This window comes from Strigops habroptila, chromosome 22, assembly GCF_004027225.2.
Source record: "Strigops habroptila isolate Jane chromosome 22, bStrHab1.2.pri, whole genome shotgun sequence".
In the NCBI taxonomy this organism is placed as follows: domain Eukaryota; kingdom Metazoa; phylum Chordata; class Aves; order Psittaciformes; family Psittacidae; genus Strigops; species Strigops habroptila.
In genome coordinates this window covers 1,860,094-2,127,423 of record NC_044298.2, presented here as the reverse complement: position 1 = coordinate 2,127,423, position 267,330 = coordinate 1,860,094, and the positions used below count along the sequence as shown (strand labels likewise).

The following is a 267,330-nucleotide window of genomic DNA, read 5'->3' as shown; positions in this document are numbered from 1 at the left end:
TTCAGACCCGCCTCTCCGCTGCCGCCTCCCGCGGGGGGACGCTGGGAACTGTAGTCCGGAGCGGGGCCTCATGGGAGTTGTAGTGCTGCCGCCATGGCAACGGCGCTGCGGGGCAGCCCGGCACGGACACAGGAGGGGACAGTGGCATCGGGCACATTGACACCAGCAAGAAAGAGACAGAACCAAAGGGGAGAAGGGGGACCCCTTTGGAGATCAGTAACGGGAGGTGTCCCTCAGGGGTCGGTGTTGGGACCGATCTTGTTCAGCATCTTTGTCGGCGACATGGACAGTGGGATCGATGCGCCCTCAGCACGTTTGTGATGACACCAAGCTGTGTGGTTCGGTTGATACGCTGGAGGGAAGGGATGCCATCCAGAGGGACCTTGACACGCTTGTGAGGTGGGCCAATGCCAACCTTATGAAGTTTAACCAAGGCAAGTGTAAGGTCCTACACCTGGGTCGGGGCAGTCCCAGGCACTGCTACAGGTTGGGCGGAGAAGAGATTCAGAGCAGCCTGAGGAGAAGGACTTGGGGGTGTTGGGTGATGAGAAACTGAACATGAGCCGGCTTCAATGTGTGCCTGAGCCCAGAAACCAACCGTATCCTGGGCTGCATCAAAAGCAGCGTAACCAGCAGGTCGAAGGAGGTGATCCTGCCCCTCTGCTCTGCTCTTGTGAGACCTCGCTTGGAGTACTGCATACAGTTCTGGTGTCCTCAACATAAAAAGGACACGGAGCTGTTGGAGCAGGTCCAGAGGAGGCCACGAGGATGATCAGGGCTGGAGCACCTCCCGTATGAAGACAGGCTGAGAACACTGGGGCTGTTCAGCCTGGAGAAGAGAAGCTGCATGGAGACCTCAGAGCAGCTTCCAGCATCTGAAGGGGGCCCACAAGAATGCTGGGGAGAAACTCTTCATTAGGGACTGTAGTGGTAGGACAAGGGGTGATGGGTTCAAACTTAAACAGGAGAAGTTCAGGTTAGATATGAGGAAGATGTTCTTTACTGTGAGGGTGGTGAAGCACTGGAATGGGTTGCCCAGGGAGGTTGTGAATGCTCCATCCCTGGCAGTGTTCAAGGGCAGGTTGGACAGAGCCTTGGGTGACGTGGTTTAGTGTGAGGTGCCCCTGCCCATGGCAGCGGGGGGGGGTGGTGGTGGACCTAGATGATCTTAAGGTCCTTTCCAACCCAAACTATTCTATGATTCTATGACTCCCATGCCCACGGGCACCCACATTCCTGCATTACCCCTTCTGCCCCTTCCCCGGGCACACACAGGACCTGTAACCCCATGGAGCCGGTTGGTGCGTTGCAGCTCACACATGGCACAGGCGGTGCTGTCACCACCGCGTTGGAAGACACCAATAATTTATTGAAATAAATACAGGTAAAAACCCAAGAGCCTCGGGGTTCAAACACTACGCGCACGCCGGGTACAATTCCTCTACGCTCGTGGCAGAAGCATGGCGATACACTGAGGTTTTGGCACGCGAGCCTTTGCCAAGTCCGGAGCAGGCAGACGTGTGCTGGGGTCGGAGGCAGAGGCTCCCCACTTGGCACATGTTGGGCGTTGCTGTAGGAAGGAGTCCGGTTTCAGGAGGATTTTGTTCTTCTTTGTAAGAGTGAATTTCATTTTGTTTTAAACCAAACCAGGTTACACCCCAAGTCCACGCTGGCAAAGCTGGGGGGGGGGGCTCTGCTCTGACACGGCCCTTCAGAAGCAAAGGCCGCTCTCACAGAGCAACCCCGGCACCCCCAGGGCTGACCAGGGAAAGCAGCCTGGGTCTCCGGCCGAGAGCCGCCTTCTCCACGCCAGGTCCCAGGCTGGTCCCAGCTCCAAACCGGCACCCGGGTGCCCTCGGGGACAGCAGTGTGGACGCTCCGCAAACCTCCTTCCTCTGCCAGGGCCGCCCCGGCTGCGCCTGTCCTCGGCTGCCACAGTTCTCCGGGGCACAGCCCTCACCAAGAGCTCCGGGGCCACTCCGGGAGCACAGAGGACGGCGTCAAGCAGGGAAATCCAGTCAACGATACAAGGGGAGAGTCGTCAGCTCGCACCGGCTCTCGACACTCATGTTTCCACTACTCGAATGAGAGGCAGCGGCTTGGGGCCCGTCAGCCTTTTGCTGCAAGAGAGAAAGGGCTTGTTCAGCCAGAGGAACTGGACAGGGTTACGGGGGGAAACCGCGCTTCCAACAGCGTATCCCTGAGTCCAGCATCACCTCCAGACTGCCCCAGATGAGACATGGGCCTGCAGATGAAGCTGCCGAGCGGCCAGGCTGGATGGGACGTGCTCCCCACGTACCTGCTCACGTACTCGGACTTGGAGCGCGCCCGGGAGCTGTGCCCGCCCCGGCTGACCTGCTTCTCGATCAGGTGCTCGATGCGGTCGTGCATCTCCAGGTTCTACAAGAGATGGAACCACTGTTAGTGACAGGGACCCAGGGCCGGGCGCGCTGCAGGCACTCACACTGGGCAGGGAATGCTCCAGGACAGGCTCTTGTAATGGGGCAGCTTTTTCTTGAGGGCAATGAAATGCAGCCCTGCATAAGGGCAGCTCTCCAGAGAGCGCAGGATGGTCTCCAAGAGCTGCCCAGCACCCGACAGAAACCCAGCAGCTCACAAGCTCTCGCGCTGGATCTGGGCTCACCCCCCCTCTCCCCATGCAGGAATCAGCCAAGTCACTGAGGAGGGAAGAACATGCCACAAGCGCCGATGCAGGAGCCGCTTTTCTCCAGAAAAGGAGAGAGGTTTGACGCTGGTTACGATCCCAGAGGCTGCAATGCAACCCTAATGCCCGACATGCGCGCGCTCAGCTGCAGCTTTGGAAACAGGAAGGTTTTGCTGCCAGAGACACGTGCTTGATGAGATTAGTCTGGATGCGGCCAGAGCTCAGACCTGCTCCAGCAGCCCTGGCTGCACCGGGAACCATCACAGCAGCCTGGGAAGCAGCACAGCCCCCGGGGCTGCAGAGGGCACATCGGAGTGACGGGCTCCGCTTGCCAGAGCAAAGCTGGTCAGTGAGAGGGTCTGAGCTCGGAGCAGACCCCGGGCACCCCCCCACAGCCCTGCTAAGACGCACCTCAGCCTCCAAGTAAGCAACTCGCTCCTTGAGCTCCTGGATCACGGCATCCTTGGCCTGAATCACCGTTTTGGAGTTCTGGAGCTGTAACAGACAAGTTCACAGCGGCTCAAAATCCCTCTCACGTGTGGCTGGGCCAGAGAACTGTCTGCGAGGGAGGGCAGCTTGGAGGGCACCCTCCTGCCTCTTAACACCCACAACATTTGCTCCAAGGTCTGCATAAAAAACAACCCGAAAAAGCCTCAAATTAAGCCTGAGGATTAAGCCCCAACTGGGGGAGCCTCTGCTCACACAGTGGTTTAACTCTTGCAGCAGGGTGCATGGTGATCCTGTTCCACTCCTCCTACCCCGGCCTCAGCCCAGGGCCAGTCCCTTTGGTTTGCACAAGGGCTCAGCCCCACGAAGCAGCACCCTTCGCTTTCAAGCTGCTTAAGAGATTATTATTCTTTCTCTGTTTCCAGCCCCCCCCGGCTCTCCCCGTCCTCCCTCAGCCCGGCTCCTCAGACCTGCTCGATCATCTGCCGCACTTTGCGCTGCTGGCTCTTCAGCATGTCATCCAGGTGGTGGATCTTCTCCCGCAGCATGGCCACCTCCTTCTCCAGCTGCGCTGACCTGCATGGAGGGGAGGACAAGGGTCCAGGAGCCATCGGGTGCTTCCCAGAATGAGAGCAGCACCCACCCAGTTATGCCCAGAGCAGCTCTTCATCACCCAGCTCTCCTCTATGGGCTGGAAGTGTTTTGACTAGACGAGGTAAGGAGAGGCAGAGACAAAACCTATTCAAGCAGGAGCCACAGAGACTAGCAACCACAGACTGCAGGGACACAGGAACATCAGGAAGAGTCAGGCCACAAACAAGGCCTTCCAGAAACAAGCCACTGCCAATTAGCCCCTGGAGCACCGGGATACCGGCTGAGCGGAACGCATCCGACAGCACAGCGACAATCGGCTGCTCCGGAGGCTCCTCCAGCCTCGCCCCGAGCTCCCAACCCGCAGCGGGGCTGCAGGGAGCCCCTGGGCCGCGGCCGGAGCTGCGGCACTCTCGGAGCAAAGCAGCCCTGCAGGAGGTATTGGGGATTAGTCAGCGCTGGGAGCAGGGCGCTGTTTTGCAAGGCAGAGAGCGAGCACGCCCTGCGCAGGAATGTGCAGTCATGCCCCAGCGAGCTGACACCCCGACCCGGCGGCGTGGGCCGGCGCTGCACTTGGCAGCCGAGCCCCAGGCCAGGCCTCACCGGTCTTGTTGGGCGAGCTTGTCCCCCTCCACGCTCCGCAGCCGCGCCAGCTCTGCTTCGCCTTCTTTCATCTTCAGCAGCAAAGTCCTGTGCTCCTGCGGCAGAGCGAGAGGCTGCGTTACACACAGGGCACACGGCAGCACCCATCCCTCGGCCGCCCGCTCGCTCCACGCTCCACTGACGTGAGACAGACGGACAAGTGCAGCCACAGAGCGACCGGCAGCGGTTGTCCCACTCCTTCCCCCCCAAGGGCACAGGCAAGGCCCCAGCCCAGCTCCCTCCCTGCTGTCAGGCCAGGGAACACAGCCCCACATGGCTCCGTGCTCAAACTGCGCTGTTAGATTTATGACTTTAATAGGATTATGAGCAGACCACAGCTCAAATAAAACAATAACAATATAATCAAGGCTGGAGGTTGTGCTAATGCCCCCATGAGAAGAACCGGCGGCTGTCTAGACTGCGCTCGTCTCCAGGATACCTGGAAGAGCTTGCACAGACCAACCAGATCTTCTAGACCCAAGAAATGCAAGTCTAAATCAGCAAGAGCCCGTTCCCAGCCATTCCCAGCCGCTGGCTTTGCCCAACGCTGCCAGGTTAAACCTGGGAAGTCAAAGCTTCTGTATGGTGGGTACCCTGCAGGAAGGGGTCTGGCTAAGCACTGCCAAACTCATCACCACCACCAGCCCTTCCCATTCCTCCCCCCAGCAGAGCAGGACCATGCGCTAATCCCGTCAGCCCCACCACAGCTCCGGGGCCGGTACCTTCTCCATCCCTGCCAGGAGTCTCTGCAGCTCATCCACCTGCACCTCCTTCTCCACCACGCTCCTCTCCGCTCTCCGCAGGGCAGAGCTCGTCTGCTCCGCTTCCTCCTGGTACTGCGAGACCGTCCTCTGCAAGCAACACGGAGACACCTTTAGCCTGGGCACCGGAGCCCTCTCCTGAGCCACGGAGCCCTGGCAGGCAGGTTTTGCTGAGGGCAGTCGGCTGTCCTCAGCAAAGAGCCCGACATGGTTCATTGAGGAGAGCTTCAGAAAGCTCTCCAGCTTCAAAGCACTTCAAAGGAGCGAGCGTTGCAATAAAGGCTCCTCAGACACAGGAGACATTCACCCTCAGCCACGTGCACTCTGGGGCCGGTTGCAGGCTCAAAGAACCAACCTTGGCAGCCCCATGAGGGGGGATGAGGGTGTCCCCATGGGTCCCACCACAGGCGGAGAGCAAGCTCAGGCCACAAGCACACTGAGAGCATCTGGGCAGTGGTGGCAGCATCAACAACCGCCAAACCCCCATCCCGGGATCTCCATCCTGGCTCAGAGCCTGCAGCCTGACCAAAGCACCCAAAAATGCCACCGAATTACACAACTTCCTCCACACAGGGACAGATGTCCTCAGGGCATGGGCAGCCATCCCCGCAGCAAAGGAAGCGGTCCCCGCTCAAACCCACTTCCCAGCGGATGCTGTCCCCCATCCCGCTGCGAGAATCCCCCCAGGCTGGCCAGGACCAGTTTGGTCTGTGGGACAGGATGTGAGCTGGGATGTCACCGCTGCCACCAGCACTCAGAGCCGCGGTGTGACGCGCCAGGCCCAGCCCATCCGGGACATGAGCAGTCACTAGAAAACGCACTGCTGGGGACCATTAATCACCAGGGCTGAGCGAGGGAAGCGAATGCAGCAGCTTCATCAGCACCAGGCAGAGGCCAAGGGGACCTACGCGATGGGTCCGGTGCCTCCTCCACAAACAGCCCCATAGGGAAGAGGCTGAGCGCCAGGAGAGACCACAACGGCTGGAACCACAGGCTTGGTCCCCACTGGTGCCCACTCCCCACAAACTGTCCCCCTCCTGCACCAAGCCCAGCTATGGTGGGAAAGGCTCTGCTTTTTAATGGGGAAAGCGGTGTTTGCGTGTTCAGCCTCCCCAGGGAGGCTGTTTGCTGGGGTCTGGCCAGGGCTGGATGCCTGGGTGGGTTTTAACAGCGCACACTGAGCTCCGTAAGGAGAACCTGGAGACTTCCAGGAGCCCAAACCCATGTGTCCATGCAGCTCCTCACACTTCCAGAAAGGGGGAACCACCAAACCCGAGTAAAGCACAGCAGAGCGGTGCATGGTCACCTCAAAGGCTTTCCTTTCCAACTGGTGGCGCTTCTCGGCCTCCTGCAGCTTGGTGAAGAGCCTCTTTGCCGTCTGCCGGATCTTCTCCACATCTTCACCTGAGCAGTCCTCCTCCTCCTGTGGAGACAGTAACAGGATGGGATGAGAAGTTGGGAGGTACCAGAGGAGCCCTCCCTCCGCCCCGATATGGGCAGCGCTGGTGGTGGCAAAGCCTGGAACATCCCTTCTCAGCTTGAAGAAACCCGAAAGGCGCCGCTGTCCTCACCTCCCACACACGAGGCAGCTTCCAGCCCTCAAGATAATGCGCACAGTATCCTTTGGTTGCCTTCCAAGCCCTGTTTGCAGGATGCCACCCTGATCCGTGCTTGGGCAACCTGAAACCCCGCAACGTGAACCAGGTCCACGGCAACCCAGCCCAAAAGCCCAGCCCAGAGAACCTGCCGCAGCGGGGAAAGACAAAGAGCTGGAGGAACATTTACCAACATTCCTGTCACCCTCCTGCTAAAAAGCTCTCATGTGCAGAGGTTTCAAACCCCATTATGCACATTATTGCTCTGCTAGAGCTGTTCTCCATCGCTGGTGTGACCCTGGGAAAGACCAGAGTCTGCTGCCCGAGCACCTGATCCTGTGCTGCGCAGGTTCAAAGCTACCCACTGAGAGGAAAACATCAAACTAAAGCGATGTTTCTTCCCATAGCACTGAAATCCACCTCTGCAGCTCCATACCTGCTCCCAGGAGTCCGCCTGCAGCCTCTCGGGGTACAGCCAGCTCCCGTTCTGCTCTTCCAGCACCACCTGCATGAGCAGAGGACAGATGGACAGGGATGCACGGCCGGCCGGGCCCGCCGCACGCAGCCGCATGCAGAGAGCTGGCTCTGGGCACCGAGGGGGGTTCTGCAAAGGAGCATGCAGCAGAGCATGTGCCAGCCAACGCGTTCTGCTCACTGACTCCTCGCTAGTGCTAGTGGAAGGGGTTGAGTTTTGCCTGTGAACGGTGCCAGCGGGGCTTTCGTTCGCCACGATCTTTAAGACCCCTTCTATCATGATCTGGACCCAAAGATGACATCTCTTTAATAGGTCAAAGTCATTCAATGCCCCAGAAATGCTCCCGTTACCTGTGTGTGCTGTTTATCTCCTTGTCTGTTCTCAAGTTTACTACTTAAGTCTTCCCGCAGCTTCTTCAAAGAACTTCTAGCCTGGCAAAGGCAAGTCAATTTAGCTTGATCTGCATGGACAGTGTCACCCAGTCTAACAGAGACCAAACGCAGGCACCACGGCCACGAGGGTGCCCGGTGCCAGTCTGCATCCTCCGGTCTCACCACGGCCCTGCCTATGAGCAGCATGTCCCTGGCAGGTATGATCCTCGCGAGGGGCTGCCCCGATTCTGCCCATCATGGGCAGAAGAATAAAAGAGAGAAAAGAAAAAGCAGCAGCCTGGAAATGCTGCTGATTTTTCACGTTTCTCATTGACTTCGCCTCTCGAGTGCTGCGAAGCCCCTCGCTGCACCCCAGCTCCCTCTCTGCTGCGCTGCAGGACGCCGACAAGTACAGTCTTGACTCGCAGCTACTTGAATTAGTCAGAGCAAGCGAGCCAGAGGAATGATTTACAGGATTTACAGCAAACGCTGCCCCAGCACTGTTCAAAGAAGAACTTTTCTCAAAGCTTTAGCAGCCGCTTCATCCCTACCCCTTGGGTTCAGGTGCCCAAGGTGCTGGGGCAAAGCAGTTTGCCTGGGACCGGGCAGCAGCAGGAGAGCACAACGTGCATCTCAGGTCGGCAATCCATGACTTGAATCCAGCTGGATCAAGACATCCCCAGGGTTTTTACACCACATCCCAGCGCAGGGCACTTCTCTTGGATGCAGACAGACTGGTACCATGACTTACTGGTTTTAGCTTATTCTCTGGTTTTCACATGCAGGATTAAGTCGTACTGCATGGTTATGCTGCTTCAGCTATTCTGATAGGGCCACGTACGGCCAGGCAAGGTCTAAGTCCTGCTCAACTATGGCTAAGAGGCCCTTTTAAAACCCAGCCTGTTTTCATCTGAGCTGTGAGGAGCTATGGGAAGGCTCAGATCAGAAGAGCTGAAGCCGAAGCCCCAGGAGTGGGAAGGATCATGCAGAAACAGTGCAGCATCCAGGTGGCTTCGAGATCAGGTCTGATAAGATGAGCAACACCCCGGAGGCTGCACCGGGCAGGTTGCAGGCAGGAGGCAACGGGAACAGGCTGTTTTCTTCCGGGAGGGGGGGAAATCCTGTGTTTTGGCAGAGGAGTTGGAAGGATGACGCAGAAGATGTGGAAGCTGCTCTGCCAGATCTGCCCCTCTCTGCTTTCGAGGGGGGCTCAGCACAGCACAGACCCCCCCGGGAGGGGCAGCAAACCCAAATCTCATTCTTTTTCCCCCCCTTTTTCTCTTTTTTGTTTGTTTTTCAGGCCAAGCTGCCCAGACCAGAACATGCCGCAACCGCTGCCATGCCTCGCAACCAGCTCTGCAGAAATAACATCCCCACCAGGAGCAGAGGAAAGGGTTAATCTCCCCAGAGCCTCATCATCCAGTTTACTTTGGGAGATGAGACATTCCAAAGAAACTGCCTTTTAACAAGAGGCTCCGGTTGTGCCGCACCAGGCATGCAGGGGACAGCCTTGGGGGAAAGTCATCGCGCAATTCTCTTCAAATTCAGTCCATATAGCAGAGCAATTAGTCAGGCTGAATTAATTTATGGCGCTTGATTAGACTACTGCCCTGTGCAGGCAAGTCAACAAACTGGAGGGTTCAGCTCTGCTGCCAGTTTGCCAGCGCGGTTGGGGCTCAGCCGGGGCTCGGGTGCCGCAGCTGGAGATGGGGATCCCTGTGGAACACCCCGGGGGAAGCAGAGCACCCCAACCCCACCACAAGCACCCGCACGGCTGCAGCAGCGGCACAAGCCAGAGCCCCCCGTGTGCGAACTACCTCTTGGATGTAACGAACTTCACTCTTCAGCTGGTTGATGTGCTCCTCGTGGTTCATGCTGCCCTCAGCCCGTGCCTTGAGATAAACCTGCCCAGGAGAGACGGTGGCAGCGGGTCAGACCGTCCTGACGCTGCCAGCCCAGGAACACCAGCAGCAAGCCCAGCTCCGGGCTCTCCTGCATCTCCCCGAGCCAGGGAAGCCCAGCAGCGCAGCACCCGGGCACGTCGGGGAGTTTTTACCCGCATAGCTTCAGACAAAACCTTTTTTCCAGCCCCACTTACGAAACAAGCAGCCGAGCTGCCAAGGACCGTACCTTGATGATCTCCTCATCACCGTCGTTGGATTTGATGCACTCGGAGGCCAGGGAGTGACCGTTGCTGGATCTGTTGGCCACCATGGCGAAGGCTTTTCCTACCGGCTGTAGGCAGAAGCACAGAGAGGTGAGACTGGCTGGAACGGTTCGCCCGGCTCCAGTCAAATGAGCACCGGGCACTGTCGCAGGGGAACACAGCGCCGAGCACGGCCTCGGGAGCCGGCACCAAGCATGGAACAGACCAGGAGGTGAGTTTCCCACTTCATGAAGCATAAAGTGACCAAACGCCTGGTTCCCCCTCCCCAGGTTAACTCAAAGCTGTGTGAGACCCACCTTCTGCTTGGTGACCTGCTCGCGCCTGTCACCCGGGAGGTCATTGGGCAGAGTCAGCCTCAGCACCTTCACGTTCTCCTAAAACAAGAAGCAGATTTTAGCTTTAAATGTGGATGCCTTGAAAGTCTGGTTGTGGCCAGCACGTGCCAAGAGCCAGGTCGGCATCCTGGCTGTTCCCCCTCTGCGCGCTTTGAGCCGCGCAGTGACGCTGGGATTGGAATGAGTAACAGCGAGCACACGACAACTACATTCATCAAACCCATCAGGGCCCAGAGGAGCTGTGGTCCAGCCAAGGCTGAGGTAATGCCGATGGGCTGAAGAAGCAATTGCCAGGCTCGGTTTTGTGTATGTCCTCCTCTGTCAGGAGACACAGCCATCATCTGTCACTGCAGCCGCTGCGGCAGGGCTGACGCACGGCGCTCGGTACCAGCCATGGCGAAGGGTGGAAGCAGCCATTCCCAGCTTGCGCACCAGGACCGTGCCAGATTCATCCTTCTCCCTGCCCTACCATGACAGCCACGGGCCTCAGAGCTCTGCCTGTGCCCTGCCAACACAGCCCTGGCGCAGCGCAGCCCATCCTGGCAGTAGCCAGTGAGACACCACAGGGCACCCATGGAGGCTCCAGCCAGGACCCAGTTTGCCTTCAGCGCTTAACTGCTCACCCAATGCCTTCCCCTTCCTCCCACTTCAGCCACATCCAGAGCTCAGCAAGCTCTCAGGGGATGCCTGGAGCATGCAAAGAGCCCTACAGCAGTGCGCGGACACCCGGAACGCTCCATGGGGTTGCCCATTCTCCATCCGCAGCTCAACACCGGGACCGCACACCCGCAGCACCGCGCACCCCCCTTTCCCCAGACAGACCTCACTGGTGCCCAGGCTGCTGCCGCTCATGGTCCCTATCAAACGCGACGGGGAAGGATGAACTGCTCGGCGCCGCAGCGGGCTCTTGGGCGGCAGCACCGCGGAGCCGGGGTAGGTGCCGCGCCGTGCCGTGCGCCCGCCCCTCGCCACACCTCGGCCACGTCAGCCTCCTGCTCTCCAAAAGCAACATCAAGGTATTTCTGCCTCCCGCTTCCAAGCGCTCTCCGCGCCGTCCAAGTCTCGACAAGCCATCTGTTTGTTTCCAAAATATTTTGTATATGCTGCTCACGCAAATGCCAGCTCCTGGGAAATGAGGAGCCCTCCTACAGATCCCAAAGGCATCACCAGACCCCTTTGTTCCCCTGTGAAGAGAAACCTCGCTTGCGCCCTGCTTGCACTAAGCAGCACCATCATTTAACCAGATACTTCTCTGCAAACTTTACTCCAGGGAATGTTTTCCTTGGCAAGACCCAAGAAGTTGGAAACTTTGGTCAGGAAAACCTGACCCATGGTTTTGGGAAGGTGCAAGAAGCACTTGGGACTTCACGGCAGGGAAAGCGGCTGCACACGAAGCATCGTTCAGCACCTCTGTGCACCCAAAGCAAAGGGGACGCGGGGCACGGCCAGGGGTGGGAGGATGGAGCAGCCCCATCCGCGCAGGCTGCCGCAGCAGGGCGGGAGCCTTGGCACGGCAGAGCCGCCGGCAGCTCCTCGGCCCCTTCACGCGCCCTTACTCGCAGCTTTGTTTACAAGCGTCAGGATCTGATGTTCCCCGTCCCGTCAAGCCCAGGCACGGGCGGGAGGCTGCCAGGGAATCGCTCGCCCGGGGAAGATCTGCTGCGATAAGAAACAAGCACCAGCCTATTTCCATCCCCGCATCCCCCGCAGCCTATTTCCATCCCCATCCCAGCTCCCCCTGGAGCCGGCACGCGGGTGCTTTTCCGTTCCAGCAGACCCCGAGAAAAAAACCAGCTCCTGGATAAACCCGCCACGGAGCCGACGCCGACCAGCTGCGGCAGGAAGCAAAGAGCAGCTGGTGCTTTCCCAGCCGGCACCGGCACCACCAAACCTCGGGTCAAACAACCAGGAAACCTCCCATGCAAATGCAACGGCTCCGGCGCCTCCATCCTCCTGCGCCGGGGGAGGCGGAGGGTGGCGAGGCCCCAGCTGGACGCTCAAGCAGGGTTCTCCGGGGAGGAAACCAGCCCCTCGGCGCGGGGAACGCCGTGGAGGAGGCCAAGGCAGATGCAGGAGGCAGAAGCCGCAGCCGGGTTGAGCCAACCCATCCCTGCCCAGCTTGTTTGTCTGCAGCAGCCCCGGCTGCGGGGACCGGGCAGAGACACGTCCCTGGGCTCACCCCGGCCCCAGCACGGTTGTTCTGGGGCTTTGCTCTTACCATCCCACATCCAAAGTCTTACCAGCTCCTTGCTGGGGTCTAGGAGAAGCAGCTCCTCCACCATAAAGCCAGAGCAGGCCAGAGGGACGCCGTGGCTGGCACAAGCTGCCCTCCCGTTCCGAGGAGCTGAATTCAGCCCTACCCCGCTCCTTCCCCTCCTGGCTGGTGTTAAACCTGCTCTGCCAATCTCACCTCCAGCTCACAGCCCCAGAGCAGAGACGGCAGCGGGTGCCGGGCCCTCTCCTTTATGTTCCAGGGAAGGCAGGAGGGTTTTGCACTGTGGCTGGAGCTGGGACGTGCCTCACACTCGTCTCCTGATTGGAAAAAACCCACCTCGGATGGAAAATGGTGCCTCACACCCAGACTGACACCCCGAGCACTGCTCCTGCCTGGCAGTGTGTGGTTGTGGCTTTTACTACCAGCTTGGGATTTCCCTGCGGTGGGTAGGTCTGGGTGATGGCCGCAGCAAAGCCCTGGATGGCTGCGCTCCCACCCAGTGCCCTTCAGGAGGCGTTCCCAAAATCCCGACTCCCCTTTGGGTCCAACCGCCTGGCAAGAGCGGGGTCATCTGGCAATGAGAGTGAGTGGGATTGGCAAGGATAAGGACACCAAAGCTGATTTTAGATCTTTTGGTCTACTTTACATCATCCAACCCCAAAAAATCACACTTGGGAAAAGCTCGGCTGGCGGGAAAGGCACCGGCTCCGCTCCCGGGGAAGGGGGAACCACTCAAATCCCAACCCTATCCCAGCGGCACTGTCCAAGGACCCACGAACGACAACCCCGACGCCCGCGTTTTGCAACCATGGGTGCCCCATCCGTCCGTCAGTCCCAACTGCTCAATGGGAACAGGCCTGACCTGACCCAGAGGGTATCGCCGAGGATCAGCAGCCAACAGCTCCGGCGTTTGGAGCTCACCGGCGTTACAGAGGCGCTTATCACCGTAATAACCCATTAGCCAAACGAGCCCAACTCTGCAATCGCTCCTTATAAGGCCGGGAGAGCTGTGGGGAATTAGGGCTCTCCAGAGGAGACTCAGAGCTGAGTCACCCGGCGGGGCTCAGCCGGGAGCCGCACCGGGGAAGGAGCCGAGCACCGGCGCGGTTCTGCCGCCGCCGCCTTCGGGGATCCCTCCAGTCGCCGAAATAGGAGTAAAAGGCTGAACCGCCCGAGGGCCGCAGGTGGCTTCGGCCCCTTGATGGGGCCATGGCGGCGGCAGTGGCGGCGCGGGGCCGGCGTTGGGGCACTGCCAGCCCCACCCAGGGCCCGTCCTGGCGGCGATGGGGAGAACCAACGATCGCAGAGGGAAGAACGCGAGGCTCGGCGGTAACCGAGCAGGGAAGCGCCAGGACAGACCCGCCACCAGCAGCTGCCACCACCATGGCCCCGGGAGCTGCTCAAGGGGCGCAATACCCCAAGCCCCATGTTACCCAGGGATAGCTCGCTGGCCGGGCTTACTGGGAGCCCCCCGTAAGCATACTGGGGGACAGTGGGAGCCCAACACCGACGCTGCGGTGTCCCCGGTGTGCTCTGCCGCTCGCCCCAGTTGGGTCCGTCTGAGCCCCCAGGGAAGAGGCGGGCGGCAGAGCCCCATAGTATCCCCGCAAACCCCCGCACCCCTCCAGGGCTGCGCGTTGAGCCCAAGCACGGCGGGGCAGCGATGCGGGGCGGGCACAGCCGCGCTGCACCGCACCGGGACCTCCCGGGGGACCCCTCGCCAAGTCCCGGAGGGGCGGGAGGAGAGGGGCGGACCGGGGTGGGGGGGAGGTAAGGGAGGAGCGAGGGGTGCCGAGGGGAGGGGTTCGGGTCTCGTCTCACCGGGCTCTCGCCGTGGGGCCGCACGTCCAGCACCGCGCACCAGCCCCGCACCCCGTTCATGGCCCCGCCGCGACTGCCCGCACCCGCCGCCGCCGCCGGCCTTATGTATGGCCCCGCCCCGCCAAGGACACGCCCACCTCGGACACGCCCCCTGAAACCACGCCCGCCAAAGATAGCCACGCCCCTTCGCATTTAACCACACCCCCTCTCCGTGGGACCGTCCCCGGACCGTGACCGGGCACCGTGGGCCGGGCCAAAGGCAACCAAAGCTGTGCCAAAACCATCCCAAAGCCAAGCCAAAGCTGTGCCAAAGCCATCCCAAAGGCAAACCAAAGCCACACCGAGCCCTGCCAAGCCCAACCCGAGCTCTGCCAAACTAAGCCGGGGCCTGCCCGGCAGTGCCAAGTGGCAGGATGCCTCACCGAGCTGTGCCGTGGTGCCCGAAACTGTGCCAGGATTTGCTTCCCCCTCGCCTCAGGGAGGTTTGGCCACACGGTGCTGGCCCAGCCCGGCAGGAGGCACCGGGAGTGCTCCCACCCAGAGCTGCAGCAGCACCGCAGTGAGGCCCGGTGGGTGCCGTCACCCCTCGCCTGTGCCAGTGCCCCTGTGCCAGGGCGGGGGGCCTGGGTGTGCCGGTGGCTGCCTCTGCGGGCACTAATTGCCACATACCAGTGGGATGAGCTCAGCCGGCCTCAAGTTCACCGCCAGCCCCAGCCCTGTGCGGTCACCGGGGCTGAGCTGGGGCCACGCTGCAGCCCTGGGGTGCAGACACCCCGTCCGGGGGGCTGGGGCAGCGGGAGGCACTGCAGCCTGAGGCTGTCACTGCCTTGGGGCTGGTGGCAGAACCGGGACTGGCCAATGTGGGTCATGCTCAGCCACGGGAGCTGGTGTCTCCCCCTGGGCACCCGCAGCCCCCCCTCCCACCGCAGTGCCCAGGGGGAGCCAGGGTCCAGCAGGGTCCCTGCCCCATCCCCGGGGACACTGAGGCGCAGGGTGGGGACCGCGGTTGACCTTGGCTCCAACACACGTGTCCGGGAGGAGCCGAGGCCAGAACCGGTTGTGCCGGCCCGGCTTAGCCGCAGCGGGGACGCCGTGGGCGCGGGGCCCAGCGCTGGGCACGGCCCTGGGTGGTGGTGATGCAGAGACAGGACCCGAGAGGGGACAAGGGTGTCCCTGGTGTCACCACCGCACCTGACCCTGCCCGCTCCATCCTGGTTAAACATCACCGGGTGCGGTAGGGGAAACTGAGGCAGCAGCAATGAGGCAGGCCAGAGCCCTGGGCCTCATCCCAGCCCCGTGCTGGCTCAGGATGGAGCCAGCTCAAGGTCACGGAGGGGAACTGCGGTAACCACCTGCCAATCACCGCAATGGCACTAATTAGCAGTTGGCAGGACTCCCATCCACTGTAATTAGCGATAACAAGGATTTATCTCTAGGCCAGATCCAGTGGAGCAGGGAAGGAGCTTCGTGCCCCGAGCCGGGCAGGGCCCCGGTGCTGCAGAGTCCCGTGTGCCACAGCCTGCGCCGTGCCGGAGCCTGCGCCGTGCCCCCGGCCCTGATGGACCATGAGCCACAGGCCTTCAACCACTCGGTTTTATTTAAAATCCCAGGTGGGGAGGGAAAAGGCAGCAGGGGACAAGAGGCAGTTGCATATAAAAACAACCCAGGATGCCCTCAGCCCCCCCGGCCAGACCTGGGTTCTGAGGAGGACACCGGCTGTGGGGAGCAGCTCCCCGCTGGCAAAAAGCCACGGTGGAAACGCACCCTGAGACCCGTATGAAGATGAAGAGGCAAGAGAACGTCTGGGGGGATTCCCCAGCCACTGCTTTGCCTTCATGTCATTGGTGTTAGAAGAGGTTTTGCATCGAGCAGCAGCATCCTCAGCCGCTCCATCGCTCCAGGGCTCCGCTCCAGGCTGGAGCAGCCGTGGCAGCACCGGCGGCGTCAGCAGGAGCTGGTCTGGAGGTTGGCCTCATTGAGCAGCGAGGCGATGGAGGAGGGCCCATAGGCGCTGTCGAACTCCTCGTCCGAGCTGAGCCGGTCGTCTTGCAGGGAGGAATCGGCGGCCGAGCGGGCGGCTTTGCGCCTGGGGATGGAGAAAAGGGCTGAGCCCCAGCCTGGGGACAGGGCTGGGACCCCCCTCCAGCACCACGTCCCTTACCAAGCCTCCTTCTCCAGCGTCTTGATGCGGTTCTGGAGCTGCTCGTTGAGCTCATGCTGCTCCTCCAGCTCCCGCTGTGCCTTCTTGCGGGCGCCCTCCAGCCGCTCAATCTCCTCCTCTGCCTCATCTACTTGACGCTTCAGGGCCTTCACCCGCAGGCTCAGCTGCACGGAGAAAGGGCAATTCCCATGGGATGAGGATGGCTGGTGCGGGGCAAGCGCCCGAGGAGGGGTCCTGAAGCTGATGGGCACCCGAGGGCTCCCATCCGCCACTCACCTGGTCCTTCTGGTTGCTGACGTTCTGCCGCTCGTCATCGATCTGGATGGTCAGCTCCTTCACCTTCCTCTCCAGCTTGCGGTTGGAGGACAGCAGGACGCTCTTCTCCCTGCAGAGAGGCGGTGGGTGGGGAAGGCACCCAGCAAGGGCGAGGACCCCCCCTGAGGCTGGGGTCCCCATGGCCAGTACCTCTCCTCTGCCTGCAGCTTGTCCTGCAGCTCCTCCACCTGCGCCTCCAGATGTGAGATGTTGCTGCTGGGCTTCTGCAGCCCCTCCGAGCTGGCCAGGCGGCTCTTCAGCTCCTTGTTCTGCAGGAGAAACCCCCCCAGAGCCATCCCCATCAGGGAATGGGAATGACAGACAACAGGGAGGATGGGCTGGGCTGTATCCAGAGCAGGTGGAGGACAGGGAATGGTTTTACGGCCCCTTTCTCAGAGATGCTCTAGGGAGGAGCGGGGCTGGACCAAGACGCTTTGCCCCGTGCCCCTGCGGGGTCCCTCTGCCGTCCCGTGGCCCCCGTGGCCAGGCCGTACCTGCCTCTCCAGCGAGACCTTGTCGCACTCCAGGTCCTGCCGGCTGGAGCGCTCCTGCAGCAGCTCTGCCCGCAGCTGCTCCATCTGGGGACAAGGACAGGGCACAGGTTGGTTCTGCTGCATCCTTCAAAGCCACCGCAATTCCCCCCCGTGCCAGCAGCGGCTGGACCCATCGCACCCATTCCCACGCACGCAGCCATGATCGGCGTCACCAAAACCCCCAGCGAGGGGATTTTGGTTCCTTCCTAAATTAGTTACCACCGCTCTGGCAAACGGCCCAGGACAAGGGCTGCGATGTTCTGCTGGAGGGTTTAAACTGGTTGGACTGGGATGTGGGGGCCCGACTGCGCTCCCAGCCCTGCGGGGACAGGAATGGGTTTGATCCACTGATGGAGCAAAGCCAGAACTGCCCCAGGGGCCTCTCCCAGGTTGACCAAGGCGGAACACGCAGCTTTGTGCGTTGTTTCAAAGCGAAGGAAAGGGGAGTTCACATGAAAAATGGCTCGAATGTTATTCAAGCAGCCCCAAGAGCCACTGCAAACACAACCCCAGCGGCGGTTTCATGCACATCCCAGGCTCCACATCCCTGCTCCGCAGCTCCTGCGCTTCAGCCACAATCAAGATTCACAGGAAGACTCCCCTGGGATGTGCCCATCTTCCAGATGGGAAAAATGGGAAACCCACCCATCTAATGGCTCGCCATAGCGTGAGGGGTGGGAATCCCCTTTCAGCCCCAGGCTGGAGCCTGGTGGGACAGGAGGCGGACAGGCTGTAAGTGCAGGAGCTGCCGGTTCTGGGATCCGGGCAAACCCCGGTGCCACGGCTCCGGGAGCCACTCCGAGCTCTGGTTTTGAGGGCAATAGGCAGGTGGGGTAAGAGGGAGGCACCATTTGAGCTTCCTCACAAACACAGACCCACGCGCTCAGCTCTGGGCATCGCTGGTTTGTGCCAAGCTCCTGTAATTTCCGTTCACGCCCGAACCAGCTTTTCTGACACCGTCACCTTGGTTGTGCTCGGGGTGACAGGCTCCTCACTAATGACTCAATGAGGGGGTTTTAACTCTGGTGACCAGTTGTACCCAAGGACCTGAGTTATCTGGTGCTGTTGTGCCGGCGGCTCTGCCACGGCACCAGCTGGGATTGGGGTGGCATCATCTGCCCTACCTGGTCTCTGCTCCGGTTGACCCTCTCTGTCAGCAGCTCCACTGTGCTCCGCTCCTCATCCAGCTCCACCTCCAGGCGCTTGGACTTTTCCTGCAAGGAGACAGGAGCAGAGGAATAAGTGGGGCCTCGGGGTCCCTGCGGGCTCAGGCCAGCGCTGGGAATGCTGGAGGAAGGGGCTTTGCTCCGACAATGCTCCCGGTCCAACAGAACCCAGCTGGCCCTGGAGGCAGAAGGGGGATACTCGGACATTAGACATGGCAGCTTGATGCCGTGTGGATCCCTGTGCACCCACCACCCCACTGCGGGGAATAACCCACAAAACAACCGCCTGTGGTGAGCGGAGCCCCAGGGAAGCACCGGACAGAGCCAAAACATGATAAATATTGATACGAGCGCTGCCAGGCTGCGGATCAACCCCTCGCAGAGGCTGCGGGATGCCTGGGCCAGCTCTGCCCACTGCTGTCAGCACTCAGCACTGCAGCACCGGGGTGAGCCGTGCTGGGGCGCCGCGCGGTGCTCCCCACCTCCAGCGCCTTGACGTGCCGCGAGCGGTCATCCTGCGAGCGCCTCTTGGACTCCATCTCTTGCTCGAGGTTGTGCAGGCGCTGGAGCAGCACCTCCTTGTCCAGCACCACGCTCTCCCGCTCCGCCTGGCTGTCCTGCAGCGCTTGCTTCAGCCGGGCAACCTGTGGGGAATGGTGTCCCCATCTGAGACATCCTCAAGCTGCCCACGGAGGGATGGAGAGGACGGCACGGGGACCCACAACCCACCAGCCCTCGCCCATACCTCGTCCTGCAGCCGCCCCATGCTGAACTGCATCTTCTCCACCTCGGCGCCCCGATCCTTGGCTTGTTTTTGGGAGTCCGTGATCTCCTTCCGTGACTTCTCCTTGAACTCCTCCAGCTGCGACTTGAGCACAGTCAGCGAGCTCTGCGACTCCGCTGTCATCTGCTCCAGCTGCGGCAGAGCAGGGACAGCTCAGGAGCTGGGGACCAGCCTCTGCACCCATCCTGAGCTGACAGGACTCAAGGTGGGAGAAGATCCCTGTGGGCATGGGGCTGGGGGGACATTTGTGCCCCATGGGCGCATGGTAAGGGGTGCAAGCCCTGCAGAGCAGCTTGGAGGACCTCAGACTCTCAGCAGGCACCAGGCTCTTGCAGAAGCCTCTTGGGAAAGAGTAGGAGACAACATGGCCTTGGGACACCAGGGGATGCTGATCCCTGGGGAGAGCGTGGTTTTATGGAGCCTCCTGGGGCATCTGGGAAGGATTGGTCCTAACCGGCTCCAAAGGGAAACCAGATCCATGCCCAAAGTCCCAGATCACTCCCCTAACCCAGCAGGGGCATCTCAGAGATCCTGACGCATGCCACAGGGACCGGCTGTCGCGGCACATGATGCTCCATGGAACATCCTGAGGGTGTGAGCAGCCCCGGAGGCACCAACCTCTTTGTTCAGCTTCTCCGTGGTGCGGTCGAGCAGACGCTTCTGCTCCTCCAGCTCGCTCTTGGCGCGCTTGAGCTGCTCCTTCTGCCGCTGCTCATCCTGGTAGGACGCGCTCAGCTCCTGGTGCTCCTGTGTCAGCCGGGCCAGGCTCCGCTGTGCCTCCTCCAGGCGGGTCTCCAGCAACCGCTTGGCCATCAGCAGCTCCTGCTCCCGCTCCGTGGCTTCGCCCAGTGAATCCTCCATCTGCCTGCGCTCTGCCTGCAAGGAGGGAGCTCTTCAAACTCCTTCCCATGGCAGGGGAACAGCTCGGGGCAGCTCAGGAATGGTACCCAGTACCTCCAGTTTGGTGACCTTCTCCTTGAGCCGTGTCTGGGAGCCCTCCCAGTTCTCGCCCATGCGCTCGTACTCCTTCAGCTGCGACTCCATCCCAAGGACCTTCCTCCTCAGGTCATCGTTCTGCTCCTGCACCTCCCGCAGGGTGGACTCCACTGTCTTCCTTGCCTGCTCCAACTCCTCCCGCGTGCTCTCCAAGGATGCCTTTGCCTGCAGGTATGGGGTGGACCTGGGACCAGGTGCTGAGCCAGGGCTCTTGGGGGCCACTTTGGGTTCACTTCCATTGGGAGGAGACCCCGGTGCACAGATTGGGGGCTGTGGGTTTGCCACATCTCCCCATGGCTCGCACGAAGGTGTGAGGAGCAGCCCACAGCCGTGACCACCCCTCGGCTCGTGGCTGGGTGGGGACAAAGCCCTTTCTCCAGTGCTCACCTTGGTGGCCTCATCCCGCTCCTGCTGGAGCTGCCGCAGGTCTCTGCGGTACCGCTCCAGCTCCCCATCGCGGCTGGTCGCCTCCTCCCGCATGGTGCCCTTCAGCGCCGCCAGCTCCTGCTCCCGCTGCCGCAGCAGCTCCTCCTGGCTCTGCTTCTCCGCCGCCACCTCCCGCTGCGCCTCCCGCGCCTGCCGCAGCTCCTGGGACAGAGGAGACGGGGAGTCAGGGCCATTGGTGCTGGGTGCAGGCCCTGGCGCCTGCTCCCTCGGCACCCACCTTCCGGAGCGCCTCCAGCGCACTGGGATCCACCGTGCTGCTCCGCGCCTGCTCCACGTCCTCCCGCGCGGCCGCCAAGCGGTCCCGCAGCTCCCGCAGCTCCTCCTCAAACTCCTCCCGCTCCAGCTTCACCTGCAGCAGCCTGGAGAGGGGCAGGATGAGGCCATGGCCACCCAAACCCAGCCCTGTGCCCTCGTGTCCCGCAGCCCTGTTGCCAGGTCCCAGCGTGCCTGGAGAGCGGCACCGGGCTTGGACATCGCCTTTCTCCCTACATGCCCAGGGAGGAGGAGGAGAACCAGCTCCATCCCAGCTCCCGACCCATTTTAACGGGGTCTGAAGCAAAGATCCTGATGGTGGCAAATGGCCGGACCTCCCCGAAAGCTGCTCACGCCTCCAGCAGCCACAGTCTCAGCACTTACTCCTGCTTCGTGCTGCGGAGCTCGTCCTTGTTCTTCTGGAACATGTCCCGCCAGTGCCCTGTCTCCTCCGCACTCTCCTCCAGCTCCCGCTGCAGGTTCCTCACCACAGTGTTGATCTTCTGCTTCTCAGACTCCAGGTTTGCCTGATCCTGGATCGAAGCATTGAGCACTCACCCTCAGAGCAGCATCCTCATGGGATGCTCCAATGATGCTGAGGAGATGGGGCATAAGATGTGAGAGCTGGGGCAGAGGGATGCTCCAATGAGGCGAGTTTGGGGCAGGACACAAATCCCATTTCCAGCTCAGGACCATTCAAAAGGGGAGTTCAAAGGCACCAACTCCCAGCCAAGAGCAGCAAGGCCCCGTCCCCGTGGCTCGGCGCAGCCGGACCTGTGAGATGCCCTCCATGCTGCGCCGCAGCTGGTCCATGTCGCTCTGGTACTGCTGCCGCACACGGTCCAGCTCCTTGTCGTGACTGGCCACCTCCTCCTTGAGGGCTCCCTTCAGCGCCGTCAGCTCCCGCTCCCGCAGCCGGAGCTGCTCCTCCTGCCGCTGCCTGGAGCTCAGGGCCTCCTCCAGCTCCTCCCTGGTCTCCTGCAGCTCCTGGCAAAGGTGACGGCCGGGCTGGGCGGCAGCGAAGCGGCGCAGGGGGATGCTCACACCCCAGCGCAACCATCACGGTACCTTGTACAGGGCTTCGGTGGCTGGGGCCGCACCGGAGCCCTTGCGCAGGCGGTCGAGCTCCCGGGCCGTGGCCAGCAGCCGCTCCTTGCAGTCACCCAGCTGGGCGTCCGCCTGCTCCTTGGCTGTTTTCACCTCGCTTAGCCTGGAGGGCAGTGCGGGCCCTTCACAGCCCGGCAGGGAACTGCTCTCCCCTTGAGACCGGCCCCATCTGCACCCCGAAGGGCTGCAGCACCCACCCGCGAGCTTTGACACTGGTGGGCAGCTTGTGTCAGGCACAGCAGGGGTGACAGCCACCCTCCCTGTGCTCCCTCAGCCCTCTCTGTACCTCCAAATCTCTCCACTCCCCATCAGCATCCCCACACCCTGTGTGTCCCCAGCCCTGGGGCGCTGCAGAAGCAGCTCTTACTCTTGCAAACTCCTCTGCAGCTCCTGGTTTTTCTTCTCCAGGGCCGCCCGCAGGCGCTGGATCTCCCCTTCAGCCTCCTGCGACCGAGCGGGACCGCCCCGCGCCGGCTCCCGGGACAGCTCCAGCTTCTGGCGGAGCTGCGGGAGGGGGGACACTGGTTATGTGCCCCGCCGGGGCAGGGACTGCAGCGGCGCTCCCTGTCCCCCTCCCCAGCATCTTCCCCAGCACCCTGAGGCACCCCAGTGGGGTCTAAATCAGACCAGGAGGAGTTTTGATCTCACCTGGGCACCAAAGCCCGAGTGAAGGGGGCTCAGAGCAGGGACCCATTGCACTCCCCCCACCAGGATGTAAGCTGCAGCCCCGCATCCCCCCCAGACCTCCCAACCTTCTGCCTGGCCTCACCTTGGTTTCCTCATCGAGCTTCTCCTGCAGCTCCTCCACTTTCCCAGCCAAGTCTCTGTGCAGGGGCTGGGAACATGCCTCATCCTTGGCAGGTGCCTGGAGAGACCCCCCCGGGCTCACTCAGTGGGTTTTGGGTGCTGCAACCCACGCCGGGGCCACCCAACTCAGTCCCCAACCACCTCCTGCAGGGTCCTGTCCCCGGCACACCGGGACGCAGCGCCAGGAGGGTGGGAGACCCCAGGCGGGCTTGGGGACTGGTCTCCCCTGTAAGCAGGGAGCAGCACTGGGATGGCCCCAGCTCACCGCCAGCTCCTGCATCTTCTCAAGCAGCCGGGCAGTTTTCCTCTTGAGGGAGATCTCACTCTCACTGCTCCTGTGGGTGCCACAGTGGGGGTAAGAGTTTGTGGACAGGGAGGACAGAGCAGGGGGACTCCCGAGGCAGGGACACCCGCAATGCTTTGCCACAGCTCCCCCAGAATCCTGATTACCAGCTGGCTGCGGCAGCATCCAGCTCCCAAACCCCCCCCCCCAGCATCCCAGCTGCAGCCACTGGGGCTTTGGAAAAGGGGCAGAGAGCAATGGGGGTACTCGGGGGGGTTTTGGGGGCTCACCCCTCCTTCAGGATGCTGTAGATGAGCTCCTTGGGGTACTCGCTGCTGCCGGGCTGGGCGACCTCCCGCTGGTCCCGCAGCAGGTCTGGGGTGGATTTGAGCTGCCGTGTGGGACAAAAAGGCTCAGCTCTGGCCAGGACACGAGTCTCCCCACAGCCCTCCAGGTCCTGCTGCTCCGGAGGATGCTCGCCCTGGTGCCGGCACCCCCGCAGTTAAGGAGCTTGTTACCCTGCGATCCCAGCAGGATCCAGCCCCCCGGTACCTGCAGCTCTGCCTGGGCTTTGCTCTGCAGCCGCTCAGCCGCCGGCTCCTCCACGCCCCGGTTCGCTCGCTGGATCCTCATCCCTCCGTCCTCCATCCCCCCGGCTCCGCCCGGGCGCCTCAGGCTGCCGGTGGGCGCCGAGGGCTGGGGGTAAGCGCCACCGGCCTGGCGCTGGGCGCTGCTCAGCTCCCTGGCATCCGGCACATCGCGGTGCGAGATGCGGCTGTCCAGGCTCTGCGAGCGCTTCCTCTCCTCCGAGGGGACCCGACCTCTCCTGGCCGCCCGCCCTCGCTGCTGCTGCACCTTCCCGTCGAATTTGCTGATGAGCGAATCCACCGAGGAGAGCGGGTTGGTGTCCACCTCGCTGCTGCCGGCGGCCGCTGCAACCTCCGTGTCTGAGGAAGGGTCCTTGGCCACAGCCCTCGAGCCGGAGGCTTTGCTCCGCTCCGGTGCGATGTTCAACATGCTGCTGCTCTTGCCGCCGGCCAGAGCCTGGTGCTGCCGGGTGCCGCTGCTCCGGGGAGCGCCGGCATCAGAAGGCTCATCCGCAGAGGCCAGAAGCAGATCCCCGTAGGACTGTGTCCTCCGCAGCTCCTCCCGGAGCAGCCGCTTGCCCGGCAGAGTTTTGGGCTCCTGCCGGGGGGCCGCCGAGGCGCCGCTCGGCTCCTCGTCCGAGGCGCTGTAGGACGAGCCATGCCGCGGCTGCTGCCCGCCGTAGGGGTTCTCTGGCAGGTCCGAGTCGGAGCTGATGGAGCCGGATGGCAAGGGGCCGGCGGCGGGGGTCGGGTAGGAGCCGTTGCTCTTGATCTGCACCCCGAAGGAGTCGCTGCCCTTCTCGCCGCTGTTGAGGACCACGAAGGGCTGCCCGGCGATGCCCTGCACCCGCACGGCCACCCCGTAGGAGCCGGACTTGCCCCGCGCCTTCGGGGGTCTCCGGGGCTCCTGCAGGTCGTTGATGAAGCGGATCTGGACGCCGTAGTCCACCTGGCTCTGCTTCTCTGCCATTGCGCACTCGCCGGCCGCTCCCTCCCCAGGGCTCAGCACCGCGGTCCTGGGAGGGGAGAGAGAGGACAGAGTTATCCTCGGATCCAGGACGGTGCTCAGCGAGTGTCTGGCAGCGCTTTCCCATGAGGACGAGTGCCAGAGGACACCGGTGCCAGCGCTGCAGCGTCCCCAGGACAGGATGGGGACAAGGTTTGCTGTGCCAGCCGCTCGCGGGGGAACGCCGGGGAGGGCAGGGAGAGCAAACCCCCCCTCCCCACACGCAGCATCTGCGGCCGGACCCTCACCACGAGCTGCTGCTCGCCCTCGGCAGCAGGACCCTGCGGATGCAGAGGGCAGGCAGTGATCCCAGCCGGGCTCCGCAGCCGGGCTCGGCTCCCGCTGCTTCCCAGAGCCTGCGGAACGCCGCAGCCTCGCTGCAGCCGGAGCTCGGGCGTCCCTCAGCATCACCCCAGCGCCTGCGGCCGGGGCAGCCACCCGGGTCCCGTGGGGAGGGGACAGTTATGAGCAGTGACATATTGGGAACAGTGTGATGTAACCCTCCCCCTCGGTCCCAGCAGCTCCCAGGGCGATGCTGACCGGCAGGAGAGCGGCAAGAGCAGAGGATGCGGGGGATGAGCTCCTCTATAGGCACCTGGGAGCGGTTAAATGATGGAAAAAGCCCCAAATCAGCCCCTGAACTCTGCAGCATCGTGTTTTCCCCCACCCCGAGCACCAGAAACAGCAGCAGCAGCTCCTTTCTCTGCTGTAAATAAACTGGATGCTGGGAGCAACATGAGGCGCCGAGCGCTCAGCTTGCACCCAGGAGGGTGTCCCAGGGGGGCTCCGGGACACGAAGTGACCCCGAGCCAGGCAGGGAGATGCTTAAACACATCCTGCACTTGGAGAAAAACACCAAAGCAAACCCAAAGCCCCCAGCTTCCAGCTCAGTTCCACACATCCTTCCCCCCAAAGCTGCCCCAGCCCACAGCAGGAAGCAGGCAGGGATGGAGCTCGAATGCGGATGGAGCAGCGGGATGCCTGGCACACCTCGGCTCTCCCATGTCCTCACATCAGCCATGAGCCCACATCTCTCGTGCCCACCACAGGGAAGAAGCTGGAGCCCCAGTGCTGTGGGACACAGCTTCCTGCTGGGAGACAAGAGGCACCGGCAACGCCAGGCCCGGAGCAGCAGCGTGGCCGGAGGCAGGAAGGCTCGTCCTGCGCAGGAAGGACGAGCATTTGCTTCCCCGGCCCTGCCAGCTCCCCGCCGCTGCCGTCTGCTCCCGTGCCCCGGCCAAGCTCGGCAGGGGCAGCTCCTGCGGCTCCTCCATTTGCCAGTCACACCGAGCCCTCGGGGTCTCCTGCATCCCTCCGCAGAGCCGGCAGCGAGGGCAGCGCAGGCAGGGGACCAGCTACTCACTTCAGAGGCAATGGAGCCCAGGAGACAGCGCAGGGGACAGGAGAAGAGCCCGCTCTGAGCTCATTATCCCTGCCCGGTGCTAATGAGATCAGCCACAGACACAAGCCTTTAAACACCCCGACACTGCAGCGAGAGCCCCTGAAGCAAATCCCATCAGTGCTGTCCCCTCCGAGCACGGGGACGGGGGGGTCTGGGAGGAGCAGGACAGCACCAACCTGCAGTAGGGAACTGAGGAGAGGGAACTGGCTTCGGCAGCAGGATTCGGAATGTTCCACGGCTGCTGTGTCCAAAGTGCAGCGGGTGACGAGGCACAGCCCGTGAGAGAGGGCTCGGCCACTCCTATCGGGGTGGGAACCGGGAGCCCCGGGCGCAGCACCCGCCTGGGGAAGACCTTTGGATGGGTGGTGAGGGGTGGCGCAGCACCACGGCACCATGACAGCATCACGACAACACAGCAGCGCATCGCCGCCACCGGCGAAGGACATGGCTCAGCCCCACCGCCTGCCCTGGCACGGCCGGGGAGCAGGTGGAGGGTAACCACAGCGCCGGATGCGGTTGGGGACGTCGCTGGGCTCAAACCCAACTGGCACAGCCCGGCTCGCAGAGAGGAGGATTTGCTCCTTCCAAGGGAGCACCGGCTCGAGGTGTGGCTTCGCTCCTGGCTTTGGGCAGCTCTGGCAGCATTTGGGGAGCTGGGAGGAAGCAGGTGAGCCAGGCCTGGCTGGTCACCAGCCAGGAATGCCTCCCTTCTTCTGGAAGGGCTCCAGCTCGCAGATAAAGGGCTGGAGCCAGATCACATTCCTGTGTGGGAGAGCAACACCCAGCCCCAGGCTGGAAACACAGCCCCAGGAGGGGATTTCACTGGAAACCACAGGGAAGGAGCCTGGAAACAGGCAGGATGGAGAATCAGGGCTAAGAATAGGCTGGTTATTGTCCCCAGGGCCTGTGCCGCACTGAAACGCACCTTCCCCTGCCCTGGGTCAGGCTGGCAGTGACAGCAGCACCGAGCGGCGGGGGCCCTGTGCCCAGCCAAGGCAGGACCAGAGCCGGCAGCGACCCGAACCACAGGAGGGGTCTCTGTGGTGGTCACGCAGCTCCGGCATCATGCTGCCGGCCCGCAGTGCCGCGATGGCCGGCGGCCAGCTCCGCTCGCCCGGGGCCGTGGCACAATGAGCCCTTTGTGCCGCCGACGTTAACCCAGAAAGTTGTTTTGCAATGTGCAGGCGGTGCTGGAAAAGCTCCTACGCTGAGCGGGGCTCTGCCCGGCTCCGCTCCCTGCCAGCACCTCAATCGGGGGACCGGGACCCTGTGAGCTGGAGCCAGAGCTCATCTCTGAACCCAGCAGGTCGTGTCATGCAGCTGCTGCAGCCCCAAGCACAGGGAGCAAACGCTGTCAGATCATCCCAAAACGTTTTGTGCCCAGACCAGCCCCAGGTCGGTCCAAAACCCTCTCCTGGGTTTTGGCTCATGGCACAGTTCAGTTTGGTTTCCCCACAGCTCTGCCCCTTCCGCAGCGCTGGTTGCTCAGCCTTGGTTGTACACAACCCCGGCCAAAGTCCGGGGCTGATCTCCGGTGCAGGCAGCACACCCGTACCTGCACCCTGCCCATCGCCAGCACCGGCACAGACCGGCTATTCCTGCTCCCCACAAACCCCGGAGCCCGAAACCCCGATAAGTCCTTGGCCAAGCACGTGAGCCACGTCCGGGCCGGAGGAACCCGAAACCAGGGCACCGGCACCTGCGTCACGCAACAGGGACGGGCTCATGTCGGCATCGTGCCGATGCTGGGGTCTGGAGGCCTGGAGCGGGGGACTGGAAGACGGATGTCCAGGGGGAGATAAGGGTCACTCTGCAGGGGATGGCCCCCGGGGCTCCCACCGGAGCTGATAAGAACCAAATTCCACCGCACTTCAACCCAGCCCAGCCGCCGGCAGAGCCCTCGGGTTAATCATCAACCCAGATACTGGAAAATCCTGTTCCCTGCCGCTCCCAGGGCCGGGTTTCAGAAACCAGAAGCCTCGTCCCCTCCTGCGGGACCCAGTGCCTCAGGGTCAGACCCAGAACCATCACCACGCCTAGTGTGGTGCTCCATGACCACCAACATGGCACAAGCCACACCGTAACGTGTTCACCCCCCACCTTTGGTTCAGTGGTTTCTAAGCAAATTGTGTTTGAAACCAGGATTATTTTGACCCACATGCTCATGAGGATAAGTATTTCCCAGGGGGACCCCGGAAGGGAGCAGGGAGGAGCCCCAGGGGCATAATGTGGATCCGTGCCAGCCAACAGGTCTCCAGTGCTGCAGGGCTCGGATGCTCTGGTTTCACCCCACACTGGGGACCTCCTGGTCTGCTCATGTGCCCCAGGCCCAGCTCCAGCATCCCGCTATCCCCCCGGCACCCCAAAACCATCACCCCAGGGGCAGCACCCTCAGAGGTGATGCTGCAGCTCCCACCCAAGACAGAAGATGCTGAGGGGAAGATGCTACAAGTACCACAGCCACGATGCAGTGGGCTCCGTCAGCAAACAGCACCTTATCTCCCTGGATGGAGATGGAAAGGCAGCTTGATGGGTCAGGGTGATGGGAGAGCAAAGCCAGCCCGGAGCAAGCTGCAAACACCCTCCCAAACAAAAGCTTGCAACAGGGGATAGAGGATGGGGTCGGGTGAGCGATTCCTGGTGCATCGGGACCTTGAGAGGCAAGTCAGTCTCAAGGCAAGGAGCAGGTCAGATGGCAGCAGGGACGACACCCAAGCCCTGGATTTTTCTTTCTTATTTAAACAGGCTTCTAAAAATACAGCCCCGGGAGCGCAGTGAAGTAGGGCAGCTCCTCACATTAAAGTTTCAGGAGGTGCCATGTTACGGAGGGGCTGGGCCCGGCCCGCAGCAGCCACAGCGCTGCCGCTGCTCCCGTGACCCCGCCAGGCCCAAGAGGCTTTACCCCACTCTAGGGTGTAACTCGCCCTCCTGCCCCTCAGACAAGGCAGAGGTTCATTATCTCCCTGCTAATGAGAAGGAGCAGCGGTGGCTGTTGCCAGCGGCCCTATGGAGGGATGCTATGGGACTTCTTGAAGGAGAAGAGCACCTGCAGATACAACTTCCATAGGGAAGTGCAAATCCCTTATGGAAGGGACAATCCCCATAGGGGGAAGGTAAAGACAGGTCCCATCAGGGCTATAGGGGACAGCAGATCCCTGATGGAGGACAGACAGCTGGTAGAATAGGGACAACCCAGGTCCCTCACCGGCCTGGAGCTCCCTATAGGATCTATTGTAGGGCAGGTGACACTCTGAGGAGAAGAACCCCTATGGGGACTGCAATAGGGTGGAGCACATGCCAAGGACAAGGAGCCCCACAGTGTCAGCCCCTACAGGAGCTTCTATAGGGCAAGGTTCACCCTCAGAGGAAAGCCCCTGCGGGGTCAGCCCCTATAGGTTCCGCCATAGGGCAGAGCACAGCCCAGGAAGGGCAACAGCTCCAGTCCCATCCCTTACGGGCTGCGCGGCAGGACAATGCCAAGGACAACAGCCCCCGCGGGCCCGGCCCCTATAGCCTCTGCCATAGGGCAGGGCACACCGCGGGAAGGGCAGCACCGACAACCCCTGCCCCATAGGGCAGCGCACCCCCCGGGGGAGCGGCGCCCATGGACCCCGGCGGGCGCTGCCGCGGGGCAGGACCCGGCCAGACCCGAACCCGCGCACTCACCGCCCGCCGGCGCCGCCGCTCCCGCCGCTGCCCACCGCAACCTGTTACCTTCGCCCAAGCCCCACCCCCGGGCTCGCCCATTGGCCCGCGCTGCGCCAGGCCCCTCCCATGGGCGGAGTCAGACACGCCCATAACCCCGCCCGCCTCCGGCTGACAGCCCCGCCCGGGGAGGGAGGTCACGTGGTGCAGCCGGTGCCGCCGGCAGGGCGCCGCCATCTTGCGGAGGGAGCGGCACCGCCGCGGTCCTGAACCGCCGCGCCCGGCTCCGGGAGGGCCCCGCGGCCCCGGTGCCTCGTGCGCGGCGGCGGCACCCGCGGGCCTGCGGCGGGGCGCGGGGCGAGGCCCGGCAGCGCGCTCGGGAGACTTCCGCCACGCACAAGATGGCGGCCGGGCCCCGCCTTCCTAGCCGGGCTTTGGCCACGCCCAAGTGACGGCGGCCGGGAGCGGCCGCGCTTCCTCCGCGCGTGCGCAGCGCGGGCCGCACCGTCACCAAGATGGAGGCAGGGACCGTGCGGACGCCGCCGCCGCCGCCGTTCTGGGCTGGGGGCCCGGCCCCGGGACAAGCGCACGATCCCGGCGCGCCCGGCGCCGCCGCCGCCGTCCTGCCCTTCACCCGCACCCTGTGAGCGCGGCGCGGCTGCGGGGGGCGGGCGCGGGGGGGTCCGCGGGCGGTGATGCGCGGATGAGGCGGGAGGCGCGGCTGGGGGCGAACGGGGCCAGCGCGGCCGCGCTGACGGCTGGGTCCGCAGGAGCCCGATGGTGACGGGCACGTCGGTGCTGGGGGCGAAGTTCGACGGGGGGGTGATCATCGCCGCCGACATGATGGGCTCCTACGGGTCCCTCGCCCGCTTCCGCGGCATCTCCCGGCTGCTGAAGGTGAACGACACCACGATGCTGGGAGCCTCTGGCGACTACGCCGACTTCCAGTACCTCAAACAGATCATCGACCAGATGGTGTAAGTGCTCCCTTCGTGCTGTGCTCATGTTCCCCCACCCGTTTTCAAAGGGCTGGAATGGAGTTAAAGGCATTCCCTGAGCGGGGATAAAACTGAGCTGAAATCCCCCTTGTCCCTGGGCAGTCCCATGGGGACGAGCGTGTTCTCCAGCTCTCTGCTGAGCACGGGGGAGAACCGGTTTCAGTTATTCTTTGTGGCTTTTGGCTGATTCACCCGTTGTAAGGTCTTGTTTGAAAAAGTTGTGGGAGGGTTCCTGTGTCCTGCCTGCAGGGAGCTGGAAGCTGCTCCTGTGCCCGGGTGGTTTCCGGCTTTCCTTAGCTGGGTGAAATTCCTATCTCAATTAGGATCGATGAGGAGCTGCTGGGAGATGGTCACAGCTACAGCCCGAAGGCCATTCATTCCTGGCTGACAAGAGTCATGTACAACCGGAGGTCCAAGATAAATCCCCTCTGGAACACTGTTGTCATCGGAGGCTACTACAACGGCGAGAGGTGGGTGACGTGGGACGCGTCATGGTTCCTGCGCCTCCTTCCCCAGGGCTCTCGGGAGCCGGAGGCGGCTCTGGCTGGAAGCTGTGTCCGTCCTCGGTGCGGCCGCCACACTCACACCTCTGTCCTGTCAGCTTCCTGGGTTACGTGGACATGCTCGGCGTCGCCTATGAAGCCCCCACGCTTGCGACGGGTTACGGAGCGTACCTGGCTCAGGTAGAGTTCACCCTCGCTCGGCTCAGCTCAGCACTGCGCGACCGAGCTGCTGAGCACGTGGGGTTTTATTCGCTTTTCCCCACAGCCACTGATGAGAGAAGTCCTGGAGAAGAAATCCAGCCTGACGCAGGAGGAGGCCCGGGACCTGATCGAGCGTTGCATGAAGATTCTGTACTACAGAGACGCTCGGTCCTTCAACAGGGTGAGTGCGTGGCCTCGGCCTGCGCCGGGCTCGGGGGGCCCTGCAGTGACCCCCAGCTGGCAGCAGTGGGTACAGTGAGCTCCAGGCTCCCGAGAGCTGTTTGAGTCTGAGCGATGCTCAGCCCTGGCGTCCACTTAACCCTGGCAACGCTCCTCCCATGGCTGCAGTTGTAGCACCCAGAGGTTGCAATCTTTTAGCTTTGGAAGTGTTTCTGTCTGCTTCTACTATTGACTTCCTCAGCTGCTCACCGAGGAGAAAGTAAAACGTTACTGAATGCAAAGCCACGTTCAAAGAAACTTGTTTAATGACCATTGACTCGTCCTGGTCAGAGGTTTCACGGGGCCTGGCTGGGATCTGGGCATGGAATTCAGGCTTGACTGAGAACTGCCCGTGTTTTCTCTCCGCAGTATGAAGTAGCTATTGCAACAGAGAAAGGTGTGGAGGTGGAAGGACCCCTGACCCTGGAAGCCAACTGGGACATAGCTCACCTGGTCAGGTAACGCGCCCGTGAGCGTCGGTCTGAAGTTGGCACAGAATAAATGGGATAAGGGCATGTAACGCCTCTGCTTCAGCAGAGTCCCTTGGGAATGGGGTGGGTTTGTGGGTGCACCAAGGCTTTGCTGCCTTTGTGCTTCCCCAAAGCCCATGTCACTGAATGGCACCGCCCTAGAAGCAAAGTGCTGATTGTGTTAGTGCAGCTGGTGCCACCCTGCCCTTACCAAACCTCTTCTTGCAGTGGCATCGAGTGATCCCGGAGAGCTGCCCAGGCCGCGGTGTCCACGTTACCACCCTTTGTATGTGCTGTAAATCTGTTGCTCCTTTTGAAGCTCCGATCTGGCTTGTTTTACAAGTGAAATAAACCTGTTAAGACAAGGCTTTGTGTTTGTGCTACGGTTGGGATCCGGTTTGTGGGATGCTCCAAAAATACTGACCTCAGAAAGTCTCCTGGTACCGCGAGGTGAAGGTTAACGGTGGCCACGAGTCCTTATTTCTGCTGGAGAGGGGCAGAAAAAAAGAGCAAAAGGCTTTTGTTGTTTCCTGATGGGTTCCAGCACCATCCTCTGCCCACATCCGATCTGGCAGGCCCAGTCCCAGCACGTGTATGAGCCCTGGGCCGGCAGCACTCGCTTTCCCCATGGATCTGCTTCGAAGGTTTCCGAGTGGCAGGTTTGGATCGCTGAAGCGTTTCCCTGTGGGACTGGGATTAGCGCTGGGCTTGGCTGGTACTTGCTGGATCTTAGTTTAAATACACAAGTCGGGGTTAAGATTTGCCCCAATGAGAGGAGAAGGGCCCATGCTGTGCCCTCTGCTGCAGGCGGGCCCCACGCAGCTCCAGGCCAGTGCCCCCCGTAGGTGACAGCACAAACGGGGCAGTTGACGTCAGGTCCTTCAGTGTATTCTCTAACAAGGGAGACTCACGACAACGTCCCTGCTTCAACTCCTACTACCCGAGAGAAACAACAAAAATACTTACTCAGGAGAGGATTTTATTAATGATTTTTCAGACTTTTATTTAAAAACCAAACCTCATGGGGGAGAGAGCAGGTTGTTCCATCGCCCCCACCGCAGAGTCCAGGGCAGGCAGGGGCTGCAAAGTGAAATGGGACAGAACTCTGCCTCGAGTGTTAATGACATGTAAACACACTGAATGACCAACCACCCACCGCTGGCTTTCCTCAGGACATGCTCAGCGACCCCGCGCCGCCTCTCGTGCGGAGCACGGAGGGACCCGGCTCGCTCCGAGGATCCGCGATGCACTTTATATTAAGCATTACGATAGCACAAGAGTTAAATAGTTCTTCATAATAAAAACACATGTTTATAAATCCATTTCCCTGGTTTTATTAAATGTTCCACTTATGTACATTTTAAAGATGAACCATTTACAGGTCTGCACATGCTGCCTCCTGCTTTCCTTGGGTCATGGGGAAGGTTCACAAAACCTCTATGGAAAACAGAAAGGTGCAGGTGCTTCTGAATTCTGTATGTCAAAATGCTTTCCGTTTATACCATAATACATACAATTAAAAAACCCTCAAACATGCAAATTGTAGAAAAATTTAAGCTGGCAGTGAAAAATAAAAACAAACGTCTTCTTTTTGTGCATGTCACAGTTTGTTTCATCAAATGGGACTTCTAATTCTAAGGAACGTAGTGTCTGATGCCACTGGTTAAAGCAGGTTTATCGACTACGAGTAGTTAAAGGTCAACCTTTAATGGTCCGTATGGTTTTAACTCCCATCTACTGCACAGGAAGGTCAAGACTGACTTGACTTTCCTCTTCCACCATGTACCCTCTGTCAGTGATTCTTTGGAGCAAGGCAGGGGGGAACCACCGCACCGCGTGGAGTCACCGCGGAGCGCGCTCAGGGGCAGCACCGGCTCCCAGGTCGCGCTGCTGGCATTGAACAGGCCAATGCTTTCTCTCGTGTTTCAACCCCACGTCCAAATTCACAAGCAAAAGAATTTCTTGAAGAACTAAAAACGAAACAGAAAACCCAAACCAAACCCAAATCTCAAGGGCCAATTAGAGCAGGTTCACACAGTAGAGCAGTAACTCAGGTCTAAATTTCCCACAGAAACCTCAACCTCTGGGTCAAGTGTTAAAAAAAGAATATCTGTGTTAAGACAACCCAAAAGATTTATATACTGGTTCATTAGCTACATATTTTTTTTTTCTCCTTTCTTTAGAAATGGTCACATTGACAATGTATAATTCAAAACATTTCTGCACAATAAAAACAGAAACTATGATACAGTGAGGTAAAGAAAACGCAAAAATATTCACCCACAATATATTTTCAGAAAATACCAACACAGTGATTTTTCTTTTAAAAAAGCACAAAACTTATAAATGAACAGCATAAATGGCTATTTATCTGAGTGATCGCCTACGAATTTCCTAAACCCACAAATCCACAGGGAAGTGTAATGGTCTCATCCAACATTTATTTAAAAAATACCCCTTTCTGGATCGCGACGGGCAGAACAGTGCTCACATCTCCATCAGATCCAAATCAGCATCTTCGAAGCCATAGAAGGACTCAGTCTCGCTCTCCCCTTCGAAGAGCTGGTGGAGGATGTCTGGGTCTGCAGGTTCCTCGGCCTGGGCCTGGGCCTGGGGCTGGGGCTCGTCGCTCAGCTTCAGCTGCTCCTCCAGCGCGGTGATGAGCTCCTCCTGCATGTCAGCGTTGCGGGTGGGGGAGTTGGCTGTGCCGTCCGGCCCCGGCAGCACGCTGGCCACCAGGAAGGACTGCTGCACCAGTTCAGGAGAGTCACTGATGACCTCCAGCACCTCTGCCAGCCAGCACAAAACCAGCTGCAGAAGAATGTCCGAGTCGCACGTGGAGTCCGCCATCTCCTTGGCTTGCTCTTTCCACTTTTTATGCAAGAAATTTTTCACAGTTCTTTTTATACAAACATCCAGAGGTTGGATTTTGGAGCTGCAGCCGGCGGGGACAACAGCCGGCAGCGTGCTGGATGCGCTCAGCAAGGAAAGTACTTCCTCGGAGAGGTGTGTTCGGTGACAATCCAGCACCAGCATGCCCTTGCTGTTCTGGCACTCCGTGTGCTTCTGCCACACTCTGGACGACCACAACTCCATGACTTCATCATCGCTGTATCCGTTCTCCTTTGCTTCCAACACGATCGACTCCGGCACGTTGGCGGGCTGCTGGACGTGACCCCTGTAGAAGACCAATGTCGGGAGAACGCTTCCGTCGGCGAGGATCGTGAGGACGACGTCGCACCAGGGCTCCCCGGTTCCCACCGTCTGCAGAGCGTTCTCCTTCCGGTCATCGCTGCTCAGCACCTCCACGTCGAGGAACAGAGAGATCTCGTCGATGGCCGCGATCATGGAGAGAGGCAGGTCCTGAGTGTGGATCTGCCGCTGCACAAACTCGATGAAGCAACTGGCGTTGTCCTCCACGTCTTTGGGGAGCGGGTGAGCCACTGCCCTTCGAGTGTGCGTGCTGAGGTTGTGCCGCAGCATGAACCTCACTGCCCACTCGTAGGAGATCTTGAAGCCGCCCTCGAGGGATCGGCCAATCTTGGTGGCTTTCTGGAAGAGAGTCTCCTCGTTCACGGGCAGCTGCTGCTCCCTCTGTGTGAGGACCCACTCCGCGAGCTTCTCCTCCGCCTCCAAGCTCAGGTATTTGCCTTCTGACAGCGATGCCAAGTTCTCCTCTTGGAAAGCCTGAAACCTGCGGAGCCAGCGCTTGATGCGCCGCGGCGGGTTCCGGAAGTGCTCCGCAGCCTGTTCGGTGTTGCAGCACAGAGCAAACAGTACAACCCGCAGCTTCTTCACCGACAGCTGCTCCTTTCTGCCTGAGGGCTCAGGCTCCTTCGTTGGCTGCTCATCTTCCTGAGCATCAATATTTAAGCACTCTTCTTCCTGGCAGAGCAGAGCTCTGTTGTAGGCTGCTGGTGCCAGCTCAGGCTCCAGGTCACCTTTCGCAGGTAACACAGACTTTGTTTTCACAGTAGCAGCTTTACTTGGGGAGTAGGTAGGACATGTGTTCTTCATGCTTTTGTCCTGGAGCTGAATGTGCCTTGAAGGGAGAGAACACAGGAGCCTTCTTATAACCCAGAAAATAAAGCTGCTGAGGAAAAACAAACAAACCAGCCCCAGCCCCAACCCCACCGACTGGAAGAGCTGATGGCAGACAGGAGTTTGCAAACAGTTTACCTGGAATGCGATATCCAAGTAGGCCCTGTCAGGAAAAACAAAACACCACAAATGTTTGTATCTCAGCAAACAAACACTAAGTCAGTGCAAATAAACAAGGGAGAGGAATATTGGTGTCCCTCTGTTGTCTGTCACTACACTGTGGGAACAGCCAACACTCATCATCCGTTCAAACCTCAACCAATCTCCTCCTGTGCGCAAGTACCACCACATCCAAGCCAAGGGGGGGCTGCTCAGCCAGGCAGTCACACTGAGCAGTCCTTAGAGACAAACAGCACAACTCCACATCCATCTGAAGTGAGGAAAGCTCAGCTTTGGCCAGATCCCTGCAGGCAATGCCCCTGCACTAGGCCAAGGGCTGGAACACCACTTACAGGCTCTATTCAAAAGGCAGCATCAGCAGCTGCTTAAGGCCTCCTGGTGTCACGGAGGTACAGTGATGTCTCAGAGGAAGAGAGGAACCCACTGAAGCCCTCAGCATTGTGTCTCCCTCAGAAGCTCTCAGAGCAGCCTTACCAGGGACACAGCCGAGCTCCAGGCAGAGCCAGTGTCACTCAAAGCTTAACTCTCCAATCTCCATAACGCTGCAGACTCATTCAGGCAGTTCAGGAGGTCCTGACACTACATTTTACCATAACTCAGGACTCAGTAAGTGCTCATCCCAATGCCAAAGGCGTATTTGACCTGGGGTCTGGGAACTGGTGTATTATGTCCTACATTAACGTTTTGCATCTTTTCTGCTCCCTTTCAAACTCTTACCTCGGAAAATAATGTTACTAAACTCGTGTGATGGATTGAAGACCAGATGTTTGGCCATCGCATCACCCTCAGATGTTACAAAGGGACAAGAGGAACAGGACAGCTTTACACCACTGGAAGGGGATGGAAAAAGAAAAGGAGAGAAGTGAGCTGCTTCTTCATACCAGATATGAGAATAAATCTATCCCCTCACTAACAATGAGAAAAGTCACCCTCCAGTGCATACAGGCACTGTCCCCACCCCAGAACATTAACTCCCACTGGAAGGCAATGGGAGTCTCAGCACGTTGCCCTCAATTCAACCTGTTTTCCCGTGTGGCAAAAAATAAACAGAGCTTCTTCAGAAGCAGATCAAGAAAGAACAGAACTGGAAGATCAGACAGTGAATGTGCATGAGCTCCCCAGGTGATTCAAGTAAGATGACAAGTTTTCCATTACCAGGCAGTGTAGTTTTTAAATAAAGCCAAGTATTTCGGACTCTTCCGAGGAACGTGGTTGCTGTAAGACAAAAGAGTTTATTAAATGTCAGAATTATTCTGGGTATTTAAAGAGCTACAAAACCCATGCAAAATACAGCACATTTACAAAGACAGACCCAATCCTGGCTTTAATATTGTTTTGTCTGCCAGTCCTGTATTCAAGGAGATGAAAACTCCCTGTCTAAATAAACCCACCTGTAGTACAGTAACATTTAAAAAGCCCAGATTCTGGAGTAACTGCTCTGCCATCCCACTGTGTGCTCAATCCACAGTCCTGTACAGACCCCAGGCTGCAGAAGTGTATTTTTTTCCTTCCCTTTTAAGAAGTTTTAAATTATTAAATCTGAGAATTTTGCAAGAGATCTGAGGAGCACTGAAGGTTGGCAGCTCTGTGCACAGTGTGCAGTGCACACCCCAGGAGCTCCACACTGACAGCTCAGAATCAATCTTGTGCCCACTCTCCTCATGTCACTTAAAGCCACTCCCCACATCTGCGCTGATACACGTGTCCAGTGTCTTCCAAACCACTGCAGCCTGCTGGGATTTCCCCCTCTCCCTTTCTCACAGTGCAGACAGACCCACAGGAGGGATTTCAGGAGTTACATACTTGATCATGTGGTTGGCGTAGGCTCTGGAGCAGCAAGTGCTGTAGCGACACAGCGAACAGTGCACGTAGGTGGGGAAGTGGTTTGGGAAGTCGGGGATTTCGAAGCTGCACTCCAGACAAGTCTGTCTGCCCAAGACACTCCTGAAGAGAAGAGGGATGTTTCCATCAGTGTCTGAACAGGTATCGTGGAGTTATAACAATCAGCAGGACACAGAAGAATTTAATGACATGTGAACTGTCAGAAGCCTACAGTCAAGCTACTCTCATCCTGCACCCTAGCTCCCGGGGTGCCTCGGTGCCAGGCAGGACATTTCCCACTTGCTGTAATCCAGAGTAGACCATGGAAGGGTGGATTAATAAATAAAAAATAATAATGATAAAAAAATACATTGAAGACAAGGCAGCAGGACACAGGGTGGGCAGAAAGCCCTTATGCTGGTGAAATCCCACTGTTTCTAGAAGAGCACTTAGCTAATTCTACGTTTTGCAGTTTCACCTGAAGGGCTTTCAGAATGTGACTTAGCCCTGGGTTTGTGGGAAGCTGGGCTCTCCTTGCTGCCCGGTGCCCAGGATCCTACTACCCGTCACTGCGGCACTGACAAACTAACTACATTCCCTGCAAGAATCTTTGGAAATGGTAAATTTAGCAAAAGGTTCTGACATTTTTTTGACCGCTCTCTTCTGGACGTTCCTCTGGACAGGCGGGTACAGGAGGATGGGCTGGGGGTCGGCAGCAGATGCCAGCGGAGCGGCTTCCTGTCCAGTGCCCTGCGGCATGTCATTTGACGATATTGGCACTGTCCGTGGCTGTCCTCTAGATGCCCTGATTGTAACCTGCAGAAAACAGATACACCCATACCTCCTAAAACACAAGGGCAGAAGTGATCTATCCAAATTCAGACTCCTCTGCTTGGAGTAGTCTTTCAGGCTCTTAGCAGAGAATAAAGAGGTGCTCTCAGGACACAACTTGTCCCACCCAGGGCAGCAGTAGCCTAAAAGAGGACACACGACTTGAGCCCCAGAAGTGCCTGTTTGTCCCTAATGACTACAGAGGGCGTCCAGACAAGTAGTTCAGATACCTTACTTAGGAGAGTGTAACCTCTGGCGTGGCACTTTCACCTCCTCTCTATCTCACTTACTGTTTCTATGAAGTATCTGACGAACTAAGCACACACAGCACGGGCAGAACACAAAGTGTTCTTCTGGCCCAGCGAGTGTGGTTTAAGTGATGCAGATGAAGCAAACCTCAGTTTTGCAGCACTTAATAAATACACACCACTACAGATGCCCAAGGAAACGAGGACAGAGCCCTGCTGTTAACTTGGATTTCTTACCTTGGTTCCAGGTTTCAATCCTTCTAATTGTTTGGGCTTTCGGAAAGTTTTGTGGTGCTGCAGCTTGTGTTCAATTTTATCCTTGGCAAATAGGAACTGGAGTCTACACTTGTTGCAATGATAAACACTCTTCTTCTAAAGCAAATGTAAATGAAATAGAATTCATTGTAGAGAAACAGAAGTCACAACACAGCAGACCAAAGGCAGCCCTGTTTTTCTTTAGCATCTCAATGTCCCTCCCCACCAAGCCCCACATCTGGAGTGCTTTGGGTTTAAATGTTTTGGGTTTAAATGTTTTGGGTTTAAATGTTTCAGGTTTTTAATTAAACCCACCAGGCTCTGCAGGGACACCAGACTTGGCAGTGCCATGGACCACATCTCACCCAGCTGGTTTAAGCCAAAGCAAGGCAGGCAGCAGAGCAGCACGGGCAGCGCTCCTTCTGGAGCTGCCTCACCTCTGCCTCTCAGGGGAGGGGGCAAATCAAGCCAGGCACTTGGCACTACACTTCTGTACTCTGAAAGCACCCTTCAGCTACACCCACGTGAAATATGCTGTCAATACAGCCAACATACATGGCTCAGAACACTGAGCTACGAAAATGACATTCATTTGTTATTTATTACCTGGAGATAAAAAAAATTAACCCCCAAATGAACATAGAGCCCACTGTTGGTTTATCATCACGTGAAGCAAACACAGTCCAGCAAAACATGCTTTTTTCTGCTAAGTAACAACAATCTGTGCTACTCCCAAAGGAGCAACGCCTCTTCTCTTCAGCACAATCCCTATGAAAGGTCTGGAATGACAGCATGCAAACTGCATTTGCTATGGAGTGAATACAGCATCTACTCAAAGCCCTCCTTCAACTAAAGTTTGCTTTCTTTTTTTATTCCAAGCAAACCCTTAGCACATGCTCACTATCCACAACCTCTGTGGAGATCAAGCCACCTCAGGCAGAGCCCTCAGGCCTGTGGCAGTACCTGGTGCCTCATGAAGTGCTGCTGGAAAGCATTCCCATTCTTGAAGACCTTGAGGCAGTATGGACAGAGCAGGTGCCGCGTGTCTTCATGGATCATGCGGAAATGGCTGTCCACCTCAGAGTAGAGTGAGGAACGGTACTGGCAGACCTAAGCAGCAGAGAGGACCAGTCAGCAGTGAAGTAACAGAGCAATCCATCTCATATCTACCACTGCAACATGGAGATCGTAACAGCCATGCCCAGATCCCCAAAGATACTTATTATCAGTGGAGTTTAGGAATCAGGTCCTACAGAACCTGCTAGCTTATTCCAACTGCAATATACTAAATCAAGCAGTGTATATTCAGAGCAGTTTGGAGAAACAGATTTGAACTACTTGTATAAAAAGAAAGTAGTGACAATTCAAGCTCCAGATCCAAGAAAAAAAGAAAAAAAATAGAGGAATAAAGGCAGAGACAGTCAGTCAAAGCAGTTGGAACATATTAAAGAGCAGCTTCGTCAGGGTCTATGCAAAATGCAGAATTTGGAACATCATGTTTTATCATAACATATTTTAGAAGTTTCTTCTCTTTCTTTTTGGAGGGACAGTGTTAGGACCTCTGGGTGGAGATGACACGTTCAATATCGATGCAAGCACAAATCTCATGGCAACAGAGTGTCAAGAAAAGGTATCACACAAGCAACATAATCTCATCTGCTCCAGAGTGACAACTTCTCTTTATGGCACAGCAATTTGCCTGCAGGCCCTGGGAGGAAAAAAAAAATTAGGCTCTGAATGCCACTGGGACTAAACAAATGTCTATCAGCTGCTCCAGCTTCAGAGTGCTGGGAACCGGTGGCAGCATTCAGCTACTTGTGCTGCCCTAATAGCCACCGGACTTCTCCAAGTCCACACCTGGAAAAAAATGCTCCACAGCCCTGCTCCATGGCCCAAGTCTGCTTCAGACCACTGTGAGCCACACACTTTGCTGAAAAGTGCTGGATTTCTGCTTATTTTCTAGTACATATTTCTGAAGTGCAGTCCCTAAACCACTCGTAATACCTGACAAACATAGGGCATCTCCCCAGGCTTGTGGGTGTCCTTCATGTGCTGTAGGAACATTGGCTCACTCTCAAATGCCCACTCGCAAATCTTGCACTTTGCTGCAAAGGAAAGCAAAGGCAGGTAACAGCTGGGGGGCAATGACAGTTCAAGCTTCTTTGGTAACAGTTGTCCCTTAAAACAAACCAAATACCCCCAAAAAACCTAGCTCTGAACTCTGTGAATTGGGCAATGAAATATATGGAGAGGTTTCCCAAAGGCAGCAAAAAAATCTCTTCAACAAAACGGGGGGTTCAACAAAATACTCTGATGAGGAAGCTCCAAGTGATTTTTAAAGCAGATGTCAATCTACTGGTAAAAATTCAATTCTACCATGACATTATTATTGAACTCAATCTTTAAAATTCTCTGGACAAGAAGTTTGCAGAAATGTAGCTTGGGTGGATTTTTCTGGTGGCTACAAAACAAATGCCCCAAGGGGCAAAGCAAAACACGCTCCCTTCTCAACAGATCTGCAGGTAATACAGGCCAGAAACCCTCTTCAACCTGAACAACCAGCAGCTGCAACATCAACTTACTTGTTGACTCATAGGGACTGTGGACATTCTCTAAGTGACACTGTAGCTGAAATGGAGTGGAGAACTGTCTGTAGCAATGCTGACAGATGGTGTGGACATCCACCTCTCCATTCTGCTGATCCAGTTCGACGTGGTGCTTCATGTGATTCATAAATCTTATGGAGTGGAGAGAAAGCACGTGAACAGAAATACAAAGACTTTGCTCCTGGAAACCCTGACAGCATTATGAACACTATACCACAAAGTTTTTTAACAGCATTGAGATATTTCCTTCTTGCTCTTCCCATCAAAAATGAGCAGTCTCCTTCTATCCAGCAACCTCCTACTCCCTAACTCTAGGGAAAGTTAGAGAACAGACCTTGCAGTACAGGGGCTGTACTACTTGCTTTTGAGCACTTCCAACCCCAAGTTGGCATTCAACTGGTAACAAAACATTTCAACTTAAAAGAAAGAATCAGTTATCACAACAGACCACCACAGTGCCTCCTCGCCCAGAAGAATACACTATTTCTTAAGAGTATTTTCTCCCTCTGTTGAAAAAGCACTGAATAAAGATGACAAGAGCAGTTCTTCAAGAATTATTTCCTATTATCTACTAAGACTAGTGATGAACAGATAAGATTTCTCTGCTGAAGAATATAAATGCGATTACTTGAACCACACAATTTTCTTACAGTTTTTGCCCTGGCTGAACTGTGTGATGATGGGCACATCTCTCCCTTTTGTGCTTCAGTTCTGGTCTTAAGCTGTACCATGGGAAAGCTGAAGGGCCTGAGAGACTGCTGCTTCTGACTTGTTTTCACTTGTGCAGGTCAGAGGTATTGACAACAGTGCAGACTCTTCTTGTGGCACAGCACATTCCCTTACCTTATGTTGTTCTTTAGCCTCTTGGTGCAGTGTGGACACCTGAAGGAGGTCGGAACCTTGGGGAAGTTCAGTAGCTGGTTCACTTTGCCACCATCTCTGCCATAGTAGAAATCATCTACTAACATAATGAGCTTACTTTGGGACGAGTCAACTACGTTTTCACTTGGCTCTGGAGCTTTAGCAGGTGGGGACAGTGCAGGGATAGGGGTAGAAGAGGGTGGAGAAGCAACGGCTGTAGTTTTTTCTGGTGACGGAGGCTTTGCAGATTGAATATTTGGTTCAGATTCTAGAGATTTCCTTTTCTTGAGGAATTCAACCATTTCAGGGCAGCAGTACTAAAAGGAAAAAAAAGAAAACAAACAACCACAAAACCCCACACACATTAAACTGGATCTAGGAAGAACTATGTGTACTATTAAACAGACAAAGGTTAGATTAGAAAATAAATGCATCTCCTGGCACCAAGAGGACCTAAACCTGAGGTCCCTCACTGCCAGTAAGGGATGCTGTAGAAGGTCTTCCAAAGGCCTCTCCTTTGCCTCTTTCTCCCAGTCTTATTCTTCCTTTTCCCAGCAGGCCCTGATCTAGTGCAAGAACTATTCTTTGCACTCCACAGGCAGAAGCTATTACCCATTAACTGCTCCTCTTTGAATGAGTACTTACACACATATGTCCTCTTAAAGCTTCAGTGACACGAAACTGAGCATCACATCTTGGGCAGACCTTCCTGCCACCATCTTGCAAATCAAATGTGGGAATAGGAGATGAACTGACTGTAACAGGAAAAACACAAAACAACAACAACAGAATCCTTACACTTTGTCTTAAATCTAGGCAATCTTTGGCATATTGAAATACTTTCCTTTCAAGAGCTGTACTTTTAGCTACTAACAAGACTGGAAGAGGCATGAAAAAGGCAAAAGTATGCAAGTTTCTGACCATCTGTATGGCAAAATATGCCCCCAGCAGCTAGAAAAAGGAGTGTCTCCAAATTAGACTTAAAAGAAAGAAAGAAAGAAACAATCAAAAAAAGCCAAAAACCAACCCAAAGGAAAAATGATCAACTTGACTCATCTGCCCTTTGTCTTTAATCATTTGTTTGCTTTGGTTTTCCATCAGACTACAATGCCCACCTTCACCTCCAGCTGTAATAAGAAACTCGGAACACAGATGACATGAAATGTACGTTAAATCAACTTCTAGAGTTCCAAAACACCTTAGGACAGTGCTTTTTCGGGAGCAGAAAAGCAAAGATTTTATCCTTTTGCCGCATTTCAGGTGTGTGTACACTCTCAAGATGGCAGCACGCACACCAAGATCCCCAGTGCAAACTAAGGTATGCAAGCAAATATCCACAAACAAAATATAATCACTGGGTAAAAACGTACACATAAAGACCAAGAGATTAACAGCAAAGCTTTGTAGGGGTTTCTCCCCATTATGAAACCTCAGTAGTTACTCCTTAGCGTTTGTTTACTCCAGAAAGTAAGCTCTCGGTTCTCAGCAGAGTCAGTCTGTGACAAGAGCTGCTACAGACTGTACCTTTTAATGATGATGATGATGACGACTCGGAAACGCTGGATCTCTGGGAGCCATGCACAGGGCTGCTGTTGGACACCACCAGCGGGCCAGGGCTCTGTCCTAACGAAGGAATGGTGTTCAGGGTATTCACTAGCTTAGCAACCTCATTGCTGTTCTCACCAGTCACTCCAGGTCTCTTTACAGTCACAAAGCTTGCAATACTCACTGAGAGGGAAGGGATAATGCAAGAACACTGATAAGGAATCAGTAAGATGTGGTCCACTGTGTGAATCCCACCCCCATCTAGTCGTAGCCTTGTCTCTTGCTCTTCTACCTTCAGTCTGCACTGAAGATTACTGAGCCATCAATTACCCTGTCCATATATACAAGTGATGAACAAACAGTGTTTTTCACTTTGGGGGACTTCTAATTGATGGTCTCAGAACAGTCTACAAACTAAAGTTTAACTAGTTCTCAAGCCAAACTGGATACAATGGCAGGATTATCCTCATTCTCCAGGTTGGTAAGAGAGATGAAGTGTGAGTCAGTGACAGAGGCAAAAACAGAACCCAGGATTTCTGGCTCAACTTCTGTCTTTTAGCTGTATGTCTGAAGATCAAATTATAGACAGTGTCAAACTTGCTTCTCCATGGCAGGTCTTACCTAATTTGGGGTTAGTAGCTTGACTGGACTGCCCTGGCTGCTGCACAGTTAACTGTCCAAGTGGTGTTGGCTGCGTTGCAGTAGGAGTTGTGGAGGTGCTGGGAGTGGACTTACTTTGCTGTTGTGCCTGGGACTGTGGGACAGTGCTCCTGATGGTAAGCGTGGCCGGAATGACCGTAGTGAAAGTGTTGGTGGTGGGTCGGACCGGCATGGTCGTACCTGGTCTCACCTGGGCCATTTGAGAGAACACCTGAGGGACACCAACTGCTGGTTTAACAAACTGGGTGCCTGGAGCTTCAAAAACAAAGGGACAAACAAGGTAGATGGAGTGATCCGATTCTTGCACAGTAATAGCTGAGTGCAACCTATTTTTCAACACTGCTGAGCTCCCAAAATTCCCAGTATTTTTGGTTTTTTTCAAGCCCTTGGTATTCTAACAAGGAACATGCCAGTGGCTTGGGCTTGTTCCAGTCCTTACCTGGGACGAGGGTGATGGGTCTAACTGTTTGACCTTGCTGTACATTCAGAACAATTCCAACTTGGTTCATCGTGTTCTGTACAGGCCGCACATTCCTCACGGGAAATCCCTGCAGTCAAACAGTACCATTACCATCTTCAGCAGATGTGAAGCACTGCCAGTATGAGCTTTCTACCCTAAAAATCAAATAACCAAATAAACCCCCCCACACCTCACAGTACTATCATCTGAGGACCACTGAACTCTGACGCCATACTGTTCTCAGCCAGCACCTTCCCAACAGAAGGGCCTCCTCCCTTACCTTTACAACATCCTAATACACAGCCTCCACTCGGTCTCTCCTTCCCTAAACACCTACAGAAATCTTCTCACAGGTCTTAGCAAATGCTCAAAGAAGCCAGTGGCTGTTCAAACAATTAACCTGCACATTTCCCAGGCAAACAAAACAAAGCAGCCAAGTGTTCAGCAAGGTCAAACTCACACAGTGGCCAGACCCACCTGCAGCAGGGAGCCAGACCCTACTGGTAAGGTGACAAGTGAGCGCCAGCGTGAAGTCCCATCAGCCCTGTGCTGGCTCCACAGGACCTGCTGAGCTGTGGAACACGGCCAATTTCCTCAAATGAGGTTGAGCTGCAGAATGACTGGGAACACAAGCTAGTTCCAAACCCAGCTACTTCTAAATCTACATACATTTAAAAACCAAACCCCCGCCAGATTTCAGCTTTAGTGTAACATCCACTAAAGAACTGAAACAGGCATCGGATTATTTCTTAACAGAGAACAGTCTTCCAGGGCTGAGTGCACTAGATCTTCTCTCTCAGCCATCCTGGCTTGGAAGGGTGCTCACCTGGGTTGTTATGAAGATGGGCTGGCTGGTCACTGGAGAATTGGTGACATGATTGGCATTCTGCATGATCTGCACAGGTCGTAACACTGGCTGAGTTACCATCGTGCCCAGACCTGAGCTGGGGTTCTGGGTAAGGATTAGTGGCTGTCCACTCTGCTGAACAAGAGGATTGCCAGCTGGAAGAGAGACAGGAACAGAGCAAAAGCCACATCTGTCAGATAAAAAACCTGCCACTCAGTTGGCAGTTTTAGTCTTCAGAATTTGAATGAGTTACTCAGAGCATGCTTTAAGAGTAAACCTGTGAAAATAGCCAACCCTTCCTTGAGCAACCTCAGACTCTGATTACTCTGGCTCCTACGTGCCCTTTGAACACAGCCACAGCAGCTGAAGGAAGCATGTTTTCTAGTCTCATTAACCATGAAGTGTGGATTCACCGGCTGGAAGATACTGTGAAAACCTACACTGAGCCACTACAACCCCTGGCACAGGACAGGCATCAAACACTGAAAGTTTCTGAGCAGCATCAACAATCCCAGAACGCTGGGGGTGCCAGAGCCTGCTGAGGGCTTCAATGAACTTGGAGACATGGCCTTGATGCTGTGAGCACTGCTCAGCACCAGCCAAAACACAGCGTGGTATCATCGCTGCGACACTGAGCACAGCACTGGGAGGGCTCCTGTGGGGAAAAGAACTCCAGCTCAGACAGAGCCCACGCAGGTGGCCACGTCTAAAGACATTCCTCATGATCTGCTGATAGAAAATCCAATGCATTACTTTTTGTGAATATCATGGGAGAGGGGAAAATAAACAAACAAATATGGCCACAAATATTTCAAACTCAACTCCAGAAAATGAGCAGAATTGAAGGCGGCTTCAATTCCTTCCTCTCTACCATTCTTCTCCACTCAGTTTATCTCATTCATGTATTTGCATCCATGCACTACCATGTCCACCGTGCTATTACTACAATCCATGTCCTGAGGACAAAGGGCTTCCAATTGGCAGAGGGAGGTGGGATCCAGGAAGCCCCACCACAATCTTCCCACCGTAGATTTGCAGCATAATGCGACACGAGACTGACACAACATCCAGCTTGTTGCAGGCCTACAAAATGTTCCGACATTCCTGAAACTGCTGATGGCAGAGGCAAGGCTTTGCTGTACCCCAACAGCAAATGTTTCCTGTGGAACTGTGGACCTCCAGCAGCTGCACACCAAAATGTTCTGACCCACAGCCAAGGCAGCTCCTTTGGATGGGAGATGCTTTGCCCTGGCAGTGTCGATGCTGCTGGCTGGCAGCCCTCAGGGTGTACGATCCAAGTGTTTGCATGGAGATGATCCCAGGCAGAAACACTGATGGTGTGATGGGTGATGGAAGACACCAGCAGGTTCAGATCCAAGCCACGCAGCTGCTGGGCCTGCACTGCTTCTTGCCTCACTTTTTCAAGCACCTTAAGACAGCCGAGGGGCTGCTGGAAAAGAGACCCCAGCTCCCACTAACAGAGCATGGGGAGGAGAGGGGAAACGGAGGCAGAGCATGGGAATGCTGAGGTGTCAGAAAGCTCGCAGCCTGTCTTGGACCAATGTCTTCTTGAGGCTCAAACCAACGAGCACAAAGCCACAGCTGTCTGAAGTGGGTGCGTGCTGCCTCCAGTCCCAAGTGGAAAGAGGACACGTTTCCAGCCTTTGCTGCTTTATTGAGCCCGGTGGCTGAAGAGGGTCAGTAAAAATGTGGTAGGAGTCAATGAAAATTAAGAGACAAACAGATGGTACTCGCAATCTTCCAAAGAATTCAGAGGTAATCCCTTCACAATATGAAAAATATCAAAAGGTGATTATCAAAGCAGCTCAGGAAACAGAAAAACCAAACTCTCTGGATAGCTCTATCGTGTTCTAAACGGTTCCATCCCACTTAGTACCAGGTGAAGGCCCAAATCCAGAGCATCAGCAGATGGTTTTCACCTCAGCGCCTCAAGGACCTTACTTGGCTAACAAGGAGCACAGAGTCGTCCCCAAAGCTTTGCCAAGCACTGGAAGTCTGTGTCTGTAAATGTCTTGGCCATGGAACTTCCATGGGAAATCCTGAAGACTGAAGCTCTGATGATTTGCGGTTTCCAGCTCCTGCTGGTGCTCCTTTGGAATCCACAGAGAATCTGGGCAGACTTGGACTAGTTGGAAACACAAAAGATGACTTTAAGCTCCATTTTAAAGCTGAGACCGGCTGACAAAGATCATCTGGTCAAATCAGTCCAACGATTTTGACCCTCTTCTCCAGCAGGGACATGGCAGGTCTCCTGAAACACTGTCATTACTAGAAAAAACAATAGCAGAAGCATATATAAATACTCTGATTCCTTACCAGAACTGCAGGTTCTTTTCAGTGTGGCCAGGACAGACACAGTTGTATGCCCAGTTTTTCTCTTTTCCCAGGCTTTGGTAGACTCTCACAAGTGAGAATGCCAAGCACCCTGCAGCAGCCTGTCCAGGAGCATGCAGTACTGCTCTAGATTGCTTCCAAGGAAGTCTGTAAGGTTTCCACAGATCCTGCAGCACTTTACACTCACTGGCCAAGACAGACGTGCAGAGATTCACTACTTCATCACGGCAGAACGAGGAGACCATGGCAGATATCAGCTGCTGGGAAAGAACAAGTTACATTCTTCTCTCTTCTCCTCCTGCCTCTCCATGCATGATTGTCCAGGTAGCCCACTGGAAATGGTTTAACTGGCTTCTTGGAGGAGGGTGATTTAGACCTAAATGCCAGCTGATGAAGTGAACCTCCTGAACAGCCCGTGTGGTCCTGGACACAGTGATTCTGGCGAGTCCTATGCTTCTTCCTACACTCCTTGAACTCCTCCTTGACTGCCAGTGTGCTACCAGGAAGGCAGGTAGATGTGTAGAAGAGGAGTTTCTTTATCCTCTCTCTCAACTAAGCACAGCAGAGATGCTCTCCTGTAAAGGAGAAGCCATTCCTTGTCAGATTTGCCCTGGCTGTTCATAGGAGAGGTTGGAGTGACAAAGCCTCCAGGAACTCCCACAGGGATGTGCACTTCACAACAGCATGACCCTCCTAGAGAAGAATGCCAGTGCTGGGCCTATCAGTAAGTTACTTTGCATGTGAACTACCGAGGTGCCACGATAGGGACCTCAAAGTTAGAGCACAGTACACCATTGCTAAGGAGCTCACCACTACTGAGACTTCCACCACTGACACAATCCACATCAGAGTCAGTGATAAATTGGTAGGACATCAGCACATCAACACCAAGACTTTAAATTCAACACCTGGGCACCAACAAAGGTCCACTCAGGCCTTAAGAAGAGTAGACTAAATAGCCAGGGAGGATTCAATACCTTGATGACTTTGTTTGCCAATGAATGGCCCTGGGCAGCCAGCACCAGTAGCTGAGGGGTGAAAAGGAGCAACATTTCAGGCTTCGATGGCAGTTGATTTGGACATCAAGTGGAGTTAGCTCTCCAGGGCATTCCCAAGAAGGGATTACTGGGGCCTGGGGACACAGGCTTGGAGGTGTCTGAGAAGCCTTCCACCCTTTATAGCAGAAGCACCTTGCGATGGCTCCTGAGCTCTCTGAATGCATTTCCAGGCGGGATGGCAGGTCCAGCACTGCTCCAAGACACCAGAGGGACGAGGAGCAGAGCTAACAGAAGCTTCTGCCCTAACACCACTCCCTGGATGACAAAGCTGAGCTTGGTGCAAACAAACACCATCTGTGTTAACAAGTGGAAGAGCAAAAATGGCACTAACTGTGATGTACACTTGAGGGCAGAGGGACACAGGGCAGCGGCCGGTCACACGGGTGCAGCAGCACTTGAAACTGGACAGAGTTCTCCCACTTCCCATCCCAGCCTGGCTCAACCACACACAGTTATGTGATTGCTGCATGTGAAGCAGAAGCACAGTATTTTTCTTCTATAGTTTCTATATTTTCAGGACAAAAAGCACTTTGTGATTCCTGCAGTGAAAAGAATGGCAGGAATGTAAGTTATATTTTTATCTGATGGAGGAATTATTAACAAGGAGCCAAGCTGTCAGGCTGATGTGCCATGTGGCACCCAGCTCATCTCTTGCCAACAACAACAGTGCTTTTTTGGATACAAGGACAGACATGTATGTTATACCAGCCAGCTCTGCACATCTGTGGAACATAAAGAACTGGTTTGAGTGGGATACAGGTACAGCTAAAAGCAATCAAAGGAAATTAAAGAAAGAAAAAATTAGGCCGAGCGTCACTTCAAATATATTTAGCTTTCAGTAATTTTTCCTTTCATGTCCTATTTGAGACATTTTAAAACTAATCTGCAGGGAAAAATTTGGATCCAGCAGAAAGATGGAATAAGATAAGCTAAAAGATATTTCCATCTTTAGCTTGGAAATCCTGTTTCCTGGCTTTTGGGTCATTTCTAGGCAGTGTGGTACATGCCTGTGCTCCACCCATTCAGAGGAGAACCCATGGTGTGTGTATAACGCACCTCACGAGAAATTCAAGCCTGTGTTTGTCCTGAAAGTCAGGTACTTCCCAACATGGGTGCTGTTATTTAAGAAAAGGATAAATTTGAGGTTTCCAGACTTGCTCATAACTGAATTGCATCCTAGAGAGAAAAGAACCAACCCAAACCCCAACAAAACCTTATAGTGGGAGAACAGACAGATTTAATGGGTCTTCCTCAGCCTGAACTTGTCTTTTTAATGAATGGAAAACAAGATGCAAGACAACAGCCATGAGCGTAAAAACCAGATTGCTGAGAGCTGGGACAGCTCCAGACACAGCTCATTCCGTGAGCATTCCACACAGTCACAACTTAAACTGGGATGTGACCCTCAGTTACTGGGCCAGCAGAGACTGCAGGGACCAGAGAGGTGCCAGATGTCCCTGTGGCACTTTGCCACTCAAAATCCTGGCTGGCATCGAGCCCAAAAGGATTCCCCTGCAAGGCAAAGCCACGTCCTAGGAGCTGGTAGGGACTCTGCAAATCCAGTACTCAGGAAAGGCAAGGCCACACTGCTTTGCTTTGCACTGGTCCTGAAGCGCCAAGCTATCCTCTGCTGCACCACTGCAATGTAGAGGAGAAGCTACTCCACCACAAGAACTGAAGTGCTCCAGAGCTATGCAAAACCAAGCATGGTTCCATGCTTTTTCACCTAACAGCATCCACCCCAAAGCATTTAAAAGTCTATCACTCAGTGAAGGAGAACGGCCACATGACAGCGACCAGGAACACACAGCACAACCAACAGCATCATCCCGACCACACAGAGTCTGTTTCCATCCCAGCAGATCAGGAAAACACAAATATAACCCATGTCATCCAGCTCACCCTGACCCATAGAGCCCTGACAGAGCTGACCAAGCTGCCACCTCCCAAGTTGTGCCTGTTTGGAAAGTCACTCTCGTGGCTGTAAAGGTCATTTCCCTCTCTCCTCTCTTCCAACACAGACAAACACACCTCTGAGATCTTCAGATAAAAATTAGCAGTCTCTCATCAAACATTGACTAAGAAATTCTACAAACCCTCCTTAACAGGCAGACTTGCACTGCAGCACAAAGAGATCCCAACACACAACACCACAGCACGGCACGAGGGCAAATCCAGCATGGTTCCTGCAGGAAATAGGCAGAACAACCCCAACCCCAGACCAAAACAACCCCAACTGAAACCAATTCTATCAAATCATGGGTTAAATAAGTAATAGTAAACTAGCTTTAATCTCACTAGTTTGATTACGTAAGTTAAGACCCGGGAAATGCAATTCTCCAGTTGAATACCTGACTTCCTCAGGCATTTCCAAACTGCTGAAGGATGGGAAGTTAGTCCCCACTGACTGCTGAGATGTACCAAAGCACTTGATAGAAGAAACAGCATCACTTATTTAAATTATCAGTTCTCTGCTTTTAAGAAAACTACTACTTTGGCTGAAGAACATGAGTAACTTGGCTAAAGTCTCATGGCAAAGCCCTTTTCAAACAGGCCACGCATCCAGCACCTGCAATAAACCCTACAGAGAATTGAGCTGCTTCCTCATGCACAGGACTGGCCTCGTGCAGCACCACATCAGCTCTGCCCAGCACTCCAGAGCTCTGTTCACAACCACAGAACTTGACATTTGCTGCATCAAGCTATCAAATGAGACTGCTTCCTTGACAGGATGTGGCCCATCACTGCCATTGCTCTTGAACACTGATAACAGGAGGAATTCTGGACTCAAACAGTTAATTACCCGCAGCGGTTTTATCAACTGAGTTATAATCCTCAACAACAGAATCTTCAATCACATCACTGATCTTCTGCCATGGCTCCAGCTCCTCCTCCTCACATTCCATAAAAAGGTCCGTGTCCGCCATCCTGCAAAGGGAAAAGAAGATAAACCTTCATTGGAAAACTGTGTTTGCCAGGCAGCAGAAGTCATTCCTTAGAAGAAAAAGTCTCGTGTTTTTATTTCCCAGTATTCCAAAGGAAAAAAAAAATTTAATTAATAACTGTGATTGAAAGAAGGAAGAATCATGGGTTTTGTCCTGTTCAAGGCTTTGAACATTCCCAGATTACTGCCAGTACATGACAGAGATTGAATATCCAAGCCTCAATGAGTAAAAATGTGGGTGTGAGTGTGCAAAGAGCCCTTGGCTGCCCTCAGCCAACCCCTCCACCACAGCCCACAGCCCTGGCTCCTGTCCTCAGAGGAAGAGGGAGGATGACAAGCACTTAGCAACTAGTTCAAAGGGATAAAAGATAAACAGGAAAGGGATTTTCTGCACTTATAGCCATAGTTATTGTCCTTCGAGTCCAGCAAATGTTCTCTTGATCTCCGAAGTACCCAATTCACCTCTTCTGCACTACTCACTCCTGGGTATAACCATTGCCATGTTTGTTCAGAGAAGACACAACTCCAGCCTGTTTTGTCTCTCCTCATGGATAAACCTCTCATTCCTGCCACCTCTCACAAACTTCTCTTTTGGTGATATCTTTGTGAGATAAGGAAGCAGAAACAAAGGCGATCTCCTAAGCAAGGAGTGCACCACTGTTAGTGTAACGACCTTCCAACATCCTAATTCCCAGTGTTACTTTCTGCTTCACTATTTACACATCTTCCCACTTAGTTTGCTCTCCTGAGCACTGCTGCACAGTCACAAGTTTTCATGGATCTGCCAACAGTGAAAGTCAAGTGTTTTCTCCCGGGACCGCATCTAATCTAGACCTCAACAATGAGTAAATCTGTAAGTGCTTCAAGTTAAGAGTTCAATTAAACATTCACACCATCAAGCCAGAATTAAACCCAAGATCATTCACAATCAGCAACAGTCTCAAGGGTCCTGGAGGACATCTCTTCTCAGAAGGTGGTGGAGTCACCACCAAAGATCTCCAGGAAGCTGATTTTCACTCCTGTGCCGAGATCTGATCGACAGACACACATCTCTAATCACTCTTTGACAACTCACAAGCTGCTGGGAGGAACTTCATCCCAGGCTCAGTTTTGCCTCGTTTCAGGGTTTGGCTGTTTCTGAACCTCCCTTACAAAGAATGTTTACGCAAAATGTTGATTCTCCTCAATATCACATTTCAAAGTCTTTAAGCAGTATGCCTTATTCTGGAAGCTCAACTGCACTGTAAGTGAATGGGAATCAAGATATCTAGAAGGGATTTTGCTTTTCTTTCTACATCTGTGGTGGAATCAAGAATTGAAGAGCTCAAATTGAAGAACTTGTGACTTAAGGCACTAAAAAAAACCCCAAAACAAAACAATAAAACACAAAAGACAAAAAAGAAATCCCAAAATCATTTCTGAAATGACAAATAGCAAGAAACTCAATTTCCAGGAATGAAGCTCTGAGGTACAGCTTTATGCTAGAGATCTGCTTAGCAGGGGACAGCAACAATCAAAGAGCCTGAAATATTATCTTCTCTGCCTGTTAACATAAACATTGTCATAATTACAAGACCTTAGTAAATCTCACACAAGCCACACTCCGAACTTGAACGGAGAGCCATTACCAGGGATCAATAGCTACAAATTCATCATCTTCAACATTCATCCTTCACAGAAACATCTAGAAAAAGATGCCGTGAAGCTTCCAGGACAAAGCTGCTCTTTGCTGGTGACACTCACAACAGTAACTATTTGTCTGGAATCATGTTACTGCCCGCAGACAGTAGCAGGGCCTTGATGCTGTAGTGATGGGCAGTCTATAAATAGGATCCATAACCTGCTCTATTCACCAACGCTGGCCGGGGAGGGCACAACCAGAGGAAGCCTCTGCGCACGTTGCACAAATATATTATTCAACACCTCATCATTATTCAAAAGATGCAAAGACAAAATGCTAAAGAGACTGTAGTTACAAGCTTCTTTTGACACTAACTTACATTATGCACATAGTATTTCATCTGCTCAGATGAACTGAACTAAGAAAATGTCTCCTCTCTTCTATAATGTAACAGCTTTGTTTTTCAAAGCTTTGATCTTGAATATTTTTGTATGTAAGAAGCCTTTGCTCAATAAAGTGATTAATCCCAATGATAAATACTCTACATTTAGCTCTTCAGCACTTCGCTGGCAGATGCTTGGTTGAAAATACGGATGCCAAAAAAAAAGAATCACAAAAGAAAAATACAGAAGTGTTCCAGACACATTGCAAGAAACCAAGAAATCAAGGAACCAGCCTTTCAGACTGAAAAGTGTTTTCTCTCCCCTTTAGCTGGAAATGGGAGAAGAGCTCCAGAGGAAGAGCCAACATACATCAGCCCTACACAAATACAACTGGCACAACTGCAAGATAGGGAGCCTTCAGTTGTCGTCAGCTGATGTGGTTCCCGCTCACTGTTGCCATACAGGGGAGAAAAGCCAACAGCCATTAAACTCTCCTGTGAAAAGCTGGCCACCTGATTGCGTTCTCTGCTCAACGTGATCACCATCACAGGGGGAAATCCAGCAATAACGATGGTTTATTTGTACACAACTAGAGACATTACCCTGTCATGAAAAGGACATCTCCTTTTCTCCTATGCCTCGCCACAAGAAAAAGAAGTCTCCCTTGTAGATTCCAAATTTCAGCTGAAATGAAGATCCAATTTATTTATCAGTGAGCCACTTTCACATCGTTAGAAAGGAGTCAGATACAATCCCTACAGCATGTCATTATTCTCCCAAAAGAAAACGAGTGAGCAGGTAGAATGGACCTACCCCTGTGTTCTGGCCTGGAAGCTCGTTGGCACTTTCAACCTTCAAAAGCCTCTCAGTAAACCCGATGCACACTGAGCGCAGCTCCTCCACCCAACGAGGTGGCAAACAAAGGGCTCAGCGCCCACAGTGTGAGTCTGAACTCGGTCATGTCCCTGACGCAGCGATGCGAGCGCAGAGCACCGGCTCCCACGTGCTCTCCATCCTCTCAAGCATCTCTGGCAGCAGGTTCTACACCAGCTGCAGACCACGGCAGCTCATTGTGCTCCTTGAAGTCGTCTCTAAAAGATGTGTGTGACATATTTACAGTTTCTTTCACAGCTTGGTATTATGTGACACAAAGCAGTGAAGTTATGACATACATACACTGTATATACACACACACACGTCTTTAGAAAGGACTTCAAATGAATGGTTCTCGCTCAGTGTTCTCCAGGATGCACGTGCTGGATGTGCTACTCCTGCTACACAAACTTCTCTTTCTCAGGCTTTTGATTCAAAAAAAGTAGAAATAAACCAGCACTTGTCAGGGCCCCACTGGTGGCCCGATTTCTCCTACTGGGGGAAATCATCTGTAACACAATCAGTCCTAAGGGCACACAAGCAGGTCAGAAATGAACGTGTACTCCACAAGCCAGGTGACTCGGTAAAGCAAAGAGCTGGATTTTGTTTGAAGACAGAACAAAGAGGAGGGCCAGAGGCTGTTATCCCAGTATTTCCCAACGTCCTCCCTTGGCAGGATGTTAACTGCAGAGGTACAAACACAGCCACACACTTTGCTGTAGCAACAGCAGAAAATCCTTCAGCCCTGCTCGGATCAAGTACTGGAAGGTTGGAGAGAGCAGCCTCAGCTCCACCTCACATTCCCCAGCCTAGAGCTGAGCTGCTCATGTGGCCTTTCCCCAGCTAGGAAGGAACTCCAGATGTGAATACATTTATGCTCCCACCATCACAAGTGTTTTTAGGTCGCTTTAAGTAATGGCTATCCTAACCCTAAGAGATAACACCAGGCCTTCAGGAACCCCAATCTAAAGCCTCACTGACATTTTCAAAAGAGAATCTGCATCTTCATGTGAATTTACAATGTAAAACCCCAAGTGACTATGCAGTGAGAATCAATCAAGTATTAGCACAAAGCATGACCATGCTAATATTGCTGTTCTTTTTTAAAGAATAAAGTCCCAACTGCCTCCCATGGGGAACCCGCAGACACAGGTGACTAGTAGTGATGAAGGACTGAACAAACGTCGAGGAAACAGTTTATGAAATTTACAGATGGGCCTTGCACCTTCCAGAAGTCTGTGACTAACAAATTCCAGCATACAGGTGACTCCTGCAAGGTCTCACACGGAGCTTTATTCACCTCATACAGGGCTGCCACACCAGCAGCACAGCAGAGGGGAACACCCAGCACACAGAGCAATGAATCTGCATGGGAACTGCTGCAACAGCTCCAGAGAGGTTATTGTGGGCTGATGACTGGGCTTAGGGGGAAGGAACAAACACATCCTGGGCAGGCTGCATCCCTCCACTCCACAAACACACCCTGGGCGGGCTGCATCCCTCCACTCCACAAACACACCCGGGAGGGCTGCATCCCTCCACTCCACAAACACATCCTGGCCACACTGCATCCCTCCACTCCACAAACACACCCTGGGCAGGCTGCACCCCACCACTCCACAAACACACCCGAGAGGGCTGCATCCCTCCTCTCCACAAACACACCCTGGGCAGGCTGCATCCCTCCACTCCACAAGCACACCCGGGGGGGCTGCATCCCTCCACAAACACACCCTGGCCACGCTGCATCCCTCCACTCCACAAACACACCCGGGCAGGCTGCATCCCTCCACTCCACAAACACACCCGGGCAGGCTGCATCCCTCCACAAACACACCCTGGCCACGCTGCATCCCTCCACTCCACAAACACACCCTGGCCACGCTGCATCCCTCCACTCCACAAACACACCCTGGGCAGGCTGCACCCCACCACTCCACAAACACACCCGAGAGGGCTGCATCCCTCCTCTCCACAAACACACCCTGGGCAGGCTGCATCCCTCCACTCCACAAAGACACCCTGGGCAGGCTGCATCCCTCCACTCCACAAACACACCTGGGCAGGCTGCATCCCTCCACTCCACAAACACACCCTGGCCACGCTGCATCCCTCCACTCCACAAACACACCCTGGGCAGGCTGCATCCCTCCACTCCACAAACACACCCTGGGCAGGCTGCATCCCTCCACTCCACAAAGACACCCTGGGCAGGCTGCATCCCTCCACTCCACAAGCACACCCTGGCCACGCTGCATCCCTCCACTCCACAAACACACCCTGGCCACGCTGCATCCCTCCACTCCACAAACACACCCTGGCCACGCTGCATCCCTCCACTCCACAAACACACCCCGGGCAGGCTGCACCCCACCACTCCACAAACACACCCTGGCCACGCTGCATCCCTCCACTCCACAAACACACCCGGGAGGGCTGCATCCCTCCACTCCACAAACACACCCGGGAGGGCTGCATCCCTCCACTCCACAAACACACCCGGGCAGGCTGCATCCCTCCACTCCACAAACACACCCGGGCAGGCTGCATCCCTCCACTCCACAAACACACCCGGGCAGGCTGCATCCCTCCACTCCACAAACACACCCTGGCCACGCTGCATCCCTCCTCTCCACAAACACATCCTGGCCACGCTGCATCCCTCCACTACACAAACACACCCTGGGCAGGCTGCATCCCTCCACAAACACACCCTGGCCACGCTGCATCCCTCCACTCCACAAGCACACCCGGGCAGGCTGCATCCCTCCACTCCACAAACACACCCTGGCCACGCTGCATCCCTCCACTCCACTGCAATGGGCATGTGGCTGCTCTGCCCTGCAACGAAAAGCAGAGGTGGGTTGTGCACAAACTACGTCCCAGATTATTACAGTTTGAGCACCAAGCACATAGACTTTCTTGATCCTTCTTTCCAGTGGTTTGTCAGTTTTTACGCCAGTCTAGATTTGCCATTGTAGATTTAACTGCAGGATGGTTAGAATACTATCAACAGCCCTTTCAAAAAATATGCATTGATTGACCCTTACGTGTTCTTCAGCACTTGCTATAAAACAACCTCCTCCCTTCCTGACAGTCCAGAAAACGGGAAATCTAAAATATAAGACTGAGGGTCTGTAAGAGACCTACAAATAAGCCTGAGGAGATGATTGAACGCACACTTTAGGACAGAAATTAATGCATAAATCAACTTCTCTTGTCCAAGTTATCTTTTTCTCTCCATTCTGGCTTTCCCTGGTGAACATGCAACCCCCACACAATTGCTGCCTTGTTACCCTTGGTACTGTGCACTTATCACTGAGGAGCACGTCCTAACTTCTGAAGAACCCAGAAACCTGACGAGGTTAAATTAAGTGCAAATGAATCCTACAGTAAAGGTTTCTGCTGTCAAGACATGCTGCAATCCCTGCCCTAAAAAAAGATAATGCTCTTCAGTGGCTTTTAATGACTGCCTAGAACTGATACAATCTAAGTGATGAAAATCCACACGGGATGATGTTTTCATCACTGGCTGCATGGCCATTCATCATGAGCAACACCTCTGAAGGAAGAGAGGAGGTGAAAGGCCCTGTGCAAGTTCAGTGCCAGAGTTCACCAGCTACATCTTTCGGGCCAAGGTAAATTTACTTGTTGTTGACTGATGTGGTTGATTTGACTTCCCTGGTACTGAAGTAATTTCAAAAGACATATTACACTTCCTACAAATGCTATCATTTAAAGCCCTATATGTTTTATTAAAGGCTTTGAAGTGTGTGATGCCAACTAATTAAAATGTATTATTACACACTCAATTATAACGATTGTTATCTACCTTTGAGTTTGAACTGCAGAGCGATGAGAACAAACCACTTTTATTGTGTGAGCATGGGGCTACCTTGAAGCTTCTAGAGGCCAACAGCGTGTCTGTAGCTACGTTTCTGCACTGGCTCTTTTGTGAGGAGACTGGAGCACTCAGCACCCTCCTCATGTCAGCGTGGATGTGGGTCTGCTTGCATGAAGACAGTTGGCGGTTCTTTGACAGAATCTAAGCAGCTGTGGGGATGGGGCACATAAAACCATAACTATATAGAACTACAGACACAAGACCAACTGTAAGTAACATTTGCAGAACTGTGCACCCAGACCGAGCTTAAAGCAGCAACAGAGAGCGAGCTCTGGGGTGAATAACCCTGTAGGACAGCCAGTAATTGTACAACTGAAAACAAGATGTGCATGCAGCAAGCCTGGCTTCACGTTCAAGGGTAAAAATTAACAACTGCAGCAACCTGAAGCTATGAGACAGTCACACACAGAAACACAGCAGGGAATACGCGTATATCCTTGCAAAGTGTTTCCCAAAAGAAGCAACATATCCCCCTATGCTCTACCCCCACTCACTCCTGCCCCATTTGGTCTGTCCTGGCAACAGCTGCAACTGCTGCCAAGTTAATAAAAATACAGCTCTATGTGCTGTCATGTGTTGCATGTTCTCCACGAGGGTGCTGGGCAGCAGGATTCATGCCTCTCCTTCATCTCCACACATGCTTTATGTCACATCCCAGCCAAGGGGAGAACCAGAGAGTGAGGATGCCCTGATGCAGCAGCCTGGGTTCCCTAGATGCTCAGAAGAGCAGGACTACCGTAAGGGGCGGGCAAACATCTTGATGGTACCAAACATCTGGTTTTTTAGTATCTGTAGCCAGAAGAATCAGGTGTGGGGTATTCTGCACAAAGTCTTCCAGTGATCCCAATCCTCCTCCAGAAGAGCTCGCTCAGCTGAACTCCTGACCCAGCAACGGTGCGCTGGGGCTCACTGCTTACCAGGGAAAAGGCACTGGCCAAGGGAAGGGAGTGATCCAGGGTTTCTTGTCAGTGTAAGGGGACGGGGCATGCAGGGAAGCATAAGGGAGAAGGCCTGCAAGCTCCAGGAAACAAATGAACACTTTCCCCTCTACACCTACTGGGGCTGCAGGCAGGGAGCCCGGCACCGAGGTGCTGACTTGTCACCAGAGGATGCCACCGAAGGGAGCAGCGAGCCAGCAGGGCAGGCAGAGCCCACCGCTGAGGAGAAGGGCAGGCTGGCAAGCCCAGCTCGCCTCGGCCTCAGACAACAAGGTAATGGAGAGGGGGAACCACTCTGTTAAGGTGGAGAACGAGCATGCCAACGGGGGCTCCCACCCTCCGCGGAGGTAGGCGGAGGCTCCCCCCGCCGTTAGCGTCCCTTAGAAAGGGGCGAGAAGGGCATTTCTCCTGCGAAGGGAAGCAAAACCCACCCTCGGTGCATTGTGGCGGCTAAGAAAGAGAGAGAAAAATAATCCCCGTGCCCAACATGGCCGCCCACCCAGCACCAGCCGACGGACAGAGGAGGGGAAGGCACGACGGGGGGATGCGGCCGCCCCCCCCGGGGCTCGCGTGTGGCGGGGGAAGGCCCCGCGCGCCGCCCGGGGTTTGTGCGGCGGCCCCGCCGCGGGGGGGGGTGGGGAGCGGAGGGAGCTGCCGGTACCGCTTCACCGCCCCCCCCCCCGGCGGCGGAGGGGGTGTGCGCGGATCCCTCCGCCTCCCCTCAGGGGCCGGGCGGGCGAGCGGCGGCCGGGTGCGCTCCGCCGCCCAGCGGGACCCGCCGCGGCTCCTCCCCGTCCCCCGCCTCGGCACCCCCGAGCCCTCCCTCCTCCTCCTCCCGCCGCCGCCGCTTTGTGTACGGCGCGCTCCGGCCCGGCCACCCCCCCTCCTCAACCCCCCCCCATCCTCCCCCAGACCCAGGCGGTTCGAACCGGTTCCAACGGTCACCAAACCGATCCTCCCCTCCCTCCCCCGGTACACCCCCCCCTCCAGATAACGGCTCGCGCCGCCTCACCTTCCCGCCGCCGCCGCCGCTCGCTCTCAGCGGGCCCCGCGCGCGCGCCCCCGCCGCGCTCCGCCGCTCTGCGGGAGACGAGACCGGCACCGGGGGGCGGGCAGGCATGAGCCCGGGGCCCCGAGCGCGGCGCTCCGCGGCGGGAGGAGCGTGACGGGATCGCTCTGCTCCTGCTCCCTCCGCGCGTCCTCGCGGGGGCGGCTGCGCGTGGCTCCCTCCCCCCGCCTCCCCCCCCACCCCCCCCCCCCTCCCAGCGAGGGGAGAAGAAAAAAGCGCGCCCGGCGGGCGGATACACGCGCGCGGCGCCGCACACACACACACACACAAAAAAAGGGGACCTGGCCGGCGGAGGAATACGGTGACGTCATTTCCTTCTGGGCCCCGGGGCGGCGCGGGGATTGGCGAGCGGAGCGGTGACGTCACCGGGAGGCCGCGGCTGCTTGGCCCTGATGAAGTTTGTCGGGAGCTGGAGCGCGGCGAGGAGCCGCTCCGGCGGCAGCCCCGGGGCGGGCAGCGGGGCCGCGGCTGCCTGGGGGCCGCCTCTGCCGCCGCCCGCCTCTGCCGCCGCCCGGCCCCTGGCGCCCCGCCGCCATCGCCGCCGCTCCGCTCCGAGGGGCGCCGCCCGCCCCCCGCCCTCGCCTCCCTCAGGGCTGTCCTGCAGCCAGGGCCGCCCTCCAGGCCCCGGGGGCCGCGGGAGAGGGCTCGGCCTCTCCGTTGCCAGGCTGGGAGGCGGCTGGCCTCAGCGCTGGTGTCCAGCCCCGGTCAGTCCGGCAGCAGGCGTTGTCCCCGGCTTGTTTGGCTTTCCCCGTGCCTTTGGCAGCCGCTGCCTCTGGGAGCGTTCCCTGTGCCGTGGGCTCGCCAGGGCCGTGGGTTGGTGGTGCCGCGCGGTCTCGGCTGCCGGCTGTGGGTGTAGGTGGGGATAGTGGCGTTACTGGTGTCTGTAGGTGCTGATGGCTTACCTGCAGGGCTGTTTCGGAGGCTGACGGCGCTGCCGGGAGCCAAGGCTGCCACCTTTGCCCGGTAGTCTTTAATATTTTGGGGCCGGTCACACTGGTGGTGTGGTTATGGGACTGAAACCTACCATCCATAACAATGTAACATGTTTGATCGCCAGCGACGTTCCAGCGTGTTTCAGTGGCTGTCTCCAAACAGAAGATACTTTTAGTAATGGCAGAGACACTTCATGAAACTATTCCTTATCTCTGTGGTTTATGTCCCTTCTGTTAGTCTCCTCTCAAGCTGGCACAAGTTTCATCCCTCGGGGATGGCCTCAAGCAGGAGGCTGAGGATTAAATTCCCATAAAGCTGTGGAGGTTCCTGGAAGTCGAGACGGCGGCAGGTGGGGAGCTGCCCACTGAAGTGTGAGGGCTTTGCTTCAGTGGATACTGAAGCCAGTATCTAACTTTATTTGAAGTGATCTATATACAATCAACGTCACTCTCTAAATGCTTCAAGTTATGCATTTGCTTAAGTATATCACTGGCTCGGTGCCATCGGAGTTCCTGCACTGTCAAGCCAACGTATCATCAACGTTCTTCCCTAGCATAAATTCATATGGGCTATATCTTTAATAATGAACTTATTACTGTGATTATATCTTTAATAATGAACTTCTTATTGCGAATAATTCAGGAATGCTGGAGCATAGAGCTGTAACTGTGCACGCTGCAGCCCGAGTGCTGCAGCCTGTGTGGTTAGAACAGACAACATGCTTTTTGTTGATAGTAAACAGAGGTAACAAAAAAACAGGGATGCATTTCAGAACCCTGTTAACATTTGTATCTTCAGCATACATTGAAATGTTACTTTCTTTATTTTGAAGACACACTCATGAATTTGGTGTTTGCTTCCCCAATGGACCCCCTTGCTGTTATCCCCACGTGTTGTTGCAATGTGATTTATTATTCTGCGCTTCATTAAAGAAGCACATTAATTTTCTTCTGATGGTCTTCAGGAGGTACCAGGCACTCTTCCTGGTTTACACATTGCTCCAGGCTGCTTCACCTCATGCTGGAGGGAAGTGCTTTCACTTAACTCTCTGTCACCTGTAAATCATGTGCAATACGAAGGGCTGCATTCTCTTCTGTGGTTATGCCAGTGATAAGAATAACAAACATCATTATCCCTTGTTAGGCAGTTGTATTCCCGCTTGCACTCTGCAGCCTCTGCCTTAGATGGAGGATTATTTAAGTACTTAATATAATGATAGGAATTTTCACTTGCTTTTTCAAAACCACCACCACCACCAAAAAAAGATAATCTGGAAGCAGGAGCTATAGAAAGTGATTTTTTTCCTTAAGTGAAGGGGCAAAGAGCAGCCCCAGCAGCATTGCCTGGGACAACTAGGGTTTGGAAATGGAATTCAGATGTGGACAGCAGCAGGGGTTTACCCATGAAGTTTTACATTACTGAAAAAATTACCACCTGCTAATCCCAAACTTGGTTTCTTCCCTCCCTGCAAATGCAACGGGGCAAACGCAGCGTTTCTGAAACCTAAGGTAAAAAGCAAAGTTTGGTTTTTTGTCTTAAAAAGAAGCCATAAAACTGCACCAGCTGCTTTTCTCTTTATCCGGTGCTGCACAGATACGTAGTTCAGATGCAGTTAACAGCAGGAGAATGCAGCTGGTTTAAATCACGTCACCATTGGTGAGTTATTTCTCATTTTTGATCTGAGGCAGATCAAGCCTGCTCACATCTTTGTGAAGGGCATCCAAGCTTGAGAGGATACTAAAGCATATTATGGCCTGGCTAATAGAGGTCTCTCTCCTGATTTCTTGAGAGTGCCTAACTGAGCAGTGGACATACAGCTAAAGAGTGGGTCCTTTCCTTAAAAAGCTGTTAAGCCATGGCCAGTTTTCACTTAGAGGTAATAAGAAAAAATGACAGTATTACCTGCAAATAACCTGCCACTGCAGAGGAAACTTACTCAAGGGAGGTCTCCATAAAACTTAAGAGGCCTCCAGGACTCTGGGAGCTGGCCCAGGATCAAGCTATTTCTCTGCAGGAAGCTGTTGTGGCTATAAAAATAGCTGTCTTTTGAATCATTGGTTTGTTTGTCTTGTCAAGTCCCAGCTGAGGTTTCCCTTTGCAGTTTCTCTAAACATCTGGTTGTTGTAATTTCATGATTATTAACCTCGAAGCAGAGACTGGGCTCTCCGAGATGACACCATTTCTTACACATGCTGAAATTGTTAACCATAATAAATGTGTAGGGTTTTGTACTTGTTTCAACTTCAAGCCGTGAGCTCTCTGTAAACACGGAGGTTTCGCATATTGCCGCTGCAAAAGGAAAACTGCTGCTTCCAGCTAGAATGACTGGGGGGTTTAACAGAAACCTCTTTTATGGGGTTTGATAAAATTTGGAAGTTGGCAGAAGCATCATTTATTCTTCCACGTGTTGACATTGGCTCTGCTGCCAGTGGGATTGTCATGTAGATGTAGGATTCTTATATACCCTTAAAGAACAATGATGTGGTTGGCAAATACCAGTGAGGCTGGATGAAGGCTGTCAGCACTTGGGTTCCAGCTGATCACTTTGCCAACCTGACATCAGGTAATGCATGGAGACCTGCTTCCATGCTGGTGTAAATCCATTCTCATGCTTTTCAGCCTCTGAAGCTGCAGAAGTTGGGAACAAACATCCAGCTAAATAAAGCGCAAAAGGAATTCTGAAAGGTTGGTTTGAAATGCATTAGCCATTCCCAGCTTCCAGGCTGATTTTCATTGGAATGGCATTATTTCAGGAAAAAAAGCCCTCCACTTCCACATCTCTCCATGTTTTCCTAATTCCATAATCCACAATACTTAATACTCCTCTCTGCTGCTGTTTGTAGATGTAATGTGCCTATTCTGCATTTCACATGTGACACAGTAGTGGAATTACTTGTTACTGTGGACACATCGTAGACTTCTACAGAGCTACAAATCCTTCCAGTGAATCGTTACACATCTATTTTGGGTAGTTTTTATAGTTTTGTATGTATCTTTACACCAAACTTGCAGTTGTTTTGGCTAAGCTATATGTTTAGTTAGGAGGAAGGTGTGAGGCACAACATCAAACTTCTCACTATGACTAAGACATACATTCTACTTCTCCCCTTTGGATCAAAGTCGTACGACAGAAACAAGCTGGCATGATGTGCTCTTGGTAACTGCAGGCTGGCTCTCGCCAGGTTATTCTCAGGTTCTAACAAATTGTTGAACAATTCCCCCGGGCAGGATGTGAGGATGGATGGTGTCTGTCTGTGTCTGTATGTGCTCTGGTGAAGGTGGGCTGGCACTGACTCGCGTTGGGTTACATCCACAGAGCAGAGGAGTGAGGCGCTGGGAATCTTTGGTATGTGAACAACGGGGTAGATAAACTGTCTAGTCAGACTGCTTGGAACCAACCCAGAATTGAGCTCAAGCATAATGTGAAGTTGGGAGCCACGGAAAGCTGTGCCATGGCTCAAGGCTTGCCAATGTGTTGATAAAAGTATTGTACTTTGATAAAGTGTGTTTGTGGAGCTCCCTGATGCCATTTTAATGGGGTAGTTTCTAGATGCAGGATACATGGATCAGGCCTGCATTTGCCAGAAGCCTGGCTGGAGCTTGAGCTGCAGCACGGGGAGCCCAGGAGTGAGAGCTGAAAGGGAGCTGGAGAAAGGCTGTGGAGCTGCACAAACCCATCTTGGCCTTTCGCTCCTCTGTGTTTGTGACAGACACATCCTGAGGTGAGCAGTGGCTCCCACTGCCTGCACAGTGGCGTGAGATGTGAGCCAAGAGCACTGCTGATTGAACACAACGTGGGTTTCATCCTCGGCACTGATACGTTCCCTGCTGGCTCAGATCGTTTAAACCGAAGTAAATTATTGCCTGGGGAGTTTGCACGTGTTTGTGCGGGTGGTGGGATGTGCTTCCCCTGCTCTCGGGCAGTGTCACCCCTTGCACAGGACGTTAACGGGTGTGTGGACTGCCCTGGCTGCCCTCCTGCTGACCTCAAGTGCTGAAACTCCTGGTGCTTTTGCTGAAAGCAGAAGTCAGTCGTTGCTGAGGATGATGGAATTCCCACCTGCTCTGCCTAAAATGCAGATCATAGCTCTTTGCAGTAGAAGTGATGTTTGTGATACCCTGTTTAGCCTCGGAGTCTTGTTGACGTCAGTGGGGTTCTTCAAGACCACAGATCAGATTCCTTGGGGTGGATCCTCCAGTGGCATCTTATGGGATCTCCTAAGTCTCACATAGTTTATGAAATACATTACTCACATTTTTTAATAGCAGCAAAAAAACACTGCATCAAGCTTATGTGTGGTAAAGTAGTGTTTTGAAATGAAAAGTTAAGAAGGGAAGCTCTGTTGGACAGACAAGGCTGTACCTGAGGAGGAAAAGACAGAAAGAGTGATAGATAGGCATGGGACTCTGTGAAAATGAAGACTCCAACGAACATTAAGGCTTGTGGACAAAAAGAACAGAAATACCTTTTTAAAGCAATGCCTTTGTGTGAAGCAGCTCGTCCCTTAGATGAGATGAGAGAGGTGGGACTTGGATGCCCATTAGTCAGTTCAAATACTCAACTGCAGCTGTGGAGTACAGGACACAGAATGCAGGGAAAAAGCGTTTTTGAGCAGTAATTTGTTTGCACGAAACACTGTGCCAACGGTCTGAAGGTAAAGAGTTAACAGACTGCATTTGTCCACCTTGGGATCAGGAAAAACAGGCTCAGTTCACTAAAGAAATCTGAATAAATGGGCAGTTATAGGTTGTTTGCAGAGCTCCCTGACGCCTCTTGGCATAATGGAGGGACCAGCCTCAGTAGTTGGAGTGTTTCAGCACCATTTAGTGTTTCTGCTGTACGTGACTGCTCATGTAAAAGGCAGAGAAGTGGGAGAGGGTTGTAAAATGTGGTATCTGCTCTTGGAAATGACTGAGGTGATATTGCCTCTGAAAAAGCACTGTCCTTTAAAAAATAAATGGGAAATAATAGACTAATTCTCACTGGGGACAACTTGGCAGAATTCCAGATGGAATAGAGTGAAATCCAGATTTTCCAATACATGGGGTAGCTGCCAATCATGAAAGAATCTTCTTTTAAGAAGTAGTTCTGTGAAGTGTTCAGCGGGCAAGTTGTCTTTTTGTAGCTGCCTTGTTTAAGGGCCATGAAATGCTGAAAACACGCTGCCTGCCAGAGCAGACACAATTGAGAGCTGTGCTCGGGCCGGGCATGCCTTGACTCCAGAACTTGAAACACTGCCCAAAGCAAGAGGTTTTCAGCACAACTGTTTCCTCCTTTGCTCTCCTTGGGTACAAAACACCCACATGAAGTACTGGAATGTGAGAGGAGCAGTGGGAAGTGCCGCAGTGGCAGGGCTCCGGCGGAGCTGTGGCAGGTTCCTCCACACTTTCTCGGGAAGTAGAAGCTGAGTTTCCGTCCCTGCTCCGGCCGCACTGGATCCTCCCCTTGGCAGTTGCTCTCCCCAGTCCTGCCCGCCCCTTCCCTTTGCTCATATGCCCCTCTCCCAGCAGCTTCACTGCAAACAACTCCAGTCCAGGCAGCTCTGCTTCACCCAACAGCCCTGAGCGGCCCCTCTAACATGGGTAAGGATCCAGCGGTGGGTCTGGCCGGGATCTGCTGCTGTGGCTGCAGCTCTGCACTGTCCAGCTTGTCCCCAGGGGCCAGAGGGAGCTGGTCAGGAGAGCTGCGGGGCCGAGGTTCCGCGTTCCCTCTGCCTGGTAAAAGCTTTACTCCTTTAAGCTATTGAAAGCCCCTGTGGTTTTAAATAAGTAGCTTTAGTGCTCTCAGTAAATGCCTTTTATGCTCTCATTAAATGTCTCTTTTAGTACCTCTCTATTTAGAAGCTGAAATAAGATTTGGACTTGCTGCTCTGGTTGATTGTGAACATGAACGACACTTGGGAAAGGTGCCAGGGAACCAGGAGCCAGAATTTAACTTTTTGCTCATATTTTTGCGATAGACCATGTCATTTTTATGGACTTTCATTGTTGGATACATGGACAGGAAATGGAAGGGCTAAAATACCTGGAAGCCTTTTCGCATGCAAATGTGTGATTGTGTAACATGCAAGGGGGGTTTCACAAACCAGGGTAAGTTTGTAGACCTTGGTGGAAAAAAAGCCCTTATTTGCAGGGACACAAACAGTGAGTCTGACTCAGCAGAAGTGTCCAGCCTGGTTTATCTGCCTAGGGTGAATGTTTATCTTTCTGTGCTTTTCTAAGTACTTCCACTGCACAGTAACGGAGTTTTGCTTTGCTTTGCTTTCTAACACACTGAAAGTTTCACTTTGTTACCTGTGCGCTGGCTGCAGGAGTGTGTAAGGAGTCTCTGGGCAGTGTATAAAGGGTCAGTTCAATAATGCACCTTAAAGCTTATAGCAGCAGCAGGGGGTGGCTCAGTCACGCAGTTTGGAGTGCCCTTGGCACTGTAGAAGACCAAGTCCTCGGCTGCTCTTCAAATATTTAGCAGATCATTAAAGTCTGCTTGCATGATTTGTTACTTGGATTCCAGCAAGGAAGCGTGGCTTTTGGCCCTGTTGCTCTGTAAGGCCTGTGTCTTGGCCTGTGTCTTGCTGTGTCCATGGGATAGCTGTACACTGACTTCTCCCACTTGTGTGTTCTTTCAGCACAATCATATAGCACATTTGCCTGCTCCCCTTTATCAATGTGTCAGTGCTGAGCTCAGGCACGCGCTGGGGCTTTGGAGAACTTCGTGTTTGCTCAGGCTCTGCAAACAGCTAAGTTTGGCCCAGGTTGATTCCACTCAACTCTAAGTTCTCAAAAGAGGCGGCTGCTTTATTGCCACCTTTCTCCTGAACTCCTTTGTGAAACTGGCCCCTATCATGCAGGATATCAGGCACCAAACAACGGGAACAAAAGGAACAGACATGTTTTTAGCAGCTCGTGGTGTGTATATACAGTAACTGCACGGGAGTTTGGAGGAATGGGGCTTGTTGGAACTTCATTTATGGAAAAAGGAAAATTGTACCTCAGAGCAGTTACAGTTAAATGCGTGCGTCCTTCCTGGGAAACTCACACGAGCTGTTGGCAAGAGAGAAATGTTTTTTGCTTTAGAAAGACAAGGAAGGTGGACTTTGGGGGTGAGAAGCTACCCCTGAGAGGATTTCCTTGGGAAGGTGTAACGTGCTGCAGGAAAAGGGTCTCGATGCTGGAGTCCACAAACCACGTGTGTGTGATGCACCATCCACTGCCTGCTGTCCAGGATACTGGGTCAGCTGCCAGATCAAGGGGGGATCTACAACAGAGCAAGTAATACTACCATGTTTAACCATGGATTATGAACATAGCAGTGTAAATGTTATTGTTAACATGTTGCTACAAGGTGGTACAATCACAGTTCCATGACAACCCCCTGATTTTGTGTTCACAAATGAGCTTGGCATGGTGTATAACAGGGGAAGGTTTACTTCATCCACACTTATCTTCAGGTGGTTAGGTACAATGGTTCAGAATAAAAGAGGGTTTGAATGAGATTAGAGGGAAAGGAGAAACAAATGTGTACGAGAAACAGGAAGATAAAACGTTCATTGTCTTGCTGTGTTTTCTCTGGAAAACAATTTCGTACAAATAATCTTTTTCTCAAAGTAATCTGCAGAAAACTGCATTTGCAATGCTAATGGAGCTGTGGTCTGATGCAAACTGAGCTCCTGCTAATGTAGGTGATTGAGAAGATTGGAAGAAAGTTTCAATTATGGCTTAGGCATAAACCGAACAAAGCAAACTTTCTATTTTATGTTTCCAGATAAAACTACTTCACAAAGCAGGTGAAATTTAACCTAAAGTTCTGAATTGCTCTTTCTGAGAAGACCCTGTCTATGAGGTTATGAGGCTCCATGTGCAGTGAGTGGGTTGCTTGAAGCATTTTGCCTTCAGAGGAAGGCTCCCTAATGAAATGGGCATTGGAACTGTCACTGCCTCTGCATTTGGAATCTGAGATCTGTGGTATTCTGATGCTATCAATCTCTCTCTGAGTATTGGAGAAGGGTAAATAATTACCTGGTTTGCTGCTTCTTATTACAGACACTGGAGGTACAGAGGGAGGCAACTATGCTATGGTTGTGCCTCTGTCAACATGTATTTCACTTCATGTCACATTGAAAAAAAATACGCTGGTGTCCTGCTGCACAGCACTGCTACGTGTTGTGTTTGAAACACTGACTGTATCCTAGTTCCAGTTAGGAATGGAGCAGAAGCTTCCTGCACGGTGTTCAGCAGCCCTGCAGCTCCCTGGCTCGGGAAAAGTTGAGGTTTCTATGCATCGCTTAAGCCTGTAAACTTGCAACGTGTTGTAACTGCCCCTTAAAGCAGTATTTCAGGGTAATATTTTCTTAATTCTAGCCAATAATTTACTGATGCAATCCTGAGCATGTATGTGCTGGTGACTGTGTTGGAGTAGGAATCTCTACTGTACTGAAGGCTGGTTTAATACACCTTAGGTGTTGTTTAGGATCCAGACTGGTACAGAGCAGACGTAAGAGTGGCATGAGAGCAAAGGTGAGGAGCTGAGCTTGTAATAGAAGGTGGAATGGTTGATGATTCCCCTTCCCCTGTCCTTTCTGGTCACCTGCAGTATCACTTCTTACCCAGGCTGTAAATCCTCAAAAATATCCACTTCTTTGGCATTTCTGTGCAGAGAAAGACTGGAGCCTTTCCAGTAGTAATAAAATGGGCTGTTCGGCTCTGTCTGCTTACTCATCTGGCAGTGATTCAGCAGCTCTCTGTAAAACATTTAACACAATTTTCTTATATCCCAGACCCTTGTCATATATGAATGTGCTTTCAAATTGTGAGGCTGAACTCCTGGAAATGAAGGCCCAAATTTCCCATCATTCTTGAGCACAGCATGTCACATTGTGTAACCTCATTTCTGATTGGAGTCAGTGGGACTTACAGGTGCTTGGCAGTGTAAAAACTGGATCTAAGATTTGCCCGTCTCTCTATGCAAAGCCAAAGTCCTCTTAGAGAGATGCTTTGAAATAATCTGGTAATTAAAAGAACTTCTTTTTTTTTCTCCAATCAGCAAAATGTGGAGCGTGTGGCCCAGGATATGCAACTCCTCTGGATGCCATGAAAGGTAAGCACATCTTTTCTAAACCCAGACTGATTTCAGACTCTCTCATAACAACAAATTACTCCTTAGGACAGGAGGGGAAAATAGGAGGAAGGAGTGTTGGGAATTCTGTGTGACAGTTTAGTGACAAGCTTCTCATCCACTTGTAGCTGCACAGAAGTTACGTTCTGTTCTGTAACAGTGTCTGGCTAAATCTGACTGTCACTAAAGCTCTCGAGGCATTTTCCTGTAGATTTTAATAGTGTCAGAACTTCACCTTGAGTCCTCTGATAGATTTTAAAAGCCTCAGTTTTATAGATTGTAATACATAGGCTTTTGGCATGGGTAGAGTGAATTCTGGGCCCTGGCAGCAGGAAGCCGTCACTTGTGTAGCTGGGGAAGGGAGAGGCTCCACACAGCCTCGCAGGTGGGGAGCTGGTCTCCAGCACTGTCCTTCTCCAGGAAAGTAATTGCATCCCCAAAGCCTCTTATGTGAGGAGGGTGAGGGAGGGAAAGGCCCCACAGATGATCAAGCACTTGCTCTTGGCAATTCCTGGCTGCTCAAACTATACGCTACTGGTGTTTCTCCATAAAATGGAAATACTGAGGTTCAGCTTCCTGGGAAGAAACACAATTTACAGACAGAGGTTAAATCCAGAGAAGATGCCCTTACACTTAACCATAGCTTTTTGTTTAATGTGCCAAAAGAAACCATTTTTCCAAGACTTCTGCCTTGACAGGTCCCCGGGAGGAGATTGTGTACCTGCCTTGCATCTACAGGAACACTGGGGTAGAGAAGCCTGACTACCTGGCCACTGTGGATGTTGATCCCAAATCTCCACACTATTGTCAGGTACCTGCATGTAGAACGGCTCTGGTGCTTCTGTTGTATTTTTTCCCATACCATTATTGCATGTCTCCTTAATTAGATAAAGTCTTTTAAAGATTTGAATTAACTTAATAGCATACAGTATTTCACAAATGCTATGCAGTCATGATGTCCACCTTTCTTCTCCTACTTTACAGCTTCAACTCTGCATATCTCAGGCTAAATCTGCTTCCTGACTAACAAATAGCAGTTTCCTTCTGCTCTTTATTAATTTATGCCTTGACATAAAGTCCCATTTCTTTTTGCCTAGGGGAAAAACTCTATCAGACTGAATGTGAAGCCTGTCTCTGACTTTGCAGGTGATCCATCGCTTGCCCATGCCCAATCTGAATGATGAGCTCCATCATTCAGGGTGGAATGCCTGTAGCAGCTGCTTTGGGGATGCCACAAGGAGAAGGAATCGTCTGATTCTGCCAAGTTTGATCTCTTCTCGAATTTATGTGGTGGATGTGGGGACGGACATGCGAGCTCCTAGAATCCATAAGGTTTACATGACTTTAACCTGGGGTTTTATTTCTTACATTTTGACCAAGAGACAGTGATTTTATGGATCCAGATATTGGCATAGATAGAGGTTGGGATATAGACTTACACTTTTCCATGTCTTAAGTGGTTAGATTCTCTTTATAGTCAGTGAAAAAAAGTAGGCATTGCTGGAGTCATGGTTGTCTAACCTGGTTCAGAAACTGGTTTAGGGTTAAAAGAATTATGTCTCAAGAGTGTTTGTTTCGTTTCACTGACTGTAAAGTAAGGAGAGAGGATTACCTTAGATGTACATACATACACTGTCAGCATCTGTACTTAGTCAGTGAAACATCAGTATAGGTCATAATGTGGAATGTAAGGAAACTTCTAAGTGGTCTTTGTCCCACCCCACCTGCCTGCAAATACTCCCATTCATAGTCTTTCAAGTTCTGTAGAACCGTGCCAGCCTTTAACTATTAATGCAGTGGTAACTCCCCCGAGGTCTCTTCCTGTTCAGTGAATTTTGTTTCAAACTGAGTCTCTGACATGCCTCAAAGATTCCCCCCCTTCCCTTCCTTTGTGAAACTTGAACTCCTAGGGGTGAACTGGTGTTCTGTAGTGAGCTCCATGAAGGTGACTGTGACTGTGTATACTCATTTTAGATTGTTGAGCCAGTGGAGTTACACCAGAAGGGTAACGTGGGTAATCCTCACACCTCTCATTGTCTGGGCAATGGTGACATCTTAATCAGCTGTTTGGGAGACCCTTCTGGCAATGGAAAAGGTATTATTCCCCTTCATTACTCTAGGAAAGTGTTCGTGGTGTATAAGTATCATGCTCCCAAAGCACAGGCTGCAAAGCTAGAAGAATTTTTCAGAGCTTACAGTTCTCTTGTGCACATCGACAAACAACTGCTGGAATGGTTAACTCTGGAATAAAAACTTCACTCCCCAGGTAAGCTGCATGGTCACTGCTCTGCTCTTCAGGCCTGATGTGGAGGAATATCTATGGGGCTGTTGATGAGTTCAGCTTCCATGTCCTAGGCTTTTGCATGTATTACTAAAGAAGACCAACTCTAGTGGTTATAGTATGAGCAGGAAACCCGTTAACATTTCGCTTGGGTCCCTTCAACACAGAGCAAGGAAGAATTGCTTTGGAAACTAATGTGCATCAGCTTGGTATTGTGACTTGGCTATGAGAGATGCTGTTGCCAACCTAAATCCTGCTTGTCTCTGTCTAATGAAAATTAAGCCTTTCAGGCTATTCTAGGTTGCATTTCCCATTTAAAACTTTTGAGGGATTCTTGCATATAAATTTTGGTACCTATTCAGATGTAAACCAGCTGACATCTAAGAGAAATAGTAGCTATTAGAAAAAATATACCTCAGTGGTTAAGTGGTGGAAACCTGCTCCTTTTCACAGGGTTTTTCTCTTCTGGATTGTGGGCAAACATGTCCTTGAATAAATGCATATTGTTTATGTAATTCAAGGATACTGATGGCAAGCAAAGAAAACCAGAGGTGACTCCTCCAGCATCTTCTCTAAGTTATCCCTTAATTGAAATGGATTCTAGAAGGGCTGGCAGAGTTATTATTGTTATTATGAGCAGAAATGGAGCAAACTGAAGCTTACAAAAAAAAATCATTACAATGTGATAAAGTATCTCTTTAAAGCTGTGAACTCGTGTGAATGTCTTCAAACAAATGTATTCGGTATTTCTATCAGGTGGCTTTGTTTTGCTGGATGGAGAGACCTTCAAAATTAAAGGAAATTGGGAGAATGGGAAGAAGGTGCCTCCCCTGGGTTACGACTTCTGGTACCAGCCACGACACAATGTCCTGCTGAGCACTGAATGGGGAACCCCAAAAGCCTTGGCAAATGGGTTTAACCCAGCTGATGTAGAGAAAGGTGAGGGGACATTTGTTTAAACTCTCAAAAGTAAAAATGATTCTTTGATAAAATAATATATTCTGTGCTTTTTTTGGTCTGACCTGATCCGTTAGGGCATTATGGCAGGCACATTAACGTGTGGGACTGGAGCACTCACACCTGCATTCAGGCAATTGACTTAGGGAAGGGCTCCGTGCCTTTGGAGATCCGATTCCTCCACGATCCGGATGCTGCAGAAGGGTTTGTGGGATGTGCTCTGAGTAGTGAAGTGTATCGGTTCTACAAGACAGAGGTAAGCAATGAAAGCCATGGCAAACCCAGACGCTGTTGTTTCAGAAAGCTTTCAGTTACTTAGGAAATAGTAGAATTTGGATTAAAAATATGGCTCTGAATTCCAATCTAATTCTAGCCAAGCTATAGCAGTGACACACTGGCACAGGGTGCCCAGAGAAACTGTGGCTGCCCCATCCCTGGCAGTGTTCAAGGCCAGGCTGGACGGGGCTTGGAGCAACCTGCTCTAGTGGAAGCTGTCCCTGCCTGTGGCAGGGGGTTAGGACTGGCTGAGCTTTCAGGTCCCTTCAACCCAACCCATTGCATGATTCTATGATCCAGAGAGCAAACATCATGACAGTGTGCATAGAAGCCAATGCTGTGACTTTCTGAAGCTACCGGATGGTCCCTCACCTTTAGCAGTTGCATTCTGAGTTCCTCTGCTATGTCCAGAATGTAAATCTTCAGCAGCCTGATCCTGAAAGGCAGCAAAGCTGAAAACGTCATGGTACTGGTCTGTCAGCCCCACCTCCAACACCCCCACCCTCCACAATAACTTCGTGATCAATTTGATCACCGATAATGACCTATAAAAGTCTAAAGGAGGGGAAGTCTGGCTGATGATAGGAACATTAGCGATCACTTGAAAAGAGTCTGATGAACACCTGCACTGAGGAAGGGGCTGCAGCATTAGCTCAACAGCTTGCTTTCTGGCCTGCAAGCTGCTCAACAAACGTTGGAGAACTAATCAGAACCTGTAAAACTTGTCACCAGTGTCAGTATGTGCTGCCTGTTGCTCAGCCAGTATTTGGAAGGTGGAGGAGGGGGGGAAAGTGGTGGCTCATGGACAGGGGAGTAGAGGGTGAGCTGGAGAGGGGTGGGACACCAAGCTACAGGAGATGAGGGGTCTTTAGTTCTCCTTCTGTTACAGCAATCTGAGATGTTGTTGCATAGTATAATCATAACATTCTCACTGGCAGTAATAGTTACCATCCTCATCCCTTGCTATGTGTGCATACCACCTGTGTAGAGGGCCGGTTAAATAAACAGCACTGTTTGCTTCTCCTCCCTCTGTCCTGCGTAGCTGAGCTCTCTTGGCTTACATCAAGGCACTAATAATGCTATGTTCTCTCCTGAGCTTTCTGCAGAAAGGAGACTGGGCAGCAGAGAAGGTGATTGAAGTTCCCAGCAAGAAGGTGCAGGGATGGCTTCTCCCTGACATGCCTGGTGAGTGTGAGCATGTTGGAAAAGAAATGTGGTGTTGCCCTCTTCAGTTCCCTGGGGCAGTGGAGCTTTCTGCAAAATGTCATCCTTAAATGGCAAACACTTCCCTTGTAAAATACTGAATTTCTGTTTGGGTTCTTTGTGGAACACTTCTGGTGCCACCAAATTAGCCTTCCTTATCAGCCATCAAGTAGGAGATCATCAGACCCATCTGCTCCCACACCACTAGGTGTGGTCAGTTTCTCTAGAAAAACACGTGGAGTTTGGGTCTTTCAGCATGAGCTCACAGTGCTCAGGAGTGGTCCTGGGAAAGCTGTGGAGGCTGAACCTCCTCTGAGTAGGCACCGGCTGTCCAAGGATGATTGTTTTTGTTCAAACCGTACCTTAACCTATTTTCCTGAGGCTACTGTGACTAGAATTCGGGAAGATAACAGACTCGTGGTCTTGTTTGTTGCTGGGCCTGTCCATTTTCTGACTTTGCTACTGAATATTTTCTTGAAGGTCTTATTACTGACATCCTCATCTCGCTGGACGACAGGTTCCTGTATTTCAGCAACTGGCTGCACGGAGACATCCGCCAGTACGACATCTCCAACACCCGCAAGCCCAAGCTGGTGGGGCAGGTGAGGCAGCAGCAGCAAAGCTGCCACGTACAAGGGCAGTCCAGTCTGCTCGTTTCCTTCTTTTTTAAAAGGAGAAAATGACAATTTGCTTTTGCTTGAGAATTGTCTTTCGTGTTCTTTTGATAGCAGATTCCAATTCTCACCCATTCCCTTGGTTACAGGTGTTTCTGGGAGGCAGCATCACAAAAGGTGGGCCTGTAACTGTAGTGGAAGACAAGGAATTGCAGTGTCAGCCAGAGCCATTTGTGATCAAAGTAAGTTTTCCTCACGTGCACGTTGTCAGTGCTCTGCTAATTGTGATCCATTTTAACATATAACTACACCACAGTCAAATATAGGACAAACAGAGATAGTTTGTGTCTTGGCTTCCCGCCTGGGTAGGTACCACATCTCAGCAGGGGCTGGAGCTAGTGAATTCTGGTAAGTGTTCTGGGTCCTTGGTGAAATTGGACAAGCTGTTTGACTCTTCTGAAGCCTGTGTAATTGCATCTTCCCTGCTGTTGTTAGCTAGCTAATTTAAAGCTAATGCAGTGTGCATTCATCCCATTGCCATCGCTGCTGCTGGTAATCCCTCAACAGGTGATGGTTGAAGCACTAATTCTGCAGTGTTGGGGGTGGGTGTCTGTATGTGTGTAAAGAGTTTGATGGCACCTGGCATCATAATACAAAATGAAAGAGCGTTAATTGTCTCTGGTCATTATCAACATGCATTAATATTATTACTGTCAAGGCAGCTACCCTTGGAAAGTCTCAGGATGTGCAAGAACTGAACGTGGACATGACTAAGATCCGTTGGCCACTGAAGGCAGTTTTAGGAAGATCCACATACTCCTTTTCTTCCTAGTGCAGATTGTGCCCTAGCTGCAGCAGAGACATGTTCTCATTTGCAGCTGTGTTATGCCACTCACCTCTTGCTTGAGTTTTGACACTTCCACCCAAGTACAGTGACCTGAACCCTTGAGCCCTTACTTTCTTACATTACTAGTTCTGTGAATTAAATGGAATTCTTCTGAAATGGCTTCAAGGTTCCCTGTTAGTAAGGAGTAAGACTCCCAATAAAAACTGTTCTCTCTCCAAAGCAGGGACATTGGTGCTGCTACGTGGAGGATTTGGGAGCTCTGGATGGTTCTACCAGGAGCAGAACTGCTGTGCTCTTTTGTTTCTCCTTGCTGTTGCATTTCTTTTTTACAATGTCTGTGGCAGCCTTGTCTTAGGCACCCTGTTCTCTATTATGATTTTAGGGGAGGAGGGTGCAAGGTGGACCTCAGATGCTTCAGCTTAGTTTGGATGGGAAGAGATTATATGTCACCAGCTCTCTCTACAGTGGATGGGACAAGCAGTTCTACCCAGATCTTGTCAAGTAAGAGAACTTTGGTAAACAAGGATGACTGTACAAGCCCATGTTCAAGATTTCTTCCTCAAATAGTGCTATGCACATACCAGCTGGTGCACAGAGCAAAGTTCCCACCCCGGGAGACTAAACCTAGTAACTTTATCCACAGCCTACCAACCTGGATGTTTTACCCACTCACCAGAATCCACCCCTGCTCAACAGGCACACAAAAGCTGGGGTCTGTACACACAGTTTGTTGAAATTGGGATCTATTTAGAAGTAGATGAGAATGGGAAGAAACCAGTGAACATGACCTAGCCCCCAGAATCCGTAGTGCTTCCAAACTGCCTTTGAGTGTATCAGCACAGCTTTCTGTTCTGTTGAACTGAGAAGATGATGTGCCAGATGGCCACAGGAGGGCATAGTGCAGTTGCCTGTTCCTTTATAAGTAACAACAGCTATTCGTTTGCAATTATTCATTGCTAATTTGAGGCTGCAGTTTCACTGGGGTGGTGTAACTCACTTTTGAGATCTGCTAAGGCCCGTTTTGTATCTGGGATTCTGTCTGGTTTGTATTAAACAAAGACAAATCTTGCCCAAATGTGGAAGAGCAACAAATACGAAACCTTTTCCTGATACCTGTTTTCTTGTCCCTTTTTCAGGGAAGGCTCTGTTATGCTGCAGATTGATGTGGATAATGAAAGAGGTGGATTGCAAGTGAATAAAAACTTCCTAGTGGATTTTGGGAAGGAACCTGATGGGCCTGCCCTAGCTCATGAGATTCGTTACCCTGGTGGAGACAATACCTCTGATATCTGGATCTAATAGTTGTCTGGAGCTGGTTTCAGGGGTTTTGTTGTTGTTGCTGGGGTTTGGGGGGGTTGTGTTTGGGTTTTTTCCCCTCTTTCTCCTTCTCACTCCTCTTTACCCTCCACTTCTCTTTCTTAAAGGTGAATGGGGTCAACTGGAACTTTGTCCACTGTCTATATTTAGACTTTCATTGGGGTGAGCCACAGAAGCTCCACTTTCTTCTCATTCTGAGGCAGCCAAGTGAATCTCTCTGAAACATGATCTACAGCTCATTTTCTCTACTCCTTCCCCTTTCACAAGGTCCTGTGTAATCACTGTTGACTGTTGGTTTCAAGGCCGAGGTCACCAGCTTTTTGCTTTGTTTTGCCTTGTTTCATGCTAATTTGCCTTGCCACTGTTTGTTGATGAAGAAGCTGTTCCTAAATAGCTCCATAGGAAGGATACATTCCATGGGCTTGTCCCTGAGCAAGAGTGTTCTGTCCCTGCAAAGCTTAATTTGCTCATAAAGTAATCATTGCTCTACAGCAGACACAGCATAAAAATCATACATATCTATCTAACCTGAAGCCACACGCTTCTGGACTTGGGTTATATTTTAACATCTGTGCACTGATGTTATAAAAATACAACAATAAAAGCATTCTTCAAGCCAAATGGAGCTGCACATCTTTTTTCTCTTCAGCATTTGGACATTTTCAAATGTAAACGTCATTTCGGGAAGTAACAATGGCATTCATCTGCAGATTCTTTGGTGAGGAATTTATTTTCGCTGAAGCCACCTTTGTTGGCATTATTGCAAGCAAAGATTCTCTTCCATCTTCTAAGAGTGGAGGGAACTACACAATCCCTTTGTGCACACTGTGTCAGAGCCAAGCAATGCCACCAGCAGGTGCCTGACTTGTGTCTGCAGCTTCTTGAGCAGACCAGCACTCACTGTCCAACCTGTCTTCTGTTGCCAGTTCCTGATGCATCTTCCCTAAGCTGTTTCCTGGGTCTGATTCACTTTTCTGCCTCTCTGGATCTGTTGCTTTCCCATCTGTGTCCGTTGCCAGGCTCTGCTGTTCCCTGCTGAGCTTTAGCACTGCCAGTTGTAATGCTGGAATTGCAGCAGCAGTATCACAGGAGCGGCACGTTGATGGCACTTCTGCTGGAGCCTTTTGCCTGGGTTGGTTCTGACTTCTCCTGTGCTTCCACAGCAAAACCCTCATCTCGCTGACACATCTTACTTTGTAATCAAGACTTCATTCTGTACATAGCTGCTTGCTGTCTTGCTTAACATATTTGGAACCAGGCTGGAGAGCCCAGTTTTGTGTTTTTAACATAGGGCAGCCGAGCTGCTGCCACTGGGTCTGTTTTAAGCCTGTGCCAAGCAGCTCTGTTAGGAGCTTGCGAAGCCAGAAAGCTTTCCAACTGACCTGGTGGTGTAGCCACCTGCATCTGATGGAAAAGCCCATTTTAAGCAGCTTCTTGTTAGAAATAGGTGATGTTTAAACCATCTCGCTTGCATGGTTTTCCTTACAAAGGGACTGGTTCCAAGAATGGAGTATACGCTGCTAACCTGTGTAAATGCTACTAACAGTCCACGCTGAGTGGGTACAGTGAGTGCTCAGTGTCTCAACAATCTCATGTTGTCCAGGAAAGTCATTGATTTGTCAGGACATCATTTGATACCAGTCAGTACTACTGGAACACGTCTTTTTTTCGCACCTATTTCCTGCACTGAGCGTTTTCCACTGGAAAAGAAGGTGCATCTTCCACATGGCCACGTGAGGGCAGGCTGCAGCCTGGCTTTGCGCAGCACAGAACTAGGAGTTTCTCTCACTCTATTACCAATTTTAGGTCATGATTTTCCACAAATCACAAACTTGCTGGTGAGGGTGGCCCTCAGGCTTCTTCTCACTCCATCAGTGTATCTCATGGTGGCTGAAGTCTCTCATTCCAGCTACTGTGAGCACACCAGTCTGGGTCCCATCCTGAAATCCCAGTTGGAAAATGCCCCTGAATCTGAGTATGTTCTAATGAAGTGCTGTATGTATGTATGTGTGTGTGCCTGTCTGGGTCTGCTTCAGTGCAAGGTGAGCTTTGCCATGGACCCACCTGACCGTATCGACAGCACCTTCATTGGCTATAAAGAAGATTCTGAGCGGGCACAGTCATGGTCAGTACCACAGTCAGAGGCTGTTGGAAGTGACCTCAGAATTTCAGACATTAGCCAAATGCCTGCATTTTGGGGCATTTTGGGGGGGGAAGGTGTTGTGAACCTTACCATTACAACTGACCTGTAGCCTGGAGATTAGAGTGGAGAACAGTTTCTGCTTAAGTGAAGCCAGAACAGTCGTGATGAGAGTCACCATTGAGCCCACTATGTTTTGGTCTACTACCTTCAGGTCTCTCATCCTCTGGTGAAGCCTGAGCTCCTACCTTTGAGTTCAAGAGTGTAGCAAGTGCCTTCTTTGGTACGTACAGAGAAGTGTAAAATGAGTCTTTGGAGAGGAACCTGAACAGCTCAGCACACGTAATCCTGGTTTGATCACCAGCTCCTTCAGTGGACCAAAGTCAACCGTAGTTGTGGTTGAGTCTGCTCTGCAGTGCTTGCAGGGACTCTCAAGGGAGGTTGCTAATGCCTGTCTGCAGGCAGAGGTCTGGAGCAGGAGAAGCAGCAGGTCCTGCTCGTCCGTCCTCCCCGGCTGCGTGGTGCTGCCACTCCTCTCGTGTCAGATGGAGCGATCCTGCGGTTGTGGGAGGAGTTGGATGAAGGAGCTGATCCGGCAGAAAACCACCTGCCCGAGCAGTGACTCACGTCCATGTCCTGTGGCTGCGGGTGGCAGAGCCCTTCAGCGGCCGCCTGGAATCACTGCTCATGACACGCTGTCTGAAATCACAACCTGAGGATGTGGGTTCCGCAGGGCTCTGCCCGGCCGTGGCTGTGGGGTGGCCTGGGGAGGGCTGATCCTGCTGCCGCCCTGCTTCTGGCCAGGCCTTTCTGCCCCCTCCCCTGCGACTCCTGCTCCAACAGCAAATGCTCACTTGGAGGGGAAGGGGTGGCTCAAACTCTAGTGGAGAAGAGGCAAAGATCTGCATCAAGGAACAAGAAGTGGAGTTGTGCAATGCTCGTGTTCCGTGCAGCAAACCTTGCAGCCTGCACATGGGGATGCTTCTCAAAGTGATGTGCTGAAGGGCTCTGCGTGTGCAGCCCTGTGACAATTGATTTGTGTCTGCTCAGTGAGGAGATGGAGAGATCCGGGGTGGTGGATCTCAGCTTTGCAAAGTCAGGCCTTTGGACCAGCCTTTGCCTTTGGTCTGGGATGTGCCTCTGCCCCGCACGCTGTTTGCGTACCGCTTGTACCAAGGTGTTGAGCACCCTGTCGTTCTTGCTTGGGTGTTTAGAGCAGACGTGGTGTCCCTGGTGTAGCAAGGGCTCCTCCTGACACACTGAGTGTGCTGTGCCAGTCTGCACTACATTACATCACCTTGTGCTGCCCATTATATGCCAAGGATGTCCCGCATGACATCCTTGTCTCTAAATTGGAGACATCAATGTGATGGATGGACCACTCGGTGGCTAAAGAACTGGCTGGATGGCCGCATGCAAAGAGTTGTGGTCAACAGCCCGATGTCCAGTTGGAGACCAGTAACAAGTGGTGTCCCTCAGGGGCCGGTGTTGGAACCGATCTTATTCAACATCTTTGTCAGCGACATGGACAGTAGGATTGATGCATCCTCAACAAGTTTGCCGATGACACCAAGCTGTGTGGTTCAGTTGATACGCTGGAGGGAAGGGATGCCATCCAGAGGGACCTGGAGACGCTTGTGAGGTGGGCCAATGCCAACCTCATGAAGTTCAACCAAGCCAAGTGCAAGGTCCTACACCTGGATCAGGGCAATCCCAGGCACAGCTACAGGTTGGACAGAGAAGAGATTCAGAGCAGCCTGAGGAGAAGGACTTGAGGGTGTTGGTTGATGAGAAACTGAACATGAGCCGGCTTCAGTGTGCGCTTGAGCCCAGAAACCAACTATATCCTGGGCTGCATCAAAAGCAGTGTGACCAGCAGGTCAAAGGAGGTGATCCTGCCCCTCTACTCTGCTCTCGTGAGACCTCACTTGGAGTACTGCGTACAGTTCTCGTGTCCTCAACATAAAAAGGACATGGAGCTGTTGGAGCGAGTCCAGAGGAGGGCCATGAGGATGATAAGGTGGCTGGAGCACCTCCCGTATGAAGACAGGCTGAGAAGGTTGGGGCTGTTCAGCCTGGAGAAGAGAAGCTGCGTGGAGACCTTATAGCAGCCTTCCAGTATCTGAAGGGGGCCCACAAGGATGCTGGGGAGGGACTCTTCATTAGGGACTGTAGTGATAGGACAAGGGGTGATGGGTTCAAACTGAAACAGGAGAAGTTCAGGTTAGATACTAGGAAGAAGTTCTTTACTGTGAAGATGGTGAAGCACTGGAATGGGTTGCCCAAGGAAGTTGTGAATGCTCCACCCCTGGCAGTGTTCAAGCCCAGGTTGGATGGAGTCTTGGGCCACATGGTTTAGTGCGAGGTGTCCCTCCCCATGGCAGGGGTGTTGGAACTAGATGACCTTAAGGTCCTTTCCAACCCTAACTATTCTATAATTCTATGATTATCAAAATGATAGCATGTTCTTCCTTATCGGGGCTGGCAGAAATGGTCGAGAGGAGGGGAGGAGCTGCTAGCCCAATGTGGGCTGTCCTGAGAAGCCCTGACTGCTTTTCCATGTCATGGCCTCCCATCTCTGCCCATCACGGGGAGCTTTCCTTGGGCCCAGAGCAGACCACAGTGATTGTGTTCTCCGCTAACCATCGCTTGCTGGTGCTGCTGAGCCTGCTCTTATCCTTCCTACTATCAGTTTTAATTAGAAAACTCTACACCCCACAGCTTGGTTTTGTGAGGGATGCCAAAGACGTCACCAAGGAAAGCCAACAAGGATGACCAGCAAACTTAGCTAATGAGTGGAAGGCTAATGAAGTTTTTAATTACCAGGTGTGCAGGCGCAAGAAGACGGTGCAGTGAGCCATGCACATCGTGACAGCAGAAGCATGTTCAGAAGCATCAGCTGAGCACCTGAAATTGCCTCCGATGGGCTCAGAGCAGCATGGGAGAGCAGTGGTGAGCTCTGTGCAGAGAAGGGGGAAAGGCTGTTTTGAGTTGGCCTGAGGAGGACAGTTAGCTCTGGCTATGGAGCTGCTCTTTTCATTCTGTTACGTTAGAGAGATGTCAGCCAGGGCCTCATTTCCCCATGATTCCTGCTGAGTGTCCACCTCAGCTTATCCTCCTGCGTGCTGTGTTCTGCTTTGCCTTTGGCCTGTCTCAGCTGCTGGACTGAGCTGGACTTGTAGTTCTCATTGCAGCACCAAAGCTGTGGCCGCATCCTCCCGTCAGGCCTGCATGGCCTTCAGTGGGCATCCTCCAGTCCATGGTGCCTGGAGCACATGTTTGGGCCATGTATCCTGCCGGTCTGGAAACTGAAATTTCCACTCTTTGTGGAAGGAGGAAGACAAGCCTGCATAAAAGAAACAAGACATTTTGACTTCTTCCACTGCCTGAAACAAAGCACTTGGCAAACTGGGCCTCATACCCGAGTAATGCACTGGTTAGTCAAGAAACTGCATAAACGTGGGCACTGGAGCCAGGTCCAGGCTGCTCCGTGTGTGCTGCCACATGTTAAAGTGATGCTCTGGAACCAGAGAGCCATTAATTACAGGCCAGTGAGACAGGCTCTCTCTTGTGATTAAGATCTCCCAAGGGCTTCTTTAATGGCACTGTCAGATGTTTCTGCATTCCAGCATTGGAGCAATTACTTATCCCATGTAATGTGCCCACTGATTGAGGAGTTCTGCCACAAGATGTGACACTTGTTCATGATGTGCGGCGCTTGGAGTTTTCTTCCTGCTTTAGTTAGGCAGCTGGTGGTAGCAAGGCTGGTGGGGATGTCAGGAGAGGACCCTTCTTCCAAAGTTCTTCTCCCCAACGCCTCAGGCCCTTTAACAGAGATCTCTGCTCTTCCCCTGGGTGCTCTGTGACAGTTTAGTCCAGTTTGTGTGAAACTCAGCTGCGCTGGTGCCAGGCACTTTGCGGTGTTAGTGCCTGCAGTGGGGTTTGGGTGCCCATTGACCAGAGTGGTGAGGAAAGAACTGCTCAGGCACCGTTCCACTGGGCTGAATTGTCCAAAAGCCTAGAGATTCCATTTTCCACAGGTGGGCTGCCTTTCCCATATGGAGATGCAACCATGAAAGGCAACGGCAGGTCTTGATCTCATAGGTGCTGCACGGATTGTATTTCCTGAGGCACCCGTTCCTAGCCTGCTGTGTTTTCTAGCTGCGTGGGAGATGTCAGCAGCTCCTCACTGATTTTGGTGTGTTGGAGCCCCCTCCCTCTCCTGAGCCTGTGCTGTACCCCAGTTTGCAGCCCTTAGAGCTCAGAAAGTCTTCTTTTGGGTAGAAGCCCCTCTGAGCCTGGCTTGTTGAGCTGAGCCCAGGGAGCCCATGATGCCTTCAGCCCTTGACAGACGAGTGTCTTCTGTCAGGGTCCAGGTCTCAGAGTGCCTTTGGTGACCTCGGTGTGCTCCAAGCTTGTAATCTCCAGGAGGTTGCTGGTGGGGCTGATGATCTGAGGGCTTCTCATCCCTTGCCTGGAATTTGCAGCCACTGCACATTTGGATGGTGGGAACCTGGCTATGGGGGGTGGCCTTAATTACCTTGTTTCTCGTGCGGCTCTGGAGGCCTCCAAGCCTGGAGAAGTCCATTGGAAATCACCAGAGCCCCAGGATCAGATATGGGAGGTTGTGTTTAAGGAAGAGACCTGCATGGAGCAGCAGATTTCTCCCCTAGATTGGTGATTGGCAAGGCGGAAACAAGCCACAGTGCTGGTCTGGCACCTCCCAAACGCTTAGGAGTGATGCTCCTCCCTTGGCAGCTTGCTTTGTCCCCCCACCCATTTGCCTTGTATATAAGGCCCCCTCGGAGCAGCCTTGGCACAACACAACCCACTCCAGCGAGGCAGACAGCAAGCTGCACCTCCAGCTCCAGCACCTCTGCTCTTGAGGAGAGTGAACCAGAACCATCACCTTCAGCATGGGTAAGAGATGCTCTGCAGCCTCTCCACAGCCACGGCAGCTCCTTGTCCCCTCCTGCCTCTGGCTCCAGCCCCTGTCTGGAGTCTGCAGACATCCCACCTTGGAAGCGAGTCCCACCTGGGGACTGGTACCTTTGTTCCTCTGAGTGCTGCAGGAAGGAGAAAGGTGGGACTCAACTTGGGCTTTTTGTCCCACTGGTACCAAAGGTTTCTCTTGTCTTGCTCCCCATCTGCTGCTGGGGGCTTCTGTTGGCCTTGGAAAGCTTCTTCCATGTGGCTGTAGCGTCCTTGCTGAGGGAGCCTCCCCTTCTGCTGGGGCATTGTCAGGGAGACAAGAAGCCAGAGTCGCTCTCCAGGCCAGATGTTCAGTCCTGGCGTGGTGCTCGGTGGAGGCTCTCACTCCTTTACTACCAACAGGGAAGGGATCAGGAGGGGATCAGGACGGGGCTCAGAGAGGGCAGAAGGGAACTGAGCTGTGGTTTGATCCGTGACAGCCCCGCTGGCACTTTAGGGAGGATTCCTCTCCTGGATCTGTGATCTGTCAGTGCCATAACGACAGTAGCTGCTGGTCACAGTGGTCGCCATTGACAGCTGGGGTGGGAGAAGGTCCCTCAGGTGGGACAGAGTCTTCTGAATAGGCACCTTTTAGGATGGACATTTCTCATGTTGTTCTTCTCTTCTTCTCAAACCAGACAGATGCAGAGCTCAGTGCTACGAGTACCCCACCTGCCCGGATGCTGTGAAAGGCAAGTCCTCCCGAGCGTGCTGTGGAATGGGTGGTCTGGGAAAGAACTCCGTGTTGGTGGAGACCATCGTTGGGTGCTGTGTATGCCCAGTCCCTTCTCCTAGCAGGAGAAAACTCAGACTCTGGAGATCCACATTTGTTGTTCTCTTATCTCTGGGTCAGTAAAGGAGCCAGGCTTGGACAGTGGTCAGTGATCAGGGAGGAGGAGAACAGAGGAGAATAGAACAGTTGCAGCTGGAATGGATCTTCTAGTGCAGCTACAAGTAGGGAGGTTGCAACATCCAGAAAAAGAAGTTCTGTCCTTGGAAGCTTTTCTTTTCTCTTTGTGGCTGGTTCATGGCGTATTTAACACAAGCTTTCTATGTACCCAGCTCCTAGGGAGGAGGTTGCCTACGTGACCTGCACCTACAGGGAAACGTGCATCGACCAACCTGACTTCCTTGCCACTGTGGATCTCAACCCCAGATCTCCATATTACGGCCAGGTACCTGTGTCTTGACTGTTATTTTATTGGACCGGTGACCGGTTGCTGCCTCCTCTTTGTGTCAGATCCATGACATTTACTGTCTTCGATTGTTCCTTTTTGCCTGGATCTAGTTGAATCATCTCCATCTCTGTGTCCCGGGGACAAGTTGGTTCTGACTCACTTCCCAACTCACTTCCAGAGCATTTGGTGCTGCCAGTGAGCCAGAAATGGTCTCTAGTGACCCAGGTGCTTGAGGGTATCCAGTCCTTCTGCAGAGTTCAGCATGCTTCTGTGGTGCTGCAGTGTCAGAGATGTTCTGTTGTGCGCTGTACCACCCTGCCTGCTCTCATCCTACACGGGGAGTGGGCATTCACTTGTCTCTGAAGGCTGCAAAGGCAGGTTATCTACTTCAAGGGTGTATATATGACCTGAGAGCCCATTACTAGAAGAGCTTTGGTACTTTAAAGCCATTGTAGCCTTCGGAAAGTTTTACCACATTTTGAGGTCCCTTCTAAGGAGGACTTTGCAGAGCAGTGCACCACTTCTGTCAAGATGATGATCATCATTTCTTCCTAAACATGATTTCCTCAGTTGTAGTTGCACAGGGTGAGGAATTCTTGGAAGGATCTCCCATTCTTCAGCTGCCCACAGTTCCCTAACGAAGAGCAGTGGCCAGTGCAAGGAGCACTCTGCTCCTCCCTGAGTCTCTAGAGGCAGTGCCAGCCCCAGTCAAATGGAGGCTACCAAGACCCAAGCATGTGCAGCATTAGGGTGCCCGTTTGTCCCTGCTCCCTGCGCTACCCTAACTCTGCCTTGACTGCCTAGGTGATCCACCGCCTGCCCATGCCCAACCTCAAAGACGAGCTGCATTCCTCGGGGTGGAGCGCTGGCTGCACCTGCTTTGACAATGTCAACACGCAAAGGACCAAGCTGATTCTTCCCTCCTTCATTTCCTCCCGCATCTACGTGGTGGATGTGGGTTCCCAGTGCCGGGCTCCCAGGCTGTGTAAGGTATGCCAAAGGTGATGCAGAGACAAGTTTCTGGGAAGGAGTTGGGAACTGCTGCTTCTGGAATAATACACAGGGAAGAAGGGTTCTCTCCTCATCTTCTCTTCCACCCTGATTGTAGAGAGCTGGGTCCCGTTTCCCTCTCAGCTCTTTCCTTTCCAGAGCAAGGGAGGCTCCCATCATCGTTGCGTTCCTTTCTGTGCCTCTTGCCTTCAGAGAGAGTCTGATAACTGGAAGTCACAGCACAGACAGACAAGCTGTTCTGAGTTAGGTGCTGCCGCATTCTTGTCTGTGTAGAGGGGAGCTCAGAGCCTTCGGTGCTCCTCTGCAAGGAGGAGCTGGCCCTAGCAAGAGTGAGGTCTTGAAAAGAAGAGGTCCAGAAGAGATCCGTCTTGTGGCCAAAGGCTCTGTCAGGGCGTGTGGAACGAGCTGAGCACTCGGAGGCTGAAGTGTGTTTGTGTCAACTTTTCCCAGACGATTGAGCCAGTGGAGGTCTTCTGGAAGTGCAACAAGGGGTACCTCAACGTGCCTCGCAGCCTGCCTAACGGTGACATTCTGATTGCCAACGTTGGAGATCCATCTGGCAACTCCAAAGGTACTTTGCCCTGGAGTAGCTCCCTGAGCCAGTGGCAGGTTTGGAAGTGGAGTATGGGTTTTCTTCCATGCATCCCCTTTTTGCATCCCAGGTGGATTTATCGTGCTGGATGGACAGAGCTTTGAGCTGAAGGGGAACTGGGAAAACGAGTGCGAGGCCCCCCCAAGTGGATACGACTTCTGGTACCAGCCACGCCACAATGTTCTGATCAGCTCTGCTGGGATGGCCCTCAAACGTGCGGGATGGGGCTTTAATCCCGACGACTTGAAGAAAGGTGAGGGAATACGGGTGCAAGTGCTGAGCCAGCACTCACCGGGGGGTGGGAGGGTGTCGATGGCATCAGAGAAACTTCCAGAGCTGGAGAGGGGCACAGGCAGGTTCCTCCCCACACGGCCCATTTGACAGGCACTGCTAGAGGACGTGCAGCATCTGCCCTTAAGTGAGGCTGGTCCCTGTGTGCTCCCACTGCTCCTACCTCACAGCAGCTTCTCTGCTGATGCTGGCTCGTCGCTGCCATGGCTGTCCCTGTCTGTGAGCATCCTGGGGAGGGGCTCGTGCCCGTGGGACCCCTCCTGTTCTGACTCGGTTTTCCTTTTCCTCAGGGGTCTATGGACGCCGCCTGAACGTGTGGAACTTGTCCTGCCGCACCCTCACACAGTGCTTTGACCTGGGGGAGGACTCTCTGCCCCTGAGTGTTAAATTCCTGCACAACCCCGATGCCGCCGAGGGATACGTCAGCTGTGCCCTGAGCGGCATCATCTACCGCTTCTACAAGTGCGAGGCAAGTGCTCGTGTAGTAGCTGCGTGCAGGGGGAGCCTTCCCCAGGCAGCTTTGCCCTGTGCGAGCAGCAGGAGCGCTCATGGTGCGGTGCCTGTGTCTCTTGTGCAGAGAGACAACTGGGCAGTGGAGGAGGTGATCCGGATTCCAGCCAAGGAAGTGGCGGGATGGATTATGCCCAAGATGCCAGGTTTGTGTCCCCTCAGGTGGTGAGACGAGAGCTGGGGCTCGATGCAGGGCATGTTTCTGTTGATGCTGCCTTCTCTGGAGCTCTTTGTTTCTCTGCCCCAGCCTTCACAGTCGACCTTGTCATCTCGCTGGATGACAAGTACCTGTATCTCAGCAACTGGCTGCACGGAGACATCCGCCAATACGAGCTCTCCAGGAACTGCAAGCCCAGGCTGGTGGGACAGGTAAGGCAGGGGCAGAAGGGCTTGCACTGGTGGCTTCCTTAGCAGAGATGCTGGTGGGTAGATGACCAGACAACATGTCTCTCCCTGCCTCGCTTACAGGTGTTTGTGGGAGGCAGCATCCTCAGAGGTGGACCCGTGGCTGTGTGCAGAGATGAAGAGCTGAAGTGTCAGCCCGAGCCCTTGGTGGTCAAGGTGAGTTCTGCTCTCTTAGCCCTTGGGTGTCCTTTGCTCTGCTAATTGTCTGCCCAGGGTTTCTGCCCCTGCTTGTGCTTGGCTGTGCAGAGCAAGAGGCAGTAACATCCCTGCTGTCTGTTGTGCCTTCAGTGCAAGAGAGTGTACGGCGGCCCCAGTAGGCTGCAGCTCAGCTTGGATGGCAAGAGGCTGTACGTCACCAACTCCTTCTACAGCACATGGGACAAGCAGTTCTACCCGAACCTGGTCAAGTAAGAAATGCTGGGGAGGCCAAGGGCCTCTTTCGCATGGCCTCCGTGTTAGGAACGGGGAAGGTTCCTCATCTGGGGGGCTACAGGGGTACGTGTGTGATTGCAGGGGGACAGATTTTCCCCACATCCTCCCATAGCTTCTTCCTGTTGACTTCCCCATGCAGTTGACTCACAAACATCTCTGCCTGGGCACGGAGCAGCCGCTGCCCGTGTGGAGCTGCAGTGCCAGGGTTTAGCTGGGGAGAGCACAAGTGTTTCAGTTGGTTGAGGTTTGCTTGTGTGTAATAGCTGCGCTCTTGTCCACTTGCAGGGAAGGCTCTGTCATGCTGCAGATTGATGTGGACACTGAGAAGGGAGGCCTGACTGTGAACAAGAACTTCCTGGTGGATTTTGGAAAGGAACCCTGTGGGCCCTGCCTTGCCCATGACATCCACTTCCCTTCTGGAGATTCCACCTCCAACATCGTGGCCTAGGCGCCACGGGAAAGACTCCCTTCTTCTCTCTCCTCCGTAGTGCAGCCGTTAAGAGCGAGCGTAGGGTAACTGGGTTTGGGTCCCCATTCATTGCTGGAGTCTAGATTTCTGCTAACGCGAGCTGTGGAAGCTCTGCCCTGTTGCGAGGCTTTGGTTCAGGCAGACCAGTGACCAGACACATGGCATGTTCTCAGTGGTGTTCTCTGTGCAAAGCAAGCCCTGGGCACGAATCACAGAGCAGAGCCCAGGGAGCTGCTCACACACGGTGCCTTTGGGCAGGTACCACATGTCCACCGCGCCCCGCTTCATTGCTACAGGCCTCTCAGGCCTTGCCTCGATGTTCCAGCCTGTTGGCTACTGCTCTCTGTACCGGGGCCGGTGGGAAGGTGCTGAGCTCTCACTTCTGTTTCAGAGCTTGCTCACCTTGATAACTAAGGCAAAACCAAGTGAAGTGCCCAGTTAGTCTGAGCCTCTGTTCTTCAGCCACGTCCTTCCTGGACAGTCTTCCCTTGCACGAGAGCCCTCCTGGCTCCTTGCACGTGCTCGGTCCATGTGTCACAAGCCAGAAGAGCACCAAGTGCTTCAGTTTGGAAAGAGGTGCCTGTTTCTTGACACTGGTTTGCCCTTGTGTTCTGCTTTAAACACAAATAAAACTGTTCTTCGCATCACCTACATCTTCATGGTTTTATTTCCTTGAAACATTTCATATTTATTTCAGAGGAAAACAATGCCAGCAGTGGTTAACGATAAACTCAGGGATTTGAAAATCCCTACACAGGGCACAGATTGTACAAGTGCCTGTTTGTCTTCCTAGAGTTTTCTGGTACAAATTGTCTTTACTCATTCTTTTTTGGTCTGCATTCCTGCAGGCACATGTTCATAGGGAAACTTGTCACCATTTGGGGTTTTTCTGCCCCAACCAAACATGCTTTGTGAAAGCAGTCTAGTGTTGTCATCATCCAGACTAATCTTTTGGGTTTAGTAGGGCTTACTTTAAGATACTGTGAAGGATTGAAGGAACGCACCTATTAGGCACTTGGTGAAATCCCTTGTGTTCATTAAGTGGCTGGCTTGCTGCTGGTGAGAATATTGTTTTCAGCTTGGTCACTTCACCTGGACAGCATAGTCTTACCACAGCTGAGGCAATGTTTGGGTTTTCACCCAAAGTTCTCTGCATACACTTTATATGATGTTGGCAGAATGACCTTAGTCCCCTAACAGTCTGAGCACACTGTTCTCTTTCACAAAAGCAAAGTGTAGTTACTGGAGTTGTGGATCATCCTCCTGCTTATCATGTGCTGCATAGGATGTCAAACCCTATCCTGTTGTATCCTTGCCACACAGGACAGTGACCTCTTGCCTCCAAAACCCAGCTGCACACCCACATATCCTCCCATTAGTCCCATCAAGGCCTTGAGCATCTTCACAAGGGTGCAACTGGCAGCCAAAACCATCATTAGTTTGGAGGTTACAAAAATGAGAATATAAAGAAGATCCCTCTAAGTTTTGGTTTTTCTTTATCTACGTTGGAAGAATACAAGTCCATTTACTTCCTTCACACTTCTCATGGGCTCCCCAAAAGTGCTTTGTTCTGGGGCACAGCTCGGAGGGAGGATGGTGTTTCATGAGTAGCTGAGGGCATCTTTAGGCTGCAATGCTTGTTAGTGCACCAAGTTAAGATGAGGCTTCAGCTACAGGAACAGAAACTAATGTCCTGGAAAACCACGTGGACGCTGCAGCCATTGAGTGCTCCATTCTGCCTGTGTCTTCTTTCCAGATGAACCTTTAATTATCCCTTCCAGATCGCAACAGAGGCAAGAAATAATCCCAAACTATGTTCAGGCCTTAGCAGCGGAAGACCCACGTGGTTGATTTCCTCTCCACTAGTCTGCAGGCTGCTGCAGATGAAGATTGAGATGTCAAAGCCCTCCTGGATGCTTTTTGCTGTGCTTTTGTAGCATTTGCTCGTGTCAGTGTTTAGAAGCTGGGCTGAATCTAAGTGTGAATGTGACCTTTGTTTTCTTTAAGGGATGTTGCCAGAAGATGCATATGTAACTTTCTGGGTGTTTCTTAAAGGATTTTGCATATGAATCACAGATGTTGCAGGGTAGAAAAGAATATAGATTAGGTAATTTTACCATAGGTGAATAAACCACTGGCCCATATTCTGCCTTCACGTCCGTAGTAGGATGAATACAGACTGACCAGAAACGCAGAGAAGTTTTAATCTTCCTTTGGAGAGGAACCTGAAACGTTCAGCTGAACAGCTCAGCACACGTAATCCCGGTTTGATCACCAGCTCCTTCAGTGGACCAAAGTCAACCGTAGTTGTGGTTGAGTCTGCTCTGCAGTGCTTGCAGGGACTCTCAAGGGAGGTTGCTAATGCCTGTCTGCAGGCAGACGTCTGGAGCAGGAGCAGCAGCAGGTCCTGCTCGTCCGTCCTCCCCGGCTGCGTGGTGCTGCCACTCCTCTCGTGTCAGATGGAGCGATCCTGCGGTTGTGGGAGGAGTTGGATGAAGGAGCTGATCCGGCAGAAAACCACCTGCCCGAGCAGTGACTCACGTCCATGTCCTGTGGCTGCGGGTGGCAGAGCCCTTCAGCGGCCGCCTGGAATCACTGCTCATGACACGCTGTCTGAAATCACAACCTGAGGATGTGGGTTCCGCAGGGCTCTGCCCGGCCGTGGCTGTGGGGTGGCCTGGGGAGGGCTGATCCTGCTGCCGCCCTGCTTCTGGCCAGGCCTTTCTGCCCCCCTCCCCTGCGACTCCTGCTCCAACAGCAAATGCTCACTTGGAGGGGAAGGGGTGGCTCAAACTCTAGTGGAGAAGAGGCAAAGATCTGCATCAAGGAACAAGAAGTGGAGTTGTGCAATGCTCGTGTTCCGTGCAGCAAACCTTGCAGCCTGCACATGGGGATGCTTCTCAAAGTGATGTGCTGAAGGGCTCTGCGTGTGCAGCCCTGTGACAATTGATTTGTGTCTGCTCAGTGAGGAGATGGGGAGAGATCCGGGGTGGTGGATCTCAGCTTTGCAAAGTCAGGCCTTTGGACCAGCCTTTGCCTTTGGTCTGGGATGTGCCTCTGCCCCGCACGCTGTTTGCGTACCGCTTGTACCAAGGTGTTGAGCACCCTGTCGTTCTTGCTTGGGTGTTTAGAGCAGACGTGGTGTCCCTGGTGTAGCAAGGGCTCCTCCTGACACACTGAGTGTGCTGTGCCAGTCTGCACTACATTACATCACCTTGTGCTGCCCATTATATGCCAAGGATGTCCCGCATGACATCCTTGTCTCTAAATTGGAGACATCAATGTGATGGATGGACCACTCGGTGGCTAAAGAACTGGCTGGATGGCCGCATGCAAAGAGTTGTGGTCAACAGCCCGATGTCCAGTTGGAGACCAGTAACAAGTGGTGTCCCTCAGGGGCCGGTGTTGGAACCGATCTTATTCAACATCTTTGTCAGCGACATGGACAGTGGGATTGATGCATCCTCAACAAGTTTGCCGATGACACCAAGCTGTGTGGTTCAGTTGATACGCTGGAGGGAAGGGATGCCATCCAGAGGGACCTGGAGACGCTTGTGAGGTGGGCCAATGCCAACCTCATGAAGTTCAACCAAGCCAAGTGCAAGGTCCTACACCTGGGTCAGGGCAATCCCAGGCACAGCTACAGGTTGGACAGAGAAGAGATTCAGAGCAGCCTGAGGAGAAGGACTTGAGGGTGTTGGTTGATGAGAAACTGAACATGAGCCGGCTTCAGTGTGCGCTTGAGCCCAGAAACCAACTATATCCTGGGCTGCATCAAAAGCAGCGTGACCAGCAGGTCAAAGGAGGTGATCCTGCCCCTCTACTCTGCTCTCGTGAGACCTCACTTGGAGTACTGCGTACAGTTCTCGTGTCCTCAACATAAAAGGACATGGAGCTGTTGGAGCGAGTCCAGAGGAGGGCCATGAGGATGATAAGGTGGCTGGAGCACCTCCCGTATGAAGACAGGCTGAGAAGGTTGGGGCTGTTCAGCCTGGAGAAGAGAAGCTGCGTGGAGACCTTATAGCAGCCTTCCAGTATCTGAAGGGGGCCCACAAGGATGCTGGGGAGGGACTCTCATTAGGGACTGTAGTGATAAGACAAGGGGTGATGGGTTCAAACTGAAACAGGAGAAGTTCAGGTTAGATACTAGGAAGAAGTTCTTTACTGTGAAGATGGTGAAGCACTGGAATGGGTTGCCCAAGGAAGTTGTGAATGCTCCACCCCTGGCAGTGTTCAAGCCCAGGTTGGATGGAGTCTTGGGCCACATGGTTTAGTGCGAGGTGTCCCTCCCCATGGCAGGGGTGTTGGAACTAGATGACCTTAAGGTCCTTTTCCAACCCTAACTATTCTATAATTCTATGATTATCAAAATGATAGCATGTTCTTCCTTATCGGGGCTGGCAGAAATGGTCGAGAGGAGGGGAGGAGCTGCTAGCCCAATGTGGGCTGTCCTGAGAAGCCCTGACTGCTTTTCCATGTCATGGCCTCCCATCTCTGCCCATCACGGGGAGCTTTCCTTGGGCCCAGAGCAGACCACAGTGATTGTGTTCTCCCGCTAACCATCGCTTGCTGGTGCTGCTGAGCCTGCTCTTATCCTTCCTACTATCAGTTTTAATTAGAAAACTCTACACCCCACAGCTTGGTTTTGTGAGGGATGCCAAAGACGTCACCAAGGAAAGCCAACAAGGATGACCAGCAAACTTAGCTAATGAGTGGAAGGCTAATGAAGTTTTTAATTACCAGGTGTGCAGGCGCAAGAAGACGGTGCAGTGAGCCATGCACATCGTGACAGCAGAAGCATGTTCAGAAGCATCAGCTGAGCACCTGAAATTGCCTCCGATGGGCTCAGAGCAGCATGGGAGAGCAGTGGTGAGCTCTGTGCAGAGAAGGGGGAAAGGCTGTTTTGAGTTGGCCTGAGGAGGACAGTTAGCTCTGGCTATGGAGCTGCTCTTTTCATTCTGTTACGTTAGAGAGATGTCAGCCAGGGCCTCATTTCCCCATGATTCCTGCTGAGTGTCCACCTCAGCTTATCCGCCTGCGTGCTGTGTTCTGCTTTGCCTTTGGCCTGTCTCAGCTGCTGGACTGAGCTGGACTTGTAGTTCTCATTGCAGCACCAAAGCTGTGGCCGCATCCTCCCGTCAGGCCTGCATGGCCTTCAGTGGGCATCCTCCAGTCCATGGTGCCTGGAGCACATGTTTGGGCCATGTATCCTGCCGGTCTGGAAGAATACAAGTCCATTTACTTCCTTCACACTTCTCATGGGCTCCCCAAAAGTGCTTTGTTCTGGGGCACAGCTCGGAGGGAGGATGGGTTTTCATGAGTAGCTGAGGGCATCTTTAGGCTGCAATGCTTGTTAGTGCACCAAGTTAAGATGAGGCTTCAGCTACAGGAACAGAAACTAATGTCTGGAAAACCACGTGGACGCTGCAGCCATTGAGTGCTCCATTCTGCCTGTGTCTTCTTTCCAGATGAACCTTTAATTTTCCCTTCCAGATCGCAACAGAGGCAAGAAATAATCCAAACTATGTTCAGGCCTTAGCAGCGGAAGACCCACATGGTTGATTTCCTCTCCACTAGTCTGCAGGCTGCTGCAGATGAAGATTGAGATGTCAAAGCCCTCCTGGATGCTTTTTGCTGTGCTTTTGTAGCATTTGCTCGTGTCAGTGTTTAGAAGCTGGGCTGAATCTAAGTGTGAATGTGACCTTTGTTTTCTTTAAGGGATGTTGCCAGAAGATGCATATGTAACTTCTGGGTGTTTCTTAAAGGATTTTGCATATGAATCACAGATGTTGCAGGGTAGAAAAGAATATAGATTAGGTAATTTTACCATAGGTGAATAAACCACTGGCCCATATTCTGCCTTCACGTCCGTAGTAGGATGAATACAGACTGACCAGAAACGCAGAGAAGTTTTAATCTTCCTTTGGAGAGGAACCTGAAACGTTCAGCTGAACAGCTCAGCACACATAATCCCGGTTTGATCACCAGCTCCTTCAGTGGACCAAAGTCAACCGTAGTTGTGGTTGAGTCTGCTCTGCAGTGCTTGAAGGGACTCTCAAGGGAGGTTGCTAATGCCTGTCTGCAGGCAGACGTCTGGAGCAGGAGCAGCAGCAGGTCCTGCTCGTCCGTCCTCCCCGGCTGCGTGGTGCTGCCACTCCTCTCGTGTCAGATGGAGCGATCCTGCGGTTGTGGGAGGAGTTGGATGAAGGAGCTGATCCGGCAGAAAACCACCTGCCCAAGCAGTGACTCACGTCCATGTCCTGTGGCTGCGGGTGGCAGAGCCCTTCAGCGGCCGCCTGGAATCACTGCTCATGACACGCTGTCTGAAATCACAACCTGAGGATGTGGGTTCCGCAGGGCTCTGCCCGGCCGTGGCTGTGGGGTGGCCTGGGGAGGGCTGATCCTGCTGCCGCCCTGCTTCTGGCCAGGCCTTTCTGCCCCCTCCCTGCGACTCCTGCTCCAACAGCAAATGCTCACTTGGAGGGGAAGGGGTGGCTCAAACTCTAGTGGAGAAGAGGCAGAGAGGTGCCTTGAGGAACAAGAAGTGGAGTTGTGCAATGCTCGTGTTCCGTGCAGCAAACCTTGCAGCCTGCACATGGGGATGCTTCTCAAGTGATGTGCTGAAGGGCTCTGCGTGTGCAGCCCTGTGATGGTTGATTTGTCTCTGCTCAGTGAGGAGATGGGGAGAGATCCGGGGTGGTGGATCTCAGCTTTGCAAAGTCAGGCCTTTGGACCAGCCTTGCCTTTGGTCTGGGATGTGCCTCTGCCCTGCAGGCTGTTTGCGTACCGCTTGTACCGAGGTGTTGAGCGCCCTGTTCTTGCTTGGGTGTTTAGAGCAGACGTGGTGTCCCTGGTGTAGCAAGGGCTCCTCCTGATACACCGACTGTGCTGTGCCAGTCTGCACTACATTACATCACCTTGTGCTGCCCATTATCAAAATTACAGCGTGTTCTTCCCTATCAGGGCTTGCAGAAACGGGTGAGAGGAGGGAGGAGCTGCTAGCCCAGTGTGGGCTGTCCTGAGAAGCCTGACTGCTTTTCCATGTCATGGCCTCCCATTTCTGCCCATCACGGGGAGCTTTCCCTTGGGCCCAGAGCAGACCACAGTGATTGTGTTCTCCGCTAACCATGGCTTGCTGGTGCTGCTGGTGCTGCTGAGCCTGCTCTTATCCTTCCTACTATCAGTTTTAATTAGAAAACTCTACACCCCACAGCTTGGTTTTGTGAGGGATGCCAAAGACGTCACCAAGGAAAGCCAACAAGGATGACCAGCAAACTTAGCTAATGAGTGGAAGGCTAATGAAGTTTTTAATTACCGGGTGTGCAGGCGCAAGAAGACGGTGCAGTGAGCCATGCACATCGTGACAGCAGAAGCATGTTCAGAAGCATCAGCCGAGCACCTGAAATTGCCTCTGCTGGAGCAGGAGCTTCTCGCACGTCCTTGGGCCTGGTTGTGCTTCTTGCGAGGCAGGCAAACAAGGGCTGCAGCAAGTCAGGTACAACGCCTGGCCCTCTCCCTGGCCCAGCTCAGAGCAGCATGGGAGAGCAGTGGTGAGCTCTGTGCAGAGAAGAGGGAAAGGCTGTTTTGAGTTGGCCTGAGGAGGACAACTGCCTCTGGCTATGGAACTGCTCCTGGGCTCAGGGCTTCCTTCTGATCTTTGAGGTGTAAGGTCTTGAAATCTGCCCGGTGATGATCAGAAGGGTGGTTGGTTCCCAACATTGTCTCTTGTTTTGTGAGCCCAAGACAAGCTTGCTGCCCGTAGGACACGTGGAAGAGCTTGCCCCTGAAAACTGGTGATAGAGGCAGATTCTTTGCTTACACTTGTGCAGGTATAGCCAAAACCCACTCGGAAGGTTGTGACCTGTGTGGGTGTCAGTCTGTGAAGCAGAGCATTGACAGAAGTGCTGCAGGAGGCAGGCTCAGTCTTGAAGCTGTCCCTGGGAAGCACCACTGATGTACCTGGACGCGCCTGTTAGTAATAACCATACATCAGCTGGCGGCACGACGTGTCCAGCTGTGGTAAGTCCCCCTCCTCTCTGCCTTCGCCCCTTGCACTGAAACTGTTGAGCTGGCTTTCTGCTAAATGAATCCCAGGTTCTTGCAATGCAGCACTTTGATGTTCCTCACTGACTGAACAGACAAGCGTTGGGGATGCTCCTGTGGCCACCCATCCATGTTTAAAGTGCTGCTCTGGAAGCTGTATAATTACAGCCCAGCGAGATGGGCTAAACTGACCTCTCTTGTGATTAAGATCTCCCAAGGGCTTCTTTAATGGCACTGTCAGATGTTTCTGCATTCCAGCATTGGAGCAATTACTTATCCCATGTAATGTGCCCCACTGATTGAGGAGTTCTGCCACAAGATGTGACACTTGTTCATGATGTGCGGCGCTTGGAGTTTTCTTCCTGCTTTAGTTAGGCAGCTGGTGTAGCAAGGCTGGTGGGGATGTCAGGAGAGGACCCTTCTTCCAAAATTCCTCGCCCAACACCTCAGGCCCTTTAACAGAGATCTCTGCTCTTCCCCTGGGTGCTCTGTGACAGTTTAGTCCAGTTTGTGTGAAACTCAGCTGCGCTGGTGCCAGGCACTTTGCGGTGTTAGTGCCTGCAGTGGGGTTGGGGTGCCCATTGACCAGAGTGGTGAGGAAAGAACTGCTCAGGCACTGTTCCACTGGCTGAGTTGCCCCAAATCCTAGAGATTCCATTTTCCACAGGTGGGCTGCCTTTCCCATATGGAGATGCAACCCTGAGAGGCAGCGGCAGGTCTTGACCTCATAGGTGCTGCACAGATTGTATTTCCTGAGGCACCCGTTCCTAGCCTGCTGTGTTTTCTAGCTGCGTGGGAGATGTCAGCAGCTCCTCACTGATTTTGGTGTGTTGGAGCCCCTCCCTCTCCTGAGCCTGTGCTGTACCCCAGTTTGCAGCCCTTAGAGCTCAGAAAGTCCCTCTGAGCCTGGCTTGTTGAACTGAGCCCAGGGAGCCATGATGCCTTCAGCCCTCGACGGGGCAGTGCCTTCTGTCAGGGTCCAGGTCTCAGAGTGCCTTTGGTGACCTCGGTGTGCTCCAAGTTTGTAATCTCCAGGCGGCTGCTGGTGGGGCTGATGATCTGAGGGCTTCTCATCCCTTGCCTGGAATTTGCAGCCACTGCACATTTGGATGGTGGGAACCTGGCTATGGGGGGTGGCCTTAATTACCTTGTTTCTCGTGGGGCTCTGGAGGCCTCCAAGCCTGGAGAAGTCCATTGGAAATCACCAGAGCCCCAGGATCAGATATGGGAGGTTGTGTTTAAGGAAGAGACGTGCATGGAGCAGCAGATTTTTCCCCTAGATTGGTGATTGGCAAGGCGGAAACAAGCCACAGGTGCTGGTCTGGCACCTCCCAAACGCTTAGGAGTGATGCTCCTCCCTTGGCAGCTTGCTTTGTCCCCCCACCCATTTGCCTTGTATATAAGGCCCCCTCGGAGCAGCCTTGGCACAAACACAACCCACTCCAGTGAGGCAGACAGCAAGCTGCACCTCCAGCTCCAGCACCTCTGCTCTTGAGGAGAGTGAACCAGAACCATCACCTTCAGCATGGGTAAGAGATGCTCTGCAGCCTCCCCACAGCCACGGCAGCTCCTTGTCCCCTCCTGCCTCTGGCTCCAGCCCCTGTCTGGAGTCTGCAGACATCCCACCTTGGAAGCGAGTCCCACCTGGGGACTGGTAGCTTTGTTCCTCTGAGTGCTGCAGGAAGGAGAAAGGTGGGACTCAACTTGGGCGTTTTGTCCCACTGGTACCAAAGGTTTCTCTTGTCTCCCTCCCCATCTGCTGCTGGGGGCTTCTGTTGGCCTTGGAAAGCTTCTTCCATGTGGCTGTAGCGTCCTTGCTGAGGGAGCCTCCCCTTCTGCTGGGGCATTGTCAGGGAGACAAGAAGCCAGAGTCGCTTTCCAGGCCAGATGTTCAGTCCTGGCGTGGTGCTCGGTGGAGGCTCTCACTCCTTTACTACCAACAGGGAAGGGATCAGGAGGGGATCAGGACGGGCTCAGAGAGGGCAGAAGGGAACTGAGCTGTGGTTTGATCCGTGACAGCCCCGCTGGCACTTTAGGGAGGATTCCTCTCCTGGATCTGTGATCTGTCAGTGCCATAACGACAGTAGCTGCTGGTCACAGTGGTCACCATTGACAGCTGGGGTGGGAGAAGGTCCCTCAGGTGGGACAGAGTCTTCTGAATAGGCACCTTTTAGGATGGACATTTCTCATGTTGTTCTTCTCTTCTTCTCAAACCAGACAGATGCAGAGCTCAGTGCTACGAGTACCCCACCTGCCCGGATGCTGTGAAAGGCAAGTCCTCCCGAGCGTGCTGTGGAATGGGTGGTCTGGGAAAGAACTCCGTGTTGGTGGAGACCATCGTTGGGTGCTGTGTATGCCCAGTCCCTTCTCCTAGCAGGAGAAAACTCAGACTCTGGAGATCCACATTTGTTGTTCTCTTATCTCTGGGTCAGTAAAGGAGCCAGGCTTGGACAGTGGTCAGTGATCAGGGAGGAGCAGAACAGAAGAGAATAGAATAGTTGCGGCTGGAATGGATCTTCTAGTGCAACTACAAGTAGGGAGGTTGCAGCATCCAGAAAAAGAAGCTCAGTGCTGTCTGAGAATCTGTGGAAACTTGTCTTTTCTCTTTGTGGCTGGTTCATGGCGTATTTAACACAAGCTTTCTATGTACCCAGCTCCTAGAGAGGAGGTTGCCTATGTGACCTGCACCTACAGGGAAACGTGCATCGACCAGCCTGACTACCTTGCCACTGTGGATCTCAACCCCAGATCTCCACATTACGGCCAGGTACCTGTGTCTTGACTGGTTTTATTGGACTGGTGACTGGCAACCAGCTGCTGGCTTTGTGCTTCTGTAGTGCCTCCACATTCAGGACATTCACTCTTTTTTGTTGGGGAAAATCAGGTTGATAGCCATTCCTTCCTGCCAGCTCTCTGCTTAAGCATTGCAACTTCTTATCTTCCTGCATTTTTTTGTCTCAACCACTCTGGCTTCATTTTTTTTCCACTACATCCTGGTTGTGTCCTGCAAAACCGCTCTGGGAAATCCCTTGTGAGTTTTGTCATGATAGGTCTACTTCTTGCTTCTCCACTGGTGTTATGTGCAGGACAGGGATGCTGTTCACTGAGAATCTCACCTTTCTGCTCTCTTTCTGCTGTCCCTTTATGCCTGGATCTAGTTGAATCATCTCCATCTCTGTGTCCCGGGGACAAGTTGGTTCTGACTCACTTCCCAACTCACTTCCAGAGCATTTGGTGCTGCCAGTGAGCCAGAAATGGTCTCTAGTGACCCAGGTGCTTGAGGGTATCCAGTCCTTCTGCAGAGTTCAGGACGTTTCTGTGGTGCTGCCATGTCAGAGATGTTCTGTTGTGCGCTGTACCACCCTGCCTGCTCTCATCCTACACGGGAGTGGGCATTCACTTGTCTCTGAAGGCTGCAAAGGCAGGTTATCTACTTCAAGGGTGTATATATGACCTGAGAACCCATTAGTGCAAGAGCTTTGGTACTTCAGCCCACTTCTACAAAAGCTTAGAAGAAAATGTACTTTAAAGCCAATGTAGCCATCTGAAAGTTTTACCACATTTTGAGGTCCCTTCTAAGGAGGACTTTGCAGAGCAGTGCACCACTTCTGTCAGGATGATAATCATCATTTCTTCCTAAACATGATTTCCTCAGTTGTAGTTGCACAGGGTGAGGAATTCTTGGAAGGATCTCCCATTCTTCAGCTGCCCACAGTTCCCTAACGAAGAGCAGTGGCCAGTGCAAGGAGCACTCTGCTCCTCCCTGAGTCTCTAGAGGCAGTGCCAGCCCCAGTCAAATGGAGGCTACCAAGACCCAAGCATGTGCAGCATTAGGGTGCCCGTTTGTCCCTGCTCCCTGCGCTACCCTAACTCTGCCTTGACTGCCTAGGTGATCCACCGCCTGCCCATGCCCAACCTCAAAGACGAGCTGCATTCCTCGGGGTGGAGCGCTGGCTGCACCTGCTTTGACAATGTCAACACGCAAAGGACCAAGCTGATTCTTCCCTCTTTGATTTCCTCCCGCATCTACGTGGTGGATGTGGGTTCCCAGTGCCGGGCTCCCAGGCTGTGTAAGGTATGCCAAAAAGGTGATGCAGAGACAAGTTTCTGGGAAGGAGTTGGGAACTGCTGCTTCTGGAATAATACACAGGGAAGAAGGGTTCTCTCCTCATCTTCTCTTCCACCCTGATTGTAGAGAGCTGGGTCCCGTTTCCCTCTCAGCTCTTTCCTTTCCAGAGCAAGGGAGGCTCCCATCATCGTTGCGTTCCTTTCTGTGCCTCTTGCCTTCAGAGAGAGTCTGATAACTGGCAGTCACAGCACAGACAGACAAGCTGTTCTGAGTTAGGTGCTGCCGCATTCTTGTCTGTGTAGAGGGAGCTCAGAGCCTTCGGTGCTCCTCTGCAAGGAGGAGCAGGCCCTAGCAAGAGTGAGGTCTTGAAAAGAAGAGGTCCAGGAGAGATCCGTCTGGTGGCCAAAGGCTCTGTCAGGGCGTGTGGAACGAGCTGAGCACTCGGAGGCTGAAGTGTGTTTGTGTCAACTTTTCCCAGACGATTGAGCCAGTGGAGGTCTTCTGGAAGTGCAACAAGGGGTACCTCAACGTGCCTCGCAGCCTGCCTAACGGTGACATTCTGATTGCCAACGTTGGAGACCCATCTGGCAACTCCAAAGGTACTTTGCCCTGGAGTAGCTCCCTGAGCCAATGGCAGGTTTGGAAGTGGAGTATGGGTTTTCTTCCATGCGTCCCTTTTGCATCCCAGGTGGATTTATAGTGCTGGATGGACAGACTTTGAGCTGAAGGGGAACTGGGAAAACGAGTGCGAGGCCCCCCCAAGTGGATACGACTTCTGGTACCAGCCACGCCACAATGTTCTGATCAGCTCTGCTGGGATGGCCCTCAAACGTGCGGGATGGGGCTTTAATCCCGACGACTTGAAGAAAGGTGAGGGAATACGGGTGCAAGTGCTGAGCCAGCACTCACCGGGGGGTGGGAGGGTGTCGATGGCATCAGAGAAACTTCCAGAGCTGGAGAGGGGCACAGGCAGGTTCCTCCCCACACGGCCCATTTGACAGGCACTGCTAGAGGACGTGCAGCATCTGCCCTTAAGTGAGGCTGGTCCCTGTGTGCTCCCACTGCTCCTACCTCACAGCAGCTTCTCTGCTGATGCTGGCTCGTCGCTGCCATGGCTGTCCCTGTCTGTGAGCATCCTGGGGAGGGGCTCGTGCCCGTGGGACCCCTCCTGTTCTGACTCGGTTTTCCTTTTCCTCAGGGGTCTATGGACGCCGCCTGAATGTGTGGAACTTGTCCTGCCGCACCCTCACACAGTGCTTTGACCTGGGGGAGGACTCTCTGCCCCTGAGCGTTAAATTCCTGCACAACCCCGATGCCGCCGAGGGATACGTCAGCTGTGCCCTGAGCGGCATCATCTACCGCTTCTACAAGTGCGAGGCAAGTGCTCGTGTAGTAGCTGCGTGCAGGGGGAGCCTTCCCCAGGCAGCTTTGCCCTGTGCGAGCAGCAGGAGCGCTCATGGTGCGGTGCCTGTGTCTCTTGTGCAGAGAGACAACTGGGCAGTGGAGGAGGTGATCCGGATTCCAGCCAAGGAAGTGGCGGGATGGATTATGCCCAAGATGCCAGGTTTGTGTCCCCTCAGCTGGTGAGACGAGAGCTGGGGCTCGATGCAGGGCACGTTTCTGTTGATGCTGCCTTCTCTGGAGCTCTTTGTTTCTCTGCCCCAGCCTTCACAGTCGACCTTGTCATCTCTCTGGATGACAAGTACCTGTATCTCAGCAACTGGCTGCACGGAGACATCCGCCAATACGAGCTCTCCAGGAACTGCAAGCCCAGGCTGGTGGGACAGGTAAGGCAGGGGCAGAAGGGCTTGCACTGGTGGCTTCCTTAGCAGAGATGCTGGTGGGTAGATGACCAGACAACATGTCTCTCCCTGCCTCGCTTATAGGTGTTTGTGGGAGGCAGCATCCTCAGAGGTGGACCCGTGGCTGTGTGCAGAGATGAAGAGCTGAAGTGCAGCCCGAGCCCTTGGTGGTCAAGGTGAGTCTGCTCTCTTTGCCCTCGGGTGTCCTTTGCTCTGCTAATTCTCTGCCCAGGGTTTCTGCCCCTGCTTGTGCTTGGCTGTGCAGAGCAAGAGGCAGTAACATCCCTGCTGTCTGTTGTGCCTTCAGTGCAAGAGAGTGTACGGCGGCCCCAGTAGGCTGCAGCTCAGCTTGGATGGCAAGAGGCTGTACGTCACCAACTCCTTCTACAGCACATGGGACAAGCAGTTCTACCCGAACCTGGTCAAGTAAGAAATGCTGGGGAGGCCAAGGGCCTCTTTCGCATGGCCTCCGTGTTAGGAACGGAGAAGGTTCCTCGTCTGGGGGGCTACAGGGGTACGTGTGTGATTGCAGGGGGACAGATTTTCCCCACATCCTCCCATAGCTTCTTCCTGTTGACTTCCCCATGCAGTCAACTCGCAAACATCTCTGCCTGGGCACGGAGCAGCCGCTGCCCGTGTGGAGCTGCAGTGCCAGGGTTTAGCTGGGGAGAGCACAAGTGTTTCAGTTGGTTGAGGTTTGCTTGTGTGTAATAGCTGCGCTCTTGTCCACTTGCAGGGAAGGCTCTGTCATGCTGCAGATTGATGTGGACACTGAGAAGGGAGGCCTGACCGTGAACAAGAACTTCCTGGTGGATTTTGGAAAGGAACCCTGTGGGCCCTGCCTTGCCCATGACATCCACTTCCCTTCTGGAGATTCCACCTCCAACATTGTGGCCTAGGCCCATGGGAAAGACCCCTTCTTCTCTCTCCTCCGTAGTGCAGCCGTTAAGAGCGAGCGTAGGGTAACTGGGTTTGGGTCCCCATTCATTGCTGGAGTCTAGATTTCTGCTAACGCGAGCTGTGGAAGCTCTGCCCTGTTGCGAGGCTTTGGTTCAGGCAGACCAGTGACCAGACACATGGCATGTTCTCAGTGGTGTTCTCTGTGCAAAGCAAGCCCTGGGCACGAGTCACAGAGCAGAGCCCAGGCAGCTGCTCACACACGGTGCCTTTGGGCAGGTACCACATGTCCACCGCGCCCCGCTTCATTGCTACGGGCCTCTCAGGCCTTGCCTCGATGTTCCAGCCTGTTGGCTACTGCTCTCTGTACCGGGGCCGGTGGGAAGGTGCTGAGCTCTCACTTCTGTTTCAGAGCTTGCTCACCCTTGATGACTAAGGCAAAACCAAGTGAAGTGCCCAGTTTGTCTGAGCCTCTGTTCTTCAGCCACGTCCTTCCTGGACAGTCTTCCCCTGCACGAGAGCCCTCCTGGCTCCTTGCACGTGCTCGGTCCATGTGTCACAAGCCAGAAGAGCACCAAGTGCTTCAGTTTGGAAAGAGGTGCCTGTTTCTTGACACTGGTTTGCCCTTGTGTTCTGCTTTAAACACAAATAAAACTGTTCTTCGCATCACCTACATCTTCCTGGTTTTATTTCCTTGAAACATTTCATATTTATTTCAGAGGAAAACAATGCCAGCAGTGGTTAACGATAAACTCAGGGATTTGAAAATCCCTACACAGGGCACAGATTGTACAAGTGCCTGTTTGTCTTCCTAGAGTTTTCTGGTACAAATTGTCTTTACTCATTCTTTTTTGGTCTGCATTCCTGCAGGCACATGTTCATAGGGAAACTTGTCACCATTTGGGGTTTTTCTGCCCCAACCAAACATGCTTTGTGAAAGCAGTCTAGTGTTGTCATCATCCAGACTAATCTTTTGGGTTTAGTAGGGCTTACTTTAAGATACTGTGAAGGATTGAAGGAACGCACCTATTAGGCACTTGGTGAAATCCCTTGTGTTCATTAAGTGGCTGGCTTGCTGCTGGTGAGAATATTGTTTTCGGCTTGGTCACTTCACCTGGACAGCATAGTCTTACCACAGCTGAGGCAATGTTTGGGTTTTCACCCAAAGTTCTCTGCATACACTTTATATGATGTTGGCAGAATGACCTTAGTCCCCTAACAGTCTGAGCACACTGTTTCTCTTTCCAAAAGCAAAGTGTAGTTACTGGAGTTGTGGATCATCCTCCTGCTTATCATGTGCTGCATAGGATGTCAAACCCTATCCTGTTGTATCCTTGCCACACAGGACAGTGACCTCTTGCCTCCAAAACCCAGCTGCACACCCACATATCCTCCCATTAGTCCCATCAAGGCCTTGAGCATCTTCACAAGGGTGCAACTGGCAGCCAAAACCATCATTAGTTTGGAGGTTACAAAAATGAGAATATAAAGAAGATCCCTCTAAGTTTTGGTTTTTCTTTATCTACGTTGGAAGAATACAAGTCCATTTACTTCCTTCACACTTCTCATGGGCTCCCCAAAAGTGCTTTGTTCTGGGCACAGCTCGGAGGGAGGATGGTGTTTCATGAGTAGCTGAGGGCATCTTTAGGCTGCAATGCTTGTTAGTGGCACCAAGTTAAGATGAGGCCTTCAGCTACAGGAACAGAAACTAATGTCCTGGAAAACCACGTGGACGCTGCAGCCATTGAGTGCTCCATTCTGCCTGTGTCTTCTTTCCAGATGAACCTTTAATTATCCCTTCCAGATCGCAACAGAGCAAGAAATAATCCCAAACTAATGTTCAGGCCTTAGCAGCGGAAGACCACGTGGTTGATTTCCTCTCCACTAGTCTGCAGGCTGCTGCCAGATGAAGATTTGAGATGTCAAAGCCCTCCTGGATGCTTTTTGCTGTGCTTTTGTAGCATTTGCTCGTGTCAGTGTTTAGAAGCTGGGCTGAATCTAAGTGTGAATGTGACCTTTGTTTTCTTAAGGGATGTTGCCAGAAGATGCATATGTAAACTTTCTGGGTGTTTCTTAAAGGATTTTGCATATGAATCACAGATGTTGCAGGGTAGAAAAGAATATAGATTAGGTAATTTTACCATAGGTGAATAAACCACTGGCCCATATTCTGCCTTCACGTCCGTAGTAGGATGAATACAGACTGACCAGAAACGCAGAGAAGTTTTAATCTTCCTTTGGAGAGGAACCTGAAACGTTCAGCTGAACAGCTCAGCACACGTAATCCCGGTTTGATCACCAGCTCCTTCAGTGGACCAAAGTCAACCGTAGTTGTGGTTGAGTCTGCTCTGCAGTGCTTGCAGGGACTCTCAAGGAGGTTGCTAATGCCTGTCTGCAGGCAGACGTCTGGAGCAGGAGCAGCAGCAGGTCCTGCTCGTCCGTCCTCCCCGGCTGCGTGGTGCTGCCACTCCTCTCGTGTCAGATGGAGCGATCCTGCGGTTGTGGGAGGAGTTGGATGAAGGAGCTGATCCGGCAGAAAACCACCTGCCCGAGCAGTGACTCACGTCCATGTCCTGTGGCTGCGGGTGGCAGAGCCCTTCAGCGGCCGCCTGGAATCACTGCTCATGACACGCTGTCTGAAATCACAACCTGAGGATGTGGGTTCCGCAGGGCTCTGCCCGGCCGTGGCTGTGGGGTGGCCTGGGGAGGGCTGATCCTGCTGCCGCCCTGCTTCTGGCCAGGCCTTTCTGCCCCCCTCCCCTGCGACTCCTGCTCCAACAGCAAATGCTCACTTGGAGGGGAAGGGGTGGCTCAAACTCTAGTGGAGAAGAGGCAAAGATCTGCATCAAGGAACAAGAAGTGGAGTTGTGCAATGCTCGTGTTCCGTGCAGCAAACCTTGCAGCCTGCACATGGGGATGCTTCTCAAAGTGATGTGCTGAAGGGCTCTGCGTGTGCAGCCCTGTGACAATTGATTTGTGTCTGCTCAGTGAGGAGATGGGGAGAGATCCGGGGTGGTGGATCTCAGCTTTGCAAAGTCAGGCCTTTGGACCAGCCTTTGCCTTTGGTCTGGGATGTGCCTCTGCCCCGCACGCTGTTTGCGTACCGCTTGTACCAAGGTGTTGAGCACCCTGTCGTTCTTGCTTGGGTGTTTAGAGCAGACGTGGTGTCCCTGGTGTAGCAAGGGCTCCTCCTGACACACTGAGTGTGCTGTGCCAGTCTGCACTACATTACATCACCTTGTGCTGCCCATTATATGCCAAGGATGTCCCGCATGACATCCTTGTCTCTAAATTGGAGACATCAATGTGATGGATGGACCACTCGGTGGCTAAAGAACTGGCTGGATGGCCGCATGCAAAGAGTTGTGGTCAACAGCCCGATGTCCAGTTGGAGACCAGTAACAAGTGGTGTCCCTCAGGGGCCGGTGTTGGAACCGATCTTATTCAACATCTTTGTCAGCGACATGGACAGTGGGATTGATGCATCCTCAACAAGTTTGCCGATGACACCAAGCTGTGTGGTTCAGTTGATACGCTGGAGGGAAGGGATGCCATCCAGAGGGACCTGGAGACGCTATGTGAGGTGGGCCAATGCCAACCTCATGAAGTTCAACCAAGCCAAGTGCAAGGTCCTACACCTGGGTCAGGGCAATCCCAGGCACAGCTACAGGTTGGACAGAGAAGAGATTCAGAGCAGCCTGAGGAGAAGGACTTGAGGGTGTTGGTTGATGAGAAACTGAACATGAGCCGGCTTCAGTGTGCGCTTGAGCCCAGAAACCAACTATATCCTGGGCTGCATCAAAAGCAGCGTGACCAGCAGGTCAAAGGAGGTGATCCTGCCCCTCTACTCTGCTCTCGTGAGACCTCACTTGGAGTACTGCGTACAGTTCTCGTGTCCTCAACATAAAAAGGACATGGAGCTGTTGGAGCGAGTCCAGAGGAGGGCCATGAGGATGATAAGGTGGCTGGAGCACCTCCCGTATGAAGACAGGCTGAGAAGGTTGGGGCTGTTCAGCCTGGAGAAGAGAAGCTGCGTGGAGACCTTATAGCAGCCTTCCAGTATCTGAAGGGGGCCCACAAGGATGCTGGGGAGGGACTCTTCATTAGGGACTGTAGTGATAAGACAAGGGGTGATGGGTTCAAACTGAAACAGGAGAAGTTCAGGTTAGATACTAGGAAGAAGTTCTTTACTGTGAAGATGGTGAAGCACTGGAATGGGTTGCCCAAGGAAGTTGTGAATGCTCCACCCCTGGCAGTGTTCAAGCCCAGGTTGGATGGAGTCTTGGGCCACATGGTTTAGTGCGAGGTGTCCCTCCCCATGGCAGGGGTGGTTGGAACTAGATGACCCTTAAGGTCCTTTCCAACCCTAACTATTCTATAATTCTATGATTATCAAAATGATAGCATGTTCTTCCTTATCGGGGCTGGCAGAAATGGTCGAGAGGAGGGGAGGAGCTGCTAGCCCAATGTGGGCTGTCCTGAGAAGCCCTGACTGCTTTTCCATGTCATGGCCTCCCATCTCTGCCCATCACGGGGAGCTTTCCTTGGGCCCAGAGCAGACCACAGTGATTGTGTTCTCCGCTAACCATCGCTTGCTGGTGCTGCTGAGCCTGCTCTTATCCTTCCTACTATCAGTTTTAATTAGAAAACTCTACACCCCACAGCTTGGTTTGTGAGGGATGCCAAAGACGTCACCAAGGAAAGCCAACAAGGATGACCAGCAAACTTAGCTAATGAGTGGAAGGCTAATGAAGTTTTTAATTACCAGGTGTGCAGGCGCAAGAAGACGGTGCAGTGAGCCATGCACATCGTGACAGCAGAAGCATGTTCAGAAGCATCAGCTGAGCACCTGAAATTGCCTCCGATGGGCTCAGAGCAGCATGGGAGAGCAGTGGTGAGCTCTGTGCAGAGAAGGGGGAAAGGCTGTTTTGAGTTGGCCTGAGGAGGACAGTTAGCTCTGGCTATGGAGCTGCTCTTTTCATTCTGTTACGTTAGAGAGATGTCAGCCAGGGCCTCATTTCCCCATGATTCCTGCTGAGTGTCCACCTCAGCTTATCCGCCTGCGTGCTGTGTTCTGCTTTGCCTTTGGCCTGTCTCAGCTGCTGGACTGAGCTGGACTTGTAGTTCTCATTGCAGCACCAAAGCTGTGGCCGCATCCTCCCGTCAGGCCTGCATGGCCTTCAGTGGGCATCCTCCAGTCCATGGTGCCTGGAGCACATGTTTGGGCCATGTATCCTGCCGGTCTGGAAGAATACAAGTCCATTTACTTCCTTCACACTTCTCATGGGCTCCCCAAAAGTGCTTTGTTCTGGGGCACAGCTCGGAGGGAGGATGGTGTTTCATGAGTAGCTGAGGGCATCTTTAGGCTGCAATGCTTGTTAGTGCACCAAGTTAAGATGAGGCTTCAGCTACAGGAACAGAAACTAATGTCCTGGAAAACCACGTGGACGCTGCAGCCATTGAGTGCTCCATTCTGCCTGTGTCTTCTTTCCAGATGAACCTTTAATTTTCCCTTCCAGATCGCAACAGAGGCAAGAAATAATCCCAAACTATGTTCAGGCCTTAGCAGCGGAAGACCCACATGGTTGATTTCCTCTCCACTAGTCTGCAGGCTGCTGCAGATGAAGATTGAGATGTCAAAGCCCTCCTGGATGCTTTTTGCTGTGCTTTTGTAGCATTTGCTCGTGTCAGTGTTTAGAAGCTGGGCTGAATCTAAGTGTGAATGTGACCTTTGTTTTCTTTAAGGGATGTTGCCAGAAGATGCATATGTAACTTTCTGGGTGTTTCTTAAAGGATTTTGCATATGAATCACAGATGTTGCAGGGTAGAAAAGAATATAGATTAGGTAATTTTACCATAGGTGAATAAACCACTGGCCCATATTCTGCCTTCACGTCCGTAGTAGGATGAATACAGACTGACCAGAAACGCAGAGAAGTTTTAATCTTCCTTTGGAGAGGAACCTGAAACGTTCAGCTGAACAGCTCAGCACACATAATCCCGGTTTGATCACCAGCTCCTTCAGTGGACCAAAGTCAACCGTAGTTGTGGTTGAGTCTGCTCTGCAGTGCTTGAAGGGACTCTCAAGGGAGGTTGCTAATGCCTGTCTGCAGGCAGACGTCTGGAGCAGGAGCAGCAGCAGGTCCTGCTCGTCCGTCCTCCCCGGCTGCGTGGTGCTGCCACTCCTCTCGTGTCAGATGGAGCGATCCTGCGGTTGTGGGAGGAGTTGGATGAAGGAGCTGATCCGGCAGAAAACCACCTGCCCAAGCAGTGACTCACGTCCATGTCCTGTGGCTGCGGGTGGCAGAGCCCTTCAGCGGCCGCCTGGAATCACTGCTCATGACACGCTGTCTGAAATCACAACCTGAGGATGTGGGTTCCGCAGGGCTCTGCCCGGCCGTGGCTGTGGGGTGGCCTGGGGAGGGCTGATCCTGCTGCCGCCCTGCTTCTGGCCAGGCCTTTCTGCCCCCCTCCCCTGCGACTCCTGCTCCAACAGCAAATGCTCACTTGGAGGGGAAGGGGTGGCTCAAACTCTAGTGGAGAAGAGGCAGAGAGGTGCCTTGAGGAACAAGAAGTGGAGTTGTGCAATGCTCGTGTTCCGTGCAGCAAACCTTGCAGCCTGCACATGGGGATGCTTCTCAAAGTGATGTGCTGAAGGGCTCTGCGTGTGCAGCCCTGTGATGGTTGATTTGTCTCTGCTCAGTGAGGAGATGGGGAGAGATCCGGGGTGGTGGATCTCAGCTTTGCAAAGTCAGGCCTTTGGACCAGCCTTTGCCTTTGGTCTGGGATGTGCCTCTGCCCTGCAGGCTGTTTGCGTACCGCTTGTACCGAGGTGTTGAGCGCCCTGTTCTTGCTTGGGTGTTTAGAGCAGACGTGGTGTCCCTGGTGTAGCAAGGGCTCCTCCTGATACACCGACTGTGCTGTGCCAGTCTGCACTACATTACATCACCTTGTGCTGCCCATTATCAAAATTACAGCGTGTTCTTCCCTATCAGGGCTTGCAGAAACGGGTGAGAGGAGGGGAGGAGCTGCTAGCCCAGTGTGGGCTGTCCTGAGAAGCCCTGACTGCTTTTCCATGTCATGGCCTCCCATTTCTGCCCATCACGGGGAGCTTTCCTTGGGCCCAGAGCAGACCACAGTGATTGTGTTCTCCGCTAACCATGGCTTGCTGGTGCTGCTGGTGCTGCTGAGCCTGCTCTTATCCTTCCTACTATCAGTTTTAATTAGAAAACTCTACACCCCACAGCTTGGTTTTGTGAGGGATGCCAAAGACGTCACCAAGGAAAGCCAACAAGGATGACCAGCAAACTTAGCTAATGAGTGGAAGGCTAATGAAGTTTTTAATTACCGGGTGTGCAGGCGCAAGAAGACGGTGCAGTGAGCCATGCACATCATGACAGCAGAAGCATGTTCAGAAGCATCAGCCGAGCACCTGAAATTGCCTCTGCTGGAGCAGGAGCTTCTCGCACGTCCTTGGGCCTGGTTGTGCTTCTTGCGAGGCAGGCAAACAAGGGCTGCAGCAAGTCAGGTACAACGCCTGGCCCTCTCCCTGGCCCAGCTCAGAGCAGCATGGGAGAGCAGTGGTGAGCTCTGTGCAGAGAAGAGGGAAAGGCTGTTTTGAGTTGGCCTGAGGAGGACAACTGCCTCTGGCTATGGAACTGCTCCTGGGCTCAGGGCTTCCTTCTGATCTTTGAGGTGTAAGGTCTTGAAATCTGCCCGGTGATGATCAGAAGGGTGGTTGGTTCCCAACATTGTCTCTTGTTTTGTGAGCCCAAGACAAGCTTGCTGCCCTTAGGACACGTGGAAGAGCTTGCCCCTGAAAACTGGTGATAGAGGCAGATTCTTTGCTTACACTTGTGCAGGTATAGCCCAAAACCCACTCGGAAGGTTGTGACCTGTGTGGGTGTCAGTCTGTGAAGCAGAGCATTGACAGAAGTGCTGCAGGAGGCAGGCTCAGTCTTGAAGCTGTCCCTGGGAAGCACCACTGATGTACCTGGACGCAGCCTGTTAGTAATAACCATACATCAGCTGGCGGCACGACGTGTCCAGCTGTGGTAAGTCCCCCTCCTCTCTGCCTTCGCCCCTTGCACTGAAACTGTTGAGCTGGCTTTCTGCTAAATGAATCCCAGGTTCTTGCAATGCAGCACTTTGATGTTCCTCACTGACTGAACAGACAAGCGTTGGGATGCTCCTGTGGCCACCCATCCCATGTTTAAAGTGCTGCTCTGGAAGCTGTATAATTACAGCCCAGCGAGATGGGCTAAACTGACCTCTCTTGTGATTAAGATCTCCCAAGGGCTTCTTTAATGGCACTGTCAGATGTTTCTGCATTCCAGCATTGGAGCAATTACTTATCCCATGTAATGTGCCCACTGATTGAGGAGTTCTGCCACAAGATGTGACACTTGTTCATGATGTGCGGCGCTTGGAGTTTTCTTCCTGCTTTAGTTAGGCAGCTGGTGGTAGCAAGGCTGGTGGGGATGTCAGGAGAGGACCCTTCTTCCAAAATTCTCCCCAACACCTCAGGCCCTTTAACAGAGATCTCTGCTCTTCCCCTGGGTGCTCTGTGACAGTTTAGTCCAGTTTGTGTGAAACTCAGCTGCGCTGGTGCCAGGCACTTTGCGGTGTTAGTGCCTGCAGTGGGGTTTGGGTGCCCATTGACCAGAGTGGTGAGGAAAGAACTGCTCAGGCACTGTTCCACTGGGCTGAGTTGCCCCAAATCCTAGAGATTCCATTTTCCACAGGTGGGCTGCCTTTCCCATATGGAGATGCAACCCTGAGAGGCAGCGGCAGGTCTTGACCTCATAGGTGCTGCACAGATTGTATTTCCTGAGGCACCCGTTCCTAGCCTGCTGTGTTTTCTAGCTGCGTGGGAGATGTCAGCAGCTCCTCACTGATTTTGGTGTGTTGGAGCCCCCTCCCTCTCCTGAGCCTGTGCTGTACCCCAGTTTGCAGCCCTTAGAGCTCAGAAAGTCCCTCTGAGCCTGGCTTGTTGAACTGAGCCCAGGGAGCCCATGATGCCTTCAGCCCTCGACGGGGACGTGCCTTCTGTCAGGGTCCAGGTCTCAGAGTGCCTTTGGTGACCTCGGTGTGCTCCAACTTTGTAATCTCCAGGAGGCTGCTGGTGGGGCTGATGATCTGAGGGCTTCTCATCCCTCGCCTGGAATTTGCAGCCACTGCACATTTGGATGGTGGGAACCTGGCTATAGGGGGTGGCCTTAATTACCTTGTTTCTCGTGGGGCTCTGGAGGCCTCCAAGCCTGGAGAAGTCCATTGGAAATCACCAGAGCCCCAGGATCAGATATGGGAGGTTGTGTTTAAGGAAGAGACGTGCATGGAGCAGCAGATTTTTCCCCTAGATTGGTGATTGGCAAGGCGGAAACAAGCCACAGTGCTGGTCTGGCACCTCCCAAACGCTTAGGAGTGATGCTCCTCCCTTGGCAGCTTGCTTTGTCCCCCCACCCATTTGCCTTGTATATAAGGCCCCCTCGGAGCAGCCTTGGCACAACACAACCCACTCCAGCGAGGCAGACAGCAAGCTGCACCTCCAGCTCCAGCACCTCTGCTCTTGAGGAGAGTGAACCAGAACCATCACCTTCAGCATGGGTAAGAGATGCTCTGCAGCCTCTCCACAGCCACGGCAGCTCCTTGTCCCCTCCTGCCTCTGGCTCCAGCCCCTGTCTGGAGTCTGCAGACATCCCACCTTGGAAGCGAGTCCCACCTGGGGACTGGTACCTTTGTTCCTCTGAGTGCTGCAGGAAGGAGAAAGGTGGGACTCAACTTGGGCTTTTTGTCCCACTGGTACCAAAGGTTTCTCTTGTCTCCCTCCCCATCTGCTGCTGGGGGCTTCTGTTGGCCTTGGAAAGCTTCTTCCATGTGGCTGTAGCGTCCTTGCTGAGGGAGCCTCCCCTTCTGCTGGGGCATTGTCAGGGAGACAAGAAGCCAGAGTCGCTCTCCAGGCCAGATGTTCAGTCCTGGCGTGGTGCTCGGTGGAGGCTCTCACTCCTTTACTGCCAACAGGGAAGGGATCAGGAGGGGATCAAGACGGGGCTCAGAGAGGGCAGAAGGGAACTGAGCTGTGGTTTGATCCATGACAGCCCCGCTGGCACTTTAGGGAGGATTCCTCTCCTGGATCTGTGATCTGTCAGTGCCATAACGACAGTAGCTGCTGCTCACAGTGGTCACCATTGACAGCTGAGGTGGGAGAAGGTCCCTCAGGTGGGACAGAGTCTTCTGAATAGGCACCTTTTAGGATGGACATTTCTCATGTTGTTCTTCTCTTCTTCTCAAACCAGACAGATGCAGAGCTCAGTGCTACGAGTACCCCACCTGCCCGGATGCTGTGAAAGGCAAGTCCTCCCGAGCGTGCTGTGGAATGGGTGGTCTGGGAAAGAACTCCGTGTTGGTGGAGACCATCGTTGGGTGCTGTGTATGCCCAGTCCCTTCTCCTAGCAGGAGAAAACTCAGACTCTGGAGATCCACATTTGTTGTTCTCTTATCTCTGGGTCAGTAAAGGAGCCAGGCTTGGACAGTGGTCAGTGATCAGGGAGGAGCAGAACAGAAGAGAATAGAATAGTTGCGGCTGGAATGGATCTTCTAGTGCAACTACAAGTAGGGAGGTTGCAGCATCCAGAAAAAGAAGCTCAGTGCTGTCTGAGAATCTGTGGAAACTTGTCTTTTCTCTTTGTGGCTGGTTCATGGCGTATTTAACACAAGCTTTCTATGTACCCAGCTCCTAGAGAGGAGGTTGCCTATGTGACCTGCACCTACAGGGAAACGTGCATCGACCAGCCTGACTACCTTGCCACTGTGGATCTCAACCCCAGATCTCCACATTACGGCCAGGTACCTGTGTCTTGACTGGTTTTATTGGACTGGTGACTGGCAACCAGCTGCTGGCTTTGTGCTTCTGTAGTGCCTCCACATTCAGGACATTCACTCTTTTTTGTTGGGGAAAATCAGGTTGATAGCCATTCCTTCCTGCCAGCTCTCTGCTTAAGCATTGCAACTTCTTATCTTCCTGCATTTTTTTGTCTCAACCACTCTGGCTTCATTTTTTTTCCACTACATCCTGGTTGTGTCCTGCAAAACCGCTCTGGGAAATCCCTTGTGAGTTTTGTCATGATAGGTCTACTTCTTGCTTCTCCACTGGTGTTATGTGCAGGACAGGGATGCTGTTCACTGAGAATCTCACCTTTCTGCTCTCTTTCTGCTGTCCCTTTATGCCTGGATCTAGTTGAATCATCTCCATCTCTGTGTCCCGGGGACAAGTTGGTTCTGACTCACTTCCCAACTCACTTCCAGAGCATTTGGTGCTGCCAGTGAGCCAGAAATGGTCTCTAGTGACCCAGGTGCTTGAGGGTATCCAGTCCTTCTGCAGAGTTCAGGACGTTTCTGTGGTGCTGCCATGTCAGAGATGTTCTGTTGTGCGCTGTACCACCCTGCCTGCTCTCATCCTACACGGGGAGTGGGCATTCACTTGTCTCTGAAGGCTGCAAAGGCAGGTTATCTACTTCAAGGGTGTATATATGACCTGAGAACCCATTAGTGCAAGAGCTTTGGTACTTCAGCCCACTTCTACAAAAGCTTAGAAGAAAATGTACTTTAAAGCCAATGTAGCCATCTGAAAGTTTTACCACATTTTGAGGTCCCTTCTAAGGAGGACTTTGCAGAGCAGTGCACCACTTCTGTCAGGATGATAATCATCATTTCTTCCTAAACATGATTTCCTCAGTTGTAGTTGCACAGGGTGAGGAATTCTTGGAAGGATCTCCCATTCTTCAGCTGCCCACAGTTCCCTAACGAAGAGCAGTGGCCAGTGCAAGGAGCACTCTGCTCCTCCCTGAGTCTCTAGAGGCAGTGCCAGCCCCAGTCAAATGGAGGCTACCAAGACCCAAGCATGTGCAGCATTAGGGTGCCCGTTTGTCCCTGCTCCCTGCGCTACCCTAACTCTGCCTTGACTGCCTAGGTGATCCACCGCCTGCCCATGCCCAACCTCAAAGACGAGCTGCATTCCTCGGGGTGGAGCGCTGGCTGCACCTGCTTTGACAATGTCAACACGCAAAGGACCAAGCTGATTCTTCCCTCTTTGATTTCCTCCCGCATCTACGTGGTGGATGTGGGTTCCCAGTGCCGGGCTCCCAGGCTGTGTAAGGTATGCCAAAGGTGATGCAGAGACAAGTTTCTGGGAAGGAGTTGGGAACTGCTGCTTCTGGAATAATACACAGGGAAGAAGGGTTCTCTCCTCATCTTCTCTTCCACCCTGATTGTAGAGAGCTGGGTCCCGTTTCCCTCTCAGCTCTTTCCTTTCCAGAGCAAGGGAGGCTCCCATCATCGTTGCGTTCCTTTCTGTGCCTCTTGCCTTCAGAGAGAGTCTGATAACTGGCAGTCACAGCACAGACAGACAAGCTGTTCTGAGTTAGGTGCTGCCGCATTCTTGTCTGTGTAGAGGAGAGCTCAGAGCCTTCGGTGCTCCTCTGCAAGGAGGAGCAGGCCCTAGCAAGAGTGAGGTCTTGAAAAGAAGAGGTCCAGGAGAGATCCGTCTGGTGGCCAAAGGCTCTGTCAGGGCGTGTGGAACGAGCTGAGCACTCGGAGGCTGAAGTGTGTGTTTGTGTCAACTTTTCCCAGACGATTGAGCCAGTGGAGGTCTTCTGGAAGTGCAACAAGGGGTACCTCAACGTGCCTCGCAGCCTGCCTAACGGTGACATTCTGATTGCCAACGTTGGAGACCCATCTGGCAACTCCAAAGGTACTTTGCCCTGGAGTAGCTCCCTGAGCCAATGGCAGGTTTGGAAGTGGAGTATGGGTTTTCTTCCATGCGTCCCCTTTCTGCATCCCAGGTGGATTTATAGTGCTGGATGGACAGACCTTTGAGCTGAAGGGGAACTGGGAAAACGAGTGCGAGGCCCCCCCAAGTGGATACGACTTCTGGTACCAGCCACGCCACAATGTTCTGATCAGCTCTGCTGGGATGGCCCTCAAACGTGCGGGATGGGGCTTTAATCCCGACGACTTGAAGAAAGGTGAGGGAATACGGGTGCAAGTGCTGAGCCAGCACTCACCGGGGGGTGGGAGGGTGTCGATGGCATCAGAGAAACTTCCAGAGCTGGAGAGGGGCACAGGCAGGTTCCTCCCCACACGGCCCATTTGACAGGCACTGCTAGAGGACGTGCAGCATCTGCCCTTAAGTGAGGCTGGTCCCTGTGTGCTCCCACTGCTCCTACCTCACAGCAGCTTCTCTGCTGATGCTGGCTCGTCGCTGCCATGGCTGTCCCTGTCTGTGAGCATCCTGGGGAGGGGCTCGTGCCCGTGGGACCCCTCCTGTTCTGACTCGGTTTTCCTTTTCCTCAGGGGTCTATGGACGCCGCCTGAACGTGTGGAACTTGTCCTGCCGCACCCTCACGCAGTGCTTTGACCTGGGGGAGGACTCTCTGCCCCTGAGCGTTAAATTCCTGCACAACCCCGATGCTGCCGAGGGATACGTCAGCTGTGCCCTGAGCGGCATCATCTACCGCTTCTACAAGTGCGAGGCAAGTGCTCGTGTAGTAGCTGCGTGCAGGGGGAGCCTTCCCCAGGCAGCTTTGCCCTGTGCGAGCAGCAGGAGCGCTCATGGTGCGGTGCCTGTGTCTCTTGTGCAGAGAGACAACTGGGCAGTGGAGGAGGTGATCCGGATTCCAGCCAAGGAAGTGGCGGGATGGATTATGCCCAAGATGCCAGGTTTGTGTCCCCTCAGCTGGTGAGACGAGAGCTGGGGCTCGATGCAGGGCACGTTTCTGTTGATGCTGCCTTCTCTGGAGCTCTTTGTTTCTCTGCCCCAGCCTTCACAGTCGACCTTGTCATCTCTCTGGATGACAAGTACCTGTATCTCAGCAACTGGCTGCACGGAGACATCCGCCAATACGAGCTCTCCAGGAACTGCAAGCCCAGGCTGGTGGGACAGGTAAGGCAGGGGCAGAAGGGCTTGCACTGGTGGCTTCCTTAGCAGAGATGCTGGTGGGTAGATGACCAGACAACACGTCTCTCCCTGCCTCACTTATAGGTGTTTGTGGGAGGCAGCATCCTCAGAGGTGGACCCGTGACTGTGTGCAGAGATGAAGAGCTGAAGTGCCAGCCCGAGCCCTTGGTGGTCAAGGTGAGTCCTGCTCTCTTTGCCCTCGGGTGTCCTTTGCTCTGCTAATTCTCTGCCCAGGGTTTCTGCCCCTGCTTGTGCTTGGCTGTGCAGAGCAAGAGGCAGTAACATCCCTGCTGTCTGTTGTGCCTTCAGTGCAAGAGAGTGTACGGCGGCCCCAGTAGGCTGCAGCTCAGCTTGGATGGCAAGAGGCTGTACGTCACCAACTCCTTCTACAGCACATGGGACAAGCAGTTCTACCCGAACCTGGTCAAGTAAGAAATGCTGGGGAGGCCAAGGGCCTCTTTCGCATGGCCTCCGTGTTAGGAACGGAGAAGGTTCCTCGTCTGGGGGGCTACAGGGGTACGTGTGTGATTGCAGGGGGACAGATTTTCCCCACATCCTCCCATAGCTTCTTCCTGTTGACTTCCCCATGCAGTCAACTCGCAAACATCTCTGCCTGGGCACGGAGCAGCCGCTGCCCGTGTGGAGCTGCAGTGCCAGGGTTTAGCTGGGGAGAGCACAAGTGTTTCAGTTGGTTGAGGTTTGCTTGTGTGTAATAGCTGCGCTCTTGTCCACTTGCAGGGAAGGCTCTGTCATGCTGCAGATTGATGTGGACACTGAGAAGGGAGGCCTGACCGTGAACAAGAACTTCCTGGTGGATTTTGGAAAGGAACCCTGTGGGCCCTGCCTTGCCCATGACATCCACTTCCCTTCTGGAGATTCCACCTCCAACATTGTGGCCTAGTTGCCATGGGAAAGACCCCCTTCTTCTCTCTCCTCCGTAGTGCAGCCGTTAAGAGCGAGCGTAGGGTAACTGGGTTTGGGTCCCCATTCATTGCTGGAGTCTAGATTTCTGCTAACGCGAGCTGTGGAAGCTCTGCCCTGTTGCGAGGCTTTGGTTCAGGCAGACCAGTGACCAGACACATGGCGCGTTCTCAGTGGTGTTCTCTGTGCAAAGCAAGCCCTGGGCACGAGTCACAGAGCAGAGCCCAGGCAGCTGCTCACACACGGTGCCTTTGGGCAGGTACCACATGTCCACCGCGCCCCGCTTCATTGCTACAGGCCTCTCAGGCCTTGCCTCGATGTTCCAGCCTGTTGGCTACTGCTCTCTGTACCGGGGCCGGTGGGAAGGTGCTGAGCTCTCACTTCTGTTTCAGAGCTTGCTCACCCTTGATGACTAAGGCAAAACCAAGTGAAGTGCCCAGTTCATCTGAGCCTCTGTTCTTCGGCCACGTCCTTCCTGGACAGTCTTCCCCTGCACAAGAGCCCCGCTGGCTCCTTGCACGTGCTCAGGTGCCAGAGGAGCACCAAGTGCTTCAGTTTGGAAAGAGGTGCCTGTTTCCTGACACTGGTTTGCCCTTGTGTTCTGCTTTAAACACAAATAAAACTGTTCTTCGCATCACCTACATATTCATGGTTTTATTTCCTTGAAGCATTTGTATATTGTTTCCAGCAGTGGTTAATGATTATGTCAAGGTTTTAGAGATTCCGATGACAGGAAGAATGGCTGGTCAGAAGTGCCTGTTGGTCTTCCTGAAACACAAAGGTTCTAAAAATGTGGCTATAATGTGGATCCTGTTAAATTTTAGCTTTTTACATAATCACCTTGGAAGAAAACGTCCTCTCTTGCTTCACACTTCCCATGGCCAAACTGTTGCAGCTCTCTTGTGCACCCTTAATGGTCTCAGGAGAGAAACAATCCCTTCTGGAGAACAATTCCCCTGGCCAGAGAGAATGACTTTAAATGAGGTCCCAAGTTTCAGAACACTCCATTCGGATCCTCCAGACCTGCCTTGTTTGAGGGCCTTCTCAGGGGTTGTCCCTGATGCGGAGAGACCCTACAAAGCACATGTCTCAGCAGAGGTGACTCCTCTTCCTCTCTGTTGGCTGGAAGAAGAGTCTGTCCAGCAGACATCCCTATGCCAGCATGTGGTCCAGATGGCTGGAAGCAGTAGAGCTGGATCCACCCTGGAGACCCCTCCTTGTGATGGGGCCAGACACCATCCACATTAGTGCGGGCAAGAACACCCTTAGTGCACGGCCGTGTTTCTGGGGGTGATCAGAGCCTGCTCCCCCTCACACCACTGAGCATCATCTCTGTCTTGCAGGAAGTTGCACAGCAAGGCGAGGACTCAGCCTGGTTTGGTCTGCACCATGAACATCAACAGGCAACGCAATAGAGGTGACCCAGCTCCTCATTCCATCATCAGGCCATGCTCTGCCCAAGCTGGATGGACGTGGACATATTGCTGCTGGTACGAGCAAACCATTTCGTCTCCTCCGAGAGCCGTTCCCAAGTCTTTGGGTCCTGATTTCCATGTTTCAGGGAGCGTGGGCCTTTCCTCACCCTTGTGCACGGGTTATCCCGGGGGATGTGGAACACGGTGCAGGAGGGCAGAGCATTGGGGTGGCTGACACTGGATGCTCCGCCTGTTCCCTCTAGTGGTTACTTGGAAGAAACTTCTCCCTGGTGCCAGCACCCATCAGGTCCTTTGCAGCTGCCAACAGCAGCTCCATTGGGACAGAGGGTGCTGGCATCACCCCTCCTCCCTAAGAGAAGTAACTCCCCCCTTGCTGAACTGCACCAGAGACGTTCCTGTGGAGGATGACACTGTCTCCCACAGTGTTTCCCTACATCACATCCAAGCATTCAGGCCCAGGCAGGTGAGGGTGGAAGAGAGTGAGCCAAGGCCATCGGTCTCTGTGCTGCCAAACTCCACGGATGGCAGTGCCTGACCATTGCTGGTTTCAGAGCCTGCATCTGGGGCAAGCACTGGAGGAACCTGCCAGCAAGGATGTACCTGTGGAGGCCGAGCATCCACTGCTCAGCCCTTACAAGCCAAGGTAGCTGACACCCAGCTTCGCAGCCAGCAGCAGTAGCAGGCACTGACTAAGTCAGATGTGTCATGGGGAAAACTGTTACCTGGCTTCTGCCCTCCTCACAGCAGCAAATTAACATCCCACAGTAAACACGCAGCCTGCAATTAAAAGAAACCCGGTCCTCGTTTTTCATTTTCAGTTGTGATTAATATCTGCAACCTCATAACATTATTTCTGTGGTTAGAAATGCAGTGCTTGCCCATCCTTCATCAGGGGCACCCTGTCAGCCCCACAGGGGAATGTGAGACACTGCAGGGACTCAGAGCAGAGGAGCAGCCTGCTTTTTCTCCATGGCTAAAAGCCCTTGTTTTTCCTGTGTACAGGAATGTGTGTGCTCCGTGCAGTGCAGAAACAGCTCAGTCCCCTACCCCTGTGGGAGGGGAGGAGGTTCTGGCAGCACTGAAACAGCTTCCCTGCACGTTTGCAGTGCTTTAAGACGCTAAAGGCTGCCCTGGTACCTCCCACACCCCAAGGTGTCTGGATCCTCCCCTTGGCATCCTTTTCCAAAAGCCTCTTTCTCCCCATCCAGCTCCCTATATATTTGAACCCCCACGGAGTTCCATCTTCTCTCTTGACGCGCTCCGAGCAGGCAGGATGCAGGCAGGATCGTCTCCTTCCGCTGCTCATCAGCAGGTGAGATCCAACCCTGCCTCCACAACAGGTAAGAGATCTCTCCATTGACTGCAGCTTGCTCTCAAAAGAGAAGGCTTTGGACTGCTGCTGCCTTTTGGCCATGAGCTCTGCTCTGGAGCCCTCCTAAACTCATTTGGAGCTGGGTATCATGGTTTTGTTACTCAGACACCCAGAAAGCATAAAGTGAAAAGAAACATGGGGATGAATGTGGTGTTTTCTCTGGGCAGGAAAGGGTTTCTTTTCTCAAGCTACTAAAAGCGCCAGGAAACGTTTAGGTAGACTGATTATTAAAAGCCCTCTAACTATTCTCTCATTTATTCAACTGCAACTTGTACAGACTGTGCTTGCTATAGTCAGATTTACCATGGCAGGGAGTCCCCAGCGTAAAGTCTGGCTTTAATGGGGCTGTTTTTGCAGGAGTAATGTAAGGAGAAGGGAGAAGCAAGCTGGAGGGGTGGTTTCTCACTGCTTCACGTAGGAGCATTTCCCTGGAGGAGCAGGCACACGAGTGATGAATAAGAATAAAACCAAGTAAGAAGCTGACGCAGCAAAGCTGAGGCGTACAATTTAGCCAGGGGTTTTCCTCCCGCTCCTCAGGCTTACCATTGTAGATGGGGAGAAGGGTCCTGCTGGTGGTGGTGACTGTTTCCTAACAGCTCTCCTTCTACAGCATTGAGCAAAACTCTCTCAGCAGTTTTAAGGTGTTTTGGAGGGCGAGGCTGGTGGGGTTTGACGTGCCTGGAGACCCACAGCAGCATCACAGGGACCCCCAGGATGGTGCCAGGAGCTGGCGAGGAGACCAACGCCATGGGCTCTGAACATGTTGGGTGGAAACAAGGCTTTCTATGCGAAAGCTTCGCATGAATGCCCCGAAGCCAAAGCACAGCAAAGTGCAGCCACCCAAGAGAGGGTCAGGAGGAGCCACGGAGCAGAGCCTGGGGCTCGGCTCATCCCCCTGCTCACCCCGCTCTGCTCGGCTCCTCTCCCGGTGCAGCAGCCTGGCCATGCTGCCTCCTTTCCTCGTTGCATCCCCTCCTTCTCCTCTCGGCGTCTCCCTGCGGCCATGCGAGCCTGGCATTGCCCCTGCACGTCCTGAGCAGCCTTCCTCTGCCGCAGGGACACGTAGAGAGGCAAAGCAGAGACGCTGCTCTGAGCCTTGTGCCCCCCTGCACTAGGAATCTATCACTGGCAGGTTTGGCTGCCCAGAGCCCCAGACCTTTCTGGGGGTCGTTCAGATGCACACGGGTGTCCCAGCTCACCTTGGCCATTGCCACAGAGCGGGATCTGCGGCCACTCCAGCGAGCAGTTCCTTTGGAAAAAGGGGATTAAAAGAACCCGCTGTCATCTCATTTCTGTTTGTTTCTGCTCTTCCCAACGCAGAAGAGTGTGGAGCGTGTGGTCCTGGCTTCGCCTCACCTCTGGATGCCATGAAAGGCAAGTCTGAAATCCCGGGCAGGCAGGGAAGAGCTGTGGTGATGTAGTGAACATTAAAACAACGCTTTCAAGAGGGCGTTATCAATTAACTCTCTTCTCTGAGGAGGCTCTCAGCAAGCGTAGGGAAGCGATGGTTTTGTTTCTGGTCTGTCCTGAGGCCAAACATCAATTGCATAATGACAGCTTGGTGTCAGAACAAACCCTTTCAGGTTTCGGGCTGGCTTGGGATGGGTCATAGCCTGCAGCAGAGACACCTGCGGCTTCCCTGGGCAAAACCAAATGGATTTTTTCAGTTTCTCAGAGGCAATTGTATGGGTAGAGCCCATTACACCACCAGACACCACCAATGGAGTTAAACCTGGGAAGGGAGAGGTGACCATCCTCGTCCATTGCACTCTGGCCTGATAGCTGGGATCACAACGTGACAAAACCTCCTCGTATAAAAACCAGCCTCATGGGCTGCTTCCTTACATGTTTGGACACTTTACCCGAGTATCCTTCTTGCTGCATTGCCAAAACACTGGTGCTCTAATGTGAAGAGACTGATGAATGCATCATTTCTGGCCATCCCTCCCTTAATCCTCTTCTGTAGGGCTTAGCAAACACCTCTGAAAAACCTTAAAGGGCTCTGGAGCTTGCTCATGATCTGTGACTCCTCTCCTGACATGTCTTTGAACCAAGAAAACAACAATGAAGAGATGAGTCTTTAAAACAGCCACACGTGTTGGCAGGGCTGGGCAGGGATTGAAATGAATAGATTTTCACTACTTGGTAGGACTATGGGATGGCCCAGGGGCCTTGGGGGGGTTCTACCTTTGACTCAGCCTCGTGCCTCTGGTATGGCAGAGATGCACATCCAACCACCCCATAAACATGGGGGAGCACATGGGCCCCCCGGGAGCAAGATCCAGGCTGACCAGAGGCTCCTGCAAGGTTTTGATTCTGCCAAAGGTGGTTTCTGCTGATGCTCATGTGATGTTTCTGTCTTGAAAGGACCCCGGGAGGAGATTGTGTATGTGCCCTGCATCTACAGGAACACAGGGAGGAAGAAACCCGACTTTCTGGCCACTGTGGATGTCAACCCCCAATCTTCACACTACTGTCAGGTACCAAACACTTTATCTCAGCCTGGGAAGCAGCTCAGTGCTTGTCCTTCCCTCTCCCCAAAGCTGCTGGCTCACTACTGAGGCTGGTGCCTGCCCTGTTCTCCCCAAGACCCTGAACCTCCCTGTGCTTACAAAACACACATAAAATCTGCTCCACACCCCATCCTCAAGCTCCCCCGTGCACCATCGCTCCCCTGGGGAGGCTGAAGCTTGCCTGAGGCATCCTGACCTTGTGGTGGGGTCTGCAGCGCACGGAGCCCCCCGGTCTGCCTCTGACCATGCACTTGGCAGAGGAGCAGCCGGGGCAAGCGGGGCTGGGGCTTTGCAGGTGATCCACCGCCTGCCCATGCCCAACCTGGGGGACGAGCTGCACCACTCGGGGTGGAATACCTGCAGCAGCTGCTTCGGGGACGCCACCAAGAAGCGCAACCGCCTCATCCTCCCCAGCTTCATCTCCTCCCGCATCTACGTGGTGGATGTGGGAACCGACCCGCGAGCTCCCAGGCTTTTCAAGGTACCTTTAATACACATTAAAGGTGAACGGACTGGGATCGTGGGGACGGCTCAGCAAAGAGGCTTTTGGGGTACATCCGAGAGCTTTGCAAGACCCTGATGTCCAGATGACAATATGGGAAGGCCATAGAAGGTGTTTGTTCTCTTGTTGATTTGCAAATACTGAGTTCTCCATCCAGCCCCGTGCAGGAGGGGGCCAGGGCATGCCAGGTGCCAGGCACAGCGCTGTCTGTCAGGTTCACAGCCCATGTCTTGCCTGCAGCACATGTCTCTGAAGAAGCCCCAGGTATCTGCGTGCAGTTTGCCCCCGGGAGGGTGTGCGATGGGGATGCGGGACCGTGCTGGCTGCACGGCAAGTCCCATCCTGAGGTCAGGCATGAGCTGCTCGGCCACGCCACGGGGTAGCACTGTGCTGTGAACCTGCGTTCAGCGCAGCACTTGAACACCCTTCTTGGCTGGGAAGGACTTGATGGTGCCTGTGAACTCCCGGCAGGTTGTGAACCCAGAGGACGTGTTCTGGAAGTGCAACCTGGGCTACCCCCACACCTCCCACTGCCTGGGCAGTGGTGAAATCATGATCAGCACCCTGGGAGACCCGGCCGGCAGCGGGAAAGGTACCTCAGGCCCCCAGGGAGAGGGTCTGGACAGGAGGAACCATCCCCACATACAGAGCTGTCCTGGAGGCTTCATCCAGGTCTCCCAGCCCATACTGCAGCGGGTTGATATATCTGTTGTTGCTTGTTTTATAACGTGGGAACTGCTGATCTGGATGATTTCCTCACTACCCATGTGGTTTTGTTTTCTCATCAGGTGGCTTTATTCTGCTGGATGGAGAGACCTTTGAGATCAAGGGGAACTGGGAGAAAGGGGACAAGATCCCCTCAATGGGTTATGACTTCTGGTACCAGCCACGCCATAACGTCCTGATCAGCACTGAATGGGGAATGCCAAAATGCCTGGGATATGGATTTGACCCAGCTGATCTGAAGAAAGGTGAGAAAACAGTTGTTTAAAAACTCCAGGAGGGAGATGCTGAGCAGGGCTGCAAGGCGGCCAGATTTCAACCCTCTTTTGGTGCTATTTGGAAGGCAACAGGCAGACCCAACCCTGCTACTGTGAACACGCTTCAGATGCAAGCTGAACCCAAGGTCCTGGGTTCAGCTGTAGCAGTTGTTTTTCTCCTTCTTAGTAGCTGGTGCAGGGCTGTGTTTTTGACTTAGCCTGAGAACAGCGCTGATAACACACCGATGGTTTTAGTTGTTGCTCAGCAATGCTTACTCGGATCAAGGACTTTTCAGTCTCATGCTCTGCCAGGGAGGAGGGGAAGCCGGGAGGGAGCAGAGACAGGACACCTGACCCAAACTGGCCAAAGGGCTTTTCCATCCCACACCACGTCATGCCCAGTATAGAAACTGGGGGGAGTTACCCGGAAGGCCCAGATTGCTGCTCAGGTTGGGCTGGGGATCGGTCAGCGGGTGCTGAGCAATTGTATTGGGCATCACTTGTGTTTATTGTTTTCCTTTCCTTTTCCCCTTTTAGTTTTATATTCTCTCCCCTTGTTATTTCCCTTATCATTATTACTATTGGTGATAGCAGTAGTGGTTTTGTATTGTACCTTAGTTACTGGACTGCTCTTATCTCAACCCGTGGGATTTACATTCTTTCCATTCTCCTCCCCATCCCTCTGGTAGCAGGGGAGAAGAAGGGGGGGAGTGAGTGAGCAGCTGCGTGGTTCTGAGTTACCGGCTGGGCTTAAACCACAACAGCACCAGAAGTTCAACCCAAGGCAGTCCATAAATGCTGCTGTTGAGCTGTACATGGGGTTGGATTTCAGCTGTAGGAATGAAAGATGAAGCTCCATCTCAGGCCAGCTCACCCCCAAAGGCTCCCTGCCCTTCCCAGCCCCGTCCTAGCGAGATGGTCCCTGTTGGATGCTGGGCATCTTCCCATGGCTTTTGCCAAAGTCCAAAGCAACCAGCGTGTGCTAGTGCAAAGACCAGGGGGTCACCTCTGTGGGGAGCCGAAGGGGCTGACGACTCACCTGAACCTCAGGTCAGCTTGAGACACTGACCTCGCAGCATCCCCTGTGCCCCCCTGCCCTCCCCTCCCCTCCCAGGGCGCTACGGACGCCACCTCAACGTGTGGGACTGGACCACTCGCACCTACGTCCAGGCCATCGATGTGGGCGAGGACGCGGCGCCCCTGGAGATCCGCTTCCTGCACAACCCCGACGCCGCCGAGGGCTACGTGGGCTGCACCATCAGCAGCGCCATCCACCGCTTCTACAAGACCAAGGTGCTCTCTGGGGACGCCATAGGGTCAGAAGAATAGGGTAGACCACGCTGCAGAACTCCGCAGCATCCCGCTTCCTGCATTCCCCATCGTCCTCTCAGCCAGCTGCAGTCCCCACCGAGGCACACACTGCCTCCCCGTGCACCCAAACCAGGAGCTGGCTCAGCGTAGTCTCACCAGAGGACTTGCTCTGACTGGCTGCAGCTTAGGCTGAGATGATTTAATTCAAAGGAGATTTATTTCTGCCTTTGTTGTGGATTTACAACAGCCCAAGCAATCTTCTTGGTGTCTGTTGTGGTGTGTAATGACAAACTGGGTGAGGAGAGAGAATTATCTTCCACCAAACCAGCTGATCTAACTGGAAAATTAGACAAGGTTTTGGCCCCCTCAATTACCCTCCTCGGGTTGCAGAGCCCATCTTCCCCATGGCTCTGCAGAGCCAGAGATGGCTCCAAAGTAGCTCTACAGACCTAGACACTAGGGGTTGTGGACATGCGCAGGCAAAATCCGCCCCAGGACTGGGTCTTATCCTGCCTCTGCCATGAACACTTGAGCCCCCTGGGGCCGTGCTCTGTCTCACATCTCCCACAGCAAGGAGACTGGGCGGCCGAGAAGGTGATCCAAGTCCCCAGCAAAAAGGTGGAGGGATGGCTCCTCCCGGACATGCCAGGTCAGTGCATCCCGGGCTGGGTGCCGCGGTGCTCCCCGGCTCCTCGGGGCACTGCCGGTGCTGCCGCCTGCCTGTGCAGCTCTGTCGTACCCTCCCCAAGGCTTCATCACCGACATCCTCATCTCGCTGGACGACAGGTTCCTGTATTTCAGCAACTGGCTGCACGGAGACATCCGCCAGTACGACATCTCCAACACCCGCAAGCCCAAGCTGGTGGGGCAGGTGAGGCAGCAGCAGGCTCCTGCTCGCGTCCCCATGCTCTTCCTCTGCCTGGTGGGGACAGTTGGGATCAGCCCCTCCTCGCTGACCTTGGCTCTCTTGCAGGTGTTTGTGGGTGGCAGCATCACCAAGGGAGGACCCGTGAGCGTGTGCAGGGATGAAGAGCTGCAGAGCCAGCCAGACCCGTTTGTCATCCAGGTGAGCTTGGCCATGTCCCCAAACTCCCAGCCCCGGCAGTGATCGCGAGGCTGGGGAGGGGTCCTTGTGCATCCCATGGGATGGATATGGCAGCCTGCACTACCTGCATGGGGGAGGCAGGAGTGTCCCCTTGTCCTGCACCATCCAGCAGCATGTCTGTCTGCTCCCAGGGGAAGAGGGTGCCGGGGGGACCCCAGATGATCCAGCTCAGCTTGGACGGGCAGAGGCTGTACGTCACCACGTCCCTCTACAGCGCCTGGGACAGGCAGTTCTACCCCGACCTCATTGAGTAAGAAAACTCTGATGAACACGGGCGATGTCCGAGCTATGGGGGGACACGCAGGGGCAGGTCCCCCCGCGCAGCTCCCCCCAGCCTCCTGCTCTCGCCCTGTGCAGGGACGGCTCCGTCATGCTGCAGCTGGACGTGGACACAGAGCACGGCGGCCTGACGGTCAACCGGAGCTTCCTGGTGGATTTTGGGAAGGAGCCCGACGGGCCCTGCCTGGCGCACGAGATCCGGTACCCCGGTGGGGACTGCACCTCCGATATCTGGGTTTAGGCACCGCGCACAGCCCCCGAGGCCACTGCGCACCCCGACACCCGGAGCTCCGGCGTGGCACCCCTCTGGTGACCTTGAAATAAACCGAGCTCTGGCCGCCCCATCGCACCTCGAGTCTGTTGTGTGACCTGGAGCCGGAACACGAGCCCATACCCAGAGGAGGGACATGCTGTGAACCCCCCGTCCTTCCAGACAGGATTGTCCCAACGCGCCCCTTGTGCCGCCTGGCTCTGCACTGGGAGTGTTTTCTCCTGGAGCGGGACCATGGACACTGCATGTGTACACACGGGCTGCACACATGCTGCGTGATCACGCTGCACACACAGCGCCTGGCACCTGCACACAGTGCACGCACATACTGCATGCACACACGTGCCGTGCACACTCACACACACTGCATGTGCTGCACAGACATCTGCTGCACACACAAACACGTCACACATGGCACATACAGGGCAAATACATGCAGTGCATGCACACACGCTTTGTGCACATATGCGCACGTTGCACATGCACAACTGCTGTGTGCACTGCGTGCTGCATGTCTGCATACTGCATGCTGCATGTGTGCACTGCATGCTGTAGGTGTGCACTGCGTGCTACATTGATAGATGGACCACTCGGTGGATAAAAAACTGGCTTGATGGCCGCACGCAAAGAGTTGTGGTAAATGGCTCGATGTCCAGTTGGAAACCTGTAACGAGTGGTGTCCCTCAGGGATCGGTGTTGGGACCGGTCCTGTTCAACATCTTTGTCGGTGACATGGACAGTGGGATTGAGTGCGCCCTCAGCAAGTTTGCCGATGACACCAAGCTGTGTGGTTCGGTTGATACGCTGGAGGGAAGGGATGCCATCCAGAGGGACCTTGACACGCTTGTGAGGTGGGCCGATGCCAACCTTATGAAGTTCAACCAAGCCAAGTGCAAGGTCCTACACCTGGGTCGGGGCAACCCCAGGCACTGCTACAGGCTGGGCAGAGAAGACATTCAGAGCAGCCCTGCAGAAAAGGACTTGGGGGTGTTGGTTGACGAAAAGCTTAACATGAGCCGGCAGTGTGCGCTTGCAGCCCAGAAAGCCAACCGCATCCTGGGCTGCATCAAAAGAAGCGTGACCAGCAGGTCGAAGGAGGTGATCCTGCCCCTCTACTCTGCTCTTGTGAGACCCCACTTGGAGTACTGCGTACAGTTCTGGTGTCCTCAACATAAAAAGGACATGGAGCTGTTGGAGCGAGTCCAGAGGAGGGCCACGAGGATGATAAGAGGGCTGGAGCACCTCCCATATGAAGACAGGCTGAGAGAGTTGGGGCTGTTCAGCCTGGAGAAGAGAAGGCTGCGTGGTGACCTCATAGCAGCCTTCCAGTATCTGAAGGGGGTCTACAAGGATGCTGGGGAGGGACTCTTCATTAGGGACTGTAGTGGTAGGACAAGGGGTAATGGGTTCAAACTTAAACAGGGGAAGTTTAGATTAGATATAAGGAAGAAGTTCTTTACAGTGAGGGTGGTGAAGCACTGGAATGGGTTGCCCAGGGAGGTTGTGGATGCTCCATCCCTGGCGGTGTTCAAGGCCAGGTTGGACAGAGCCTTGAGCCACATGGTTTAGGGCAAGGTGTCCCTGCCCATGGCAGGGGTGTTGGAACTAGATGATCTTAAGGTCCTTTCCAACCCTTACGATTCTATGATTCTATGATTCTATGTGTACATACTCCATGCTACATGTATGCATACTGCATGCTACATGCGCACTGCGTGCTACATGTGTGCACTGCATACTACATGCGTACATGTAGCATGCTACATGTGCACTGCATGCTACATGTGTGCACTCCATGTTACATGTGTACAAACTGCATGCTATGTGTGCACTGCATGCTACGTGTGCACTGCATGCTACATGTGTACACACTGCATGCTACATGTGTGCACTGCATGCTACATGTGTGCACATTACATGCTACATGTGTGCACTACATGCCACATGTATGCACCCTACACGTACGCACACACGCACGCTGCACGCACAGCGTGTGCACGCACACACGCTCGTTTACACTCCTGCTTCCTCCTCCCGCCCCACCAATCAGAAGTCTGTTACTAGGCAGACTTCAGCTCTCGCGCGGCCACTCAGGAGACCGACCCCTCTTGTATCCGGGTAGGAAAGCCAGAGCAGCCAATCGGATTAAAGGAGAACGCAGTATCCGGGCAGGTCGGCGGTGCCTCAGCCAATCAGAAAAAAGCAGCCGGCGGGGCCCGCGGGCGCGTCCCGCCGGGGCGCTGCACTTTCGGTTCCTGTTGCGCGCGGGGCAGCGGCACGTGGCGGGGACCGGCCCGAGCAGGTGGGTGCGGGGCGGGGGGTGCGGTGATGACCCCGGGATGACCCCGGCCCCCCGGTCCCCTGTCACCGTTCCCGTCCCCTCCCCGGCACTGCCGGGGCTGCGCTGTCACGGAGCCCCCTTCTCCATCCCGCCCTGTCCCTGGGGCTCTCCGCCCCACCGTGTCCCTTGTCCTCGGGGACCTCTGCCCTCCCGCTGCCCCCATCACTCCCGTCCTGCTGTCCCCCCGCCCGCAGAGGCTCGCACCCGGGACCCGTGGGACTGGCACGTTCTCCCCGCCACTGCCCATCCTGGGGCACACCAAGCCAGCGAGGACCTGCCCTGCTGGTCCCTCCGCGTGTGCTGGGCCAGGGCTCCGGTGTCCCCCAGCACCGCTGTCCCCTGCCAGGAGCAGGGTACCCGGAGCCGGTCACAGTCTTTGCTGCTGGAGACACCCCTCTGGGGGCCACTGGGGCCATTTCCATGTCCATCAGTGGCTGGTGGCCGGCTGATGGAGCTCAGCCTGCAGAGCCTGGGCATGTCTTCACACCAGGATGGACGAGGCTGTGCTGAGCTCCACGGCCGCCCTGCTCTGCCCTGTGTCCCTCCCAAGCCTGGCCCGGGGCAGGCAGCCGGAGCTCAGCCCTGTGGGTGCCCACTGCGGGTTCAGTAACTCCGAAGGGATTTTCTTCCCTTTGTTTCCAGCTGAATTTTTGGTTTTCACTTCCCAGCAGGAACCACATGTCATGGCTGACGAGCACCTGAGTGCCCGAACTGCCAAAAAGGGAAGTTTGTCACCCGGCAGCTCCCGGGGCAGCACGACTGAGTCAAGCACACTGCTGCAGGAGCTGAAGAGCACCATCTCGTAAGGGCAGCACTTGCTTTTCCCCGCGCACCTCTTCCAGTTAACCTGAGTGTTACCAAATGTGGGTTCATTTAATCAGGTTGATTAATTGGCAGCCCCGGGTACCAAAGGGATACGTGTGGTGGTTCTTTGCAGCATTGGCACTGCAGAGGGGCATGGCCTCCAGCTGGCCCTGCTTGGTCCCGCGCTCAGTGCTGAACACAGAGCACAGTGTTGTGCTGCGCTGCCTCTTTGGGTGCAGAATCAATTCAGAGCCCCACAGCAGCACAGACCAGTCTGCTATGACCCCGTGGGATGTGGGTTTATGCCTGCTCTGCCCTCCCTGGGGTCAGGGTAGAGCACGCAGCTCTAGAGCGGGGTTGTGGGTGCACAGGGAAGCCCAGAGCATGGGGAGACCGGGCTGTGCTGACCCATGGGTGCAGGCAGCCTTTGACTCTTGGTGCTCCAGTGTCCCCACTTGGCATTGTGGCTGGTGTGCGGTCTGGAAGGGCCTGGGCATGGTGCCCTCCTTGGGAGCCTTAGGCAGAGGCTGTGGCGGGTTGAGGAGCGCCTGGGTGCTGCCGTGTCGTCCTGCTCTGCCCTAACACCTTTTGTCTCTGTCCCGCACAGCAAAGCCGTGCAGAACAAAGTCGACTCCATCCTGGTGAGTGCCTCCGTGGCACATTGCGCTGAGGGTGAGGGAATGATGCGCCTCCACGTCTCTCTTCTAGCTAAACTGAACCCGGGGTTTTGCCTGATCCTGTTTCCCATCGGGTCAGGATCTGGCTGCTGGGATTAGCCCTGAGAGCCCCTGATCACCCTGCCTGGGGGGTGGCACCCGCTGCCCCAGCCCTGTGTGGGACAACCCTTTCCAGCTCCCTGGAGGGGCAGTTCCTATAACTTTGGTTGCCCAGTTCCCTCACACGCAGCCATGTTCATGCTGACAGAGGTGCTCTGGTTTCAATGCCCCATCAGTTACTGCTGTTATCAGCTGTTCCTTGTTTTGGATCCTTAACCTTTCTTTGTCTCTGGTCCATTCTCCCTGTGGATCCTTTGGCTGTAGCAAGATGTCCAGAAGTTCTCAGACAACGACAAGCTCTATCTCTACCTCCAGCTGCCGACGGGACCGAGCCTGGGGGAGAAGAGGTGGGTGCTGGAGCGAGCCGGGGCTGTGGCCAGGAGAGCAGGGGCTGTCAGGATGATAATGGGGGATAGAGATCACAAGAGGCTGGGGGGAGATTGCCACAGATCGGCCTCATGTCCTGCTTCTGCTGCTTCTCTGTTAATTAATGATTTGTCCCCGGCTCCCACGGGAGCAGCAGCAGCCTGGACCTGAGCTCGCTGAGCACAGCTGAGTACATGCACGCGTGCAACTGGATCCGGAATCACCTAGAGGAGCACACGGACACTTGCCTGCCCAAGCAGGATGTCTACGATGCCTACAAGTGAGCACAGGGGCAAGACAAGCCCGGCGGGGAGGTCAGTTTGGAGGGCAGCAAGTGCCTGGGGTTGTTTGGGAATGGCCCGGCCCAACCCTGGGTTCCTGAAACGAGCCACATCCGTGGGTGGAATCTGGTGCATCCAGAGGGCAGCAGAAGAGTTGGACGGCTTTAACCCACAGCCCTCCCCGACAGGCGATACTGCGATAACCTCTGCTGCCGCCCGCTGAGCGCTGCCAACTTCGGCAAGATCATCCGCGAGATCTTCCCAAAAATCAAAGCCCGACGGCTGGGAGGCCGAGGACAGTCCAAATATCCTTCCACGTGCCTGGCTGGCCAGGGGAGCTGCTTGGACTGGTGGCGACAGTGCTGCTTCTCCAGCTTGTCCTCTTTTAAAGGTCTATGTATGAGGTGGTATTTTGTAGCTTCTGAGAGGGTCTGGTTCCTGGTTTTTGGTCTCCTGAAGGTTCAGCTCAGTTGGCTGATGGGGTTGCCCCATCCTTGCACCTTGCACTCAGGGCAGCCTGGGGGTAGCTGATGGTGGGCAGGGAGCACACCATGAAGGGGGCATCTCAACTTGTGTCCGGCTGCTCTCATGCCTCTGGGACAAGCCCATCGTGAGTCCCACAGCTGAAACCTTTCGAGCTGTGGCCCGTCGCCTGTTGCAGCCACGTTTGTGTGACAGCAAAAAACCTTAACCCCTCCAAACATACTGCTACAGCGGGGTCCGGAGGAAGACGGTGGTCAGCCTGCCACCCCTGCCCAGCCTGGACCTCAAAGTGACAGAGACCGTAAGTCCTCTGCTGCCTCCATGGCTTGAGTTTTGCCAACCTCCTTTTGGTGGGTAATGAATCTCCTCGCTTGTTAGATCCCAATGAAATGAAGGCAGGGGTGGAGGGATGTCCTCTCTGGGGGCAGGTTCTGCTCTGTCCCGTGAGCCTCCCTAAAGGGAGCTCACAAGGTCCTACCTGCCCGTGCAGGCTTGTGACCTGCAGGGGTGTCAGTATCAGGCCCTGTTCACATCTGGGCATCCTGCCCTGTGCTGCGGGAGCTCATGGCTCGTCCTTCCCGCAGCAGTCGGAGCTGACGGATCTGGTGCAGTCCTACAACATTGAGGTGATGGAGGCGGCCTGCGCCCTGACCTGCGACTGGGCCGAGAAGATCCTCAAGCGCTCCTTCAACAACATCGTGGAGGTGGCCCAGTTCCTCATCCAGCAGCATATCATCAGCTCCCGCTCGGCCCATGCTGACCTGGTCATGGCCATGGTGGTCTCAGGTGTGTGGAATGGAGTCCTTGTCCCGCTCACCCCGCACTGGGCTCACTCAGACCCCATCGGGGCACAGAGGGTTTGGGAGATGGGTCCCCAGTGTCCCCTTCCAGCTGCCCATGGTGTAGCTGAGCTGCTGCAAACCATCGCCCATGGTGTGGTTGAGGGGCCCAGGGTCATGTCCCACTTTCATCACCTCCTGTGCACCCGCAGAGGGCACAGAGAAGATCCACCGTGAGAACCGGACCCCGTCGACAGCGAGGAAGAACAGCGTGGACACCTCTGAGAGTGGTGACAGGAGCCAGGGGCAGGTGGGACCCCATCGGGGCCAGTTGGGGAGCCAGGACCCCCAAGTTCCCTGCTCAGCCCGGGGGACGTGGTTGGGGACACAGCTCGGCTCCCCCCACCAGCTTCTCTGCCCGCAGGTCAAGAAGGAGAGCGGCCCCAAGCCTTCCGGCCCCCCCCGGCCTGAGAAGAAGAAGCCCCCGGAGCCCCCCAAGGCGGCCAGCAGCCCCCAGGTGAATGCCCTGGTCGCCCGCCTGCCCCTGCTGCTGCCCCGCATCCCGCCGGGGGAGCGGCCGATGGCGCCCGGTGCCGCCGCCGTCCGCTCCTCCCCTCCCGTCCTGGCGCCCAAGCTCACGGCGGCGCCGCTGGCGGGCACGGTCAAGGTGGCGCTGCCGCTGCCGGTGGGCGCAGCCTCCCCGTCCCTGCCGCTGGGGCTGGCCCCGGGCGCCAGCGGGCCGGCGGGGCTGCTGAGCCAGCAAGCGGCCGTGCCGGTGCTCAACATGCTGCTCCCCGGTGTGAGCGTCCCCGCGGCCGAGAGCCCCGCCAAGCCGCGGAGCGCGGGGGGCGGCGAGGGGCCCGGCCCGAGGGACTCGCCGCACCCCAAGGCCACCAAGAGGCACCCGGAGCCGCCCGGCGATACCGTCCCGCAGAAGCGGCGTCGCGGGCGGCCGCGGAAGAGGCCGGAGGACGCGGGGGAAGCGGCGGAGCCTCGCGGCGGGGCGGCCGCCGGCGGAGCGGACAGCGGGGCCGGGGACTCCCCGCCCGCCCCGGCCAGCGACACCCAGGACGGCAGGACGGGTGCCGGGGGCCGCGAGCTGGCACCGGAGGCGCAGCGGAGCCTGGGCGATGCCGGTGGCTCCGGCGTGCCCCGGGACGGGGGGGATCCCCCGGCGGGGACCCCTCCTCCCGCAGCCGCCCCCTCCCCGCGCTCGGCCGCGGCCCGGGGGGGCTCGCCGGGGCGGGCGGGGCTCTGCGCCCACCCCGGCACTTAGCGACCGCGCCGTGACCTGCAGCCATTAAAACCCGAGCTCTGTCCGTCCGTTTGTGCTCTCTGCGGCCGGGGAGGGGTGTGTGGTGTGGTGTGGTGTGGGGGGACACGGGGACACCTCGGTTTCCCCTGGGGGCACAAGACCCGCCCCGGGGCTGCCTCTGGCGGCAGCGACGAGTTTTTAAGGCAAAACCCGCCGGTTTTGGCCAACCCCGAGGCCACGCCCCGGCCCGGTGCCGCCGAGCCGGCAGGGGGCGCGCGCGCGCGCGCGGCCAGGCCCGCCCGGCCCCTCAGCCCCGTCAGGCGGCGCCGCGGGCAGCCCGGGCCTGCGCCTTCCCCGCCGCTACCGGAGCCGCCGGGTGAGCGCTGCGACCGGACCCCCCCCCCCCCCCCCCTCCGCACCGGGAGCTCCGGTGCCACCCCCACCGCGGCCCCTCCCTGTGCTCCCGGCCCAGGCCGCGGCGGCAGCGTCAGCCGGGGCGGGCGGGAGGGAGGGGCGTGCTCGGGCCGGTCTGCGGCCGCTCGGGACGGTCAGTCGCCGGCGCAGGCCCGCGCCCCTCACCGGGCCGGGCCGCTGGAGCTGCGCGGGGGCCGCGCGGGGCTGGCCGGGCCCCCGCCGCCGTCCCCGGGCTCGCCGTCCCCGTCGGCCGCGGCTGTGCGGGCCCGGAGCGCCTCGTCGCGCAGGGAAATAGCCTTTTCCTCTTTCCTCCGTCCCTCCCCCAGCAGCCGCCGATCGTCCCCGCGGAGCCGCTGCCCAGGATGAGCCGCCCGCGCTGCCCCGTGTGTCGGCATCCCAGAGCGGAGACGTGGCCGTGCGCGATGGGATTGCACCAGGTACCGCAGCTTAGCCTTGAGCCTTCCGGGAGACGGAGGCGATTACCTCCGCCAGCCGCCTGCCCTAAGCCCCGCTGCGCCGGCGGGGACGACACCGGCCTCCGGCTCCGGTGCTGGCCCGAAAGCAGCCCCCGCCCAGGGGCCGCGGCTGGATGAGCGCCGCGGGGAGCTGTTCAGAGACTTTCTCGGTGCGGTGGGACTGTCATTGCTGACGAGGCTTTACCACCACCACCCCCCATCCCCCCGGAGCCATCTGGTGCCCCTCGTGCTTTGTAATTGCCGAAAATACCTCCTCAAAGACCGGAGATCTTATGTAACGTGCTCGGTGGGTGGGCCGCTGAGCAGCGGCTCCGGTTTGCACGGGGCAGTAACCCTCGGTGCTTTGTGCCCCCCTGAAACTTCTGCTTCAAGTCGATAGTAACTTCAGGCGTCATAAGTAATGAGAGTGTTTAGTCACTCCCTTTGCTATCCCCTACTTCTCTTTAACCGGTGGTGAAACTTTGGAGATGGAGCGTTGGGGGAAGTGAGTGGGTACAGATCTGGGTGGAAACGTTGGTTTCCAGCTCATTTGCCCAGCGCTGGATGCAGCAGCAGAGGCTTCTCAGCACCTCTGGAGTTTTGAACTCCCTTTGGGGATTTCATCGCTCTCTGTGCAAACCAGTGGCTGTGTCAGAGGCTGCCCTTGACTTACGTGGATACCGAGGGATCTGCTCCTGCAGAGGCAGCCCCAGCACTGGGGCTTAGGCTGCAGTTTCTGCTCAGCAGAGATAATAGTCTCCGGCTTGCTTGGCAATCTGAACGGGATTTCAGTCTGTGCCGTGGTTGTGTGCTCCTTAAATCACAGGCGATTTGTCATCACACAGTTCAGGTCCGTGCTTGGATCAGTGGCAGAAGAGCTGCTCTTGGAGTCTGAGCTGGGGACGTGGGCTCCTGCCTTTTCTCCTCCCATTTGCTGTCACATCGAGACAGCTTATTTCAAGTCACGCTTTAGAGAAAGACTCAGACATGACCGTGGGTAACAACAGCAACTTGACATAGTGAATTTACATATATAAACGAGTGCGGGAATATTCAGGCTCAAAGTACCTTGTGATCATTGGGAGGAGGAAACTTCCCATGGTGGCTGTGCCAGCACAGCTTGCTTAAGGGTTCGGCGTGCTCAGAAATAGGTTGCTGGGATGGAAGGGTTTGTCCTCACTTGCTCAGAGATTCTAATTAACGCTCATCAGGGTGGAGAGGTGCGAGGGAAGAGGACAAAAGGTTGGACGTGTCCGTGTGAGTAATGTGTCTGATGAGCTGAAGCTGTGGAATGTGTGGAGTGGGTTTGCAAAGAGCTTCCTTGTGGAATCGCCGCCTTTTGCAGGGAAAGAACCCTTTTCCAAAGGGCTGGGGCACTTCTCAGCGTCTCTCAGAGGTGAGAAAGATTTTACTGCTCCCACAATTATTTTTGATAAATGGGGAAGTTAATTTACAAGTAAATCACTGGATTTAACTCCTTCCTGTGGAGCTGTGTCATTTGCGGAGGAGGAAGGAATGAGGGAAGTGGGGTTCTGGCTGTGCCCCGGTCCCCTCTGCAGGGGGGTCCGTTGCTCCATGTGGGAGGGTCTTGGGAAGATTCCCTAAAGACACGTCATGACGATTTGGAGTAGGGACGTGGGGGTGCCTCTCCCTTACGGAGCCAGAGGCCGAGGAGCGCTGGGAGATGTTCTTTAACACGTTGTGTTTGTCATTCTCCTGCTGTGTTTCTTGCAGCGTGGCTTTTATTTTACTCCAGATTTCAGGGCGAGTCATGTTTCTGCCTGCCTGAGCCCCAGCGTTACAGGTGTTTCAGGGACACAGGCTCGGCCAAATACAACTTGCCTTGAAGCTGAGCCTGGTGGAAGTGGGGCGGGATGCGGAGGAGCCCTTCCAGCAGGAGCATCCTGGCGAGGCTGTAATGGAGCAGAGTGCTCCCCGGGCCCCTGGCCTCCCATCCCATTGCCTGTTTCCCTGAAAATTCACCCTTTTTGTGAAAAAGGAGCTCTTTGCTCCATGGTGTGCAGCCTTCAAGATGGGAGCAGTGCTGCTCCGTGGGAGAAGCATCCCTCAGCAGTGCCCTTGTGCACGGGAGGTCTGTGGGCAGAGTTTATCCTCGGGGGATGTCTGGAATGTGGCATTTATTCTTTCTTGAAGTGGAGGGAGACCTTGTGCTGTGCAGAGGTTGAATCTGCTTCACCCAAGTGTGAGACATGGGTGGGAGCCCATCCGTGTCAGTGCTCAGTCTCTCCTGGAAGGGCATTTTGGACTTCCTGGGGCAGCATCCCCCAGGGAGAATGATTTGTTCTCACTTCAGCCGTGCTCGCAGCACACTGCCCGTGTCCCCCATGTGAACTGTCCCTTTGTGCCTCAGTTTCCCTAACTTCTAGGTTGTCGCCTCCTAAGATTCACTGAGTGGTTCTGTTTGCAGCGGGTCTGGGAGGGCACTGCAAGGAGCAGGGGCTCTCCCTGTCCCCTAGCAAGGGCACGGACAGTACATCCTCCTCCAGCGCTGCTCTGATGTTTTCTGCCCCCATCCCAACTCCTGTGGCCTTCCCGAAGGCACAGCGAGATGTTGAAGGCCGTCAGTGCTGAGCAAAACAAAAAGTAATGCAGCATAATAGAGTCCAGATGTCTTGGAGAAGCTTCATCCTGTCCTCCTGGTTGTTTGCCAGGGCTAATATTTCTTATTCAAGTCAGGCAGGAGCAAGACTTTTCTTTTTTCCTGTAAAGGCACAGCTCTGTTCCCGTAGATCTCCCTCTGCTTTTGTCCCTTCCTGAAGGAGCTGTGCTCTCAAGTGACTGCTCCGATGTGCAGCTGCTTCATGGGTACTTTCTGTGCTAGCAGGGGCTTCCCTTTATTTCATATTTAATCACCAACTTCAGGGCTGTTCACCAGAGAGAAACTTGGCCCGTTATGGCTGTGGGTGGAGGATGAACCACACGAATTCAGCTCAGCCTGTTTTCCAGACTGGATTGCTTCATTGTGTGCAGCTGATGGGGTTTTCATCCCTGCTGGGACCAGCCGTTTGGAACAGGGGAGTTATGCTGAGCCTCAAGAGGTAAATAGCACGTTGTGATGTGTTTAACAAACGGTGATGTGAATCACCAAATACTGCAGAGAGGTGCGGGATGCAGGGAGAGAATTCCCTCCCTGGGTCCTAAGGGAGCACTAGGAGTGGAGACGTGTCCTTGGTGGGCTCCGAGCGGGCCCCATTGCCAGGATGTCACTGGAGAAGGTGGCTGTGCGAGTGCTGAGGAGCCAAATAACATGTCTTACAAGAGCAGCAGTGCATTGCTTTCAAACAGGCAAGCAATGCACAGCATCGAGGCCATGCCTGTGCGTGGTGCAGAGGTAACCCCGCAGCCCCGGGGCTGGATTTATCTTGTGCAGTTCCTTAAGCCAAGTTTAACCCACTCAGCGGCTGCGGGTCCGGCTCCTCTCCGGTGCAGAGCTGGCACAGAGGCCCCTCCTGGTGAAGGTGGCCAAAGGATTGGGGAGTTTGGAGTGGTGGTGGGAGAGGCTCTGCTCATGGGGTCGTGGAGATACCTTGTGTGAGCAGCTCAGGTTGGATCCAGCCTCTCCCGAGGATATGGAGGAGATTTAACGTCCAGATTTGCCCACGCGCTGTCACGCGGCTCCAGGCTTCACTTGTGTGCTCCGTGTTTGCAGGAGGGAGGTTTAGCAGATCCTCCGCACTTTTTCTCCCTCTACAGCCCAGCAAGGAGGATGTCAAAGGGGTTTCCCTGCAGAGGATAAACTAGTTGATGCTTGGAAAGACCTTTGCACGCGACTGGCTGAGCCGCCTGGGATGCAGCAGCGTGTGGCTGCGTGGCCGTGTCTGGGGCTCCCTCGGATGCCACTGCTGATCTCTTTGATTTGTCATCAGCTTCTCGTCCCGGTTGTCTTGATGGGAATGTTTGAAGGAGTGCTGGCATGGGCAGAGCTCTGTGCCACTCCTCCTTGGAGCCAGCTCTGCCCTGTGCCTCTTCAGATCCCCCCTCCTTGTCGGTGGGGTGTGAACTTAAAAATCAGATTGTCTGGGCTTTTGCGGGGAAAGGGCAGGCTCATGGAGGAGGAAAAACAACTTCCTTCAGCTCACAGGGTCTTTAGGATCTAATGACCGCAAATATTTGAAGCATGTAGGATTTGTACCGAAGGGAATGGCAAGCACAGAGGAAAACTGTGTGTTGCTGCCATGTGGACGGGGTGAAAGATGCTATTCATATCGGTTCAGACTCCTGAACTTTGGTCAGGCTTTTTTTACTTCATGGTTAGAGGCTTAAGAGCTTTGAAAACAAGAGGAGGAAACTGGTCTCTGGGAGGTGGTGCTCACATCTGGACACACCAACCTCATTTTTACTTGCTTGGGGAGATTTAGAAAGAAACCCCGTTGGGTTCCTTGCCCCTTTCTCCCACGTTGGGAGCTGCAATCACTTCTAAAACAAACAGGTAAAACCAGGTCATTACATGAACAGGGAAATATCTTGTTGCAGGCACCCGCCGGCGCAGCCTCTGTGGGCAAAGCAGGGGCTGGGGGTTGCTGGGGGAGCAGGCAGCCTGAAAATGGTTCAGTGAACTTCTTTTCCAAAGACAGTCATTTCTTCCCCCCGTGCTGGATGTGAAAAGCAGGAGGGAATTGGCAATCTGCTTGCAGTACTTAACATTTGTAAAAGGCATTGTGCCCTTCTGCTGATCACGAGCTGTCTTGTTGTAGTGTGTGAGCAATAAAGGGAAGCAGTCAGAGCTGCAGTAATGATGTTACATTGAATAGAGTGCCTTCTTTTATTTTTAGAGGGCGATTTCGCTTGGCACTGGCCTTCTTTATTCTTGCTGGTTATCCACAGAAATGCACCACTGCTCTTTTTATTGGGATGGGAAACCAGGAAGTGTGGCAGCCCCTCATTTGTCTGGTTTCTAGACGTAATGAAGTGCTGATCACTGGTGAGGACACGTAACCCGGGTAGTAGGGTCTGGATGTTGAAAACAGGGACCTTGCTGCACCAAACTTGGTTCTTGCTCTGGCTCCGCTTGCCTGGTGCCCAGCACTAGCAGGGGTTTTGCTGTCACCCTCCCTCTGAAGGGAGGTTGAACGAGCAGAAGCTGAGAATAGGGCATGAACTTCATCTTGTGTGGCAAGAAGCAGCCACCAGCTCCACCTGGCCTATGTCCTGCTGATCCCAAGCATTGCAAAATGCCTTTGGGGTGCAGAGCATAAAGCAACCTGGGGCTTTCTTGGGGTTTTTTGTGGGGGTTTTTTTTCTTATTTTCCCTCTCTTTCTCTTTTTGGCTTGCTCAATTTTTTTATCGTCATGGTAACAGGGAAATTCTGTGTAATGGCTGATAGATGCTCACAGCTCTCTTTCAAGTCTCAGTGGAAAGGGCTCCAAGAAGGCCTTTAAAAGCCAGCGTGACCAGCTCGGCGTTGCATGTGTTGGCTTGGGGCACCTTTCCTCTCTAGAGAAAGGCTTTTGGAAAAGGTTTGCACCAAACCTCATCTCAGTTCTTGGTTTCCTTTGAGGTGTATCCCAGCACGGATTCCTGTTCTCCCACCTTCAGGCTGGAAGCAGGTCTCCTCCGCAGATCGTGTCCCTGACTCTTCTTTTTTTTGTTTGTCTTTTTTGTCTCCTTTTCAGCTTTGAAGTGTGCAGACCCACCACTGCTATGGGAGACTCTGTTGTAGACCCAGCCCGAAGGACAGGCTTGGAGCCGGCACCCCAAGGGAATGGCGGGACGTCTCTCAGCGTCATCACGGAAGGTGTCGGGGAGCTGGCGGTCATCGACCCTGAGGTGGCAAAGAAAGCCTGCGAAGAGGTCCTGGAGAAAGTCAAGTTGATGCACGGCATCTCCTCCGACAGCTCAGCGAAGCCAGCCGGTGGCAGGGGGACAGAGTGCACCCCGCGGGCCGCCATGGACTTGGCCAATGGAGACATTGGGGAGGGCTGTGAAATCAGGTGCTTGGATGATCCGCCTGGTACGGCCTCTAAGATCCAGGAGGAGGATGAGACCACGGCCAACACGGTGAAAACTGCCCGGAAGCGGCAGAAGAATAACTCTGCCAAGCAGTCCTGGCTCCTCCGGCTCTTTGAATCCAAACTCTTTGATATCTCCATGGCCATTTCATACTTGTACAATTCAAAGGAACCTGGTGTGCAGGCTTACATTGGGAATAGGTTGTTCTGCTTTAGGAACGAAGAAGTGGACTTCTACCTGCCACAGCTGCTGAATATGTACATTCACATGGATGAGGATGTGGGAGATGCGATCAAGCCCTACATCGTGCACCGCTGCCGGCAGAGCATCAACTTCTCCCTGCAGTGTGCCCTGCTGCTGGGCGCCTACTCCTCGGACATGCACATCTCCACTCAGCGACACTCCCGCGGGACCAAGCTGCGGAAGCTCATCCTCTCGGACGAGTTGAAGCCAGCTTACAAAAAGAGGGAGCTGCCATCGCTGAGCCCGGCGCCCGATACGGGGCTGTCTCCTTCCAAAAGGACTCACCAGAGGTCCAAGTCGGACGCTACCGTTACCATCAGCCTGAGCAGCAATCTGAAGCGCACAGCCAGCAATCCCAAAGTCGAGAGCGAGGAAGAGGTAATGCTGGGGCTCTCCGAGGCTCAGCCTGCCCTGGGATGGGATGCCCCCAGGGCTGTGCTTGTGTGGTTGGTTCTCATCTCAGAGCTCATCCTTTACCATGGAGTGGTTTTGTCCTAATGGCTGCAAATGATTGAAGTTTTGATTCCTGTGTCTCTAAGCAAACTGACACACACCAGTGGGATGCACTTGAGGGTGGTGGGACTCCAAAGGGGAAGGGTTTTTTGTGTGAGGGGAAGGGGTGGCGTTAGGTGGCTTCAAGGTAAGGTGGAAAGCTGGGTCAGGAGGGCTGAGTCGCTTCCTACACTGCTGAATTCCCACTCGGTTTGGGTAACTCGGCTGGTATCTGTTTCACAATCTGCAGCCATCTGATTGCTGTTGGAAATTTGATTTCCTCCTTGTGCTGGCTTGTTCAGATTTAGCAATGATGCTAAATAGTGCCCTGGCCAACATGAGCCTCTGGTGCACAAACCCTCCCGGCTGTAGGGCCAAGAGCTGCAGCCATGGGGTTTGTCTGTGGCTCCTGCCCTGTGCTGAGCTCTGCTTTGGATTTCTGTCATCTTTTTGTAGCTCCAAGACTGCGGAAAGCCAGACTTTCCCTGCTGGAGGGGCTGGCCTGTGTGGAGGGGACACTTCCAGTTTCGGGGGCTGGGTGCTAACGCAGTTTAATGCCAAAGCAAATGGCAGTTCAATAGGTGAACTCGGGCATGCGCATGTTATGTGTCTTCCAAACCCAAACAGCTCCCACAGGCTTTGTGGCGTTCATTTGGAAGCGTTGAAAAGTTCTCAGCTCAAAGGTGCTGTGGTGCTCAGCTGCTGCGTCAGAGCACACTGTGAGACTGGGGGAGTGGTTTTGCTGGAGCAGGATTTCTCCCAAAGAAGGTGCAGATCATTCATTGTGCGCATCTGCTGACACAGGCTTGTGGAGCAGAAGGATGAGCAGCATCCTTCGTAGTGGGGACACAAAGGCTGGAGGGAAAGAGCTGGAAACGGAGCTTTTTGTATTTCCCTGCTTTGTTTTGGTGGGTTTTAGGCTGAGATGGTGAGAAATGCAGGGCTGAGATGGCAACGCTGAGCGGGACGGAGGCGGGGAGCTGGTGCTAAGTGCAAGTTTCCTGAGCAGTGCTACCCAAATCGGAGGAGAGCAATGCCTCTTCAGCAAGTTGAAGTGCTCTCTGGGGAGCTGGTTCCCCTCTGCAGCGGGGATGGCTCCTGAAACCACAGCACCAAAGGCTCATGCCCAGAGCAGCTCAGCCAGGCTCCACCCGGCTCCTTTGCTGGGTCATCCCATCGCCCTGTGTGGACAAGACCTTCAAAGCCAACTTCCCGACGGCTCCATCTGGACATTTGAGATCTCATGACCCTTTTCATAACAGTGGAGTATTTCTTGGCTTTCCTGCCTTGCCTGAGATTCCCCCTTTCCTTTGGCTCCATGCTGGCTTGTAGATTGTTAGAGGGGGCCACGTGGTCTCCTGCCTGGCTGCCAGGCGTGGAGAAGGCTCCTTTGGATAAGGATTCAAAGGAGGTTTTAGAGGCGTGAAGCAGCGTTTGGATGGGCTGGTTTCAAGTTAAACCCACCCTGTTCTGCTCCCTGCAGTTCTTGGGTGAAAACCCAGCTACGAGCTGGGTCCTGGAGTTTGCTGATGGTAAATGAATCTTTCATGTCTCTGTCCATCGCCTGCTCGGTGGAAAACAATCGGCTGATGGAGAGCACCAGGGTCTGTGCTCACACCGGCTGCAGCTGCTTGAATAACGGAAACCAAAGCTTTACATAAATGATGGATGAAGCAGAGTTTCTCTTGGCAATGTCTGCAGTGTGTTTTGATCCAGAGGCTGGGCAAGCTGCTTAAATGTGGCACAGCAACGGGGACACTCAGGGTCCTGCAAGAACTTTCCTGGCCTCTGAACCCCCCCCCCCAGCTTCCTGGAGCTGTGCTGTTTGAAGTGCTGAACGTTAGTGCCTCCTTTTGGAACTCAGCAATCCCCTGCAAAAAAAAAAGAGCTTCCCTGGAGCTGGGCAGGGGGTGGTGGGGCTGGGAAGGTCCAGCATCAATTCCAGCAGATTCTGGGATTCACTTCTTTAATCTACTTTTAAGATACTTTAATCTACAAAGTGCTCAGTCCCGGAAACCCACAGATGTGTGAATTGTGTCGTGCTGGGAGCAGCCTTTAGCTCGTTCCCAGACTTTCTCAAACGAGAGACTTTACAGTGATAGAATCTCATGAGCAACCTGAGACCTGGAGAGGAGGAACCTGCTGTAAGGTGATGCTCTTGCTGGAGACCAGGGGAGCACTGTCAAGTGTGTCATTATAGGAGATGGTCTGAGATGTGGTCCAGTGCACTTGGCTGTGTGGGATGCCAGAACATGGACGGGCTGAGGCCGTGCTGCAGATGTGGGGCCACGTTGCTGCCCCAGTGCTGTGCAGTGGGGACACGTTAGTGCTTTAGAATCATACTTTCTTGCCAATTTAAGCGTTCAACCTTTAAGATGGGTCCCTTGCTGTCTGCTGGTCCTGCCGGGGCCTGTTCAGTTGGTCACGTTGGGCAGAAACATGGTGGTGTTGGGTTAGGTGGCTGATGAGACCTTGTTGGGGCAGAAGCTGGCCATGGGTGGGACATGGTGTCCAGCTCCCCAGGGATTTTGGCAGGGCTGCAGGCAGCAACCTGGAAAGAAAACTTCACCCAGGGCAGAGCAGCAGCTTAAACTTCAGTACAACTGGTCACGGCTGGGCCAAGCTACCAGGAACATCTCAAGCTGACCTAGGGATACCTGTTGGAGCGAGAGGGAGCTGGACTTGGAGCAGAGAAAGTCATCTTGCTGTCTGATCGCCTTCATTTTGCCTCGCCCTGCAGAAGTGAAGCCTTGCTGGCTTTGGGTGGTTGGTTTTTAATGATGTGTCCTCTATAAAGCCAACAGGATTTGCTGTAAAGGTGCAGCAAGTCCTCGCCGCGTCCGCCCCGGGGGATTTGTTGCACAAACAGGTTGTGCTGCCTTTGCAGCATGCAAATGCCTTTGCCTCTGTTTGGCTTCCTCCTCGCTGAGCAGTGGCAGCAGCACCTTAACCACTGCCCAGTTCCCCACCTCTCTAGGATGGATGAGGCCCCCCCCCCGGCTCTGCACCCCCCCTAGCCCAGCCAGGGCTCAGCTGAATTGGCATTTTTGGTGCTGAACATGCTTGGGATGCGCTGCTGCTCTGCGGCACCTCTCGGTGTGTCTCGTAGGGCTGTGGCTTTTGGAAGACACTTGGTAAAGATGAAACCCCACGACTCTGAGTTAAAGCTGAGGCTGGTTGTGCTGTTTCACTCCCCAGTTTTCCTGTCTGGCAGGCTGGGCTTTGCACCAGTCGCTGGTGCTCAGCGCTTTTATCTCCCCTGAGAGCTTCACGATTTGACCCCGCTGTCCCTGCCGGCGTGGCAGCGCCGATGGTGCTGAGAAATCTGGGATGTGGTGGCAAGTCCTGGAGTTCAAGAAACGTTAGGGCACATGCATCAACTTTATAGCTGAGACTTTGCACCTGGGTGAAGCAGGGAGGATGCTCCCCGTACCCTGCTCTGCCTCCCACCACTGTTTTAACTCCTGAAGCCTTGGAGGTGGGAAGAATAAACCACGCTGCCTGCCTGGAGGGGAGTGGTTCATCTCTTGGATCTCTTTGGGAGCCAAGACGAAGGTTCCAAATACGCAGAGCAGGAAGGGAGGAAAACCAGCTCTTTTTATTTTTGTGACCAACTGGATTGAAAGCAGAGTGTTTTGAATGGGAGCAGCTTGCTTTAGCTGGGAGCCTAAACCCAGTGCCTGCTCAGAGCGGGGCTGATGGTGGAGAGAGCCGGGCAGCCTCGCGTCTCCGTGCAAGCAGAAGCGTTTGCCTGAACTGGTTTTACTGGTCAAGTGAAAAACCACTTAATTAGAAAGCTGCTAATTGACTAATGAGTTCTGAATCCAGGCTGGCTGTTGGGCAGGGAGCGCTGGGAACAGCAGCTCCTTCAGTGCCATCGCACAAGGGTGGAGGAAGAGCAAAGCTCTCGCACGGCGCGAGCGCTGCCGACACGGTGGGCTTTGGTTCTTTTACAGCAGCATCAGCGTTATCTGGGGAACAGCACCAAGGCTGGAGTTGCAGATCTGGTCACGTCTGCATTTTGTCATGGACTCACTTCCCGGAGCATGTGCGCTTGCAGGCGGCTCCTGCGTTTGAAAGCTGCTTTTTAGTCGAGGTTGCCCAACGTGTCTGACTCTGGTCTTTCACTTTTTAGCCCATGGCCCTGCCCTGCCTTTACCAGTTGGGGTGTGGAGGAGCGTTGGCCTTTTACCTCTGGAACTGCACCTTCAGCAGTGCTGGCAGAGGTGCTTTTCTCTGGTAGAACTTGTTTCCTTGCTGCGATAACAGCAGCCTGGCTGCTGGAGAGATCCCTGCCAGGGTGGCCGCACAGGGTGGCTCTCAGTGGCTGCAGGGAAACACAGTCGGGGGCTCGTAGTACGAAGGGTTTGGCTGCCCAGGGATGACACTTCATAAAATAACCCCTCCGCCGATGGGAACTGTCTCATCAACTTGGCAATAGTTTAATTGTTGGGGTTTTAATTTTTAGGACAGTTTCCATGGTGTTAATTTTATCTGCTGAAATTAGAGGAGGGAAAAATAAAGTGGCTTCATTGATGAGAGAGGCTGCTCTCTCTTATTTTTGTGACCAACTGGATTGAAAGCTGAATGTTTTGAACGGGAACAGCTTGTTTTAGCTGGGAGCCTAAACCCAGTGCCTGCTCAGAGCGGGGCTGATGGGGGGCAGGCATTCCTGCCCACCCTACCAGCTCCCATCTCTGCAGCTGGTTTGAGCCAAGAAAGCCAGAGCTGAAACCTTCGTTACACTGCTGGGGTAGAAGAACATTTGAAAGGATGGGAAACTCCGTGGGGGTTTTATGGACATTGAGCGCTGGGATCTGCCAGTGAGCCCTGCTCCCTGGTTGGTACCACCACAAGTGGCCTCAGCCCGAGGAGGCTCTGGTTTAGATCCCGTTACTCTGGAAGCATCACGTACTAGTTTAGGTGCCGCTTCCTGTCCAAAAGGCAGCAAAATCATGATGGGGTGGGGTGGGGAGGGAAGAAAATGAAATGAAAAGTGAACGTTATGAACGTGGAGTTAAACTATTGCTTTTTCTCCCCCTCTTCCTCTTCCTCTCTCTCCTTTTAAACAAACACCACCCCCCAAAACTGCCACCAACCCCTTTCCTCCGTTTCCCAGGAGCTCTCCTCGAGTACGGAAAGTCTCGATAAGTCAGTCTGTCCCGTAAGTGGCCCGTTCCGTGCTGTGCCCGGGCTGCCTGCCTTCCCCGCGGCAGCAGCATTTCCTCTCTGCCACCAAAACACCAAAGCCCAGCAGCCAGCCGTGCACCACGAGCAGCTCTGATCCCAGCACCCCCCCAGGCTCTGCGCCGCGTGTCCCCCCGTTGCCACCGTGCCGGCGCTGCTCGTGCGTGGTGCTGGCTTCGGCTCAACATTTCCTGCTTGTGCAGTGAAACACCGGCGGAAATTTGCTTGCTCTGGTTTGGCTAAAATAAAGCAAATCCCCCCCCGAGGGGCTGGGGGTGCTCTGGGTGCTCATCCCCCCCCCCCCAAAAAAAAGACATAGAGGGAGAAAGAAACCCTCACACTGCCAATGATCAGCAGAGGCAGGGGAGGGATTTGGCTAGTGCTGCCGATTTCAGTGTGAGCAGTCACTGGCCTTTGCATGGCAGCATCCACAGATGAAAGAGGAAATGCTGTTTCCTTGAATTTTACTTAAAAGTTCTCTGCCAGATGGGATTTAATTTGCTTTTTCCACGAATCATTTTTCCCCCCCCTTCTGTGTGTTAAACTTCAGTCTCTCAATCAAACCCCAGCGTTTCCCTGAGAGTGTATTCTTTCAAAATGAGCCTTTTATTTTTTAATTATTATTATTTTGTGTAATCAGTAGCATCTTCCTCATCTGTGTCTTTCCCCTCCGATGGGTGTGTGCTCTGTGTCTGGGATTTCCAGTGGGCTTTCACACGTTGAATATGTAGTCCATGATCAAAACCACGTACCCGGGCAGAGGTGCCTTGCGTAGTCCCCATCCTCCAGGACAGGGTTTGGTGATAACTCCATCCTTTTTAGCCTATATAAAGAGTTAGTTGACACATACCCAACTCCTGTTGGGTCCTTCTGTGCCTTCAGAGGCACCTTTTACACGTGGCACAGCGCGGGCAGGAGGCAGGCAGGAGTGTTGATGCTGTGGTCCTGTACAGGCACCGGGCACAAGGCTTTTACCCCCAAGCTCATCCCAATGCAGACTCCTTTCAGTTTTGGATAAATCTTCTTCAACTCGGCTGTTTTTCAGAGGTGCAAGGGATGGCAGGATGCTCGGGCAGCTGTGGGTGCTGGTGGTGGGGTGGGAGGTAGGACACCAGGCTCTCAGGCCCTCTTTGCCTCGCAACTTTAAGTAAGTTACTTCATTTTTAACCCTTCCTGCTCCTCCAAGCCAAGCATCTCTTCCTCCCGGGCCATTTTGAGGCTCGGTGTTGGTAGAGCATTTGCAGGCTCCTCAGTCCCAAGGCATTGCAGAAGTGTCCTCAGAGCTCTCCAGCTGCAGTGATGGTGTTGCCACCTTGACCGTGCCACCCATCTCAGTCACCCAGGGCTGGGTGGTTGTGAGAGCCTGTTCCTGTCCCCTGCGGAAGGAGACCTTTTCTTCCAGGCTTCGCAGCCCCAGGTTGTTTTTCCGTGGCAGATGGTTGCTGCTGGGGCTCTTTGCAAGCATTTATGCCAAATTCCTAAACCTGCTGCAGGCCCCTGAGCTGAACAGGAACAGCATTTATAAATCCTGCCAGGTACTGGTTGTCGGTGCTGATGCTGAAACCCTCGTGGCAGGCAGCTAAGCTAAAGCAGCTCCGCTCTGCACTGCTGGGTAGTTTCCAACTTGGATCAGGTGTGAATGACCATAGGCAGCAGACATGGGGGGTGGCCACGATTTTGCTTTCTAAAGCTGTGAAGTGACTAATTGTGGTGGTTTGAGTGCAGAAGAGGTTGGGACAGCAGGGTAAAGGTAGGTAGAACAGCAGAAAACACTTTGGCAGCTGAGGCTGGAAAATGTCCCACATTAACCCCCCTGGTTGTTGAGATGCTTAAAGCTCTCCCGGGCACGATGGCTTTGCAGAGCTGGGCCAGCCTTGCCCCATTGCCACGGTGTGACACCTCGGGCACCGTGCGGCTGAAGCTCGGTCTCCCTTCTCTGCTGGTCCCATAGCCAGGAGCAGATCTGTGTCCCCATCCCTGCCTGCTCCTGGGATGTGGGTTAAACTCCCCTGGAGCGTGTCTTAGCAAAACATAAACACAAATCCCTGCCTCATTTAAAAGCAGGATTTTGTATTACAGTGTTTTGCGGTGGTAGAAAATAAAGGGTAGAAAGTAAATATATGTGTTGGCTCAGAGCAACAGGAGGATCCTTCAGGTGGCTGGATGAGGGAAGAGCATCTCCTGGCCTCTCTTTGCTTGGCTTCAGGACTGTGACGTTCAGGAGCCAGGGCACAAGCAGCTCTCTGCAGTTTGGGGACGGTGTTTCCTGCGATGGGCTCGGCCAGGGACAGCCCTGGTTCAGCCGAGGCCGTTTTCCAAAGCTGCTTCTCTGGAACGGGATGCAAAACTTCCCGTGCTGAGTCCCCTGATAACACTGAAGACTGGAGCGGCGCTCGGTGGGGTGCCTTGGGAGCAGGATGGGAAGGAGAGGACATTTCCTGGCCGTGTTTCTGGCAGGAGGAGCCACGACCTGAAGGTTTTCAACTGGAGCATGAACATCAGAGCTGAAGAACGGGTTGTGGAGCCTGGGGTTGGGAAGGCTTTTCTCCACTCGCTGCGAAATGGGGAGAAGAGGCTTCAGGAGATGCTTTGGGATCCCTGGAGAGGAAGGGGTTTAAAAACTGCCTGTGCTTGCAATACACAGACTGATACAGGTCTGGACCAGGAGGACTTTGCTCGTCATCTGCTCCTGCACGTGGGCACCTTCTTGCCTGGGCACAACCCCAAGTTCCCACCAGTGACTCTTCTATTGAATTATTCTACTGAGACAAGTAATGCAGAGAGTTCTGAGAGTGGGTGAGGCAGCGTGGGGCTGTTCTGGGGACAGGACCAACTACGTGCCAAGCCTGGAAACCTGCATTGAGCCAAGAGCAGAGGGCTCTTATAGGAGCAGGGACATCACAGCCACGAGGGTTCAGTGGAGAAGGAGTGTTGGAAGGAGCAGAGCATCTGTCAAACATCGTTCTGCTTTTTGCAGAAGTTGGATTAAATGGGAAACCATTCCGGAGGTGAAGAAGTGTTGGCTGGGTGGCAGGAGCCGAGGCAGAGCGGGGTCCGGCTGGGACCAGGCACTTTCCCCCCATCAGGGGATGGAACATCAGCTGGTGCAGGGTTTGAAATATTTATCCTCTGCCTGGTAGGTGAAAACGATCTCACTGGCTCAGATGCTGTGCAAATGCTCCCTCCTGTCCCAGGGATGCCTCTGCTGCGCTCGCCAGCAGGGCCTGAGGAGAGCAGAGCACTGGGCAGGAGAGGACAGCGCTTCCCCTGAGTTTGGAAGGATTTTTGATGTGGACTACAGATACAAACGATTTTTCACCTGCCCTTTCCCAAAAGGGAACCACCAGACTGATCCTTCTCCTCTTTTTACCATCCCTTTATTTTGCTCTGCAGCCATTCCTGGCTCACCGACGTTTTCCTTTGCTTCCTTTTCTCACGCTCTGTAGCTTTTTGCATGTGCATTTCTGGCATGATCGTGCAGTGAGCACTTTGCAAGTTTAATTCTGCATCTTAAATGGCAAAATCAGCTGCAATCGTTTGTTGGCCTGATTTAAAAGCTTGAAGAGTCGAGCAGAGCTCGGCTCGGGGTGTGGGGAGGCTCCTGGGGCCAAGGGGGTTCCCGAAGCGCAGTTTGATCTTTGCAAAATGGTCGGGTTGAGCCATGTCGGAGGCTTCTGGATGAGGATACGATAAAACCCAGCGCAGGGCGAGGATTCGCTCCCTCTGCTGGCTGCAGCCCTGGATCCGGGGCCTCTGGTGGGGATGTGATTCCACCCCCAGAGTCTTAGGGAGGATGATTCTGGACAGCACAACAGGAGGGAAAAAGTGCTTTGATCCTGGCCTGCTCTGCTTCCGGATGTTGCACATCATCCGAGAGCAGGGGAGAGGGTGAGACAGGAAGAGCTTCTTTATCAGGAATTTATCCCGGTGCTTTTAGCCTGCAGAACCTGATTGCAAAACTGCAGCGTCTTGCCAACCCGCTGCCTTTATAACATTCTCCTTCCCTAAACCTTTTTTAGCCAGTCAGACTTGCCCCCGAGAGAGAATTCATCAAGTCCCTGATCGCCATCGGGAAGCGGCTGGCCACTTTGCCCACCAAAGAGCAGAAGACGCAGCGGCTCATCTCGGAGCTGTCGCTGCTCAACCACAAGCTGCCGGCCCGCGCCTGGCTCCCGACAGCCGGCTTCGACCACCACGTGGTGCGGGTGCCCCACACCCAGGCCGTCGTCCTCAACTCCAAGGACAAGGTACGAGTGGCCACAGAGTGCTTTTGCCTTCAAAGGCAGAGTTTTGACCTTGGCCCAGCCGCTGTTTGGCTTTGTGTGCGTGCTTGGGGTGCCGAGGGTTGTGTTATCGCTTCCAGGGCTGAGAGCAATGGGGACAGAGATCTGGGAGGGGAAGAAGTGCCCCCTAGAGTAGTTGTCCTCTGGAATGTTACTGCAGCAGCCCCTGGGAGGTCCAGCGCTGCCCTGGGCACTGTTCCACATGTACTGAAAAGCTTGGCTTTGCCCCCAGGAAGAGAAAGCACAAACCCCACAAGAGCAGAGAGCGTTCTGCTGCCTCTCGTAGCTGCCTGGCACTTGCAGCGACCATGCCCTGCTAACGCTTGGATTTGCTTCCTCTAGGCTCCCTATTTAATCTACGTTGAAGTACTTGAATGTGACAATTTCGACACAGCGAATGTGCCCGCCCGGATCCCGGAGAACCGCATCCGGAGCACCCGCTCGGCCGAGAACCTGCCGGAGTGCGGGATCACGCACGAGCAGAGGACCAGCAGCTTCACCACCGTCCCCAACTATGACAACGACGATGAGGCTTGGTCTGTGGACGATATCGTGGAGCTGCAGGTGGAGGTGAGGCTGGGGGGGGGCCAGGCAGGGTTTGTCCCTTGCTGGTGCTGTGAAATGCAGCCAGGATCTGGCGCAGCAGCATGGAGGGATGGGAAAGCCCTTCCGGCAGCATCCCAGCTCCTGCCTGGAACGAGTGGGAATCGCGTTTCGGTAGCCCCATGTCCCACCTCTTGCACCTTTCCCTTCCAAGCTGCCAGAGATTCACACCAACAGCTGTGACAACATCTCCCAGTTCTCTGTGGACAGCATCACCAGCCAGGAGAGCAGGGAGCCTGTGTTCATCGCGGCTGGAGACATCAGGTGAGGCTGGCGTGAGAGCAGCCCAAGGCACCAGCTGCATTGGGGCGGGTTGTGAGTTCAGGTGTGTGAAACTTCTCTGCTAGATTCACAGAGAAAAACCATCTGCACGGGTTCAGGAGGGGCCGTGCAAGCTCTGGACAGCGGAGGTTTATAAGAGCCCTAAATAGAGGCACCTAAAAGGCACTCCGGGCTGGTGCAGCCCTCCCTGTTCGGCCTCTTTCCTGCCAGTGAAGTTCTGGATGTGGCTGTGGCTCAGGGTTTGGGGTGAACCCGTGGGTTTTGGATGGAAGAGGCTCTGGGTGTGCGCGGTGATGCTGCTTTCTCCCTCAGCCATGGGTTTCGCTGCTTATCAGCTCTGTCTCGCAGGCGGCGGCTCTCGGAGCAGCTGGCACATACCCCCACCTCCTTCAGGAGGGACCCTGAGGACCCATCCGCCGTCGCCCTGAAGGAGCCCTGGCAGGAGAAAGTCAGGTAGGGCTGGAAGTTGGGCGCTGCAGGGACTCTGCAGCCAGAAATCCGGGGAAATTGCTCTCTGGTTTGCCCAGTAACTAACCGTGGCCTCGACTTCAGGCCCTGCTCATCCCCAGGGTGGGTGTGTTGACTCAGGGCAGTGAGCGACGGGTGTGCCGGAGCGGGGAGAAAATCCGCAGCAGATTTGCTGCTGCTGGGTTAGGCTTTGAGGGGCTTTACCAGGTATTTATAGGCATTCTCCCAGCATTTCTCCTTGAGCAAGAGGGAGAGACCTCTGGGCTCTATAAATGCGGGGTTAGTCTTGGCCACATTGTTCTGACGCAGGGGCTGGGGGATTTGGGGAGAGTTAATTCCCTTCTGCTGTCCTTGGAGGTGGTTTGGGCCTCAGGTAAGATTTGCTTTGTAGTTTGGCAAGGGCTCGGGGTGCGGTTCGTGCAGTCCTGGAGCTCATTCTGCTGCATTTGCAGAGCTGCCCCTGATGGGAGGCCTGTGGGCTGCTCGCTGCCCACCCACCCTTTCCTTGCACTCCCATCCTTGCCCACTCCTTGCAGGAGGATCCGGGAAGGGTCTCCCTATGGCCACCTGCCTTCCTGGCGCCTCCTCTCCGTCATTGTCAAGTGCGGGGATGACCTCCGGCAGGAGCTGCTCGCGTTCCAGGTCCTCAAGCAGCTGCAGGTGAGCTGGGAGAGGGGCTGCCCGCGGGGGCTGCACCGTGTGGGGCTGCCCGAGGCCCTGAGGGATTTTCTCGCTCTCTCCCACAGTCCATCTGGGAGCAGGAGCGCGTCCCGCTCTGGATCAAGCCATACAAAATCCTCGTCATCTCTGCCGACAGCGGCATGATTGAGCCAGTCGTGAATGCTGTGTCCATCCACCAAATCAAGAAGCAATCCCTGCTCTCGCTGCTCGATTATTTCCTGCAAGAACATGGCAATTACAATACTGAATCCTTCCTGACAGCCCAGAGGAATTTCGTGCAGAGCTGTGCCGGTTACTGCCTCGTGTGCTACCTCCTGCAGGTCAAGGACAGGTGGGTCCTTGGGCTGGTGTTGGGTCTTCTACTGGGATCCATCAGCCTGTCCTTGGTTCAGCAGGTAAATCCAGGCTCACGCCTGCAGAGTTTAATGGAACGTTTTCCCTTTCCCACACAGACACAACGGCAACATCTTGCTGGATGCAGATGGACACATAATCCACATTGATTTTGGGTTCATCCTTTCCAGCTCCCCCAGGAATCTTGGCTTCGAGACATCTGCCTTCAAACTCACCACGGAATTTGTGGATGTAAGTGAGCGGGGGGGTGACAGCGAGGGGTGATCCCACAGTGTCAGTGGCACAGTCGAACCCTTGACACCCGTGGTGGTTCTTGGCCAGCTCCACAGCATCAGCCAAGCAGCTCCTGTGGCCCAGCTGATGAGCTGGAAGCTGGAGGTGCTCTGTTTGCTGTGCGGGTTCAGAGCAGTGAAATTCCCTGAAAAATCCCATTGTGTCCATCCTGATGACATCCGTTTACTTGGGGCATGCCATTATCCTAAAGCCTCTCCGTCCGCTGCCTTCCATCCACACATCCTTTCCCTTCCAGGTGATGGGTGGGCTGGACGGGGACATGTTCAATTACTACAAGATGCTGATGCTGCAGGGTCTCGTCGCGGCCCGGAAGCACATGGACAAAGTTGTGCAGATTGTGGAGATCATGCAGCAAGGTAAGGGGAACCAGAGGCCCCAGAGGTGCCGCGTGTGGGTCTGGGCTGCACGCAGGGTGTGGGGGTACCTGTGCTGTGCCACAGAGCAGGAAGGGAGTGGAATGTGCCTGTGGTGATGGTTGAGCACCATCGTGCCCCAGGGAAGCCTAAAACACACGCAGGGGATGGGGGTTGCCGTTCCATCGGTGTGGTGGTGTCCTCTGCGGCAGCGCCAGGGGGATTCCTGTGCCACAAACCAGCCTCGGAGCCAGCGGCACGAGTTCCCCCCAGCTCCCCCCCGGCTGAACCTTGTCCCCTCCCTGCAGGGTCGCAGCTCCCCTGTTTCCACGGCTCATCCACCATCCGCAACCTGAAGGAGCGGTTCCACATGAACATGACAGAGGAGCAGCTGCAGCTGCTCATCAACCAGATGGTGGATGGCAGCATGCGCTCCATCACCACCAAGCTCTACGATGGCTTCCAGTACCTCACCAATGGCATCATGTGATGGCCACGGGCCTCCCTCTCCCAGAACGGCTCCGCGCCACCGCGTCCAGCCCAGGCCTGAGTTTTGCCCCTGGGGAAGAGGTTTGGGTCCTCGACAGTAAAAAGGAGGCCGAGTCTCAGCATCTTCCTGGGGCTGCTTTTGCCGAGACTCCTCAACAAAATGAAACAAGGAAAAACCAAGCAGTCAAAGCAGGGAAAAAAAAAACCCCACTTGTGAAAAATCAAAGCGAAACGGATCATGCGGTAACCATTGCTGCTGTGCGAGCGCGGGTGTCAGCCAGCAACGGGCCTGGGGCCGTGGGGCAGCGCCAGCCCCTGCGCTGCTCCTGCCGTCAGTATTGCACCCGCTGGTGTCCTGTGAACTCTCCCAGAGTCTCATGCAATGTTTAGGCCCTGGGGCGGGGGGATGGCCTGACCCCCACCCTGCGGGGTCTGCTGTGACTTTGACTTGAGCCTTCTGCTGGTACCACGTGAAGGTGAACCCCGGCGGCCCCTTCCCTGCATGTTCCCTGCCGTGGCCTCAGTGTTACTCGCCTCCCGCCCTCACCCCCTTTCTTTGTTTCTCAATCCCCCTTTTCACCCCTTTCCTGCTGCCCCCGTTCGAGGGAAGCTGAACTTCCCCCTGTCCCAGCAGCGCAGGCCGGGAGCGCTGCCCTAGAGCCCCAGGGCCCGTGGGTCAAGGTTGGGTTTCCCCGAGGCTGCTGCCCCCCGCCCCGGGGCTGCCTCCTGCTCCCTTCCAGCGCTTTTTGACTCTGTTCCAGAACTTGGGACTGTGACGCTTCCTCCATCCCCAAACCAGCTCTGGCTGCTGCGTCGTGCCCTCAATGTCAGGCAGGGGCTGGGGGGCTGCGGCCGGGGCTGTCTCCCCTCCTGTGGCCCCCCCGGATTGGGTTTGACTGGGCAGGAAGGTCAGTGCTGCAGCCCCAGAACAGAGCCCTGGCAGGTGCCTGGGGGGGGGGGTAAGGAGGGGGCCGCACCCCCCCTCCTGCTCCAGCCCCTTTCTGTGCTTTAAGAGCAGTGACCCCCCCCCCCGCACCCCCACGTCAGGCTCGGCCCGTGCTGCTGGTCAGATGGTGAACCCCCTGCCTTGTCCCCCCCCCCCCAAAAGGCTGTCGCTCCCGGTGGCCCCTGGTTCGTGGGTGCTGCCCCCCCACCCCACTCCCCCCCCCCCCCCGGGCTGCCCTTGGTCCCTCGGGCTCTGTGTTTAGCACTAATTATTTGTCATGTTGATTATTTAGCATTAAAAAACAACAATTCTATTTTAAACCGCTGGCTGCCAGTGGCCAGGAACCACTTGGGGTGAGGGGGTAATCTGGGTTCGAGGGGGGGGGAACATCTCCATGGACACCATCAACCCATGGCCACAGGCAATCACAGCCCTCACTTGGGGGTTCCTCCCCCCCTCCCCGCCACCGTAGGGGGCTCAGAGCCGCCCTGAGGCCTCTCTCTGGGGACACAGGGATGGAAAGGGGGGGGCAGCAGCCCCTTCGCCCCCATTTTGGGGCAGGACCAATACGAATGTGCTGCGGTGGGGGCACAGGAGCCCTCCCGGGGCCACGTAAGCAACGAGACAGGGCACAGCAGGGGTTAAACCACTAAAAGTTTAATTGCGTTATTACTACAAGAATAAAGGATACCTGAGAGCCTCTCGCAGTGCCCGTAGCTTTAATGTAGCATAATCACAACCCCTAAACAGAAGAGTACAGCCCCCCCCCCACCCAACAGAAGTCGCTCCAAAGGCACTGAAGTGCTTGAAAAAACCAGGATTACAAAGCGATTTGTTTCATTTCCTTCCTCTAAAACTCATAGAAACTTTAGGTTCTTCTCTATTATTAAACATCATTTACATGTTCACAGCCCCACACGATACAGCTGGGGGGGGGGGGGAGGGGGTCAGGGAGGCAAAGGTGGGGGGGGGGGAACCTGGCCCAGGGGCTGTGGGAACTGCTGGGTGCTCTTTTAGGTCCTTTTATTTTCAAAGCCCCCCCCCCCCCATGTGCGCCATGAGCTGAATCCACCTGCGGGGGGGGGGGGCACCCCCTGCACATCAAACATAGAAGAAAAGAAAGGAAAAAAGCAAGGAACCCCCAACCCCCAACCCTACAAACCGTGTTCGCCCCCCCCCAATAAGGAATTAAAGAAAAACCCAAACCCAAACCCAAATCACAACAGTAGTTGGGGTGGTTTTTTTTGTCACGTTTAGTGTATGATACAACTTTACACAGCGTGTTAGAGGTTATTCACAAGGAAAGGAGCCCGAAGTTAAGTTACTGAAACCATTACTCACACAAACACCCCAAGCACAGGCGCTGAACGAACAGAACAAATAGAAAGTTTCTTTTCCAGTAGTTTGGCTTTTTTTTTCTCTTCCCCAACAGGAACGGGGGGGATGCGGCGACAGCCCCATGCAGGAGGGACCCCCCCCCCCCCAGGGCCGTGTGTGCCACGGATCCCAGTGCCGGGGGAAGAAGGGGGTCAGGCTGCCCCGTGCTCCGGAGCAGCGCCAGGAGCGGGGCAGAAGGGGGGTGGCAGCAGTGGGTGCCAGCAGCACCCCTGGAGAAGCCCCCCCAGGACTCACTGTTTCAGTCTGTAACGGGATTTGGCAGCGTCTTTCCCTCTCTGCAGCGGCCGGCACCGATCCTGGTCCCGGCGTGGGGCGATCCCCTCTGGCTGCAGCACCCGCAAGCACTCGGTGCAGCTCCATGGGGAGGGGATGGTGCTGCCATCGGGCTCGTCTTGCCCAGAGCCCCTTTGCTTGGCTTCTGTTTTCCTGCTGCCAAAGGCCAATCTCCCCCCAGGAAGGTGCAGGCTGCGGCTGTCCTGCGGCACGAAGTGACGAGCAGCTGAAGTTAGTGCAAGTGACGGTGAAGAGGAACCTCATGCTTGTGGCAGGTGAGCGGAGCCCAGGAGGGGCTGGGGTGTCTCTGCAGCGATGGAGGGGCTGGACTCGGCTTCTTCCCCCCCCCACCCCCCCCAGCTCCAGCAAAATGGAAAATAAGCAACATTCAGAAGGGAAAGAAAAAAGAAACCGAAACCAAACAACCAAAAACCAAACAAAACCAAAACCAAAGGTGGATTTTGCTGCGACAAGCTGTCAGCACAGCCATCTCTGTCCTGCCATGGAGAAGCCTCCCCTGGTCCCCAGGTCCTGGGCGGACGCTGCCTCAACCAGGCTTCCCTTCCATCACAGCACAGCCCAGACAGAACGGCTGAGGAGAGCCCCCCAGTGTAGAAGAGCGCATCACTCAGGCGTGCAAACAGGGTGGGAGGTGGTGGTCTCCCTTCCTCATCCCTGTGGCAGGAAGGCCACTGTCCCTCCCCGCGGGCAGGAGTGGCTGCGGATCCCCACGGGAGGACAGAGCCGCCAGAACAACCTGTTGGTCTCCCCAGCGCAGGGCAGCACGTCCAGGCTCTGCCCTTCATCTCCTGCACAATAAATCTCTGCCTTCCCCCGGCTCTTGCCCACAAACCAGGGTGGGCCGAGTCCCCTGGCCTGGGGGATGCCAGCCAAGCCGACCCGGCACGCCAGGCACACCGAGTCAGGCCCTACTGTGCAAGCCAGGTTCTCTCTTCACAGCTCATTTACCCAACCCCACGTCAAAATGCTGCCCAGGAGCAGGAAGGGAGGGGGAGCCCCGGCAGCCCCTGTCGCAAAGAGCTCTGTGCTGATTATATACACGTCTCGCCCTCCCGCTGCTCTAGTTGTCGGGGCTCGCGTTCTGCCTGGCCCGGATGAAGGCCATGCCGTGGGTGCGGAAATGCGTCTTGAGGTTGAGCTGACTGTCGAAGCAGCGGCCGCACACTTTGCAGGACAGCTTCCCATCGCCCGCGTGCGGGGCGCCTCCTTCCAGCGGGCTCCGGGGCCCCGGCTCCTCCAGCTCGCCCGCTCCCTTCTTCTTCTTGTGGGTGATGAAGCGGTGGCGGTTGAGGGAGACCTGGGAGGTGAAGCAGAGCCCACACTCCCGGCACTGGTGGGAGCTCTCGTCAGTCCGGTGCTGGGGGATGTGCTCCTGGAAGTCGGCGGAGCTGCTGGCCAGGTAACCGCACTTGCGGCACCGGAACGGGGCCTTGCGGTCGCTCTTGGAGTTTTTGGAGGGGGGGGTGGTGCTGTCGGGCTCCTCACTGCACGAGTCGCCTTCATCCGAGGACAGCTTCCGCTTCCGACCGGACACCTGTGGGAACGGGCCCCACAAGCTTTAACGGGTGCCTGATTCCAGCAGCTCCTGCCATAACCCAACCTGCTCGGGGATGTCCCAAGGGGATCCTACAGGTATTTCCTTGGATAAAAGCCAAAGGGGTCTTGGCCAGCCCCAGAAGCTGTGCCCCCGCTGGTTACCCCGGCCAAGGGGCTCCCACAACAGCCTTGGACTTGCCTGTAGCCCTCGCACCAGGCGCCTTTGCCCCCTGCAGCCTGCGGCAGCTCCTAAGCGAGCTCAAAGCAAGACGGGCTGTTCTGCCTTTCCTCCCAGCAGACAGCGAGAGGCTGAGCCAGCCAAGTTCAGCCTCTGCCGTGCTGGCAGGGAGAGGCAGGAGCTAAGCTGCGTCCGGACGGGGCCCGCACCCACCCAGCAGGCGCTGGGCCTCACAGTGGAAGGGAGCTGCCGGTCCCAAGCACTGCAGGACTTGTGGAGGCAAGCACAAACCAGGATCAGGGCTCACAGTGATGCCTTCTACCCTGTCCAAAACCTCCACAAGGCCCCAGCCCTCTGCAAACACCTCAAGAGCCCACAGGGACCTTGTACCTGCATGGTGCCGGTCCCTATCCGGGCAATAACAACCTCCTGGCTCTTTGTCTGGTCGGTCACCTTGATCCCATGTCGCACTTGGATGTGTTTCTCCAGGATGAGCCGGCTGCTGAAGGTCCTTTTGCCCTCCGTGCAGTACCTGCAGGGCCAGAGCAGGGAGGCAATGAAGTGATGCTCCGCAGTGAGGAGCCAAGCCCCAGGCCTGCTCCAGCACGACTGTGCAGCCACCAAGCCCTGGCTCCCCTGGGCAAGCTGGCTCTGGCATCCTGACCCCAGCTCTAACCATGAACACACAAACATTCCCTGAGCGGGTACGGAACCCCAGCATCCTTCCCGGTACCTCCTCTCCCTCCTGCTTCCCAGACACTTGCTCAAGCCCCATCATGCTTCAACCATCTGTAGCTTCATCCTCCCGTTCAGCGGTTCTGAGTTATTGGCTGGGCTTAACCCATGACCCCCCCCCTCCCGCCCAGCTTGAGCGGGGCACACCAAAGTCACCCCTCTTAAACCAGGCCCCTTTTCCCAGGCAAAGGCAGGAGGCGGCAGCGCAGGTACCGGCAGGGATAGACGCGCTTGATCCCTTCGTGATTCACTCGCACGTGTCTCCGGAGGCTGGGAGCGGAGCAGAAGGAGCGCTCGCAGAGGTGGCAGGGGAACTTCTTCACCGACTGCAAGAAACAAAGCAGCAGGTGGGTACAGCACAGGGGCCCCGGCCCTGGAGCACTGTTCCCGCTGGAGAAGCCGGACGTGGGAACTTGGTGCTGCCCCAGATTTCCATTCCTTGCCCATCCCAACGCTGCACGTTTGGATAACAAGTATCTGGGTTTTGCTTTCACTGGGATAGGTAACATCCCTGCTCCCCAAAACTCAACCCTGACTGAGTTTGTACAGGGGTAATGGCCAGACTGCGACAGAACACGCTCCCAGCACAGCAAGGAACCCAGGGGTTGTGCTATCAGCATTCCCTGCCCACACTCCCAAGGGCTCAGCAAAGCCGGAGGCAGAGCCCTGGGCTTTCTCCTCACCTTGCCATGGTCCTTCTTCATGTGGGAGACGTACTCATCGCGCTCCGGGAACCAGGAGTGGCAGACGCCGCACGTCCACCCGCTGCCTTTTGACTTGTTGACCGTCTTGCGCTGGAAGCGGCTCCGCTTGGTCTTGCGCAGCTCGGGGGAGCTGGGGGGCTCATCCTCCTCCGTGGAGGACGATGACGACTCCGAGATCTTGGACACGGGGGTTTCAACAGGCTCCTGCTTGGGAGTGAGCAGGATGGCCGCCTTCTTTGCCAGGTCTTCCTTGGGCTTCTGGGGCTGGTGAGTGTTCTGCAAAGCAGACAAAGGTCTCGGCAGCTGTTTGGGGTTGGGATTTCTTTTCCCCAGCACTGCAGCGGGCTAAGAAGGAACGCCGGCCCCCAGCCAGGCCCCAGCCTGCACAGACAGGCTCATCTCAGGCTTTGGGGGACAAGGGAACGAGGTGTCAGCGTCCTGCTGCACCACTGAGAGCCGTGCCCCAGCCCCAGGTGCCCCTGGTGAAGGACAGCTCTCAAACAGCAGCACCACGGGGTTGTGCGTTACCTTAAGGTGCTCCAGCATGGTGCGCTTCTGGGCGAAGAGCAGCGGGCAGTCCGGGCACTTGAAGACACTGACCCGCTGGTTAAGCAGATGCTGGTCGAAGTGGGAGGAGAGCAGGGGCTTGTGGGTGAAAACCGTGTCGCACATGGCACACTTGTAAATCATTCTGTTGGAGGAAAAACCACCACTGCTGGCACAGCCCAGGTTTGGAGCAAGAGAAGCAAGAGGGTTGAGATCAGCCCTGAGTGAGGCCTGACCCACACCAAGGGTTGGGAAAGGAAAAAGGAGACAGATGCAGCTCCCCATTCTGGTGCTGAGCTCTTCCCCAGTGTCCCACCCACTAAGGATGCTCCCATTTCTTATAACCATAGAATCCTTTAGGTTGGAAAAGACATTTATGATCATTAAGCCAGCACTGCCACTAAAACCGTGTCCCTAAGTGCCACATCTACACATCTTTTCAATGCTTCCAGGGATGGGGACCCAACCGCCTCCCTGGGAGGCCTGTTCCAGTGCTTGACAGCCCTTTCGGTGAAGACATTTCTCCTAATATCCAATCTAAACCTCCCCTGGTGCGACTTGAGGGCAGCTCCTCTCGTCCTATGGCTTGTTAGGAGCGATCTCTTCTGTCGAGACCTGTCGGGCCGTCAGCTCACGGGGAACACTTACTTGGACTGCTGGTTGCTGAAGCCGGGGTGCTGCGTGTAGACGTGCGCATGGGCGCTGGGGGCTGACTTGAACGCCATGGGGCAGATGGGGCACTTGTGGAACACCTCGCAGTGGGAGGTCTGGATGTGGGACTTGATGGAGTTGACCCCACCGAAGACCACAGCGCAGCTGGGGCACCTGGAGAGAGGAGGAGCCGTGCTGCGGAGGCTGCCACACACACCAAGTGCTAACAGCAAAGGGGAACGGCAGCACCAGGGCCAATGCCTGCTCCCTGGCCAACCATAGGACTTGGGATGAGCCCCTTGCCCCAAGTGACAGCAGAACCCAAACCAGTTCTGGGCTCTGGGAAAATTCCAGTTTGGAGCAACCAGTCCTGCTCAGTGCTGCTGGATGCAGGGTGCAGACAGCTCACCAGGAGGAGCAGGGAGAGACTGGGGGGGGTCTGATGCTGCCAGCCATGAGGTCAAACAGTGGCCAGGAGGTCCCAGGAAGAGGAAAACTCCCTCAGTGTTAAAGGGATGAGAGACAGAGAAGGGGCAAAGCGAAACGTTCACCCTCAGCCTTGCTCCCAGCACCGGTGGGGAAAAGGAATGGAGATGTTCCCCCTCTGCAAAATGGAAAACCAGTGGAGCGTGGGGACTCCCCCAGTGCCCCTGCCCAGGCCGTGCCCTACCTGTACCCCACTCTGCGGGAGAAGTGCAGACAGGCCTCCTTCAGGTGCGCCTCGAAGTTCGCCAGGAGGAAGTTCCCCCCACACTCGGGGCACACGTGGGGAGGTCGGTTCTTGTGTATCCGCTGATGGGCGTTGAAGCTGCAGCGATTGGACATGATCATGGGACACGTTGTACAAACCTGGGGGGAGAAGAGCATCGAGAGGTTCAGCCTGGCACGTACCCACGGGTACCAAAGGGGTATTCCTGCAGGTGGTTGGGGTAACAACCTGCAACAGCCAAAGCAGCCCCAAGCCATGTGCTGCCGACGGGGAGAAGTGCTGGGACCCTGCAGGGCACATTTTAGGAGATACTTTGCTTGCACCAGCTTGCTGGGTACTTGTTGAGGGTGTTTCACAAGCCTTTTCATCACAGATGGGTCCCAGATACAGCACATGCCAAGGGTCAGGCAGGGACCAGCCACTCCGCAAGGGAGTTTTACCGGAGGGAGCTGGGGTGTATTCAAACCAGCTGCCAAAACCATTTTGAAACTGCTTTCAACTCTGCACCAGGATACGGCCATGGGGATGGCCAGGGGAGAAGCTGGCAAGGACTTGAGGAAACGGGCTTCCAACAGGAGCTGCCCTGAAAGATGTGATAACCAGAGCAGAGGTGGGGCGAGCAGGAGAGCAGCAGCCCCAGCCATGCAGAGCAGGCTGTCCTTGGGCTCCCCTCGCTGCTGGCTCGAGACCAGGGTCCAGAGCGCTGCCAAGAGAGACCCAAAGGTGAATTTGGCAGCAAAGCAACAGGAGAGAACAAGAAACCAGCCAGGTAACAGCAGCTAAAGACAGGCTGAGAGATGGAGCAGGAAGAGGGGGGAATGTCGGGAAGGGAGAGGGAATGAAAGGTGGCAGGTGAGGATTACGGAGACTTACGGCTTCAGCCACCCCAATCCCCCCCTGCGCTGAGGAAAGCCTCTGGGTCTTTTATTCTTTTGTAAAAGGGAAAAAAAAGCTGGTTTTAGTCGTGTTGGTGTAGGGAGGAGTCCATCTGCTGGGTACAGGGACAAAGCTGCTCTGGCTAAGAGAAGGCTCTTAACAGGTTTTGCCGTGACAGCAACTTCACATTGAATTTCCAAGCTCAAGTGCTCCCCTGAATACTCCATCCACTCCAAGGCTAGGAGAGGGAATGGGAGGAAGAAATCCTCCCCTGTTCAAAGAGAGTTCCTTGGGACATTTATATAAGCATGTGAATCTCGGTGCTCCTGGTGACCTTGAAACAGAAAGCAGGCCTCCTCTGCAGCAGCCGGGCAGTCATAGCTGCATTTGAACAGCGTCCTGGCTACAGCAGCAACCTGACCAGCGTTACCAGGAAACAGCAAATTCCTTCTGTGCAAAGCAAGCCAAGGGGGGCTGAGCCTCTCTGGACAAAGGGAAAGGTGAAGACGTGCCACAGGGAGGACAGGGCTCCTCTGTGGGCCTGTTTTCCCTCCTTGCCTCTTAAAGGTCATCCCTCGGCAGTATTAATCCTGTGTATTTGCTGGATGCTGCCCGCCCGAACGAACCAGGATGTGCTGGCAGCAGCAGGAAGCACCCGGGATCTCAAGGTTGGCTCTCAAATAGGGGATCAAAAAAGCCCAGCACACCCCTCCCTGCTTTCTCCAGACTCCATTTGTGCTTCAAGCCATCGAAAGAGGAAGCAGCACCCACTGCTCTAACATGGCTCTGTGGGGATGGGTACGTCCTGCTTGGGTGCACCAACACTCAGGGACCTGCTCATCCCTCCCTGCCGCGCCCGGGCTCCTGTACCCACAGGGCAGCTTTATTGCCTGCTGACAGCAGAGGACAGCCTCCCTTCCCTCCACCCAGCGCCTCCCGGGCACGTACTGAACCCTGGCTCACGCGTTTTCCTTCCTGCCTGAGTTTTACCCGGAGAGGAATCAGGCGTGCGCAGGCAGGTGCTGCCTGCGTCACATCTGGAGTCCTCCACTTCTGACCCACATCCCCAGGGAGGGGTTGCCGGGGCTCTAATGTCCAACTCTCGCTGCCCTTCCACCTACGTACCGTGCTGCTGGTTGTCCCCGTGGCCGCTGCCTGCTGGAAATGCGCGGCCAGCCCGGCTTTGTCTTTGCATTGCTCCTTGCACTCCAGGCACCTGAAGCAGCTGTAGTTGGTCTGCTCTGAGCTGTTGCTCAGCGGCAGGATGGGGAGGTCCTGAGCCCCGTTGGCGGTGGCCAAGGCATCCTGAGCCACACCAGTCACTTTGCTAGCAGGGAAGGAGGTCACTGAGACCAGGGGGGTGATGTCCGGCTGCCCGATCATTTGATCCAAAGCGATGGGCCTCATAACCAGATGGGAGCACTGCATCACCAGCCCCTTGTCCTTGTGCTCCCGGGCGTGCAGCAGCAAACTGCACTTGTTGAAGAAGACGAGGCGCTTGGTGCAGTGGTTGCAGGTCACCTCGATGCGCATGCTGCGCCGGTCGTAGTGGCGAGCCAAGCTCTTCTCCAGGGCGAAGGCGTCCCCGCACTCCAGGCAGCGGTAACCGAAGGGAGGCAGCGTGAGGCTCGCGTCGGCTGGAGGGTTCAGGTTGGGCTTGTACGTTGGCAAGAGGTTTTTACTGTTGAGGATCTTGTTAAAGGCTTCCACAAGGCTGGACTGGCTCCTGGATATGACCGTGCCTGCAATGGTAGGGGAAGGCTTCTGCGGCTGCACCATCACAACCGTGGTGCCGTTGACTTTCTGGTTGGCCGTGGTGGTGATGGTGGTGGTCTGCGTCACGGTGCTGATGTTGGTCCTGGTGTCGGCTTTGGGCAGGGTCTGCGGCACCAGGTTGATGATGTTCTTGGCCACAGCCTTACCCGTCTTCGCCGGCAGCACCACGGATTTCTGCTGAGCCACGCTGGCAGCGATCAGCATGGCGCTGCTGGCGTTCTGGATGGTGGAGACAGGCAGGACAGTCCCTTTGAGCTTGGTGCCGTTGCCAAGCTGGACACTGACGATTTTTGGCCCCTCGATGCTTTTTAAGGGGCTGGAGAGCTCCATTTTCTCCTTGGACACCTCCAGCACGATCCCTTCCTCTTTGTCTGCCGAGGCGGAGAAGCTGGCGCCCTCCAGGGAGGTCTCTTGGGAGCTGTGCTCGGCCGGCCCCTTGGTGGAGCCGGGCTCGGAGTCTGACGAGACCCTGGTCACCGTCCGGGTGATGCTGCCACAAGATGTTTTGATGGTTTTAATCCGCACTTTCAGGGGCCGCGAGGAATTGGAGGAAGGGGAATCATTGTTGTTGTCTTCCTCCTCCTCCTCCTCCTCAGCACTGGACATGCTCTGCGGACTTCCCATTGACTTCTCCAGAACTTCTTGCTCTTCCTTGAGGGCGATGTTGTCCAGGTGCTTTGGAGAAGTGGGGAGCCTGGGGCTCTGTACCACCGGTGAGGAAGGCTTGAAGAAGGGCTCCCGGGGGCTGGCGGGCGAGTGTTTCACTTCAGGAAGGTTGCTGGTGCTGCTGTCGAGGTTTGGGTCGGATCCAGGCCAGGACGTGATGGGAGAATCATCTGCGGAGTAGCGAACGGTGACTGATTTCAGGTGCTCCAAGGGACTGTCACCCAAGGCCGCAGCCAAACCTTTTGGGCTGGCTTCACGGCCCACCTCCTCCGAGTCAGACTCCTCCTTCTTGATGCAGGGGATGGCAGGAGGGGACCCGTTTGCACTCCCTGCCTGGCCGGTTTCAAAGGACTGCGGGAATGCCGGGGGCAGGTTCTCTGTGCTCTCTCCCATGGGCTCTTTGCAGTCCAGGGACAGGGTGGGAGACGGGGAGAGGGAGGGCACAGCAAGGGATTTCTCTTTCGCCTTACATTCCCGGGGTCTGTCAATCAGGTTGGCAGCGTTGTCTTCATTGGGATCGGGGCTAAAATGGGAGAAGATATCCAGGGGCTTGGGACCTTTTTCCTTCACCCAGCACTCCCCGTTGGAGGATGCTACGGCTTCCACAGACCTGGAAGTGGGGGACCTGGGCATCTCGGTGGCCCCAAAGCCATTCTGCAGCAAGCGGGAGCCGATGACGTGCCCATCTTTGCTGCGCCCGTCCAGGGCATCGAGCTGCTCGGGGCACACCGTGTTCTTTACAATCACGCTGACAGCGGTGATGTCTGTGTGGGGCAGGACGTGGTCAGGAGGTCCTGGCTCTCCAGGGACTTGCTTGATGTGAGCATCAGCTTCCTCGTGGCCAGAATGGATGGCCTCGTTCGTGTCAATGTCAGGAATATCAAAAGCTGCCAGAAGGTCATCGAAATCTGGAGTTTTCATGTCACCCATGGTGAGGAATATAGCAGAGTCTGCAACAGGACAAGGAGAGGAGCATTAGCACTGTGACCCCATGCTAAGCACAAAATCCCTGCGCTGCCTTCCCTCCGAACCCAGCCTCGAGCCCCTCAGGCGAATCACTTCACTTCTTGGCCTTTCTCGCCTTGTTGGTTTCTGTGTAATGTTTTGCTTCCCAGCCAGGATGGCAGAAAGCTCCGAAGGATCCCGGCACCCTGCGAGAGACGTGCGGGACCGCGGGATGCAGCCCAGCACGGAGCTCTGCTCCAAGGCCAGAGCCAGCCCCCACGTACGTACAAGCCGAGGAAGGGCAACGGTTCTGCGGCAGAGATCAGCAGGTTGCAGCGAAGCAGCAGCCGGAGAGAACTCGGGAGAGCTGCAGGAAGAGCAAACTCTCCCTCAGAAGGGGAACGCGCTGTCAGAGGCGCCCAACGTGACGCAGGAACTGCCCTTCCCCGCCGCAGCAGCAAGGCCACTCCAAGGCCATCCCCGCTCACAAGGAAAAGGGTCCAGACAGTAACCAGGAGACTCAGATAAGAGCCCTCAAACACGTGGGCTGTGGAGCAAAGGATGGAGAAACAGGAGAGGCTGAGAGACATAGCAACAGGTTTCAAAACATGGCTGTGGCAGAGACAAAGGGAATAATGTTCCTCCTGTTGCTGCAGGCTGGGTAAGAAATCCCAGGATTAAGCTGCAGCCAGGGCATGTGGCTTAGGCAGCAGAAAGACTCTGATTTATAAGGATAACCAGGCGAAGGAGGCCGGAGGACAGGGGATGCCCAAGAGCAGCTGGACACGGCTGCCCAGGGGGGCAGACCTGCCAGAAGGGCACTGCTGGGGTCTCAGAGCCGGTACCGGGGAGCGCTGCCCTCGCGCTGCTGCTCTCGCCACCGAGGGCAGATGGTGGCCTCCGGGGCAGCATCTGGGCTTCCCTGCGGCGAGCAGCAGCGACCACAGCTCCGCTCCCATACAAAGCCTGCACCTACCACCCTGCGCAGCCATGAGCAGCCTTCACGCTCTGCAACAACCTGGTGACAAAGCAGCGCGGAGGCCAAACGGTTCAGAAACAGCCGTGGGACTGCTCCTGCAGGTGGTTTGGTCTTATTTTGTACCTGGCAAACCCCCTTATACGCCCAATTCAGCTATTCTCAGGCTTAGCAGGGCTGTAAAGACCCTGGTGGTTTTCCTGACAGACAGCTTAGCAAGGAGGCTTAGCCTAGCTTTATTTTTAACTCTCACCATAGGTCACCCCAAGGGGATCTCCGCCGGGTGCAGTGTGGGGTCTGTGGGCCACTGAGCAATCTGCTGCTCCACAACGGCCCTGACATTTAAAGTGCACGGGGGTGACTTCCTACCCACATCGCTCCTGCCCAAGTGTCTGCGCAGCCCCGGACCCTGCGGGCAGCACCGGGGCCAGAAGCGCACAGGGCGGGTGTTTGCTGGCACCGCAACCTCCACTGAAGCCGAAGAGGAAGATGGCACGGGAAAGGCAAGATGGGGCAAGAGCAGTATTTCTTGCCTGCAGAAGCACACGGGATTTGACATTGAAACAAACCACTGGGAGACAAGCAAAGGTCGACCTCTGAGCACCAACAGGTTCAGGTTTCTACCTTTCGGAAGAGCAGGAGCTGCGCAACAGGCGGGTCTGGGGTTGCTGCCCTCCACAGCACCACGAAGGCAACAGAAACCCACAAGCTTCGGAAGAGCAACCAGGAGGAAGAGGAGATTCCACTTGCCAGGTCTGGGTCCTCAGACCCATAGCTCCAAGTCTGGAGCAACCCAAGCATCCCTGCACCAAACCCAACTGTGCGAGTGCGGGTGCTTCATCCACCGGGGACAGACCTTCCCCGCAAACCAACACCGAGCAGGGAAGGGCCCCGGGGGGCTGGGTGGCACCCGCTGTGTGAGCACCGGGCCCGGCCACCGGGCCAGGAGGGGACCGCTCGGCTCAGGCAGCAGAGGCCGAACGCTCGGACTGACACACGGCCTATTTCAAGCAGTTGCTATTTTTAAAAGCTGCTTTTCCTGTTTCCCTTCCTGCCCCTGACGGGGACGCGCTGCCCGCCGGCAGCTCTGCACCGAGGCAACAAGAGAAGTCACCTCCCAGAACCTGGTTCTGGAATGGAGGCGGGTTTCTCCTCCCGCACTCCTGCGTGCAGGGATAGCGCCCTGCCCGCTGCGCCCCGGGCCAGCGGGAACAGCACCACGTGACGGCCCGGATTAGCTCCCGAGGCACAGGGAGAGCTGTGACAAAGCCTGTCCCCAGCGCCCAGCGCAGGCCTCCAGCCAGCGGCCTCCCTCAGCCGCCAGCACCAAAGAGCCCTGGATCAAAACAAGCCTCTGCCCCGGGTACCTGCAGAACACGGGACGATGAGGAGCGGCTCCCCGGAGCCTCTCGCGTCCTCCCGGAGCTGGTTTAAAACTGATCCCCTGGTAAAAAGCTCCTTTTGTGCCGAGGAGACATCACCGGTGAGAACAAGTGCCTGCAATGAGCCAAAGCGGCGCGGGGTGTTACTCAATCTGCTCCCTGGTGCAGCCCGTGCAGGGGGGAGGACGGGGCGAATTCCCCACGCAACAAGCTCGTAGCACCTGGCACAGCTTTTCTCCATGTCAGGGCCTCCCCAAGCCTCCACGTCAGGGGCAGGCGACTGGTGGGGGGGAGGAAAGAAAAGCCCCCTTGAGCCCCGCTCTCAGTTACGCAGTGGCCGGTGTCCATCTGTGCCCCTTCCCCTCTCTCCAGGGGCTGGGCGCTGAAGCCAGGGCACGTGTCGAAGGCCGTGCACCGGGCGCAGAGCACAGAGCCCACAGAGCTGCTGCCTGGGTATCGTGGTTGAGAGATTGTGCGAGATAAACGTGCAGCTTCCCTTTGTTTTGGGGCTAGAAATGTAGTTTGGGCAAGTTTTGCCTAAGTTGGTACAAGCAGCCGCGGCTTTGCAGGAGGAAGCCACTTCAGAATGAGTGGGTTTTGTTTAGATGGTTTAATTTAAGTTTCTTGCTGCAACACACACACGCTGATGCTCCAAAAAAGGCATCTCCAAAAAGGAAAATTTCCTAAAAGCAGCCAGCCAGAGCTCGTGAAACCAATGTGACATTTTTCAAGTGACACAGAACAGCGTCATTTTACCATCCAAACTGAGGGAAGGCCAAAAAGCAAACGAGATTTCAGAGATGAAAGGATTTTAAGAGATATTATTAGTCTGACAGCAAGCTAGTAAGGAATCACACAGGCTTGCTGGCTCAGAAGACACAGGCTGTGCCGCTGTCAACTGAATGCGGAACCTGCAAGAGGACTTTTTCTCTCCACCTCCAAACAGCATTTCCCTCTTAAATGCGATCTGGGATATGGGTAACATCCAAACCAACTCACACGCTTGACAAAGCTGGAGTTTAGCCCCTGTTCCATGTGAGGAAGCTGAGGCACGGGGTGATGCGAACGCCCTGCAACGGAGCCGGAGCAGCACCCAGCCCAGGACCATCTCCCTCCGCATCAGGACTCAATCTGCCACCGATAGATCCCACCCCAATGAAAGCCCCGTACCTGGAGCTACATCCTTCCCTTTCTGCTGTCTTTGCCCCTGTGGAGGCTCCTCCTGGGAGCCACCTCCTGGTACCCAGCACCGCGCCGGATTCTGCAGCTCCAGCTGCGGCCGCCCCTCCCGGCCTTCCAGAACTAGGGTTAGTTTTGCTAATACAAAAGACAGAAGAGACTCAACCCAGCTTCGGACGAGATAACACAGGTCAGAATGGAAACAAGGCTTAGCATTAAGAACGCCTCTCGCACATTAGAAATCTTTGTTTAATTCCATGTCCGTGGATCCAAAGTGAAAATCTGTGGATCCACGGACATGGAATTACATCTCCCACAACCTCTTTTCTACTCCTCGTCAGGGAGGAAGTATTACCTCCTGCTTTTTGGGATGAAGGAAGCAGGCAAAGACAAGAAGCATCGTGGGTAGCAAAGCAACTTGTGGACCAGCCCGTGCCAGGCTCCAGCACCCCCATTCCCGCAGCCGGGACAGGGTTTCTGCAGCAGCAGCAGCCGCTGCTCGTGCCCATCCTCACCTTGTCCCACGCTCTTCCACCCCTTCCCATGCAGCAGTTACACCTCAAGCCATCCACAAAGTCCCCTTCCCCTCACCCCAGTGACACGGCCCTGCTCCCACTCCCACCCACTTGCTCCCTAACGTAGTCCAAACCCACGGCGCCCATTTCCAAACCGCAGCACCGAACCCCCTGCCAGAACATGAGGTTTCTCTCTTCTGCCTCCTGAGAACTTGCTTAATCCTGTGAGCCTTTATCAGCACGATTTGCAAACGCCGTCGCAGAGGGGCAGCTGCTGTGCCAGGGGCCTGAGCCCAGTACTGACCTGATGGGAAGGAGCTTCTGGATGGAGCGGAGAGGGAGGAAAAGACAAAAAAAGAGGGGGAAGGGACAGAGAATGGTCTCGGGTTTCACGTGTAGGAGAGGGGGAAAATGACAGAAAGGCAGGCTGGTTAAACAAGAACCAGCAACACGTCCTGCTCCCAGCGTGACACCATGGGGTCAGGGCTCGGCAGGGACACAAGGCTTGGAGCGGGGATGAAGAGAGACAGAAAGGCAGGAAGCCCGCAGCAACCCGCGGTCCCGCGGCGCTCCCGCAGCCGCGGCAGGCACACGCGTGGCCTGGCAGCTCCGCAGGCAAGGATGTGACCCCCCAGCGCTGAGCCTGGTGCTGGAGCGGCCCCCCCTGCCCCTGCCGTGTGCCAGCACCGGCATCCAGACCCTCGGCAGCTCTGGACACGGGGTGCGGGGCTCTGCCACCCAGCCGGGTGTCGCCGCCTCCCCGGCAGCATTTGCATCCTCCCCTCTGCTTGAAACCCAACGCGAAACCCTCGATATTCCTGGAGAGGCTCTTCCCAGCCCTTTCCAGGGAGCTCTGGGGCACAGAAGGGTCTGCGTTTGGGGGAGCAGCGACCTCTGAGGTCCCCGGAGCCTGGCCAGACGTGGATTCACCAGGCAGGGGAAAAGGGAGCAGGAAAACCTCTGCTTCACCACCCCAAGGATGCTGTAGACCTTTGCAATGCATTAATAACCACGCGGGGCAGAGATGAGAGAGAAAGTATCATCTGATGGGGAGCACAGACCATCACTCCAGCCCATCTTAGGGATGGAGTAAGGCAAAAGGTACAGAGTCTTCAGTTTTAGGATTCTTCAAGATCTCACAAAGAAGGAAAGGTCAAACCAGAAGCAACCAGAGGCCCGAACTGACTGGTCCCCCCTTTCTTCACCTTAAGAGGCCCATTGAAGCTTCAACAGCTTGGTTAGAATCAGGCATTGAGGGGATAAGCTCAGGACAAAGCAAGGCAGCGCCTGGGGAGTTTCACAAGCCATCATCTCCATGCCAAATCCCCCAAGCTCCTCCTGCTCCGAGGGAAACACACGCTCAAGACCTGAGCTTCCTGGCTTTGGGAGCTCAGGTTCCCTTCTCCGAGCAGGGAAGCTGCTGTCTGCAGCCTCACGTCCACTCAGACCCAAGGAAAACCCCTCTGACAGGCGCCAGGCTCAGAGCACACAGGAACAGAGACCCACAGGAGGTCTAAAGACCACTTGTCCCCAGCTTAGAAAGCCAGAGCTAACCGAAGGCACCCAACAGCAGAGCGGGACCGGCTGCTCCAGGTCCATCCATGTCATCTGCATCAGCAGATCCTGCCGGACTGAGAGAGGTGCAAACCCTTTCCTTGCTCGGGAGCAAACTTCAATCTCGTTTCTTACACAACCAGAGCCTCCACCTGCCACATCCAACTCCTCCTTCAGCTGTTTCCCAGGGTTATTGCTAGCCAACAGTATTGTTTTCTCCCAAATTCCCAGCTCTGCTGGTTTACTGTGGGCGCAGGGGAGAGACACTTGCTTCAGGCTTTCCAAAACACAACTCACACCTCCTGCTTCAGACCAAACAAGGAAAGGATCACCCCAAAGGAAACACTTCCAGCACACACTCGAAGGCGAAACGATGCTGGAGGAGCTGCTGCCTGGGGGCTTGAGAGCAAAATGCAGCTGGGACAATATCCAGGCGCTGGGCACCTCAGGGGACAAAGTCTGCACCCAGCAACACCCTTGAGCTCAGTGCTCAGAGCGTGACAGCCGCCCCCCCCCCCCCGAGGCTTCTCTCCCCCTGTGCTGCAGGGAAGGGTTTATCTGCTTTCAAGGCACAGCCACGTCCTTGAGCAAGGGGCTGTGCACGCTGGGGGGGGTAAGGGGGTGTTTGGGGGGGGGATAAGGGGGTGTTTTGAAGCCCAGAGTGGCTTTCACAGCACCCCTGTGCATTTCCAGCCACACAGCCTGGACCCCAAAGCAGCCGTAGCTGCAGGATTTAAGGGAAAGAAGAGAGACAACAATGACGTGATCCTGGCAGAGGCTGCTCCAGCACTTCAGGCTATTTTTTTCCTGTCATTTATTGAATGTGGACACGTTTGGATACCCACAATAAGAGCTCCTGGGGGCGATGAGCTGATTACCTGCCTCCCCAAGGCCGGTCTGCACAGAGCAGCTCACGGCCATGCTTCCCGGCATGTCCCATCCCAAGGCCAAGGGGACAAAAGGGGTGGCGTGTACCCCAGCATGCCTGGATCCATATCCCCAGCAGCTGCTATGAAGGGGGGGAAGGATGGCCCAGCAGTATTGGTCCTGAGGCAGGCAGCAGGCCACGGGCTCTGCGTGGACAGCCAATGCTCACAGCCCACGTGCTGGCTGGTCGCTTCTGATCTGTTCTCTCCAACACCTCCAGCCACGCAAATCCAGCTTGGGCTGGAATAAAACACTCCCTCCCGCTGGGTCTGCTCTGAGACACTCCTCGTGGCCTGCTCCTCCGCTTGCACTGAGCTCCGGCAGGGCTCAGCTGCTCTGCCCCTGTGATCGGGCCCTGCTTGGCTGGGGTCAGTGGAGTTCCCTGCGGCACGTCCTCTCCCTCCAGCCAAGCTCCCAGCGGCTGAACCTGCTCCGCTGCAGGAGCCCGTGGGTAACAGCCGGAACACGTCGAGTTCATCCTAAATCCAGAGGCTTTTGCAGCACAAGCCGGATAACACCCAAGGAGGAGGTGGCATGGTGGCATGCTCAGCGCTCCCCCCAAGCCTGGCCATCAGCTCACTGACAGACGGGGGGAGAACCCTCACTTTAAGGTGCTCCAAGAGTTTAATTATTCATTTTCCCCAATGAAATCTACTGCTTTTCGGCGACGCAAACTCCCCACAACTGACCAGGAGAACTCCTCTGCGTTGCCCCAAGCGGAGCCTGTGCCTGCTGCTGCCAGGCCTTGGGAAGGGCTCTCTCTGTCCTTCCTTCTCCCTTTTCTCTTTTTCTTCTACTCGAGCCCATGAAGGGCTCTCTGGGGGTACCAGGTAGAAAAACAATACTCTTGCCAGGGCCCGGATGGGCCATTTGAAACCCTCAGCATTGTTTTCCCTGCTCCAGGCGGCAGCAGGGGATTAAAACTCCAGCCATTATGCGCATGTTTTGTGCTCCATTGTGCCGCGCTCAGCCGTCCCTCCGCATTAACATCTAAACAGGTCACACTTCCAGCCCCGAGCCGGGTCCAGGCAGCTCCCCACCGCAGCAGCTCCAGCTCCGCCGGGGCCTCCTTCCTCGCCGTTAGCCCCCGGCCTTGCCCTGGAGCCGCAGCGCGGAGCGAGCTGCGGGTCAAGCCGGAGCTGAGGGCAGAGGCAGTGGTTTTGTGCGCGGCAGCGGCAATCCCAGCGCCGGCGGCTCTGCAATGCTGTGGCAAAGCTGCCTGTGCCCTCCCGGAGCGCAGCATCAGCAGGATCCGTCCCAAGGGGCACGGGCAGGCCCTCCCCAGCCTTGCTTGGGAATAAGCATGTCCACGCTTACTGCTGCGTGTTGCTGGAGCAGCCGATCCCCTTTGCAGCACCCAGAGCTGCGAACGCCTTGGCTGGAGGCAGCAGCAGCTCGAGGAGCAGGACACCACTTGAAATCCCTTCCTGGCTCCATTTCCTACGGCAGAGCAAGCGGGCAGCGGGCCGGGGGTGCTGTGAGCAGGCAAAGCACCCTGGCAATGCAATAACACCCCTGGCCCGCTGCACCAAACACGAGCTGTGGCAAACCCCAGCCCCAGACCTGGAGCCGAGGCCGTCCTTGTGCCTGTCCCGGCACACCGAGAGGTTTTGCTGGTAGAATTTGGGATAAAAACCATGGGAGGGGGAGCAAAGAGCCGCAAAATCCTACTCCAGACCAACAGCCAAGGCCAGCAACTGCACGGGTTCTTTGCGTTAGCCTGACTCATTTCGGTCAGGCAGCATCCATCTATTTCTAGGCATAAATTATCTGAGCTGTATCCGTGCAAAAGGGCTCAGGAGCCCCAGCCCAAGTGCTGTGAACAAGGCGCCTGTGTTCCCCCACAGCCAGCACAGCCCAGCGCCGAGGCCGAGGGACAAGGACCCATGAGCCCAGCAGCCCCGATTCCCCTGTTGAAACGCCGCCTCCTTCCTATTGCACACCCTCCAATCGTCCCCACTTTAATAAGGAACAAAATAGATTTCCTCCGCATCAACCCCCCCAGAAGCATCCCACCTGCCGCCTGCCACTGCCTCCAGTTCCAAGGAATATGGGGGTTGAGCTATTTGCTGGAGGACGGGTGCTGGCAGCTCCTGGGTTTAGTGTCTGCTCCTTCCAAGCATCTTCTCCACATGCTCTGGGCAGAGGCTGGGGCTCCCCACACGCAGAGCTGGGTGAGACGGGCCTGGCTTAGTGCAGGGAAGGAAACAACCTTCTGGCCGCTTTCAGTGTGAAGATGCTGGTTGCAAAGAGTTTGAACCCTCTTTTTTTAGGACAAATTTGGGATTGCTGTCATTTAAGTAGTTAACAAATGTGCTCTCTCTGTTCAGCACACTTGCTCTGTCTGCCTAAGGGGGCTTCTTGGGGATTCCTCCCTGCTGCTTGGACCACGTGGGGCAAGAATAAAACCACCCCATGTCTCCCCCTGACGCATCATGGGGAAAGAGAAACAGGAGAGAATAACACTGACAGTGCAGTAAAAACCCAGGGCTGGTGTCAGACCCGGAGCTGGTGAGTATCCCCACTGCAACTGCTCCAGCTCGTTTCTTCCCTCTCAGTAGGTTTTGCGACAGCAAGCGAATCCTTACAAGCAAAGAGTGGCATCTGAAATCAGCTGTGAAGGAGGGAGGGAGGAGACGGTCTCTCACCACCACGCAGCAGACACACAGCTTCCCCCTGCCGGGATGTGAGCAGCCACCTCACACGTCGCGCTGAACTCCAGCAAGAGCGATGCTTCACCAGGGAAGGGAGCAGGGAACTCGGCTCTTCCCCAGCCCCACACCCGGGTGCGAGCCCCGAGAGGAGCCCGGCGCGAGCTCCGCTGCTCCCCAGGGCCCGCGCGGCCGGGGGCTGCGGGGGGATTACATTCCTATACGTTTCACAGAATTAAGTCTCTCCCATCTGCTCCCTTCTGGAGATACCAAAACAAACAAGTGGTGGATGAGATCCAGAAATCCCAACAATTTGGCTGGCCTGAAAAATGAAGTTTTTAAGCACTGGCAGCATTTCTGTAGCCATGATCAGCACAGAGCAGCCTCAGTGTCGGCGTGGGGAGGTTGTTGTCCCCAGATTTACCAGTACGACCGGGATCCACACTGGTATTTGTGCGTAAGGACTTGGTGTTTTAGGCACACATTCCATGGAAGAATGACCAGGATCCCCCCGTGTGTCCAGCCTCGCCCGGGATCAGTTCCACATCATGAGGAGCAGTTACTGGTTCTCCCCATCCCAGAGCGTGTTTCGCGCTATTGCACCACTCTGGGGTTTACAACGTCAAGGTTCTCACCTCGGCTGGGACACCTCGTTCAGTCCAGAGGTTTAAAGAGCACATCTGCCAGTGGGATGCCACAGGAAGGGAACAGAGTTGCCCATGCCACGGCTGCGCCTGCTTGCTGTTAGTGTGTTATGCTCAGAGTACCCACATGCGTGCTTGAGGGTACAAATTGGAGCCTCAAAACACCTTGCAGGGGGCAATCACGTGTGAGCAGAGCCCGGGATTAGACCCAGGAGAATAAACCCGGAAGACTAGAGACAAACATGACTCCTGCGGGATGAGGAGAGCTTTGGGTGCTGTGCGTACCTGAGCCACCTCCACGCTGGCACCACCTCTCCAGCAGCTCCCAGTGGTGCCTGTGGGGACCCGGGTGGTCCCGTGCACAACCCCGGCTGCAGGGGTAACACCAGCAGCACAAGCGCTCGCAGAGCTCACCCATCCTCTCGCTGCTCCTCAGACCCGGTGGGAAAACTCAGTGTTGGGAAGTCTTTGGGAAGCACCTCCGCCAGGCCTCCCTCCTCTGCTAATCCCAGCACAGCCACATGTGGGTGACGCAGTTTTTTTCCTCCTCAGGCACTAAAAATACATCCTTTGAGGCAGCTGCTGCACAAACAAGGCTCAATTCCTAACACACCGCTTAAAAACCTGAGTACGGAGACTGTCGTCCTTCCCCCTCTCACCTTCTAGGGAAGTCTCTTTGAATTAAGCTAATTGCAGAAGGTAATCACAGCCCGCAAGGGCTGCCCGGTACCCGGTGACACGCAGGCAACAGCAGCGAGGAATTAAGGAACTTTAGAGAGGCAAGAAACAGGAGCTCTCTTTCCTTACAGAGCCCAAGAAATGGGGGGAGAAGAGCGAAAAGAAGCTGGGTGGGAAAGAAAACACATTCTTACAACCAAACCACGCTCCCATCTCACAAACGAAAACCCAGGAGGCTCTTAAGGAAGTGGCTGAGACCCACAAGAAATGCTCGGCTGCCCTGCAGAAGGTGCGCTCCCTGCCCTCGGCCTCCTCCTCCTGCCCAGAAGAGCCCCCCGCCAGGGCCACCTCGCTGCCAGAGCCCCCCGAAGCCCATCTGACACCTCGAGAAGTGACAGCGAGAACCCGCCGTTAAGTTTTCCCTATTCATTCCCAGTCGCTTCCCTGCAGGAATTCGGGGTGGACCAAATCCTGATCCCGGATGGTGCCCTTCTCCTGCATCTGGAACCACACCAGGCCCTCCTGGAGAGCTTCCTCATTGCTCCCAACCATCCCCGAAGAGCCACAGGCTGCATCACTCAGGCTGCAAGAGGATCCTCTCCCCACCTCCTGCGTTCTCTTCCTCCACCAAACCCAACGTAACAGTGAGAGTCCCTCCTCCCCAAACCCTAAACCACCGGGCAGCCGCTGCGCTGCTCATCCCAGGACACTGGGGTGCGATCAGAGACCCACACGCCCCGTTCTCAAACACCGTCCTCAGGACGGCAGCACCGGAGGAACCAGAGAGCATCCGGACGGCACAAAGCTGCTTATTCACACGGCTGCTCCTCAGAAACTGGAGGAGCAGGAAAATCCCCCCGGGAATCGCGGCCCCAAAACAAGGCACCACCTCATTTGCAAGAGAAGTTACAGGCGAAGAGCTGGGGGGGACCCCTGCCAGCCCCCCCCCCCCCCCCCCCCGTGAGCCTCCCCCAGGGCAGGGAGGAGGGAGCTCAGCGCCAGGAGCTCTGGAAGGAAATAACAGTCCCAAACCCCGGAGCTGGGACCAGGCCTCCCCCAGGGACCCTGGGCACGTACAAACAAGCCCCTTGTGTGTGTCCCCCCCTCCAGCAAAACCCCCAACCTGGAGGTCTCATCCTGCCCCTCACTACAGAGGGGCCCGAACGGAGCCCCCCCTGTTCCTCCCAGTGGTGTCAGGGATGGGGGACGCGCCTCAGCCCCCCCACAGATGCAGGTGGGCACCATCAGCCTCCAGACCGCTGGGGGGGGGGGGGGCGGCGTAACCGGGGCCCCGGGGACGGGGGGGTCGACTCACGACAAGCCCCCCCATAAAAGCCCTCAGGGCTGGGGGCAGGGACGCGCCCCCCCCCCCGCTCTGTTCCCAACGGGAACGGCTGTTGCCCCCCCCCCCCCGCATCCCAAAGCGGGGCCAGGACAGGCGCAGCGCCCGCCCCCCCCCCGCTCACCCGGGACACACACACACACACACCGGGGGAGCTCCTCCCCGGGCCCCGGGAGGGCAGCGAGTGGCCGTGACCGCACCCCGCGGCCCGCAGGGGAGGGGCCGCCGCCGCCGCCGCCGCCGCCGCAGCCCGGGCGGGGAGGGGGCGGCTCCTGCCTCCCGCCCGTCCAGAGGGGGCCGTCACCTCCCGCCATGTCTGACGGACACCCCCCCCCCCCCCCCCCGCTGACCGGGGCACGCCGGGACTCACACCACCCCCCCCTCCCCCAGGCCCGGCGCCGCCCTCCCAGCACCTCCCGCAGCCGAGCGGGCCCCGGGGGGGGGGGGTGTCCGGTACCTGCTGCTGCGGGCGGGGGGCGGCCGGATCCCGCCCAGGCCCCTCCGCGGCGGCCGCTTCTCCTCAGCCACTTCCTGCTTGGCTCGCGCCCCCCGCCCTCCGCCGCCGGCCGCTCGCGCGCCGCGCTCCCGCCCCCCGCCTCCCACCTCCCCCCCCACCCCTCCGCGCCGCGCCATTGGTGGAGCCGCCCGCCGCTCGCCGCGCCGCGCATCCCGATTGGCCGGCGCAGCTGTCGCTCCCGGGGGGTCGCGGCTGCTCGCACTCGCCGTTGGCGGAGAGGACGACAACTCCGCTGCTGGAGCCCGCCCCCCGCGGGCTGCGCTCATTGGGCAGAGAGGCTGACAATCAAAGCGTGCCCCCCACCCCCCCGCCCATCCTTCTTCCTATTGGTGGTTGGCGCTAGCTCGCCCACGTGACATCTTCGCCGCTCACTGGATGGAGGATTTGCTCGTCAAGCGGGCCCGCCCCCTCCTGCTTCTCATTGGCCAGCGGCGGCCGCCCCGAAGCGGGGGCTCCGGCAGCTATTGGCCACGAGGAACGTCCATCAGGGCGTGCCCCAGCTGCTGCCTTCCTATTGAGCGAGAGACCCGCCACTGATGGGCAGGGCCCGCCCCTCCGCCAGCCCCATTGGTCAGAAGCGCTCGGAAACGGTTCCGTCGACTCCTCCCATTGGCTGGTACTGCTGTCACTCTGCGCGCCTGCCCCGCCCACCTCCGTCAGGCACATGATGCACAAGGCTCAACCCTTTTGGTGACGCGCCCCACCCCGCCTCCCCCATTGGCTGACCCCACAAAGCCACGCCCCCCATTGAGCCGCAGGGCCTCCATTCAACAAGCCCCGCCTCCCCCGACCTCATTGGCTCCCGCCCTGCAGACTCTCGCTGATTGGCTGCCTCTGCTCCCCATCAACCGCCAAGCCCCGCCCCGCCGCCACTATCAACACGGCGGGAAGGGGCGCAGGGGGCGGGGCTTGTGCAGCGCGGCCCCGCCCCCAGGCACGTGCGCGGGACAGGCCGCCCGTGGAAGCCTTTATTGCCCCTCTCCAGCAGGACCCCCCCGCGCCGGGCCCCCCCCCCGGGCCCTCACTTCTTCTCTTCCTCCTTCTTGTCCTTGCTCTCCTTGGAGGCCTGCGAGGCCAGCGAGCCCATGGCGTTGCGGATGGCCTCGTTGTTGGGGTCCACGCCTGGCAGGTTCTCCAGCACACTCTGCAGGAACTCAGGGTCCTGCATCACGTCGTAGTCATCCTCCTCCTGCGGGAAGAGGGAGGAGAGTTGGGGGCTTCCTCCCCGCGGGAGAGGGACAGGGGTGGGATGGGATCCGCGCCAAGCGGGACTGAAGCACACCTTAGTGGGTTCGGAGGTGTCCATGGCTGTGCTGCTGTCCACTTCTGCTGCCTCCGCCTGGGCAAACTCTGGCAGAGGAGAGGGACAGTGCAGACAGAGGATTCGCACAGCCTCCCCCCAGCTCAGGGGAGCGACCCTTGCACCCACCCCAAGCGTTCAGGTAGGGCTGGACCCTGCCCAGGTTTGGGGTCTCAGCCTCACTCTGGGGCAGGTTGGGTGTAGGGGCCAGCGGCTCCATTCCTGGAGGCACAGGACCTGCCCCCGGGCTTTCCCTTTGGGAACAGGCCAAGAGCCAGCGCCAGGCACTCACCTGCCCCCTGCAGTGACATCTGCATGGCGTAAGCAATCTGCTCCTCCTCCGTCATGCTGCTGAGGTCGGGCAGCCCGGCCCGGCCAAACTCCTGCTGAGTGATCGTCATCTTCAGCAAAGCATCGTCCGAATCTGCGGAGCCAAACCCGTGCTCAGGAACAGCAGTGGTGCTGCCCGCGGGGGTTCAGCGCCCCACACAACGCCTGTTCCTGCTCAGACACGTGGCCTCGCTGGGGAAGGGGACTGGAGCAGAGCCCCTGCCCACAACACCCAGCACAGGAGCGGGTCATTTGGGAGTTCAGCAGCAGCAGAAGGGCCCTGCCAGGAGCAGAGCTGCCTCCCGCAGAGCCAGGCCGCCTCGCAGCAACAACCGCTGCCCCAGGAGCCCACGTGCTGGGCAGGCACCCTCCCAGGGAACACCCTGCCCGTGCACTCCCTGCCCAGCTCCTCACCGTCCCCAGCAGTGGCTGCTATCCCAGCCTCAGCCGCAGAGGCAGCTGCAGCCCTCCTGGCCTCCTCCTCTTGCCGCTGCCTCTGCTCCTCCATGGAGACACGCAGAGCCTGCAGAGATGGGCCCAGGCAATGGGCTGAGCCAGGCAGAGCAGGCTCAGCCCACGGCCACCCCCTGCATCCCCATCGCTCACCAGCGCCAGCTCCGGGTCCGCGCTCGGGTCCACCCCAAACTCGAAATCGCTTGCACCGAGGCCCAGCATGGCACCGCCCTCCCCGGCCAGGATGGGGGAGCTGATGAGGGCGTCAGCCAGGCTGGGCCCCGGTGGCACCGTCACCAGGTGCGAGCCAGTCCCGTCCTTGCCGTTTAAGGTGTTAATGAAGGCAGTCAGCTTGTCTGTGTTGGCTTCCTAGGGGCAAAGAGAAAGGCTGGGATTAGAGCTGTGCTTGGAGGGGCTCTGCAGGAGGGACGGGCAGCTACTCCCTGCACCCCACATCTCTGCACCATGAGGGAGCCCAGAGCTCCACTATTTCCATCAAGGTGGAAAGCATTCAATGCTGCCCACAGGGAAACAAGAGAGGAAGGAAACGTTACTCTGCACTGGGGCAGCTGCCAAGGAGACCGAGACCCAAAGGGCTGCTCATACCCTCAGGTGCCTGAGTAAGGGCTCCGGGTTGGAAGGGACACAAATCCTGCCCTGATCCCATGCCAGAAATGTGGCAGAAGTCTCACCTCTTCTCCAAAATTGATGATGTCCACGTTGACTTTCTCTTTCTTAAGACGTTTTGCCAGTTTCACCAGCTGCAGTGAGAGGACACCAAGGCATTAGCTTGGATTTTGGCTCTTAGGCACATTCAGCTCATCAGAAACCAGGCAACAGCACGTAGGGGTTCAGTCCTGGAGGCCCAAATCAGCTGCCCAGTTTCACGGCCTCCCAGCAGGAAAGCGTTTGAGGTATTTTACCTCTCCAGCGCCCAAGGTGCTGCGAGGCAGCAGGAGGGACCCGCTCCTGCCCAAGCAAGGAACCATCCCCATCAACGGGGACACAGCAGGAGCCTGGGACAGGCAGCACCTCCTCCCGTTCCTGACCTGTTCTCTCCAAGAGACCCACAACACCTGCATGAACTCCAGCTGAGTTAATTAAGATGCCAACGCAACAGCATCTTCCAAAGGCCGAGAGCAACGTTCCTGCCCAAGGAACAGGGATTTCCTCCCCCAGCTCCTCAGGCAAAAAGCCCAGAGTGCTTGAGGTGACAGCCACAAGCCAGGAGGGGCAGGTCGCTCTGGATCTCTGTCCTTGGCTCGGGCCCGGCTGTGCCCGGGGATCTGGCCCTCCCTCTGCTCAAGAGGCCCTGCAAAGCGGCCTCCTCGCTGGGTACAGAGCCTCACTCCTGACACAGGGCAAGGAAAAAGCACTAAACCAAACGTGTGCTTGCAGGAGGAGCGCGGAGCTCACCCCCCACACTCTCCTTTGGCCGTTACTCACATCTTTCTCGTTATCTTCCACAGGGCTCCCGACGAAGGCAATGATTCGCATCTTGTGGTTCTTGCCTTGGCGGTGTTTCAAAGCCAGCTGCAAGACAGAAGCTCTATTGTAGCTGAGGAGCAGCCTGCAGGTAAAGAGGTGACCAGCTGTCACCCTGACGCTTCTCCTGCCACGCAGGAAGGTTGCGGCTGAGTGCCAGGAGAGGCTTTTCAGCAGCAAGTTTCAAACTGTTGACAAGGAGCACGTCCCAACGGCCTCCCCGCTCTGGAAGTCATGGCTTGGGTGGGAGCAGTTTGTTGGGAGAGAGACAGCACGGGACAGAGCAAGAAAAGAGGACAACGAGGTGGCCACGTCCTGGGGGCCACTCCTTGGCTGGGGGCTGCTCTCCTCAGCTCGGCTGCATCTCTGGTTCCTCCAAAGCAAACCAGGACCAGACGATAAAACTTGTGAGTTTTTACACTGGATTTCCTAAAGGAGGTTTCAGCTGCAGACACAGGGAAACTGAAGCTCCACTGAGAAACTGAGCTCTCGTGAGACCTCACTTGGAGTACTGCATACAGTTCTGGTGTCCTCAACATAAAAAGGACATGGAGCTGTTGGAGCGAGTCCAGAGGAGGCCACGAGGATGAGCAGGGGCTGGAGCAGCTCCCGTATGGAGACAGGCTGAGAACATTGGGGCTGTTCAGCCTGGAGAAGAGAAGCTGCGTTGAGACCTCAGAGCAGCTTCCAGTGTCTGAAAGGGGCTACAAGGATGCTGGGGAGGGACTCTTTCTTAGGGACTGTAGTGGTAGGACAAGGGGTAATGGGTTCAAACTTAAACAGGAGAAGTTCAGGTTAGATATAAGGAAGAAGTTCTTTACTGTGAGGGTGTTGAAGCACTGGAATGGGTTGCCCGAGGAAGTTGTGAATGCTCCATCCCTGGCAGTGTTCAAGGGCAGGTTGGACAGAGCCTTGGGTGACGTGGTTTAGTGCGAGGAGCCCCTGCCCATGGCAGGGGGTTGGAACTGGATGATCTTAAGGTCCTTTCCAACCCAAACCATTCTGTGATTCTATGAAACCCAAAACGATTTGCTCAGTAGAGCAGGGAGAGAACAAGATTTCTGTAGCTGAGCCACCCACAGGACAGGGAATGTAAGAGACACACTGAGGCAAGAGCAACGATGCAGAAAGGAGCACACTTGCCCCTGGGAAACCACTTACATGAGCAACTCTGATCCCTGTGCAAAAGGTAATCTTCCCCTTGGGCTGCACCGTGTGGAGCTTTGAAAGGATCCGGCCCGTGTCTGGGGTGAGCGTGGTGAGCACCTCACAGTTACTGCAACACAAACACGTTTACTTCAGCCACCGCTTTGAAAGTTTCCTTGTGCAGCCTTGTGTTTGCTGCAGGGGTAGAACAGCCCCCCCTGCACCGAGCCTGCGCTGGGCTTTACTCCGAGGCTGCCAGAACTTGGCTCTGGTGGGTCAGTGGGTGCACGAAGCCAGACTTTTAGCCTGGTTGTCTAAAAACCACCCAAAGTAACGTGTCTGCAGGAAGGCGTCTGTGTCTGTGTCTGTCTGTCCCCTGCTCCAGCCAATTTTAATCGACTCTGGCTAAGAGGGAGCTCAGAGGCACTGAAGTTCTACAGAAGAATGGAGGAACCACCCTCTTGGGGCCATCTGTGAGCTACAGGGACAGCTCAGCCCTTATTTACCATCCTTAGGGCCACAAAAGGATAGGTCTGACAGAGAGCTCCCGAGAGAGAAGAGCCTCCATAACACATCATGGCATTGCAGGAGCGAGACCAACAAGCAAGAGACCAGTCAGGAACCAGGTTTTGTCGTACCAGCCCTCCCAGAAGAACTGGTTTGGTTTCAGACTGTGCTATTGCTGCCCCATGTTGCAACACTCCCCTGTTCCTTGCCCCTGCGCCCTCTCACGGGTCCCCCCGGCCACTCCTCAGCACCAAGGAGGGATGTGGCCCCCGAGGCCAGGGCCCCCCAGCAGCGTACTTGGCCAAAGTGATGAGCCCCACGTTGTTCTCGGGGTTGCTGCGGGTTTTCGAGTGGCACACGATGTTGACCGCATCCTGCTGGGCTTGCAGGCGAGTCGGGAGGAAGTCTCCATTCCTCATGTACTCGCTGTTGTCAACGCTGAAACAGAGAGAGGGGGGTGTCAGCTTGTGAAGCAGGCGAGGTGTATCCCCCAAAGGTGGTTTTGTGGGACAGCACCCGACGTCCCAGGGCTGGGGACAAGCAGCTGGACATGGATGTTTCCCAGGGAGAGATGAATCATCTCTGCACCTCCCTGCGCTCTCAGACCAGACCTTTGCCTCGCAGGACGAACGCCTGGAGCTGGAAGCTCCCACTCCTTGCTGAAGAACAAGGTGTCTGTGGCCAGACACAACCTCAGACCCACATTCCCTCAACGCCTTCTCCCATCTCCCCCGGTCCATGGTGAAGTACAAAGCTCTGCGTCCATCGCTGCCACGGGCTTTTCAGCAGGACAAAAAGCAGCTTTCCCAGCGCCCTCCGAGCGCCGAAGCCCCAGCGCGGATCTAACATCGTCCTACCCCGGCGGCGGGAGTCGGGGCCAGCACACGGGGCACGGTGCCCCATAGCGCCCAGCGGCGACACGGCTGTAAGGAAACCCCTGCCCACCCCTCCATCGAGACTAAATCCAGCACCCGGCGGGCAGCAAGAGCCCTCCTCCTGTGCCAGGAAAGCGACCTGGGAAGGAGGCGCAGTTAAACAAGAGCTTGAGAGTTTGTTTTACCCTCAAGTTCAGAGCTCCCTGTGGAGCTGCCCCCGAACCTCTCAGGTTTAACACCAGGGGAAAGGCTTCTTTTGAAACAAAAAACCCCAACCCCGACCTGTGGCCACTCTCCCGACCGTGCCCAGGCTCCCGCTGGGCCACCTCTCCTCCAGCCCAACCGAATACCCCATCGCAGGGCAGGGAGTGAGCAGGAGGCAGTGGCCTTATGGAGCAAGAGTGAATCCCTCCTGCTCTCCGGGACAACACGAGTTCACCTCCACTTCCAGCCCCGGCTGCGTTTAGCACCCAGGGACAAAACCATCCACCTCAACGCTATCAGCGACAAGCACAGAGGCGACACCCGCTTCACTCAGCACCCCCCGCAGGGGCGCCGGGTGAGGCCCTGGGGCCGCAGCGCTCGGTCAGGGCTGGGGCTGCGCGGGCTCTGCTCCAGCGGGACGTGCCCCCAGTTTGTTACCAGCAGCACCCCGGAGCCCACGCGTGTCCCACCCCCTGCCCGCAGGTCCCTGCGCACCCCGGGTGAGGCGCCCACGGGAGCCCCTTTGCCCCGCTATTGCCCCCGCGCCCCGCTCCGCTCGCCCCGGAGCCGCTTTCCTGCCCCCCCCCGCCAAGGACTCAAACCTCCCCCCCCAAACCCACCCGCTCTGCCGGTGCCCCTCACCCCTAAACCACCTCCCCCCCCCAGCCCTGCCGCGCCTTCGCCCCGGCTCCTGCCTCCCCCCGGGCCCGGCCCCGGCTCCGCCGCCAGGGATGACTCAGGGAAAGCCGCGGAGGCCCGGGCGGGCCGCGGGGGCTCGTGGCGGGCCGGGGCGGGCCGCGGGGGCAGCCGCGGCGGGGGGAAGGGGCCGGGGTCCCGCTCACCACACCATGGTGCTCTCCAGAACCATCCTGCCGGCCGCGGCCCAGCGCCGGCCCGCAGCACAGCTCACACCGCGCCCGCCGACGGGCTCCACGCTACCGGCCAATCCCCGCTTCCCGTCTTAGCGAGGTGAGTGGCGGCGGGCGAGGGGCATGCTGGGAGTTGTAGTCCCGGAAGGGCTGCGACGGCAGAACCCCCCCCAAGAGCCCGCCCCTTCCCTCCGCCCCGTCCCGAGGAAACACCGAGCGAAGCCCCCTCCCCCGCCCAGCCCAGACACCGCAACGGGGTCCCGCTCCCCCCCCCAGGTCCCGCACAGGCACCGCAACGGCGCCCCGCTCCCCCCCTGCTCCGCACACACACCGCAACGGGGTCCTGCTCCCCCCCCCCCCTAGGTCCCGCACAGACACGGCAACGGGGTCCCGCTGCCCCTCCCCCCGCCCCGGTACCGCACAGACACCGCAACGGGGTCCTGCTGCCCCCCAGGTTCCGCACAGACACGGCAACAGGTCCCCGCTCCTGCCCAGTCCCGCATAGGCACTGTAAGGGGGTCCCGCTCCCCTCCGCCCCACAGACACACGCAACGGAGTCCCGCTCTCCCCCACCCTGGCCCTGCACAGACACCGCAACGGGGTCCCGCTCCCCCCCCCTCAACCCCACACAGCCACCGCAAGGGGGTGCCGCTCCCCCGACCCAGCCCCGCACAGACACCGCAACAGGGTCCCGCTCCCCCCCTCCGCTGGACACCGCAACAGGGCCCTGCTCCCCCCCAGCCCCGCACAGACATGGCAATAAGGTCCCGCTCCCCCCCACCCCACCCCGGACACTGCAACAGCGTCCCGCTGCCCCCCCCCGCACCCCACAGCCACCGCAATGGGGTTCCCCCCAGTCCCCCCCCGGACAGAGGAGCAGCACCAGCGGCAGCAGCAGCACAAGGTGTATTGCGCGGTTCGGTTCCACCAGCGGACGAGGCCACAAGCGCTACAGAGCCGAAAGGACGAGGGTCACGCACGGCGAGAGCTGCTCCTGGGGACCGGCCTGTCCCTGCCGGGGGTCCCCGCGGCGCCGAGGGCGATGCAGGAGAGGAGGGGACAGGTCCGGCCGCGATCCATCACCTCGCGTTGATCCCGAGGTTACGGCAGCAGCTGCTCCCCACTCCCACAGTGGTGTGGCCGGAGAAGCAAAGCCCCCTCCCCGTGCTGGGGGGGTCTAAAGAGCCATGAAACCCACGACCCATCACTTCGAAACACGCACACAGAAAAAGAAAGCAGTTCTGAAAACCCATTACAAAGCAGAGGTCAATATAGAAACACCACCCCCCAGCTCCCTACTCGCTGAATAACTATCCCCAGGAAAAGGAAAACAAACACTTAAATACAACTTCATAAATATTACATCGTGAAAAAAATCCGAGACTTGGTTTTCTTCCCGCCTGGTTAAAAACAAAACAAAAGGGGTTAGGAGGGAAGATAAGAAACAAGCGTCTAATATAGACAGTTACTTCGGCTATAAAGTGTAACCTGCTGGGTTGAGTCAGAGGTAGCCGGGAGGGAGAAGGGAAGATCCAGCACAGGCAGCCCCGAGCCGACCTTCCTCCCGCTCCCGGCTCTCGTCGTGACGTTAAATTGGCGTCGAAAGGTTCAAGAGCCCTTGAGAACCAGTTTATAAACAGGGACTGTCCTCAACACCCCACCGCCCGCCCCCTGCGGATCCGGACCCCCAGGGACAGGCCCTTCCATCCCTGGGGGTCCGGACACCCAGGGTCTGGCCATTCCACCTCTGCAGATCCAGACACCCAGGGACTGGCCATTCCATCCCTGTGGATCCGGACACCCAGGGTCTGGCCATTCCACCTCTGCAGATCCGGACACCCAGGGACTGGCCATTCCATCCCTGTGGATCCAGACACCCGGGGACAGGCCCTTGCATCCCTGTGGATCCGGACACCCAGGGTCTGGTCATTCCATCCCTGTGGATCCAGACACCCGGGGACAGGCCCTTCCATCCCTGTGGATCCGGACACCCAGGGTCTGGCCATTCCACCTCTGCAGATCCGGACCCCCAGGGACAAGCCCTTGCATCCCTGTGGATCCGGACACCCAGGGTCTGGCCATTCCAGCCCTGTGGATCCGGACACCCAGGGTCTGGTCATTCCAGCCCTGGGGATCTGGACACCCAGGGACTAGCCCTTCCAACTCTGGGGATCCAGACCCCCAGGGTCTGGCCATTCCATCCCTGTGGATCCAGACACCCAGGGACAGGCCATTCCATCCCTGTGGATCCGGACACCCAGGGTCTGGCCATTCCAGCCCTGTGGATCTGGACACCCAGGGACAGACGAGGAAAACAAGAAAGAATACAAAAAAATGCTTTCTTAAAAAAATACCAGCTTGCGTCACATCCACTTTCAGAGGTTCAAGTGGAAGGTGGGAAGAGACTTGGCTCTGAAACATCAACTAAACAAAAAAGTCCCTTTCTACAGCACTACATTCTGTTTCCTCAGCAATCATTGCTAGTTAGTAGAGAAACCCCTTGCACTACCACAAGGGTAAGCTTTAAATTACTTTTTTAATATATATAACCCCCCCCCCCCCCGGTGGATTCTGACCCATCAGGAACACGGGCAAGAGTCACTTCATTTCTTTTAAAAAAGCATTTTGTGAAAATAAAGCTCAGTCCAACATCTGCTCCGAGATCTCTGGAAGGCTGCAGCCGGTGCGGGCCGGGCATCACTGCGGGGAAAGGGCAGCAGGAACGCTCCCCCCTTCCAGCTTTTTAGTTGAGTTAAAACCAAATCAGACTCCAAAAGCTCCACGCTTGTGCGGAGGCACGAGTCTGTCCCACTCGAGTAGGAATCTCTTGTTTCAAGCTGCCAGGAGCACCGGTGTCAACCACAGCTACGACACAGGCAAAGGTATCACAAGGGAGCCAAGCTGTAAAAATCAGGCCGGGATCTGCACGTGGGGCAGGGAAAGGGAACGGAGCAGCTTGGGTTTGGTCCGTTTGCTTAAGAAATACTTCTATAAAAGTCTGCCCCTCGCAGAGCTCTCCCTTCACTGCGGGTGGGGAAGGGCCAAAGGGGCTTCATTTAAAAACCAGGGGACAAAGGAATCCAAAACCTCCCCGACATCTGAAAAGCTTCATACATTCAAAGTCCTCTGAGCAACGCGGCGCAGCACCTCGCTCTCCTCGGCGCTGTCTTGGGGCGATGCAAGATTGCAAACAGAGGAGGGGACAGCAGCCGGGAGAGGGGAGCTCGTCCACAGTCACTGAAGCTTCTGCTCCCCCTTCTCACATCAGGTGCTTTCTGGTGGAGCACTGAAAAAACCCCTGTTTATTAAAAAAAAATAAAAATAAAACTAAAAAGACCACATTGCAGGAGCAGGGAGAAGGGATGTGACTGAGTTCAGAGAAACATTTAAATTAAAAACTTGTCTAAAATACAAAATAAAACCGTGTTGCTCTATGGCAAACTGCCCCCGTGAGGCTTCAATGCCCCTTTCCCCCCCCAGGAACTCCAAAGAGCCGCCCGTCCTCGCCAGGTCCGTGGTGTCGCACCAGAAGCAGCCAACTCCTGAACGTCAGGTCCCTTCTCCAGAGGCTTCAGCCCACGCTGAGCAGTTCCTCCTCCTTCTCCTGGCAGCGCCCTTGCTCTCACCAGGCTCCAAAGAAAGGAGGACAGCAGGGACGCGGCGCTGGGCTCTGCTCTAAGGAGACTTTCAGGTGCCCGAGGCTCAGCTGTGCTGGCTCGGTCTCTGTTAATACTATCCCACTAAGTGTGGCCCAACCTTCCAGCTTTTGGGTTTCTGTCCACATAAGATTACTTAGGAAAAAAGGAAAAAAAAAAATAATCAGCAACAGGGGCTGAATTATTTGTCAGACTCCACGGACCACGCAGAGAATAGAACAATCTGCCTCCATCGCAGCAACTCCGTGTTGCTTCACTGTGAAGAGAAAAGAGGGGGAGATGCCAGGGAGGGGTCAGCCTTCCTCTGAGGAAGAGCAGCAGGTCTCCTGCCTCATCTTCCCCCCAACCTTCTCCACCCCAGGAGAGGCAGAGCCAAGGGGGCTGTTGAGTTCAGGCTTAAACCAACCACCACCTTACATTACAACGGGAGGGTCTGTGGGTATTTATCATGTGCTGCAGGGACAGCAAGATGAGCAGCTTCACCCGTTTCATCTGCCACCAGACCCACTCTGAGCCCTCAGCAAAGAGGAATGTCTCTGCTTTGCCTCTTGCTTATCTAAGGCAGGTGGGGCAGCAGATTATCTCTAACCCATGCCTGGCACAAGGCAGGCTGACCTTCCCAATCCAGAGAGGGATGAAGAACATCTGCTCCTGCTCTGGCCAACTCGCACATCCCGCTCTGTGCCCATCTTCCCAGCGTAACTAGGGACCACGGAACCTCCACCAGTTCTCCATCCACCTCCCAGGCTGCTCTTTTCCTCCTAAACAGGGAAGTACTCACAAAGCTTATCTCAGTCTCCTGCAGGTCTTCGAGCTGCTCCCTCAGCTCTGCAGAGTGCTCGGGTATGGAAGGCCCTGGGGAGCCACTGGGGAAACAGAAGGGGGAGACCTGTAAAGCAGGTTTTAAAAGTGAGCACTCAATAAGTCACGTTTCCTGGGTTGCTCTGCTGTACCCAGCCGAGGAGACGTCCCAGCACAGCACAAAGGCGTTTGTAAGGCAGGTTTAACACAAGGCAACACGATCCCTGCTAGGGCAGGCACCCAAAATACCACGTAGAAAATCAGCCCTCCTAGTCTGACATGACTTCAGCTGTTAGAAACAAGGATCTTTTGTCCCGCAAAGCAGCAGCACCTCTTAAGAGAAGTCTTCAAGCACCTCATCAACACAGAAACTGGGTGAAAACAGTCCAGGGACAAAGAAAGGACCAAGCACCGGAGCTCAGCAAGTCTCAGCCTTTCCAGACAGAGGCACCCTTGTTTGAAAACGCCCTGGCAAACCTTTTCTGCTCTGAATTCAAGCTCCAGCCTGACAAAAGGATATACAACCCGGGTACACTGAGCACCTGATACACTGGAGCGAGCCAAATCCTGCCTTCGCCCTGTGCGCACCCTTAGAAGGGCAGAAGCTGGAGCTGCAGAGATTTTGGGACAGATCACTCCCCTTTGTACAGGACTACAGGGATTTAAGAGGTCACCTCCTCAAAGGGTGGTGAACACCCCCCGCCAGACTGCCCAATTCTGTGGAGAGTTAAAAACCCAACCAAACAACCCACAACCAACCTGTTACATCCCATTTCAGGCACGTTGTTATAAATCCACAGATCGCTTTCACCCCTTCTCAGGGTTGGCAGAGCTTTACGGATCTCCCAAGGTTTCAGAAGTGCCCCATTGTGCAGCAGGTTTGATCTTACCCCCCAGAACCTGTGCTTTGCCCAAGAAGGGTGCTCAGCACCAGGCAGGGCAGGGAGGACACCATCCTGAGAGGGTTTACCACAGAGCCTCACACGGACAGATCACTAAGGATGGCTGAGCCCTGGCACGGGGACACGCTGCGTTACAGTACCACGTTGTGGCAGGGAACTGACTGCACAGATCCTCTGTAACCACTGGTCAGCAGCAAGCATGAGGCCAAATCCCAGTGTAAAGCCTCACTGAGGACACCCTCTAGACAGGAGAAGGTTTCAGGCAAAGTCTGGTTCCTCCCCTCACCTAGACAGGAAGATGCCAGGAGCTGTCCTAGTCAAATCCTTTGCTGAGCTGTCAGCTTTATGCACTTGCACGCCCACTGACCTACGCAGAGATTGAAGGAGAGAACCCGCAGTTAAGCAAGAAGGAACACCTCAGGCATGCTGACTTACTGGAAAGGAGCAGCTCTGGTTTCGGATCCCTACCACGAAGTTGCCATGTTTTACAGAGGGAGGAAGAGGTGTTAATCACAATTGCATCTTATTCTCCTGCAGCTCAGGGGAGAGCAGGCACTTCCATCCGTGCCACTGCGCAGGCACTAGCTCAGGAATGGGGAACACTGTTTCTGATTGCTTCCAGGAAGAGAAGTTAACACCTCAGAACAACTTCTACGCAAGGGATCATCCTCTGACCACAGCTCCTCCTCGTCCTTGCCAGTCTTACCACTTCAGCAAGAGATGAAACATTCAAAGGCAGCCACCAGCTCCCTCAGGCCTCTCCATGCATTTCAGCTTCTGAGACATGTTGAACCATCCTGCACACACTCTGCAGCCTCCCTTCCCGAGGAGCTGTAGGAGCTCAATGCCAACCCAATCCACAAGTTGCAAGAAAGCCCAACCCTCTGAAAGTAGCAGCGGGAAGGTCACCTTCAGCATCACCCATCTCCACGTTAATGCTCTTCACGTACATTTTAGCAGCGACACTTTCACCAACTCGCTTGAATTAGCACAATTACCTCAACTCCAGAATAAAGCCATTAAATACAGAACACACAAGGAACTAAAAGCCACTGGGACCCTCACACAGCTCAAGCAGAAGATGCAAGATCACGTCATCTGTGACTGACACACACACAAACGATGCTTCCCCCTTGCACGTGCTTGAACCAACAGCACTGAACTTGCTCCACAACACGAAGACCACTCCAAAGGGTATTTCTGCGAGCATGCCAAAAACCCCGGGAACATCCACCGAGCAGCACAAAGTCCTCCCATGGCTTGTGAACCTGCCTGGCAGGAGCCACCAGCCTGCCATGTGCCAAACCCACACGAGCCTTACCTGTTTGCGGGCGAGTTGAGGCCTCCGCTGCCCAAGGACGAGGTGGACAGGGTCGTGGCGATGGAATCGCTGTTGGCTTCATCCACTGGCAGGGTCCTGGGCAGGAGATCTGGGCGACCAAGGTGGGAACCTGAGTTGAAGCACAGACTGTTCCATCACCAGCACAAGCAGGATTGCATGGCATGAGCTCCCACACTATCCAGGGGCTGGGATCTGTGCTGGATCCCACCCAATACATCTAAGACACGCAAGCGCTGCAGAACCAGCCCTGCCAAGCCTCCACACAAGTGCCTAGCTCTGCCTCTCCCCTGGCACAAACCCTGTGGGCACAAACTGTTGGGAAGGGACGAGGCACACAGGACTGTCACACGACCTCAGTCCCTTTTCCCAGGGGGAGCAAGGGCCAAGCTAGATGCTTGGATAAGGCTGAAAGATTCCATGAAGACACATGACATGGTTTAGTGCGAGGTGTCCCTGCCCATGGCAGCGGGGTTGGAACTAGATGATCTTAAGGTCCTTTCCAACCCTAACTATTCAATGATTCTGTGATTCTATGAGCTAACAATTCCCCCCTCCACAATCTGGTCTCATCCTGCCTGGCTTTTCCTGAAACATAAGGTTTATCATCCTGCCTTGTGTTTGTTGCAACAGAACACTCAGAAACAGCAGAGCCTTTCCAGGGCTTGCTGCTCCTCCAGCCTCTCTTATGGTGTCAGGCTGTTAAAGGCCATTTGGTTTCCTGCACTCACAATCCCTTCCCACCAAGACCACAAACCAACACGGACGTGTCTCACACAGCTTCCAGCAGACAAATACAAGCTGAAAAGCACCTCTGCAGGTTTTTAGCCCACGCACCCACCTTGCTCTACATCCGCCTCTGTCGTCACTTGTGCTTTGGTCTCACAAGACATGTGTGACTGGGAAGGCACCGCTCCTTGACAGCTCCGCCGGGGAACTGCTGTGCCAGAGCGGCTCTTCTTCGAAGGGGATGGCTTTACTTAAAGACAAAAGCCAAGAAAACACTTTTCAAACACTTTCAGAAGGAGTAAAAGACTTCCCAGCGAGAGCCTGGCACCAGAGCTGTGCCCCGAAAGAAGAAGCTGAGGGATGAACCAGCTCCTATAAGGTCACATCTTTGAGGCAAGGACAATCTGGGAGCCACGAAGACGTGACACAGCACAACAGAATTCCTAAAGCTCTTGCCCGCTGTCATCCACCTTCCCAAACTACAGCTGCTGAGCAGGGAGAAGCCAGAACCATGGCAATAGCCAAGAGTACAGCTGTGCACAGGTACTTACAGGGTATTTTCTTGAACGCTGTGTTGCACATGAACCGTTGGAACCTTTCGGCGTAGAAGCTGGGTCTGTGCACAGATACCGTGTCCTAGAAGTCCAAGAGACAAACAAGCTGATTTAATAAGTGATCAAGGTTAACATGAGCATCTTGGGCTGTTAACCTTGAAAACACAGTGTTGGACTAGGAACAGGCGGGTTCTCAGAGTCGCTCTCACCAGCAGCTGTGAGAAGCACACTAGCTACAAGCAGTAGGCATTGAATCCAAAGCAATTAATACTTTGTTAATGAATAAGAAGATGACCAGTGTCAACAAAACCAACACTTTTGTGAGTACCTAGAAAGTATTCACATATAAAGAGGGCAAACACACCCACCCCCCTTGGGAATTCAGGATCTTATGCCCAGGAGGAGCAGGGCCAGCAGGCACAGTTTAAAGACGACACTGGCACTATTGCTAAGCAAGTTCAAAGTGCTGTTTTCCTACTTACCCCATCGTGTACAAGGGCCTTCCAAGAGTGCTCCAGCTTCTTGACAAATCTGACAAAGGAAAGGATTTTTACACCAAGTCCCCACTGTCGGTGTCATTTCGTGCTCGCTCAGGACTGACCCTGGCTCCTGATCCTGGCAACACACTCCAAACACTGACAGCTTTGGCTTTGGGTTCTCTTCATTGCCCCATGTTTCTAAGAATGTTCCCCAGATACCAGGGCTCATTGCACAGAGGGAGAGTTTCACAGGCGTAATTATCAAGGACAATTAACTTGCAGTGACATTTAACAGAGGCTTTATATATGTAATCCCCTGCACATTGCATTTTAATATAACTAGAAGAAAAGGTAAAGCTTACAGCTGGTTTATTTTATAGGGAGAAGTGGTTATGGCCATTTTAAGCCACCACTTGGTGTTTTCCTTGCCGCTTCCTGCACCACCAAGCATACAAAAACTATTTCTTGGAATAGATTTATCTATTCCACGAACTTGAAGTAAATCCAACAAGCAAGCCCCAGAAACTGATCCCAAAACGCCCAATGTCAGGAAAATAGAAAGCAGCCAACAAGTTTGTGTCCTAACCATTTCTTGAAAGCCAATTTTGACAAGCAAGCAGGGGCACCCCATGCTGTAAAGTGCTCTTCACCAGGTGACACAGCTGCTATCAAAGGTTTCTTACCTGTAGGACTGCAACACATCAATGATGCCAATGTACAGGAGTAGCCTCTCCCCCTTGGCGTTGCGGGCTGGAATTCCTCCCATCCTAGAAGAGGGACAGGGCACGAACATGAAACAGGGGGTTTTCATCCCCCCCGCCTCTCTCATGCATCCTAGCACGGGTTGAACACTATGTGAACTGTTTAACAAGTGCCAGCGTGCAGGAGGCAAACGGGTTGGGGAAGACAAGGCAGAGCAAAATGCTTTTCCAGTAAGTTGCTAAATCTCCTGAGAGCTGACCCCCTTTTCCCTCTGTATGACAACTGTTATTGAAGATTAATCCTAACTTCTGCGTGAGACGAGACCAAGCAACCGTAAAGAGCATCTACCACCATCCAGCTGCTAGTCTGACCTAACGAAGCACTCGCTATGCCTCTTAGAGGAGGATGGAAGCAACCAGTTGAAGCTGCCAGTAACTGGTGGGCAGAGAACTCTCTAATACCACCTGGAAGGCAAGAAAAATCTCTTTTGTACATTAAGGAAGGGAAATGGAAGACAAAAGCACACTCTGATACCAAGACCTCTCTGCCCAGCGTGACAGCAATCCCGTATAGCCCGGTCTGCGTCTAAATTAAGCCTCCATTAGCCAAGCTTGGGTTTCTCTAGGAAGAACAACCCCAACACACACTTACTGGTCATCTGTTTCTATGGTGCCACCTCGCCGGGCCTCTCCCTGGATGGATTCCATGGCTGTGGAGTAAAGGGCCTTCTGGGCAGCGGGTCGCCGCATGTCAGCCTGCAACGTCCCATCTGCCATCGCGTGCTCCCGCTGGGCCAGGTCGATGTTATGGATTGCAACAAGCAAACTGTAATCCATGATTTTAAAGCTCTGCAGGACCTGGGCAGAAAGTCACCACAAGCTCAGTCAGCCCTGCAGGCAGTGACACTGACAGAGCAGGCGTTTTCAGAAGCACAGTCAGCACTTTTGTTTAGAGCCCTGAGCTGATGGCTTTTAATCCAGTCCATCTACAGTCTAATCCATCTACATCTAATCCATCTCCATTAATCCATCCACAGTTGCCAAAGGGAGTTAGGGGAAAGCCACGGGTCGTAGTCCTGTGCGGGCAGGGACTCAAACCTGGGGAGAACAGCAACGTCTGCACAGGCCCAGCTTGAGACCAGACTGTGCCAAGCATCCTGCTGGCCAGAACCTGCCCTGCTCCAGAGCTCAACCTCGGCAGAGGATGCTTCCTCCACCTCTAGAGGCAGTGCTGGCTTTAATTCAGGTTGGAAGTACTGAACCAAACCAAAGCCCAGGTTCTGCTGCTTGTCCATACCACCACCACCACCACACAAAATGGGTTCTCCAAGCCAACGGGCAGAGGCTCCAAGGGTGGAGCTGCCACCTCCTTTTGTGGGAAAGGCTCAGAGAAAATGAAAGAACTCTCCACACCACCCTTCCACTTACCAAACAGTCTCTTTGCAACGTTTTGCACAGAGCATTATACATGTCAGAGTCTAAGAAGAGGCCATCGGGGATGTCTTGCATAAAATCCAAGTCCTTGTACGTCGGGAAGACCTTCTCCCGCTCCTTCTGGGACGCTCGGCGCTTGTAGGTGGAGCCCTTGAGGTCGTACTTCAGGTGCATTTTGACAGAGCGTGGCAGCAGGTTGTTCATCACAACGATGCGAATGTTCTTGCCCCCAGCCTGGACACAGTACAGGCCGTAAAACTTTGGCAGCAGCGTCCTTGGGTTCTGGTTCAAATTCTGAAACACCCAAGACAGAAATACCTTCAAAGCCGTTCTGGTTATTCAGAGTTCCTGCGCTTCTACATTGAAGTGGAGCTGGCGGTGATTCAAAGCCATTGCCAAAGAAGTTAGGAGACAAGGGCAGGTGAACACAGGGCACAGCTGGGTGATGCCTACCATTGTTAATAACCTCTCTGCAAAGCTGAACGGGTCACAGAAAAATTGTAGGAAGGAGTTTGCTGCTTACTCACATAGAAGCTAAGCTGGGGAGGCTTGAGCAAAGGAACACGATCGTGCTCAGCCAGTTGAGAGGGAAGGTGCCACTCAGCTGGGGCACACATAAAACACCCAGCAGGCGGTACACAGCTACACGTGTCACACTGGCACCCGGGAGGGCCCCTTCCCTGGCCTGCAGGGAAAGCCTCGCCCCAGTGACTCACCATGTAGTAGCCAGGCAGCAGCTTCTGCAAGAACTCAGCCTCTTTGTGCTGAACCGTTTTGATGATGAACTCATCGTCGCTGGACACGTAGAAGAGGGATCCGCTGGCGCCGGAGTTGGAAAGTTCAATGAGTGGCTCATTGCAGAGCGAGTACTGAGGAGGGAGGACAAGGGCAGAGACACGCACAGGGAACGTCAGCGTGAAGGCTCTTCCTTTTAAACGTTAACAGGGGCAAACCCCAGGGTCACAAATGGCATCCGCTGCTTACAGAGCTTGCCACGGGGCCTCGCAGCACGTCCCAGCTCAGAGGGAAGGGGACACTCATCACACAGAGCACACAACAAACAGGAACCCGGCTCCACCACCAACTTACCAGGTAGTCGTCTGGTCGGATCCCAAAGAGCTCCCGGAAATAGCGAAAGGCCACTGGAGCGTAGGTTTTGAAGCGAAAGTCATTGTAATGGTGAGCTGGGGTCAGGTTACTCCCTTCACTGACCCAGGGGAGAAGCACAAACATGTGTTGCTATTTGAAACGTTTAAGAAACTGCCCTAAATGCAAACGCCTCCAGGGGAGCTGCTTCTAACACACTCCAGGGCTGGAAAGCACCCACCCGAAAGGGACACACGTAGGCAAAGCCAGCAGCTCCTGCCTTTGCTCACACCACCGATGGTGGACACACACAGGGAAGAGCCAGGGTTCTTCCGACACAGGGGCCAGGCAGGAGCCAGCCCTGCTCTGTAAGCAGGAGCCCTGTGCTCACTCCTGCACTCAACTGTCCTGCTTTGGAGTGGCTTCCTCATGTGCCAGCAGGGTTAGGAGCTAATGCTGCTATTCACTACCAGAGCACCAAAAAGAGAAGCAAGCAAGCACCAACCTTGGGAAGAAAATACTTTCTACTACGTAGAAATCTTGCATGAGAACATCTCTTTCGGGTTTGGTGCTCAAGCTTCCAACTGTGTGTGTAATGCCCAGCTGAATGGCACCCTTCAAGGCAGATGATGTTGTCTGGAGGGGCAGAGAAAATGAGTTAGACAATGTGGAGCAGCAGACTGGAAATAGGAAGGAAAGGAGTTAAAAGAGAGCCCCCATTCTAAACCAGTACCATAGCTGGGGTATTTTACACCTACTGGTTCCAGCTTTTGCCATTTCTCTCTCATTGACTAACATCACTTTGGCAAGGGGAACTCCCGGGCACAGCCCTGCATCCCTGAGAGCATCCTGCTTGATCCCAGTGCTCTGGGCGGTTGAGCCATAAAGGACTTGAACTGAAATCTCAACACCCTAAAAAGGACTGAATTTCACCGTGTCCTCCCACAGCACTCACCTACGTGTCCCGCAGTCAGAGGGGGAAGACATCCAGGGACAGATTATCCCCTGCCCCTATGAACAAACACACTTTTTGCCACCTTGACCTTGGAACTATACACTTTGAAGCTTGTCCTTCCCCAGCTTGGGCACAGACTCAGGTCTTCTACAAGGCAGGGCAGGCATGGCCAGCACACAAGGCATGCTTCTGTTTGGTGCTACCACATTCTTGCCTCTGCCTCTCTTGCTGGGTCGTGGCTCCTTAACCCCGAGGAGTTCATTGTCATTTTTCAACACGGAGCAAAGACACGAATCCCATCCCGCAGCCTCTGCATGAACTGCCCAAGAACAATGTAGGGCTGTGTTCCTGCAACAGCTACTCACACCAAGAGTCCTCTCCTGCCTACCAAACCCATGATCTCATCTCAGACCACTGAGACGTGCTTCAGCCCAGCTCGTGCTCCAGGCTGTCTGAACAGCAACAGAGCAGCCCCGAGGAGATCTGCTCAACACCCTGGTGTTATATGGCCGGGCAGTTCCTGGAGCGTGGAGATACGAGCTCTGCTGTAAGCCTGCAGGGCAGGTGCAGCTTGGATTTGTGCACTGCAGCTCATGGACATTTCACTTGGCTTGTACATAAAGCAACGAGACCCAGAACAAGATCCAGGGTTCATGAGCCAACTAGTTAGTGTTTGTTTCCTTAAGCTAAACAAAGGCCAGCCCCCTGCCAGATGCAAGACATCACTGGAGATCAAAGTATTTGGCAACACAGGACACAGCAGTATCTGGGGGATAAACATCTCAAATGTTCCCCCCAGACACACATCCTCCACGAAACCTTGTAAAACAAATGGGAACATCTGTCCCACTTCACTGGGTTTGTTATCACAGCAGCAAGAGACCCGCTCCCAGCTCCCTGAGGAGAGCAACAAAAACTGGCAGTAACTCCACCTTGTTGACAACGTCCTTTTCTACTTCAGCTGTACCCGATATTTACTTCGGTATTAGATGGGGCAGGAGGAAGAACTCGGTTCTGCTTCCTTCCCTACCCTCTAAGGGCTGAAGTTGCTTGAAAACAGGTCTCAGCTCATTTTTCCTGGTTAAAACTCCCAGGACAGTCCCACTGTTGAGAAATGGAACTTACCAACACGGCCCAGCAACGCTGCCTTGTCTGTGAATACAGAGCCCCAGGGCCAGGTTGCCAAGAACAAGTATTTTCCTCTTCCTTTTCTATCAGCCACACATTCAGCTGAGCAGCTCCTGTGTGCTTACCATCACTTTCACAGGGCAAAGAACTTTAACAAACAACTTGCCACCCCTGGAAAAGGAGGGGATGGAAAACAGAGACTGTCCATTTCCAGTTAAATCCCGTGTAGTGTCCCACCAGGTTTGTGGGACCCTTGCAAGAAACATTTTGGGCATTTTCCATTGCCTCCTGCTCTTCTCTCCTATTGCTGCTGTCCTACCTCTGAATTTGCTGGGAAACCAAAAGCCACATCCCAATCCTGAAGAGACAAGCAGTTTCAAAGAGGGCAGTATAACAAACGATGGCTTCTGTAGAAAGACTATTTGAATTCCTTGCTTCCACTCTCATTCCCAATGGACAAACGGAGGTACCTCTGGATTGGAGATTTCGGACCAGAAGCTTTGCTTACACGATGCAGTGAAATGCCCCTATCAAGCCATTACCCATTTCACCCACACCTACAAGCCAGGCTCACTTCAGAGAAGGGTGGCCCAATCTCTCAAGTCCCACAGAGAGGAAGCAGCATCCACAATACACACACATTAACAGGCTTTTCAGAAACACTCCATCTCCCCTTTGTAAAGCAAATTCCAGTAATCCCCCAAGATCTGTGGAAACTACCGTGCCCACAGAGCACTGAAAGCACCCAAAAGCCAGATGAGGCCTCCAAAGTGTTGCTGATGGGCAAAGTTTAAAAACAATCCCCTCTTTAGGAGGCTGCAGAAGAGAAGCTGAGCAGCACATCTCCACTCTTTCGGCTACTTTCCTCTGAGATTGTCCTCAGTGACTGTCACAGACGTTACCCACCATCCGACACGAACCTCATGAGATGCTGCTGCGAAGGAGAACGATGGCAGGTAAATGAGTGCAAGAGGTAACTTACCTTTTTATAGGTAGTCTCACCCGTGGAGTCCACTCCTCTGTGCCCTTTCTTTATGGTCTGTGAGCCTGGCTGCCCAGAAGCACCTGGCATCTAGGAACGGAGTAAAAGATGGTAAGAACCAAGGATGTAAACCCCAATGTCTCAGATGGAGCCTGTGAAGTGCCCCCTGCTCAAACCCCAGGACAGCAACAGCATTGAGTTGCCATCAAACAACCGAGTGAATCCTGTGTGACCGAGGCTGGACATCTAATCAGAGAAAAACACCTTCACGCAAGACCATGGAAGGGTTTGCTTTTTTCTAATCACCATCATCACAAACAGACGGGCTCTCAGTGAGTCTGGACCAACTGGAGCTGCTCACCATGCTTTCTGCCAGCAAGGGCAAGTCTTTGAGGAGACATTTTAGGAAGGTGGCAAATTCTACTCTGATTCACGCCACAAGAGCTCATCATCTTCTGTCTCTCACACACAGTTGTTAAGTAGCATCTCTCAGTCGAAAGGAGCTGAAGGTCTCACTCACAGCAGCAGATCTCCGGGGTGTTTTGGTGGCACAAGAACTGTTCAATCCCAGGATAAGCTGGGTTTTAAGCACAGATTAAGCAGAGAAATGCTCTGATTTCTCCAGTGAGCACCTGCAGTGTGCTGTACTCACAGCTTGGAGCCTGGCTTGTTCCTAACTTGAATGGGATTGGAAAAATAGCTGGCAAGTCTAAAATGACACATTCTCTCAGCTAGGGAACAAAGTGTCTTGTTGGTCAGAAACTTACCTCAGGGGTGAGTGATTTTTTGAAAGTAGATGAGCCTGTGAAAAGAATAAAGCCACAATTAGAAGGGGTTAATCATGATTACGCATCACAAAAAGGCCTGACACAATGCCTGGTTTGCATGAATGTTTTCAGGCATCCAGAAAAGCACTGACTCACTAAAAAGCACTGAATCACGGCTCATTTCTTCCCAGCTTCTCCTCTTACAGCAGAGAGAACTTCAGTGAAGCCCCAGGGAAATGCTGCTCGCAGCCAAACTCAGTCGCGTGTTGGTGCTGCCGGCCAGGGCCTGCTCTGCTGCCACAAGCAGAACCACCTCCTGAGGTGGCACCAGCCACTTCCCTGCCTTCAGTGGGCTTGTGTGGCTTTGCAGGGTGACTGCCCTCCCTTAACCAGCACTGGCTCTTCCCTCCGAGGCCTCGATTCCCACCTGGATGCAGAAAATCCCTCTGCAACGTGTCTGCACCACAAAACCACCAGCCAGAGCGAGCTGCGGGGGGCCAAGAGCTCCCACGCCAGGGCCACTGCCCCCACCGGGCACCCCCAGAAACCAGTTTCGTGCTTTCTGCCTCCAGCCAAAAAAGCAGGCGAGTTTTTTCGGTTGTTTTTCCTTTCTGCTTCAGATACAGCAACTGATTCTGCTTTACACAGGGGAGCCACGGCCACAGCCATAAACCCGCCCGCACCCAACGCAACACCCCATCGCACCGCGGAGCAGGCAAAGGGCTGCTTCCCCCCGCAGCCACTAATTGTTCTACCACATTGAGCACTACAACACAGAATCCTTGAGCGCTTCTGGGTCCACCCACTGCTCCCTCGGCAGAGAAGCCCCTTTTGCTGCCTGCTGCAGGCGGTGGGAAGCCTCACGCTGTGATTTCATCAACAATCATCTACCAAAACTGCAGTTTGGCAAAAGGAGCAGAGGGACTTCGCAGCAAAACCCAGCTGCCTCCTGATTCCCGTATCGAGTGATCAAAGTGCTCATTTCAAGACGTCCTAAACAAGAAGGAAATCTGTGACAAACGCCTTTTGCTAAACAAAGCGAGCACAGAACGACCGCCCCAGCCACCTTCCCACCCCCTCTCAGCTCCCTTCAAAGACAGGAAGGTTCATCCAGACAAACTCGGATCTTTGCATTGGAAGTCGCTCACAGGCAGCTCTCCTCCTCCTCCTGCTCCCCCCTGGCACGCTCAGGGCTGCCCCCCCTTCATCTCTCACCCCCCTTCCTGCTCCCCCTGGACACTGGCCCGGATTTGGGAGCAGCTCCAGCTAAAAAGAAGCTTCTGTGACTTAATGTGTCACGATGAAACCAATAAAACTCGACTCCATCACCTTGGCACAAGGCTTTTGATCCATGCGGGGTCAGGGATGGAGGAAACATCTCTGGCATCACAATAGAGGTGTTCAATAGCAACTAAGCCTTTTTTTTTTAAGCAATGATCTGTAATTATGAAAACAGAAACCTCTAAAAAGCCCCATGATTTAAGCAGTCCTGAAGCAGCACTGCCAGCCTTGTAGCCTTGGAGATTTACTATGCTGATATTTAATCACCCCTGCAAAGCCATATTCCACCAGGATTTAACCAAAGCTCTCTCGCCAGAGGAGCCAGCAGCAAACCTGCTCTGTTGCCTTAGTCCCATGCCACACGCATTAAAAGCAAGAACATCCAAGCAGCTCGGTGGGAAGAGCATCCCAAAGCGCGGCCGGAGCGTTCGTGACGTTAAGGAAGATGTAAGTATCTCAGCAAGAAACCAGAGCATCAGCTTCACCTTCTCCTCCCTCATCCCCCTAAAACCACAGTGTCCTCGTTCCACCCCTGCACGGAGGGATTTGGGAAGTGACAACGAGCACCCTCGGGTAAGGCTGGTGACAAGAAAGGGTGAGTCAAGAAGGGAAAGCAGGCTGTGGGCAGAGCAGTGCTGTGGGCAGAGCACTGGTGCGGCCGCATCGCTCCGTCCCAGCACACCCAGTTTCCGCAGCAGGAAGCTCCCCTCCCTCCCGCTGCTTTCCAAACCAGTTTGCTGCTGATTGGGAAATGGGTAATTCCTGTTTGACCACACTAAAACCACTTCTTCACGCCCGAGTGCACGGATGGGCTGATGGGGGCGGCTCAGCTCCCGCTGAAGCTACGTACGGCTCTAGAGAGCATCCTCCTGTCCTGCAAAACGAGATCTCTCCATCCCCACAAGCGTCACTAGCTGAGGTCAGAGAGAGCAAACCTCAGCGCCTTCCATATGGAATCATTTCAGTTATCCCCACCTCGTTTGCTTGCTCTGTAAAGGCAGTTTTGTGTGGTGCGGCCCCACGCGCTGCCTGGAGACGTGAAGGTGTTAAAACCGATGGAACAAAATGAAATCATTTCAAAGCTGCTATTTCTGGAGCTATTTAAATGCCTCTTCAAAATGGAAGAATTCACCGGCCACAACTCTGATCCTGATTGACAAACGAAAATACGACCCAACACCCCCTAAACAGTTAATCCTGGCCAAAGGAAACACATCAGCCTTCTCCAAAAATGAACTCATGACGTCCCAGAAGTTTGCTGCCGCCTTTGTTTCGCGATGCTGGGAGCAATCCCCATGGGCAGTTTTGGAGCATTCCTCAGCGCTGTTTACTGGAAGCTGAATCAACCTGAATAAAGAGCTGCCTGCTTTCTGCTGCCCGGAGCTGCTGGGATTCTTTCCAGCCAGCAGATAGCACAGTCTCACCGAGCACGACACAAGTGCTTGGAAAAAGAAGCTATGAAGTTGTGGCAATGGCACCTGGACAAACGGTTTGGGCAAGGATTTACCGGCAGGAGCGTGTAACAAGGCATTTGGGTCAGCTCCTCAGCCACCTCCCAGCAAAGGAGGATGCTCATCCGGCACAGCCTGCGCAATACCCACTTCACTCTATTTTTAAGCAGAGCTGCTCTGACAGATTTTCGCCGCTCCTCGTGTTTTCGACCAAAATAAAGAGTGAAAACATTCACACACCCAAACACGTCACGAAGCTCAACCGTGCAGCCTGAGCGGGGCAAGCTGAGCACCGGGACACAGCACACCAGCACCAGCACGCTCTGCCCTTCCTCCCGGGCCTGCTGCCCACCACAGGCTTTCTCGCAGCAAAACGAGTGTGAGAGAAGCAGCCGGTTTTCCCCAAACTGGTCCTCTTCATGCCCCAAAATGGGAATATTCGACTTCCTCACCTGGACTCTGCCCGCAGGTGCTGGCACCGCTGGTAAGAGCACTCGATGCACACAGAAGTCAGTTGTGAGCCCATTGCCTTAGACCCACCAAACTCTACCTGGAGGACGTGCAGCAGGTTGGAGCCTCCATGGACACATCCACCTCGCTGACAAACTCCCCAACACTCCTTCTTCTTCTTTGCCTGCAAATTCCCCCCTCACAAGTGTCACTTGGGACCAGTCGTCTTCCCTAACCCAAGGCCGTGGCTACAAACGGGAATAGCAGCGACATTTCTCTTCTTCGAAGTGCAAACCAGGCAGAAAGCAAAGCAGAAAAGCCCTTCTGGAACAATCCTGCTGGGGCACGCAGGGCTGTGGAGAGCTGTTTAGATGTCAGGAAAGCGCTTACACAACACACTTCAATAGAACAGCAGCTTTTGTTGAGCAGGGCAGCAGCTTATTTAGTGGAAAAACAACCCCAAAACACACCAAGTTTTGTCAATCCTCAAAAGCTAAGACAGTGAAACTGCATCTTGCTGCTGGTTACTGGAGGGGAGGAAACCATGCTTTTTTTTAAGCACAGAGATGCAATACATCTACCTCTTCGAAACGCCATCACTGAGCAGCACAGAAAGCTGAAATCTATACAAGGAAAAACAAAAAGGTTACACAGGTGTCGTGGGGAACTTGTAGTTCAGCCGCTTGAGGAAACTCTAAGAGAGATTGTCCCCAGGGAAGTTAAAGAAACACTGAAAGAAATCCTGTTTCTACTAGTTAAGAAAACAAAGGTCCAAACTTTGCAAGCAAAACAGTTCCGAGCATCGTGCACAGCAAAATCCTCTTTCAGGGCTCTGGAAGATAAAAGCCTAAATATTTAATTTGCTTCTCTCAGGAAGCCCTTATGGAAAACTGTGGAAGTTTGGCCTGAGCGAAGCCTAAGCCAACGCTCTTAATCACAGCAGCTGGAGATGGAAGAAAGCCCGTGAGCCGAGGCAGCCTGCCCCTGCCAGCACGGAACACGGCCCCCCAGAGCAGGATAAAACACTCACAAACACTTGATCCTGCCTGCAAGGCCAAGCAGTGAGTAATCAAATTCTCTGCATCGATAGATTTGTTCCAATACATTATGTTAAGGACATGAAACCAACGGCCTCAAAGCTGCCAGAAGAGAGCCTGTGAACTCAGCAGCGGGATGAAGAGCTCTCGCCCGGTGCAGACTCCTCTTTGGGGCCCTTAGTGCTCTGCAGCTGATGGCCCCGTGGCTGATTTTACTGCCCTGGATTAGCACATCTTCCTCCCTCCCCCCTGCGCTCGGGCTCATGAGCCTGCTGCCGGGGGCGCAGGATGGGGCTCTCCTGCACGCCCGGGATGGTGCTGAGGTGCCAGTGCCAGCCAGCGGGTGACACGCTGGGCAAAGGGCCAGGGGAGACCCAATCTCTGTAACGTTATCTGGACACTTGTGGCTGCTTTGCAGAAACAGGAAACCCTTCCTCAATCTGTCCTCAGCAGCAAACTGCCGAGGGCTCCGGGAGCAGGTCAGCGCACCCAGCCACAGAACACAGCCAGCCTCAGCGCACGGGGCCAGGCAGGAACGAAGGACAGGTTTCCATGCACAAGGTCACCAGCATCTGCTAAGTCCCCAGAAGGGATCTGAAGCCAGGCACGACACCTAGAAATCACTTAAAAACCAAACCGAACCAAGTAACTCTGCCTCCTACAGGGGTTTGGGCTTTCCCTCCATCACCGAGGTCGGTGAGCACAGGTCAGGCGGACAAACCCCCACTGAAACTCTGGCTCCCCTGTTTGGGGCTTATCCCAGCAATTCCAGGGGCCGCTGTGCCTCACGGTTCTTGAGCAGTTCCATCCTAACCCACCAGGGCTGGGAAAAGAAACGTTTTCCTTCGTATCTCAGCACAAGAGACCCCAACCAACAAACCCCCTGTCTGAACGTGCACAGACACACGTCTGACACCCGGGTTACATCCTCCACTGAAAAAAACCCATGAACAAAACCCCCTCCGAGGCACATAAATGAGCCTCAGACACAAGATGCCTTCAGCAACAGGGCTGGAGAGAGCCCAGGGACCAGTGGGCAGATGGCAGGGCCAAAGGGTGGAACGTGAAGACAAAAGGCCAGGGAGCAAGAACTGCAGCATCTGCTCCCGGCTCCAGACCCACCATCCCTCTCCCGAGAGCAGCAGAGACCCAGAGCCGCGTCCTCCTGCAAACACCAAACTGAGACAGAGCAGCCACACAAACGCTTGGGGGTTGTTGCTGAGCTGCTCGGGCGTGTGAGACACCCCAGAACTGCAAACCCCCGGTTTGGAAAGGGAAGAAACCAGTGAGCAAGCTCAGCACAGCCACCTCCAGCCCCAGCGCAGGGGCTGGGAGCGAGGCACGGCCGAGCCGGGCGAGATGCTGGCCACATCCCTGTTATTGCTTTTCCATATGGTTCACAGCAAAACTCTCTTGGGGGGAGGAGGAACGAGGTTATCCCAAATTTCCCAGCAGAAGAGGGGGCAGACTACATTCTGCTGAGGCGTTCTGGAACATCTGATGGCAACTCCTGCCCCTGTAACCTGGTGGAGGCTGAAACCTCCTTCCCCACAGCAGCATCTTCTGGCCCATCTGCTTTGCACAAGGTTCTGCCGTTTGAAAACGAATCCTCCCACTGGCTGGAGAGCATCGATTCCACATCTCTGCATCGCTCCCCACTGCACCAAAGCACTTGGACGAGTTAAACTTTAAGCAGACCCAGCCAGCAACACCTACCCAATGAATTGAACATGCACCTTTACGGCTGTCGGGAGCTACTCTGGGGACACAAACCCTAATGATAACTGCTCCAAGCAGCCCTTTTCCAGGCTGTACACATCCCCAAGCCCTGGGAAAGCAGCGTGGCAACAGCCCTTCTTCCCGAAGAGCTCAAAACCCACCCCAGAGGAAGCTGGCAACAGGGAAACCGGGATGAGCATCCTGCCTGCTGCAGCACCTTCAGCTGGGGGAAGACAAACACTCCTTTCCCAGAAGAGTGAGATTTAGGTCAGATGTAAGATACCTTCCTGCCTCGGGAGTGCTCTGCTTTTTAAACAAGGCAAAATCCCCAGGGATATGGTGAGATAATACATTTAATCACTGCTATCACACAGTAATCAAGAAAGGGCAAACCTCAGTGTGACGCCTCGGCTGGGCGAGGACGAAGCCGTGCTCCTGGAGCAGGAAAGCTCAAGGTGAGCAGAGAAAAGCAGCTTTTCAACCCTGCAGGGGTTGAAATCAAACCCTGAGCAGCCCCTTGCAACAACACACGGCAGAGGCAGAGGGAGGGAGGAGCAGCTTTTACTTTCCAAAGGGAAATTCAGTCGTGATTCAGGAAATGCTTCTCCAGGTCACTGGTGCCTCTCCAAAACCTCCCGGTTCTCACTTGCTTTCTAGCTACTGCTTTGCCTCACGAGCTCCCCTCCACCACAGGTTGGTCACACAAACTGGCTCCTACCTTTGCCCTTTCACAGGACTCTTTTATCTCCATCTGAAAGAAAAGGAGCTTTGCCCCACGCTGGGGGGGGATCACACACAAGCACAACTCCCAAGGCACCAGAAGGGACAGTGAGAGTTTAAGAGACACTGACCTGGGACACCCACAGCTGATGGTTGGGAAGAGGAGTCATCCGGATGTTTAAGAAACTCATGTTCCCCCCTGTGTGCTCGGCGAGGTGGGATCAAGAGAGCTTTGTCCCTCTTGCAGCAGTTGGGAACAAGCCTTTTTGGGTGTTTCACAGCAATATGAAGGGCTCGGCAGCTCAGGGCCCTGCTCTCACCTCGCTGTCAGGATGATTTCCCTGCGCCCAGGAGTGACTGATCCATTTTGAGAGCAATTCTTTTGCCTGTGGACGCCGGGGGGGGGGGACAATGGCGCTGAACTCTCAACCCCCTCGGAGCCACAAGGACAAAGCAGCTGCAGCACCCAAAGCACCGCAATCCCACCCGAGCAGGTTTTGGCACAGGCTGCTTCAAAGCAAAAGCAGCAAAATAAGAAACCCTCTTTGGTTGTTTCCCCAAAGAGTTAAATGGGAGCGGGGAGAGGGGGAGCTGCCGCCTGCCTGGCCTGGGAAGGGTTTCAACATCATCCACATCCCCTTCTCCCAGGCTGGAGGCAGCAGTGACAGCCTCCTGGGGCAAACTGCACCGTGGCCAGAGGGAAACAGCACCCCAAAAAGCCGTGGTGGGGCTTGAGGTGATTTAGTTCCCCATGGACCAAAGCAAAACCTCACATCCCAAATACCAACCAGGCTCCTTTTGTCCCCCACCTTCCGCAGAGCTGCTGCTCTGGCACCTGAGCCCCGCCAGCACCTCTTTCAGGCTCGCTCTGCGGGGCTCACAGCTCTACCTGTTGCATGTTTTCTCTCTTGAAAGCCTTCGAGCTTTGTGAAGCCAACTCCTCCTCCTCAGCTCAGAGCACGGGAGAAGATCAAGGTCTCAAAGGAAGGCCCAGAGCAAGAGGAAGAGCCCGGGGAGCCTTGCCCCTGGACACAGCCCTGCGCTGAGGCCACTGACAGCCAAAGCTCCTCTTTCCTCCTCACAAACTGGCTGTGTCGGAGCGACAGGTCTGACTTCCCCAGCGCCTGCTCACACACAGCAAAGGGAAAGCAGCTCCCTTGGTGCCTGGCTTCAACCTGCCTAAGGGACACAGGTAAGGAGCCAGAAACCCCAGCACAGACAGACACCCCTGCAAGGTGACAGCTCCACCGGGCCGCAGCAACCACTAAATTCATGTGGTTTATGGCGGTGCTCAGCGATCTGGCCTCAAATGCTTCCAGAAGAGACGTGGGGCCACAGGATCTGAGAGCAGCGACTGAAGCCAAGGCTCAGCCACCCTTCTCTGGGTCTCTCCTTGCTGTGAGGGGGGTCACAGTGACTGGGAAGCTCCCGTATATTGCATTCTAGTAAGCAAAGAGCCTGGCCGCTCTCTTCCAGCGCAGCTCAGCAATAGCTGGATTTTGCCAAATGCAAATTTCAAGGCTTTGAGAAAGTTATTTTGGTTTCTAGCCACAAACCAGCGTGAAGAAGCGGGTTTGGGGCCTGTAGGAGAAGGGAACACGGCTCTGGAGCCCCCCGGGAATGCTGCCAGACCTGTGGAAAGCTGGGAGGAGGCAGAGCTGCAGGTTTAAGGAGCAGAAGTGCCCCCTTTTATCCCAGGCGAGGTTTCTAACCCCCCCGTTACCAGCCCCCTGCAGGGATGTGGACAGTGCTCGGCCCCAACCCTGCGCATTCCTGGTTGCGCTCACGCTGTACATCAGCCATCAGAGCACTTCAGGGCCTTTCCCTTGCCTCTCACTGGCTCCAGCTCTGCCCATCGCAACAAACCCAGCCAGGAGAGGTTCTCACTCCACAGCATCCTGCCTCCCACACCTGCCAATGGCTCTGACCAGCTCCCTTGGCCTTGCCCAGCACCAGCAGCGAGGACGCTGCCTCCCCCGGGGAGCTGCCGCCCTCCCCCTTCCCCAGCACGGCCCTGGCGGGGGGAGGTGTTCTGGCTGCCCCCATCGCTCTGGAGCCGGGTGCGGGCGCAGGACCCGCTGCCCCCCCCCCCCGAGGCAGGGCCCTGACTCATGGCTCAGGCACACGAGGCACAGACTCAGGTTTCCCCTGGCACCGACCCCACCGCGCCGCGCTGCTCGCGCCCCCCCACCCCCGCCGCGACCGCCCTTTGCCGGGGGGGTTATTCCAGCCCCCGGCCCCGCTCTGCGCGCACCGGGCTCCTGCCACACACCCGCAGCCCCGCCGGGAGCTCACCCCCCGCGCCCGCCGGGCCCGGAGCCCGTCCCTCGGAGCCCACCCCCCCCCCCCGGGGCTCAGCCCACAGCCCCCGGCGCTCGCTCCCCAGAGCTCGGCCTCCCCCCCCCGCCCCGGGGAGGTCCCCGCGCCCCCCCGGCCCGTACCCGCCATCCCGCCGCTGCTGCCGCCCGACTCAGGCCCCGCCGCCGCCATCTTGGAGCGCTCCCTGCCTCCCGCCCCGCCAGGCCCCGCCCCGCGGCTCCGGACCGCACCACCCTGAGGGGGCGGGGAGGGGGGAGACGGGACACGCGGCGCCAGCGCGCAGAGCGCACGCGCGGCCCGGGGCAGCCGGCACCCCCCCCCACCCCGCCACTTGCATTCACCCCTGAGGACGCGACCACGCGGGGGGGAAGGGGGGGGTGGGAAATGCTCCTCGCGCATGCGCACACCGCTGCCGGCGGCCGGGCGCCACCAACACAAAGCCGGGGGGGGGGGGCGGCGGCGGTTGTCGTGACGTCACACCGTGACGTCATTTTCCGTGTTCCGCTCACTGGGCGCGGGGGGGTGGGCGATCCCGTGACGTAACAGCCCCGTGACGTCACGCTGGTGCCGATTCCCCCCCACCCCGCCTATAGGAAGCCGCAAGTGCTCCTCCGGCCCGCAAGGGGTCGCTCTCCGCCATCGGGCGCTCGGCGCTCGCTCTCCCGGCCTGGCGGCTCGGGGCGGGCCGGGCAGGGCGCGCAGGGGAGCGCCGATCGCGGCGGCGGCGCGATGAGCCTGGCGGAGGGGCGCGCCCCGCGGCGCACGGCCGGGAACCGGCTGTCGGGGCTGCTGGAGGCCGAGGAGGAGGATGAGTTCTACCAGACCACCTACGGCGGCTTCACCGAGGTGCGGGGGTGCCCCGGGGGGTGCCGCGGGGGGTCCCGCTCCCCGCCGCGGCGCTGACCCGCGGCCGTTGTGCCCCGCAGGAGTCGGGCGATGACGAGTACCGTGGCGATCAGTCGGACAGCGATGACGAGGTGGACTCGGACTTCGACATCGACGAGGGCGACGAGCCCGGCAGCGAGCAGGACGAGAGCGAGCCCAAGCGCCGCCGCCGCGTGGTCACCAAGGCGTACCGGGTGCGCGCCCCGCCGCGGTTCCCCGCGTGACAGAGCGAACCGGGTGGCGGTTGGGACCCGGCACCGGGGTTCCCGTCCGGGGTTTGGTGCGAGTTACAGGAGCGATGTTGGGGCGGGAAGAGAAACCCGCCCCCGCGGGGCAATAAGTATCCGGCTCCCTTTAGACAAGGTCTGTGTGGCTCCTTTAGGCAAGCCTTTAGCGGGGGGATGTCAGTGCGGGGCTCTGGGATTCCCTCCACACAGCAAAAATGCGGGAATTTTTTGGCCAGGATGCGGTTTGACCGTGGCTGCCTCCAAACCTGCCTCAATGGGGCTCCGGGCATCCCGCTGGGGAAAGCGGAGCTTCAAACGAGGCCAAAGCTGCAGCCTTTGGGGTGTCTCCCTCCTCATGTCCTCTGCCCCGTCCCACAGGAGCCCCTCAAGAGCCTTCGCCCCAAGAAGCTGGACGTCCCCAGCGGCGGCTCCCAGAAGCCCCGAGAGGTGAAATCCGTCCCCTTGGAGCTGCAGGATGAGCTGGGAGACAGTGAGTGCGCACGGGATGGGACGGGCTGGAAACGGGCGCCCTCCGGGGGAGCCCCCGGCGCGCCGGTGCCCGCCGCTGAGCCCCGCTCCGGTGCCGCAGGCCGGAAGCACATGCGGCAGTCGACGACGGAGCACACGCGCCAAACCTTCCTGCGCATCCAGGAGCGGCAGGTCCAGTCCAAGCGGAAGAAGGGCGGCCCCAACTACGACCGGCCTCTGACGCAGGAGGAGCTGCTGGAGGAGGCCAAGATCACGGAGGAGATCAACCTCCGCTCGCTGGGTGAGCCGCGCACCCCCTGCCGTGGCGCGGGGGGACGGGGTGAGGGTGCCGGGGCCGCTGAGCCTCCCCTTCTGTTCGGTGCCGCTTTCGCAGAGAACTACGAGCGCCTGGAAGCCGACAAGAAGAAGCAGGTTCAGAAGAAGCGGAAGTGTGTGGGGCCCGTTATCCGGTACTGGTCCGTCACCATGCCCCTCATCCCAGAGCCGGGCAAGGAGGAGAACGTGGACGTGGAGGGGTAGGTTGGGCTCATCCTGATGTAGTCCTGGTGGGTTTTTTCCCCACACTCCCCCAGCATGTGGGGAAGAAACATGCTCTTTCCCTGTCTCCCAACCCTGCTCCCTCCCCAGGCTCTTATCCCTCCGCTGTGGGGGGGGATAAGCAGGTTTTGGGCAGTGCCCAAGCACCACACCGCAGTCCCGGCGGTGGCTGGGGCAGGTTTGGTGGCTCTGCCCGCTGTGGGGGCTCACGTGGGGTTTCCCCACACCCCAGGGCTCTCCTGGGCGCTGACTGGGTCTTCTTCCAGGTTGGACCAAGACCCTCAGCAGACCGAAGCGGCTCCAGCCCCGGCTCCAGCTTCCGCTGGGAAGTGCTCCCGCACCTTCGTCTCCTTCAGCGACGACGAAACCTTCGAGCGGTTCTTCCCCAAAGCGAAGCCGCCGCGGCTGCCGGTGCGGGAGATCTGCCCCGTCACCCACAAACCGGCCGTGTATCGAGACCCCATCACCGACATCCCCTACTCCAACATCCGCGCCTTCAAAATCATCCGGGAGGCCTACAAGAAGTACATCACGGCGCACGGGCTGCCCAGCGCTGCTGCCTCCGCCGCCCTGGGGGCTGCTGCTGCCCCCGGCCCCGACCCCAACGTCCGTCCCACGCGCCAGAAGATCGTCATCAAGCAGAGTGTCCCCATGACCTGAGCGCCCCGCGGGGGCTCCTCCTTCTGACTTCCGTGGGCAGCGGCTCGTTGCTCTATTTATCTCCTTCCTACCTTTTTTTATATAAAAAAGAAATAAACCCAAGTCACCCGCCTGCAACGAGGGCGCGGACTCTTATTTCCGTTTCAATCGCAGCATCTGCAGCACCAGGAGACCCTACAATAAACACAGGGTGTGTGTGTACAACCCCTTGTTTTCTGAGAGACCCTACGATAAACACAGGGTGTGTACAACCCCTTGTTTTCTGAGAGACCCTACGATAAACAAGCAGCTTGTTTGAGTGCAGCGCTGCCATGGGAAGCCCCAGTGATGGCAGCCCCATGCACCCCCTTGAATATGATTCAGGGGGCTGGGGGTGTGCGAGAGCCAAGTCACTCACATGCTCTTGGGGTGAGGCCAGGGGTGCTTGGGGGTCTCCAAGGGGCTGCGGGGCCCCAGGCATGAAGTTCGGCCTCTCCCCCAAAAGCCTCCCCTGTCACCCTGCGCAGGGCACCCCAAAAGGTAAGAGGAGGGGCCCCCCCGGCCCGGCAGGGCTCCGGGGTGGAGCCGGCGGGGCTGGCAGGGCTCGATAGCGCCCGGGGATATGTGATCCGCCCCTCCTGCTGCCGCCTGCAGAATAAAACGCTGATCTCATGCCCTGCGCGGCCGGAGCCCTCGGCTCAGCGCAGGGGCTCGCACCCAGGCAGGCGCCGCCGCCCCACCGGTCACCAGGTAGGGCCCTGGGGTCGGGCTCCTCGGGGTGGGGGTCCAGGGGTAGCGCGGGGCAGGGGGGGGCACATCACCCCCCAGCGACACGGGCTCGGGAGTCCCGAGGGCTGTTGGGGATCCCCGCTCCAAGGGATCCCCCCACTCCCCGTGCAGCGCCCGGCACTCGCCCATGGGTGTCTGCTCCCTCCGAGGGCACCGGGTGCGTGTGTGTGTCCCCAGCCCGGGGGACCCCGGTGTCGGGTGGGGAATCTCAATGCAGTTCCTTTGGGGAAACCCGCCCCCCGGTGGTGGGGGGCTCGTGTCCCCAGCGTTTACCCCTGCTGCCCCCCCCGAGCGGTGGGGACCCAGGCTGGGGGGCAAAGGGGCACTGGAGGGCGGAACCGGGGGGCACGTGGGCTGCTGATCTACCCCCTAAGCAGTGGGGGAGGCTGGGGGGGACGCTGGGTCCTGGTCTTGGGAACCACCTTGGAGTTGTGACTCGGTTTCCCATGAGCTCCCCAAGCACCCTGGACCCCCCCACCCTGGGGTGCTCCAGGCCCCCTCCCTCAGCAGTTGGAAGCCAATACTCCCCCATGGCATGGAGGCACCCGGCAGTGTGTGGCATGAAAGGGGGCACGGTGATCTGTGGGGTCCCCTCGCAGCGCAGGGCATCCCCAGCGCCACGCCGGGAGCCTCCTACCAGCCTCTCAGCCCCCGCCGTGCCCTCCCCAGGCCACCCGCAGCCCCCGCCATGACGTCCTACCGGCAGGAGCTGGAGAAGTACCGGGACATCGACGAGGACAAGATCCTGCGGGAGCTGTCGGCCGAGGAGCTGGCGCAGCTGGACATGGAGCTGCTGGAGATGGACCCCGAGGTGCGTCCCGGCGCGGGGAGGGTGTGAGCAGGGTGGGTGCCACCCGGCTGCCGGGAACCCCCCCCATGGGTGACACGGTGGGTCCCCAGAACGTGCTGCTGCCGGCGGGGCTACGGCAGCGGGACCAGACGCAGAAGAGCCCGACGGGACCCCTGGACCGGGAGGCTCTGCTGCAGCACCTGGAGAAGCAGGCGCTGGAGGTCGGCGAGCGCGATGACCTGGTGCCCTTCACTGGCGAGAAGAAAGGTGCAGGGACACGGTGGGGACCACGGCGGGGACCGGGGGGGACCGGGCCCTGCAGCACCGGGTATATTTAGCTTGGCACAACGGTCCTCGCCAGCAGCTCGGGTGTCCTGGGCGAGCTGGGCCCCCGCCAGCCCCGGGCACAGGCATCCCCTGGCAATGTCACCCCCCGTATGGCCACCCCCCGCAGTGTCACCCCCAGTACAGCCACCCCTGGCACTGCCGCCCCCTGGCAACATCACCCCCTCCAGTACGGTCACACAAACCCCCCTGGACCGGCACCCCCAGGCACAGCCACCCCTGGGCCAGGCCACCCTCTGGCAGTGGCCGCGTCCCCACGTGCCCCCGCCAGCCCCATCACCAGCCCCACGGCGTGCGCTGCCGCCCGCTGCGGCAGGGCTGGGCGAGGCGTGACCCGCGTCCCCGCACCCAGGGAAGCCCTTTGTGCCCAAGAACCCGACGCGGGAGATCCCGCGGGAGGAGCAGATCACGCTGGAGCCCGAGCTGGAGGAGGCGCTGGCCAACGCCACCGAGGCCGAGATGTGCGACATCGCCGGTGGGTCTCGCACGGGGCTGCCACAGCGCGCTGGGGCCTCTCACGGGGCCGCTGTGTCGCACCACAGCTTTGCATGGGGCTGCCGCATCGCACCACGGCCTCATGTGGGGCTGCCGTGTCACAGCACAGCCTCATATGGGGCTGCTGCATCACATCACAACCTTGCACGAGGCAGCCTCATCACGCCACAGCCTTGCACGAGGCTGCCCTGTTGCATCAATGGTTCATGGCAGCGTTGCACACTGGGCAGCACGTTGCACGGCAGTGTTGCACGCTGGGCAGTGTGTTGCACATTGGGCAGCACCTTGCACAGCAGCGTTGCACATTCGGCAGTGCGTTGCATGGCAGCCTTGCACGCTGCACAGTGTGTTGCACGACAGCCTTGCACATTGGGCAGCACCTTGCACGGCAGCCTTGCACGCTGGGCAGTGCATTGCACGGCAGCCTTGCACGCTAGGCAGCGTGTTGCATGGCAGCCTTGCACACTGGGCAGCACCTTGCACTGCAGCCTTGCACCTTGGGCAGTGTGTTGCACAGCACTGCTGCATAGTGGGCAGTGTGTTGCACGGCAGCCTTGCACGCTGGGCAGTGTGTTGCATGGCAGCATTGCACGCTGGGCAGTGTGTTGCACGTTGGGCAGTGTGTTGCACGCTGGGCAGTGTGTTGCACATTGGGCAGTGTGTTGCACGGCAGCGTTGCACGCTGGGCAGTGTGTTGCACATTGGGCAGTGTGTTGCACGGCAGCCTTGCACGCTGGGCAGTGTGTTGCACATTGGGCAGTGTGTTGCACGGCAGCCTTGCACGCTGGGCAGTGTGTTGCACTGCAGCCTTGCACGCTGGGCAGTGTGTTGCACGCTGGGCAGTGTGTTGCACCGCAGCCTTGCACGCTGGGCAGTGTGTTGCACATTGGGCAGTGTGTTGCACAGCACTGTTGCACACTGGGCAGCACGTTGCACAGCAGCCTTGCACGCTGGGCAGTGTGTTGCACGCTGGGCAGTGTGTTGCACGCTGGGCAGTGTGTTGCACAGCAGTGTTGCACACCGGACAGCGCATTGCACAGCGTGTGGCACAAGAAGCGTTGCCCAGGGCCAGCGTGTCACACCCCTGCCCCGGCCCCATGTCACAGCCGTGCCCCCACGCTCAGCTCTCACCGCTGGCCCCCGGCCCCCTCCACGCACACGGGGGGGGCTGTGGCCACCCCCGCGGTGCCGGGGGGTCTGGGGCACCCGCTGACCCCCCCCCTGGCCCCGCAGCCATCCTGGGCATGTACACGCTGATGAGCAACAAGCAGTACTACGACGCGATCCGCAGCGGGACCATCTCCAACACGGAGGGCATCAACAGTGAGTGCGCGGGGCACAGGGACAGGGCACGCGGGGGGGGGGTCGCGCTCCCCCCGGACAGGGGGCAGAGGGTCCGTGGGGCTGCTCGGGGGGGATTTGGGGCCCAGAACCCCCCTGGGACTCCCTGCGTTGACCCCGCGCACACACGGCAAACGCACGTGTCGCTGTGTCTGTGCTCCCGTGCGCGGTCACGCGTGTCCCCGCGCACACGCGTGTACCCCAGGCGTGGTGAAGCCTGACACGTACAAGCCGGTGCCAGACGAGCCCCCGAATCCCACCAACGTGGAGGAGACGCTGCGGCAGATCCAGGCCAACGACGGGGCTCTGGAGGATGTCAACCTCAACAACATCAAGGTGAAAGAGCTGCTGGCAGCGTCCCCACGTTGTCCTGGTCTTGGGGTGTCCCCATGCGGCTGGTCCCCATCCCAGGGCGCTGGTCCTCAGCCAGGGGCATCCACGTCCCTTTGGTGACATCCCACATCCCCTCTGTGCCACTTACATCCCTTGGGTGACATCCAGCACGTCCTTGGGGATGCCCCTGTACCCTCAGAGACATCTATACCCCCTCAGTGCCATCCCCCCGGTGCCATCCTGCCTCCTTGGGGATGTCCCCGTCCCCTTGGTGACACCCGCACACCCCTGCTGCAGGACATTCCTGTCTCCACGCTGAAGGCCATCTGTGAGGCCATGAAAACCAACACCCACGTCAGGAAGCTCAGCCTGGTAGCCACCCGCAGCAATGACCCCGTGGCCAGCGTGAGTCCCGGCCCCGCGTCCCCCGTGTCCCCACATGTCCCCAGGCAGGGAGGGGACGCAGTGCCCTGCCCTGGTTTCCATCCTGGGCACCAGCAAGGCCAGGTAACGGTGGCTTTTCCACCATCACCTGGGGCATCGGTGGCCCAGGACATGCCAGAGAGGGGGTGCCAGCCGTGGGTGACACCCTAAGGTGACACCCTGAGGTGACACACAGGCCATGGCCGAGATGCTGATGGAGAACAAGACCCTCCAGAGCCTCAACATCGAATCCAACTTCATCACCAGTGCGGGCATGATGAGCATCATCAAGGCCATGTACCACAACACCACCCTGAGTGAGCTCAAGGTGGACAACCAGGTAGGAACGGGCACCCATGGGGTAGCCCGGGGAGGGGACAGGGGTGTCCCCAGCATCCCGATGTGCCTGGCTTCACTCTGGCCCCACAGTGCCAGCAGCTGGGTGACACAGTGGAGATGGAGATGGCCACCATGCTGGAGCAGTGCCCCTCCGTCGTGCGCTTTGGCTACCACTTCACCCAGCAAGGGCCCCGAGCCCGCGCTGCCATCGCCATCACCAACAACAACGAGCTCCGTGAGTGCCCCCTGCCTGCCCCCGGGGCAGCAACTGCAGTGGGGCAGGGATGGGGGGGGGGAGCTGGTCCTGACCCCTCCTGCTTTCCTCTGCCCCCAGGTCGCAAGCAGAAGAAAACCTAATGTGGCAGGAAGGAGCTTGAGCTTCTGCTCCGTGGAGCCGCTGTAAATAAAGAGGATGGAGAGACACGGCCTTGGGATGCAGCCCAGGGCAGGATTTGTGCATAAGGCTGGGATGGGCGGAGGGAGGGCAATGCCGGCGGGGGGGCAGCAGGGGCACCCCCTCTTTTGCAGGGCTCGAGGCCCTCGTTAGCCTCTGGCTGTGAATCCACAGGGGCTGAGCCTGGATCCCCCCACGTCGGGCACTTACACCCGGGGGACTGACCCCAGCAGGGGCGCAGGGATCAGGGAACCCCCTGGGTGGGCACGAGGTGCCCCCATGGCACAGAGCCAAGCACCCGGGGCCCGTGGGAGCTGGCACCTCCAGCCTGGGGAGGTGCTGGGGGGGGGACACGACACACACAGGGTCTATTTATAGGTTCCACCACCTATTTTTATAGACACGAGCTGAGCGAGCGGGTACATCCCGGTGCCCAGGGCTAACATCACCCTGGGCAGCGGTGCCAGGGAAACCCCCAGGGACAGGACCCGCCCCCAGCACCCGCAGAGACCATTGGGGGGGGGGGGGTGGGTGCTGTGCCAGGGATGTGGACGCCAGCTCAGAGCACAGCCCCGTGAAGGACAGTCCCAATGGTGCACCCTGATGTGGGAGCACGAGCAGACACCCAAAACCTGGCAGGAAAGGGGGAGGGCACTGAGGTAGGGGGAGGGCAGCGTGTGCTGGCACTTCCCGAAGCACTGGGACAGCTGCTGGGGCTGGGGAGGGGGGTGAACCCAGCGCTGCCACCCCGAAAGGCCATGACCCACAGGCAGCTGCCAGCATGTGAGAAAATGAGCGTGACACGGGTCAGGGACAGGCCAAACCCCACATCTAGGTTGGCAGCGCCTGCGGGGCTCCGGCCAGGGTGGGGGCACCCTGAAAAGGCACCGGGTTGAGCACCCCATGAGAGCAAAGCACTTGGACTCCCCACACTACCCGTGCCCAGGAGCCGCCGCAGCGGCTCCGCCACCTCTGTCCTCTCCGATGGCGAGGGGCAGCGCGGGGGGCCCGTGCCCGTGGGGAGCGCTGGGGCAGGGGGGGCTCAGGCCGGCAGCAGCGCGAGGGGCGGCTCCTCCTCGTCAGAGTCGAACTCGGCGTTCTCATCCTTCACCCACTTGCCGGCGCGGTCCCGGATCCAGCCGGCGCTGGGGACGGACACGGTGAGAGGCAGCTCCTCGCTGCCGGGTTCCGCAGGGCCCGCGGGGCCGGGACTCACCTCCGCAGCCTCAGGTACTGCTCCAGGGCCTGGCGCCTCGCGGGGCTGAGGGCTTTGGGCTGCCCCAGGGCCGATGAGGAGGCTTTTCTTTTGCGGCTTTGCTGCGTCGGGGCTGGTGTCACCTCCGGTGAGTCTGGGAGGGCAGAGAGGGGCTGTGGGGACCCGCAGAGCCGGGGGCCACCTCCCGCAGCCACCGCCTGGCTCTTACCCGCTTGCCCACCACGATGCCCCGGCAGCACGGCTGCAGTGCTGGCGACAACAGCTTCCTCCTCCTTCCGCGCTGGCTCTGGCAGCATCGGCGCAGCACTTGGCCCCATCCGGGTGACACCAGCTCGTGAGCTGCTTCCCTCCAGCCTGCGATGGGAGAAGGAGTCAGGACCTTGTCCCGCGAGTGCCCAACAGCAGCGAGGGCACAGCCCAGGGCTTTCCCCCCTGCTCCAGCAGCGCAAGCAAAGGCCTCACCCCGGCCTCCGGCAGCAGCTGCTGTAGGGAGCTGCTTTCAGCAGAGCGCTCTGGGCGATCCTCCTTGTCCGTGCCAGCAGCGGGGCCGGGGAGCCCTGGGGAGAGGAGACAGAGCTCAGGAGGGGCCTGCCTGGGGGGTCTAAATAAGGGTTGCCTGCACCCACCTCTGTGTGCACCCACCTCTGCGTGCACCCACCTCTGCCCGCACCTCTTCCTTGTGCTCCAGCTCCTGCGCCGTGCCCTGGAGCGAGCACTTCCTACCATAGAAGCGCTGCAGACCTGAAAGAGAGAAAAGAGGGGGGGGGACACGTGCTTGCTCGGCCTCCCCCGCCCCACCGCAGGCCCCCCACTTACTGCTCATGTGCTTCTTGCCAGCCCTGTGGACGGTGAGCACGTCCAGCGTGTCGAAGACGGGGCGGTGGGCGCACACCATGCAGGCATACCTGTGCGGGGCGGGGGGGGGAGCTGCGGTAAGGACCCCGCTGCAGCTGGGGGGGGCTGTATTTGGGGGGGGGGCTCACTCACCTCCCGCTCCTCAGCAGCAGGGCCTCCTCCTCGGGGATGTAGTTGGCCAACAGGTCTGCGACGCGCCGCTTCTGGGTGACACCGTGGTGGGGACGGCATGAGCGCTCGCCCCACTGCAACGCCTGCTGCTGGAGCAGGCTCTGCCCCAGCTCCACACAGGGAACCAGCCCCGTCCCCTGGGGCCCCGGCACCCGGAGACCCCCTTCTGAAGGAGCGGGGGGGGGGCAGGTGCGAGAATTGGGGCGTCGGGGCTGGGCGGGGGGGGGGCGGTTTGGGGACAGGGGGAGGCTGAAGGAGGGGAAGGGGCAGTTTGGGGGGAGCAGCCTGGGCCGAGGAGGGTGTTTTGGAGCGCTGGGGGGGGGGAACCGTGAACGGGGTTGGGGCAAAGGGTCGAAGCGGGGTGGGGGGGGTATGGGGGGCGGCTGCGGCTGGGTTGGGGGTTCCGGGGGGTGGCGGGGGTGCCGGGGGGGGTGCCGGGGGAGAGCCGGGGGATGCAGAGGGGTGCCGGGGGGGCAGGGGGGGTGCCGAGGGGGATGCCGGGGGGTGCCAGGGGGATGCCGGGGGGGATGCCGGGGGGTGCCGGTGGTGCCGGGGGGTTCCGGGGGGTGCCGGGCCGCACCTGCAGCACCCCGAGCTGCGCGGGGTCGTCGCCTTCCCGCTTGAAGGACATGGCGGCGCCGGCCCGCGGTTGCTATGGGAACCTCCGTCCCGCCGCCCCGCTTCCGGGGGTCTTCTCCCGGCGGGCTCCGCGCAGGGGCGGCCGCGGCCCCGCGGCATGACGGGAGTTGTAGTTCCGAGGCGCCTCCCCCGCGGGGGTCGGGGAGCGGGGTCACCCCTCCCGGGGCCGCTGGACCGGGGGGATCGCAGCCCGGGGGGAGCGGGAGGGCCCCGGGGCACGGGTGAGGGCAGCGGCGCCGCTGCCCGAGGGGCCGGCGGAGTCCCCCCGCTGCGTCCCGAACTGCAAGTCCCAGAGGCCCCCGCGGGGCCGGCCGGGCCGGGCCATGGCGTCTGTGGCTTCCCCGGTGGGCGCCCGGTGGGAGCGGCGGCCGGAGCGGCGGGTCCCCGGCAGGACCCCGCCCGGGCCGGGGCTGTTCGCATGAGCCCCCGCGCCGGTGGGAGCGGGGGCTGAGCGGGGCCGTCCGGCCATGGCGGCGGAGAGCGGGGGAGCGGGAGCCTCCGCTCGGGAGCACCGCCTGGAGCCCGGGGACACGCTGCCGGGGCTGGCGCTGCGCTACGGGGTGACGGTGAGCGGGGGTGCCGTGGGGCAACAGGGGGGCGAGGGGTCCCGGGGTGCCGTGGGGCGGTGTGGGGCAGGGGGAGCAGAGGGGGCAGGACGACCCCCGGGTCCCCCCGCAGCCCCACAAGGCCATCCCTGCCCACCCTCCGTCCTGCGCGCTGTCCGTGTCCCCATCCCGTGTCCCCATCCCTCTGTTCTCATCCCATTCTTGTCCCTGTCCCCGTCCCCACCCTTATCCTGTCCCCGCTCTTGTCCCCGTTCCCGTCTCATCCTGCCCCCGGCCCGTCCCTGGCAGATGGAGCAGATCAAGCGCGCCAACCGCCTCTACACCTCGGACACCATCTTCCTCAAGCCCACCCTGCTCATCCCTGTGCCTGGGCAGCCGAGGGGACCCTGCCCCGAGGACAAGGACGTGCCCGTCCCTTCGGGGGGTGCCCCGGCCGCCCCCGCCATGGCCCGCCATGACCTCTCGGCCACCGATTTCTTGCAGCAGCTTGATGCTGAGATCGGGCGCTCCAAGGCGGTGGCGGCGCAGCGGCTCCGCGCCGGCAGCACTGGGTGAGCACGCCCACCCCGCCACCCCTGCTGGGGAAAAATGGGGTCTTTTGGGACGTGCGGGGGGGGGGGGGGTGGGTGGGCAGGGGGCAGGGGCACCCCTCAGTGCCACCCCGCTGCATCCCCTGCAGCACAGCCGAGGTCGAAGGCACGCAGAGCCCGGATGCCGGGGGCCCAGCCGCCTCCCGGGGCCCCCGCCTCGGCCCCCGGCCCCTCACCAGGACCCCCCGGGCAGCCGCCCTCCGCGACGCCGAGGACGAGATCTTCACGCTGTGATGCTGGGGACACCGAGGCTGTGAGGTCGTGACTCCCGTGGTGACGGGGATCCCGGGACACCCCCAGCACCCAGCCCCTGCCGCAGATAGGGGTGGGGACACAGGGATCTGGGGAGGGGTGGGACATGGTGTCCTCTGCCTCTCTCTTTCAAGGGACCTTTCCTGCTGCAGGGACACCCAGCCCCTAATTGCAGAGCCAGCCTTCTTGCGGGACTACTGGGAGATGGTACTGGGAGCTACTGGGTGGTACTGGACAAGATTTACCAGCTGACGTTTTCCTTCTGGTTGTATTTATTTGTACGTCTTTGCTCTCAGGGGTGGCTTTGGGAGGGTGGGATCCCAATGCCAGTGCCCGGACCCCCGTGGGGATGGGGACAGCCACCTCCCACCCCGAGAGCCTGTAAATAAAATGGAGCACTGTCACCTGGTTCTGCCTGTTTGTCACACCCGGCGACTCCATCACAACCCCCTGGGGACACGGTCACCCCCCTGGGGACATGATTGCCCACCCTCCCAGGGATATGGGGGCACAGTTAACTCCTTAGGAACGTGGTAACCCCGTTTGGGACATGGACTCCACCCTGGGGACAATGTCACCTTGCTGGGGACTTGGTCACCCCCTGGGGATGCTGTCACCCCTCAGGGACACAGTCATGCCCCTGGGGCTGCAGGCACCCACTCGGGTCACCATCCACCCCCCAGGTCACCCAGGGGATCTAGGTGCCACACCACGCAGTGCCACCAGGTGTCACCCTGTGCCCGCACCCTTGGGGCCCCCCCCCCCGGGACCCACCAGAGCCTCAGGGGTCTCCTCAGGGTTCCCCAGGGCCACCTAACCCCCCACCCAGGATGTCCCCAGGGTCCCTCTGTCCCCCTGGGGGAGGCCGGTGACAGTTGAGGACAGGAGCCTGAGTGGCACATGGGGGAGCTCAGTGCTCCCAGTAGCTCCCAGTAGCTCCCAGTCCGCACTGGGCCAAGTGCACACGTGTGTGCAAAGAGCCACACGCTGGTGAAGGGGCAGGTTCCCCGCTCGGGGGGGGGGGGGGGGGAGGCGGGACACAAGAGGTGACAGCCCCACTGCACGCTCTTGTGCAAGGGTCACTGCACATGGGCCCGGCCGTGCACCAGCACGCGGGGCTGGGCGCTGGGCGCTTGTGCACACGCGTGTGCAAGCAGCCCTCTGCAGCTAATGAGGATCATCTCATTAACGGGGATTAACGCCTATCTATAGGGTGGCCTCCGGTGGCGGGGCGGGGGGGGGACGGACGGGACACGCGTCCCACGGAGGTGCCCGGTCCCGCCCCCGGCCCCGCTCCGGCTGCCGGCCGGTCCCGGCCCGTTCCGGGGCGGAGCCGCTCGGGGCTGTTCGGGTCCGCTCGGGACCGCTCGGGGCGCGGAGCCGGTACCGAGCGCGGAGGGGTCGGGGCGGGAGGGGCTTGTGCCGCGCGGGGTGTCGTTGGGGTGTAGATGGGGGGGGTCTTACGAGTGCTGGGGGGGGTACTCGAGGTGCTGTGGGGTGTTTCGGGGTGTGCTTGGGGCGCTGTGCGGGGCTGGGGGGGGTGCACGGCCGTGCCCTGCTGCACACGCTTGTCCGTGTGAGGTGTCCCGGTGCTGCTGGCAGCAGCTCCCGCGGCACGGGCAGCACGGGGACGGGGGCACAGGGGCAGGGACACTGAAATGGGGGCACTGGGACCGTGGGGAGGGGGCCCTGGGGGCGCTAGGATGGGGATACAGCGGCACTGAAGTGGGAGCACTGGGACCCCCGCGGGGAGGGCACTGGGAGAAGGCACGAGGAATCCCGTCCCTGCGCTCGGGGTGCGCGTCCCCGCGTCCCCCCATCCCCAGAGCTGCCCTGTGCCCCCCCCCCCCCAAACCCACCCCCCGGTGGCTCAGATTCCCCCGCCGAGATCAGCCCGGGGGGAGCCCCCTTCAGCCCTGCATCCACTGCAGGCGCCCGCGGCGATGCCGGGGCTCCCGCTGCCTTTCCTCCTGCTCCTCCTCGGCCCCGGGCCCCCCCGGGGGGCGGCGCAGCCCTTCCCGCGGGACCTGGTGGCGCGCAGCACCGTGGGGCTGGCAGGTGAGCGGCGGGTGCCAGGGACGAGGGTGCCCGGGCCGTGGGGGGCTGGCGGGGTGTCACCGCACCCCCCTGTCCCCGCAGCCACCGCCGCCTACCCCCGCTTCGGCGGCCTTCGGGGGGACAACGCCACGGCCCAGCTCGGCCTTGACTTCCAGCGCATGCTGCGCCTCAACGGCACCCTCTTCGTTGCTGCCCGGTGAGCGGGGCCGCACGCTCGTATCTGTGCGCGCTCGTGTGTCCTTGTGCACGCTCGTGTGTCCTTGTGCACGCTCGTGTGTGCTTCCCTGCTTGTACAAGCTCGTGGGTGCGTGTGCAAGCTCGGCTTCCATCTGTGTGCTTGTGTTTGGTTGTGCTTGTACGTGGTTGTGCAAGCTCGTGTGCGCTTGTGTATGCTCGTACATCCTCGCCTGTGCTTGTGCAAGCTCCTGCGTGCTTTCTGCGTGCTCGTCTGCGCTTGTGTGTGCTTGCACTAGCTTGTGCATACTTATATGTGCTTGTGCATGCTTGTGCACGCGTGTACATGTTTGTGGTTGTGCAAGCTCGTGCGTGCTTGTTCACGCGTGATTGTATTGCTGGAGACTTGTTTGCTTCTGCAAGCTTGTGCAAACGGGTGTGTGCTTGTGCACGCTTGTGTACACTTGTGCACGCTTGTGCCCCCGTGTTCCTTCCCATGGCCCCCGCGCGTCCCCTTGTGCTTGTGCACGGCACGTGTCCCTGTGTCCCCTCGCACACTCACGCCCTCCCCGCCAGGGACCACATCTATGCCTTCGACCTGGGGCAGGACAAGGGGACACTGTACCCTGAGCGGGTAAGGGGGCTGGGGACCCCCTCCCTGGGGATACGGGGGGGTTGGGGTCCCCGAGCCCACCCCCCCGTCTGGCCCAGCAGCACCTCACCTGGGAAACACGGGACAGGGCAAACTGCGCCATGCGGGGCCGGCTGCAGGTACGGGGGTGCGGGGTGCAGGGCGTGGGGGGTTACAGGGTCAGAGGGGCGCAGGGTGTGGGGTGTGTGTTGGGGGGTTGTGGGGTGCTGGGCTTGGGGGGTACAGGTAGACATGGTGCAGAGGCACGGGGGTGTGGAGGTACAGGGGGACATGGTAGGGGGGTACGTGGTACGAGGGTACAGAGGTATGGGGTTATGGGGGTACAGGCTTTGGGGGCACAGCATGTGGGGGTGTGGTAGTGCATGGAATGGGGGTGCAGGGTATGGAGGTGCAAGGTATGGAAGTGTGGGGTACATGGTGCAGGGGTATGGGGATAAAGGTGTGTAAGGGTACATGTATGGGGGTCTGGGGGTGCAGAATATGGGGGATACAAGGGATGGGGGCGAGCGGGGGGCTCAGCACAGGGGAAGGTGGTGACGCCGGGGGCCCCTGTGTCCCCACCTGCCTCTGCGCAGGATGAGTGCCACAACTACATCAGGGTGCTGGTGCCCCGCGACGCCGGCACCCTCCTGGCCTGCGGCACCAACGCCTTCAGCCCCCTCTGCCGCACCTACCAGGTGGGGGTCCGGGCGCGGGTGTCGTGAGCGGGGGGGGTCTCGGTTCTGGGTTGTGTAGGGGGGGCGTGATGAGCGTGCGGGATCCTGGCCCCCGCTGGGCAGCACAGGTATGATGAACGGGGGGGGCTCAGCCCCTGCTGGGTGTGATGAGCGCGGGGGGGTCCCCGTCAGCTCCGTGCTGGGGCGCGGGTGCGACGGGGGGGCTGTCACTGCCGTGCCCCTCCCCAGGTGAGCAGCCTGGCGCAGGAGGGTGAGGAGGTGAGCGGCCAGGCCCGGTGCCCCTTCGACGCCAAGCAGAGCATCGTCGCCCTCTTTGTCGGTGGGTGCCGGGCTGGGGGGGGGCCGGGGCTGCCCGCGGGGGGGGGGGGGCACAGGGCTGACGCTGGTGTCTCCCCCGCAGACGGCAGCCTGTACTCCGCCACGGTGGCCGACTTCCAGGCGAGCGATGCGGTGATCTACCGCAGCCTCAGCCCCGGGCGGCCCCCCCTGCGCACCCTCAAGTACAGCTCCCGCTGGCTGCAGGGTACCCCGCTGCCGGGAAGGGGCCGGCGGGGGGGGGTGTGGGGCTGAGGTGGAGCTGCTCGGCTGGGTAGAGGGGCTGTGGGGGGCGCAGCGGGGATCTGGGGGTACAGGGGCAGAGGGGCAGGGGAGGTGCTGAGCACAGGGGTGGGGGACAGGGACAGGCGGGGGCTGATGGCCCTCCTGCCCCCCCCAGAGCCCCACTTTGTCCAGGTGCTGCCCTACGGCCCCTATGTCTACTTCTTCTTCAGGGAGGTGTCGGTGGAGCTCAGCGCCATGGGCAAGGTGGGCGCAGGGACATGGGGACACCTCACTGGGGGGGTCTGGCCACGCGCTGGTTCCTGCTCCCGGGGCCCAGCCGGAGGCACCGGCGCTGACGCCCGGCGGTGCTGGCGCAGGTGCTGGTGGCGCGGGTGGCCCGCGTGTGCCGCAATGACCGCGGCGGCTCCCCGCGGGTGCTGGAGCGGCGCTGGACCTCCTTCCTGAAGGTGCGGCTGCAGTGCGCTGTCCCCGGGGACACGGTCTTCTCCTTCGATGTCCTGGAGGCAGTGACACCCCCCCGGGCCCTGCACGGGCGCCCCGCTGTCCTCGCCCTCTTCGGCACCCAGCCCAACAGGCACGATGGGGGGGCGGGGGGACACAGGGACATGGTCTCGTGGAGGATCTGAGCACAGGGACATGGGGTGCCCAAGGGAAGATGGGGACAAGGGCAAGGGAGCGGCCATGGGGGGACATGGACAGAGCCATGAGGACAGGGCCGATGGTGACTTGGGGGTGCGCTCAGATGAGGACATTGGGGTGCAGTCACATGGGGACACAGTGGGACGGGACACAGGGGCAAAGACCTGGGGGAATAGCGTGCGGGGACAAAACAGCGGACCAACAGGGATGTGGAGGGTCTGAAGCCAAACCAAGGCTGACCTGGCGGTCCCGGGAGGGGACAGGGATGTGCCCAGCACTGGTGCCACCCCCTGCCACCGCTGCAGCATCCCCGGCTCGGCCGTCTGCGCCTTCTACCTGGCGGACATGGAGCGGGCGTTTGAGGGCCCCTTCGCTGAGCCCCGCGGCGCCGCCGGCACCTGGACCCCAGTACCCGAGGACAGGGTGCCCCAACCCAGGTACCCCCCACCCCGCACCCAGGCGCTTGGGCCCCTCCCCCCCCCAGGGTGCAGCGGCTGCCCCATGGTGCCCCCGCCGGCTGTGCCGCAGGCCGGGCTGCTGCGCTGGGATGGGACCGGCCACCGGCGTCACCTCCTCCGGGGACTTCCCTGACGAGACGTTGTCCTTCGCCAAGGAGCACCCGCTGCTGCACGGGGCCGTGGCACCCGCGGGCGGGCGGCCCCTCTTCACCCGCACCGGCACCAGGTGCGCGATGGGTGCTGGTGGGGACAGGGGGTGGCCGGTGTGATGCCACCACCGGCGTGCGGGTGCGCAGGGGGGGGAGCGGCCGGTCCTTTGGGTGGTGCAGGGTGGGGAGCGCCCTTGTGCAAGGCTGCTGTGCGAGGCGGCACGAGGCCGCTGGTGCAAGGGGCGTGCAAGGCCGGGGGGGAGCGTGCGAAGCCCCCGTGCGCGGGTGTGCACGGCCCCCGTGCGAGCAGCTGCAGCGTGCAAGGCGGGTGTGCTGCGCACAGGCTGACCCGGCTGGCGGTGGACACGGGCGCGGGGCCGTGGAGGAACCAGACCGTGCTCTTCCTGGGTGCTGAGGACGGGCGGGTGCTGAAGGTCCTGATGGCCGCGCAGCACCCCAGTGGCACCCCAGCACCCAGCAATGTCCAGGAGCCTGGTGACACCAGGGGCACCGGCTCTGAGGCGCTGCTGCTGGAGGAGATCAGCCTCTATGACCCCGCACGGTGAGTGCCGGGCAATGGGTGCCTGGGGCTGTGGGTGCTGGGGGGCTCATGGGCACTAGGGGGTTGTGGGTGCTGGTTGTGCTGTGGGGCTTTTGGAGCCATGGGTGCTGGGGGGCTCATGGGCACTGTGGTTTTGTGGGTGCTGGTGGTGCTGGGGGGCTTGTGGGCACCATGGGTGCTAGGAGGCAGAGAGTGCTGATGGGTGCAGCAGTGGTGTGGGTGCTGTACAGGTGCTGGAGGGTCATGTGGGTGCTGTGGGGTATTGATAGGTGCTGTGGGGTGGCCACATGGGTGCCCTGGGGAGTTGGTGGGTACCATGAGTTCATGTAGGTGTTGTGGGTGCCATGGGTGGCTGCCGGGTGCCATGGAGCTGCAGGGTGCTGATGGGTGCTGCGGAGTGCCATGGAGCTGCAGGGTGCTGATGGGTGCTGCGGGGTGCCATGGGGCTGCAGGGTGCTGATGGGTGCTGCGGGATGTTGATGGGTGCTGCGGGGTGCCATGGAGCTGCAGGGTGCTGATGGGTGCTGCGGGGTGCCATGGGGCTGCGGGGTGCCATGGGGCTGCAGGGTGCTGATGGGTGCTGCGGGGTGCCGTGGGGCTGTGCGTGCAGTCACGATGGGCGCTATGGGGCTGCAGGTGCCGGGGACCGCGCGGTGCCAGCCGGGTGCTGGGGCTGGAGCTGCACTCGCCGGGCCAGGAGCTCTACGTGGCCTTCGCGGGGTGCCTGGTGCGTGTGCCCCTGAGCCGCTGCGCCCAGCACGGCGCCTGCCGCAGGTGAGCCGGGGGGCACACTCGTGCACGGGGGGGGCACAGGGACGTGCGAGGGCGGCTCCAGCACCCCCTGCCCGGGTCCCCCTGCGCAGGAGCTGCCTGGCTGCCCGGGACCCCTACTGCGTCTGGCTGCCTCCCGCGGGCTGCGTCCCCTTCTCCGAGGACCTTCCGTGAGTGTCCCCTGCGGCGGCTTTCCCTGGGGGCTCCCTGACACCCCGATCTCTGGGTCCCTTCCTCATGGGGTGGGGACACTGGGGGCAGTGGGTGATGTTCCCCCATTCCCGTACGCCCCAGGAGCAGCTTCACGCAGGACATGGAGGGATCCCCCGGAGTTACTGGGACCTGCCAAGGTGAAGTGTGCGGGGAACACGCGTGATACGGGTGACACTGGGGACATGGGGAGATGCGGAGACATCATGGGGACTTCTGGGGACATGAGGTCATGGTGCGATGAAGGTGGCACCCGGGTGGCACAGAGGGCCCTGGGGCACATGGGTGACACTGGAGGATGTGGAGGATATGGGGGGGGGATGTGGGTGTCCTGGCCTGACCCCCGTCTGCTCTCACAGATCCACCAGCTGCAGGGGACAGTGACGGGGACAGGGACGTAGCCCATGGTCAGTAACACCCCGTCTGTCCCCCAGGCACCGATTGGGAGGCACCCAGGGAACCATGGAGGGACCCAGGGACTAGGAGGCACCCATGGGATAGGAGAGGGTGCGGGGGGGGGGACTGGAGGGACCCCAAGGACCAGGGAAGGACCCTGAGATAGAGGGGCCCACAGGGACTAGGAAGGGACCCCCGGAGACTGGCAGGCACCCTGGGGATGGGAGAAACATCCTAGAGAACAGGAGTGACCCCAGGAACAGGAGAGAGACCCAGGGCGGGGGACCCCGGGGACAGGAGGGGGACATGGGGTGGGGGGACCCTAGGGACAAGGAAGGGACCCCAGAGATGAGGAGGGCCCCCGGGGGTGGCCGGGCTGGGGGCCAGGCTCCGTGTGCTGACGGGTGCTCCCGCAGGGGTGCATCAGCCCGGGCTGGGGGCCGCGGCGACGGTGCCGGTGCCGGTGCTGGTGGGCTGCGTGCTGGGGGCCTTCGCCCTGGGCGCCCTCGCTGCCGCGCTGCTGTCGGCCTCCTGCCGCCGCCCCGCCGAGCCCAAGCGACCCCCGGAGCTCCCCAGCGCCCCGCGGCCCCCGGCCCAGCCGCCTGCCCCCCGCCTCTACCCCCTGCTGCCGCCCCAGGGCGGGGCCGGGGACCTGCGGGACCCCCCTGAGCCGCCCCCCCCCGAGGCCGCGCTGCAGACACCCACCACGGCGCCCCAGGAGCGGGCGGCGGAGCCGCGGCGCAGCCAGGCCACCCATCTTGGCACCCCGGGGTGCCTGGAGCCCCCGGGCCCGGGCCCCCCACCCAAGGCCCCCCTGGAGGAGCTACTGCAGCGGCTGCATGGGGTGGGGGGCTCGGGGTGGCCGGTGACCCCCCCGGGCGCCAACTCCTTCGCCAACCGGGTCCAGCCGGGTGCCCCCTTCTCCAGCCTGCCCCTGGCCCCCCATGACCGCGCACCCCAGCGGCTGGACGTGCCCCCCGACAGCCCCCCCCCGCCCCGGCAGCCCCTGGCACAGAGACACTCTCTGGAGGGGGGGCTGCCCATGAGACCCCCTGGCCTGGCCCGGGGGCTCACCCGCATGCACTCGCTGGGGGGCCCGGGGGGGCCGCCCTGGGGCCCCCGGCCCGGTGCGCTGGAGCGCTCCTTCTCCCTGAAGCCCCCCGTGCTGCCCAAGCCCCTGCACGTGCCGGCAGCCCCCGGGCGGCCCTGAGGCCCCCCCAGGGACATCCTGGTGCCCAGCACCCCTGGGACACCCCTCCTGTGGGGGGCTCTGGGTGGCAGGGTCCCTGAGCCATGAGGGTCCCCGTGCCCCCAGGCTGGCCCCCACCAGGGTGATGAGGGTCCCCAAAGTGACGGGGTGACAACCCTGAGCCAGCCCCATCTCTCAGCCCGGCGTGAGGAGGGTCCCCACGTCCTCCCCTCCAAGGGCTTTTGTGTCTGTTTTGGGTGGGTGTTTTTGATCCTTTCTAATTTATTTGCTGCTTTGGGTATGGGGGGGGGCCGCCCCCCCCCCCCCCAACACCAGAGCTCGGCTCGTCCTACTGTGTAGGACCCGGGCTGGGCCCCGCACTGACCACGCTGATTAAAGCCACGTCGCTCCCACGCTGGTGCCCGCCTGGCTCTGTGCGGGGGGACGGGATGAGTGTGGGGTGGGGAGGTGCCACCAGCCCCCTGACCCCACCTTGGGGACGGGCTGGGGGGGGTCCAGGCTGGTGGCCCTGGGCTGTCCCTGCGGAGCTGGTGGCACATTAAAGGGCTGCCCCCAGGGGTAAAGGAGCCTGCTCACGCGTTGTGGTATTTTATTACAAAACGTAGCACAACCCACCCCAAAAAATAGTATAAACGTCGAAATTTCTGCGTTTCCAAACGTTTTCCCTCCGTAGGAAAGGGGTGCCCAGCACGGGGGCTCCTCGTCACAGCGCTGACGGGGCTGCTGTGCAGCAGCAGTTTCTTCTGTGCTAAAGAGCCAGCGCCGCGCCTGGCACGGGCGAAACGGGCTGATAAAGGCACGATTAAAGAAATAATCCGATTTGGCAGCAGAACGGTCCCGTGGGCACTGGGGCGGGTGGGAGCGGGGATGGGAAAGCCCCAGGGACCCGCGCCACGCTCAGCTGGACCCCCCCGGGGTGTTAATGTCCTTCAGTGGTTCGGTTCGTGCTCCCGTGACCTCCTCTGCTCATCCCCATCCCATTCACAACACCCTGCTTCTGATGGGAACTGTTTGGAGCTGGTGACTGTGAACGAGAGGGAAATGCTCAGGGGAGACCTTACAGCAGGTCTTAAGGCTCAGGACAGACCTTCCAGCACCTAAAGGGGCTGACAAGAAAGCAGGAGTGGGGCTTTTGACAAGGGGGAGCAGGTTCAAACTAAGAGGGGAGATTCAGACTAGACAGTAGGAAAAGTTCACCACGAGGGTGGTGGGACCCTGGCACAGGGTGCCCAGAGAAGCTGTGGCTGCCCCATCCCTGGCAGTGTTCAAGGCCAGGTTGGACACAGGGGCTTGGAGCAACCTGCTCTAGTGGAAGGTGTCCCTGCCCGTGGCAGGGGGCTGGAGCTGGATGAGCTTTAAGCTCCCTTCAACCCAAACCCCTCTGTGATTCCATGATATGTGTCCAAACTGGTTCAGTCAGCACCACGCCACCTCCTCCGCCGAGAAGAAACAACCTGCATTCATCTGAAGAGCACGACTCCTGCATCAGCAGCCCCAGGACACGCGCTGGGATCCTCCCACCCGCAGAAGCACGCACCCGAGCAGGGGCCGTGAGCCCGAGCTTGGAGCACAGGGGAGGCTGGGCTGGAGCTGTGGGCAGAGGGGAGCTGCGTGCTCTGCCCTTGGGGAGCCAAGAGGGTTTGTAGCCTTTCACCTCCCCAGACCCTGCGCTCGCAGTGGAAGCAGCGCGGGGATGCAGGAGGCGTGGGCCACAAAACCCCTGACGCAGCAGAATGTGGCCCCGGGCGCTGGTGGGAGGCTGTTTACCCGCTCGAAACAGCCCTGGCTGACCACGCACCTAACACAAAACTGCTGGTCTGGGCTTAAAAAGCTCCAAATCCCTTCAGTGGAGGAGCAGAGGGGACAGCCAGGTTTAAATTCTTTCTAAACGCTGGGTGGAGAGCGGATTCTCCTCATCCTTGTTCGGAACCTGTTTATGTTTTAAACACAAACCAGCCGTGTGATTCCCCCCACCACGGCGAAGCAGTGAGAACACGGTCAGCTTTATTTGTTCCAACTCTATAAAGCAAATCCCGTTAGTGGAAGTGCCACGGGGGTTTTCTGGTGCTGGTTTGGGGTTTTTCTCCTCCTCTTCTGAAGGGCAAGTCTGCTTCTCAGCTGCAGGGACTTTTTGGGACAACTCACCTTCTTCAGGAGAAGGATGGAAGTAGCTGAGAACTGCAGGACAGCTGAAGGCTTATATACATATGTCTATAGGCTGTATATAAACACAGTGCTTATACACAGCTGCTGAGCACCTCAAATTTATCAGCAATAAGCACAGATTTCAGGCAGAAGGTAAAGGCTGACAGGTCCCTTTGCATCCATAAACGCTTCCAGGCTTGGAAGAACCTCCCTGGATTTACTTTAATACCAACGTGCACCCTCCGACGCAGATTTTGAGTTCAAACAGACCCCAATTGTTGATGTTCTGGGGAACAAACCAACTCACTGCATGTCTGAGGTGAGCAAGGACCCGCTGATGTGATCGGTGAGCAGGAACCCCAAATATCTCCAAACACTCATTCATAAAAAATAATTATTAAAGCCTTCTTCAGAACAAAGATATAAAAAGTCTTGTTTATAAATAGAGCTACACGGGTTATAAATAAATGCACTTGGATCCTCCCAACCCTCCAGTCTCACAAAGCTTTATGACAACAGGGTCGGACACCCCCGTCTCCCACCACTGGCTGGAGAGCCCGATGGTGGAACGCTGCTGAAGATGGGATTTGGGCACATCCTGCCTTCCCTTCAGGCCCAACTGCCAGCAACACACTGGTTTTAGGGGGAAAAGCAGTTTCCTCTTGGGGTGAGTAATTCCTCCAGAGCCGTGACGGAATTCCTTCAGAACCTTTCCGAACTCATCAGTCCGGACTCCATCGCCGACGTCGGGATATGGACTGATCTATTGGCAAAGCAGCATTAACAAAGAGAACCAAGAGAAAACCACTCTTAGCCCAACACCCTTGGAAGTAACAGGGACAAAGGCAATGCAAGGACTGGGAAAACAAATGATTACCTTGAACCCTGAGAGTGGTTCCAAAATGGGAACAAAACCCCCATAAAAATGAACCCCCAAAGCAATGAGGGGCCAGAAGAGTGAGGGGTTTCATCCTGCTGCAAGAAGCCACTCTCAGAGCAGGCAGGGCCGTGGCCTCGCTGCTGCAAACCCCTCTTCACCCTTGGAACCTTTAGCTCGTGCCATGGGATTCTTTCCAACCTCCAGTTCTTTGTGGTGTTTTCCTAAACTTCACTTGATGAGCACCCCTGAGCGAGCTCCACGGGGTTACTCTGGGCCCTTCCCATCACTTCCCGGCTTTTGAAGCCCACAATCTGCCGGGCTAAAGAGCTCCCTGCGCTAAACAGGCCTGCAAAGAGCAAACAAGGCAGGAATATTTTGGCAACAAGATCAGGTGCTTCTTAAAAAGGGCTTTAGTTCCCTTAAAAACTGTTCAGTAAAAAGGTGACGTGTGTGTCTGCAGGGACGGCTCCTCACCCAAGCTCTGAGCAGCAGCAGAGTTCTGCACATATAATCAGTCAACGCTACCCAAGCATCAAACAGAACATTTGACAAATACCCTAAAATTTAGGAGGCACTTTTTTGGTGATCCCTTTAGGCTGTGAAGGGGTCAAAGGACTCCCCTGAACTGTCCCTGAAAGAAAGAAAGAGGGGGAAGCGTCGCGTTCCCTGACGCTCCGGCTGACATTCACCCCTGCCTTTACTCTTGCATTGAAGGTTGCCTCAATCCAAAAGCTCAGATTCGTGGGTTTGGCAGAAAAACCCATGGAATTCCCTTCCTGGCTGAAAGGGGAAATCCCTTCCACACCTCCGAAGGTTTTTAAAGCAACACCCCAAGAGACTGCTTTTACTGAAGGTCCCGATCTGGTCACTCGACTTCACAGAAGGGAGCGAACACCTCGGATTATTCCAGAAAGGCTGTTTTCAGTGCTCTAGTTTCCAGGCAGCTGAGAGCTAATACCAGCTGCTTTGGCAAGGAGGTTTTTCCTTCCCCCTCCCCAACAATGCAGGTATTGACACCACAGAGTAAGCCGTCAGGTCACTCGCCGGTTAAAACGTTGTTAAAAAGCTTCCAGTTTCTCCAGGGGAAGCTTTAAAAGCACCTTTGGCACCGTGCTGAAAGCAGAGTTACGTTGCAAGTGGCTGCAGAAGCTCCTGCCCCTGGCGATGGGGTGGCTTTGACACGAGCTCTCTGCACACACCGACGGCTGCCAACAGCACCTTATTTAACAAAGGCAACCCCGTTGTTTTCCTTTAGAAACCCCAGGATTAGGAGGTTTCCACGGCGGTATCAGTCGACTGAGCTGTTTCCAGCACGGACAACACGGATTCCTTGATGTCTGCTGAGGTTACCACAAGGGGGTCAAGCTGGGCGAGCTGCCCGAGCCCGCCCATGGCCGCCAGCTTCAGCCGGCACCCCGCTGCCTCCTGCTCCTTCCTCACCAGCTGGCTGCGATACTCCTGAGCCTGCCGGTTCGCCTCCTGCAACTGCTGCTGCAGCACTTCCCTTTCCACGCTGCCCTACAGAAAACACAGTTGAGAGAGCCCATGGTGGAGGCACAACCTGTGACACGAAGGGAATGGGGGGTGCGAGCACCCCAACAGCTACAGAACTGCTCGGCAGTGCTAGAAACACACCTGGGTTGAGCTCCAGTCAACTGGTTTGCTCACCAGGGGCAACTGGGACATGGGAAGGCACAAACTAGCTGCTCATTGCCTGTGCAGTGTGCAGGGAGGTGGGCTGGGAAGTTACACATGAGCTCACTGTGATGAATTTCAAAGGTTGGAAGGGGGTGCAACCCAGATGTAAGAGAAATAAAGGTCTGAATAAAGTGCTGAGAAGCTGAGAGGCAACTGAGCAAAATGCTCTTCCTCCCAACAGAGTGATGGGAGAGTCATTCCTGCTGCTTTATGAAGAGCTGAGGCCTGGTTTACAGCCAGCCCATGGGGAGGGCTTCTACAGGAAACCCTAAATCATCTCAGTTCATCTAACAAACCGAGCTGGAGCTTCAGCACAGGCAAAGGGGTGACAAGTGGTTCAGGTGGCTCTTTGCCTCCTGCCTGGGCTTGGCTGAGAATCGCTCCTCTCATCACATGTTCATTGCCAGCACAGGCAGAGCAGGGAACCTCTGGGCAGAGCCTGTTGGAGAGCCCTGGCTGGGCCCAGCCAGGCAGGACACAGCTCGCTTCTGTTCCGAGATGGCTCTGGCAGAGCAGCCCAACATCCTCAGCGCAGCAGAGGAACCCCCAGGAGATGACAGCGATCAAAGCTACAAGCAGGAACATCTACCTTGTCTTCTCCCGAGTCATACGCGTTTTGTTCCACTCTTTGCTTCTTGGCCACCGGCTGCTCCTCCTCTTCTGTGTAATCTCTGTCTTCAACAGCAGCCTCTTCTGCAACCTGACCAGCAGGTACACCTAACACTGGAAAACCAAAAGGTGACAAGTTATCCACTGCAGGACAGGCTCTGGTGCAGCTGCTTCCCCAAAGTCAGCGCATCTGCATGGGCCTGGAGGAAAAGGGACCAGAGCATCAGCGACGCCGAAGTCTTCCTGGAGAGGAGGGAACCTCTGGACCAGGTTTCCAGTTACCTTTACTCAGGCCTCTGAAATACCCAAATGTTTCACTGCAACGGGGCTGGCAGAATCCAAAGCCAAATATTTGCATCTTAAAAAATACGTGAGGTTAAAACTATCATTCTGATGCTGAGACAGGCTAAGCACGAGGAAGAGAAAGCTCTCCCTGAAAATTCCCAGTGCACAGTCCCATGTTAAGCTCTGAATCCGCTTTAAACACGTGCAAGAGGCACAAATACCCTAGAGAACAAAACCATTTTCAACCTGCAAACATGGGGTTTCACTTTAGGAAGCCAGTAGCAAGAATTCATCCAGCCAAGGAGGAGAAAGGCACCACATGAGCTACTGAAGGTAGCGCTGAACAGGTCTCCCTGTTTCTTCCTTAGACCAAGAATGGGTTACAAGCCAGGGATTCCTTCTTGTGTTTGGCAATTAACTCTGAATCATTAACAGCTTCAGAAAACTGTTCTTCACTCGTGAAGTCCATGAACAGAACTGCTGTAACCCATCTTGCATTGCAGCACTGCACACACCTCACGGGAGAGCTGCTCTGCTTCCTAATCCTCTTTTGCTGCACCAATGCTCATCCAAATCATGGAGTATCCCTAGGACATGCTAAAAGAATTGTCAGTAGCAGTCAAGGCTGATGAATTACATCCCTTGAGGAGACAAAACCTCACTGTATGAGCACCCTGGAGCTCTGCCCTGCTTTACTGAACACTCTACATTTGCCTTGTAAAACCTGTAGATTACATTGCCCTAAGCAATGGGACCAGCGTTATGGGGGAAAAGGTGGGTTTAAGCTGATATTAGTGGCCTAAGATGAAGTTCCACAAGAACGAGGGAGTGATTGCTAAAGGTAACAGGTTGTTGTTGCATCTGCAGGCTGATTTCCTCCCACACTGGGAAGTCTGCCACACGATGAAGGACTTGTCCTTGGCCGGCTGCAGAAGGGACAGCGGCTGACTTGGCCGGCAACATCCTACTGACGTTGTTTGGGTTTAATGCAAAGACTGAAATATTAAGCTACAAACTTAAGCTACAAAGAGGCCTCACGCAAGCTCTGCCGCTCATGTCAGCCACGCAGATGTTTTTAACCCCTCCTGGAGCCCAGCAGGCAGCACAGACTTGTTACCCCACAGCGCTCACAAGCTGGATCCCACCAGCCTTCCGGGGCTCACAGGCAGCAGCGAACCCTTTTATTACTCCTTTTAAAGGGAACCCTCGGTGCTCCTTACCTTGCTGCCCATCCTGCACGCTCAGGATGAAGGGCTGGCTGAGGCTGCTGCTGGGGAGGGCTGTCTGCAGGCTGCCCAGGGGAATGCTGTCCGACACGATGGCGATGATGCGCTGCCCTCCGCTGCCAAGCACGTGTTGTGTGGCACAACCGGCAGAACCTGCTTCCGCGGCTTCCTCTGGCTTACCTTGGGAAAGGAGCAAGTGCCAAACACAAGAAAGAAGAAGAAGAAAAGTCAGTGTTTCCTTCTCTCTTCCTGGAATACAAACTGAAGGCTGGTGGGAAAGCTCAAGCAGGAGCGTGGGACTGCTGGGATGCCTGCTTATGAAAACCAGCCTGGACGCAGAGCGAATCTTAGAGGGGAAAGAAAATAAAACCTGCTACACCTAAGGCAAAACAAGTCTTCTAGAGTAAAGCCAGCACTTTGTGGTGTCAATTAATGAGCACTAGCACACGAGCATGTTGGTTCAATCAAAAAGCCTGCAGCTGGAGGCAGCTGTTAAGCAGAGCTGGCTCTGGGAAGCTTCCTTCCGGGACCCTTCCCCCAGCTCTAATGAAGACAAACCACAGGCAAAAACTGCCCCAAGAGCCCCATCCACACCAGCACGGCCAAAGCAACCACGAGGAGGCTGTTTAGCTTGGCTGGATGGCTGCAGAGAGGTTCAACTTCCTGGCACCCCCTTCTGTGTGACTTATGGCTCACACAACTAATGAGGATTGCAAAGCCTGGGCTGCATCCTGCTCCCAGGGTGAGCTGCAAGCGCAGGGAGCGGGATCCAACCTGCTACGCAGGCGCCCTGTGGAGGAAAGCACTCAGCACCACGGGTCAAGGAACAGTGGGGTGGCACCAGCAGCTTCAAGTGAAATTGCTCCTCTCTAGGTTTTAGGAAAAACACTTGGCTTTGGGGAAAAGAACTGAATGTTAAGGTGAAAGGACTATATAAACGTTATCAAGTTCCTGAATCTGAAGTTAAAGGTCAAACATTACACTCTGCAAATATAAAAGATCATTAAACACCCCCCCCCCAAAACCCACCCAAACCTTTCCCTAAGAAGTAGTTACCAGAACTTCAAGAGACTCAAAACATTTGCTGACAACCAACGGTTTATGAAACTGGGCCAGAAACCATCTCAGACAATTCCTTCTAAACCAACATTTATCTCCATTTACACCTTAAAGTGAACCCATGTTGTTTCGTGGTGCTTTTTTGTTGGTTTCTTACTTTTTGTTTTAATATCTGTAACTGTTAAAGCCTGTCAAGAGCACCAGGCTCGCACACGCAGGCTAATGAAAATGAACTTACTGCTATTGATAACAGTTGCTGGGGTTTTAATTACATTCTAACTGGGATGAAACAAACAAAGCAAGCCCCAAATTAACGCACTGCTTCACAAATGTTTATCGTCGTCTCTTCTTTACCCTGAATAAAAGACAAAAATCACTTCCATGTCTTGGATTTCCTCCCAGGATTCTGGCTACACCAACTGGCGGGGCGCCGGCGCGGTTTGCCCTACCTGGGGCTCTGCCCGAGCTGGCGAGCGGTGCCGACCCCTGGGCCAGGGCTGCGAGCGTGGCGAGCACCGAGGTCGGTGAGTTGGCAAAGTGCAGCGTGGAGCCAAGGGAATCACCTGCTGGGAAACAGGACTGCCAGGACCTGCCCTATCCCGACGGGAATAACGCGACAACCGCGACATCCAGCGCCCCACGCACCAGCTCTGCAGTACTTCCCAGGCTCCCAGTGGGCAGTGGAAACAGGGAAGTGGTACAGACAGCTTTCCACGAGAGGTGCCTCTCCTATAACTAACTGTAACAAGGGCTTGGCCTCTACTTTGGAACAGGCTGTACCCACTGTGAGTCCTTTACAACAGTTGCTACACATGTAAGGAGCTGGCTTGGTGGTGTACTGCAACCTCCAGCCCTGCAAACCCCAAGGAACACATTAAAGAGATCACAGCACCCATGTTCCTCCTCAATGGGGAAGCCTCCACGTCTCCTCAGCGTTACTTCGTGGGCCAAACGTTTTAGCACCAGTCGGTTACGGAGCGTTTTGGTCAGACACAGAACTGGCTGCACATGCTGCTGGATCTGAATGGACTGAGCATGCAGGTACAGTTCTTCCTCCCCTCTCGCATTCAGTACGGAAAGACCGTGGTTACTGCAATGGGGTATTGATCTGAATGAGATAAACAAGTCTTCTGGGTTCCAAAAAACAATGTTTCTTCCTCCAATTGACCACAGTAATCCCTATTCAAAGGCAGACTTCATAAGAATGGGGCAGGAAATTAACTAAACGGGCGCAAACTCAGTGCATACAACCCACAATTCCTCCTGAAACAAAACAAAACAGAGATCCTGTACCTCGCTGCCAGCGTAGATAAACAGATTAGAAGCACACAACGGGAAGTTCATACAAAGTCCCCCTGCCTTAACCCTTGCAACCTATTCTCTCTCACCAGCTCCTGGTTTTACAAAGGTTTTCTATCAAGGGACTTATTTGCTAAGAAGGATACTTTCAAAAGGCTGTGGGCACAGGCCTAATGAGTGTCTGCAGCAGCTTGTAACCACATTTCTTCAGACCAGCTTCTTCAGACCAGCTAAAGACACCTCTTAGAGCAGGAGACAGCGGCTGTTTCCAAGCTGGTTGCCTCTTACTGGTGCTGGCAGTGTTGTGGGGGGGAAACCCAGGGTATTTCAGTGCAGCCACACGTGGCCAATAAGCTCGGGCACTGCAGGAGGTGATGACATTGCAGGATACCCAGGGAGCAGTGAGAGCTGGGGATTTGCAAGGCCAGCTCCAAGAGCTCACCTGCAGCGCTGCCCGCTGGGGATGGATGCAAGGGAGTGAGAGCGACCGCCCAGCTCAGCCCAGTGAAAGCGAGGCAGGGAGCGGACAGGATGGGTTGCCACATCAAAGGGGTGGAGGAAATAGGGGGAAAAAAAAGAATTATTTCAACTAAAGGGCTGCATTTGCACCAGGAGAAGGTCTCAAGAGGCTGTGAGTGTGTTTAAGCTGTAAATCAGCAGAGCCTCTGCCTCCTACCTGGCTTCCAGGCACAGCCTGCTCCATGTGCAGAGACAGTGATGCTGATCGTGGCAAGAGCATCATCTGGGGCACAAAACTCCAAGTTTTATGTGCCCTTGAGTTTGTGGAACATCCTTGCCTGAAGATGCTGTGCACCAGTCACTCTGCGTTTTCCTCACAGGTGCTAGAGGAACACTTCGGGTTCATTCTTCCCTTCTACATCAGGGTTTGTCAGTGCTGTGAGCAGCCCCAAAAGCTTTGAGAGCAAGTCTGGAGCGTTGCTGAAGTCTTCATGGCCAGGCACAGGCCTGGGGTCTGGCTGGGACTGCACAACACCAGGATCCAGAACTTTAAAAGCACTCTCTAGCTGACAAGCAAACATCCACGCATGTGAACAGTCCCACTAAGCCAAGAATTACTCACATGCAGAAGTGTTTGCAGGATGAGGCCAAATAGCTTCACAAAACTTGTATTTAGTAGCCTCCTTGCGACTGAAAAGAAACAATCGTTTGGATTTCCCCAAATACAGAAAAACCACTTGAAGAGTTATTATGAAAACTGGAATTACACCTAAAGAATTCAGCACTCGGCCTTCGAAGTGTTCTCCCCACCAAAATAAGGCTCACAGAACAATGAGGAGCCTAATTATTTCCATCTAACACGTGGGACAGAAGAACTAAGGAGTAATACACGTATCCTACAGACCTGCTTATGGTGCGATTTCCTTACTCGATGTTTATACATGGCAAAACATTCACTCAACTCTTGTCAGCAGTACAGAAAAAAGCTCCCCGGCTGCTCTGCAGTGCCCAGGCTCTGGCACAGGCAATAGTTCTCATTTTTCCTCTGTTGCAATCAGCCAAATCGAACTTCTGAAGCTCTGCTGCCTGTAGCAGACACGGAGTGGCCCCACAGCTGGGCTCAGCACAGCTCTGCCACTCACAGAGGAACCACCTTGACTTCCATCAGCTCCAAATCTGCTTTGTTACCCTTGAGGGCAAAACCACTCCGAGGCAGGAAGCAGTAGCTGGGTGTGTTTGGCTACTTTTCACTTTTCCTCCACCAAATGACCATCTGCCCTCTGCTGGTAAGCAGCCTTAGGAGCTTATTTCAAGACTCCCCCCTCAAGGTCACATAAAACCTTACCTGAGGTGGTTTTGGCACTTGCTGAAGAGACGAGACCAGTGAGGTCAAGAACCTCACCTGGCGTGAGAAGAAACGGGGAGGTGAGAGTCACGGTGTTGGTGATGGGATTCGTTCTCTCTGGATGAGTGTTCACCTGGCTCTGCATCGCTTCCTGGGGAAGAGAGCGGGCTCAGGCCTGCGTTCGGCACGCTTTCTCTGGTGTTTAGCATCCTCGAAGCATTTTAGAGGCAGATGCTGTGACCAAACTCCACCTAAACTTGGCAACTTACACTACGAGCACACAAGATGCATGGAAACAAACCCCTATCACCCACTGGCTCCTAGAGGCAAGCAGAAGCTGATGAAGAACAAACCTCATCAGCAAACAGAGATCAATCCCATCAAACACTCTATCGCAGATACAGCTGTGGGTCAGAGAATCACCACCAAGTCTCCCTCCTCGACCTACCTGCAGCATTACCAGAGTCTCTGGATTGTTCTTGTCCAAAGCAATATCAAAAGCTGACTTATCGAACTTGCTGGAAGCATGGACATCCGCTCCGTGCCTGAGGAGCAGCTCCACGATGTCGCGGTGGTCGTGCTCCGCTGCCCAGTGCAAAGCCGTCATTTTCAGCATGTCTTTGGCGTTCACATCAGCCCCGTTCTGAAAGAAATCAGCATCGCTTGTCTGCGTGCTGCCTCCTTCAAGGTAGTGCCTGCACTAGTGTTTAAACAGGGTCAGCAAATCCAAAGGTGATTTAGACCAGCCTTAAAGTTAGACCTGACTTCCCGCGCTTACCTTAATGAGCAGCTCGACAATGTGCGTGTGCCCGTCGGCCGCGGCCATGTGCAGCGGCGTCCGGTCCACTTTTGTTCGGGCATCTCTGCTCACACCGGCTCGGAGGAGAACTTCGGCCGTTGAGTAGTGGCCATGCTGGGCAGCGAGGTGCAGCGCGACGTCCCGAGCTGCGGGGCAAGTCAGAGAAGTTCTTGCTGCTTCACAGCAAGAGGGGCCAGGCACAGAAATCACCACGTGCACGTGTCACTCATTAAATGCCAAAGTTTCTGGAAGAAATGAACTTTTTTCCCTCCGCTTCTAAACAGCGGGTTGCACAGCCCATAATTTTCCTGACAAACGTTAAGCTTTTTAGGAATCCCTACATTATCTGATAATTTGATGTGCTGTTAGTTTCTTCTTTGAGAAAAGGGCAGTATTACAATAGCTTTGCTACCTCTTGGTCCAGGTAATTCCTTCCTCTCACAAAGCATGAACAGAGCAGTAAATTAGGGAATTACAGGTATTAGTGATGGAAAATGGCTACTGATGGCTTCTTCACTATGATCTTGTCCGCTGTTTATCCAACTATTACTCTTCGTTTTCATTAAAGCTCTTATTCCCTTTCCAACCCAGGATGGGCTGGTTTGGTTTTGGAGTTTTCGGGTTTTATGGAAACAAAAGAAAACCCCACGAACCAAAGATGAGTTTCTTGACCGAGAGTTTAAACATTTAAATAAAACATTCTTAAAAGAACTTCTCATTACTGAGAGGTTTAACAGGTCTAATTTGACTTGACTCATCATTTATCTCAGCTGCTGGGAATTGCATTTCTTAAAGCATCAAACCTTATACACCTTGCTGCTGGGACAACACGGTGCTTGTGACTGTGCTCTTTGCATTAGGCAGAGATCAGTCTGTACGCAAACATCAATTCATCTTTGCCTGAGGGAGGCCTTAAAGTGCTTTATCTGGAATCTGCTCTGAGACACATTATCTGCCCATCTCCGCTCTGGTTTTATGCTCCAACCCACACCTGTACCCTTGAGGTTCAGCCCTGCAGAGCGCACCCGCAGCCAGCCCCGGCACGGACCCAGTCAGTGGTGAAGGGAGCGCCGCTCGCCATCAGCTTCCGCACTTCGGCATCTTCGCCTTTGCGAGCTGCTTCCAGCAGCCTCTTGCCCAGGTCCACTAAGGACATCTTCACACATGGGAACCGGTGGCTGCTGGAAGCTGCTTGAGAAGCAAGAAAGGGAAACCCAACAGACAAAAAGCAGTGAGGCACAGGCATGTCTTTTCAAAGCGCTGTACAACCACGGCCCATCCGGACACGCCACCGTCCCACCCAGAACCAGCACGAAAACTATCAATAAACAGGCATAAATATTCATCCTATTTTCCAGTTCTGTGGCCTTCCAGAGCAGGCAGGGCCAGCAAACGGGTCAGGCACCCCGAGTCCCCAGAGCTCCCACAAAACCCTGCTTACCTCAACAGTGCCTTGCATGGACACGACGACTTGCCCATGTGGATCCAGTTCCAAGAGCAGAACCTGTAAGAGCAGCAGCAAAGCTGGGCACGTGCCTTGCACACCGCCTTTAGGAGTGTTAAAGCGCTTCAAGAACGTGATTTAATCCCCAAGACGCTCTCTCTGACCCCAGCACTAACAACTAAGCACAGGGGAACTATCCCTGTAAAGGATAAACCAAACCCTGGTAACTCCAGGGATTTGTTCAAGGTCACAAAAGGATCTATGCTCAGGGTACCAGGCGATAGCACAACTATTTATTCCAAGCTATATAAAACATAAGCATGGAAAAAGTGAAGTGCAGCAGCTTTTCAAGGATGGGGTTGTGCTGGTGTGCCAGGCCAGCCAAAGACTGACTTTAAAGTCTCGCCACTAACTCATGTGCAGCATTAGCAAGCGGCTACAAACGAATGCCTGAGCAAACAGGCACCGTGCCGACCAGCATTACAGCGACCCCAGCAACTGAGACTGGCAACTCACTCGTTTCCCCTTCAATTACTGTTCTCTGAACTAGTTGCAAAGCTCCATTTTTGTATTTCTTCTTCTTTCACAGAACCATCCCAGCCTGCCTTCAGCGACCAGAAGCAGTCAGCAGCAGCACAAGCCCTTCACAGTGAAGCCAAAGAGCAAACCTCACCCCTGAGCCTCCTGTACCAGCACCTCCCTCCACAGACATCAATCACTTCATAACTTGGACTTCTCGCTTCTTCTGAGTGTGCAGCTCCCACATTGCAACACCCGAGCCTCGGAAGCCAAGAGCCCAGAGCAGTTACTTGGTATTTCCCCTGCAATCAGGACCTCGATGCATCTACAATGCACACATTTGACTACCGCAGCCCCGCTGCCCTTCAGGACGTCCCAGTGTGGTTTGTGTTTGATGTGTTCTCCTTGTGGCACTGGGCAGGTTCTCGCTCCTGGCTCACGCTGAAAACACTTGCCTGTCTTTTGGGCGCTTTGCGCCGAGCAAAGTGAACCCCCAGCTCTCGCACTTGCGAGGCCGGAGTGTCCCAGCCTGGCCGCGTTTGGGGAAGGAAGAAGCTGGGTCACGGACAGAAACCAGCGCTCGCTCCGTGCTGACCCTCTGTCACCCTGCGGATGCTTCCAGGGAGGATTCAAGCCGGGTTTATGTGCAGCGTTCCGCCGCTCGGACTGACCCTGACCCCCCCTGAGCGCTGCAGACCTGCCTCGAGCCCCCCCGGCTCCCCCATCGGGGACAGGAGCCCCCTTCCCCGCCCCAGCTCCGGGCCCCCCCCCCCCCAGCACCCCTCCTGCTCCCCCCGCCCCTGCGCCGCTCCCACACGGGACCCCCGGGACCCCCTCCCGCCCGTTGCCATCGCCTCCAAACGGGCTCCTCACACGGCTGCTCCCTCCTCCGACCCCCAAAACCGACCCCCCCAAACCCACTCCCCCCACCCCGGTCCCACTCACTCAGCGCTCGAGCCCCCCCCAGGCACGCGGCTGTCGCGCCGCGCTGCACCGCCCCCGCGCTCCCCCCCCCCCTCCCCTTAGCGGCTGTTCCCGCCCCTCCCGCCGCGGCCGCACAAAATGGCCGATGAGGAAGCAAGGCGCAGGCGGAAGGATACCTCACCGCTAACACAAAAGAGTCCGCCGCCGGGGCGGTCTCTCCGGGATTGCGCCTTCCCTCGCTCTGTGACGGACGGTACCGGGCGGGATTAGGGAAGTCCTTTTCTCCGGCAACCCCCCCAGCCCAGGAGGAGGGCGGCGAGCCACGGCGGAGCGGGGAACGGGGAGTATTTTCTCTAGCGGAAGGAGCTCAGGCAGAGCTCAATGTTCTCGTTGGGAGCTGCGGTGGGTGATGCGCCCCTGCAGTTAGTTCCGGCAGAGGCGTTTGGGCGCCAAGTACAAAAGGGCGGCGGCGGCGGCGGCGGCGGCGGCGGCGGCTCAGTGAGGGTGTGGGTTCGCGCCTCGCCAAGTCCTTGCGTTGTCCCTATGTCTGTGTCTATAAATATATATATCTATATATATATATGTCGTTTGTGTGTCTCCGTCTCCTCTGAGTGCCCTCCTGCCTAGTACTGGGCTCCCTTCACGGGTGCCCCCCGCGGCAGGTTACCCCTTTGCGGTGCCTGTTTCGAGCCAAGTGGCAGCTCTCGGGGCTCCTCCTGCTCTGGGGTTCATCTGGGGCGTTTTCCTGTGGGCTTGGGAACGCTGGAGTTTAAATAATACCTTTAATGTTCTTAAAATAATGTTCAGGGTGGAAGGCTCCTGAAGGGGAGACCTTAGAGCGGCTCCCAGTGCCTAAAGGGGCTCCAGGAAACCTGGAGAGGGGCTTTGGACAAGGGATGCAGGGACAGGCCAAGGGGAATGGCTTTAACCTGCCAGAGGGGAGATTGAGATGAGCTCTCAGGCAGAAGCTCTTCCCTGTGAGGGTGCTGAGGCGCTGGCACAGGGTGCCCAGAGAAGCTGTGGCTGCCCCATCCCTGGCAGTGTTCAAGGCCAGGTTGGACACAGGGGCTTGGAGCAACCTGCTCTAGTGGAAGGTGTCCCTGCCCGGGGCAGGGTTGGAGCTGGAGGAGCTTTAAGCTCCCTTCAACCCAACCCATTCTATAAAAATAATCACTTAGGCTTAGGTTTTTCCCACATTGCAGCGTTTGCGAAGACACGGGTACATGTTCTCGCATCAGATCTCAGCTCACCACAAAAAGATTTAAAACAATTTAATGGCAAATTACGGAAATAACTTGATTCCAGTCTGCATGGAATGTCTCCACAGGAAAGTGCACGTCTTTAAATATTTTTATTTCAAGTTTCATAATAAATACTATGGGGTTTCCCAGCTGGGAACACAGAAATCACAGCTCTGCACAGGAGATCGTACATTTGTCACCTCTGGTTTTACATGGTTCACAGTCTGGGTTATTTCTGGAGGTTACAGGGGACCTGCACCACCTTCTTATGGCAACGTGCGGATTTTTCCAATATATTCCTCCTTTTTGGGGCACCTTTTAGGTGCTGCCTCAGCCTCCCCCCCCCCAAGCTCTTAGGACAACTTGAAATGTTCCACATCACCCCAATCAAACCCTCCCCTCGAAGGAAACCACAGTCAAGAAGACAAACCAGCTGCGCTCACTCTCCCACTTGGGGGGCCAAACCCCACAACTGTTTAAAAGCAAAACACGATCCAGGGGTGGGGATATTGTTCCTCATTTTGACAGGATGCTCAGGAAGAAGCTTCATCCTGGGGGGGAGCGCAGGTGAAAACCTCCCCGAGGAGGAGGCCAGGCTTCCACTCGGGTGAATGCAGCGTTGCTGCTGTTGATGTTTTAAAGGGGTGGAATGATTGGGAGGGGAACCAGAAACGTTTTCATCCTGGGGTAAGAGCAAACTAAACTCTCCACCTTATCTTGCAGCTCAGCCCTTGTTACCCACCCGGCTCCCAGCACACTTGGGATAAAGCACATGGAGGAGAAAAAAGCACATTTTGGGCAGGGAACACCCAGCCCTTACCCCACCAAGCAAGGCTGGAGCGTTTCCACATGTATTTATCCTCCTGGCTGCCATTTCTCCTGCTTGAGCTCAAGCCTTAAAGAGATGATTTCTTTCAAGAATGAGGTTTGTGCTCATGCCCTAGACACTCCCTGCCTCTTCCAACCTGGCATTCCCGAGGGTTAAGGGAATGTTAAGGGGATAGGTTAAGCTTTTGGAGAAACTGGGCTAAGGGGGAGCGCAGAGGGTCTGTGTCCCGGGGAGAGGAGCAGGAGCAATGCTTTCTGCAAAACGAAGGCTATTCCCAGCAGTTTCTGCGCTGTTCCCTTGGCACAAATGAGTTTCTTAAAAAAGCCCATCACAAATTAGCCCAACCGCTTGTCCCCGAGCCCGGGACGGCCCGTGGTCACACCACCACAGGGTTGCAGGGCGCTGGCAGAACCCCCCGGCACCTCCGCAACCCGCTGGCACGCGGACGTGGGGCAACGGGGTGGCTTGTTTCTGTCCCCTCGCCTTGTATTTGCCCCCTGTCCCGTTACCCCCTGCTCGCACCACTGCGCTAGTGCAAGAAGGGAAGAAAAGAGGGAGAAGGGTGGAGAAAGGGTGAAGCTTTGTGGGGAGCTCATTTCTTGCCAGGGCCAGGGTGAACCGTTTCATTAATGTGAATTAACGATGTCAAAAACCGCCTGGCGACAACACAACCTCCAACCGAGGACAAAACCGAATCCTGACATGCCTAGCAGAGAGGGAGAGGGCAAGGGGGGGTGAGGAGGGGCGGAAAGGAGGGCTTCAAATTAGGTCGAAATCTAAGGAGCTAATGCTGGCGATAGGAGCTCTCCAGAAGTTAAAGCTGTTGAACTGCAGCAGACTGTCCTCTTCCTGGGAGATGTCCTGACGGGCCTGATCCTGCTCGCCGAGGAGCTTGCCCAGCCCTCCTTTGGGTTTGTAGAGGGCCACGTCGCTGAGCCCCAGACCCTCCAGCTCCGCCACGTCCAGCTGGGGGATCGGCATCCTCCAGTAGATGAAGGAATCGTACTGGCTGCTGATGGTGTCCAGCATCTTCGGGCTGTGAAGGGGAAGGGGGCGAGGGGAGAGAAGGACAAAAGCTCTACCAAAAGCTCTACCAAAACTCTCAAATGTTGCCCATATTGACCAAATCCCCCAGAAAAATCGGTGGGGCAGGAAAGTGTGGGGCTGTGGAAGCTTGGCTCTGGGTTGGGTCTGAATGCGGAGCCCTGCCGCTGCTCTTATCCACGGCCTTTCTCGAAGCTGCAATTTGCAGGGGTGTGCGATGGGACCTGTCCCTCCCTGCCTCAGTTTCCCCATCCGCACAAAGGGGAGTGTGGGAAGGATGGGCCAGCCCCTTCCCCACCGCATTCTCCTGACCCCCATCCCGGGCACCTCGCTTCCTGCGCAGCGGCATCAGCAGGAGCGGAGCGGGGAGGCACCCTACACCCTGCATTGCTGGGGGTGACAAAACCCAGGCCCCGGAGGAACCCTTTTTCCACCAGCCAGTGCAAAAGGGTCTTGCCCCCCTGTGGGGCGAGCAGCAAGGGGGGGGTCCCCGTGCATTCCCGCAGAGCCTACGCCCCACCCCTGCCGCATGGCATCGCAGCGCCCGAGGGACCACGACCGAACCCTCTAGAAGGGGCTGGAAGAAGCGTCTCGGTGTTGCCGTTGCACCCACCCTCCCCCATGGGTGCCGCCACGCCACCCTGTGCCGTGCCGCGCCGCAGAGCCCCTCCTGCACCCGCACCCCAAGGCACCGGGAGCGGGTGAAGAGCAGCAGGGGCTGGGCTTCAACCCCTTCTCCAGCACGGCTGGAGCTGAGTCACTGCCGCGCTGACTTGCTTTTCCCTGGCAGGACGATGCCGTTCGTCTCTTTGGCAGCGATCAACTGGTTGGAACAACACATCCCTCTTTTCCCACGATTCCCCATTTCGAGCCCTGGCCATTGGAATGCGAAAGGATGATTCAGGCATACCTTGAATCACGCCCTCCCTCACTCCCTGCCCTCGCCGTGGGGGGAACCAGCTGCTAAATTTAAGATTAACCGGTGTAATTCGGAGGCTGTGAAAGGTTCCTCCGTCACCCCCCCAGGGAAACCGAGCCCCGGCGCTTCGGAGCAGCCTCCTCCCCGGGGATACATCCCTGGTACCTTTCTGCATTAACAAGCAGCGGATCATTTAACAGTGGCGGATGTTGTGGACAATGGATTTTAGAGCTTCAAAGAGGGGAAAAGGGAGTTTAGCAACAAGAAATATCCAGAAAAGGCAAGGGGGGGGGGGGGAGAACCCAAAACCCTCCTGTCTTGTGTGTCACCCCCCAGTGAAGAGCATCTCCGCTGGGATCACTGGTCCATTCCTCCTGTGGGGGCAAAACCACCTTTATCCACTCAATCCCCCCTCCAAAAATATACTACTTCCCCCCCCCAAAAAAATGTAAAAGAAATTATGGATGCCAACGCCCCTCCATGCAAATCTCTCCCCCCAAAAAGCATCCTCTTGCTCTTCATCCCCCGCCGCCTGCATCCCCACTTACCCGCCGAGGCTGGATGGAAGGGACGGAGGCTGGGCTCGGTGCTGCACCAGCTCTTTGTGCGGACGGAGCCTGCGGGCGCCGCCGCGTCCCCCTTTGTCTGCTGCGTGCCTGGGTCTGCAATGCAGCCCTCGGAGCCGCCCGGTGAACTCCCTCCGCCGGTGGAGGCGGGTTGGGGGGGGGGAACACGGTGGGAAGATGAGTCAGCGGCCCCCACCCGCGCCGGGGAGGGGCGGCAGCAGACGTGGATGCGCAGGATGGGATCCTGGGTGCTGGACCCCCCCGAGGTGGGGGTATATTAAACCTGCAGCGGGTGGGAGGTGTCCCGCAGTGATCCCTGATTCACTCCAGCTCAGATTTGGGGGATAACGGACTGTTGTCAGCCTCCAAGGAGCTGGCAAATGTTTCTTATTGCCTTCGATGTGAAGAAACGGGGTGCTGCAGCACCCCCAAACCTTGGGCGCTTTGTGGGTCAAGTGCAAGGAGGTTTGGTGTAAAAAAAAGGTGATAAGGGGGGGTTTGGGGGGTTTTTTTTCAGCATTGCTCCGTCTGGAGGTGTTTGGTTCCGATGCTGCGCGTCAGAAATAGCTCGGCTTTGTGTCTGAAGCCAGACGTGGAGCTGGAAACAGGAGGGAGACACCCAAAGCTGGAATCCCTTCCAGGGCTGGGAGCAGGGCTGCTGTGAACCAAGGGGTGTGGGGGGCACCTCCTGCAGGCCTGCCCCCCCCCCCCCCATCTGCCACAGCATCTGCGGGCACCGGGCCATGAGCACAGCCCCTGTGCTGTGGGGGCACCCCATTGACCCCCGCACCCCTCTGACCCGCGACTCTCCCTGCCCTGCGCCGCTGCGCCCTCAAAACACCCTTTTTTGGGGTGGCCACAGGCTGGATCCACACACCTGAGAGGCCGAGAGCAGCCCGTGCCCTCCCCTCCCCGCGGCTTTGCCTGGGATCAACATTCTTTTGAGGCTTTGGGGTGGTTTTTTCCTCCCTTTTCGTCCTCATCCCATATGTGTGGCTCTTTTCTGCCAGCGCCAGCGCTTGGCTTTCAGTTGGGCTATTTCTGCCTCCTCCTCCTCCTCCTCCTCCTCTCCCGCCACTGCTGTGGGCCAAGAGGATCTCGTGTCCTCTGTTCCTAAATAGATCTGGTCTCAGCTTGGCCCCGCCAGCGCCCGCATGGGGAAAATGCCGATCAGGGCCTGATGGAGGATGCTGGAGATTGGGGGGGTTGAGCTGCAGTGTTTTCAGGGGTCCCCGCGCCCACGGGGTGCAGCTTGGCTGGGCAGCTCTGCGGGAGCTGGATGTGACCCACCTGCTTGCCCAAGCCCTTCGCTTTGGGGGGTGTCACCTACTGAAAGGGGTTGCTCACGCACGACAACCCAAACCTGTGACAGCCCTCCCCAGGAAGGGACCTTGGGGCCAGACCCCATGGGGGAAGACGTGGGACGTGGCGATGTGGGGTCCCTCTGCTCTACAGCCACTGAAATCGTTTTGCTGCGGTGGCTTTGGGCATTGGTGGCTCCCAGGGGGGCTGCCCAGGCCCAGCAGACACATTGCTGGAGGGGGGGGGGGGCTGTAGGGGGCACAGTGTCCTCTGGCAGCACAACAAAAAGAAAGGCTCTTCAGCTGAAACGAGGGCTCAAACACTTGGGGTATTATCAGCCCGGATGGCTCAGGACAGGCAGGGGACAGAGACCCGGACTGCGTGGGACAGTGCCGCCTTGTTTGCAATTCCTGGAGTGGGAGCAACGGGATTTGGGGGCTGAAGCGGACAGGACCGTCTGGGGCTCCCCCGGGGGTTCTCCCTGTCGGGGAGCACCTCGGGGGTCGCAGCCCGGTGTGGCGGGTGGCTGGAGCCGCGGTGTTTCGCCGCTGGCCGCGGCAGCAGCGGGCCCGTGGCGGCGGCAGCTCCGCGGTGGGCACTGCGCAAGCGGAACGGCCCCACGCTGGAAGCGGCGCGATGCTGTGGGGTGGTGCAGGGGGTTCCCCCCTTTTGGGTGCTTCGGCCTCCCAGAGGGCTCTGGCACTTCCGTGGACAAACCGAAGCAAATGAGGGCAAACCCGAGCACTGTTGGGGACCCCCAGCCTTGCTGGGCACCCGCAGCCCTACCAGCACCCCTGCCCCAGACACCCCAACACTGCTGAGCCCCCGCTGGGGACTCCCAGCACAAGCCCTACCCGTGCCCAGCCTTGCTACACCCCGGGCCCCCGCCGTGCCACTCCCCCAGCCCTGCCAGGGGGACCCCCAGAAACCCCAGCCCTGCCGGGGACCCCTTCCACGCCCCCCCCATCGCTGAGTCCCTGTCCTCCCCGTGTGACCCCCATCGCTCTCCGGATCCCCGGGCCCGCGGTGCTCAGCCCCGGTGACCGGCCTGCTCTTCCGGGACCCGCAGCCCTGCAGGGACCCCCCCAAACCCTGCCCGGGGTGAGGGGCTCCTTCTGCTGGCTCCGGGGACCCCGACCTCGCCGGCCCCTCCCGCCCGGCCGCGGTCCCTGCAATGCGGCTGCGTCCAGGGTGGGAGCTGTGCTCCGGGCCGGGCCGGGCCGAGCCGGGGCGGCGGGGGAGCGCCGCGTCCCGCAGCCGCCGGGCCACGCCTGGCCGCCGTGAGCCGGGCACCGGCACCGGGACCTGCACCGGGACCCCTCACCCTGCGCCGGGGCAGGTAACGGGGCCCACACTGGGCCGGGAGCGGCCCCACGGAGGGGAACGAGCCCGCGGAAGGGCCTCCGAAAGCGGCGTGGGGGAGGGCACCGGGGGCGGTACCGGGACGGGAGGCCCCCCTTGAAGCTGGACCGGGAGGTCTGCCGGGACCCCCAGCCCTGCCGGTACCCCCAGCCCTGCCGGACCCTCCGGCCCTGCCCGGACCTCCGGGCCTTACGAGGACTTCCGGGCCCCCAGCCCCAGCGGGACTCCCCGGCCCCACCGGGACCTTCCGGCCCCGCCGGGTTCCCTCCGGGCTTAGAGTGAGCCCCGAAAGCTCCAGCCCTCCTGGGACCCCCCCAGCCCCACCGACCCCCGCGGCCGCCCCGCCCGTGCAGGCTCCCGGTGCCCCCGGGGTGGCTGCCGGGACCGGGAGCTTCTGCCCCCGTTTGCCCCCCCCCCCCATCCCGGTGCCGGGCCCGCGGCCGGGGTGGTCCCAGGGGCTCTCCCCCCGCACGGCGCTGGCCCCACGTGCTGCCGTCCCTTCCGAGGGACCCCGGCGGGCACCCCCCGGGGCGGGTGACCCCCCTAGTGCTGGGGGGGGGGCCCCCCCGGAGCAGCCGCGCTGCCGTCGGTGGCGCCCCGGCGGTGACGCAGAGCTGCCGAGGAGCGGTGGTTTCCCAACAGGGAAGTCATTTTGTGTGCGCCGGTGCGGGCTGGGCCCTGAACCGCCCTCCCTGGGGGCTGAGGTCGGACACAACTCATTGCAGGGGTGGGCAAACGGTGGGGGCACCCCCCCGCTGGAGGGGGAAGCTGGGGCCCTGCTGCTGACAACCGCCCGGCGCTGGGAGAGCGGCCGGAGCCGGCCCCCGCTATCCCCCTTCACTGGGTGCGAGGACGAGAGGCCCGGTGGGTGCTACAGGGTGGTTTTGGGGGCAGGAGGGAGGGGTCTGAGCGGGGGGTGGGGGGGGGGTCGTGGCGCCTTGAACCCCCCGTTGGGGTTTACATGGGGGTTTGCTGGTGGCTTGTATGAGGCTGAGCCCGCTCCTGAGGCCTTTCTGCCCGTCTTCTAGATCCGGTAGCGAGCCGGGGAGTTATTTCCTAAGGAAATCAGGCTGGAAAGAAAAGGCAGCCCCCCCCCCCGCCCCACTCCGTCCATCCATAGCCTGGGGGAGAGGCTGAGTTTGGCTGCGGGGTGCTGGTGTGTGGGGCCGGTGTGGGCACAGCCCTGGTTTACACCCCCCCGATGTGTCACAACCTGCCCGTTCTCAACAGCTACACTGGCGGGGGGGGGCCGGGGACTGGGGAGGGTGAGTGACCATGGCCGGGTCCCACTCGGTGCCCTGACACCAAGGTGATGGGCTGTGGGTGCTGCCCGGCCGGGGTGCTGTTCCTGGCGTAGCTGGGTCACCCTGGGGCTGGATCCTGCCTTGTGGCCTTGGCGAGGCTGTGAATGGGGACAGCGCTGCGGTGACGCAATCCTGCAGGCTCAGAGCATCCATAAGCACCCGGGGGGGGGTGCTGAGCGCCGCGTTTCGGGGGGCTGGCAGCTGCCGTCGCGGGCTCTGCTCCTCGCTGCGGGCAGGAAGGGCCGCCCGGCTGCTGCAGACTTTGGACCCATCCGGTGTCGCTGGCACGGAGGCAGAGGAAGGGGACTTTTCCTGTTTGCCGGCGCGGTGGGGTCAGGCGAAACGTGGCCTTGCCTCGGTGCAGCCGCTCGCTTCTCCCCAGTGCCAGCGTGGGGACTCTCCGGTGGCTGATACACGGTTGTGCTCAGGCCCTTCGCGGGCGGGCGAGGTTTGTGCCTGCCGCCGGGTGCTTTAGCAGCAAAAGAGTTGTCTGTCTTTGGCGCAAGGAGGAGAGCACCCACTTTGGGGTGAACCCCCCCTTTTCCACACCGCCTTTGGCCACGCCAGCCAGGGCCGCGGGGGTTTGGGGCAGAGTCCCCGTTTATTTTTCCCCCATCTTCTTTTTGAGCTGGAGCGGAAGAGCTCAACCTCCGTCCCCTTTTCGGGAAGACCAGGATATTTTTAGCCGCCCGGCTCAGGGAGTTGGGATTTGCCGTGGCCGCCTCTGTCCACCCTCCCCCCCATCCTGCCTCAGCATCCCTCATCCGCAACCTGCACCAGGGCAGGGGGCCGCATCCTGCCCTGACAACAGCTCTTCTGGGTGCCTGTGTGATGCCTGCGGTCCCCCGGGGGTCTCTGTGCGATGCCTGTGGTCACCCAGGGGTCCCTGGCTCTCTTTTGGCAACGGGAAGCGGCAGGTTTGGTGTTAATTCGGGTGTCAGCTCCGCAGGCATCACCCCTCCCTTCACACCCGCAGCCGGCTGCTCCCCTCCGCGCTGCGCCGCCCTCACCAGGTCCATGGAGTGACCCCGTGGGGGGGTCCCTGCACCGGCGCAGCCCCCGGCCGCCGGCCCGGCGCTGAGCGAGGCCGCCGCGAACATGAGCGACTTCTGGCACAAGCTGGGCTGCTGCGTCGTGGAGAAGCCACAGCCGGTGGGTAGCTCTGCCGGGGCTGGTTGGTGGAGGGTTTGGTGATGGGGGCTCAGGGGGGCTGATGCCTTCATCCGCTTGCAGAAGAAGAGGAGGAGACGGATCGACCGCTCCATGATTGGAGAACCCATGAACTTCGTCCACCTGACGCACATCGGCTCCGGAGACATGGCTGCGGGTGAAGGCCTGCCCATGGTACCCGACCCTCGCGCGCGGTTGGGGTGGTCGAGCCTCACGGTTGGGTGCAGGGTGTCGGGGTGGGGTGAAGTGGCCTTTTCCATGGGCGATGCGTCTTGTGCTTGGGTGCTGAGGTCCCTTCCGACCCTGACGATGCTGTGGTGGGTCTCCCATGGTAATGACACGGCTCTTCCCCCTCCCTGCAGACTGGTGCTGTCCAGGAGATGAGATCCAAGGGTGGACGGGAGCGACAGTGGAACAACTCCCGGGTCTTGTAGCATGTGAGTACAGAGCCGTGCGCCCAGCCGTGGCAGCCCCAGCACCCACTGCCCGCCCCGAGCCACCACCACCCGTTAACACACCCGGAGAAGCCGCTGTGGGTGCGGGTCTGTAACCTGGCTGCTTGCACTTTGCAGATTCCTGTTTTTTTCAGCCCAAACTTAAACTGCCCGATCCCCCAACCAGAGAAGAAGCCGATCTCGAGCGCTTTAACCCTGCGGTAATTTATGCAGAGCAATCCTTGCCTGGCTCCCGGTGGCTTTTGGTCGTCATCCCCCCTGGCAAATCCCTCCCCGCTGGAGGCGTGGGGTCAGTGGCGCGGGGGGCAATGGGCACGGCAGCCCCCGCCTCGTGCCCGACCAGCGGAAGGACGCGTGCCAGGAGCTGCCGGGCACAGCCGGGATGTGCCAAACCCTCCCGGCTTTCCTTGCTCCGTACCTGTGCCTCGGCGCCGGGCCGCGGTGCCTCGCTTGCGCCGGGGGATCACGGCGGGGCTGCTCCTGGTGCCGAGGCCGGGTCGGTGCCCTCTCGGGAAGGCGCACAACAGCAAAACTGGGATTAGACCCTGATGCTTGTGTCTCGTCAGCAGCGGCTCAGCACCGGCACCATCCACGAGCCTGTGGTGCCTCCAGCCAGCGGTGCCACCACTGGCAAACTGCCACCTTCCTCCTTTTTTAGGATATATATATATTTTTTAAGCTCAAAAACCCAAGCAGGCAGCCTCTGACGCCTCAGAGGAAGGACTGTGGTGTGCTCCCCTCGCGCTGGGGTCACCACCAGGGTTTCACTGGCACTGGCCGAGGCAGGACGGGGCCTGACCAAGAAGGCGCTGGGGCTCCTGAATTCGGGCACGGGTGTATATAGTTTAAATAGCGCCAGGATTCAATATGAAATAGCAAATGCCGGGCATCACAGGCGGGTGGCAGAGGCTTTCACCCTGCTCCCTGCCACACCGGGATGCTCCCGTGAGGAACCGGGCTCTTCCAGCCCCGTGGTGTGCTTGGTGTTGGTGAGTGAGTGCCGATGCTTGGTCCGGTTTTCCCTCCCCTGGGAAAAACAACCCATCCTTGAAATAAACCCCTTGTGCTGGCCCGAGGAGCACGTCTGCATGCTGCCCGGCGTTCCTCGCCCCCCTGCTCTGCCCCTGGCGCTGCCACGTGTGCCAGGAAAAGCCAAGACCCCCCCCACACACACTGGGCACCGTGCTCTGGTCCGTGACCTTTATTCACCCATGGGTGCTCGGAGGCTGGTTTTGGCACACGGGGAGCCCCTGGTGCCGCTGCTTGTCCTTGTGTGTCTCTGTCCCTGTGTTACGCTCTGGGTGCCATCCCAGCTCGGCGCCAGCCTGTGGGGACAGAAAAGCATCCTTGGCTGGCACCGCATGAGAGCGCACCCCCAAACCCCAAACCCCAGCTCTGGGGAGGGGACGTGCGCCGGGTGGGCAGGCGGCAAAGGGATAGTGCCAAAGCCTTCGCCAACACACTCTGGCCAGAGCAGAGGGTGGCACAGCCAGCACCCATCATCCCCCCCCGAGACCCACAGAGGGGTTGGGGAGGGAACCCAGGGGTCCCCCCGGGGGCGCTCAGCCCTGTGTTACCCCATGGGAGAGGACCTGCCGTGGGGCTCCACGCGCTCCTCCGGCCGCTCGCGCCCTGTGTCGGGCACCCACTGGCTGCCGGCCCCTCGGCAGAGCCCCGGGGGTGCAGCAACTCCTCTGTGCGCAGTTGTGGAGCACAGCACTGGGGGGGGGAGGAAGCTGGGGGTCCCCCTACATGCCCCCACCCTGGGGCCAGGTCTCAACCTCCCGCTCGAAGCCATCGCTGCCCAGATCAAGGTCGATGCTGGTGTAAGTGAGCGCTTGGTGCTCTTGGTCCACTCGTTGCCAGCAGCCACCTCCACGTGCACCCCAGGCCCCCCTTCCGGCCCTTGGGCACCCCTCTGGCAGGGGCCTGGCAGGGCCAGGGGGTCCGCAGGACCCTGGTGGTGGAGCGGGTTTGGGGTGCTTCTTGCATCACCCCGTCACCCAGGGGAGTCCTCATCCTGCCACTCCTCGCTCGGGTGCTGGTGCTCCCCGGTGGCTGCTGTCACCGGCCCCAGCTCACCCCGGGGTGCTCTCCCCCGCGGCAGCTCAGCACCGAACCACGCTCATTTCTCACCCCACTTTCGGAACGCAAGCAGACGTGCAAGCGGGTACGTCTGGCTGCGGGGAAGCGGCTCAGATGCTCCGTGGGGACCACAGTTGCAGCTCTGCTCAATCCTCTACAAGACCTCGGAGACTCCCGGCGCTCACCTCTCTGGGGAGCCTCTCTAGCCCTGTGGCTGTGCCCTGGTGAAGGGCTCTGGTGATGGCACAGGTAGCTCATCCAAACTGGTTTGGCTGCATTCGCAGCCAGCAGAAGCTCCAGCTCATTGGGGCACGACCAGTTTCCTCTTGGCTGGGCTGAATCGGGGGGTTCAGCCGCACCGAACCCCCCTGTGTCCGTGCAACAGGGCTCCAAAAGACTCCTCTGACTATTGCCAGGGAGGTTCGCACCCCAGGAAAAGAGAGATGGCCCCTTGGGGAGAGCTGGGCAGCACGGGACCTGTCCCAGGGGAGCAAAGAGCGTGCACACACGCACACACTGCGGCAGAACCCCCCGTTTCCACGTGTCTCGGTCACACGAGGGGTTCAGCTCAGCCGCGTTCCGTCCATCGCAGCTTTGCATCAATCACGGCACTTCAGACCGAGGAGCAGAAGCTGGATGTTTGCACTTTGGGGTCTGGTTTCTGGGACACCGGAGAGCGCTGCCCAAGGGGGCCGTACGCAGACGGAGGTTTAGGTGCCTGCGACAGGGCGGATGCCGCGCTCACGGCACCGATCCGGCGAGCAGCACGTGTAGGGTTAGTTTCCACCTGGAAGAGGTTTGGGGGGTGCGTTCATTCCTGCCTTCATTTCTCACTCTGTTCCTCAAGATGCTTTCCTGACCGACCGTGGCGGGGGAGGGAATGACCACGTACAACACTGAGGCAACGGAGAAGTGATGGGTTTGGAGGAGCGGAGTTTGGAATTCCAGGGAGCAGGAATTCCTTCAGGCTCCCGGAGCTCGAGGAGAGGCAGCAGGCTGAGCAGTGGGTGAGAGGAAGGAGGAGGAAGCAGGTGTAATTTTGGCAGGACCAGCAAAACAGAAGACACTTGTGTTCCTGCAGGAACTTGGTCCGTGATAACACTAAAACCGCCCCCCCGACAGGAGCCCCCTCCCGCAGAGACCCCGGCTCGGGGGATGTGTCGCTCCCCCCATCCGCACAACCCCTATTCCATGCGCCGTGCTCGGGACACCCCGGAACGCTGCGATGCTCCCGCAGCATCTCCCTGCTCCCACCCCCCCCGTGGCCCCCCCTCCTCCGCCCCCCCCCGCCGCCGGCAGCCGCTGATTGGTGCCGGGCCCCCCCCGCCCGGGTACCGCTGGCCCCGGGGGCGGTACCGGTCGCAGCCGCCAGGGGGCGCGGCGGCGGCAGCAGGTACCGCACGGGCTGAGGGAAGCGGGGTCCGGTCCCTGCGAGCCCCGCGGCTCCCGGGAGGTGCCCGGGTCTGAGCGGGGCGGCGCGGGGGGCGGGCGGCGGGGTCTGAGCCCAGGGGGACCCTGAGCTGCACACGGGGACGTGGCGCCCGTCCCCGCCCCACACGGCGCGCTCGGGTCAGAACCGTGCCCGCGGCGCGGGGGGAGCCGTGTCTGCGGCTCTTAATGCTCCTTTGGTGCGTTTCTGTGGTTATGGTCCCCGTGTGCCGCGAGCGCTGCGCGATTGGGACATCCCGCAATGAGACACGTTCTCGGGGCTGCACCCGGAGCGTTTCCAGCCCCGGACGGTTTGGGCTGCGCAGGCGGGACACTCCCGCACACCCGGGCACGACCTTGGCATCGGAACCCGCAGCCCGGATGAGCGAGTGACGGTCCGAGGCTCCGGGGGGCTCTGCGAGGAGCGGGCGCAGAGAGCAGGGGAGTTGCGGGGACACCCCGTGGGGGCGCTCAGGGGCGCCAGGGGGGGTGGGAGCGGGCGCTGGTGGGGTCCAACCCAGACCCCGGCCCTGGTGGCAGCAGCTCCGGAGCTCTTTGTGCCGGGCTGCGCCGCCGGGAGCTGTGTGGAGCCGCAGCAGCAGCCGGGCTGCCCGTGCTGAGGCCGGCGCTGCCGCCTGCCCTGCCACGGCCACAGGTTGGGGGGTTTGGGCCCATTTTGCTTTTGGCTGGGCTTGCTTGGTTTGATTTTTGTTTTGCTCGTTTCGGTGGTGCTCGTTTGACTTGGGTTTGGGTTTTGAGTTGGGTTTGGGTTGGTTCGTGTGTTGGTTCAGATCTCTGTTTCTGGACATCTCCAGCTCAGTTTTGGCTCCAGCTCGTGTCGGTTTGTGCTCTGGGTTCAGGTCCAGCTTACGGACGGCTTCAGCTCCTGGTTGTTGTGGCTGCAGCTCATTTGCAGCTTCAGGTCAGTGGTTTCTGCCCCCACAACAGCTCCATTTATTTGCAGCTCCAGCTCGTTCATGGCTCGAGCTCAGCTGCAGCCTCAGGTCCCTGTTCCTGCCCTCCTGTTTTTCAGGCCCAGCCCCTGGATGGCTCCAGCTCGTGTCCATCTCCAGCCCCTCCTCAGCTCCAACTCCGGTCCCAGCCAGCTCCAGCCTGTGCCTGAACTGGGCCTGGCTCGGGGCCGGGTCCCGTGGTTTGAGCCCAGCCGGTAACTCAGAACCACGCAGCTGCTCGATCACCCCCCGCTTCTTGCCCCCCTGCTCCCGGAGGGATGGGGAGGAGAATGGAAAGAATGTAAATCCCATGGGTTGAGATAAGAGCAGTCCAGTAACTAAGGTACAATACAAAACCACTACTGCTGCCACCAATAATGATAAGGGAAATAACAAGGGGAGAGAATATAAAACTAAAAGGGGAAAAGAAAACAATAAACACAAGTGATGCCCAACACAATTGCTCAGCACTCACTGACCGATCCCCAGCCCAACCTGAGCAGCAATCTGGGCCCTCCAGGTAACTCCTCCCAGTTTCTATACTGGGCATGACGTGGTGTGGGATGGAAAAGCCCTTTGGCCAGTTTGGGTCAGGTGTCCTGTCTCTGCTCCCTCCCGGCTTCCCCTCCTCCCTGGCAGAGCATGAGGCTGAAAAGTCCTTGATCCGAGTAAGCATTGCTGAGCAACAACTAAAACCATCGGTGTGTTATCAGCGCTGTTCTCAGGCTAAAGCCCGAACACAGCCCTGCACCAGCTACTCAGGAGGAAAACAAGACGCAGCCGAGCCCAGGACAGCAGCAATGAATCAATCACTGTCACGACGTGTGGATGAACATGACCTGTCATAACTGCTCACTGTGCAGCCCTGGGCTAGTGGGTGCCCAGGACCCCCGTGGTGGTTGTACACGCCTCGTGTGAGGAGGGAGCTGGGCCCAAACCCAGTGTGAAAAGCGCCTTTCGCCACAGAGACGCTCTCATGCATTGAATCCGAATTCAGTGGTACGGGCCAGTGCCCTGGCATGCGGGGAACACCCCCTCCGGAGGGGGGCCATGCCCCAGCCCACCCCCTCCCACAGCCCCACACCCCCCCAGTACCCCCCCCAGTCCAGCCCCGGCTTTGACCCCAAAAACACCCAACGGGGGCTCATTTCTAAGCCCAAAGGCGCCGGATTCGGGCTCTGGCCCAGCCCCGGGAGCGGGGGCTCTGTTCTGTGCCCAGGAAATGCCCCCTTGGGCTGCGCTGCAGAACCCAAACACCTCCTGAGCCCCCAACACCCTCCTGAGCCCCCCAACACCTCCTGAGCCCCCAACACCCTCCTGAGCCCCAAACACCCTCCTGAGCCCCCAACACCCTCCTGAGCCCCCCAACACCTCCTGAGCCCCCAACACCCTCCTGAGCCCCCAACCACCTCCTGAGCCCCCAAACACCTCCTAAGCCCCAAACACCCTCCTGAGCCCCCAAACACCCTCCTGAGCCCCCAAACATGTCCAGAGCCCCAAACACCTCCTGAGCTTCAAACACCCTCCTGAGCCCCCAAACACCTCCTGAGCCCCAAACACCTCCTGAGCCCCAAACACTTCCTTAGCCCCCAAACACCTCCAGATCCCCAAACACCTCCAGAGCCCCAAACACCCTCCTGAGCCCCCGAACACCTCCTGAGCCCCAAACACCCTCCGGAGCCCTGAACCAGCCCCGGCTGAGCCCCGACCCCCCGTGTGCTGTGGGACGGCTCCGGTGGCCCCGTGCTCCCGGGCAGGGCTCTGCCCTTTGGCCCTGAGCGCAGCCGCAGGACCCGGCTCCCAGCACACACACGGTGCTTGGTCTGTTTCAAGCCCCCCAAATGCAGCATCAGGCTCTCCTGCAGAGCCCCCCAAACCGAGCTGAGGGACCCTGGCGTCAAGCACCCCAAATGCAGCAGTTGGGCTCAGTTTCTGAGCCCTGTTTTGGGCTGCATCAGCCTGTTCCCAGGCTCCAAAACACGGCACTTACTGTCCATTTCTCAGCTCTAACAGCAGCCCCATGAGCCCATTTTTCAGCCCCCCCAAACCACAGCATTGCGTGCCCCAAATCACAGCACTTAGTCTCTCTTTCTGAGCCCTAAATCTGGCCACACGAGCCTGGTTTTGAGCCCCAAATGCAGTACTTAGGGGTTTTCTTGTGTTAGCCCTGGAGCTGGCCAATGAGTCTGGTGTCAGCCCCCCCTAAACTCAGGACTTAGTCCCTTTCTATGGACAAGGGAGCGTGGTTTAGAGCCCCCCAAAATGCAGGGCTTGGTTTCTGGTGCTGAGCAGCAGAAGGCAGGACTATGGTCTGTGTTTCCAATGACTTCCACCCGCGGGACTTTGCTCCTTAACTCTGAACCCGGCTGCACCACGCAGGATTTGGGCTCTGTTTGAGCCCCACAACTGCTCGAAGGAGCCGGGTTCCAGCCTCCAACACGGAACCGCTCGGGAAGGAGCCGGCGCCCTTCTGGGGCAGCCGGTTGTGCCATAGAAGGAGCCGGGTTCCAGCCCCCAACACGGAACCGCTCGGGAAGGAGCCGGCGCCCTTCTGGGGCAGCCGGTTGCGCCATAGAAGGAGCCGGGTTCCAGCCTCTAACACGGAACCGCTCGGGAAGGAGCCGGCGCCCTTCTGGGGCAGCCGGTTGTGCCATAGAAGGAGCCGGGTTCCAGCCTCCAACACGGAACCGCTCGGGAAGGAACCGGCTGCCCCAGGAGCGCGCCAAAAGAGCCGCCGGACCCGCGCTCCGCCCCTCACCTCTCCTTATATGGACATCTCCCCGCCCTCCCCACTCCTTGTGTGGACATACCGCACCCTCGCCCCGCCCCTAGCCACACAGGCCACGCCCCCTCGGCGCGGCCGCCCCGGGTCCTACTGCCCGCCCCGCTGTGTCCCCGCAGCCCCATCGTCCCCGTCCCCGACGGCGCGGCCCTGCTCCCCCTTCCCTCCTCCCCGGAGCCGGGGGGGCGATGTGGGGCCACTTCCACACCGGTTGCCACCAGCGTCGCTCCTCTCGGCCCGTTTAACCCCGGCTGCGGCTTCTCCCAGC

At 56.5% G+C, this 267,330-nt stretch overlaps 21 protein-coding genes and 1 long non-coding RNA gene across 56 annotated transcripts; 14 read left to right on the top strand and 8 right to left on the bottom strand.

Annotated features, from left to right (window-relative positions):
- Positions 1–1,348: 1,348 nt before the first annotated feature.
- TUFT1 (tuftelin 1) lies at positions 1,349–14,161 on the bottom strand. Of its 3 annotated transcripts, none has more exons than XM_030474000.1 (13): positions 14,086–14,161; positions 10,011–10,088; positions 9,678–9,782; positions 9,365–9,451; positions 7,527–7,607; positions 7,138–7,206; positions 6,413–6,529; positions 5,068–5,196; positions 4,307–4,401; positions 3,583–3,688; positions 3,077–3,160; positions 2,300–2,400; positions 1,349–2,120 (listed from the first exon to the last, which is right to left on the bottom strand). In XM_030474000.1, the coding sequence occupies exons 1-13, from the start codon at positions 14,143–14,145 to the stop codon at positions 2,066–2,068; spliced, it is 1,167 nt and encodes a 388-aa protein (XP_030329860.1). In that variant the 5' UTR covers positions 14,146–14,161; the 3' UTR covers positions 1,349–2,065. The 3 variants fall into 3 exon arrangements, with proteins under 3 accessions (XP_030329860.1, XP_030329862.1, XP_030329861.1); XM_030474002.1 differs by lacking the exon at positions 14,086–14,161 and adding an exon at positions 10,872–11,022; XM_030474001.1 differs by lacking the exon at positions 7,527–7,607 and having other exon boundaries at positions 14,086–14,158.
- A 1,501-nt stretch (positions 14,162–15,662) lies between these two features.
- Positions 15,663–29,619, bottom strand: CGN (cingulin). 2 transcript variants are annotated; one of them, XM_030473909.1, is made up of 21 exons: positions 29,598–29,619; positions 23,489–24,539; positions 23,227–23,327; positions 22,919–22,988; positions 22,616–22,711; positions 22,214–22,350; positions 21,808–21,949; positions 21,514–21,726; positions 21,124–21,272; positions 20,705–20,846; positions 20,428–20,628; positions 19,999–20,205; positions 19,663–19,920; positions 19,006–19,176; positions 18,743–18,904; positions 18,219–18,308; positions 17,056–17,139; positions 16,712–16,830; positions 16,523–16,631; positions 16,247–16,410; positions 15,663–16,171 (listed from the first exon to the last, which is right to left on the bottom strand). In XM_030473909.1, exons 2-21 carry the CDS (start codon positions 24,491–24,493, stop codon positions 16,030–16,032), a joined length of 3,762 nt encoding a protein of 1,253 aa, XP_030329769.1. In that variant the 5' UTR covers positions 24,494–24,539; positions 29,598–29,619; the 3' UTR covers positions 15,663–16,029. The 2 variants fall into 2 exon arrangements, with proteins under 2 accessions (XP_030329769.1, XP_030329768.1); XM_030473908.1 differs by lacking the exon at positions 29,598–29,619 and adding an exon at positions 26,108–26,288.
- A 352-nt stretch (positions 29,620–29,971) lies between these two features.
- PSMB4 (proteasome 20S subunit beta 4) lies at positions 29,972–32,332 on the top strand. Its single transcript, XM_030474040.1, has 7 exons — positions 29,972–30,219; positions 30,347–30,553; positions 30,898–31,044; positions 31,176–31,257; positions 31,343–31,459; positions 31,867–31,955; positions 32,196–32,332. Exons 1-7 carry the CDS (start codon positions 30,092–30,094, stop codon positions 32,206–32,208), a joined length of 783 nt encoding a protein of 260 aa, XP_030329900.1. The 5' UTR covers positions 29,972–30,091; the 3' UTR covers positions 32,209–32,332.
- Positions 32,333–33,277: 945 nt separating this feature from the next.
- Positions 33,278–61,746, bottom strand: POGZ (pogo transposable element derived with ZNF domain). Of its 9 annotated transcripts, none has more exons than XM_030473888.1 (19): positions 61,411–61,702; positions 59,452–59,609; positions 52,539–52,663; positions 46,302–46,477; positions 45,455–45,563; positions 44,977–45,270; positions 44,335–44,538; positions 43,456–43,565; positions 42,793–43,127; positions 41,926–42,080; positions 41,348–41,448; positions 40,307–40,453; positions 39,326–39,460; positions 38,653–38,825; positions 37,992–38,132; positions 37,344–37,403; positions 36,906–37,018; positions 36,147–36,171; positions 33,278–36,009 (listed from the first exon to the last, which is right to left on the bottom strand). In XM_030473888.1, the coding sequence occupies exons 3-19, from the start codon at positions 52,660–52,662 to the stop codon at positions 34,455–34,457; spliced, it is 3,957 nt and encodes a 1,318-aa protein (XP_030329748.1). In that variant the 5' UTR covers position 52,663; positions 59,452–59,609; positions 61,411–61,702; the 3' UTR covers positions 33,278–34,454. The 9 variants fall into 9 exon arrangements, with proteins under 9 accessions (XP_030329748.1, XP_030329755.1, XP_030329747.1 ...); XM_030473895.1 differs by lacking the exons at positions 59,452–59,609; positions 61,411–61,702 and adding exons at positions 47,255–48,468; positions 48,660–48,937 and having other exon boundaries at positions 52,539–52,627; XM_030473887.1 differs by lacking the exon at positions 59,452–59,609 and having other exon boundaries at positions 61,411–61,746.
- A 6,014-nt stretch (positions 61,747–67,760) lies between these two features.
- LOC115602647 (methanethiol oxidase-like) lies at positions 67,761–79,628 on the top strand. 3 transcript variants are annotated; one of them, XM_030473975.2, is made up of 12 exons: positions 67,761–67,983; positions 71,438–71,494; positions 72,211–72,323; positions 72,659–72,844; positions 73,487–73,607; positions 74,550–74,732; positions 74,828–75,006; positions 76,133–76,211; positions 76,710–76,831; positions 76,993–77,085; positions 78,073–78,191; positions 78,334–78,789. In XM_030473975.2, exons 1-12 carry the CDS (start codon positions 67,980–67,982, stop codon positions 78,422–78,424), a joined length of 1,347 nt encoding a protein of 448 aa, XP_030329835.1. In that variant the 5' UTR covers positions 67,761–67,979; the 3' UTR covers positions 78,425–78,789. The 3 variants fall into 3 exon arrangements, with proteins under 3 accessions (XP_030329835.1, XP_030329834.1, XP_030329833.1); XM_030473974.2 differs by lacking the exon at positions 78,334–78,789 and adding an exon at positions 78,827–79,628 and having other exon boundaries at positions 67,767–67,983; positions 71,441–71,494; XM_030473973.2 differs by lacking the exon at positions 78,334–78,789 and adding an exon at positions 78,827–79,628 and having other exon boundaries at positions 67,767–67,983.
- Positions 79,629–88,118: 8,490 nt separating this feature from the next.
- On the top strand, positions 88,119–91,243 carry LOC115602710 (methanethiol oxidase-like). Its single transcript, XM_030474083.1, has 9 exons — positions 88,119–88,286; positions 88,758–88,878; positions 88,970–89,152; positions 89,481–89,663; positions 89,772–89,846; positions 89,948–90,069; positions 90,169–90,261; positions 90,394–90,512; positions 90,823–91,243. Exons 1-9 carry the CDS (start codon positions 88,119–88,121, stop codon positions 90,983–90,985), a joined length of 1,227 nt encoding a protein of 408 aa, XP_030329943.1. The 3' UTR covers positions 90,986–91,243.
- Positions 91,244–102,941: 11,698 nt separating this feature from the next.
- On the top strand, positions 102,942–105,819 carry LOC115602529 (methanethiol oxidase-like). The gene is given in 11 exon segments (XM_030473710.1): positions 102,942–103,124; positions 103,597–103,717; positions 103,807–103,830; positions 103,833–103,988; positions 104,317–104,499; positions 104,608–104,682; positions 104,784–104,905; positions 105,005–105,068; positions 105,071–105,096; positions 105,228–105,346; positions 105,657–105,819. Coding segments are annotated over 11 exon segments (1,221 nt in total). The 5' UTR covers positions 102,942–102,956.
- An 11,969-nt stretch (positions 105,820–117,788) lies between these two features.
- Positions 117,789–120,672, top strand: LOC115602528 (methanethiol oxidase-like). The gene is made up of 9 exons (XM_030473709.1): positions 117,789–117,971; positions 118,445–118,565; positions 118,657–118,839; positions 119,168–119,350; positions 119,459–119,533; positions 119,635–119,756; positions 119,856–119,948; positions 120,081–120,199; positions 120,510–120,672. Exons 1-9 carry the CDS (start codon positions 117,804–117,806, stop codon positions 120,670–120,672), a joined length of 1,227 nt encoding a protein of 408 aa, XP_030329569.1. The 5' UTR covers positions 117,789–117,803.
- A 2,540-nt stretch (positions 120,673–123,212) lies between these two features.
- On the top strand, positions 123,213–130,534 carry LOC115602645 (methanethiol oxidase-like). 2 transcript variants are annotated; one of them, XM_030473967.1, is made up of 13 exons: positions 123,213–123,261; positions 123,337–123,468; positions 124,821–124,874; positions 125,868–125,980; positions 126,309–126,494; positions 126,987–127,107; positions 127,304–127,486; positions 128,610–128,788; positions 129,377–129,455; positions 129,556–129,677; positions 129,780–129,872; positions 130,043–130,161; positions 130,269–130,534. In XM_030473967.1, the coding sequence occupies exons 2-13, from the start codon at positions 123,402–123,404 to the stop codon at positions 130,429–130,431; spliced, it is 1,479 nt and encodes a 492-aa protein (XP_030329827.1). In that variant the 5' UTR covers positions 123,213–123,261; positions 123,337–123,401; the 3' UTR covers positions 130,432–130,534. The 2 variants fall into 2 exon arrangements, with proteins under 2 accessions (XP_030329827.1, XP_030329828.1); XM_030473968.1 differs by lacking the exons at positions 123,213–123,261; positions 123,337–123,468 and adding an exon at positions 123,946–123,971.
- A 2,126-nt stretch (positions 130,535–132,660) lies between these two features.
- RFX5 (regulatory factor X5) lies at positions 132,661–137,610 on the top strand. Of its 4 annotated transcripts, none has more exons than XM_032920374.1 (10): positions 132,661–132,763; positions 133,474–133,604; positions 134,214–134,278; positions 134,647–134,729; positions 134,903–135,028; positions 135,218–135,334; positions 135,732–135,813; positions 136,097–136,298; positions 136,504–136,601; positions 136,716–137,610. In XM_032920374.1, exons 5-10 carry the CDS (start codon positions 134,943–134,945, stop codon positions 137,565–137,567), a joined length of 1,437 nt encoding a protein of 478 aa, XP_032776265.1. In that variant the 5' UTR covers positions 132,661–132,763; positions 133,474–133,604; positions 134,214–134,278; positions 134,647–134,729; positions 134,903–134,942; the 3' UTR covers positions 137,568–137,610. The 4 variants fall into 4 exon arrangements, with proteins under 4 accessions (XP_032776265.1, XP_032776266.1, XP_030329812.1 ...); XM_032920375.1 differs by having other exon boundaries at positions 132,663–132,763; positions 133,471–133,604; XM_030473952.1 differs by having other exon boundaries at positions 132,669–132,763; positions 134,214–134,247.
- Positions 137,611–137,831: 221 nt separating this feature from the next.
- Positions 137,832–159,761, top strand: PI4KB (phosphatidylinositol 4-kinase beta). Of its 6 annotated transcripts, none has more exons than XM_030473927.1 (13): positions 137,832–137,922; positions 138,290–138,397; positions 144,050–145,007; positions 150,241–150,285; positions 154,328–154,555; positions 154,934–155,161; positions 155,349–155,458; positions 155,825–155,929; positions 156,481–156,604; positions 156,691–156,956; positions 157,078–157,210; positions 157,509–157,629; positions 157,935–159,761. In XM_030473927.1, the coding sequence occupies exons 3-13, from the start codon at positions 144,078–144,080 to the stop codon at positions 158,114–158,116; spliced, it is 2,472 nt and encodes an 823-aa protein (XP_030329787.1). In that variant the 5' UTR covers positions 137,832–137,922; positions 138,290–138,397; positions 144,050–144,077; the 3' UTR covers positions 158,117–159,761. The 6 variants fall into 6 exon arrangements, with proteins under 6 accessions (XP_030329787.1, XP_030329790.1, XP_030329786.1 ...); XM_030473926.1 differs by having other exon boundaries at positions 137,840–137,922; positions 138,287–138,397; XM_030473930.1 differs by lacking the exon at positions 150,241–150,285.
- A 535-nt stretch (positions 159,762–160,296) lies between these two features.
- Positions 160,297–182,493, bottom strand: ZNF687 (zinc finger protein 687). The gene is made up of 9 exons (XM_030473907.2): positions 182,381–182,493; positions 167,814–170,080; positions 165,774–165,952; positions 165,101–165,277; positions 164,435–164,597; positions 163,886–164,182; positions 163,416–163,528; positions 162,858–162,999; positions 160,297–162,287 (listed from the first exon to the last, which is right to left on the bottom strand). Exons 2-9 carry the CDS (start codon positions 170,058–170,060, stop codon positions 161,814–161,816), a joined length of 3,792 nt encoding a protein of 1,263 aa, XP_030329767.1. The 5' UTR covers positions 170,061–170,080; positions 182,381–182,493; the 3' UTR covers positions 160,297–161,813.
- A 900-nt stretch (positions 182,494–183,393) lies between these two features.
- LOC115602527 (putative PIP5K1A and PSMD4-like protein) lies at positions 183,394–214,345 on the bottom strand. Its single transcript, XM_030473708.1, has 26 exons — positions 214,222–214,345; positions 205,123–205,157; positions 204,356–204,445; positions 201,796–201,926; positions 201,294–201,411; positions 200,921–201,073; positions 200,199–200,498; positions 199,423–199,628; positions 198,753–198,836; positions 198,073–198,121; positions 197,588–197,672; positions 197,149–197,286; positions 196,290–196,419; positions 195,255–195,335; positions 194,047–194,131; positions 190,027–190,189; positions 189,583–189,700; positions 187,959–188,099; positions 187,170–187,284; positions 185,970–186,056; positions 185,216–185,284; positions 184,677–184,892; positions 184,485–184,593; positions 184,033–184,164; positions 183,723–183,790; positions 183,394–183,629 (listed from the first exon to the last, which is right to left on the bottom strand). The coding sequence occupies exons 1-26, from the start codon at positions 214,268–214,270 to the stop codon at positions 183,462–183,464; spliced, it is 3,120 nt and encodes a 1,039-aa protein (XP_030329568.1). The 5' UTR covers positions 214,271–214,345; the 3' UTR covers positions 183,394–183,461.
- Positions 214,346–214,750: 405 nt separating this feature from the next.
- Positions 214,751–217,014, top strand: VPS72 (vacuolar protein sorting 72 homolog). The gene is made up of 6 exons (XM_030474006.1): positions 214,751–214,945; positions 215,026–215,178; positions 215,590–215,701; positions 215,801–215,980; positions 216,074–216,215; positions 216,504–217,014. Exons 1-6 carry the CDS (start codon positions 214,829–214,831, stop codon positions 216,895–216,897), a joined length of 1,098 nt encoding a protein of 365 aa, XP_030329866.1. The 5' UTR covers positions 214,751–214,828; the 3' UTR covers positions 216,898–217,014.
- Positions 217,015–217,514: 500 nt separating this feature from the next.
- On the top strand, positions 217,515–222,158 carry TMOD4 (tropomodulin 4). Of its 2 annotated transcripts, none has more exons than XM_030474007.1 (10): positions 217,515–217,602; positions 218,329–218,476; positions 218,566–218,722; positions 219,153–219,275; positions 220,529–220,618; positions 220,842–220,972; positions 221,267–221,374; positions 221,589–221,732; positions 221,822–221,966; positions 222,066–222,158. In XM_030474007.1, the coding sequence occupies exons 2-10, from the start codon at positions 218,354–218,356 to the stop codon at positions 222,086–222,088; spliced, it is 1,044 nt and encodes a 347-aa protein (XP_030329867.1). In that variant the 5' UTR covers positions 217,515–217,602; positions 218,329–218,353; the 3' UTR covers positions 222,089–222,158. The 2 variants fall into 2 exon arrangements, with proteins under 2 accessions (XP_030329867.1, XP_030329868.1); XM_030474008.1 differs by having other exon boundaries at positions 217,525–217,626; positions 218,335–218,476.
- A 342-nt stretch (positions 222,159–222,500) lies between these two features.
- On the bottom strand, positions 222,501–225,048 carry SCNM1 (sodium channel modifier 1). 2 transcript variants are annotated; one of them, XM_030474044.1, is made up of 8 exons: positions 224,948–225,048; positions 224,329–224,399; positions 224,158–224,246; positions 223,984–224,082; positions 223,804–223,898; positions 223,550–223,695; positions 223,342–223,474; positions 222,501–223,270 (listed from the first exon to the last, which is right to left on the bottom strand). In XM_030474044.1, the coding sequence occupies exons 1-8, from the start codon at positions 224,996–224,998 to the stop codon at positions 223,226–223,228; spliced, it is 729 nt and encodes a 242-aa protein (XP_030329904.1). In that variant the 5' UTR covers positions 224,999–225,048; the 3' UTR covers positions 222,501–223,225. The 2 variants fall into 2 exon arrangements, with proteins under 2 accessions (XP_030329904.1, XP_030329901.1); XM_030474041.1 differs by having other exon boundaries at positions 224,000–224,082.
- A 69-nt stretch (positions 225,049–225,117) lies between these two features.
- Positions 225,118–226,822, top strand: LYSMD1 (LysM domain containing 1). Of its 3 annotated transcripts, none has more exons than XR_003989689.1 (4): positions 225,145–225,572; positions 225,861–226,123; positions 226,252–226,487; positions 226,549–226,822. XR_003989689.1 is itself a non-coding variant. In XM_030474061.1 (4 exons), the coding sequence occupies exons 1-3, from the start codon at positions 225,474–225,476 to the stop codon at positions 226,394–226,396; spliced, it is 507 nt and encodes a 168-aa protein (XP_030329921.1). In that variant the 5' UTR covers positions 225,145–225,473; the 3' UTR covers positions 226,397–226,420; positions 226,549–226,822. The 3 variants fall into 3 exon arrangements, 2 of the variants coding, with proteins under 2 accessions (XP_030329919.1, XP_030329921.1); XM_030474061.1 differs by having other exon boundaries at positions 226,252–226,420; XM_030474059.1 differs by having other exon boundaries at positions 225,118–225,572; positions 226,252–226,822.
- Positions 226,823–228,312: 1,490 nt separating this feature from the next.
- SEMA6C (semaphorin 6C) lies at positions 228,313–235,323 on the top strand. 2 transcript variants are annotated; one of them, XM_030473924.1, is made up of 17 exons: positions 228,313–228,472; positions 228,554–228,668; positions 229,223–229,280; positions 229,361–229,417; positions 229,874–229,975; positions 230,204–230,294; positions 230,376–230,498; positions 230,691–230,779; positions 230,983–231,110; positions 231,481–231,612; positions 231,704–231,859; positions 232,126–232,344; positions 232,981–233,118; positions 233,208–233,285; positions 233,410–233,465; positions 233,685–233,732; positions 234,138–235,323. In XM_030473924.1, exons 1-17 carry the CDS (start codon positions 228,358–228,360, stop codon positions 234,929–234,931), a joined length of 2,499 nt encoding a protein of 832 aa, XP_030329784.1. In that variant the 5' UTR covers positions 228,313–228,357; the 3' UTR covers positions 234,932–235,323. The 2 variants fall into 2 exon arrangements, with proteins under 2 accessions (XP_030329784.1, XP_030329783.1); XM_030473923.1 differs by having other exon boundaries at positions 230,893–231,110.
- A 2,161-nt stretch (positions 235,324–237,484) lies between these two features.
- GABPB2 (GA binding protein transcription factor subunit beta 2) lies at positions 237,485–249,365 on the bottom strand. Its single transcript, XM_030473991.1, is given in 10 exon segments — positions 237,485–239,474; positions 240,244–240,377; positions 241,769–241,954; positions 243,283–243,396; positions 245,937–246,087; positions 246,385–246,579; positions 246,715–246,869; positions 246,872–246,881; positions 247,784–247,923; positions 248,177–249,365. Coding segments are annotated over 9 exon segments (1,305 nt in total). The 5' UTR covers positions 247,892–247,923; positions 248,177–249,365; the 3' UTR covers positions 237,485–239,222.
- Positions 249,366–250,878: 1,513 nt separating this feature from the next.
- MLLT11 (MLLT11 transcription factor 7 cofactor) lies at positions 250,879–254,922 on the bottom strand. Of its 4 annotated transcripts, none has more exons than XR_003989690.1 (3): positions 254,204–254,922; positions 253,821–254,029; positions 250,936–252,728 (listed from the first exon to the last, which is right to left on the bottom strand). XR_003989690.1 is itself a non-coding variant. In XM_030474072.1 (3 exons), exon 3 carries the CDS (start codon positions 252,719–252,721, stop codon positions 252,452–252,454), a length of 270 nt encoding a protein of 89 aa, XP_030329932.1. In that variant the 5' UTR covers positions 252,722–252,728; positions 253,969–254,029; positions 254,204–254,561; the 3' UTR covers positions 250,936–252,451. The 4 variants fall into 4 exon arrangements, 3 of the variants coding, with proteins under 3 accessions (XP_030329931.1, XP_030329932.1, XP_030329933.1); XM_030474072.1 differs by having other exon boundaries at positions 253,969–254,029; positions 254,204–254,561; XM_030474071.1 differs by lacking the exon at positions 253,821–254,029 and having other exon boundaries at positions 250,879–252,728; positions 254,204–254,561.
- Positions 254,923–256,687: 1,765 nt separating this feature from the next.
- CDC42SE1 (CDC42 small effector 1) lies at positions 256,688–260,890 on the top strand. Of its 5 annotated transcripts, none has more exons than XM_030474076.1 (5): positions 256,688–256,862; positions 259,166–259,341; positions 259,423–259,533; positions 259,722–259,796; positions 259,932–260,890. In XM_030474076.1, the coding sequence occupies exons 2-4, from the start codon at positions 259,288–259,290 to the stop codon at positions 259,791–259,793; spliced, it is 237 nt and encodes a 78-aa protein (XP_030329936.1). In that variant the 5' UTR covers positions 256,688–256,862; positions 259,166–259,287; the 3' UTR covers positions 259,794–259,796; positions 259,932–260,890. The 5 variants fall into 5 exon arrangements, with proteins under 5 accessions (XP_030329936.1, XP_030329938.1, XP_030329939.1 ...); XM_030474078.1 differs by having other exon boundaries at positions 256,708–256,862; positions 259,131–259,341; XM_030474079.1 differs by having other exon boundaries at positions 256,743–256,862; positions 259,139–259,341.
- A 2,370-nt stretch (positions 260,891–263,260) lies between these two features.
- Positions 263,261–264,796, top strand: LOC115602712. Its single transcript, XR_003989692.1, has 3 exons — positions 263,261–263,292; positions 264,143–264,249; positions 264,361–264,796. It is a non-coding gene; the product is annotated as an uncharacterized LOC115602712 (long non-coding RNA).
- The last annotated feature ends 2,534 nt before the right edge of the window (positions 264,797–267,330 follow it).

Coding starts and splice junctions, on each gene's coding strand:
- TMOD4 (XM_030474007.1), top strand. CDS start 218,354: ATGACGTCCTACCGGCAGGAGCTGGAGAAGTACCGGGACATCGACGAG. Junction 218,477..218,565: donor TGCTGGAGATGGACCCCGAG/GTGCGTCCCGGC, acceptor GTGGGTCCCCAG/AACGTGCTGCTGCCGGCGGG. Junction 221,733..221,821: donor AGCTCAAGGTGGACAACCAG/GTAGGAACGGGC, acceptor CTGGCCCCACAG/TGCCAGCAGCTGGGTGACAC.
- CGN (XM_030473909.1), bottom strand. CDS start 24,493: ATGGCAGAGAAGCAGAGCCAGGTGGACTACGGCGTCCAGATCCGCTTC. Junction 22,989..23,226: donor TACAGCATCCTGAAGGAGGG/GTGAGCCCCCAA, acceptor TGGCACCCACAG/GAGCAGTGAGAGTGAGATCT. Junction 19,921..19,998: donor AGAAGGTCACCAAACTGGAG/GTACTGGGTACC, acceptor CCCTCCTTGCAG/GCAGAGCGCAGGCAGATGGA.
- SCNM1 (XM_030474041.1), bottom strand. CDS start 224,998: ATGTCCTTCAAGCGGGAAGGCGACGACCCCGCGCAGCTCGGGGTGCTG. Junction 224,400..224,947: donor CGCAGCTCGGGGTGCTGCAG/GTGCGGCCCGGC, acceptor GGTGTCACCCAG/AAGCGGCGCGTCGCAGACCT. Junction 223,696..223,803: donor AGCTGCTGCCGGAGGCCGGG/GTGAGGCCTTTG, acceptor CTCCCATCGCAG/GCTGGAGGGAAGCAGCTCAC.
- PSMB4 (XM_030474040.1), top strand. CDS start 30,092: ATGGAGGCAGGGACCGTGCGGACGCCGCCGCCGCCGCCGTTCTGGGCT. Junction 31,045..31,175: donor GGCTACTACAACGGCGAGAG/GTGGGTGACGTG, acceptor CTGTCCTGTCAG/CTTCCTGGGTTACGTGGACA. Junction 31,258..31,342: donor ACGGAGCGTACCTGGCTCAG/GTAGAGTTCACC, acceptor TTTTCCCCACAG/CCACTGATGAGAGAAGTCCT.
- LYSMD1 (XM_030474059.1), top strand. CDS start 225,474: ATGGCGGCGGAGAGCGGGGGAGCGGGAGCCTCCGCTCGGGAGCACCGC. Junction 225,573..225,860: donor CGCTGCGCTACGGGGTGACG/GTGAGCGGGGGT, acceptor CGTCCCTGGCAG/ATGGAGCAGATCAAGCGCGC. Junction 226,124..226,251: donor CTCCGCGCCGGCAGCACTGG/GTGAGCACGCCC, acceptor CATCCCCTGCAG/CACAGCCGAGGTCGAAGGCA.
- LOC115602647 (XM_030473973.2), top strand. Junction 73,608..74,549: donor CCCTTCTGGCAATGGAAAAG/GTATTATTCCCC, acceptor TATTTCTATCAG/GTGGCTTTGTTTTGCTGGAT. Junction 76,212..76,709: donor GCTTCTCCCTGACATGCCTG/GTGAGTGTGAGC, acceptor ATTTTCTTGAAG/GTCTTATTACTGACATCCTC.
- MLLT11 (XM_030474071.1), bottom strand. CDS start 252,721: ATGCTGGACACCATCAGCAGCCAGTACGATTCCTTCATCTACTGGAGG.
- PI4KB (XM_030473927.1), top strand. CDS start 144,078: ATGGGAGACTCTGTTGTAGACCCAGCCCGAAGGACAGGCTTGGAGCCG. Junction 157,211..157,508: donor TCACCACGGAATTTGTGGAT/GTAAGTGAGCGG, acceptor TTTCCCTTCCAG/GTGATGGGTGGGCTGGACGG. Junction 157,630..157,934: donor TGTGGAGATCATGCAGCAAG/GTAAGGGGAACC, acceptor CCCTCCCTGCAG/GGTCGCAGCTCCCCTGTTTC.
- LOC115602645 (XM_030473967.1), top strand. CDS start 123,402: ATGCAGGCAGGATCGTCTCCTTCCGCTGCTCATCAGCAGGTGAGATCC. Junction 123,469..124,820: donor CAACCCTGCCTCCACAACAG/GTAAGAGATCTC, acceptor TTCCCAACGCAG/AAGAGTGTGGAGCGTGTGGT. Junction 127,487..128,609: donor CCCAGCTGATCTGAAGAAAG/GTGAGAAAACAG, acceptor CTCCCCTCCCAG/GGCGCTACGGACGCCACCTC.
- CDC42SE1 (XM_030474076.1), top strand. CDS start 259,288: ATGAGCGACTTCTGGCACAAGCTGGGCTGCTGCGTCGTGGAGAAGCCA. Junction 259,342..259,422: donor TCGTGGAGAAGCCACAGCCG/GTGGGTAGCTCT, acceptor ATCCGCTTGCAG/AAGAAGAGGAGGAGACGGAT. Junction 259,534..259,721: donor CGGGTGAAGGCCTGCCCATG/GTACCCGACCCT, acceptor CCCTCCCTGCAG/ACTGGTGCTGTCCAGGAGAT.
- ZNF687 (XM_030473907.2), bottom strand. CDS start 170,060: ATGGGTGACATGAAAACTCCAGATTTCGATGACCTTCTGGCAGCTTTT. Junction 164,598..165,100: donor TTCAGCAACCAGCAGTCCAA/GTAAGTGTTCCC, acceptor TTCCTCCAACAG/AATGATTTACAAGTGTGCCA. Junction 162,288..162,857: donor TAGGGACCGGCACCATGCAG/GTACAAGGTCCC, acceptor CCGTTCCCACAG/GTGTCCGGTCGGAAGCGGAA.
- LOC115602527 (XM_030473708.1), bottom strand. CDS start 214,270: ATGGCGGCGGCGGGGCCTGAGTCGGGCGGCAGCAGCGGCGGGATGGCG. Junction 201,074..201,293: donor TCCGACCAGACGACTACCTG/GTAAGTTGGTGG, acceptor CTCCCTCCTCAG/TACTCGCTCTGCAATGAGCC. Junction 196,420..197,148: donor AGAGGCGGATGTAGAGCAAG/GTGGGTGCGTGG, acceptor GCTTCAACTCAG/GTTCCCACCTTGGTCGCCCA.
- POGZ (XM_030473887.1), bottom strand. CDS start 52,662: ATGGCGGACACGGACCTTTTTATGGAATGTGAGGAGGAGGAGCTGGAG. Junction 46,478..52,538: donor AGTTGATAAAACCGCTGCGG/GTAATTAACTGT, acceptor TCTCTCTTCCAG/CTGGCAATCCTCTTGTTCAG. Junction 43,128..43,455: donor CTTTAAGAGGACATATGTGT/GTAAGTACTCAT, acceptor TTTTCCTTTTAG/TACTGCTGCCCTGAAATGGT.
- RFX5 (XM_030473952.1), top strand. CDS start 133,486: ATGGCTGACGAGCACCTGAGTGCCCGAACTGCCAAAAAGGGAAGTTTG. Junction 135,029..135,217: donor GATGTCTACGATGCCTACAA/GTGAGCACAGGG, acceptor CCTCCCCGACAG/GCGATACTGCGATAACCTCT. Junction 136,299..136,503: donor CATGGCCATGGTGGTCTCAG/GTGTGTGGAATG, acceptor GTGCACCCGCAG/AGGGCACAGAGAAGATCCAC.
- TUFT1 (XM_030474000.1), bottom strand. CDS start 14,145: ATGAACGGGGTGCGGGGCTGGTGCGCGGTGCTGGACGTGCGGCCCCAC. Junction 3,161..3,582: donor TGCGGCAGATGATCGAGCAG/GTCTGAGGAGCC, acceptor TGTCTGTTACAG/CTCCAGAACTCCAAAACGGT. Junction 2,401..3,076: donor TTGCTTACTTGGAGGCTGAG/GTGCGTCTTAGC, acceptor CATCTCTTGTAG/AACCTGGAGATGCACGACCG.
- SEMA6C (XM_030473923.1), top strand. CDS start 228,358: ATGCCGGGGCTCCCGCTGCCTTTCCTCCTGCTCCTCCTCGGCCCCGGG. Junction 229,418..229,873: donor CCATGCGGGGCCGGCTGCAG/GTACGGGGGTGC, acceptor GCCTCTGCGCAG/GATGAGTGCCACAACTACAT. Junction 233,466..233,684: donor AGTTACTGGGACCTGCCAAG/GTGAAGTGTGCG, acceptor CTGCTCTCACAG/ATCCACCAGCTGCAGGGGAC.
- LOC115602528 (XM_030473709.1), top strand. CDS start 117,804: ATGCCCAACCTCAAAGACGAGCTGCATTCCTCGGGGTGGAGCGCTGGC. Junction 117,972..118,444: donor GGGCTCCCAGGCTGTGTAAG/GTATGCCAAAGG, acceptor AACTTTTCCCAG/ACGATTGAGCCAGTGGAGGT. Junction 119,757..119,855: donor AGCCCAGGCTGGTGGGACAG/GTAAGGCAGGGG, acceptor CCTCACTTATAG/GTGTTTGTGGGAGGCAGCAT.
- VPS72 (XM_030474006.1), top strand. CDS start 214,829: ATGAGCCTGGCGGAGGGGCGCGCCCCGCGGCGCACGGCCGGGAACCGG. Junction 215,179..215,589: donor TGGTCACCAAGGCGTACCGG/GTGCGCGCCCCG, acceptor CCCGTCCCACAG/GAGCCCCTCAAGAGCCTTCG. Junction 216,216..216,503: donor GAGAACGTGGACGTGGAGGG/GTAGGTTGGGCT, acceptor GTCTTCTTCCAG/GTTGGACCAAGACCCTCAGC.
- LOC115602710 (XM_030474083.1), top strand. CDS start 88,119: ATGCCCAACCTCAAAGACGAGCTGCATTCCTCGGGGTGGAGCGCTGGC. Junction 88,287..88,757: donor GGGCTCCCAGGCTGTGTAAG/GTATGCCAAAGG, acceptor AACTTTTCCCAG/ACGATTGAGCCAGTGGAGGT. Junction 90,262..90,393: donor CCGAGCCCTTGGTGGTCAAG/GTGAGTTCTGCT, acceptor TTGTGCCTTCAG/TGCAAGAGAGTGTACGGCGG.